The 286,001-nt window shown below is 44.7% G+C and overlaps 10 protein-coding genes, 1 long non-coding RNA gene and 1 pseudogene across 34 annotated transcripts in view; 8 read left to right on the top strand and 4 right to left on the bottom strand.

Annotated features, from left to right (window-relative positions):
* The window catches only part of INTS10 (integrator complex subunit 10), a 29,368-nt gene extending 29,284 nt beyond the window's left edge, over positions 1-84 (top strand). For all 3 annotated transcript variants that reach the window (XR_014518108.1, XM_083469746.1, XM_083469745.1), the window contains one exon: positions 1-84. This exon is cut by the window's left edge and continues 313 nt beyond it. The gene's annotated coding sequence lies outside the window, so the exon portion shown is untranslated.
* Positions 1-31,672, bottom strand: part of HGSNAT (heparan-alpha-glucosaminide N-acetyltransferase) — a 32,045-nt gene extending 373 nt beyond the window's left edge. The window contains exons 1-18 of the mRNA XM_083469809.1: positions 31,293-31,672; positions 26,046-26,161; positions 24,233-24,360; positions 20,465-20,586; positions 19,233-19,302; positions 17,153-17,222; positions 15,994-16,103; positions 14,354-14,430; positions 12,679-12,709; positions 10,113-10,273; positions 9,086-9,201; positions 7,786-7,907; positions 6,859-6,985; positions 4,851-4,937; positions 3,998-4,075; positions 2,518-2,588; positions 2,321-2,433; positions 1-1,069 (exon numbers count right to left, since the gene is read on the bottom strand). The exon at positions 1-1,069 is cut by the window's left edge and continues 373 nt beyond it. Of these exons, the coding sequence (XP_083325935.1) occupies positions 888-1,069; positions 2,321-2,433; positions 2,518-2,588; positions 3,998-4,075; positions 4,851-4,937; positions 6,859-6,985; positions 7,786-7,907; positions 9,086-9,201; positions 10,113-10,273; positions 12,679-12,709; positions 14,354-14,430; positions 15,994-16,103; positions 17,153-17,222; positions 19,233-19,302; positions 20,465-20,586; positions 24,233-24,360; positions 26,046-26,161; positions 31,293-31,410 (1,899 nt within the window). The 5' untranslated portion in view covers positions 31,411-31,672 and the 3' untranslated portion in view covers positions 1-887. The remainder of the gene's footprint in view (positions 1,070-2,320; positions 2,434-2,517; positions 2,589-3,997; positions 4,076-4,850; positions 4,938-6,858; positions 6,986-7,785; positions 7,908-9,085; positions 9,202-10,112; positions 10,274-12,678; positions 12,710-14,353; positions 14,431-15,993; positions 16,104-17,152; positions 17,223-19,232; positions 19,303-20,464; positions 20,587-24,232; positions 24,361-26,045; positions 26,162-31,292) is intronic.
* A 3,306-nt stretch (positions 31,673-34,978) lies between these two features.
* Positions 34,979-41,863, top strand: POMK (protein O-mannose kinase). 2 transcript variants are annotated; one of them, XM_083470179.1, is made up of 3 exons: positions 34,979-35,077; positions 38,140-38,447; positions 40,359-41,863. In XM_083470179.1, exons 2-3 carry the CDS (start codon positions 38,166-38,168, stop codon positions 41,127-41,129), a joined length of 1,053 nt encoding a protein of 350 aa, XP_083326305.1. In that variant the 5' UTR covers positions 34,979-35,077; positions 38,140-38,165; the 3' UTR covers positions 41,130-41,863. The 2 variants fall into 2 exon arrangements, with proteins under 2 accessions (XP_083326305.1, XP_083326304.1); XM_083470178.1 differs by having other exon boundaries at positions 34,981-35,082.
* Positions 41,864-58,876: 17,013 nt separating this feature from the next.
* On the bottom strand, positions 58,877-61,513 carry LOC310691705 (heat shock protein HSP 90-beta-like; annotated as a pseudogene). The gene has a single exon. The product of its transcript is annotated as a heat shock protein HSP 90-beta-like (transcript).
* LOC310690668 (uncharacterized protein) lies at positions 61,298-64,919 on the bottom strand. The gene is given in 9 exon segments (XM_083470097.1): positions 61,298-61,694; positions 61,696-61,973; positions 62,131-62,185; positions 62,371-62,834; positions 62,948-63,015; positions 63,150-63,193; positions 63,729-63,808; positions 64,234-64,283; positions 64,858-64,919. Coding segments are annotated over 9 exon segments (1,209 nt in total). The 5' UTR covers positions 64,877-64,919; the 3' UTR covers positions 61,298-61,543.
* A 3,213-nt stretch (positions 64,920-68,132) lies between these two features.
* SMIM19 (small integral membrane protein 19) lies at positions 68,133-75,413 on the top strand. 2 transcript variants are annotated; one of them, XR_014518160.1, is made up of 4 exons: positions 68,137-68,459; positions 69,703-70,116; positions 70,272-71,442; positions 72,027-75,413. XR_014518160.1 is itself a non-coding variant. In XM_083470356.1 (3 exons), exons 1-3 carry the CDS (start codon positions 68,152-68,154, stop codon positions 73,276-73,278), a joined length of 501 nt encoding a protein of 166 aa, XP_083326482.1. In that variant the 5' UTR covers positions 68,133-68,151; the 3' UTR covers positions 73,279-75,413. The 2 variants fall into 2 exon arrangements, 1 of the variants encoding a protein (XP_083326482.1); XM_083470356.1 differs by lacking the exon at positions 70,272-71,442 and having other exon boundaries at positions 68,133-68,459; positions 69,703-69,827; positions 73,211-75,413.
* A 3,291-nt stretch (positions 75,414-78,704) lies between these two features.
* SLC20A2 (solute carrier family 20 member 2) lies at positions 78,705-175,949 on the top strand. 17 transcript variants are annotated; one of them, XR_014518109.1, is made up of 12 exons: positions 78,712-78,896; positions 132,284-132,824; positions 139,630-139,770; positions 141,666-141,751; positions 146,387-146,483; positions 150,595-150,711; positions 151,412-151,615; positions 153,447-154,035; positions 166,774-166,959; positions 167,568-167,652; positions 168,498-168,582; positions 173,923-175,949. XR_014518109.1 is itself a non-coding variant. In XM_083469793.1 (12 exons), the coding sequence occupies exons 2-11, from the start codon at positions 132,542-132,544 to the stop codon at positions 168,510-168,512; spliced, it is 1,803 nt and encodes a 600-aa protein (XP_083325919.1). In that variant the 5' UTR covers positions 78,712-78,896; positions 132,284-132,541; the 3' UTR covers positions 168,513-168,549; positions 173,923-175,949. The 17 variants fall into 17 exon arrangements, 15 of the variants coding, with proteins under 15 accessions (XP_083325923.1, XP_083325919.1, XP_083325929.1 ...); XM_083469793.1 differs by having other exon boundaries at positions 168,498-168,549; XR_014518110.1 differs by having other exon boundaries at positions 78,824-78,900; positions 132,287-132,824.
* Positions 119,568-122,087, bottom strand: LOC310690859. The gene is made up of 3 exons (XR_014518222.1): positions 121,697-122,087; positions 120,605-120,681; positions 119,568-120,268 (listed from the first exon to the last, which is right to left on the bottom strand). It is a non-coding gene; the product is annotated as an uncharacterized lncRNA (long non-coding RNA).
* A 20,124-nt stretch (positions 175,950-196,073) lies between the features above and the next one.
* LOC310690707 (sulfotransferase 1 family member D1-like) lies at positions 196,074-213,344 on the top strand. 2 transcript variants are annotated; one of them, XM_083470196.1, is made up of 9 exons: positions 196,074-196,265; positions 197,998-198,153; positions 200,096-200,244; positions 202,753-202,878; positions 204,228-204,325; positions 206,580-206,706; positions 209,630-209,727; positions 210,387-210,567; positions 212,040-213,344. In XM_083470196.1, exons 2-9 carry the CDS (start codon positions 198,080-198,082, stop codon positions 212,150-212,152), a joined length of 966 nt encoding a protein of 321 aa, XP_083326322.1. In that variant the 5' UTR covers positions 196,074-196,265; positions 197,998-198,079; the 3' UTR covers positions 212,153-213,344. The 2 variants fall into 2 exon arrangements, with proteins under 2 accessions (XP_083326322.1, XP_083326323.1); XM_083470197.1 differs by lacking the exon at positions 197,998-198,153 and having other exon boundaries at positions 196,079-196,265.
* Positions 213,345-227,311: 13,967 nt separating this feature from the next.
* On the top strand, positions 227,312-244,834 carry LOC310690721 (sulfotransferase 1B1-like). Of its 2 annotated transcripts, none has more exons than XM_083470232.1 (8): positions 227,312-227,504; positions 229,404-229,602; positions 231,637-231,762; positions 236,560-236,657; positions 238,205-238,331; positions 242,179-242,273; positions 242,570-242,750; positions 244,641-244,834. In XM_083470232.1, the coding sequence occupies exons 2-8, from the start codon at positions 229,458-229,460 to the stop codon at positions 244,751-244,753; spliced, it is 885 nt and encodes a 294-aa protein (XP_083326358.1). In that variant the 5' UTR covers positions 227,312-227,504; positions 229,404-229,457; the 3' UTR covers positions 244,754-244,834. The 2 variants fall into 2 exon arrangements, with proteins under 2 accessions (XP_083326358.1, XP_083326359.1); XM_083470233.1 differs by having other exon boundaries at positions 229,394-229,602.
* Positions 244,835-248,612: 3,778 nt separating this feature from the next.
* LOC310690467 (uncharacterized protein) lies at positions 248,613-265,791 on the top strand. Its single transcript, XM_083469384.1, has 5 exons — positions 248,613-248,842; positions 253,041-253,098; positions 253,856-253,949; positions 255,921-261,646; positions 265,652-265,791. The coding sequence occupies exons 1-5, from the start codon at positions 248,827-248,829 to the stop codon at positions 265,743-265,745; spliced, it is 5,988 nt and encodes a 1,995-aa protein (XP_083325510.1). The 5' UTR covers positions 248,613-248,826; the 3' UTR covers positions 265,746-265,791.
* Positions 265,792-274,072: 8,281 nt separating this feature from the next.
* Positions 274,073-285,128, top strand: LOC310690605 (UDP-glucuronosyltransferase 2A2-like; the record flags this gene model as incomplete). The annotated part of the gene is made up of 6 exons (XM_083469916.1): positions 274,073-274,832; positions 276,513-276,661; positions 278,531-278,662; positions 279,635-279,722; positions 281,152-281,371; positions 284,796-285,128. The coding sequence occupies 6 exons, from the start codon at positions 274,073-274,075 to the stop codon at positions 285,073-285,075; spliced, it is 1,629 nt and encodes a 542-aa protein (XP_083326042.1). The 3' UTR covers positions 285,076-285,128.
* Between the last annotated feature and the right edge of the window lie 873 nt (positions 285,129-286,001).

Here is a 286,001-nt window from a genome sequence, read left to right as displayed (position 1 = left end):
GGGTGGTTCATACCACCAAAACCTCAAGCACCATTCAGTAAAACCTTTGAGCTGTGTACTGTAAATAAAAAGGTTTTTTTAAAATGCATTTGAAAGTTAAGTTTTTGATAGAAAGTGCTGGGCTTCAGCCTTAAACCCCCAGACTCTCAGGGCCCCTTCCAACTCTACAGTTCTATGATCCTATAATCCCCATTTGTGCATCTTGGAAGAGGGAAGAATGAATGGCCATTAGCTCAAGGTGTCATGCAGCAAAGAATCTATAACTCTGGGTGGAATTACGGTCAATTTTTTTCTGAGGCGATCAGGATGAAGGAAGCTAGCAAGTTGAAAAGGCACGGCTGAGACTAGAGCTCTTAGCTCATTGGTTTGGCCTAGTCCGGTCTATCTTGGGATGGAGCCGTGCTGGAGCTTCAAGAGCTTATTAATGACTCTCTCTCATTCCACTCTTGTCATTTTGAGTAATGTCCCACAAACAGCAACAGCATGCAGATGAAAAGGTTCCTGGTTGACTTCTGCCAGTCTCAGGCACAGTTGTTTGGCATGGTAACAGTCTCTTAAAAAATATTTTTTATTTCCTTCTGCGTCTTCTTGTGAACCACGCATGTAACAGAGCAACTATCAGCTTGTGAAAGTCCTTTCAAACTGCTCAGCTTTTAAAAGCTGTTCAGTGTGTCGAGTTAAAAATGGAATGATACACTAAATATGTAGAAGCCTTGATTTAGCTAAATGGCAAGTCGGTCAGCAAATTTTAAATATGAGAGTCTCTTCGAGATGACCTGGAATGTAAACAAAACACACGATCCCTTTCTTTTAAAAAATGTAACATCAATATGGTGGGAGTAATTAATCCAGTATTCTTATACCACAAGTTCCTTTGGCTTCGTCAGTTAGATTTTCCAGAATATTCTCTTCCTGTAGAGTATATATGCTATGATAACCCATAAAGATGTAGCAGTTAGGTTCTGAGCCAAGTGTTCACTGTGGGATTGTGTATCCTGCATCTTCCACTTAAAAGGAAAGTAGTTTTCAAATACTTCATGCCCAACGTAGACGAGAATGGAGTTCATACCTTTGAAAGAGACCAAGAATGCCATCAGAAAAATTGCATGTTACAGCCATACTGCATGACAGGAATTGTTAAGCTACAGAGCACGATTGCTGGCATTTTGGACCTGAGATAAAAGTGATGTAGGCTGTTTCTGCCAAACTCAAGAGTGGAGTTGAGCAAAAGAACATGCTTTAGGGGCATGTCTGTGTAGTCTTCTGCTCTTGACACCATGTTTTAGTGACAAACAAGGCTGAAAAAATGTTTTATCAGTGTGTAGCATAGAAGAACTCTGGGCTGCTGCCTGAACCTGCAGTCTGTGCTCTGTGTTTCCCCTCATTTATCTTTACTACACTGCCACCACTGAGTCTCATGGCCCAATTGGATGAAACGTTTTCCATTTGGCATTCAAACACCTGCCTGTCTCTCCCCAATATCCTGACGTTCTTATCTCGCAAATGGGAGGAGGAGACTCCCAAAAGGATTGCTATTAGGGTTTCACGAGACTCACATTTTTATCCTTTCCCTAATTTTTCTGGGTTTGTCAGTTTATTCAGGGTCAAACTAGACAGTTGTGTGAACCATCTCCCACCATTTTTTTTTAAAACCAAGCAAACTTAAAAGCAGTATCGGAAACTTGTGATGGGGAGTAGAAGAATAGCAGGTTTCTGCTCAAAATCGCACATACTTCATCTGCTTTCTCATCCTGCAGGAGGATGAATATGGCTCTGTTTCCCCCCTTGCTTAGAGAAGCTGACTAGAGATGATTTTGAGTGAATGATTAGAACAGAGAGGCTTAAGCAGACTTTCCTACCATTTAGATTGGCCTTCATCCCAGGGACTTACTCTGTGCTTGTTGGTCTTGCCACAAGAACTTCTGCTTCCACCACATGTCTGAACAGGGATGCTTTGCTGATTTGAGGTAGATGAGCCAGTTGCTTAGCAACTGCTAGGCCTACTCCCTGCTAGAGGCAGTGGTGAGTGTGTTCAGTGACTGATGGGTGCAACCAGCAAACCACTACATATTGAAGGGGGGTGGGGGGCAACCATGGCAAATGTCCAATCTGAAATACTAAATCTGGGTAGAAAACTGATTTCGCAGACTCCCAAAATTAATTCAGAATTGTTTAGAAACCAAACAAGGATTTTAGATGGAATAAATTGGAAACCACACTGTTTTAAAAAGAAACCCAGCAGGGTATATTCATGCTTTCCCCTTCCATTTCTGTATTTACTTAGTTCAAATAAGAACAATTTCCTTTAAAGCACACTTACCTGGATAGAAAAAGGGAGCACCTGACCACACCTTCTTCACATCTACAAGATAGTACACTAACAGCAGAAGCACAAAGGCAAAACAGCTCAGTGTTGTCACGTATGAAATGGACCTGCAGGAATTTCAAAACAGCCATTCAGGAAATGTCTAGCAAATAATGCCATACAGCATTGAAGTGACTTTTTATTCTACTCACCATAAATTCTTGTTGACAGGAATAAAGCCTTGGTCTTTTGTGCCTTTGGTCAATACAGCAGAAATAACACCCTGAAAAACAGGCAATTTTTTGTTTATTAACTGTAAAAAAAGAATTCTGACACTAAAAGCAGCCAAAGCAATCTAATGGAGAAGGATGAAAGAAAGCATATCATCCCAGATCAGAACTGTTCTGTACTGAAATTGCTACCCTTCATTTTAATAAACTTCCAAAGTGACTTAAAACAAACGAACGAAACACAGTATTCCAGGTGTAGTTGCACCATAAATCTGTACAAAGGAATTCAGATATTGACATATTTATTCTTCAATCCCTTTCCTCATGCTCCCTAGCATATATTTCTTTTTTCACAGCTATGACATGCTGGGTCAGTATTTTTACAGAGATATCCACATAGCCAGCCGGACCCTCCAGCTAAGACTCCACCAGTGTATATGTGAATTTAGGATTTTTTGCTCCAATTGTGCATCATTCTACACTTACTTACATTGAACCATACAGTCATACCTCATGTTGCGTCCGCTTCAGGTTATTTGTTTTCGTGTTGCGTCCTGCAGCAACCCGGAAGTACAGTGGTACCTCGGGTTAAGTACTTAATTCGTTCCGGAGGTCCGTTCTTAACCTGAAACTGTTCTTACCCTGAAGCGCCACTTTAGCTAATGGGGCCTCCCGCTGCCACTGCAGCACGATTTCTGTTCTCATCCTGAAGCAAAGTTCTTAACCCGAGGTCTATTTCTGGGTTAGTGGAGTCTGTAACCTGAAGCGTATGTAACCCGAGGTACCACTGTACCGGAATGGGTTACTGCTGGGTTTTGCCGCTTGCGCAGAAGCACTAAATCGCGCCACGCGCAGACACAGCGTTCGGCTTGCGTCAGTTCCGTGTTACAGACGGGCCTCCGGAACAGATCCTGTCCGTAACACGAGGTTCCACTGTATTTGTCACTTTGTCACACATTCAGTTTAGAGAGATTGGAATCCTTCACAATTTATTATTGTTTTATCTACCATGAGTAAATTGGTGCTATCAGCAAACTTGGTCACCCTAACTGCTTACTTCTAACTTCAGGTCATTTGTGAGCATGTTAAAGAGCACCAGTCTCAAAACAAATCCTAGTGGAACCCCTTTTCTTACTCCCCTCCACTGGGGGAAACATCCATATATTCCTGCTCTTTACTACTACTGATATATAGACCATTGTCCAACACAGGTTTAGGTGCCTTTGGGCCTTAACTCTGTACTGAATTATAGGTGTTGCTTTTTTATTAAGCAGCAATAAAAAATGAGGTTTGATGGGTTTTGAAACCTATTCACAGAAAAAGATATTCAACAGAGGATTATTCTGAACTAAATTCTTCAGAAGAAAAAAAAGCTTTAAAAGGATTGGGAAGGAAACACTTTGAATTCAATTAATTCGGTATTTGAGACTTGAATTGTATTAATACAGCTTTTGAGACTTACCATGACTATACTCCACACACAGAAACGGAGCATTATTTGTCTGTGCTGGTCTTTGTAGAACATGAGAATTTTTCCTGCCTTAGAAGTAAAAAAAAAAAAAAAAATGTTGGAAACATGAACATTGAAGAAAAGAAGAAGAGTTTGGATTTGATATCCCGCTTTATCACTACCCGAAGGAGTCTCAAAGCGGCTAACATTCTCCTTTCCCTTCCTCCCCCACACAAACACTCTGTGAGGTGAGTGGGGCTGAGAGACTTAGAGAAGTGTGACTGGCCCAAGGTCACCCAGCAGCTGCATGTGGAGGAGCGGAGACGCGAACCCGGTTCCCCAGATTACGAAACTACCACTCTTAACCACTACACCATACTGGCTCTCTCACATTGGCCTTGCCTAGAATGGGTTTAATAGGGAAAGGGACTAACTAACTGAAATTGGGGGGGGGGGGCGCAATGGTGACAAGAGCACTACAACCAAAATCTAAAGCAGAACTCAGTAATTCTGCAGATTTTCCAAGATATTGATGCAAACATTCTCCCCACGTCTTACATAATAATGGTGCTTCAAAATATCTATGCAAAATCTCTAACCCCCCTTCTTGTTTGTCTGTCCTCTTTGAGATGGATTCTTTGTGTTTCAATCCTGGGACAATCGTCCATGGTACTGAACACTGCGTCATATCTGAAAGACTATATTATGGAGAGATGTTCTGGGATAGCCATTCATACGCCCTACAAGTTTATAGGTTTGGGCTGTTATGCTCTGTAGAGAAGGAACTTCATCACTACAACACCTGCGTTTTACAGTAATATGCCATACAGCTTTCCTGCCTAAATGGGACAATAAGGTATCCTACCTGAAGTCCGAAAAATGCCATGACAACAGAATTGATGGTTCCCAAAATTCCTTCAGGGTCAAAGGCTACTGTAGTCAGGTAAAGAACCTATAAATGAAAAAGTGCACACAATGAAAGGCTGGCAGACTTTCTGCGAGGTGTTTTATAACATGGTCCCAACACTCTAGACAAGGTGGTGGTATCCCTGCTTCAAAGAGTGTACCTGGGGTCTACTGGAGTCCTTCCTCACCATCTGAACTAAGCAGTGATAGATCAGAGAATTTTGAATTATTTTTTGTTTTATTATATTTATTATATTTTATTATATCCAGTATACAACTGGAACAAACATAAAATAAAAAGCAACACATACAAAGTTATTGGTTAATATAATTTAGTTTTGCTCGGTAAGTAAAAGGTGTGTAAAATTGCATAGAAAATGATTGCCAAGTACTTGCAGTTATATTATAATAATAATTATTATTATTTTATGCATTAGCTGACATTTTCAGAAGGAAAAATTAAAATTCTTTGGTTTTCCCAAAACAGTTTATGTGCTGCTTCATCAAATGTAAACTTACCAAGCTAGATGTTGTTCAATCACAAAAATTATAGCACATTTGAATTCCTCACATCCAAAAACGCTTTTTTAAGACGCCTCACTGAATAAATTTGCAAAAATTAAGTTTGAGCCCCTAAAATGACATGCCCTACTCATCCAGTTCCTTGCCTCGCTTGTTCCAGACAAGCTAAGCAAATTTGGTTTCCAAACACAGTATAAAGACTCCTTGCATTAGGTTCCGCATTTCTTAATTTAGATTTTTTTCAGACTGGCATGCCAAATATCCTGATCTAAGCACATTTCCTGCTGAAATCTGTAACTTATGCATATTTCCTGCTGAAGATTCAGTTGTTGTTCTCTTCTTGTCTGCCTATGTTGAGAGTTCATAACAGCTCTTAGCTATGTTAGTCCGATAATTCTAAGTCCCCATATTTTGTGTCTCTTGATTTTCCTTAAAATTAACCAGAATATGATTTATCAGCTACGTGTGTGTATGTGGAAATGTGCATGTTATTCTAGTCTTACAAGTCTGCTTAAGCTAGAGTCTCCTTTTTTGTCTTACCTTTTCCACATACTATTCTGGTATTTATTCTCCTCGGTTCCAATTTGGGTTTAGCACTGGAATCACTGTTCAATGTTCAGAAATGTTGTCTGCTTGCATGTTACCTCTGTCCCCAAATCCCTCTGTGAGATTAGGGGAAAGTCTGGGGCCTGTGCACTTACTCTCTGCACTTTGAAAGTAACACTTGCACTGAGCACCCACCCCCCACCCCTTACTGATCTCATTCACAGAAATTCAGAGATGGAATAGCAACTGAAGAAACCCAAAGTCGGTTCACTGGAGTTACTGATATGGTTGCAATATTGCTGTAGTGATAGCAACAACCTGTTGAACAGTATTTGCTTGGCTATGAAGCCTCACTTGTGCATTCTTGGCTATCGAGCATCACTGCAGTAAAGAATTTGGCCGCATAAACGACCTTAGTGAGATTTGCTCCTGGTCCTTGCCTCATTTTTTGGCATGAGTGAAATTTGACTAATCCTGGAGTGTGCAGCTATAAAGCTACTACAATTAACGTACAGGGTGCTGATTTCGTTTGAGCAACCATTTATAGAACATGATTCCATATTTGAATGGAGTGAAGCTTATGTCCTCAGCTGATGTCAGGTGTGTGTTTTCATGCCATGTCTTCTGCCACTAAAAATAATACTGCATTTCTGTAAATTATAACCCCTGTTCTAAGTTAAAGGTAAAGGGAACCCTGACCTCTCTTCTAAGTAAAGCAGCACCAAATAGCTGGTAGTTGCATTAAAGAGCTGAAGAACTGAAAAAAATACACACCACATTTTGCCATGTGACTTTGTTCTTAAGAATAACCAGATGATAAAAAAAATTTAAGCAGGCCACTGATAATCTATTCATTTTGGAGATGGCCGATGGGTGCACGAGAAGCTTCAACCACTTACGTTAGAAGATGGATGTTGGTAGATGTGTTTTTCTCCTAGTAGCAATTGATCAATATAAGCAGCTGCTCCTCCAGTACAGTTGGGGTACATTCCAAAATCTCCAATGCCTCCAGGGCCAAGGTAACCTCTAGAAGGGGGAAAGAAGGAAGTGAGCCACATGGTCGGAAGTGGCCTGAGATGAGTTATTGGAAAAGAGACAATTCTCTCCTTTTGTTCAGCACTCTGGGGAACTCTAGTGTGGCTGGAAATCAGCATCCTGAGTTGTCAGGTTATCAGAGTGGCAAGGCATTTGCTGGGACCCCACACCTGGGAAACAGCCCACCACCCACCTTGACTGCTATTCTCACTTTGCATGGAGCACCCAAGAATGTCACAGGCAGCGTGACATTCTGCTGGTTGCTGTCTCCAGGATTTGTGGGTTCTTGGGAAAGGCACTGAGGGCACAAATCCTGGAGCCAGCAACCCCTAGTGTTGATTATCCACCAAACTTCAGCACTTCTGCACAGAAGTCCTGACAGAAGAGCAGCGACCCTGAAGTGACTGCCACAGGTAGTAGATGGAGAATGGCAGAATTGGAGATAGGCAGAATTGAGCTGTGGGCACTATTCACCCCACCCCGTACCAGGAAGTTCCCCTACATAAGCCCTGCTAAAATCAGCAGAGGCTGCCCAAGGCCCTAGTAGTGCTACTGCACAACTTCTATTAATTTCAAACAGGCTTGCAGGTGAAAATGTCATAGCAAGTTCTGCCTCCAAGTCAATTGGGGGCAGGGTGGGGGGGAAGGAAGGTGTCATCTGGATTTCCAAATGTCAGACACCAAAATGTGGGTGTCCTGGTGTCCTAATGAAACCACTTCTCTAGATATCTGGAAAAGACCACACTTAGAAAAGCAAACAAAGAGAAAAAAAGATCTAAGCTTTGACTGACGTTGGACACCCAGGTACGTTTAACAGGAAGGTGAGGCACAGCCAAACTGCTTCAAGTGCCATCATGAAAAGCCACTGGGGCCAATACGGAAGAATATCTTGGAGAGCAGAGTATGGAGCTTCCTGTTGAAACACAGAAGAAAAAGTAAATTTTAACTGAGTAACCCAACAGATGACATGCCTTCAAGAACAAGCACCTCCACTAATCACAACTGCTCGGCTATCTAAAAGCATCCTGGCTTGTTTTTTCCTATGCCTTTGTTAAGTGACCCTTCCCCCAAACATTTTCTACAGGTTCTAATTTCATCATATGATATTTTTCTTTATTCTATTTTAGGTATTGGATCTAGGCTTTAAACAGGTGGATCACCACCTCATAATGTCAGCAAAAGGACTTGTTTTTCTTGGTTGGCAGTACTGATCAGAGTATAGCTGCTTTCATGTTTATTTGCTTTAATTTATGGGTGGGAGAGAAATACAACAATAAAAAGGGGACACTGCACAAGTTGCAAAAAAAGAGAACAAGTTACAAAATTAAATGCCCTTCCACCTTTATAGGACCACAAACTGTGTCTGAGCAGTGAATGAAGGTGCAGCGTATTTCTGCTATTGCTAAAAGACCATTTCCTTCTACATGCCACATCCTCTTATGGCTGCTGTTTTACATAAAAAGGTAAAGGGACCCCTGACCGTTAGGTCCAGTCGTGACCGACTCTGGGACTGCGGCGCTCATCTCGCTTTATTGGCCAAGGGAGCCGGCGTAAAGCAGGACTATGCAGCTTCTGGCAAACCAGAGCAGCGCACGGAAACGCCGTTTACCTTCCCGCCAGAGCGGTACCTATTTATCTACTTGCACTTTGACGTGCTTTTGAACTGCTAGGTTGGCAGGAGCAGGGACCAAGCAACGGAGCTCACCCTGCTGTGGGGATTCGAACCGCCGACCTTCTGATCGGCAAGCCCTAGGCTCTGTGGTTTAATCCACAGCGCCACCCACATCCCTTCTGTTTTACATAGGTAGCATTATATTTCATTGGGTACTGAGTTTAGGTTTTAGTATCATCTTGCTGCTTCTTATTTTTTGTTTCTATGAACCTTATCTTCTATTTATTGTCCAGTGCTTCATGTAACTTTTTTAACAGCACTCATTAAGAAGAATGTATGCACAGCAAGGGTTTCTACATCTGGAGCCATTTCAGCTTTCCTCAGTTAGGCTACGACTGCGCTGCTGCAGGCAGTGGTGGCCAAAGCGGCCTTCTGTTCACTCCCTATGTTCAGATCCAGCTGTTCGGCCATTCACTTACCAGAGCACTGTTCTCAGGCACAGGTGTGGCAAAGAGGAGCTCAAGCACAGCAACCACAAGGTATGTGCAGCCTAGTCTCTGAAGCACCCCTGGAATTCGGAGGTTGCCCCAGGACACTGCAGAAGGCATAAAAAGCAATGTAAAAGTAAGTCCTGCATTAGTAGAGAGCTAACCGATTCAAATCTGGATCTGATGCGAAGACAATACATGCTGTTGCAGATGGTAGTTTCATATTAAGATGTTTCAGCTGCTTATTTTAATCGGTGCCTTAACTGTGCTCATAATATTTATTGCAGAAGTAACTGGGACTGAGTCTAATCCTATGATAACCTCTGGACAACCCAGTTCTGTACTGGCTTATGCTACTAGGTTTCTCTCAGCCAAGGGGCACTCTGGAAAAATACATTCCTTTTAAGGGGCTTCTCTGCCATTTAGCCTATCCGCTTAAATAACATGCAGTTGTGAGGACTGCTATATGTTAAGCTGGGTTTTTCAGTACAGTGGTACCTCAGGTTACAGACTCCACTAACCCAGAAATAGTGCTTCAGGTTAAGAACTTTGCTTCAGGATGAGAACAGAAATCGTGCTCTAGCAGCACGGCGGCAGCAGGAGGCCCCATTAGCTAAAGTGGTGCTTCAGGTTAAGAACAGTTTCAGGTTAAGAACGGACCTCCGGAACAAATTAAGTACTTAACCCGAGGTACCACTGTATTATAAAGTCTGAAATTCTATTCACTAAATAAGAATTCAGACAAAGGGCCTCACTCTCTTGTTTCTGCAATCCTTTAGGTCTGAGGGCCCCTAGTCTTCAGCGCTACCTTTCAGGAAGTCAGACTAGAAAATTGAGAAGGCTTCATTTCTTCTGGGACCATTTTATCCCATCTAATATATGGGTAGCGTCACAACTCTAATGGGATTTGCCACAGAGATTAAGGCGGAAGCAAGCAATACAAGGGGAAGCTCTGTAAAAAAGTGAAGCAGCGCATTTTGTAGTCAGCATGAAAATAAGCAAATCTCTCAACACTTACATGGCCCGAAGCAGTAATTTGGGTTCACAACGATCACCCCTATTAAAAACAAGAGGATGCTTCTCCACAGGACTTTCCCCAGCAGCTGCCATTTGGAACGTCCCCTTCTCAACATGGAACTCAGCGACAGTGAAATGGAGGTGCCCATGATGAACACAAACCTAGAGAGGCAAGAGGAAGGGAAAAATCATGCCTGCTCAAGGCAGATCTAACAAGCATGTCGTCCAAAGAGCAGGGGATTTGGGGACCCCTTCACTAACAGATGTGGTGAAGGCGATGGCGGGAGAGGAACCCACAAATACTGAAAAGCTATCCACCCTCATTCGCTCTACGCGGGGCTGCCCTTGAAGCTGTCCCAGAAACTCCAGTGGGTGCAGAATGCTGCAGCGAGGCTCCTCATGGGGTCTCTGCCAGGGGAGCATATTCACCCAGTGCTTTTCCAGCTGAACTGGCTCCCGGTGGAGTACAAGGTCAGATTTAAGGTGCTGGTTTTGACCTTTAAAGCCCTTCACGGCCTAGGACCCTCGTACCTACAGAACCGCCTCTCCTGGTATGTCCCACGGAGAGCCTCAAGGTCCATAAATAGCAACACCCTAGTGGTCCCAGGCCCTAAGGAAGTTAGATTAGCCTCAACCAGAGCCAGGGCCTTTTCAACACTGGCTCCGGCCTGGTGGAACGCTCTGCCTCATGAGACCAGGGCCCTGCAGGATCTGATTTCTTTCCGCAGGGCCTGTAAGACAGAGTTGTTCCGCCTGGCCTTTGGCTTGGAGCCAATTTGATTCCCTCCCCCTCTTTCTTTTTTCTTTTCCTTTCTCCTCCTGCGATGAGGCTACATTTTAATATTTTAATGCTTCAATATTTTAATGTTGTATTTTAATTTTGTTTTTAAGCTGTACTCATTCAACTTAATTTTATTATTGCTTGTTAGCCGCCCTGAGCCCGGCCTTGGCTGGGGAGGGCGGGGTATAAATAAAAATTATTATTATTTATTACTATTATTATTATTACTGACACGGGCCTGGGCTTCTGTCCTCATATTTCCCCCAAGAGCCCTTCATACGTCATAGACCAGCTATCTCTAGCCATTGTTGGACTACAACACCCATCACCCCTGAGCATAGGCCATGCTGGATGGTGGTGATGATGGGAGTTGTAGTCCAGGAACATCTGAGGACCTACAGTTGGGGAAGACTGTCACTGGAAAATTCAGGGTCTTATTTTGTGGGGTGGGGGGTATGGCTGAGGAAGGCAGAAGCACTAAAAATATATTCAAGGTGCGGGCAGTCTTTAAAACAGGACTTTGAATGTTTTTCTCTCATATAAAGTGAGCTCACTTTTACCTACTCATGTGTTGCCTATTGCAGTGTTTCCCAAACGTTTTTGGGCAACGGCACACCTGTTAGCCGGAAAAAAATCTCGCGGCACACCACCATTAAAGCCCCGCCCCGTGACGTCAGCGCGCAGCGTCACGCCGGGAGGGACGCACAAAAGCGAAAGTTTTTTCCCTCCCCCTTGCCGGGGTGGGAGGAGGCAGCAGAGCGAGGGCAGCTAAGGCGGCGGCGGCGATAGCGGGCGGAGGAGGGGGCGGCGGCGGGAGTTGCTGCTGCTGTTGTTGCTGCTGCTGCCCGGACATGCCGGCCTCCTCCTCCTCCGCTGTCTCGCGCTCCTCCCTTTTGCGCGCGCTGCCCCGCCGCTCGGCACCACCACCGCGGAGCCGCCCCCGGCTCGACGCGGATCCTCGCCGCCGCCGCCGCCTCTCACCGCCCGACTCGCCCGCCTTCCTCCCACGGCACACCAGCCGGTGTCTCACGGCACACTAGTGTGCCGCGGAACACCGGTTGGGAAACACTGGCCTATTGGCATACATATTAAACAGCAAACTGAATTCTGTTGGATATATGGCAGCTCCCAATTTTCAGGCAGGCAGGCTGTCTTCTGTACTCCAGTTTTAAATTTGTTTTTTAAAAAGCCCAAAACAAATCAGTTTTTATTAATGTTTAGAAACTGGGAAAGGTGATCGGTGTTCATAAACAATGTCACGGTTCTGCCAATTGGTGCTGTGCACAGTTGCCTTCTGTAAAAAGGCAAAATTAGTCTCCCCAAATTTTATGAACAAAACAGAGCCGCATCGCTCCAAGCATACACCCTCAAACATGAGAACTCAGTCTCTTCATGGTAACTGTTTCCAAGGGATATATATTGAATTTATAGACAAGCACAACATGTAAAGTGAAAATCAGTATATAGGTGTATGGCAGGAATCTGCCTGTCTTTTCGGGATTTCAAAACTGATTTGTAAACATCAGCTAATTCATTTTTGGACACCCTGTTTCAGGAATATTTAAGATTTCATGCTGCTATTTGTGCTTTTTTACTTTAAAATTACAAGAGTGAGAAAAACTACAGTAATTCTAAAAAACAATTGTGACGATTGAACCTGTTGAGAATCCAGGACAAAACAAGTTTGATCCAACTGACATACATTAAAAGAAAACCCCATAAGGGTCTCTTCTGAATAAACTTCCCTGACTTCTGTGAAGTCATAATAACAACCAGGATGAATTACCATGGAAAGACAAGGTCTGCTACGGTTAGTCCTATAAAGAGAAAATGAGAAATTAATTAAACTTCATAATAAAGGGTCAACTAGTAGTTAGTCTCTAGGTAGAAACCAAATGTTTATTTATTTATTTATTTATTCAAACCATTTTTATTGATTTTCCAATAAAAAAATCCAATTAATATATCCAATCATAATACTTCAATTAAAATAAAAAACTAAAATAAAAAGATCAAATTATAGTCCAAATTGTATTTATTAATTTCTCGGAGCTCCTCACGATCTCTGAAGCATATCTCCACATTCTTAGTCCTGCTTCTCCTCATCGTTTCCATATTTCCCACATCTTGATTTTAACGCTTCATAATTCTTTGTCCCTGGGTCCACCAAATGTTTAGACCTAAAACATATGAGTAACTTTCTTCCCTTGCTAAAATATGTGCAACTGAGAGTTTAACTAAAAGTTACAAGCAAAATGCGTGTAACGAAGCTCAAACAACACTTTTCTTCTTTTTAGGAAAAGCCAATAGAGGAAGAGGGACTTTGTAGTGGAGAAGTAGAATGGGCAGGCAAGCCTTAACTCGTTCCAACCTTTTATTCTCTGCTCCAATTCACACACACACACACACACACACCACTGCTTTTCTTCCCGCATGGCAATGAATGTGTGCTTTCCCTCCAAGCGTAGGATAAAAACACTTCAAGAAGAGCAATTTAGAGCAAATAAGTGATAGGGACGCGGGTGGCGCTGTGGGTTAAACCACAGAGCCTAGGACTTGCCGATCAGAAGGTCGACAGTTCTAATCCCCGCGACGGGGTGAGCTCCCGTTGCTCGGTCCCTGCTCCTGCCAACCTAGCAGTTCAAAAGCACGTCAAAGTGCAAGTAGATAAATAGGTACCACTCCGGCGGGAAGGTAAACGGCGTTTCTCTGCACTGCTCTGGTTCGCCCGAAGCGGCTTAGTCATGCTGGCCACATACGCCGGCTCCTTCGGCCAATAAAGCGAGATGATCGCCGCAACCCCAGAGTCGGTCACAACTGGACCTAATGGTCAGGGGTCCCTTTACCTTAAATGATAGATAGGTAAAGACTTAAATACCCCCTCACCCTCCCACTGTTTTTCCACTACAAATTGCCCCCTCCTGAAGAAGCTTTTCCTGAAAAGGGGGGTTGTTGGGGTTCAACTATGTGCATTTACATGCCATCTATAGTTAGGCCTCGGCAAGTGTGGTCTAGAGTGGGCTTTGTTACCTGCACACTCAGCTTCTCTTGCAGACATTTGGTATTTGGTCCCAGAAAGCAGATCAGGCATGTTTGGCTCTCTCTACCCATTTCTATCCATTCTGAAGGAAATCAGCCCTGAGTGCTCACTGGAAGGACAGATCCTGAAGCTGAGGCTCCAATACTTTGGCCACCTCATGAGAAGAGAAGACTCCCTGGAAAAGACCCTGATGTTGGGAAAGATGGAGGGCACAAGGAGAAGGGGACGACGGAGGACGAGATGGTTGGACAGTGTTCTCGAAGCCACAAACATGAGTCTGACCAAACTGCGGGAGGCAGTGGAAGACAGGAGGGCCTGGTGTGCTCTGGTCCAGGGGGTCACGAAGAGTCAGACACGACTAAACGACTAAACAACAACACCCATTTCTATGAATGAAGTGAAAGTCAAGAACAGCATTTACCATTCCAGCTCTGATGCTTGAAGAACCAGTACTTTCCTCCACCGTAATTGACGAAGACCATAATTACAAGGGCCAACCTACAAAGGGGAAAGCAAAGGAAGATTATCTACCTCACATATTTCACCATTAAAATGGTTAACTATCGCTGTCTGAGAAGAAAATTTCTAAATTATTATATATTTATTCAGTGCTTTTTTTCTTAAAAAAAATGTTTAGGGGTACTCTAATTTCGACTCAGGAAAATCACCATTTTATAGTTCAAATCGGGGAAAATAAATACAGTAAATGGACAAAAGTACAAAGATTCACAAAATGTTTAGGGGTATGCGTCCCCCCCAGAAAAACCCCACAGTATTTATTTAATCCTACAAGGTATGATTCAGAAGCTTCTCTTGATGTAACCTTATCTCCTTGTGAGGAGGCAAGAATCTAGTCCAACCCCCTTGTAATGGAGGAATTTATCACCCAGCGTGGGGCTCAAACCCACAACCCTCAGATTAAGAGTCTCACATGCTTCCGACTGAACTATGTACTTTGTTAAGAGAAGGCTACCTTGATTCATTACTTCTACAGTTGTTGGTTTGCAGGTGATTGTAACTGACTTTAAGTTCTGAGACTCTAAATAAATCTATCACGGTTTTTTGGTCCCAGGTCTGTTACAAATGAGAGAATGGAACAAATCTGCAAACGGAAGGCAGAAACTGACAGTTCCTACCAAATGTTCTTCTCCATCTGCCAGGAGAATGTTATAATGCAGAGTTTGTGTTTTCCATTTTATTCCAGCATTTCCCTGGGCTTGCTATGTTTTGGGGACTGCCCACAGTTAAGGGATAGAGAATGAACCAAGAGAATCATGCCTTCTTTCATGTGCTGGAGCTGAGAGGAACTGGGGAGGGGCGGCATATAATCTGTGGCTGGGTTGAATCCCTTAAGAAACAGGCAGTGTTCTGTTTGTACGGTTGCTGGATTTTTCATGGCATCTAGCACAAATGGATTCTCCTCTCTATGAGCCCTACTACCACAGAAAACAACATTACCGTATTTTTCGCTCTATAGGACGCACCTTGTTTTAGAGGGGGAGAACAAGGGAAAATAATTCTCCCCCTCTCTGCTCAGCGCCCCTTCAGCAAAGCGGCAGGAGAAACAGAGCCCCATTTCTCCTCCTGTTTCGCTGAAGGGGCGCTGCACAGCTCTCCCTCTCTGCTGAAGCCAGGAGAGTCTTGTTCTCTCGGCTTCAGCAAAAGCAACCCGAAGTCTTTGGAGCGCAGCGTGAGTTCCCGCTGCGCCCCAAAGGCTTCAGGCGGCTATCCCTGAAGCCTGGAGAGCAAGAGGGGTCGGTGCGCACCGACCCCTCTCGCTCTCCAGGCTTCAGCAAAAGCAACGCGTAGCCTCCGGAGTGCGGAGGGAGCGCTCCCTCTGCGCTTTGGCGGCTTCGTGTTGCTATCGCTGAAGCCAAGGAGCCTGCATTCGCTCCATAGGACGCGCACATATTTCCCCTTAATTTTTGGAGGGGGAAAAGTGCTTCCTATAGAGCAAAAAATACGGTAACTCTGAAAGCAACTGGTTTTAATTTCCCCGAACACATTACAGAAACGTCTTTGAAGCTTTCTGGTATGAAATCCTTTAGAGCTGAAAGTTACCCTCTAAACGTGTCCAGGGAACGAAGCCTCTGCAGGGAGGAAGCGGAACTCCATACCCCAGCCGGCAAATCGCCACCAGCAGAATCTGCTCTGCTTGGGGATCCAAGCTCCTTGAATAGAAAGGAAACAAGGAAAAATTATAGCAATGAGGTGGATGTTCTTGAATAAGCCCAAGCCATTTAGAACAGGTTTATCGGCATCTATTTATTTATTTTCTTTTGTGAGAGTTCCTCTTTAGCGTTACCGAATTCCAAATATGAGACAGGGGTCCAGTGCCTTTCCAAAAGTGCAGCTTCTCATCATGCTACTGCCGTGGTGATAGGAACCACACCTACAAGAGTATTTCTCTACACAACAGGGCCACTCACTCCAATGAATCTACTAATGCTATGATTATTCACATAGTGCTGGCTATTGATCAGATGTTGGGTGTTACCCTGCTTCCTGTATAAAGAAAAAAACACTAAAGGAAGGTAAAAACCATTCCTTACACCAAAAAAACAACAACCAGCCTTTCAGTGAAATACCCTCCCCTATCAAAGCTATAACAAAATTAATGTCACATTAGTGATTTGTAGCCAGCATAGTTTCAGGCTTCAATCCTATATATACATTTACCAGGCAAAAAACCCCTTAAAAGCAATCAGTACTCTTAATGTAACGCTAATGTCTCAACAAATGAAACTGATCTGTAGAAAATGTAACTTGGAAAAAGAGACATCGCACATTACTTTTGTAAACCAAGAAATCTTTAATTAAAAAAAAAGTTTAAAAATAGAAAAAGAAAAAGAAAAGCAATTGGTACTTTTTTTCAGCCAAGAGACCTGATTCATACACAAGTACAATCATTTGATGTCTGAGTTAACTGCATTGCCACTCTGAAAAAGGACTGCATTTAAGGTAGCGCTGGGTGATGGCTGATCCGTGAAAGTGGTTTCTAGGATGGAAGTAATAACTTTGGTGCTGCACTCATCAATAAATCAACAGACATGTGTGAACATGCCTTAACTCAGTCAATTTATAAGGCAAAAAACTGAATTATTAAACAATGTGATTAAGTTTTCATGACCTATGTGTGTACCCCTCAAACTTCAAAGCAAATTCTTGACAGTGTTTGTGTTTTTTTTAATGGACAATTTGTGTTATTCCAAGAACTTACTGAATTAATTAGTCGATCAGTTTCTGTAGGGTTCATCTTCTTGTAAAGCCAGTTTCTGATTGGTTCGATGCTGTGAATTAAGAGTAGAGAAAGGTCCCCTTTTATTCTTTACTACGAACACCTTCATTGATTGAACTAGCTAGCTAGCCACTTAAAGTATTTGATCACCTGTCCTTTACTTTGCAATGAAAATCTGAAGGACGTTTACAGTGACAACTAAAACAGTAAAAACCAAACAAATTATGCAAGGCAGAAACAGCCTAAAAGTATCAGTGGTATTAGCAAGCCGAAGAGGAAAATAAAAGTAAAGAAATAAAAATGTAAACGTCTCATTAATAAAAAGGTTTTCACCAGACACTAAAAGGGAAAAGTCAGTGCTCTCTGGGAAAAGATGCCCCCCCCACCCCACCAAAAATGTTCTTTTCCCTGCAACCCACCTTCAAAAGCAGAAGGCGGGGAGATATATAGAAAAATATATGCATATAACCTCTGTGTTTGGGCAAGATCATGTAGGGTTAGGAAGTCATTGGGTCTTAAGCGGTATAGGGGTCTAAAGGTTAAAATCAGAGCTTTGAACTGTGCTCTGAAGTAGACTAGCAGCCAGTGAAGTTATTTAAGCACTTGTGACATTTGTAATTATTATTATTATTATTATTATTATTATTATTATTATTATTATTATATTTATTTATACCCCGCCCATCTGGCTGGGCTTCCCCAGCCACTCTGGGCGGCTTCCAACAAAATATTAAAATACAGTAATGCATCAAACATTAAAAGCTTCCCGTTTGACTAGTTCCAGTCTATTGTCAACCACTGTGTTCTAGACAAACTGAACCTCCTAAGCAGCCTTCAAAGGCATCTCCCATGTGCCACATATTGCGATAGTCTAATCTGGAGGTTACCAGAGCACTGGCAACAGTGATCAGGTTATTTCTGTGCAAGGTGTCAAGGCTGATGCACCACCTCAGCTAGCAGAATGTTGACACCAGCTGGGTGTCACCAACTTACTGATGGCACCCTCACTCCAAATTTCTAAATAACCCCACTTGTACATTTGACATAGACTCCCCCAGCCCCCCCCCAAAGAAAGCACTGTGGAATACCAGAGCTCAAGTGCTATGGGGTAGAGCAGTTGTCTTCCAGAAGCAGTTTCTGGCAACATCCCTGCATCTAGAGAGAAACGGAGCTAATGGATTACAGTGCCCTCCATCCCTGTTCTGGAACGTCAGTCCAAAAGGATACGAGGATCAATGATGCATACCCTTTGGAGGGAGCAATGTGATCCAGCGCCGAGGGCCTTCTGGTGGTTCCCTTGCGACGAGAAGCCAAGCTACAGGGAACCAGGCAGAGGGCCTTCTTGGTAGTGGCACCCGCCCTGTGGAACGCCCTCCCACCAGATGTCAAAGAGAAAAATAACTACCAAACTTTTAGAAGACATCTGAAGGCAGCCCTGTTTAGGGAAGCTTTTAATGTTTAATAGGTTATTGTATTTTGATGTTCTGTTGGAAGCTGCCCATAGTGGCTAGGGAAACCCAGCCAGATGGGTGGGGTATAAATAAATTATTATTATTATCATCATCATCTTTGTAACACCAGAGAGGACCCTTTAATTATGTAGGGCAGTCATCTTGCTCTCCATAGTGGAATCCCTGGATCCCAGTTACCCGGATCCCTGGCACCCAGGACACTTTCGTAACAATGTCCCAGCAAGTGATGCAGAGGGAGGCCTGGACACATCAAGAAAGGTCTTGCAGTAAGTGCTGGCACCAGGCAAGTAATAAAAGGAGTGGTGGGAAAGCTGTACATAGACAGTCATCAATGGCAGCACAACATTGTTCAAAGAAGGCTTGGAATAAACAGAGATATTCTGTTCTTTATTTTTCAGGGAAATTTGATTGTTCATTATATATTTTGCACTTAGGAGCCAGGTTCTCAGCTAATGTTCTTTGAGACAGGCCTGAGGACCGCTCCACAAGCCACATTCCCAGACTGCATAAATGAACTGTTCTCAATAAGCCAGCAGCAGAAACATTCAAAAGGAAGTAACAGGAATATCTTATTAAGACATTTTACTTACTTCACACAAACCTGTCCCAATGCCAGAATAGAGAAGAATCCCATGTAGATGAGAAACGCAAAAAAAATTGCTATACAAAGGAAAATAGTAAGTTTTAATTACTCCAAATTGCAAAGTAGAATCCTGGGCCAGAATTCCACATATCTGCAGAAAACTAAAAACACCCCCAGCCTAGTTTTTATTGGAAGATTTGCTAACATCTCAAGACAGTAAACAAAACATAATAAAAACACAGAGGAGGAAAAGTGTGATATGCTCAAGCATAGAAGCATCTCCAGCTAGATTTTTTTCTCACTGACTAGCTCTCTGTGATGATCCAATATTACAGCTACACCTCTTTCAGGATGTTTCCTGCAATAAACAGCTCACAGGAACACAAACAGGGGCTGGAATATCTGCTCAGGAAAGCAACAACTGGGCAAACGATCCTGGTTAGAGATTGCAGGGGAGAGTGACTTGTTAGTCAGGCTGTAATGAGTTAACTGAATTGGGAAAAAATATGCATACAAACAGGGGCACTGATATTAGATGAGCCCTAGTTTTTTTAATCCAGGGTCCTGGATTGCCCACTTAATGATTTGTCTGCCTCTTGTAGCAATTTTAATGTGATGTGCTAGACGCTGTGTGGTTTTTAATTGTGTTTCTGCAGCCATGCCATGGACTACCTGAATGAAGCTACTGTCAGTGGACCAAGGTTCTGGAACCCCTGATCTACACTGACTGGCAGGGGCTCTCCAGTGTTTCAGACAGCAGGTGTTCGCTGCTGTACCTGGAGATGCCAGGGATTGAACCTAGAATCTTCTGCATTTAAACTAGATGTTCCACCACAGCGCTACGGCCCTTTCCTTAACCTTAATTTGCCCAGAGGCATCCATCCATACAGTCATACCTCATATTGCGTCCGCTTCAGGTTACGTGTTTTCGTGTTGCGTCCCGCGACAACCCGGAAGTACCGGAATGGGTTACTTCTGGGTTTTGCCGCTCACACACGCTTGCTAAATCACGTTTTGCACATGCGCAGAAGTGCTAAATCGCACCGTGCACGTGCACAGACACGGCGCTTCAGCTTGCATCAGTTCCGTGTTATGGACGGGCCTCCGGAACGGATCCCATCCGTAACACGAGGTTCCACTGTATAAATTAGAATATACAATTTTTATTTTGTAGTATGTTTTGATACTTGGGATTAAATAAAAAAAATTTAAAAACCATAAACATATAAAGCAACATACGGAGATAGCTGTTGGAAGGACCCTGATTGACAGTTATACTGCATGAAATCTTCGGGATGCTGCCATGGAGACTCCCAACCACTAGGGAATAGTTTCCAAATTCTCCAAAATGATAATGTAACCTGCAAACAGCAAAGGGAAAATATCCGGGAAGTTACTTTTAAATTAGAACTACCTCTGAAACCACACTGACACAATGCAGTATGTATGATACCTTTAAAGAGCCAGACTTAAATAATTACATGTTAGCATGGCCTAAAAGCTGACCCACTGTTTTCTGGTGTGCTAACACACTGTTATATGTAGCTGTGTGATGATTTGATGCAAGCACACCCCCACACCCTGATGCCAGCTGATCCAATGATCACAAGTTGTGTAGAAAAAGTGCTTTAAATATGCCTGCTGTGCTCACCACCCCATGGCCTGCAGAACACACAATACAAACGGTTTAGAACCTGTGCCCATTTAGCTGACAGCAGGGTAGAGTCTTAGAGGATCTGCTAAAACTTTTGGTTCTTAGTTCTGTTTTCTGCTTACCTCTCTTCACTTTCCTGATATTATGCAACTTTTCTCCTCTACAGTCTCTTCTATCTATGCTCCCATCTAAGTTCTTCAGCACTAGGCTAATTTCCTACGTCTTTTTCTCTCATTATGAATTCAGATTGCCTTTGCTAGTTCTGCTGCTTCTGAAGAAATGAACCTATGCTGCCAGTTCTCATAGTAGACTAGTACAGTGGTACCTCGCAAGACGAACGCCTCACAAGACGGAAAACCCGCTAGACGAAAGGGTTTTCCGTTTTGGAGGCGCTTCGCAAGACGAATTTCCCTATGGGCTTGCTTCGCAAGACGACAGCCCATAGGGAAATATCCGGGACAGCGGGGAAGCGCAGCGCGTCTTCCCCACTGTCCTCGGACCTCCTCCGAAGCCGGGCGGTGGGGCGGGAACGCCTCCTCCCGCCGCCGGGCTTCGGAACGATGCTCCGAAGCGGCGCAGCGGGACGGGAACGCCTCCTCCCGCCGCCGCCGGGCTTCGGAACGATGCTCCGAAGCCGGGCGGGGGGGCGGGAACACCTGCCCCCGCCGCCGGGCTTCGGAACGCTGCTCCGAAGCCGGGCGGCGGGGCGGGAACACCTTCTGAAGGCGGGCGGGGGGCGAAAGTCTTTGTCCCCCCTGCCTGCCTTCCCAGGGGCTTTTAAATCGCCCCGGACAGCGGAGAAGTCCTCCGCTGTCCCGGGGCGATTTTAAAATGCCGCCCGCCAGCATTTTAAGATCGCCTGGACAGCGGAGAAGTCCTCCGCTGTCCCGGGGTTTTTTAAAATGCTGGGGGTGTGAAGAAAAGCCCTTGTCCCCCCCCCCCCAGCCTTCAGAGGAGGTCCGGGGACAGACTGTCCCCGGACCTGGTCTGAAGGCGGTTTCCCTAGGAACGCATTAATTGATTTTCAATGCATTCCTATGGGAAACCGTGCATCACAAGACGAAAAACTCGCAAGACGAAGAGGCTTGTAGAACGAATTAATTTCGTCTTGCGAGGCACCACTGTATAAAGTAAGCGGCACATAAGCAGCACACAAAACACTAAAAAACCATTCTAGGTTCTAAATCTTACATTAATAATCCAAAAATTGAGAGAGCTATGTAGAAGATCTACTACAGAAGCCACAAACAGAAAACTCATTCAAATTGTGTCCAAAAGGAAGATTCAGTCCTTAAAGGTTCCTTTAGCCAGGCTCCTGTAGATATCAACAAAGGTAAGTTGGATCAAACGAAGTGTCGGTGATGTTACGCACAAGAGTTAGACAGGGTGCCGGCGTTTGTCACCTGTTTCACCCATTAAAAGTCTCAGGCTTCTTCAGTAAATTCTCTCTCACGGTTTTGATATATATATATTTTTAAATAATTTTTATTAACTGGCCAATCACATCAAATTAAATCATATCACATAAATTCCGAATTACAAAGCCGAATTTTAAATTTTGTTGGGGGGACCCATATTTCAAGATCCGAAGGGGAATTCTGATCATCTTCTTGCTGCTGTGTTAATGTCCCAATCAGTCCAAACAGAGTTCATAATTCTATCCCATCTTATCTTGCTGTTTCCACATCACATCTTGTTCATATATTTTCTCTTTTTTCTTTATGATCTCTTCTGATAGTTTCCTTAAGCCGATAAACACCAATAGTAATAATAGACCTGTGTGAATTTTCCGTTCTTCCAATCCTCAAATCGAGATGGTTTCCATATATCATCTCCTTCATAGATAACATCACTCTTTCCATCATAGTCTCATAAAACTGTCGCTCTTAAGTCCCACTGAGGAGTTTAACCCACAATATATAAACAGCTCTATTTCTCTCTTTCTCCTCCCAGACTCAAGACCTCCGACAGAACTTCCCAATATGGCGACGGCATTTTTAACTGCGTCATTCCAAAGCTCTTACACATTCCACGCTGGTTTTGATATATTTATAAACATTCAAGTCCATATGTTACATTTCTTCTTAGATTAAGCTATAATATTTAATTTCTTTCTTCAGGAAATTCTCCCTCAAGATTTTGGTGCATTTACATACATTCAACTTCATATGCCAAGTTCTTTCTTGACTTAAGCATCTATTCATTTACTAAGCCTAAGATTTAGAACGTAGAATGGTTTTTTAGTGTTTTGTGTGCCGCTTATGTGCTGCTTACTTTATACTAGTTTTGCTGCTTCAGCTGCTGCAGAATTACATAAACTCTCCAATAATGGTTAATGATGGAACTATGCTTACATTACAGTTGTGCCCCGCAAGACGAATGCCTCGCAAGACGAAAAACTCGCTAGACGAAAGGGTTTTGCGTTTTTTGAGCTGCTTCGCAAGACGAATTTCCCTATGGGCTTGCTTCGCAAGACGAAAAACGAAAACGTCTTGCAAGTTTGTTTCCTTTTTCTTAACACCGTTAATACAGTTGCGACTTGACTTCGAGGAGCAACTCATAGAACGCGGTGTGGTAGCCTTTTTTGAGGTTTTTGAAGACTTTGGTGATTTTTGAAGCTTTTCCAAAACTTCTTTTGCAGCCATTTGGTAAGTTAAACTTTTAAAACTTTTTGGGGGTTTTTTTGGATTTTGGGTTGGGGTGTTTGGAATTCAAGGACTTGGTGTTGGGGAGGGGTTTGCAAGAATCTGGAAGCTTGTGTGTTTTTTTTCTGCATTTTTATGATTTTCTGTGACCATTGGGCCACTCTGCTGTTTTTTTAAAAAATTTCTGGGTTTGAAATGTGGTGGGTGGCTTGGGGAACAGTTGAGGAGGGGGTTCTTCAGCAAGAAGCAAAGAGTGGAAGAGGAACCTTCTTTGAGTTGTCCCCCAGAGTCTTACAAAATGTACTGTACACTTTGTTGATTTTTTAATGTTTTTCTGTCATGTTTAGAAACTTAATTTATTGTTCCTTCAATTTTTGAAATGCTCTTTACAGTATGTGTGACTTTAAAGAGCACTTAATAAACTCTTGTTGTACCAAATTTGGCTTTGTTTGGACTTTTTTTGACCATAGGAACGCATTAATTGAATTTCAATACATTCCTATGGGATTTCGTGCTTCGCAAGACGAAAAAACTCGCGGAACGAATTAATTTCGTCTTGCGAGGCACCACTGTACAGTATATTACTGGACTTTCATTAAAGCCTGTAATTTCACTAAATAAATAACCACAGCAGAGCCATGGGGACATTGCAGATGCTGGCAACTGTGAACTATTTCAAGGAACAGTACACTAAAATAAGGTTCTGACCTGCAAATTTCTTTGTTGTCTTTCGTGTTACTGACCAGCAGGGTGACTGCATGCTGAGAATCCACAGCAGCAGTGCTAATACTAGGCTCTTCAGGTGTTTTGTTGATGGAAAGTTCCTGAGGCAAGCACTGGAAAATAAGGGAAAATGAACAACAATAAGATATAGAAATGACCAAAACTAGACACAATAAAAAGACCATCTTCGAAGTACAGTCATACCTCGTGTTGTGTTAGGTTCATGTTGTGTCTTTTCAGCTTGCGAACACAGCAAACCCAGAAGTGTATACTTCCGGGCTTCGCCCTGCACACACACGCAGAAGCATTCTGCACGCTTTGTGCATGTGCAAAATAATAATAATAATAATAAATTTTATTTATATCCCGCCCTCCCCAGCCGAAGCCGGGCTCAGGGCAGCTAACAACAATAAAACAGTACAACAGTACAACACAACACAACACTCTAAAATCATTCATTATAAAATTAACTCAAATCAAACCAATGGCAACCATTGGGCCAGAGCTCCACGAAGATTGCCGAAGGAGGGAGTCAGGCTGTGCCCTGGCCAAAGGCCAGGTGGAACAGCTCTGTCTTGCAGGCCCTGCGGAAAGATGTCAAGTCCTGCAGGGCCGTAGTCTCTTGTGACAGAGCGTTCCACCAGATCGGAGCCACAGCTGAAAAAGCCCTGGCTTTCTAGCGTTCTGCGTGCTTCGCACATGCGCAGAAACGCTCTATCACCCTCCACGCTTGCGCAGAAGCGCCGCTCTAGTTGCAGACTTTTCGGGGTGCGAACGGCACCCCGGAACGGATCGTGTCCGCAACTAGAGGTACCACTGTATAACACAAATAGAAGCGTCTAAAGCAGAGGTTCTCAACCTGTGGGTCCCCAGATGTTGTTGGACTACAACTCCCATCATCCCTGACCACTGATCATGCTGGCTAGGAATGATGGGAGTTGAAGTCCAACAACATCTGGGGACCCACAGGTTGAGAACCACTGGTCTAAAGGAAAGTAGTGGTTTGTTCTGAAAAAAAGAAATCAGACAAAATTGTACAATGGTATCTTAAAAAATACTACGTGATCTGTTTCCTATGTTAAGAGTTATACTAGCTGAAATAAAATGTGCTTTAGCACCACTGGTTTGTTTGCACATTATCTTGGGATTAGAGTCTAGAACTATTTTCTCCACTGAAAATATATCAGCATTCATGCAGGCTCAGTTCAGACATGGATCATGGTTTACAAAGCTTAACTGTGGTTTGTCACAACCTCTAAATCAACAAACCGTGGTTTTACCATCGCTCTACCTCCAGGACATTAGCAGGCCACAGACACAGGAGTGGATAGAAAATTAAACCATTTCAGTTCTCAGTGTCAATTTCCTGAGTAAGCACCCTCCCATGCCATGTCTCTTTGCCCAGTTTTTATTTTGCAAATCAGGAAAAATTCTGGAAAGTACCCATACTTGCATGGTCTTAACTACTGAGCTGAGACTAGGCTTCTGCATGGCTATAATGAGCCAACTATAAGCAATAATACCAAAATCTGGCTTCTTCTGTGCGTTTCTTCCCTTTACCGTGAAGATATTTTGTTAAATTGTACATGACAGGGGTGCTCTTCCACACCCCTGAGTCCTGGAGGGCCCCTCTTAATTTTCATGGTCCTAAGTCCCAATCCTCCTTTCCCAGGGGAGAAATGTCAGATTCTGGAAAATAATGACGTATTAAACTATACTGCATCGTTGCTTTCTAAATGTGAAAGTTTTAGGGCAGCATTCAATAACTCCCACCTACCCATCAATGAGTATGAATTACCTGGTAGCAATAATCGGAGATCCAGGAGATGGTTAAGTTCTCACCAAGCAACTCATTATGAATTTGTAGCAAAGCCTGGTCAATTTTCAGATCCCAGGGTTGTCTTCTGGATACGTCTGTGAGAGATAAAGCATGGAGAGAAAGCTTCACCATTTAGCCAGTGTTGCTGATGAACTGGGAATTCTGCAAAGACAGATCCTTTCCAGATTACATACTCGGAGGCATCATATAAACCCCAAACACCTTTGCAAATGGGCTCAGATGCAGAGATGGAAGCCAAGTCACCTCCAAGCCCAATAGGATGTCAGCACATGAAGGTGCAGTACCAGGCTGTGGCCAGACACCACAGTGCCTGGCTTAGTCCTCAGAAGTAATGGGCTACTCAAGCACAGCAGTTTCCTCACAAGTAGACCCAAATCCTTGGTTAGCTCATATGTCCAACAGCTGTGCCTAGGAGGGGGGCTTATAAGGCTGCTGCACATAAGCATTCAGTCACTGCAGAGATATTGGAACAATTTCTTTACTCCAGCTCTTTGGTATGTCTTGTTCCTCTGTTGTGAACATCCCTGGAGTGCGTGTGATACTGGACTGCTACTGGCTTTTGCCTTTCTCGCTGACACCCCCAAATGTGGCTGTGGGTCACAACTTGCCTTTGTTCTGGGAATCGATGTATTTGCCAAACAGGCTGATCGTAGAAGACTATAATGGCTAATCTTTAGAAATGACAAACTCAAAAAATCATGTTCCCAAAATATATTTTTACATCAACAATCAAACATAATGCCAAGGACTGTGACTACAGCCTAATGAATGCAAAACATATGCTTGACCACTGGGCGATGTCATGTCCTCTGAGCTAGGGGCCTCTGAGCACGGGCTAAAGTTTTTAAAAGAGAAACTAATGGCCAAGTGGCTCTGAAACCTTGTTGTCTTCTGCTGTTTGGTGAAGACTTTTCTGTTCCAGCACACTTTTGTCTTGCTGGGTAAATACCTTTATACTGTACAATGAATTTGGCTGAGCCTGTTTCTATTTTATATTTTTTACAAAGCCTATGACACTTTAATGGTTGTAAGCTTCCTTGAGAAATGCATCTGCACAAGAATGGGATATAGCCTTTTGAATAAATAAAGCAAGTGTGAAAAAATGCTTTTCCATTGAGAAACCTGTCTAGCTAGACACTTGGGCGGATGGTCCCTGGCAAAAACATTAGGATTTGTTTGTTTTAAACCATGTCGCTTAAGTGCAATAACCTCTAAGCAGTTTACAGAGATAAAATACAAAAAATGAAAATCACTATAAAACCAAACTTCAATTAGAATGCCTGCCAGAATAAAAATGTGTTCAGTATATCCCAGAAGTTCAGAAAGGAACTAAGCCTGCAATGCTAAATGCATAACTCCTGGGGCATATGAGCTATGTATCGAGCCATGGCAGACCACTGAAAATGACCTCAGTGATCAGGCAGGTTTATAGAGGATTAGGCAGTCTTTCAGGTATCCTGGGCCCAAATTGTTAAGGGCCTTGTAAATTAGTACAAGACCTCTGAACCTAGTAGCGCATGTGCAGTCAGTGCAGACTTTTGGACACTGGAGTTATGTGCTAGTGATAGTATGTTCCTATCAACAGTCTAGCTGTAGCGTTTTGCACCAGCTGAAGCCTCTACATAGAGTGCATTGCAATAAGCACTGCAAGGCTTGAGCCTTGAAGTCACCCATGCATCGATCATTGGGGTTAGACCATAACTGTTCAAGAACAGCTGCAGCTGACATACCAGCCATAGCTGATAGAAGACACTCCTAGCCACTGAGGCCACCAGAGGTTTCCAGAGACAGAGAAGAATCCAGGATCACCCCTAAACTCTGCACCTGTTCTTTTAGAAGGAGTGCAACTCCATCCAGAACAGGTAACTGCCCCAAAACTCCTAATGGCTGCACCCAGAGGCTTTTAAAACCAGCATTGGGGAGGAAATTTTACCTTGTGGTACACTGCAGCACAAAGTCCATGGAGTGGAAAGAGTCTCCCGTTGCTACTTTCCAGACATGACCTTCTTGGTAGGAGCGGAAGCACTGAGAAAAATTGTCCCTTATACCCATCCCACAAGTGTATACCACAGTCTGTGACATCCCCTGGCCTGTTCCTGATACAGGTCACCCATAAGGTTGACCAAGGCTGATTTAGTTGCTGAACCGTGCCTGAATCCAGATTGTGAAATGAATCCAGACAATTCGTATAATCTAGTAGCTCTTCCACCGCCCTCTCTACCACCTTGCCCAATAAAGGGTGGAAATTATCATTTTTTAACATCTGCCAGGCTGATGAGTCAATCTAGGGAGACATTGCAAAACTTTTTGAAATCCAAGTAACGTGGGAATATTGGATGGGAAAGTGGGTTAAATATGATGATATTTAAAGCTTCACACCCCCCAAAGTTATCTTATTTGGTTGGGATATTGTTCTGGGTCTTGGGCTGGGGTTTTGTTTGCAGCAGGGGAGGGGAGATGTTGTTGCCACCACTGACACAGTATAAATTTTTGGTATCTTTATTTTTCGCTCTTCCTACGATTCATGTGGAAATTGTTCCGTTTGGCTGCGTTCTTGCTGACACAATTTTATTTATTGTTTATGGCTTCTGTCACATTCATGGTTACACAGATCTATGAGTCGCCTTGAAACTGTGGGAAAGGGTGGCATGCAAAACAAAATGATGATGGTGGCGGCGGCAGCTTTCCGTTTTAAAAGCTAGGTTAAAGCATATCTTAGAGCTTGCAGCTTGTTATTTTAATCTGCTCCGTTTTGTCTTTTGTGAGCTGTACTTCTATGGTTTTTAAATGGAAGACAAACGAGCCTGTAATAATATTTTCTTTTTTAAAGCCTTGCTGAATCGTTCCAGCAAAGGCCAGCTGAGTCCAAGATCCTGTTCCCAGGGCGGCACAACCAGAGTGCTAGTGTGGTGCAATTGTTAGAGCACTGGACTAAGAGACTTCAAGGTTGAGGCCGCCGGGAATGAGATCAGGATTCAAATCCTTCACTAATCGATGAAGTGGCCTTGGGCCTGTCTCTCAGCCCCAACCTGCCTCACAGTGCTGTTGTGAGGCTGAAGCAGGGTGGGGATGTGGGGGGAGAGCCATGTACATGGGTGTAGACAGGATTTATTTGGGGGTGGGGTGGCAGGAGACCCACCTGTCATCCTGTGCCTGGCTCTGTCTAGCAGATTGGGAAGGATGTGTCTCAACAACCGTTGTTTTAAATAACAGTGGTACCTCGGTTTACGAACTTAATCCGTTCCGGAAGTCTGTTCGTAAACCGAAACCTTTCTTAAACCGGGGCGCGCTTTCCCTAATGAGGTCTCACACTGCCAGTGCCCTTCCACCATTTGTTCGTAGACCGAGGTAAGTTTGCAAACTGGGACACTACTTCCAGTTTTGCAGAGTTCATTAACTGAATACAGTGGTACCTCGGGTTACAGACGCTTCAGGTTACAGATGCTTCAGGTTACATATCCGCTAACCCAGAAATATTACCTCGGGTTAAGAACTTTGCTTCAGGATGAGAACAGAAATCGTGCTGCGGCGGTGCCGCAGCAGCAGGAAGCCCCATTACCTAAAGTGGTGCTTCAGGTTCAGAACAGTTTCAGGTTAAGAACAGACCTCCGGAACGAATTAAGTACTTAACCCGAGGTACCACTGTAGTTCGTAAACAGGGTTGTTCGTAAACTGAGGTACCACTGTACCATATATTTCTGTGTACAGTGGTACCTCTAGATGCGAACAGGATCCATTCCAGAGCCCCGTTCGCATCTAGAAGCAAACGTAACCAGCGAAGGCATGTCTGCGCACGCGCACATCGCTTTTTGCCGCTTCTGCGGATGCGCGTGACATCATTTTGAGCGTCTGCGCATGCGCAAGCGGCGAAACCCGGAAGTAACGCGCTTTGTTACTTCTGGGTTGCCGCAGATCACAGCTCGAACGCGATCATCCCGAAGCACATTCAACCCGAGGTATGACTGTACAATGGTACCTCCGGTTGGGCACGGGATCCGTTCCAGTGCTCGGGTTGGATCCCGAGGAATGTGCAACCAGAGGTGCCGCTTCTGCGCATGCGCGCGGTTTAGTGCTTCTGCGCATGCGGCGGAACTTGGGGAAATACTTCTGGGTTTGCCATGTATGTATCCCGAAGGATACGTAACCGGAGGTGAACATAATTAGAGGTACCACTGTATAAGACGACTCTTATTTTTTGAGCTCAAAATTAAGAAATAAATGGAAAAAGTTTAAAGAATATCTACAGAAATACTGTAAAATTTATGAATGTTAAATGGACGTTGGATGGAAAATAAGCGGTGTTGGTTAAAAGATTAGTAAGAATATGTAAATATAGATTGATAATGAGGGAAAATGTATTTTTAATATAGGTTAAGATCTTGAGTAAAGTTAAGGATAGAGGGTAAGGATTTGCTGAACTAAATATTTGAACTGGAATACAAAAAGGGAGGTGTGCGGAGGTCAAGAAACTAGTGATGAAGTATAGGATATGAAAACTCTAATCTTTTTTCTGTTCTGTTTGTTGGTGTTTTTTCTTTTTTTTCTTTTTTTCTGTTAAATGTTTTTTTTATTCTGTACCTTTATTAATTGTTCAATAAATATTACTACAAAAAAAATAAGAAATAAATATTTTCAACATTTCGTGTATAAGACGACCCTCAATTTCAAACTTTAAAAATTTGGTTTAAAAAGACAGTCTTATACATGGGATAACACAGCACTCTCTTTTGGCCCCTAGTGCTCAGGAAAACCTGCCAAAATCTCCAGTTTCTTAACTTTCAGTGAAGTGTTTTTATTTATTTACTTGAGTTGTCCCTCAACCACGCCCAGGGACCACCACCCCTGAGCTCCTGGGAGGGGAAAAAGTGGCATATAAATGCAATTTTAAAAACCTATAAGCAGCGCCGACCACTTACCTTTCGCCCTGAGAGCAAAAGCGGGGCAGGCGAAACCTTTTTCCAATGGCGCCACCCCGTTTTCCTTCCCTCCCCCCCAAAATCCGTGCCTTTAATTTGAGCATTATTAACTAACTTTGCATAACCGCCCTTCAGCCACGCCATTAAAAAATAAAAATAAAAAGACGAGGTGGAAATATGCATTATAAAAACGGGTGGGGGGTGAGGGAAACAAAAACCCGAAGCGAGAGAGGAGCTGGAGGGACGGAGGACTGAGGGAGGGAGGGATGGCGGCGGCGGCGGCGCTTACCGTGGTTGGGGGTCGTGTGGTGGGGCTGCGCCAAGCCCAGCACGAGCAGCGCCAGGAGCGGCCCGACGAGGGAGGAGGAGGCCCGCTGGCCCCAGCCGCCCGGCCTCAGCGATGCCATCCCTGCCGCTGTCGAAGCCGCACGGCCGCCGACGAGGGACGGGCCCTGCGCCGGCCGCCCTCCTGGAAGAGGAGGAGGAGGAGCAGGAGGAGAGGCGGCCGCTTCCCGGTTCCTCCTCCTCTTTTTCCCCTCAGGAAAACGGCCGCCGGTTGGCCGTCGCCGCCCCGCTTGTCCCGTTTGCCTCAGCCAGGCAAAGTATAAGCTAAACAAGCTAAATTATACTTTAGGGCAGGCGTAGGCCGACTCGGCCCTCCATATGTTTTTGGGACTACAACTCCCATCATCCCTGGCCTCTGGTCATGCTAGCTAGGGATCATGGGAGTTGTAGGCCAAAAAACACCTGGAGGGCTGTTAAGGAAGCCTGAGGTATAGCTTAGGCGGGCAGGCATAGGCAAACTCAGCTCTCCAGCTGTTTTGGGACTACAACTCCCATCATCCCTGGCCTCTGGTCCTGCTGGCTAGGGATCATGGGAGTTGTAGGCCAAAAACATCTGGAGGCTGAGGAAGCCTGAGCTATAGCTTAGGGCAGGCATAGGCAAACTCTGGCCCTCCATATGTTTTGGGACTACAACTCCCATCATCCCTGACCACTGGTCATGCTAGCTAGGGATCATGGGAGTTGTAGGCCAAAAACATCTGGAGGCTGAGGAAGCCTGAGCTATAGCTTAGGGCAGGCATAGGCAAACTTGGGCCTTCAGATGTTTTTGGGACTACAACTCCCATCATCCCTGACCACTGGTCCTGCTAGCTAGGGATCATGGGAGTTGTAGGCCAAAAAACACACCTGGAGGGCCCTTGAGGAAGCCTGAGGTATAGTTTAGGGCAGGCACAGGCAAACTCGGCCCTCCAGCTGTTTTGAGACTACAATTCCCATCATCTCTGGCCTCTGGTCCTGCTAGCTAGGGATCATGGGAGTTGCAGGCCAAAAACATCTGGAGGGCCAAGGTTGAGGAAGCCTGAGGTATAGCTTAGGACAGGCACAGGCAAACTTGGCTCTCCAGATGTTTGGGGACTACAACTCCCATTATCCCTGGGAATGGCAGAAAGGTCTTGCATAAGACGTCTAGATGCTACATTTGCAAAAAATTCTAAATCTGTACTGATCAAGCCTGTACATTTAGCAACTTAGTGGACTGGATTTACCGGTACTTTTTTCCATAGAGTTTTGTGGCAGTGTAATTGGTGTCAGTGAAATCTCATGGAATGCACCTTAGCCTGCAAGACAACGATTGCTGCACCTTACTCTTGCTGAAGAAATCCTTTAGCGCCTGGGTGGGGCATGATCAGCATGCAATCTCTATTTTTGAATTGAGATTATATTCACATATTACTGCTTATTCCACATCCAGTGCTCACCCACTGCTAATTTTTGTAGTCACATTGACACGTTTGCATCAGTCCTGTAGTTTCTTGACAAATACCGCTGTTTCCCTCAAACCTGCTTCAGGCAAACTAGAAAACTTGGCAGTTGGATGCTGTGTGAATAACTTGTATTAGAAAGATAAAATGATGACTGCTTAAAACAAAATGTACGAAATCAGGACTGGATCATTAACAGTGAATTTGGCAGTGTTGTCCCCGTTCCCTGTTTCACTTCAGTAAGACTGAAGTTACCGTCACTGTGTTATATATTTGGGTGGCCAGGGTCTGAGACTTGCAGATATAACTCTAAAGTCTTTTAAGAACAATCAATGGGATGCTTCCGGACACAGACCTTATATGTGCTGTAAGCTGCCAAGAGTGGCTGGAGAAACCCAAGCAGATGGACAAGGTATAAAAAATAAATTTATTATTGTTGATGTTGTTGTTATAATAATATTGTGAACGAACCATTCAGATCCTATTTCTCTCTTTGTGTGTTTGGCACATTGGCTTCCACACATTCCCCTTTTTTCAGTCATGGTTATTTATTGCTAATCCACTGCTTGCTGTTCACACTACCACACTCTCCATTGTCTTTTGCTTCTCTGGAAATTGCATGCAGATATTTCTCTGTGTGTTCCTTTTTTAAAAAATGTCCAGGAAGTGTACATGTTTACATCGGACAAAACGGAAGCTTGTTTTTTATTCTTTCTTCCTTCTTGCAGGTCCAGGGACATTATTCATTTCCATTAAAAAAAAATACTGAGGTCTTGCACAAGTGTTACTGTATATTTGCCTGAGTAAGGCTTGCGAAAGAATGGCAGGAAGGTCTTGCATAAGACGTCTCTGTTTTTCCCACAGAGTCAGATGTATGTACTGAATTTACAGTTTCCAGGTTGCTGAGATTCCAACATGACTTTGACAGGTTGGTGTAAATGGGCACAGTTGTATCATTTGGGCCACTGACAGAAACAAAATGCCTAAGTTGTGCTCAAGTGAGGAGCAAACTGAAGTAGAAGTCTGGAAGAAGCTACATCTATCAGAATGTCGCCACACATGACAAACTGCCTGTCAAATAAAGAAATGCGCCAAAGAGATTCCACAGCAGCAGAGACTGCAGATTTATAAAAGTATGAACAAGCATTTCAATGGTGTCGTGTGAGTCCTGCAAAGAACTTGCATGAGCAGAAACAATTTCTCAATAAGCTAGTATCTGGAAGTGCACTGATTTGATCTTTATTGGCAAAATCAAGGGCTGCAGATACACATTTCTACTGATGTGGGTGGTGCTGTGGTCTAAACCACAGAGCCTAGGGCTTGCTAATCAGAAGGTCGGGGGTTTGAATCCCCACGACGGGGTGAGCTCCCATTGCTCGGTCCCTGCTCCTGCCAACCTAGCAGTTCGAAAGCATGCCAGTGCAAGTAGATAAATAGGTACTGCTCCGGCGGGAAGGTAAATGGTGTTTCCATGCACTGCTCTGGTTCGCCAGAAGCGGCTTAGTCATGCTGGCCACATGACCCGGAAGCTGTACACCGGCTCCCTCAGCCAATAAAGCAAGATGAGCGCCGCAACCCCAGAGTCGGTCACGACTGGACCTAATGGTCAGGGGTCCCTTTACCTTAATACTATGCAGCCTGCAGAAAACTATCAATAAAACAAAACACAGTTGAATGTCAAGTGAATCCATTTCACTTCATTGCTCACATGTTTAAAAAGGTAAAGGACGCCTGACAGTTAAGTCCAGTTGTGAACGACTCTGGGGGTGCAGCGCTCATCTCGCTTTACTGGCCGAGGGAGCCGACGTTTGTCCGCAGACAGTTTTCCCGGGTCTTGTGGCCAGCATGACTGAGGCGCTTCTGGCAAAACCAGAGCAGCACACGGAAATGCCGTTTACCTTCCCGCCGGAGCGGTACCTATTTATCTACTTGCACTTTAACGTGCTTTAAAACTGCTAGGTTGACAGGAGCAGGGACCGAGCAACAGGAGCTTACCCCAGAAATCAAGCAAAAGACACTTAATTCAAAGCACACCTCATGTTGCAGCCAATGTAAACCTGGTTATTTCCCTCACTGTTCCCCTAGCACCAGTAGCAATTGTTAAATGCAAGCACGATTTCTTCCCCATTCAACTCAAATCTGTTTAGCTTTGCCCCTTCCCGAGGCTGTGAAATGACGATCCCAAATTCAACTCTACCCTCTTATCTCTATGTGCAAAACAGGGAAGGTGTCACGTGACTCGTGTCAGGTGGCGTTGGCACTGTCATGGCGGCTGCCAGCTGATGAGAGTGATGCACAATAGCCCAGGGTAAGGTAAGCCTCGTTTCTTTGAGCAGCAAGCTGCAGAGTTAGGCGCAACCGAGGTTGCTGCTGGATAGCAGAAATTATTGCGAGGTGATGCTGAGATCTTGAAACGATTTTCAGTCTTTTTCTCCTGGCTGGATCTGCTGCTTCCTCTTTGTTTGGAAGTATCCAAATTTTAACCTTATCCCAGGCATAGGCAAATTCCGGCCCTCCAGATGTTTGGGACTACAATTCCCATCATCCCTGACCACTGGTCCTGTTAGCTAGGGATGATGGGAATTGTAGTGTCAAACATCTGGAGGGCCGGGGTTTGCCTATGCCTGCTAATCGATCTACGAGAAGACGGGCTTCCTGTAATCAAGACATGAATGAAAAAGCCTGCAATACTTCAAACAAATGTTCAGTTGTTGTTATACATTTATTTATACCCCACCTTTCCCCCTAACGGATAAAAATAAGAACAGTTAAAAACAGAGTGGGGAAAATAATTAAAAACAATTAAACACTGGTAGAATAAAAATTATATATAAAAGCATACAGATAATGACAAAAAAGCCTAATATGGCACCAGCTCTTTCATTCAAAATGTCATTTCCCAAAAGCTTGTTAAAACACTGAACTAGAAAATCTGAAAATACATTCCTTGTGTTTTACTGTTTCCGGTAGTTTAAGACTGTGACTTTTTGCTATGCTACATGGCTGAAAATATAGCTAGAACACTCAGGCAAATTATTAGGCTTCTGGGATAAATTCAGGATTTACACACTTGCTTGCACATTTTGAGGTGCAAGGCTATTTCTAATATTACAAAGCATAAGATAGAATTGTGGGAGTTAATTTATGCCTCCTTTAGTTTTGTTATTTCAGTATCAATAATATTTCAGTGTCAAGAATTACACATAAGTGAAGAATAAGGAGAAAGCAAAACAGTTTGATTTGGAAAAAGGAAATTTATCAGAAGAGTATTGTGGAATTTTTTAATATTCGTTTTTAAAATTATATTATAAATACTTTCTTATTTAGTAGTTATTCTGTATTAAATTGATTATCACGCATGATACATTACTTGTGTTTAAATATGAGATACTGCATTAGATTTTTTTAAAGTTGATTAAAGTAAAAGCTATAAAGAAAAACCATACACCCATTTTAATTGCAAAATTTTTGTGTGTGTTTATTGTTATGTGTGTGAGAGAGATCTTTGGGGGGACTTGGTTAGTAAAAAGTACAATGTTTTCAACATAACTGAGGAATTTAGTTCTGTATGAACCAACCCAGACCCTGTGATCATAATCTGGGGTCCTTCTTCGTGTACCACCTCCACAAGAGGTCCTGAGTCTAGTAACATGAGAACAGGCTTCCCATTTGTGGAATGCTCTCCCCAGGGAGGCTTGCTTGGCGCCTTCATTACATATATTCAGTGGCGTAGCGTGGGTTGTCAGCACCCGGGGCAAGGCAAGTAATTTGTGCCCCCTAACCCGTGGATTTGCGCCCCCTAACCCGTGGATTTGCACCCCCTAACCCTAACCCCCAGATGTTGCGCCCGGTGCGGCCCGCCCCCCCTGCACCCCCCACACTACGCCACTGCATATCTTTAGGCGCCAGGTAAAAATGTTTCTCTTTAACCAGGCCGTTGGCTGATGTTACTTCTATATAATTTTAAATGTGTTTGTGGGATGAGAATTATTTGTTTATTTTTGTTTTTATTATGTATTTTGGGTTATCATTTTGTATTTTTAAGTTGTGAACTGCCCTATGAATTTTGGATGAAGGGTGTTATAAAAAATTAATAAGATACTATTTTCATTTTATAGATGTTTTGCATTCCACCTATAGTTACTGTATTTTAATATTTGGTTGGAAGCCGCCCAGAGTGGCTGGGGAAGCCCTGCTGGATGGGCGGGGTATAAATAAATTATTATTATTATTGTTGTTGTTGTTGTTGTTGTTGTTGTTGTGGTATAAATAAATTATTATTATTGTTGTTGTTGTTGTTGTTGTTGTTGTTGTTGTTATTATTATTATTATTATTATTATTATTATTATTATTATTATTATTATTATATTTCCTCTACAATTGCTGTATACCAATTAAAAAAACATTCTAAGTCTCTTTATTTTCAGAGGGAGAGTTAGTTACATGCTTAAGGCTGCAGTTCTCTATAAACTTACTAGAAATAATGCCTGTTGAATTCCATTGATCTTCCATATTCCTACAGGTATATGATTGCCTCATAGAGATCTCCCACTGAAATTAATGGATGGTACCCATGATGAGTGGGACGCAGGTGGTGCTGTGGGTTAAACCACAGAGCCTAGGGCTTGCCGATCAGAGGTTGGCGGTTCAAATCCCCGCGACGGGGTGAGCTCCTGTTGCTCGGTCCCTGCTCCTGCCAACCCAGCAGTTCAAAAGCACGTCAAAGTGCAAGTAGATAAATAGGTACCGCTCCCGTGGGAAGGTAAAGGTGTTTCTGTGCGCTCCTCTGGTTCGCCAGAAGTGGTTTAGTCATGCTGGCCACATGACCAGCTGTACGCTGGCTCCCTCGGCCAATAAAGCGAGATGAGCACTGCAACCCCAGAATCAGTCATGACTGGACCTAATGGTCAGGGGTCCCTTTACATTTACCCATGATGAGTAACTGGTTTTCATCAGGGGCCCACAAAATTGTCTTATTACCAAGTGCTTTTGTGAAAACAAGTGATTCTTAAATCACCAGTATTTTTGGTCCAAACACTTATTGGTCCTAATGGTAATCCCTGAAAAGACTAGACTTCTTTCCTATATCCACATCATATTGGCCATTGCATGCTTTCTCTTTCCATGTCTGTAAAGCTGTTTGCTGGATCTCAATCTATGGTAGGAAACCATCACAATGGTTAGCAGAGCTATGAATCTGCTAGTAGCATGGTTCATGTTTAATGCCTGTTTATAGTATTGCTATGTAAAGTTAGGAGAGATTGACTGTGTTGGAATCTCGCCCCCCCCCCAAAAGGAAGTGTATCTCAGCTGCCCCTCCCCCAGAATTGCTAAATTAAAGTAACAATTATAACTCTAATGTCTTGCAGAAAATCTGAAAGATGACTGTTACAACATGGAGAAAAAATCGTATGATACGAAAGCTGATCTTACGCAAAAACTGATCCCTCCCGTCTTGTATCTGATTTTGGCTGTGCTGCTTGTGAACTTGCTACTCTACCAATATTTCAGCTACGTATATCCTTCCTATGGACAGGCCGACGTTGAACACGACTCTTGTCAGCATGGTTACTTCAGATTAGGAGCAGTGAAGAACTGTTCGCCATGGTTGTCTTGTGAAGCGCTGAAAAGAGAAGTCCGCAAACTGAAACACATTGGTGAAGGAGCTGTGAAAAGGGTTGGTTTGTCATAATGAATCTTGAATATAATAAAAAATGTTGCTCTGTCAATTTGCCATTCACATTTTTTTGTACCAGAGGGGGAGTGCCTTGACATACGCTTCAGAAAAAGTTCTAAATGACATTGTCAGCTGGGAGAAAGGCTGATAGGATTGTCAGGCTCCAGCCGTGGGGGCAAGCGGACTGGTTCTGGCCGGCTGCAAGCTCCTGAAGAGGAGGCACCTGCTCAGAGCTCACATGCCAGCCAGGAAGTAGCTTAGAGGCACACTACATCTCAGCTGGGGACACGGGTGGCGCTGTGGGTTAAACCACAGAGCCTAGGACTTGCCGATCAGAAGGTCGGCGGTTCAAATCCTCGCGACAGGGTGAGCTCCTGTTGCTCTGTCCCTGCTCCTGCCATCCTAGCAGTTCGAAAGCACATCAAAGTGCAAGTAGATAAATAGGTATCGCTCCGGCGGTAAGGTAAACGGCATTCCTGTGCGCTGCTCTGGTTTGCCCAAAGCGGCTTAGTCATGCTGGCCACATGACCTGGAAGCTGTATGCCGGCTCCCTCGGCCAATAAAGCGAGATGAGCGCTGCAACCCCAGAGTCGGCCACGACTGGACCTAATGGTCAGGGGTCCCTTTACCTTTACCTTACATCTCAGCTGAGAAGTAGGGAAAGAGCAAGGTGTTCACGTTGCTGCATATAAACTGCAGCTGACGTCATGAGCAATGCCAGGAGGCGGAGAAGGAAAGGTGGACAGAGAAGAAGAGCAGAAAAACAGGGAAAGGAGGGTCCAAAGGGAGAAAGGACTGGATAGGTGGGGAAGGCATAAAAAGGAGACAATTCCTCTGTGAACTGGAAGTAGCAAGGGAAAAGAGCAGGGTTGTTTAGGCTTGCCTGAATGGAACCCGAATCCTATAGCAAAAGAGAGTAACAAGGGAGGGAGGACTTAAAGGATTTAAGAGGTCTCCTCTTCTCCATGGACACACCTAGTGGGGGTATAGTTGACAAGCCTCTAAACTGAGGGTGCCGTATGTTCGTTCTACCCGTGATCTGGGCCACCTCAGATGTCAAGCAAAATCTCCCGAACGAGGCCAGAGGAGACGCTTGCTTGCTTGCAGTGGATTCTGAAGAAAGACAAGCTTTGGGCAATGGACACTTGACATAACTGGTCAAATATTGCGCTTGCCTGAATTTGACACCTGACTGAATTAACTCAGAGCTGTAACGAGGGTTGTAAAATGGAAACTTACCATGAACAACTGAGGGAAGGAAGGTGATGGATGTGAGTGGCTTTGATGTATGTTTCAGTGAATCTTAAATTTGTCCTTGTTTATATGTGGATGCTGACAATCCCAGCTAAATCTACGTCTAGAAATACCAGTGGTACCTTGGTTTACAACCATAATCTGTTCCGGAGGTCCGTTTGTAAACCAAAACAGCTTGTAACCCAAGGCGCGCTTTCGCCAATGGCGCCTCCAAATTTTTTTGTTCGTAATCCAAAATAATGGGTTGTAATCCAAAAAAGGTTGCAAACTGGGACACGTCCTTCTGGGCTTGACGTGTTTGTAAGACGTATCAAACCAAGGTACCACTGTGTTTCCTCATGTTGCAGGAGCACAACACCAAGTGAATGCTCAAAGTTACGTTTGAGTGACTGTACATATTCACCTCTCTATTTCCAGACACTCTGGGATTTGTAAACCTTACCAATTTTCAGATATTTGCTGTGACATAACTTGCTTTGTTGTGGCATAGACCTTGTATCTATTCATGTTTTTTTTGGTGTGTGTGTGTTTAACACATAGGTTTGGATTTGCGTTTGACTAAACTGTTGTCCCCCATATTGAAAAACAGCTTGGCTTTTACAAACTGCATTTCAGAGTTTGGATCTCAAAGTTTGAACATTGTTCTCCTTGTTCTAGGTCTTCCTTTCTGAGTGGAAGGAAAACAAAGTCGCCCTTTCCCAGCTAACTGTGCCGGAACTTCAAGAGGACTTCATTCATGGCTTACAGATGCTGAAATCTCTACAAAGCAGACATGTGGTCAAGCTGATTGGATATTGTGAGGAGGAATTCACCGTTCTTACGGAGTACCACCCATTTGGCTCTCTGAAGAATCTGAACGGGGTATTGAACCTTCCAAAGTACAAGAGCTTCAACACATGGCACATCAGGCTCCTGCTTGCCATTGATTACGTGAGCATCCTCCATTACTTGCACAACAGTCCCCTGGGCACCCTTGTGATGTGTGACTCCAGCGACTTGGATAAAGTTCTTTCTCAGTACTTGCTGACGAGCAGCTTCCATGTTATTGTGAATGACTTGGATGCCTTGCCTCTTGTAGACAAGAATGCTGGCAAACTGATCAAATGTGGCCATCGGGAACTTCAGGGTGACTTTGTTGCTCCAGAACAGCTTTGGCCTGGGGGAAATGAAATGGCCTTTGAAGACAGCCTCATGCCTCCTTATGATGAAACGACAGATATATGGAAAATCCCCGATGTTTCCAATTTTATCTTGGGGGATGTCGATGGGAGTGATCTGGTCAGGTTCCACCTCTTTGACATCCACGGGGCCTGCAAAAGGAGCCCAGCTGAAAGACCTTCTGCTCAGACTGTTTTGGACACATACAAGAAAGTGCTAGCGTCGCTTGTGAGAGAAACAGCTATGCCAGGGACAAGGGACATGTTATAAAACACACACACACAAACCTCATGGACATGCCTTAGTACATATTTAGCACATTTGACTCTTCCCGATCTGAGAAGTACATGGAAACATAAGGATAATTAGAAAAACTCTAAAATGGTTTCTTAAAAATGACTCCCAATTGCACCTTCTGTGACAAATTGTTGAGAAAATTGGGGGGGGGGAATAGTATGTGTTATGTGTGGTAAATTTCTGAATGAGTATTTCTTCCTAAATCAAGTTGGCATAGACAGGATAGATGTAGCTACAGTGGTACCTCGGGTTACATACGCTTCAGCTTACAGACTCTGTTAACCCAGAAATAGTACCTCAGGTTAAGAACTTTGCTTCAGGATGAGAACAGAAATCGTGCTCCGGCGGCGGCAGGAGGCCCCATTAGTTGAAGTGGTGCTTCAGGTTAAGAACAGTTTCAGGTTAAGAACGGACCTCCGGAACGAATTAAGTACTTAACCCGAGGTACCACTGTATATGATAGGAGATGTAATAGAAGTGTTAGTATTTCACGCCTCTGAGGCTCCAGATGAGATTTGTGTAAATCACATGCCTGTCTGGGAAGAGTGTGGGAACGGAAGACACGTCTTATCTCTTCCGCTGTATGTCCTGTTGTACTGTACTTTTGCTTTTACTTGTTCCTGTTCTTCTCTCGGAGCTGGAGAGAGAGGTTGCCATGACTCCTTTGTCTGTACATAATGTGTAAATAAATACATAGATTAGCTCTACGATCTCTCACACTTCTTGCTGTGTTACGCTAGAAGATTAGTGTGCATATATCATTTGATATATGTCGCTGAAGCGCGCTGGAGAAGAAGGGAAATGCCGTTTCCAGAGCTGCGCATACCGGAGGACGCTCGGAGTTCGGGGGTTGCAGGGGCACCCCAGAGCGTTTTCCAACAGTTCTTGTTCTCTTCAAATTATTGCCTACTTTGCTTTTCTTCTCCCCTCCCTTTCAGCATTTCTCAACTCCTATTTACCCCCATCTCCTCCACCATAACAAAATTGCTCCTTGGAACCTAATTCCATCTGTCAGGGAACTGACATCAGAGCAGAGGCAGGGAAGGCTCTCAAATGATGCTGGCGAAGGGCCCAGCAGGGAGAGAAGCAGCTCCGCAGGTGGGAAAGCAAATCAGCGCAACACCAGGGATATAGAGGGGCTGATGGGGGAATCGGCGAGAGGGCTCCAGGACTCTTCACCGGACACCAGCGGGGAGAGCACGGGTCCTCCGCTACCCACGCCCACCCTGCGCAGAAGACTTCCGCGCAGAGAGAGTAGGAGGAGACTGGGTGTCAAACAACTTTTATGTTGGAAAAAATTTAAGAAACGCCCACTGACGGATTCTGCTAGCGACTGAGGCAGCCACAAAGTGAAGGGCTGCCCAGACTGAAAGGTTTAGCAAGACAACAAAGCCTGGAGAGGTGGCAACTTACGCACGAGCAACCCCATACACATTACACCATCCAACCTAACATTAAGGTGGTCCTGAGTACAGCTTCTACAGTTTCTTGTTATCAATACACATAGGCAAATAGATTACATAGAGCTAGCAGAATCAGGAAGTGAGGCGAACTTGTACTTTTGTATCTAGCTGTGGTTAGTGCAGGAGTAAGTTATGGGTTCAGAGATGACTGCTGTGTCCCGAACGAGCAGTGCCGTTCACACAGGGAAGGCATGTTAGAAGCTACAAAGCAAATACCAGGTTCCCAGTCCCTTGTAACACTAATGTAGGAGTAAGCAATTGCAAAGGCAAACCAGTTCCATCCTGCGGAAATGCAGCTCCCTCTCTGGCTGTGCTTTCTTGAAAAGGACCCCCTCCTTCAAATACCGCATTTTTCGCTCCATAAGACACCCTTTTTTTCTCCTAAAAAGTAAGGGGAATTGTCTGTGTGTCTTATGGAGCGATTGCGTGGTCCCTGGAGCCGAATTGCCCAGGGGCAAAAAGCAGATAATGTTTTTTGTTTTTGTTTTTTAAGAAAGAGGGAAGGGGGTGTTGAAACGAAGCCACTGAGCAGCTGATCGGGAGGGAGATAAGGGACGCTTGTGATAAAGGAGGCTGCCTGGGAGGGAGACAAGAATACTAAAACAAGCAATGAGGAGAGAAACTAGAAGAAAGGGAGGAGCAAAAAACTGCTCCAGCTAAGGAAAAGACCCTAAGGCAAACAAGAGGGAAGGAGGTGTTGAAACGAAGCCACTGAGCAGCTGATTGGCAAGTGACCAGGAGGGAGATAAGGGACGCTAGTGATAAAGGAGGCTGCCTGGGAGGGGAGAGGTAAAAGCACATGGTTCCTCAGGATTTTTGCACTGGGTCACCCCAAATTCACCATCAGATCACATAGCATGTCCATGGCTACAGCCTGCACCAAAAAAATCACGCATCCACTGTTTCGTGAGGCCGCAATGGCACAAAAACCTGGTTACAAAGCACGGGTCCACGTGGATTCTCAGGATTTTTGCATTGGGCTACCCCAAACGCACCATCAAATCACATATCATGTCTGTAGCTACAGCATGAACCACAAAAATCATACATCCACTGTTTCGTTCAGGATATTTTTTTTCTTGTTTTCCTCCTCTGAAAACTAGGTGCGTCTTATGGAGTGAAAAATACTGTGCTCTGTAACTTGCAATGAGCCCACTGGGGGCGGTGGGCAAGGAATCCATTTGCAGGGGAGAACTGGTGGGTGTGAGGGAGGTTAAGCAATCACCCCCCCCACCAGCTGATCTGAGAGATATCAGCACTTCCTCCCCATCCTTGAAGCAAATGCAAGTTTGGAGATATCCTATGGGCAAACGCATATGTTTGCCAGAATGATAGAAAGTTCCATCTTATACAAATGGAAGAAATGAGCCAAATTTTGGGTCTAAAGGCAGGGTCCTTTATAGCTGTCTGGGCCCCCACATACACAAAATAGGTCAGATATCATTTTTCTGGGACTATTGTTTCTAGGTATGGGAATGCAAAGTTTTGAGTCCTGAGTAACTTCAAAGCTTGTGAATGCCTGTGCCAAACTACAGCTTTTAAGCGCTGATCTTTTTGGCATCCGCTGTTGGCTTAGGGCCCTTGTATTTATGGGACCGCATCTCCTGGTCTGCCCCACAGAAGACCTTAAGTTCCATGAATAATCATAGTTTAGAGGTCCCGGGCCCAAAGGAACTCAGATTATCCTCCACCAGGGCCAGGGCCTTCTCAGTGATGGCTCCAACCTGGTGGAATGATCTGTCCCATGAGACCAGGGCCCTGCAGGATTTAACTTCCTTCCGCAGGGCCTGTAAGACAGAGCTATTCCGCTTGGCTTTCAATTTGAACTTAGCCTGATCTTTTATTCCCCTTCCTTCCCTCCCCCCCCCCCCGCCCTTTTTATGAAGATTACCCGCTCTGGGATCCCACACCTAATTCTCCCCTGGTCTCCTCACGGGCCAAAGAGGACTAATTTAGCCAGCTAGCCCTGGTGATCATCTAATGTTTATTGGATGGACTTCCCCCCTAAATTGATTTTTGAATTCTGAATTTATTGTTATTCACGTTTTATACTGTATTTTATGCTGGTTTTTTGTTGCATCAATTGTTTTAAATTTGTTGTTAGCCAGCTCTGAGCCCGGTTTCCTGAACTGGGAAGGGTGGGGTATGAATAAAAAAATTATTATTATTTATAAGAGACATGGAGTGTGGGGGTGAACTCAGATCCCTCTGTTAGCTACACCCAAGTGACCTCCCTGGGGTGCAAGCTTGGGCAGTGTGTGTGGAGGATATAAGCTGCCCAGACAACAGACTCTCAGCCTTGTTAGAATCATAGAATCATAGAGTTGGAAGAGACCACAAGGGCCATCGAGTCCAACCCCCTGCCAAGCAGGAAACACCATCAGAGCACTCCTGACATATGGTTGTCAAGCCTCTGCTTAAAGACCTCCAAAGGAGGAGACTCCACCACACTCCTTGGCAGCAAATTCCACTGTCAAACAGCTCTTACTGTCAGGAAGTTCTTCCTCATGTTTAGGTGGAATCTTCTTTCTTGTAGTTTGGATCCATTGCTCCGTGTCCGCTTCTCTGGAGCAGCAGAAAACAACCTTTCTCCCCCCTCTATGTGACATCCTTTGATATATTTGAACATGGCTATCATATCACCCCTTAACCTCCTCTTCTCCAGGCTAAACATGCCCAGCTCCCTTAGCCGTTCCTCATAAGGCATCGTTTCCAGGCCTTTGACCATTTTGGTTGCCCTCCTCTGGACACGTTCCAGTTTGTCAGTGTCCTTCTTGAACTGTGGTGCCCAGAACTGGACACAGTACTCCAGGTGAGGTCTGACCAGAGCAGAATAGAGTGGCACTATTACTTCCCTTGATCTAGATGCTATACTCCTATTGATGCAGCCCAGAATTGCATTGGCTTTTTTAGCTGTTGCGTCACACTGTTGGCTCATGTCAAGTTTGATGTGGTTGAAAGGAAAGGAATATGTTAGGCACCAGCTTGGCTGCAGGAGTTGACGGAGGGAGGCATGCAAGACGTCATCCAACCGCCTTAGGGACCCCACTCTGGATTTGTGTAGGGTTCAATCTTTTCTTCTTCTGCAGATGTCCCGCAAGGCAGCAGAGGTTTTCCTTCTCCTAGACGGGCGGGATAGAGATGATGGAAATTAAAGTTCAATAACATCTGGAGAGACACCTGTTGGCCTCCAACCCTGTCTGTTTTTGACTTTACAGAAGCTGAAAGGGAGTTGTTTCTCCATGGGTTCATATCATGTCGCGGCTGTAATGTGTGGATCAATCGTGTGGGTGCTTTACAGCTTCCCAGTACGTTTCCGAGCACAATTCAAAGTGTTGGTGCTGACCTTTAAAGCCCTAAACGGCCTCGGTCCAGTATACCTGAAGGAGCGTCTCCACCTCCATCGTTCTGCCAGGACACTGAGGTCCAGCTCTGAGGGCCTTCTGATGGTTCCCTCACTGCGAGAAACCAAGTTACAAGGAACCAGGCAGAGGGCCTTCTCGGTAGTGGCACCCGCCCTGTGGAACGCCCTCCCTCCAGATGTGAAGGAAATAAGCAGCTATCCTATCTTTAAAAGACATGTGAAAGCAGCCCTGTTCAGGGAAGTTTTTAATACTTAATGCTGTACTGTTTTTAACATTTGATTGGGAGCCGCCCAGAGTGGCTGGGGAAACTCCGCCAGATGGGCGGGGTATAAATAATAAATTATTATTATTATTATTATTATTATTATTATTATTATTACAGATGATTGTTAGCTGGCTGGCATTGGGGATGGCAGTCAGGAGGTAGGGATCAGTACAATTGGTCCTGCCCATCTATAGTGGCAGACTTCTTAATGTTTCAGCAACCCAATGAGATGAACCTATCAAAATTATGACTGGCTGTCTGAAGGCACATTGCCCTAACTCTGATTTACAGAATTGCCTGAGAAACCCTGCAGGAACACTAGATGACAGCAGACAGTAGAATGTATGCAAACTTCCTGTGGTTTCTAGCTCCAAAATCGCTTCATCCATTGCCTGGTGAAGCAAAACCTGAACACGAGTAGGGTATCAATGGTCACAGAGCGTAAACTGTAAAATAGACTTTACTATCAAACAGTGGCTTAAAGGCAGGTGCGTTTGTATGTGTGTGGTGGCTGAGAGAATAAACCTAGCGTTTCCCACCAGTGTTACCAGTGAAGTTGGCTTACTGGAATAAGAAGTCATTGAAGGGCTCTGACCACATGGGTAAGTGATAAATATTGTTAACGGTAAAGGTCAAGGTAAAGGGACCCCTGACAGTTAAGTCCAGACACGGACGACTCTGGGGTTGCGGCGCTCATCTCGCTTTATTGGCCGAGGGAGCTGGCGTACAGCTTCTGAGTCATGTGGCCAGCATGACTAAGCCGCTTCTGGCGAACCAGAGCAGCGCACGGAAACGCCGTTTACCTTCCCGCTGGAGCAGTACCTATTTATCTACTTGCACTTTGACTGCTTTTGAACTGCCAGGTGGGCAAGAGCAGGAACCAAGCAACGGGAGCTCCCCCCATCACGGGGATTCGAACCGCCGACCTTCTGATCGGCAAGACCTAGGCTCTGTGGTTTAACCCACAGTGCCACCTGCATCCCTTAACGGTAGCTTGGTCCTATTGTTGCAGACACTGGGGCGCAATGTACAGAATAGCAGTGTGCTGGGGGAGGGAGAGAAAGTGAGACGAGTTCTGCTGGACCATCCCAAAGGTTTTATCTAGTCCAGCATCTTCCAGCAGTGGCCAATTAGATGCCTCTGGAAAGCCCATAAACAGGGTATGAAGATACTGGCCCTTTCCCATTGTTTGCCCCACATCAACTGGTTTTCATAGGATTTCTGCCTCTCATTCAGGAAGTTCTCTTTAGCTATTTGATGAATAGTCATTGATAGATCTTGTATCTATAGAGGCTCCCTGTATGTTTTGGAAACAGAACGTCAGCCGTAACCCTGATACTCAAAGGGACACACACACACACACCATTTCCCCATACAGTGGTACCTCAGGTTACATACGCTTCAGGTTACATACGCTTCAGGTTACAGACGCTTCAGGTTACAGACGCTTCAGGTTACAAACTCCGCTAACCCAGAAATAGTGCTTCAGGTTAAGAACTTTGCTTCAGGATGAGAACAGAAATCGTGCTCTGGCGGCACGGCGGCAGCAGGAGGCCCCATTAGCTAAAGTGGTGCTTCAGGTTAAGAACAGTTTCAGGTTAAGTACAGACCTCCAGAACAAATTAAGTACTTAACCTGAGGTACCGCTGTACTTCCATTCCTCAAAGGCAGGTGAAACGGTCAAAAAAGCAACTCATACGAACCCTTCCAACCACCTGTCGGTTCACTTCACAGAATCTGAAAAGGGGAACTCATGTCTTGGTGCAAGTTCCTTTGCAGGGCCATAGTGAATACGTCACATGAAACTCTCAATTGGTGCCTACGGCTTTTGCCCATAGATTTCAGAACATGGAATTCTATCTGCCAATAAGGACATATGCAGCTTTATTAAGGTGGGGTGTTGAGGTCTAGCTTTTCCTTCTGACCCAGGGTGAACTTATTCCATGGGATAAGGTAAAGGTAAAGGGACCCCTGACTGTTAGGTCCAGTCACGGACGACTCTGGGGTTGCAGCACTCATCTTGCTTTACTGGCTGAGGGAGCTGGCGTACAGCTTCCGGGTCATGTGGCCAGCATGACTAAGCCGCTTCTGGCAAACCAGAGCTGTGCACGGAAACGGCGTTTACCTTCCCGCTGGAGCAGTACCTATTTATCTACTTGGACTTTGACGTGCTTTCAAACTGCTAGGTTGGCAGGAGCAGGGACCGGGCAACGGGAGCTCACCCTGTCGTGGGGGTTCGAACCGCCGACCTTCTGATTGGCAAGCCCAAGAGGCTCAGTGGTTTAGACCACAGTGCCACCCGCGTCCCTCCTATTCCACAGGATACAGGAGTTAATGCTCTTTCTATTAATAAACTATGGTTTATGGAGCCATGGACTAGTGCCTTCTTAAGGAGGTGTAAGGGTAAAGGGATGGCCAAATAATTTCACCAGGCTTCTAGAACCTCAGGGATAAAGGGAGCTGGGTTGAATTGAAAGGGTGCCCGTTAAACTTTCCTGGGTCATCATGAGTAACAAGAAGGCATGAGTTTAGCTGGAAGACTGAAGACCACGTCCATCAGGTGGTTGTTGTTGTTTTAATTAACATATAAAAGACATACATATACATTTACACAATACACGTACACAACACACTACCTAATTTTCATAACATAAAACATACATACATTACTCTATATAATACTTACCTATACTATACATATCAACATACCTACACACCTACCCCCTACGGATACCCACCAAGTGACTTGACTTCCAGCCGTTCTTGTTACGCTACTTTATTTTTCCATCTAGCTTAAACACATTTTATTATTTCTTTAATCTCTTCTTTTCTCTTAACTTTACTCTCCTTTCACTCTAATCATTTTCTGGATTCACTCAGTATCTGTCAGAAATTCTACTTTTTCCACGTAAATTTTGATGTATTCCTTAAAGATAGCCCACTCCTTATTCACTTTTGGTACCATATCTCCTCTTATCCTCCCTGTTAGTTCGGCAACATGGAAGTATTCCATCATTTTAGGTCAGGTTGTTTTGACCATCTTCTTTAGTAATTATCCACCGGGAAGAAAAACAAATATTTGATTGTTAATGTACGGAGCTGTCTCCATTCAGCATTGCAGACTTGAAAGGCTGTATAGAAGGGGAACGGTGTGTGTGTGTGTGTGTGTGTGTGTGTGTAAGCACCAAGCCTCATCACTGCATCCTATCTTATTGTTGCATGAAATGAAAGAGGGGAATAATTAGCCACAGCACTTGTCTGTGGCTTCATAAACCATGGTTTATGAAGCTATGGATGAACAGTGGCATAGCATGGGGGGTGCAGGGGGGGCCGGCCGCACCAGGCACAACATCTGGGGGTTAGGGTTAGGGGGCGCTAATCCATGGATTAGGTGGCGCAAATCCACGGGTTAGGGGGCGCAAATTACTTGCCTTGCCCCGGGTGCTGACAACCCACGCTACGCCACTGTGGATGAATGCCAGAAGCAGCCATTATATCCTTGGGAGAAGGAAGCTCTAGAAAACAGAAGACAGCCTGTTTCCCACAAATTCAATCAGAAACAGGGGACTGCATTCTCAATGACATAAGTGAGATAATTTTGTTGGGTTGAGTTCCTGTGTTTCATTCTCTAATGGACCAGCAGTTATAAGGGTTAACATCACCATTAAAACTAACGTAGTTAAAGCTTAGAAATTGGTTCCCCCTGGCATCTTAAATTAAGCAGACTATTATTACGCACTTTATTCAGTGGAAGCAGCTGCTTCAGGATGCTGCAATTACTGTTTAGCAGAATTTACTGCTCTGATCAAAACCTACTCGGCATCCAATGGAAAGTGAGAAGACAGTGGGAAAGGAAAGCTAAGACAAATCCATCCTTATTTTAAAGTATGAATTAGAGGTTTTCCTCACATTTTTTCAACAATTGGAAGCTATTGGAAAGTATATCTGAAGGAGCGTCTCCACCCCCATCGTTCTACCCGGACACTGAGATCCAGCACCGAGGGCCTTCTGGCGGTTCCCTCGCTGAGAGAAGTGAGGTTACAGGGAGCCAGGCAGAGGGCCTTCTTGGTGGTGACACCCGCCCTGTGGAACGCCCTCCCACCAGATGTCAAAGAGAACAACTACCAGACTTTTAGAAGACATCTGAAGGCAGCCCTGTTTAGGGAAGCTTTTCATGTTTGATGCATTACTGTATTTTAATATTTTGTTGGAAGCTGCCCAGAGTGGCTGGGGAAGCCCATCCAGATGGGCGGGGTATAAATAAATAAATAAATAAATAAATAAATAATAATAATAATAATAATAATAATAATAATAATAATAATAATTATTATTATTATTATTATTATTATTATTATTATTATTATTATTATTGCCATCTAAATGGAAATACTATATAGCAGTAATAACAACATAAATGTCATGCAGCAAACTTGCACACACTTACCTGGTAATGAGTCCCATTGCCATATAGAGGATTCCATAGTAATTTGGGCGTATAGGTACACCAAAGTCTTCATCCCCCTTTGTTGTTTTATTTGGTTTTTCCAGTTCCATAATACACAAACATATATAAAACCCAATAAATAATGTAATTAACTTACTGCTTCCTTTGTTTTCTATTGATTCAAAAGCATCAAAAATTGGAACCATTTTTTTCTGAAATAAATCTCCACCAAATGAAGCTATCCCATAATTCCTTAGAGCTTGCTCTTTTATTCATATGAGTTTTTCCTCTCCCCAAGATCTGTTGTTGGTAAATATCTACTTTTTCATGTCTGAGCTATTAAAAGCCAAGCAGGTATCAACATATGAGAGACCAAAGAACTTGGAGGAATCTGCTGTTTTGTATATTGTCCAACATTTCCAAAGGGCCTAAAATGTAAATTGGCGCCTGCTATTTTGCTGATCTCCTCAACGATTCTCATTTAGAAATATTAAATCTTAACACAGTTCCACTATATATGTGCAAAGCTACCGCTAGAGAAAAATAATTTTTCAAAAGCTGCTACATTTCCGGCCATATCCACCCTTTTCAACATGGTTTGTATATAATGTTTTATTTGTAAATGTTGAAAGAAGGGCAGTACCTTGTGACTAAAGACTGAGTCATATCAGATTGTCAGGGAACTGACATCAGAGCGAAAGGCGAAGGAGAGGCTCCCCGATTCTGCAGAAGGTACCAGCACCAGGGGGAGACGCAGCTTGGTAGAGGGGGAAGGAAATCGGCGTAACACCAGGGATAAAGGGGGGCAAATGGGGGAAGCGGGGGGAGAGCTCCGGGATTCTTCCCTGGACATCAGTGAGGAGAGCACTGGTCCTCCACTACCCACGCCCTCCCTGCGCAGAAGACTCCTGCGCAGTGAGAGGCGGAGACGACTGGGAGTCAAACAGCTTTTATGCTGGCAAAGGTTTAAGAAACGCCCACAGACAGATTCTGCTAGCGACTGAGGCAGCCACGCTGAGATGGGCTGTGCAGTCAGGACGGTTTAACCCAGGCAATTAAGCCCCCTAACGGGGACAGTTTACGCACAAGTAACTCAAACCCATTGCACAGATCATGGATAGGTAAACTAAGGATCCGGCCCGATTGCTTTCTAAATCCAGCCCGCGGACGGTCCGGGAATCAGCATGTTTTTACACGAGTAGAATGTGTGCTTTTATTTAAAATGCATCTCTGGGTTATTTGTGGGGCATAGGAATTCGTTCATCCCCCCCCAAAAAAATATAGTCCGACCCCCACAAGGTCTGAGGGACAGTGGACCGGCCCCCTGCTGAAAAAGTTTGCTGACCCCTGATCCTCAGATCAAAGGTCCACTGAGGTAGGGGTAGCCAGTGTGGTACTCTCCAGATTGTAGCACCCTGCTTGTGGTTAACGCTTAGCTGGAATGAAATATTCAACGCAGCAACAGAGAAATTAAAATAATAATTTATTTGTCAGACAAATAAATGAGAGGCACAGTGGTATATGGTTACCAAGCTCTGGCCTGGCCTCCTGCCATTATGGCCAGCACTTATATTCCCTTAATCCAGCCCCCTTTGCTCCTCCTGTGGCTGCCTCTGTTCAATCAGCCTGATTGAAATTTCTATTGGCTGATTGCTATAACCAATCTTAAAAGATATACCCATATCCTCCTGTCCTTATATGGAACACAAAGAGCTATATATTGTTACATCTATAAATGACAAATAAGTAGTAATATATCTTACATGTGTCTCAACAAGGAATCTTAATTACCAGCTCACCTCTTGCCCTCCTTGCCCTCCAAAACAGATGGTTAATAATTTTAAAATTTTATCTTGAACAGATGTCAGAGACCTTGGGTTCATATTCTCATGCATCATCAATGAAATATCTCCTTTTGGAGGTCTTTAAACAAAGGCCTGACAGCCATTTGTCATGGGTGCTCGATTGGCGTCTCATTTCTGGCAGGGGGCTAGGCTCATCTGCCCCCCTGGTCTCCTACAGCAATATGACTCTATGAAATAAGAATTTAACATTTCTTTCTTTCTAGATCCTTTGCATAATTACATTTAAGCCAGCATATTTCATACATTATCATAGATAGCTTTTTAGAAGGATAAACTTCCTAAAAGTAACAAGGAAGGAACAGTTTACAGCCTCAAAATAAAATAGGAAAAAAGCCTCTTCCCCTGTTTACATTCCCCCCCCTTCTCCAGCCAGTTGCTTTGTTTCCATGTGCTCTTGGCCTTTTGTCCTGTGGCTCAAGTTTAACGGTTTTATTTTACTATTTACTCATTCCTAATTATGTTTATCTTCTGTAACATGTAGGGTCAGTGTCCTCACAGTCTGTAATTCCAGCTTTTACGACTTTGAGAATTGTTTTCTGCTATAAATCAAGGGGGGGGGGCCTTGTCTAGGAGGAAAACATTGCCTGTGTTCTTTAAACAGCTGGCCTTCTTGCCTGGCATGAAACTTTTGAAAATCTTTAAACTCTCTCTTTAATTTAGGAACCTGATCAAGATATAAGCCAATATATGCCTTGATTAAAAATGCAGTCTATATTCAGATGCCACAAGATCAGTACTCTGATCAGTCCCAGACAGCACAGAACCGCCCTGAGACCTCCAGGTATAGGGCGATCTATAAATTCAATAAATAATAATTCAACAAATAACAATAGTAATCCCTGATCTAGAACGCCGTCTTTCCAGTGGAGAATGCTTTGGGGAAGTATACAAGCAGGGCAAGAAATCAGCAATCCTTTCCCTCCTGGAAGGTTCCATGTTCAGGGCTAATAGCTGTACCCAGGGCTGGATTTAGGTTTAAGTTTAGATTTAGGTTTAGATTTAGGGCAGGATTTCAGGGCTAATAGCTGTACCCAGGGCTGGAACTAGGTTTAAGTTTAGGTTTAGATTTAGGGCAGGATTTCAGGGCTAATAGCTGTACCCAGGGCTGGAACTAGGTTTAAGTTTAGGTTTAGATTTAGGGCAGGATTTCAGGGCTAATAGCTGTACCCAGGGCTGGAACTAGGTTTAGGTTTAGATTTAGGTTTAGGTTTAGATTTAGGGCAGGATTTCAGGGCTAATAGCTGTACCCAGGGCTGGATTTAGGTTTAAGTTTAGGTTTAGATTTAGGTTTAGATTTAGGGCAGGATTTCAGGGCTAATAGCTGAACCCAGGGCTGGATTTAGGTTTAAGTTTAGGTTTAGATTTAGGGCAGGATTTCAGGGCTAATAGCTGTACCCAGGGCCGGATTTAGGTTTAAGTTTAGGTTTAGATTTAGGTTTAGATTTAGGGCAGGATTTCAGGGCTAATAGCTGAACCCAGGGCTGGATTTAGGTTTAAGTTTAGGTTTAGATTTAGGGCAGGATTTCAGGGCTAATAGCTGTACCCAGGGCCGGATTTAGGTTTAAGTTTAGGTTTAGATTTGGGGCAGGATTTCAGGGCTAATAGCTGTACCCAGGGCCGGATTTAGGTTTAAGTTTAGGTTTAGATTTGGGGCAGGATTTCAGGGCTAATAGCTGTACCCAGGGCCGGATTTAGGTTTAAGTTTAGGTTTAGATTTGGGGCAGGATTTCAGGGCTAATAGCTGTACCCAGGGCCGGATTTAGGTTTAAGTTTAGGTTTAGATTTAGGGCAGGATTTCAGGGCTAATAGCTGTACCCAGGGCCGGATTTAGGTTTAAGTTTAGGTTTAGATTTAGGGCAGGATTTCAGGGCTAATAGCTGTACCCAGGGCTGGATTTAGGTTTAAGTTTAGATTTAGGTTTAGATTTAGGGCAGGATTTCAGGGCTAATAGCTGAACCCAGGGCTGGATTTAGGTTTAAGTTTAGGTTTAGATTTAGGGCAGGATTTCAGGGCTAATAGCTGTACCCAGGGCCGGATTTAGGTTTAAGTTTAGGTTTAGATTTGGGGCAGGATTTCAGGGCTAATAGCTGTACCCAGGGCCGGATTTAGGTTTAAGTTTAGGTTTAGATTTGGGGCAGGATTTCAGGGCTAATAGCTGTACCCAGGGCCGGATTTAGGTTTAAGTTTAGGTTTAGATTTAGGGCAGGATTTCAGGGCTAATAGCTGTACCCAGGGCCGGATTTAGGTTTAAGTTTAGGTTTAGATTTAGGGCAGGATTTCAGGGCTAATAGCTGTACCCAGGGCTGGATTTAGGTTTAAGTTTAGATTTAGGTTTAGATTTAGGGCAGGATTTCAGGGCTAATAGCTGAACCCAGGGCTGGATTTAGGTTTAAGTTTAGGTTTAGATTTAGGGCAGGATTTCAGGGCTAATAGCTGTACCCAGGGCCGGATTTAGGTTTAAGTTTAGGTTTAGATTTGGGGCAGGATTTCAGGGCTAATAGCTGTACCCAGGGCCGGATTTAGGTTTAAGTTTAGGTTTAGATTTGGGGCAGGATTTCAGGGCTAATAGCTGTACCCAGGGCCGGATTTAGGTTTAAGTTTAGGTTTAGATTTAGGGCAGGATTTCAGGGCTAATAGCTGTACCCAGGGCCGGATTTAGGTTTAAGTTTAGGTTTAGATTTGGGGCAGGATTTCAGGGCTAATAGCTGTACCCAGGGCTGGATTTAGGTTTAAGTTTAGATTTAGGTTTAGATTTAGGGCAGGATTTCAGGGCTAATAGCTGTACCCAGGGCCGGATTTAGGTTTAAGTTTAGGATTAGATTGAGGTTTAGATTTAGGGCAGGATTTCAGGGCTAATAGCTGTACCCAGGGCTGGAACTAGGTTTAGGTTTAGATTTAGATTTAGGTTTAGATTTAGAGAAGGATTTCAGGGTTAATAGCTGTACCCAGGGCCGGATTTAGGTTTGATGAGACTCTAAGCTCTTGAAGATAATGGGGCCCTTTATATGTCCAGCTGTTGTTTGTCAACAACAAATTGTCACTATTTTTTGTGTTGAATGTATGCTATATGGTAATTTATGGACAGACACAACACAAAACACTGTTGCTGTATGTAGGTTTTATTTGTTTTTTTTATCTTATATTTTGGAAATGCATGTCCAGTTTCCCCCCCTTTTGGGGGGGGCCAAGAGAGTGGGACCCTAAGCTATAGCTTGTCTAGCTTATATGTAAATCTGGCACTGGCTGTACCATTCTCCCAACAATCTGTATAACCTTCTGGGTTATACAGCATTTTGTGCCATCAAATTCCATATGACAAGCACGTGCTGTGTGAGAAATGTCTTGTTTTGGATGGCACAACTGCAGGAACGGTAATGTCTGAGTGAATTTAGGAAACTTCTTTGTTGTTACTGCTTTGATTCCTTTTTTCGTTTCCAGAGATTTCACTTTTCTCACACTTCTTAGGGCTTTCCCCCCTTGGGGGGGAAAAAACCACAGCTCTTTAGTGCTCATTTGGAACAAATAGCCATTCGGGTTTTCTCCAGATGGATGTTTGCTCCAGTTTAGAGCTAAAGAGCTCCCTAGAAAGGAAGAGGGCAAGGGGAAAAGCAGAAAACTGCTGGCCTAGAAACATGTCTAGAAACCATGGGGCAAACAGAAGTGTGGAAAAACCCTTAGCTGGCAGTGTGTGTGTCACACAGAATCCCTCGTTGTTGTTGTTTAGTCGTTTAGTCATGTCCGACTCTTCGTGACCCCCTGGACCAGAGCACGCCAGGCACTCCTGCCTTCCACTGCCTCCTGCAGTTTGGTCAGACTCATGTTCGTAGCTTCAAGAACACTGTCCAACCATCTCGTCTTCTGTCGTCCCCTTCTCCTTGTGCCCTCCATCTTTCACAACATCAGGGTCTTTTCCAGGGAGTCTTCTCTTCTCATGAGGTAGCAAAAGTATTGGAGCCTCAGCTTCACAACCTGTCTGTCCAGTGAGCACTCGGGGCTGATTTCCTTAAGAATGGATACGTTTGATCTTCTTGCAGTCCATGGGACTCTCAAGAGTCTCCTCCAGCACCATAATTCAAAAGCATCAATTCTTTGGCGATCAGCCTTCTTTATGGTCCAGCTCTCACTTCCATACATCACTACTGGGAAAACCATGGCTTTAACTATACAGAATCCCTCAGAGGGACCCTAACTGATTCCTGCACCAGTCTATCACATGCCACATTACTTGGCCATATCTCTAATTCCCACAGGTCCACATCCTTAATTTTAAACTCTATTAGTATACTGCATTGCATTTGCTATACTTAAGAACTAATCTCATGTAGACATTCTCAGTGCCGCAGGAAGAAAAGAGGCTCAGGAATATGACTCCACGAGGGAGGTTTGTTTCTTCCCTGGATCTCCCTTGAGAACAGCGATGTTCTTTTGGCAAAATGATCTCTGTAACCTTGCTAAAATGAAGCCCTATTCTACTCTAATTTACTCGAGTAAGTCAACTTTCAGTTCACCGTTTCAAACACTGTGTGTGAAAGAAATAGGAAACTTTGTTTAGTGGTTCCCACAACATTATGGTGTTTCCCTGGTGTGTTTTAATGAAGTATTATTATGCCTAACTGATATTTATAGTTTCCTTACATCATTTAACTCTCCCCCCCCCCCTTTCAGGAAAGGAAACACAGGTATGGCAATTGGAAGCAAGTGTATTGTTCTTGAGAAACTTTCCCTGAGAACTTTCCAGTTGAAGACCGCGGAAAAGTAATGAGTCAGTGTTTAATTTGCTGTTTACAATTTTGCTTGTTTACGGTTTTCCAAAAGTAGATTAAGCAATATACCCTTAAGTATATGCTATTATGGATGAATGAAGCATAATTGCATATAATACGTATTTATTAATTCCTACCTCTAATCTACAATGTAATTTATTCCAAACAACAAATGCCCAGAGTTGTTCACCCACTATCCAGAAACAAGAGATCATGTCCCCACAATTCTATTACTTCCTCACTCTTGAGAGATAGGAGGAACATACTGTGGAAAGAATTGATGGAGCCTCAAAAACTGGAAAACTTTACTGGAAGTTGATATAGTAGGAGGCATTAGGGAAAAAAGGCAAAGGACCCCTGGATGGTTAAGTCCAGTCAAAGGCAACTATGGGGTTGTGGTGCTCATCTCGCTTTCAGGCCAAGGGAGCCGGCGTTTGTCCACAGAGTTTTCCAGGTCATGTGGCCAGCAGGACTAAACCGCTTCTGGCGCAATGGGACACTGTGACGGAAACCAAAGCACACGGAAATGCCATTTACCTTCCCACCGCAGTGATACCCATTTATCTACTTGCACTGGTGTGCTTTTGAACTGCTAGGTTGGCAGGAGCTGGGACAGAGGAACGGGAGCTCACCCCGTCGCAGGGGATTCGAACAGCCAACTTTCCGATCGGCAAGCCCAAGAGTCCCGGTGGTTTAGACCACAGCGCCACCCGCGTCAGTAGGAGGCATAGAACTAATTTGAGACATGTCTCCCTAAAAAATAAAACTAGATTTGAGGCGACACCAGTATTGGGAGCCGTTTAAAGATTTCCATCATATATGCAACACACATACATGCATGCAGTGGAGATTTAAAATCAGGGTTTTTCTTCTCTGAGATGGGCTGCCTTGCAAGCTGACAAGCCCCCTCTGCCCCCCACTTCCCTCTACAGTACCTGCAGACCATTGGAACCACAATTGGTCTCCTCTGCTCAATCCACCAGAGCCTGTCTCTGTATTAACTCTCTGAGGGTTTGAGAGCCATTGGTTACCCTCACTTGCTTTAGCTGGCTGGTCAAAGCCTTTCCTGGGGTGTGGCTGCTGCTACATGCTGATGGCTTTTACAGACCCTCCAAGTGTCCCTATTTTCCAGGCAAATCCCTAATTTGGAGAAGCCGTCTCGGTTTCTGATTTGATCCCACAATGCCCCACTTTTCCTTAGGATGTCTCTATTTTCATTGGAGAGATGTTGGAGGGTATGGAGTTATCCAACCCCCGAGCTGTCTGAAGACAATCCTGTATAGGGAAGGTGGCTTTTTTAAGTTTAATGTTTTATTGTGTTTTTATATATGTTGGAAGCTGCCCAGAGTGGCTGGGGCAACCCAATCAGATGGGTAGGGTATAAATAGTAAAATTATCATTATGGAATGGGACATCCCTATTCTCACTGGAGAAATGTTGGAGGGCCTGCTTCTAGAAGCCACAGGCGACCATTACAAGACATTTGTACTGACAGTAAACACAGAACGACAGTAATATATTGAAGCATTGAATGCGCCTTGTTTTCATCAAGGTAAACCACATTCTTTGTTATTTTAATTCCAGTAAAACCAAACCAAATACAAACAGCCAACAAGAGTACAAGTCCCTGCTCTCTGAGGACAAAGGGCAGCAGGGAGGGAGGGAGGCAAGGAGTCAACTCACTGCTCTGTTAGTGGGGAGGACATTCACTGTGTTCACCTCAGCTATGGTAGGATAGATGCTTGGTGGCCCAGCAGAAAAAGGATAAAACCCACATGGAGGGAGGGAAAACCACAAACCAGTGGGCCGGTCCCTTTCCCCGGAAGCAGCATTTCTTCTAAACAAGCAGAAAGACAGCTCAGATAGGTGTGGAGTCCCCTTGTCACACTGGCTACCAATTCTACAGGAAGGTAGTGAGAGACTGCTGACCAAGGCATGTCAGAGCACTGCCGGAGCCAGTCTTCCTGAGCAAGGCGATGGTGCAGGGAATGGATGGGGGCAAGACAGAGGGGGAGGTCAGCGCCCTCACTTCAATCCACCTCCTCCTTGCGTGAGGCATCCTCGTCTCCTTCCAGAGGGGGAATATCTTCAGAGACAGCGGCACTAGGCTCTTCAGCAGCAACCTCATCTTTCTCAATCCCGAGCCCCAGCTTGATCATCCTATAGATACGGTTGGAGTGAGTCTGTGGATCCTCCTTAGAAGCCAGAGGAAAGCAGTGCTGTCTCCAAGAGCAGCACCACAAGGTCCTGGACGGCCTTGTCGTTCTTGTCTGCCTCGGCCTTCTGACGCAGTGTCTCTACAATGGGGTGGTCAGGACTGATCTCCAGGTGCTTCTTGGCCATCATGTAGCCCGTGGTGGAGTTGTCTTGCAAGGCCTGGGCCTTCATGTTGGCAGTCCAGCCATAGGTGCTGGTGACAATACAGCAGGGCGAGGAGACCAGCTTGTTTGAGACCGTCACCTTTTCAACTTTCGTCTCCAGGATTTCCTTCATGAATTTGCAAAGGTTCTCAAACTTGGCTTTGCTCTCCTCCATCTTCTTCTTCTCCTCATCCTCTGGCAGCTCCAGCCCTTCTTTGGTGACGGACACCAAGGTCTTGCCATCAAATTCCTTCAGCTGCTGGACGCTATACTCATCAAGGGGCTCTGTCATGTACACCACCTCAAAACCACGTTTCCTCACACGCTCCATAAAGGCAGAGTTAGCTACCTGCTCCTTCCTCTCACCTGTGATGTAAGAGATGCTTTTCTGGTTTTCCTTCATACAGGACACATATTCGGAGAGGGAATTCATCTCGGTGCTGGAGTGGGAAGCGTGATACCGCAACAGTTCTGACAGGCGTTTCCTGTTGGTAGAGTCCTCATGGATCCCCAGCTTGAGATTTTTGGAGAAGGCCTCGTAGAACTTCTTGTAGTTTTCTTTGTCTTCCGCCAGCTCTGCAAAAAGCTCCAGGCATTTCTTGACGATGTTCTTGCGAATCACTCTGAGAATCTTGCTTTGCTGCAGCATCTCACGGGAGATGTTCAGGGGCCGATCCTTGGAGTCCACTACACCCCGGATGAAGTTCAGGTACACTGGGATGAGTTCATCACAGCTGTCCATAATGAGACGCGCCTCACATAGAGCTTGATGTTGTTCTTTTTCTTCTTGTTCTCAAAGAGGTCAATGGGGCCCGGCGTGGGATGAAGAGAAGCGCCCGGAATTCCAACTGCCCCTCCACAGAGAAGTGCTTAACAGCCAGATGGTCTTCTCAATCGTTAGTCAAGCTCTTGTAGAACTCGCCATACTCCTCCAGAGTGATGTCATCAGGGTTTCGGGTCCAGATGGGCTTGGTCTTGTTCAGTTCCTCCTGGTCGATGTACTTTTCCTTGTTCTTCTTGGTCTTCTTCTTGCTCTTGCCACCTTCCTCCTCTTCATCTGAGCCCACATCTTCAATCTTGGGCTTCTCCTCCTCATCCTTGGGGGCTGCCTCTTCATCCTCCTTCTCCACTTTTTCCTCTTCTGCCTCATTGTCCCTGATTTCCTTCTCACGCTCCTTCTCCAGATAGAGGGCGATAGGGTAGCCTTGATGCAACGTTCCTCCAGGTATTCAGTCTGATCTTCCTTCAGGTGCAAGATCACTTTGGTACCACGGCCAATGGGTTTGCCATGGTCAGTTTTGACAGTGAAGGAGCCGCCTGCAGATGACACCCAGGCATACTGTTCATCATCGTTGTGCTTGGTGGTAACCACAATCTTCTCAGCCACAAGGTAAGCAGAGTAAAAGCCCACACCGAACTGTCCAATCATGGAGATGTCTGCACCAGCCTGCAAGGCTTCCATGAAGGCTTTGGTGCCAGACTTCGCAATGGTGCCCAGATTGTTGATAAGGTCTGCCTTTGTCATGCCAATACCACCAATGTCCACCAAGGTGAGGGTGCGATCATGGGGATTGGGAATGATATCTATCTTCAGCTCTTTCCAGCTTTGAGGGATCTGTCAGACTCTCATAGCAGATCTTGTCCAGTGCATCAGAGGCGTTGGAAATGATCTCCCGCATAAAGATTTCCTTGTTGGAGTAAAAGGTGTTGATTATCAGGGACATAAGCTGTGCAATCTCTGCCTGGAAGGTGTGTATCAAAACAACTGCTGTACAACTACTGTTTATATGGTTTCCTTGAACCCACAGGGAAACAGGTAAGAAACATTTTCATGAACAGAAGGATGGAGGATGTGCGCATTATACGAAACTAAGTTTGTGTTCTACCAAAAGATGAGGATCTCCCATTCCTTCACTCTCTGCCGGGTCGTTCAGAATATCCTCAAAACCAATGCAGTCACAGTTGCCTTTCCAGATATCCAGGGACAAGTTCGCACTAGGAAGGAAGATGCTGGAGCAGCTTCACTGCTTGGAATCCCATCTGCAGCTTCAGTGGTGCATGCAGCCCCGGAATATTTCTCAGAGTAGACAAATTCATCTTATCTTGATTTACAACAACAACAAAATTATCCGGTGTGTCCAAAGGATGAACAGGGAAAAGTTCGCTCTTCACATTTGTAAAGCCTCTATTTATCACATCACAGCTTTCAAATGCTTCAGCAGCTGACAAATCAGAAACCGGAATACAGTCCTTCAGCTGAGATCCAAATGCTCTGGAATTCGCCTCAACCTGTGTTTTTGTATAAAAAAAAGAAGGGGGGAAAGGACAGTGGTCAAGGACAATGGGAGCTGTAGTGAAGCAACCCCTGTAGGAAGGCCCCCAGCCTTCTCCCTACCCCATGCAAAGGTGTTCTCCCCGCCCCATGCAAAGGTTCCCTTCCTCTTACCTGGTCTTTTGGGGGGAGGCTTGGGCAGCAGCCACAGCGGTGCACGATCGAGATCCTGCAAGAAAGAAGGGATCTTTGAAGCACTGCTTCTTGGGCTCGAATCCTGTTGGCTGCTTTCGCAGTGACATCTGGGTGGCCCCTGGGAGAAGAGGAGGCTGGACCAGATGGGCCCTTGGCCTGATCCTGCAGGCCCTCCTCGTGTGTGTCCTAGGGCCCCCCTCCTCCCCCCTGTCCCATTACCTCAGGGGCGAGAGGCCGTCGTCTGGGCTCCAGTCCCTCCCGGAGGAATGCGGCGGTTCCACGGCTGAACTTCTCCCTCGCTGCAAAGGAAACGGAGACATCATCAGGCGCCTGTCTCCCAGCCACGCTAGTCCCAGTCTGGGGCAGGAGGGTGGGGGACCTGGGAAGGGGCATTTCCTCCTACCTGATCTTATTAGGGCTCCCCACTTCTCCACCGTACGGGCATCCGACCGGCCTAGCACAGAAGCAACAGCCAAAGTCTCCTCCCTCACCTGAGAAGCTGTCTTAATGGGAGGAAACTTTGGCTGCTGCTTCTGTGCCAAACCGGGCCGGGATGGAGCCATGCCCGTACGGAGGGGGGGCAGTGGGGACGCACCGCGAGGGACGACAGCCGGGAACCGCCGGGATGTTCGGTTCTTCATTCCGGGAGCCGGCGCTGGAGCCTCATCCCTGGAGGCGTGGCCCTGTGGAGGAAGAAGGACATCACATGAGAATGGAAGCCACAGGTGGGGAGAGTGTTTCTAGGACTCCCAAAACATCTTCCACAAAGATCCCTTCATTCCCTCTGCCCTCGTACCTGATGTTCGCCACGCCTCTCCAGGGATTTGGCCAGAACAAAATACGTGTTGGGGAAAGGCTCCCACACTGCAAAGAAAAAAGAAACATGAGCAGGCGCCTGGCTCCCTGCCATGCTAGCCCCAGTCTGGGGCATGAGGGTGGGGGACAAGGGAAGGAAGCATTCCTAGAATATGGGGCACTCAGTTGGCATTTCCACTTACCTGAGCTGGGAGCCTTTCCCCCTTTGTTCTGGCCGGCCTCTCGCCTACGGAAGAAACAAGCTCAGTTAGTATGATTGGGGGAGACAGGGAGAAATCTGGGATTGATCTCCACCAGAGCCAGATTATTCAATGGACAGAGTAGGCCTATGGGCCAGGCAACAACGGATCAGAATAAGTACTGTTTGTTTTGCCTATTAATTATGGTTGGTTGCTAAAATCAAAAACGTATCAGGATATGGTTTGCAAGGAGCCCAGGGATATTTTGACTGCCTAGGGGTCTCCACAGGTTTTAATCTGTAACTGTGCCCAACCAAGGGCCAACTTTGGGCTCTCAAATGTCAAGGGCGCCCTGTAGGCAGAGCCGTAGCTGGGTGATCTTGCGCCCCTGGAGAACTGTCCAGATCGCGCCCCCTAGCCACGGTCAAATGAGCTCTTCTTTCTGCCTCTCCTCCAACCCTCCACCCATTCAATTCACCCTCTATCAAAAACCTTTTCTTATGAGGCAATAGCCCAGTGTGAGCACACCGGCCGTGCCATCCTCAGACTGCCCCACCCCTGCCACAGAAGGGCACAGCATACCTGCAGATGTTGGTTTGGGACGTGGCACCGCTGGGCTGCTGCTTGGCCGGAGCCCTGACCGGCGCTTCCAAACCACGGCCCTGCAAAGGAAGAAGGACATTTTACTCTCCTGCCAAAGGCATCCACTCTAGGGGACAGGGGTCCCGTGGGCCCTCCCCAAAGACTTTCTTCTGGGGCAGATCACCCTCCATATTGTCTCTCCCCCCAGCCACATCAGGGGACGGCCAGCCAGCAGAGGGACATAGGGGGGCAGGTGGGAGGGTGAAGGCCGCTCCCTGCAAGGCCCTTTCCACCTGGCCTGGGGTGCGAGGCCCAGACCCACCAGCCAGCCCCACTGAAGAGGCTCCTCCTGAGGCCGGAGGAACATCGCCCAGCTAGTGTTTTATTGATTTATTGATTTATTATGCTGTAAACCGCTTTGAGATTTTTATTAAAAATATAAAGCAGTATAGAAATATAAATAAATAAATATGTGGGAAACGGATTCCCCAAGGAATTAACATACCACAATGTCCAGGGATATTTGTTTCTGTTTCTTCCTTCCTGCCTGAGAACCTGTGAGACAGAAAGGAAAATAAAAGCAGAGGAAGTTACCAGCCAGTAATTGACAACAGAAAATATCCTGCCCACAGCCAGCCCTGGCTGGGCTCCAAACTCCGACCATCTCCTTCCAGCCAGATGCACTGACCCCTTGCAATTCTGCCTGGGCTGGAGAAAGGGGAGAGAGAAACGTTTTGCTCTCTGTCCCTCAGGACATGGATATGAGAGCCACACCATGCAGCCCTGTCAATATCTCAAGGGCCGTCACAAGGAAGAAGAAGGAAGCTTGTTTTCTCCTGCTCCAGAAGCCCTCAGGACCTGAAGCCATGGCTTCAAGCTACAAGAAAGGAGATTCCAACTCAACTTCAGGAGGAACTTTCTGACAGCAAGAGCTGTTTGACAGTGGGGAGAAATCCCTCAGTGGGCAGCAGACTCTCCTTCCTTGGAGGTTTTTCAGCAGAGGTGGGATGGCCATCTGCCATGGATGCTTTAACTGAGATTCCTGCGTTGCAGGGGATTGGTCTAGATGACCCTCGGGGTCCCTCCCAATTCTACAATTCTATAATCCTATGGGGTTCCAGGTTCTCACCTTTGCGAAACTCAGCCATAGTGGAGTACACAGCAGTGGAGCAGAGTCAGGTTTGGAAAGCAGTACAGCAGACTTGAAAGCAACTCTCCTTCCTTGAGAGTCTGAATGTTGGTGGGGAGGCGGTTGAGAGTTGGTTGAGAGTGGTGGGTTCTAGAAGGGGGGGGGAGGGAAGGGACGGCTTCTGATTGGCTGCAGGAGCTTCCTGCACTTAGAAGGAAGCCTTGTCGGACGTTCAGCTTCCAAAGAATGTTCCCAAGCCAGACACTCACTTATAATTATTTTATTTATTGAGTTTATATTTCACCCTTTCTCCCGAAGGAGGCCAGAATGACACGGGATGTGGGTCTATTCTTGGCAGTTTCCTGTAGCTATGACACAGCTGAGGCACAACTGGGAACATTGTTTGAATAAAAACCAGTGACTTACAAGTGCCAAAACTTACCTGCTTCTTTAGATGTGTGTCAGCAATGCAGACTGTAGTGGCTAGATTTCTGATTCTGTTTGATTTCTGCTAGATTCTGGCTTCCTCACACGTAAATGTGGCAGACACAACTAAAGAACAAATACTGTTGCTTCCATCATGCCTACTTGGACCCATCAACCCTTACATCCATGCCCTATTTTGCATGCTTAAACAGTGGCGTAGCGTGGGTTGTCAGCACCCGGGGCAAGGCAAGTAATTTGCGCCCCCTAACCCGTGGATTTGCGCCCCCTAACCCTAACCCCCAGATGTTGCGCCCGGTGTGGCCGGCCCCCCCTGCACCCCCCACGCTACGCCACTGTGCTTAAATAATTCTATAAATACAGACAACAACAACAACTGTGGGGCTGTGAAAAATTTACTCTCTGTGTTTTGCTCCTTTATTGTTAGTTATTCCCCTCGCAGAAGAAGAAGAGGGTGGGGCTCTTTGTCTCCCTGCCCACCCCTTTCCCCACAGAAGCAGCCTTCCGCTTTCCTTTCACTTGGCTGAATCAGGCCCCACAGGTTTAATCAGATGTGCACCCAAGGGCCAATTCTGACTATCTGTACTATCTGCACCCAGTTTACTGCACTGTCCTCTAAGGAGGCCTTTCCCATCCACTGTCCTCTTTTCCAAAGAGCGTTGTTGGTAGCGATGGCCTTGGCTATCCATGCCAATGAGCCTTTGATAGTATGTCCACCACTTAGGAGTCCCAACGGAAGCAGAGCAGAAGGGGGGCTGCTGCCGCTATGGAGTTCGTGGCAGGGCTTAGGCTCTTAACTCTTCCTTTAGCATCATAGGATTGTAGAGGGACCACAAGGACAATCCATCCGCCTGCAATGCAGGAATCTTTCAACCAAAGTGGGGCTTCAACCCACAACCCTGAGGTTAAGAGTCAGGCTCTATTGACTGAGTCATGATTGGTGGTCAGCCTTAAATCTCGGCCTCTCTGGCAGTGAGGAGCATTGCACCCCTTTGCCACATTTGGGGGTGTTTTAGGAAGAAGCCGGAGGCCACCACTGTATACTCTCCCATATTACATGTTTAAGGTTACATGTGATTTTTATCATCCCCATTCTATAAATCAGAGCTTCCTAATCTTAAACACAATATATGCAGAATAAGGTCTTGGGGCTTACTTGCATATAAAAAGATTTTTATTTTATTTTATAAAATGATATTTATTAAAAGTTTAAAGATTACAGAAAAAAGGAAAACAAAAAAAAATTAACAGAACATACATTACAATACATAAAAAGAAAAAACATAAAAAGCAATACAACAATACAGCAAAAAGAAACAAAGACACTAAAACACACATCCAATATTCCATATCAATAATAATAATAATAATAATAATAATAATATCTTTATTGTCATTGCCCCCTCTCGGGAACAACGAAATTACTTGGCTGCTCCATCCACCCAGGTAGGGCACTCCACACAAAATCAAAACAACCTTTCATTTACTTGTTTCATCGACCTCCTCACACCTCCCTTTTTTGTATTCTAGTTCAATTCACTATTTCAGCAAATTCTTTCCATCTTTCTCAATTTTTGTTCTATAGTTTATCTTAACGGTCTAACCTTATTTTTTTTTCATTTTTGCCCATTATCAATCAGCTTTTACTTAATTCTTTATTACATTTCTGCTAAAACCATATAGCTTCATTCCAGCATCCTTCTAACATTCATGAATTTTGCAATGTTTTTGTAAATATACTTTAATTTTTTTCCAATCTTCTTCCACCAACTCTTCTCCCTGGTCTCGGATTCTGCCAGTCATTTCCGCCAGTTCCATGTAGTCCATCAGCTTCATCTGCCATTCTTCCCGGGTGGGTAGATCTTGTGTCTTGCATATAAAAAGATTTTAACCCAAAGATATTGGAAATAATAATAACTACCCACTGACAGTTATGTCATTTTAATAATCCATCATCCCTTTCCCCCCCTTTATTAGTATTCTTCTGGAGACTGGAGTTTTTTTCCCCTTTAAATTTTTTTGGGGCCCCCAAATGTTTTGAAGAATGCATGGATAAACACTGTTCAAAAAAGAACAGGCTGATATGCTTAGACTAAAGGAGTGAAGTGGGAAAGAAACATGAATAAGGCACGTTATGAAGAGATTAAATCAAAAACCTAATGATTGCAACGATAGCATTGAATATAACATATAAGGAAGTCGAGGAGTTGTGGAGGGGAGTCATGGGGTGTGGTGATGAAAAGTCTGTAAATAGACAGCGGAAGAAGACTGGAAGAAATTTAAGGACTATCTTAGGAAACATTGTAAAATTATGGAATGCTAGAATGACGTTGGTTTAGAAATTATGTGGTTTCTAGCTGTAATGATTAAGTAAAAAGAAAAGAAAGGCTAAAAATTTAAACGGACAATAAGCGAGAGGATTTGCTGAATTAATAATTGGAAATTGGAATACAGAAAGGGGAGGTATGAGGAAATCGGGGAAGTAAGTTACAAGAAAATAAGGGATTGAAATTATACTTGTTTTTGTTTTATTTGTTTGTTTGTATTAGTGTTTTGTCTTGTTTTTATATAATCTTGGAAACTTTAATAAAAATCTTTTTTTAAAAAAAGAAAAGTCTGTAAATAGTGGTTTATTTTTGTGTGTCTATGTATTGGTATTGTGTTGGATTTTTTTTCCTTTTTGTATTATCAAAACTCAATAAAATTTTAAAAATAATTCCCCCCCCCCAAGAGACTGGGGCCCTAAGCTATAGGTTGTTTAGCTTATACGTAAATCCAGCACGGCGTGCGCCCAAAAGGCGCTTTGCAAACCTCCGTCCAAATCCACCCGGAAGCCAGCGGCGGCGCGCGATGGCATTGCAATCGCATTTCTTTGCAAATCCAGGGCTCTTTCCGCAGGACGTGACATCAGGCGCCGGCCTCTTCCTCCCTGTTTCCCTGCCCGGCTGCGGGCGCATCTCCCCCCGCGCTGCGCTGTGCGCCGGATTCTCACCCATGGCCGGTGCGCGCGTGCTGGGCGAGAGCGGGGGCGGCGGGGGCGCGGCCGCCGCAGCCGCGGCCCCCATGGACTACTCGGTGCACGAGGCTTGGAACGAGGCCACCAACGTCTACCTGCTGGCCGTCCTGGCCAGCCTGGCTCTGCTGGTGTACGCGCGCAGGTGGGCTTCCCCCGTCTCTCTTTCGGTGCCAATATAGGCCGGCGGCACTGCAGCCTGCCCTTCGGAACTCCCCGCCACTGGAGATCCAGCAGGGCGCCTGCAGAGACGCCTTTAGCGTGGCGGTGCCTGCCCTTCGGAACTCTCCGCCACTTGAGATCCAGCAGGGCGCCTGCAGAGACGCCCGCTGCGCACTGTTGGGAACCCCCCCCATCACATTTAGCGTGGCAGCGCCTGCCCTTCGGAACTCCCCGTCACTTGAGATCCAGCAGGGCGCCTGCAGAGACTCCCGCTGCGCACGGTTGGGAACCCCCCCATCGCATTTAGCTTGGCAGCACCTACCCTTCGGAACTCCCCGTCACTTGAGATCCAGCAGGGCGCCTGCAGAGAGGCCCACTGCGCACGGTTGGGAACCCCCCCCCCCACTGCCTTCAGCGTGGCGGTGCCTGCCCTTCGGCACTCCCTGCCACACTGCGCAAGGTTGGGAACCCGCCACAGCCTTTAGCGTGGCGGCGCCTGCCCTTTGGAACTCCCCGCCACTTGAGATCCAGCAGGGCACCTGCAGAGACGCCCGCTGCGCACTGTTGGGAACCCTCCCCAGCACCTTTAGCGTGGCGGCGTCCGCCTTTTGGAACTCCCCACCACTTGAGATCCAGCAGGGTGCCGGCCCTGCCGTCTTTCCGGCGCCAGCCAAAAGGAAGCCTGCTCCGGCGCTTGGGAAGTCGAGGTGGCGTGAATCTGCTTGAGTGTTTCATTTTTTTTTTGCTTTGCGTGTTTTCGAAGTAGGGGTGTGTGGATTTTTCTCGAGTCATTTTGTGTGGGGTTTTTTCTTTTAAGCTTTGAAGACGTTTTTATGGCACAGGCAAATAATGTGTAAAAAGGCAGTTGTGATAATGGCGTGAAGTGCATTTGGAAGGATGGGGTGGAGCAAACAGGGACGTTTAGAGTGGGGCCAGCCTGTGTGGTCTTACATAATAATAATAATAATAATAATAATAATAATAATAATAAAAACAACATAGTCTCTGAAGGAGATAGCGGTGGTATTCTGCAGTGGTGGTAAGACTTGCTGCCTAAAGGAACAGGCTAATTCTTGCGCTACGATCGTCTAATGAATATCCCAAGCAAACACAAATTTCATGGTTCTGCAGATTATCTTGCCACTTACAACCGGAGGAGACATGATATGACACTTTATTACTTATTACTTTGTTGTTTACATGTTGCTTGTCCTCTTGGATTTTAGAAATAAAAGGAAGATCATGAGGATTTTTACGCTACCTCCTGCTGTAGAAGTACCACCTGAGCCAAACTTTTACGATAGTGTGAAAAAAATTCGTCTACGGCAGCAGCTAGAGATGTACTCTATCGGTAGGTATACTCCATCGGTAGGCTCCCAGTAGGTTTCTGAGCACAGTTCAAAGCGTTGAATTAAAGCTGTAAAACGGCCGTGGTTCAGGATACCTGAAGGAGCGTCTCCACCCCATCATTCAGCCCTGGCACTGAGATCCAGCTCCGAAGGCTGCCTGGCGGTTCCCTTTTAAAACGTGTTGGTTTTTTTTTGGGGGGGGTTATTGGGTTGTTGTTTTTAGTTTATGTATTTTGTGGTTTTATATTCTGATTTTATTTTGTGAGCTGCCCTGACACCTGCAGGTATAGGGTGGCAGTGGCGTAGTGTGGGGGGTGCAGGGGGGGCCCGGCCGCACTGGGCGCAACATCTGGGGGTTAGGGTTAGGGGGCGCAAATCCACAGGTTAGGGGGCGCAAATTACTTGCCTTGCCCCGGGTGCTGACAACCCACGCTACGCCACTGTAGGGTGGGGTGTTGTTGCTGTTATTTAAAGATACAGAGCTTCTAAAGATACAGAGCATCTATTCCTTTTTTTAAAAAAAATATTTTTTATTAAATTTTCCATTTTAACAATCCAATCAAATCACATTAAGTATTCCAGATTATACAAATACATATCATATAGTCCAAATATTCTGCCAAATTATAAATTCAACAAAAATTCAGAACATCTATTCCTTATTGCAATTCATAACTGAATATATGTCAAAAGGAAACTCAAAATAGAAATAAACATTCAGGATATTTCAAAACTCGTAATAGAAGGATGTTTCAAAGGTTTCCAAGCTTACGATGGTACAGCTCTCTTCCTGCATGTTATACAGAGAGGTGCAATTGTCGTCTTGCGAAGCAAGCCCATAGGAAATTCGTTTTGTGAAGCACCTCCAAAACGGAAAACTCTTTCGTCTAGCGAGTTTTCCGTCTTGCGAGGCATTCGTCTTGCGGGGCACCACTGTAAAAGCACCAGGCAGGCCCCACAAATAACCCAGAGATGCATTTTAAATAAAAGGACACATTCTACTCATGTAGAAACACGCTGATTCCTGGACTGTCCACGGGCCGGGTTGAGAAGGCGATTGGTCCGGCCCCCAGGCCTTAGTTTGCCTACCCATGGTCAAAACTATAGTATTGTGGAATGTCAGTCAGTATACAGGATCAACATAGCTTGTGAATAAGGGGAGTCACAAATCCCAATGGATGTTCCAGAATTTGCAGTTGGTTAGCTATGCTGGTGAATCTTGCCACATTACTGCCTAGCTGGGCAGTAGGCTGTTATGACCATGTGGTCATAAGAAGGCATACAACTGTTCATATGTTTTGCCTCCTATTTACTGTTAATGAGAAGGGAGTAGTGTTCATTTTAGTTATGATGTCCTGGTAAATGGATGTTCAGCCAGCCTAGATCAGAAACAAGTAGGTGTACAAGTGGGACTTGCAAGTAAATGTTGCAGGGTGCTGTTCAGGGGGCCAGACAGCCATGCTTTTTTCTAGGATAATTCCTCCATGGGATTTCATGTGTCCAGCCACTCCACCCCACCCCTGCCCTAACAGATGCTCAGTGTTGGACTTTTGCGAGAAAAATGCTTTTTTTTGTACTTCTGCAGACCCCAAGACTGCTTGATACCTCTCTGTTTTGGTGTTGCTTTGTGTCAGGGGACTGACATCGGAGCGAGAGGCGAAGGGGAGGCTCCCAGATGATGCTGGCGAAGGACCCAGCAGCAGGGGGAGAAACAGCTCAGTAGAAGGGGAAGCCAATCAGCGCAACACCAGGGAGAAAGGGGGGCAGATGGGGGAGTCGGAGAGAGGGCTCCAGGACTCTTCACTGGACATCAGTGAGGAGAGCCCAGGTCCTCCGCTGCCCACGCCCTCCCTGCGCAGAAGACTCCCGCGCAGTGAGAGGAGGAGGAGGAGACTGGGTGTCAAACAACTTTTATGTTGGAAGAGGTTCAAGAAACGCCCACTGACGGATTCTGCCAGCGATTAAGGCAGCCGCGATGAGCAAGGGCTGTGCAGTCAGAAAGGTTTAACAAGGCAAATTAGCCTAGAGAGGCACCAGTTTACGCACGAGTAACTCATAGCCATTACACTTTGGTTTGATGTTAGTATATAGGATGACAGTGTTTATCCTTTGAAATCATGGTCCAGGTACTCTCCAAAGGAGGTACTCCATTCAGCATAATGAAAACAAAAGGAATACCTGCGAGACTGATGTGCACAAAGGTTTGCTCAAAGCCAAACACAAAATACAAAACAAGAAGTTGGCCAGTGTTCAGTTCTCCCTGCGATAGAGAGCGACATGTTTTTTTTGGGGGGGGGGGCTACTCTTGGCCTTTTTGTCAAGCTTCCCATTTTTTATTCTAGGGATGTAAAACCAGTTTACAAAATCTAGGTTGCAGGATTACAATGGGTTTCTCGTTTGCGAGTGATTTTTCTTACTGACAATGTCCCATTACATCCCCAACTTTTCCTTCCAAAAAAACCCTCTGAAAAACAAAACATCATTCCATGTATAACCTTAGTATCAAACTTTGTTTGCAGGTTGGGGGTGTGATTTTGCAACTTCTTACTGCCTGCCATTGTTGGACATGTGCTTACATCAATCGCTTCTATGACTTTAAATCGCTAAATGATGTGCCAGTAACAATTACTATTAAATGTGGACATTTTGCACTCGTGACAGAAGGCAATTTTTTATCCTAAAATGTGTGCATTGGAATTTGCTGAATGTGTATTGTGCTGAATTAGTTTGTTAGCTAACAGATAAACAATGGGTTTGAAGTAACTACATGTTGTTGCTGTTTATTTGGGGAGGGGCAGAATCTTACAATAGGAATTTAACAATTCCCTGTATGTTTACTTGGAAGCAAGCCCCACTGAGTTCAGTAGGGCTTAGTTTCTAGTAATACCGCCTCTTGGTATGCCCCACGGAGGATCTTAAGGTCCATAAATAGCAACACCCTAGAGGTCCCGGGCCCTGAGGAAGTTAGATTAGCCTCAACCAGAGCCAGGGCCTTCTCAACACTGGCCCCGGCCTGGTGGAACACTCTGCCTCATGAGACCAGGGCCTGGCAGGATCTGATTTCTTTCCGCAGGGCCTGTAAGACAGAGTTGTTCCGCCTGGCCTTTGGTTTAGAATCAATTTGATTCCCTCCCCCTTTCTTTTTCCTTTCTCCTCCTGTGAAGAGGTTGCATCCTAATGTTTTAATGTTGTATTTTAATCTTGTTTTTTAAATTGTATTTTAATCAACTTGTTTTTATTATTGGTTGTTAGCCGCCCTGAGCCCAGTCTTGGCTGGGGAGGGCGGGGTATAAATATTATTATTATTATTATTATTATTATTATTATTATTATTATTACATTTAGAATTGCAGTCTAATATATCCAAATGTGTTTATTTTTCTAGCAAGGAAATATGATCACCAGCAGCAACCGCAGAAGCAGACTGATAGTGTGCAGCTATTGGTGGAATGAAGTCTGGAAGCTCTGAAGCTGAGAGGATGACGGAAAGTTTGGGATGTAGTCATTTTCAATGCGACTTGAATAGTATAGTGATTTGTATTCGTAATTATTGCCTTGAGAAGACGTATGTAAATGTACAGCGAGCATTTTCTGAAATTGGGAAAATTAACATGGCTGATACATATTGGTCCTGTTTCCCAGTTTGCATTACAAATGATTTCCAGTAAAAATAGGAGTAGATAAAGTTAAAGCAGGGCTGCTGGGACGTTCAGTGTGGGTATCACAGCTATTCCCATTCAGAAGCGATGAGAAAGGCACATGACATTTGATGTGCCCCAGTGCGGTTAATAAAGTAGTTGGTGCTAGCAGAAAACAGAATATATAGGCTCACAATAAATACCAAATGTCCTGTTTGGGTTATAGAATATAGATGAAGAGATAAAAATATTAGAATGTACAAATTTTCCTTTTTGACCTGGTTTAAGCAGTGGTGGATAAAACAATAAGTAGTTAAGGAAGCCACTTATTTTCAGGTGGAGGGCATGAATTTTTTTTTTTAACCTGTTTTACTTGTCTTCCTGGTGTTTTCTTTAATCTTGTTAAGTTCCATTGTTGTTGCAGCTGCTGTTATTTTTAAGCCAGGATACTTCCAGTTAAAATTACTTAGGACCATTGAACTCAGTGGAATTAAGCTGTTTAGGCAGTTGCGCCTGGGTAGCCTGTGGTCCTAATTAGAACTAAAATAAACTTAAAATGTTTCTGGAGAAATGCCCATTTGACTAAGTCAGTAGCAAAGCTGCAATTCTTTATGGGGTGAGCACATTTTCCTATTGGGTTGTTAAATGGCACTTTAATGCGGCACTGTTACAAAGAGGGTTCCATAGCTGGAGCACAAGGTAATAAAACTGTTCTTAGCGATTACAGCCAGAACTGCTTGGAATACAGATCCACCTTTAATGGTCAGTTATAAATGTATTTGCAAATATGTCAGACTAAACGGATTATGGTGGAATTATGGAGTGATTAGGTGATGCAAATAATTTATATGTAGGTACTCATAAATGTTTGAAGAAATGGGAAAAAATTGCTCTAGGCACGTTTGAAAACATAAACATGTGATGAATTAAACAATGAATTGCATCCCTAAGTAGGTGGTGACTTTCCAATTATGGTAAAAAATAAAAAGAGCAGATTAACAAATTCCTGTCTAGTGTTAAATAGCAATTTCCAACACTTGTCAATTTTTTTTTGTTTATGCCCCACGTCTCCTGAACTGCTGCCCTCTGCATAAAAAACTTCTAGGAAAGTAATGTGCTCAAGTATCTGATCACAGCCAAAGTTCCTTATTCTCCCTTCCACTTCCAATAGCATTTCTGGCGTGAAAGTTAATGCTTTGGCTGTAGTGAGACAACTATTCAAAGAGTTTCCTATTTGGACTGCAGATGGAGTTCAGTAGTCCATCCTTCTATACTTGGGATTTGGTCTCTTATTATATCACCACGACCCCTCTTTGTGATTCTTTGCAGATTTCCTACATTTGCAGCACAGACTAGTGGGGATGAGCTTTCTATTTCAACAAGTGTAATCAATCAGATGAGCAGTTTAAGGGCTGATGTTCACATCATGTTGGGGCAGCTTTTTGTAGATATAAAAGTTATCCCCAGATCTGCATTTCTGGGTGCTATATCGTGGGAGCTTGGCGCTTGCCAATCTTGGCTGTAGCGACTTCAGTGATTGTGTAGTAACAACAAAAAGGAAAGCGAATCAAGTGAATTTATTATGCTGTATGTGTATGAGGAACCCAAGTACGTCCTAGTGCAGGCATAGGCAAACTCGGCCCTGCAGATGTTTTGGGACTACAACTGCCATCATCCCTGACCACTGGTCCTGTTAGCTAGGGATGATGGGAGTTGTAGTTCTAAAACATCTGGAGGGCCGAGTTTGCCAATGCCTGCCCTAGTGTATCACTTGTGAATATACAACTACATAGTATTATTGTAATATAATGTATCACTTCCATTGGACTGTCTGGTACTATTGTGCCCTGGGTAGCAGCTGTACACTTGCTCTTGCAAAATGCTCCCATACTTTCAGTGTATAAAATGTTTTTGTATTTTATTTTTAACAGTAAAATGCATTTAAAGTTGGGTCTGTGTGAAGCTTATTTTTCCTGAGCTAACAGTATTTTGATGGGTAACATGCATGTAAGTTTTAAAATACATTTCTTACAAGGATGCACATTTTTTTTATTTTATTAGCTGGCACGTAAAGAATTATTTATCAGACCTAATCTCTAGTGAGGGGTGTGGGTGGCACTGTGGTCTAAACCACAGAGCCTAGGGCTTGCCGATCAGAAGGTTGGCGGTTAGAATCCCCGTGACGGGGTGAGCTCCCGTTGTTTGGTCCCTGCTCCTGCCAACTTAGCAGTTCAAAAGCACCTCAAAGTGCAAGTAGATAAATAGGTACCGCTCCAGCAGGAAGGTAACCGGCGTTTCCATGCGCTGCTCTGGTTTTGCCAGAAGCGGCTTAGTTATGCTGGCCACATGACCCAGAAAAACTGTCTGTGGACAAACGTCGGCTCCCCCGGCCAGTAAAGCGAGATGAGCGCCTCAACTCCAGAGCCGTTCGTGACTGGACTTAACAGTCATGGGTCCCTTTACCTTTTTAATCTCTAGTGAAATCTGTACTTTGTAAAAGTTTCTCAACTCTTTTTTTGGCAGTGATACCGGTTTTCCGGGGGGGGGGGGAATTCCTATGCAAATGTGGGCCATTTGCACCAGAAAGTTTTCTGATGCCAGAGAGATCAAATTTAGCATACTTTACTTTAGTAAACAAAGCTTCTTCTTCTTCTTCTTCTTCTTCTTCACAACTACAGTGGTGCCTCGCAAGGCGAAATTAATTCGTTCTGCGACTTTTCTCGTCTTGCGAATTTTTCGTCTTGCAAAGCACCACTGTACACTGTTCAAGCAATGCACCCTGGGTATTAACGGTTTTAAGAAAAAGGAAAAAAACTTGCAAGACGTTTTCGTCTTGCGAAGCAAGCCCATAGGGAAATTCGTCTTGCGAAGCAACTCAAAAAACGAAAAACCCTTTCGTCTTGCGAGTTTTTCGTCTTGCGAGGCATTCGTCTTGTGAGGTACCACTGTATCAAGCTTGCCCAGTACTGTACAGAATTTGCAACCAAAGTTATATAACTTTTTAACCTATTTAAAATGCATAGGTGATAAACTAAAAGAAGCAAATAGGAGGCAGTCCTGCACACGCAACAAGGGAGCGTCGTGGAAGCGCTGCCTTACCCTGGGAGGCTTTTCTCAGGCGGCCCTGAAGCAATTCCTCTGAAAGCAAAACAGGGCTACCAGCTCACCACAGAGATGGTCTCCTTGCTCAGGGGAACCTTCCCAAGTCTGCAGCAAGCTGCCCCTTCGGAGGAGGCAGCAGCAGCCCGAGTTTGCTTCCTAAAGAACCAGCATGCTGTTGAGCATCGGCAGTATATCACTTGGGAAGACAGGCGAACTAATACCAGTGGACTGGAAGAAGCAAAGATCACCAGTGCCGAAGCAATGATTCTTCAACATCAACTTCGTTGGACTGGTCATGTGCAGATGCCTGATTATCGTCTTCCAAAGCAACTACAGTGGTACCTCTGGTTACGAACTTAATTTGTTCCGGAGGTCCGTTCTTAACCTGATACTGTTCTTAACCTGAGGTACCACTTTAGCTAACGGGGCTTCCCGCTGCCGGTGTGCCACTGGCGCACGATTTCTCTTCTAATCCTGAGGTAAAGTTCTTGACCAGAGGTACTACTTCTGGGTTAGTGGAGTCTGTAACCCAAAGTGTTTGTAACCCGAGGTGTTTGTAACCTGAGGTACCACTGTACTCTATTCCGAACTTAAAAATGGAAAGCATAATGCTGGTGGTCAACAAAAGAGGTTTAAAGACTCTCTCAAGGCAAATCTTTGAAAATGTAGTATAAACACCAACAATTGGGGAACGCTGGCCTGCGAGTGCTCCAGTTGGAGAACAGCCTTTACCAAAGGTGTTGTGGGCTTTGAAGACACTTGAACTCAGGATGCAAGGAAGAAATGTGCTAAGAGGGAGGCATGCTTGTCAAATCCACACTGTGAACAACTCCCACCCAGAAAACAATGTCCCCACTCTGGAAGGACCTGTGGATGCAGAATTGGCCTCCACAGTCACTTATGGACTCATTGTGAAAACTGTGTCTATGGAAGACAATCTTACTTGGCTATGAGGGACTGCCACAGAAGAAAGACTTTTAGAAAGAGCATGGACCATGGCACATGCTGGGTCTCTATGGGCAGCTTTCGCTTCTGGCCCAAGGGCAGCGTGTGCCCAACACAGGAAGCGCCAGTCACACATGCCTAGAGGCACAATAATAATGTTGTTCAGTTGTGTCTGACTCTTCGTGACCCCATGGACCAGAGCATGCTCGGCACTCCTGTCTTCCACTGCCTCCTGCAGTTTGGTCAAACTCATGTTCGTAGCTTCGAGAACACTGCCCAACCATCTCGTCCTCTGTTGTCCCCTTCTCCCTGTGCCCTCCATCTTTCCCAACATGTTTTGTACTGAGTTGAATAGGATCCAAAATGCAGCAGTCTGATTGGTCCTAGAACAATAGGATCCAGAATGCAGCAGTCTGACTGGTCCTAGAACAATAGGATCCAGAATGCAGCCGTCTGACTGGTCCACAGGAACCACCCAATCCAGCTCCAGGTGGAAGTGAATCCGCAACCTGATTGGCGTACAGGAGAATGCCGGAATTAGCCAATCACGTGGGGCCCATTGTGTAAATAATGTATATAAAACAGACATTCTGGGGGAACTTCCATTCCTCCTCACCACTATGAGCTGAATAAAGAGAATGAAATCTTTTCCAGGGAGTCTTCTCTTCTCATGAGGTGGCCAAAGTATTGGAGCCTCCGCTTCAGGATCTGTCCTTCCAGTGAGCACTCAGGGCTGATTTCCTTCAGAATGGATAGGTTTGATCTTCTTGCAGTCCATGGGACTCTCAAGAGTCTCCTCCAGCACCGGAATTCAAAAGCATCCATTCTTTGGCGATCAGCCTTCTTTATGGCCCAGCTCTCACTTCCATACATCACTCCTGGGAAAACCATAGCTTTGATTATACTGATCTTTGTCGGCAAGGTGATGTCTCTGCTTTTGAGGATGCTGTCTAGGTTTGTTGGATGGATATAAACAACAACAACAACAATAATAATAAAATATTTTATTATTTTATTTATACAAATAAACCACCCCCAAGCTCTTATCCGCGCCAAACGAGGCTCCGGGGAACCTATCCGTGTCCCCCCCCCCCCCAAACCAGAAGCACCCAGGCGGCGGGGTGTTACCCCATTCGTCCTCCGCGCTTCTTCCGCTTCCGGCGGCGCTTTCCTATTCTCCCCCCTCCCCTTCCCAAACCGCGATCTTATTTTCCTGGTGCACATCCGGGTCCTCGCCGGCGTGCTTGGCGCCCGTTGTGTTAGGAGAGCGGGCGGGCGCGCGCGCGCGGCCGCGGGCACGTGACGCACACAGCGCGAGAGAGAGAGAGCCTGAGAAGAGGAGGCGGGCAGGCGAGGCGCCGGGTCTGCAGAGCGCGTGGCTGGACGGTGAGTGAGGAGAGCGGGCGGGCGCGAGCGCGCGTGTGTGGAGACGGCGGCGTGTGGAGACGCGGTGGGTCGGTCGGTGGGCCGCGTCCCCCCCCCTGTCCCGGTCACGGTGACCCGAAGGAGTCACGCGGGCTTGGGACCGGCGTCGCCGCCGCCGCTGCCGCAGCGGCCTCCCCGACCCCCCGCCAGCCGCTTTCCTTTTCCCCCTTCACGTGTCGAGGCTGAGACCCGCGTGTCTCGTGTGAATGGCGGGGAGAAGGCGGCGAGGGCGTGTGAGGGTGCCGGGAAGCGGGATAGGGGGGGTGGGGAGAGGAAACCACAGCCACCCCCACCGAATAAAAGCGGAATAACGCCTCACCTGCCCCGTTGAAGCCAGGTGCACTGACATAATGAAGGTTTGCGTGTCGCCTCTCTCCCTTCCTCGGTTGAAGGGAACTTTTTTATGTCAGTTGCTTGACTCGCCGGCCAGGATGCACCACATGCAGCCCTTTCCCGCCCCCTTCCTCCCGCCCCCCAAAAAAAGTTCAACTGTTATCACTGTTTTTTACCTTTCGGTGAAATGTCCCCTGGTTGTCCTGTCTGGCTGGGACGAAGTCCCTTTTTCAGTCAGTTCATACCCAGCGTCGAGGTTGTATCGACTATTCTGTGTTTGATTGATTGATTGATGGATTCCCCTTTTCGTCTTGAAGGAGAGGGTGAGCAGCAGCAGCAGAGATAATCTCATTTATGTGTGTTCCATTTCTCAAGTTTCATAAAATGAGAGGCAAAAAGAGATGATAGGTGGGAACTGAAGGGGGTTTTTCTGGTCAGAAAACCTTGGGAGGCTGCTTAGCTAAGCATCCCTGCACTAAGTGACCCGTTTTCTGTTAATCTTATGTATGATCCTAAGCATGTTTGTTTTAAAATAAGGGCACGTTACTTCATCCAGGATTTTAAATGCCTATGGTCAGAGTTATAGCCCTATTCCCTCCCCCCCCCCCTCTTCTCCATAAGGCAGTCAGGCCAACATTTGCTATAAAAAGGTACCTAAATTGTTGAGGAAGTGGTACACTGCTGTATCTGGGAGGGGTTGTTGCACATAAAGTAGAAAGTGGGCATGCCTGAACTATTCCTGTGCTGCTTTGTAAAGATAATATTTTTTATTTTATTTTAAGCATTGTTTCCATGTTATGTGACTGGACAGGCCAGGCTAGGCTTGATGTTAGTTGTGTGGCTAGCTTTGGCATGCATGAGTTTTAAGACATAAATACCCACCAATGGGAGCTTTTCTCCCCATGCCATTGTTCCAATCTGATTTAGCCCTGCACTGATTATTTATGTCAAACTATGCACAACATTACTAACCACTAACAATCTCTAGTTAGGCCCTAAGATATACAGTGGTACCTCGGGTTACATACGCTTCAGGTTGCATACGCTTCAGGTTACAGACTCCGCTAACCCAGAAATAGTACCTCGGGTTAAAGACTTTGCTTCAGGATGAGAACAGAAATCGTGCTCCGGCGGCGTGGCAGCAGCAGAAGGCCCCATTAGCTAAAGTGGTGCTTCAGGTTAAGAACGGACCTCCGGAACGAATTAAGTACTTAAACCGAGGTACCACCGTATTTACAAAGAGGTTCAGACGTGCAGTTATTACTGTGTTCCCCTTTAAGGTTCCTGCCTGATTTGAAGGACACACAAAATAATACTTCATTCCTAACTACACTTACCTAGAAGTAAGTACCATTGAATTAAGTAGGACCCCTGAGTAGGATTGCACTGTAAGGAAAGTTTGTAAGCAGTTCTTCCTTTCTCTGTGCCTGAAGACCTATTTTATGTGTCATGGCCGAGTCTTTTATAGACAAGTTTCAGCTAATATTTTTGGGTGGGTCCTGAAAGTACTTTTGTAGGCATGTTGGCACATGGACATTGTAAAGCTCAATACCTTCTACATGCGTAAACATAAGGGAAACGAATAATGCCTAAAGTACAATACATTGCAATACTTGTAGTTATCTATGCTGAATCAAGTATCTTGGTTGAAGAGGGCAAAAGAGCAACAGGTTATATCTAAGACAAACTGGAGTGGCTGTTTAACAGGCATTTTGGGAATGCTAAGTATGTAACAAAAGTAATAATATGGAAGCTATGTGGTCATTCACATCCATTAAAAGCTTATGGCAACATTTTATTGATGGCTCTGTATTGTCGTGCAGCTACGCACATGACTGAAGAGCAACTGACCATTGTTAAATAAATATGCAAGTGGTGATGAGTGTGGTAGGTCCTCATTGACCGCAAATTATAGAAGGTGCTTGTGTGAAGCCTCCTGAATCTGTTGAGGCTGCCTGCATGTTCTTCAGCCTTGATTTTCCAAACAGTTTCAGAATGTCCCTCATTTTTGATCAGTCATTAAATTTCCATCTGTTCCCACCATGAATCCCACTCTTAGTGTGATTCCAGTGTGTTCCAGGAAGACTTAACTTTGCACTACTGTTAGAATACTGCTTTTTGTAGGCTGGGAGGGAATGGGATAGCAGCAGTAAATAATATCTTAATATTTAACCCACCTCTGCCTCTGTTGGTCTTGCACTGCTGGTACAGGCAGTGTTTCACAGTGTGCCCTTTGGCTTGTGCCAAGTGTGCTTCCTTTAGGTTATCTAGCAGGGAGAAGAGATAGAGCAACCTAGTGAAGAGCCACAGGCAGCTATGGGTATGCAGTCATTGACCACAGAAGAGGATAAGAGTACTATATATTTGCATTATCTATGTGAAATTTCACAGTATTTTAACTTCAGGGTGGCAATGGCTTCATATTTCACCAGACACAACTTTGTCTTTAATTCCCTGCCACTGAGCTGGTAAGATTTTGCTGCTACCCGTAACCCCTGTGCTTTGGATATACAGTGGTACCTTGGGTTACATACGCTTCAGGTTACAGACTCTGCTAACCCAGAAATAGTGCTTCAGGTTAAGAACTTTGCTTCAGGATGAGAACAGAAATCGTGCTCCGGCGGCACAGCAACAGCAGGAGGCCCCATTAGCTAAAGTGGTGCTTCAGGTTAAGAACAGTTTCAGGTTAAGAACGGACCTCCAGAACAAATTAAGTACTTAACCCGAGGTACCACTGTATCCAGTATTATCGGCAGAGACAAAGAAAGCTGCCAATTACCTCAAAGGGCAGTCCTGACTCTGTTTGGTTCTGGGCCAAGTTTAAGGTTTTGTTGCTGACTTAATAAAACATTGAATAGTTTTGGACCTGGTTTTCTGTTCATCTAAAATAGTATTTGTTCACCCAGGCCTTAACTGGTCATTGAAACCAGTGCCATTAAGAATTTTCTAGCGACTGTGATTGTTATTGGCTTTAATGTATTTATTGGATTTTAACATCCTGCTTTTATTGTTGTGTTTTAAATTTTCCTGGAACTTTTAATGAAGTGTTGTATTACCTGCCAGTAATAAACTAGTGTGGTTGCAGATAATCAAGACGCCATCTATGAGGGGATGAGGGAAAATGTTTGCTGAATGGTGTTCTTTGCCCATTTCTATGTGTGATGTTGGTGCTAGAGTAGCATGATGATTTGGACATGAATTCTGTTCTTTCTTTCCATCCAAGATATCTCCACAAGTCAGTTGTGAGGAGAAAATGGCAAGAGCGGGGTGTTCTATGCATGCTTCTCTGAAATCCTTTGGGCACAAGCTTGTTTCAAAGGTGAAAAACAATAGATTAGTGACTGGTTTTGGGTGCTTCTTGCTGTGCTGGATTCCAACATGGGTCACCATTAGTTCCTATAATTCTTGATGACATTTAGAAAAGCAGCGGCTGAATCCTGAAAGAGACCAGTGTAGAAGGGGATGTTGTAAAACTGAATATCTCATTAAGAGATTTAAATTTCAGGTGAGATACAAGATGTTAGACTGATATCCTTAACTGGGTTTGTTACTTGCCTCATTGGTAAAATGTGGCAAACATTTGTGATTTAATGAACAATTCAGGCAGAATGCAAAAGCATGGGTTAATTCTCAGTTCTATGCACATAAAAAGTTGGATAAAACAAGCACTAATTTCAGGTGCAGTATTATTCCAGTCATATCACAAGGTTCAGGCCATACTGCTGGGCTTCTAGTAATAGCCTATTATTCGTTTAATGGCTCCTGCACAGAGTTTCCTTTTTAGGGCAAACACTGAAAGACATTATAGCTGCAGTGGGTGGAAGTAAATGTTCGGATAGAAGTGCAGTAACAAGTCTGATAGTTTGTGATTGTTCAGTTGCTTCCAGTTATTGTATACACGTATGAATGACTGAAATAAGCAGACCGAAGCTTTGCTACTGCCTCAGTGAATATGTTGAACTATGGTAGATTTACCAGCATGCTCTGCATCTATCACTGTTTATGTCTTGTTTACCAAGGTTGTTGTGGTGATCTAACAATGTTTTGCATACAGGTTAAAAAAAAAATTTCCCATTTAATGTACCAGAAAAGCTCTGAAGTTTTAATTAGATCCTTGCAACCTTTTCCAGTTATAAGAGTTTACCTTACTAAAGCTATGTTCTTTATCTCTAGGGCTGGTATAGTGACAGCCTTTCATCTCTTGAATGCCATATTTATTTATTTATTTATTTATTTAATTTCTATACTGCTTTATATTTTTAAGAAAAATCTCAAAGCAGTTTACAGCATATTAAATTGTTAAAACTTAAATAAAACAATCTTAAGAAAGTCAAATATAAAATATACAGTCAAAGCAACATAACAGAAAACTAAAGTATTATCTTAAAGATTTCAAAATAAAACAAATGCAGTGGTGGCGATGTAGAGAGGAAGGGATTTTGCCTCAACACTAATGTTAATTAATTTTGTTCTTTATAATTATTGTGCTTTGAGGGCTGTTGAAAGAGAAGGCAAATGAGGGGCAATGCTAGTGAATGAGAGACCATTTGCTGAAATGCACTGAAATTGGGTAAGCAGTTCTAGGCACTGCTGAAAATGTTCATTTGAAAACTGAATAGTTTTAGTTCAGATGAGCTGAAAACACTATATCTAATCTCTGTAGCTGATTACCATCCCCTCAGTGCTCACCTGATGGTTGGAGCACCCTGTTGTATGGGGTCTTGCTGATAGTGATCAAAGGCTATGCCCATACGCCAGAGGCAAATGTGTACACTAAATTCTTTATGGGGTGTTGACCTCCAGTGAGCCATATTCAGAAGTATTACTTGGCTAGGCATACTATAGATGCAGATCTGGGATTGCATTATAAGGAGCGGAGCGGAGGATCAGACTGGGCCCCAAAGGCCTGGCAGAACATCTCCGTCTTGCAGGCTCTGTGGAAAGATGTCAAATTCTGCAGGGCCCTGATCTCTTGCGACAGAACGTTCCACCAGTTCGGGACCAGAGCTGAAAAGGCCCTGGCCCTGGTTGAGACCAGTCTAACCTCCTTGAGGCCCAGGACTTCCAAGATGTTATTGTTTGCAGGGCATACAGGAGAGGTGGTCCCATAAGTATGAGGGTCCTAGGCCGTATAGGGCTTTAAAGGTTTAAACCAACACCTTAAACCTGACCATGTACACCACTGGGAGCCAGTGCAGGTGGTATAGCACTGGATGAATGTGATCCCACGGCGAGGACCCCATAAGGAGCCTTGCAGCGGAATTCTGCACCTGTTGGAGTTTCTGCGCCAGCTTCAAGGGCAGCCCTGCATAGAGCGAATTACAATAATTGAGCCTAGAGGTGACCGTTGCATGCATCACTGTGGCAAGATCGGGGCGGGAAAGGTAAGAGACCAACTGTTTAGCACAGCAGAGGTGGAAAAATGCCACCTTTGCTGTAGCTGCAACCTGCGCCTCCATAGAAAGGGAGGTGTCGAAGGTTACACCCAGACTCATGGCAGAAGGTGCTGGCACCAATTGAGCCCCCGTAAGAGATGGGAGTTGGTCCCCCAACCCCATGTCATCCCGACCCAGCCAGAGGACCTCTGTCTTCGAAGGATGTAACTTCAACCGGCTCCCACACAACCATCCAGCCACAGCTTCCAAACATCTGGTCAGTGTGTCTGGGGCCGAGTCAGGGTGGCCATCCATCAACAGATAAAGTTGGGTGTCATCAGCATATTGATGACAGCCCAGCCTGAAACTTCGGACAAGCTGGGCAGGGGTGCACATAAAGATGTTAAAAAGCACCAGGGAGAGGATTGTGCTCTGTGGCACTCCACACACCAAGGGGTGCCGGGACAACTCCTCCTCCCCTAGCACCACCCTCTGTCCCCGACCTGAAAGGAAAGAGTGCAGTCATTGTAAGAGTGCAGTCATTGTAAGACTGAATCCCCATGTTGGTAAGGCAGTGGTCCAGGAGTTCGTGGTCGACCATGTTGAAGGCTGCTGACAGATCTAAAAGAATCAGCAGTCCTGACCCATTGCTATCCAGCTGCCACGGAGGTCATCTGTTAGGGCGACCAGAGCCATCTCGGTCTCATAACCAGGGCAAAAGCTGGACTGAAATGGATCCATTATGAAGTAGTCATTAAGCTGTGGCATATTTGATTCCTGCATTGCCTGAAATATTTGCAGAAAAATAATGCAAGCTCTCAAAACTGACACCCACACATTCAATAAATAGTCTCCTGAACCTTTCCCTTTGAGCTGCTGTTTCCTTATAACGTGAACATCATACAAGTAACTGCAGGACAAAATGGTGGGGCAAGATGTTACATAAGGAATTGAATGAGTTGAAGGATCAACCATTTCTGAAGCATGTCTATAAATTGCCAAAAGCGATGCGGGACTTTTATTTTTCTGTAGAAAGTTTCCCAGTTTCAGAACTTCCTTGTTAGATAACATTAATTAGTAACATGATGAACATTAATTAGTAACATGATGAACATTAATTAGTAACATGTTGAACACAAGGTCAGCTTGGGAAGCTGGAATGTATGCAGGACATAGCAATCTGAAATCAATGTTATAGAGTTGTGTCCAACTAAGTTTTACTAAGAGTAGGCCCATTAGAATTAATGGGCACCAGTTATTTATGTTATTATTTTCAGTGGGAAAGCAGGTGGCACTGTGGTCTGAACACTGAGCCTCTTGGGCTTGCTGATCGTAAGGTCGGTGGTGTGAATCCACACAATGAGGTGAACTCCTGTTGCTTTGTCCCAGCTCCTGCCAACCTAGCAGTTCAAAAGCATACCAGTGTAAGTAGATAAACAGGTACCGCTAAATAGGTTTAGTCATGCTGGCCACATGACCTGGAAAGTTGTCTGCGGACAAATGCCGGCTCCCTTAGCCTGAGATGAGTGGACTTCGAATGGACTTAACCACCCAGGGGACCTTACCTTTACCTTTGCCTTACTCAGGGCTAGCACTGATAGAAGCCATAATGTTTCCTCTCTCTCCCTCTCATGACTATTCTTAGGAAACACATATTTATGTTCACACCTCTTCTAGCATGTGAAAATTAGTATGTTAATAGTTCCTCAGTCCTTAAAATTGAAGGCTCCAAACCTGTGCTCGCTTAACTGGGAACAATCCCCATTTAACTTGCAAGTAGACATGTATAGGGACGCGGGTGGCACTGTGGTCTAAACCACTGAGCCTAGGGCTTGCTGATCGGAAGGTCGGCGGTTCGAATCCCTGTGACGGGGTGAGCTCCCATTGCTCAGTCCCAGCTCCTGCCAGCCTAGCAGTTTGAAAGCATGCCAAAATGCAAGTAGATAAATAGGTACTGCTCCAGCGGAAAGGTAAATGGCGTTTCTGTGCACTGCTCTGGTTTCACCAGAAGCGGCTTAGTCATGTTGGCCACATGACCCAGAAAAACTGTATGCGGACAAACGTCGGCTCCCTCAGCCAGCAAAGCAAGATGAGCACCACAACCCCAGAGTCATTTGCGCCTGTACTTAACTGTCAGGGGTCCTTTACCTTTACCTTTTAGACATGTATAGCATTGCACTGCAACTAATATATGAAATGGTATGCTATTAGGTTGTCATATCCTAAAATACCTGCAGGTATTCCAACTATTTTTAACTCAGTACCATATTTGCTATATTGTAAGCTATTTTATAAGCACATGTGGCCTTGGAAAGCTGGATATGAATACATTAATAAATTTCCAAGCTTTGAACTTGTCAACATAAGCACAACGGCTCAGATCCTAAGTTTTTCATTTTGTGAATGGTGATTTTTGCCAGTTTCTCCCAGCAGCACCTTTCACACAGTTCTGGAGTTACCTCAGCCCTTTCTGAAGATGAAAAGGGCTGCAGGAAGAAGGGTGAAGTAACTAAAATTGCTGTTCCTTCTTCTCTGTTCGTGGAGGTGTCTGCTGGATCACAATGCACAATTGATTTGAAACCAATGGATCTGTGGCACTGGCACCTTTTTTCTAGAAGAAAGGCACTGGTTAAAGGTGTAGCAACTTCATGTTGAGTACCAGTGCCATTTTTTCTAGAAGAAAAGCACTGATTGTAAGCATGCCTTGTAAGGACTGTCTTAACTGTTTATCTTTGTAAGCAGTTTGGGAACTTTTATAGCTGGGTATTTTTTTTTTATAATTGGCTAACGTAAATATAAAAAAAGCTTTCTAACCTTCATGTTACGTTATTTTTACTGGATGAATGATTGTCATTTGGAATATATATATATATATATATATATATATATATATATATATATATTTGCTTTCGTAGATTTTCACGGGTACAGGAATGCAGGTTTTGGTGTCTTCGGGTGTCTTCCCGTGTAAGAGTTGGGGTGTCTAGGCGACGTTTCGACGAGGTCTCACTCGTCATCTTCAGGCTGGTGCTTTCGGCTTCTTGTTACTGGAACAGAGCAGGATCTCAGTGTTTGAGTTCCTATAAATACTGTTGAGGGGGTGTGGTGTATAGCCTCCAACGTTCTGGGCAGAGAGGAAGTTCCCAGGTTAGTGTGCCTTTTCTTCTTTTGTTCCTTAATTACTTGAGGGATATCTTGAGTGATTTACTTGAGTGATATTCTGAGTACCACTTAGGTGGGTCATTAGGTGTGGATTAGTTGCTAAAGCTTTCGTGTCTTGACCTCTTGAGCTTGTGAAGAGTTTTTCTGAGAAGATGGCTGTACTGCACTTAGTTGTGCTCTGGCTTGGCTTCGTGTATAGGGGCGAGCTGTGGTTTTGTGCCCTGTGCCAGCCAGATCTGTGTAGGGATTGCAGGGGGGTGCAGCATCCGGAGGTGCCACTATGGTTTGGCTACTGGATGGTGTCTGTAATTTATCTGTGGAGAGGGTCTGGGTCTGGTGTGGTTGATTGGTGATGGCGTTCTGTGTGCCTCTGGTTCTGGTGTCGGTTTTTGTGGGGAGGGCTAATTTCCAGATGTCTGGCAGGCGGGACGTGTCGTCACGCTTGTTCATGTTGTGAGGGTGTTTCTTAATTCCCACATGCTTCCAACTTAAATTCCACTCTAAAACCCCAGCTACCGAAAGGATCCTGAAACGAACTGAACTATCCCTAATCAGAAACGAAATACATAAGAATAGATACCTACTAAACCAAACCAACAAAGATCTGCTCACTCTTCACCTCAAACTCTGTAACAAAATCCACCCTGCACTCTGGGACAAATGCAAACAACTAGCCGTCTGGAGAGCTGAAACTGAGACCTCACATAAGACAGACAGACACACCAACAAACTCCACAAACTAGAGAAACGCCAGAAGCCCAGCCACCCTCCACAACAACCCATGAAACAAACAGTACATAACATATCAGACAGGATCCTCACCTCAACTGAAACCAAAGTACTCTCCAAAGGTTTCAACTTTGCAGTCGCCCCGAGACGCATCCCCACGGAAAACATCATATGCGGAGTCGAAGCTAGCCTAACCAAAATCAACCCAGATGAAGCCAATAAAATCAGACTTGAAGTCACCAACATCCTCTGCTCCAGCAAACCACCCAGAAGCAATTTACACAAAGAAGAACAGAAAGCACTCACCAACCTGAGGAAAGACAACAACATAATCATTCTCCCAGCAGACAAAGGTAATGCCACTGTTGTGATGAACACATCGGACTACCAAGCAAAACTATCAAATCTACTCCAAGACCCTACCTACCAACCTATAAAAACAGATCCCACCACCTATCTGGAAAAAACCACCAAATCCAAAATAAAAGCCTCTCCTATCAGTGAAGAAATCCAGCTAAGAATCATCCCCAGAGAAAAATCATCCAGATGCCCCAAACTCTACGGTCTCCCCAAGATACACAAAGAAGGAACACCACTCAGACCAATAGTCAGCTCCATAGGCTCACCTCTACAAAATCTCGCTAAATTTCTCGCTAAGCAACTTCAGCCCTATGCAGAATCCATCGCTTCACACGTTACAAACTCCTTCCAGTTCATAGAAACAATAAAGAAGCAAAACCTACATCCCGATGACCTACTTGTGAGCTTCGATGTTGTATCTCTCTTCACACAAGTGCCCATTAATGAAGCCTTGACAGCCATTCAAAACAAATACAATCCCCCCGAATACATCCTGGACCTGACCAACCACTGCCTAACCAACACGTACTTCATCCACAATGGACAAAGATACAAACAGATAGAAGGAGCACCTATGGGATCACCCCTCTCACCGGTCATCGCAAATTTGTACATGGAACACTTTGAAACCAATGCTTTAGACAAGTCAGAACACAAACCCAAACTTTGGCTCAGATATGTTGACGACACCTTTGTAATTTGGCCACACGGGAAAGAAAAACTAGATAGCTTCCTCACACATCTCAACAGCCTACACCCCAAAATACAATTCACTATGGAAATAGAAGCCAACAACCAACTTCCCTTCCTTGACGTCCTAATCTACAAAAAACCTGATGGCTCCCTAGGACACACTATCTACCGGAAAAAAACACACACCAACCGCTACTTACATGCACAATCACACCACCACCCTGCACAAATAAACTCCGTAGCCAAGACTCTCATCTCCAGAACCAAACGCCTGGCTGACAAAGACCACTTGACAACTGAGTTACAGAATCTCTCAAATGTGTTAATCGCCAATGGATACCAGCAAAACAGGGTTACGAAGCTAATCCAAAAAGAAACACCCCCCAAAAACCAAGACACAGAAGAAAACAATGGCATGGCCCTCCTTCCTTATATCAAGGGCACTACAGATAAAATTAGCAAAATCCTCCATAAACACAATATCAAAACAGCCTTTTGCACCAACCAAAAAATAGCCAATATCCTCAGAAACCCCAAAGATAAAATCCAGTTGGAAAACCAAGGGGTCTATGAAATACCCTGCAAAGTCTGCCCAGCCACGTACATTGGACAAACAAACAGACGAATAAATGCACGTATCGCAGAACACAAGAATGCCGTCAAAAAAGAAGAAAAAACTTCCTCTCTTTTCCAACACATGAAAGAAACAGGACACGAAATTAATTTTGCAGATTCCAAATTGCTCTTTAACATGGAACATCACCACAAGAGAATAATCATGGAAGCCATCGAGATAGAGAAACACCCTCACAACATGAACAAGCGTGACGACACGTCCCGCCTGCCAGACATCTGGAAATTAGCCCTCCCCACAAAAACCGACACCAGAACCAGAGGCACACAGAACGCCATCACCAATCAACCACACCAGACCCAGACCCTCTCCACAGATAAATTACAGACACCATCCAGTAGCCAAACCATAGTGGCACCTCCGGATGCTGCACCCCCCTGCAATCCCTACACAGATCTGGCTGGCACAGGGCACAAAACCACAGCTCGCCCCTATACACGAAGCCAAGCCAGAGCACAACTAAGTGCAGTACAGCCATCTTCTCAGAAAAACTCTTCACAAGCTCAAGAGGTCAAGACACGAAAGCTTTAGCAACTAATCCACACCTAATGACCCACCTAAGTGGTACTCAGAATATCACTCAAGTAATCACTCAAGATATCCCTCAAGTAATTAAGGAACAAAAGAAGAAAAGGCACACTAACCTGGGAACTTCCTCTCTGCCCAGAACGTTGGAGGCTATACACCACACCCCCTCAACAGTATTTATAGGAACTCAAACACTGAGATCCTGCTCTGTTCCAGTAACAAGAAGCCGAAAGCACCAGCCTGAAGATGACGAGTGAGACCTCGTCGAAACGTCGCCTAGACACCCCAACTCTTACACGGGAAGACACCCGAAGACACCAAAACCTGCATATATATATATATATATATATATATATATATATATATATATATATATATATAAAACACATTCACACCAGATTTTCTGGAAGAATTTGTTGCAGAGTGGTGCAGGGGATTGATCATTATTTTCCTGGAAGGCTGCCTAGTCCTTTGAAAAGGATAGCATGAAATCTCAGTATAAGTAAATTATAAGTAATTGCCTAAAACCTATGAAGAACAGCTTTTCTCGTCATGACTTTGTCTTCTATCACAAATTGATGTTTCAGGGTTATGATTCCAAAAGATAAAATTTTGCTGTGTTTCATAATTAGGCAATGAGAAACAAAATATATCCTAACATGGAGTTAGAAGCTTGAATTTGAACTATAGTGTTATCCTCAACACTTTTAAACTATTAAAATGATATCGTTTCTATCACTGGCTGCTGAACAAAGGCGCTGGTGTGGGGACTTTTGGGTGTTGGGTATTAGGTGACCCAGTGAATGAATGTATTTTGAAGTGTACTCTTGTAATCTGAACTAAGGAGTTGCTGTAAATCTTGGGGGAATCTGACGCCCCATATCTTAAAAGGCATTTTGCTCATTCCATGACAGGTCCCCTTAATTCCACGTTTATGTTTCCATAAAATGCATTGGAGTGTACTCGGTCGTGTCCAGTTGATCCAAAGTGGTCCTTTAATTTTAATGGTCATCACTATATCTATGACATAAGTTTTGCCTTGTAGGACACTGGAGGAATTTACGCTTTAAGACTGCAGTGGAGCTATCCCTGCACCTTTTAACAGTAGTGTGGTTGCTTTAAAGACAGAGGATGAAGAAAGAGCCGTTGTTACAATGACGATAGCATTGCAGGAGCGGGAAATGATAGCTACTTCTTTATGGGGAGTTGCTTGAGGAGGGACACAGCACTGATTGATTGATTGATTGATATTATAGCCTATTCCATACCAAGGGTTTGGCAAGGAAACAATACATTTAATCTAACAAAAAATTGACTAGGAAAGGTCTTCTGAAAGATACGTCAAGTCTCAAGGAGGAGAGTATTCTTAAGTTGCATGACAGCCACTGAGGTTTTTCCATTATGCACTAGAACTCATCTGCAAGTGCCTATAAAAGTTTAAAAACAGTAGACGAGCCCTGCTGGTTCACACCAAAGGCCCAGTTAGTTCTGGCATCCTCTGGGAAGCTCCAAATCTGGTCATTAAAGTATTAACTCTTTATTGGTCCCCAGCAGCTGGTATTCAGTGGCTTATACTGAATGGGTGTTGTGTATAGCCACTGAGGATGAGCCAGTGAGGACACTGATGCACCCATCTTTCTTACAGCTTAAAGCCAACTTAAGCTGTTGGCCATTGCCACATAATGTGATAGTGAATCATATAAATTCCATATTGTGTGAAGCTGTATTTGCCTTTGTCCAGCAGATTCTGATCAGACAGTTTTATTGGATGCGCATGAGTTCTAGGATTATGAGAGAGGAAGAAAAGTGTCTACTTTTTCCATGTTGTTCATAACTTTATAAACTTCTGTTGTGTCATATCCCTCTTAGGAAAAAAATATGACTAAACTTTAACAATCCCAGATATTTAGCCTTTCCTTATAGGGTGTGTCGTTTATACTCTTGATCCTTTTGGTTATCCTTATCTGCATCTCTACCAGCTCTCAAATATCCCTTTTTAAATGGGGAGAACCAGAACGCTACATAGTATTTTAAAGGAGTAGCACCATAGAATTGTATAAAGGTGCTACAATACTAGCTTCTTAATAATTCCTAACATTGAGTTTTGCTTTTTCATTGCTGCTGAACACTGAGATGATGTTACATGGAGTTATCCACCATGACTTCAGGATCTATTTCTTGTTTAAATCTGTCAGTTCAGTTCCTGAATATATGACGTTTGGGTTTATTCATTTTTTGACCTGATGTTTATCACTTTACACACACCAATCAGTCTCCTTTGCCATCTTGTTGCTGAGTTTAGATGTAGCATTTTAGAATGGAGTGATTAAATTTTCATCACCTTGAATTATTTGGAGTCATTCACAAACTTGGATACATTACTTTTCATTCCTAATGCCAAATCGTTTACAATTTTTAAGTGGAACCTGTCCCAATAAAGATTACACTGTTCAGTTCTCCCCATTGTGAGAATTTATCAATAACCTCTGATTCCTGTTGTTTAACCCTAATCCAGAAGACAACGCACCCCTGTACCCCATGTCTTCTAATTTTACTTAGTAGTGTTTGGAAGTCCAAAATATAAAATGTCTGCTGCACATGTGGGCAGCTGTTGGGCTGCATGTGGTTCTCAGACCTCCCATTTATCTTTCAGTGGGTGCCAAAGCTGCTTGCTTCTCAATCAGTGGAGAAGTAGATCAAACAAAAAAGGGTTAAATCCTCTTTTGGAAGACAGGGGAGCCAGAAGAGGAGAAAATCATTCTCAAGTCCTGACTTTTTACGTTTGTTCGGACAGCAGGATTTATTATTGGCTCCTGAATGTTATCCCTGTGTACAGGTGTGGTTCTTGATCTTTTTTGAAGTGTTAGTTTTGGATTTATTCTTTGGTTTTATTCTGAAGGTGCTCCTGAGGAGCTATTTCTCTGTCCTAGTCCCTCCGTCAAGTCTTTAGCTAGAGTGGCAGGACTCCTAGAGAGGTGAGTAGCTGGAGGAGCCCAAAAACACAGGAAGAGTGGCTCAGAGGCACAGCTTTGCATTTGAAGTTGCTGGGAACCTTCCCAGGCCCCTTGTATGCTTTTCTCTAACATTTTGAGTGTCTGATGCAGTTAAAGCATGCGAGAAAAGCAGCCAATCATCCCACAGTACCCAGGGAGTGGGGAATGGAAGGGTGGTAGGACGTGGGATCAACTTTCTTTATTCTGCTCACTGAAACATGCATGTCCTTTCTTCTAGCTGGCCATTAATACGTTCTTATAGTTTTGACCCTGCTTTCTGGAAGAGGATTTAACTCTTCCCTGTATACTCCACACACTGCTGAGCAGAAGAATACTTCGCACCAAGTTCAACTTTCCATAGCTGCTGAATTTACCCCCTCCACACATCTAATTTTGCTGCTTGAAGGGGAGTGTCATGTAAATTGTGTTCTACATAGCCTGCCTAACAGCTCCCTTTAGTCTTCCATTCTTCCTGCCTGGGTGGAGAGCACTCTACCCTTCTTCATCCCAGCAGGGATAGATTTTGAAAGCAAGAATTATGCTGGAATCAAACCAGCAAAATTCCTGCTTTCAGAGGACTTCCCCACCCCACTCCTGCTGCGGTGGAGAGGACTCTGACCTTCTATGCCCTAGTGCAGTGAGACTTCCCTGTTTTCAAAAGATATGTGAGTTCATGCACCCACACCATAGCTACTGGCATGCAGCCCCTGAGTATCCAACTATCAATGTACATAGCCTTGGGCAGGGGGATAGGTTGCCCACCCTTGGTCCACTGGATATCCCTTATGCAGAGGCTTGTGGGCACTCTCCAAGAACTCTAGAAGGCTGTTGAGGGATAACTTTTCATTTACAGATGCAGTGCTGATTTTCAGCAAGTCTTATGGCTTTCCATCATTTTTTCCAGGAACCAAATATAAGCTAACTGGATGAATTTGTTACTTTGGTTACTTTTATGCTCTGGTATGGCGGTACTTTTAGAGACACGTTGCATATTCTTGTTAGATTAATTTCACATTTGAATTCTTTCAGAACTATTGGACAGATGCCATCCAGACCTAGCAATTTGATGTTGCTACTTAACTCAGTTTTTCAGATGCTGTTTCTGAAACAAACATGTTCAGGCATCTGTCTTGTAGCTTTTTCATCTTTGGCATCCAATGATCAGGCTCCCAGGCTGCATTCTTTTTTCTTATTTACCTTATTAAAGTTTCGTTGTTAGTTTCAGTGGTTTTCAAAAGCTCTCTTTGGTATCTTTTTGCTTCCCTTATCAACTTGCACTTGTTTTGCCAGTTTTGTGTTCTTTGTTCTCCTCATTTGGGCATGAATTCCTTAATTTGAAGGAAGCCGCCTTGCCTTTTATCAGTTTCCCTATTTTGCTTGCCAAACACACCTGCTTCTTCCTGGGTTTGTTGTTACCTAATCTGTTATATGCCCTGTTAGTGAGACTTCTGTTACTGTGGTTTTAAATGATCTCTAAGCATCATGGAGAGAATTGGCTTTCCTAACCCTCCCTTTCAACTTCCTTTTTCATTAATATAAATTTTTACCAACTTTATCCTTTTTTGGGGGGAAAACCAATTGTGTTGATTGGTCTGTATTATTACTGGGCTTGCTTGGGACATGCATCAGGAAAATAGGCTCAGTGATTAAAAAATAACATCCCAACATACACGAAGCAGCAATGTCAGCTATATGCTTGACTGCATTCTGAAGGCCTGGGTAACCAAAATATTTTTTTGCTATCATAAACCTTTCTGTATTGCATGTTCTGCCTGAACACATCAGATGGAGGTCGGGCATGGATCCTTTGCATCAGGGTAAATCCAGAATGAGCAGAAGCTGTTCTGACACCATGGCAAGTCTTCACTAGGCCAGAAAGCAAAGGGTTAGGATGCAAAGTTGGGCACACAACCAAGACTTCAAAGTGTGGGTTGGGCAAAGTAGCTGCCTGATGGACTGCTCTCAAGGAACAGGCAAAAATCCAGAAAAAGGGAGGGGACAGTGAGATTCTCAGTCCAGTCAAATGAGCAAAGAACGCAGCGGTACAAGATCAGTTTCAGCTTTGAAAAAAACAAAAACTAGGGTGGCATTTGAAAGGGAGATTTCCAGCAGAACAAAAGGGCTGGGTTGTTGTGCTTTTCTGAATAGGGGGTGGCTTCACTCTAAGTGTGTTTTGCTACCAACTGGTGTATTGCTTGCATTCGGATATGAGGGATTTGTGGCCTTACTGGATCTTAGCTCAAATCAAAGAAATCAGGATCTGGATTGCTGACCTTGTCTAGCTGAGGTTTCAGACAAGATGTAGAATGACTCATTCTGATAGTGTGGGGACAACATGGAGGAAGTTTGGTGCTCTTTGGTAATGCTTAGCATCTTTCCAACTACATATGTGTTGAATACTACAGTTCTATGAGTCTATGAATGTACTTAAGAGTACATTGCTGATTGGTCCTGAAGGTCATGCTGTAGCATTGGGGGAGAGATGGAATCTTACACAAATTCAAAGAATGTATGCGTAATTGAAGGAGACATGTTAACATGTAATACTAAAACCGTGGTTTGGTGCTATGTAAATGAGCCTCAGTGGGTCGAAACGAAGCATTCAGTTTGCACACTTGTATTTCCACTTCCTTCACATCCAGCTTATTTTTAAAGAACCTTGAATGAATTTTGGATTTAAGCCCGTGACCATACTTTAAAACAACAAATAAGTGTTAAAACCTGTAATTTGAAAATGACTTACTATCTACAGTAGTTGACTACTGTTTGTTTGAGTTTACAAAACTGGTTTTCAGCGTCACGTCTTTGAACTAACTGCTGTAAATCTGAATTTGCAAAACATAAGAGCTGACTTTAAATTTGTTTTGGTCATGTAGGGCAGTTGCCATAACGTTTCTGATGTTCACAGCTTTGTTTTTAGTTTTTAGTTTTTAAAAATTATTGCGATGGAAGTTCTCTTCACTCTCCCTCTGTTATGTCAAAGTGATTGAATATTAGAACTAAATTTCTGAGGCCAGGGTTTAGAGGAAATACTTGCAACAAAGTATTAGTTGGTTGACTACCCACCAGTAATAACCCCATCCTTAATTTCTCATAATTAAGTAAATTGAGGGTTATCAGGCAAGAGGTTCAAGGTGAAGCTCACCCTTTTTTCCACACCCCAGCAATTTTGTTACATGTTACATATGTTCTGCAAGATAGAAACATTGTTGCAGAACGAGGAATGGCAGTTAAAATTATTGGAATATACACAATTGGCAAGGATGACAGGATGAATCAGAGACAATACAGAACAAGCGTTTAATAGAGAGTGGGACCCCTATATAAAATATCTTAAAAGAATATTGTAATAATGAGAATTCCCTGACAGACTTGCATTGATTCCTGTAGAAACATATATAACGTAATTATATATCGCAAAAATTTGGAGTGTTAAGGAAAGTGTGGAAAAAGAAAGAATGAAACTTGGGACTCTCGATGGTGTGACTGGAAGTCATAACTGAAATTGTGATGTAAGAAATTAATTTACTTTATGTAATCTGTTTTATTATTTGGTGTTTTTCTTTTAACAATAAAGCAAATAAAAAAAGAAAAGAAAAGAAATATTGTTGAAGAACATAGTTTCAATGCAGTGTCTCTGCCTACTGTAGGAAGGTTTCAGCTTATCCATATTTCCTGCATTGCAGTAATATTTCTGTGGACCTGAGTTAACTGAGGGTGTCCAATATCTTATAAACTTGCTGGCCATCATGCTTTGTCCAAGCCATGGTAATTGCAGACATTAGATCCCTGCAGGAAAAGTGCTGTGTATTGGAAGAAGGTATAAATCTTAAGGTTGCCAGAGCCCTCTCGTAAAAGCTTGCTAAATGAGGTGACAATTTCATATGCCACTCTTACACATAGAAAAGAGGCTGTGTTTGATGCTAGCGAGAGTGGGACTATTTTCCTTCATCTTTTTCCATGGGATAGAAACAGTATGTATACTAGAGTTCATGTCCCTCAGTGGGTTTTCATTTAATAATGGTCTTCAACATGACTCACTTCCAAACTTACTGATCCTCTCATTTGAAAGGTGGGGCATGTGATACCTTTGGGAAGAATACATCAAATAAGAAGCTATATTTTGGATTGTATGGAGCTTGACATATGAAATAAATAAATAAATAAATAAATAAATAAATAAATCACAGGAATCGGAGGGAACATATTTTTTAAAATGGCACTAGGGAGACTTTCCAGAGAAAACAGGTGGCTATTTAAGTGTGCCATATAAAGTCTGACTTCCTGAACCATTTTTGTGTTGTCTTTTAAAATAACAACAACACTAATAATTTTATTATTTGTAAGTTGCCCGTCTGACGGGGTTGCCCCAGCCACTATGGTGGCTCCCAGCAGAATAGTAAAAACATGATAAAACATCAAACATTAAAAACTTCCCTAAAACCGTCTGTACTAGGCAAATGCTTCTTTGGAGTTCTGAGTTGAACCTCCATTAAGAGGCTTTGCTAGTTATTCGTCAGTGTTCAGTAAAACACTCATTTTGAGCTTTGCTTCTGTGTTTTGAGTTTTTTTTCATAGCAGAATAGATTCTTTGCTGAAAACTGAACAAAAGTGCCAAGTGTAGGCAAATGCCCAAACAACCTATGGACACTCCAAAAACTATGCATTTATAATATAGGAATGCATGTTCCTAGGGATAGTCACCTGGAAAAAATTAATTACAACCTTGAACCCGCCCAACTTGACGAATAATGTCCACTTATGTTGCTGATTCCTAAATATGTATAGTTTTAGAAATGGGGAACTTCACCCCACTTTAACCCGCATATAAGATGGGTATTCAAAACATGCACTGAATTTGTCATACTATGGCCAGAATGATCAAACTTACACACATTTTAGGAAAGGAAGGAAAACAACAAAATTGGTCATGATTAACTGCTTTAGGGACACGGGTGGCGCTGTGGGTTAAACCACAGAGTCTAGGACTTGCCGATCAGAAGGTCAGTGGTTCGAATCCCCGTGACGGGGTAAGCTCCCATTGCTTGGTCCCTGCTCCTGCCAACCTAGTAGTTCGAAAGCACATCAAAGTGCAAGTAGATAAATAGGTACCGCTGCGGCGGGAAGGGAAACGGCGTTTCCGTGTGCTGCTCTGGTTCGCCAGAAGCGGCTTAGTCATGCTGGCCACATGACCCGGAATCTGTACGCCGGCTCCCTCGGCCAATAAAGCGAGATGAGCGCCGCAACCCCAGAGTCAGTCACGACTGGACCTAATGGTCAGGGGTCCCTTTACCTTTTAACTGTGCTTTGGTAGCCCCTAGGCTAAACAATTGCAATTAGTTGACTCTCAACTTGTGCAGGGGTTATGTTCCAGGACAGCACATAAAGCTATTATTGCGTGTGGCCAATACAACCATTAAAAAACTAAAAAGCACAGCTCAGCACTTACTTACTACTTTCTTGCCACAGACTCGACCTGCACTCTCCCTGGGTGAGTGTAATGGTGGGTGGGATTGCCAGTGGTTTACCCCTGCACTACCGTCCCATTTTTTAAAATCTTATTTATTTATTTATTTATTTATTTATTTATTTATTTTCATGTTTTCAGCCAAGCGAGTAAAGATGTGATAGCGCAAGCACATAAAGATGGTTTTTTTAAAAACTATTTAAATAAAAAAAAATCAAGGATTTTTTTAAATCCTTGATTTTTATGCTGCTAAATGTGTGTAATTTGTGAGTCTACTGTATTTGGGGTTACCTTTTGAACTTTATTCAGGAACCTGCAAGGCTGGGTAAATGTGACACACCAGTTTAGCATGGTGCACAAATTGGGCCAATGCATGTCAAGGATTTTGAACAGTATAAAGACAACATATAAATACTGTGTTTTGTTGGTCACACTAAGCCAGTGTTTCCCAACCTTTTTTGGGCAAAGGCACACTTGTTTGATGAAAAAATCTCGAGGCACACCACCATTACAGCCCCGTGACGTCAGCGCGCAGCGTCACGCCGGGAGGGACTCACGAAAGTGTAAGTTTCAATTTTTTCCCCTCCCCCTTGCCGGGGAAGCTCCAAGCTTTGGGGGTGGGGGGGAGGAGGCAGCAAAGCGAGGGACTGAGGGACTCCTCCAACGACAAGGGTTGGGGAAGAAGAGAAAGGGCTATTCCGCTCCAGTCACGGGAGGGGAATATGTACTGGCCCAACTGGTGTGCGGTCTTCGGAAAGCGGGGTGCGGGAAGGAAGCCTAGGCTCGGGGTCCACCGACCTCGGCGGAGAAAGGCAACAACCGAAGCCTCCCGACGGTTTTGGGGGAGACGTTCAGAGCTTCCCTGGGAGTTTCTCAGCCTGCCTTTCGGAGGAAGAGGCGGAGGGGGCCTGGGGATGGCGGTGGCCTCGGCCTCGCCCTCCCTCCGTCCCTCTACCTTTGTAGTGGACGCGCAGGTTGTTCTGCGAGAGGCCGATGTAGCTGAATTTGTCCTTCGGGCTCCAGGAGCGCGGCAGCGGCGTCTCCTGCTCGTCCACGGCCGGGTAGAGCCGCTTGAGGCGCCGCTTGAGCTCCTTCTCCTGCTTGTTCAGGGCCGGGTCGCCGCCGTGAGGGAAGGGCGCCGGGGCGCTGCTGCTGCTGCTGCCGCCGCCGCTCCCGGCAGGCATGGGCCCAGCTGAGGCGGCGGCGGCTGTTGTGGTGGTGGTGGTGATAGCGGGCGGAGGAGGGGGCGGTGGCGGGGCCGAGGTGGCCGGCGGCGGCGGGGGAGGCGGCGGCGGGTGGAGCAGGAGGGCGGCCGAGGCCGGTGAGGGAGTAGGGTTGCCCGGGGCTTGAGGAGCCGTCGCCGGGAGTTGCTGCTGCTGTTGTTGCTGCTGCTGCCCGGACATGCCGGCCTCCTCCTCGTCCGCTGTCTCGCGCTCCTCCCTTTTGCGCGCGCTGCCCCGTCGCCGCCCCATTGGCCGGGTCCTGTCAGCTGATCCTGTGTTATTTCCTGTGTGTGTGTGTGAGGGGAGAATGGAGAGAGAAACCTCGGCACCACCACTGTGGAGCCGCCCCTGGCTCGACGCGGATCCTCGCCGCCGCCGCCCCGCCTCTCGCCGCCCGACTCGCCCGCCTCCCTCCCACGGCACACCAGGAAACGTCTCGCGGCACACTAGTGTGCCGCGGAACACCGGTTGGGAAACACTGCACTAAGCTACCTGGTGGGCATCCATTGAAGTCGTGCCATGATCCCTCCATTATTTCTTAGTGCCTCCGGTTACAATCTCTGCAGTCTACATTTGTAACATAATGATGGGAAGAGAATAAAATGCTACAGGGTCATAGTGCTGATTGAAATGTCACCTGTGTCATCCCCAAAATAGAGATTGCAATGGCTTTTGACTGTGAGTGTAGGGTGTCAGTTCTGAGTTCCTGTGTAAGAAGGATGCATGGTGTGTTGTGTAAGGGTTCCATGTGATGTTATTTATAGAACTTGTCTCAGATGTCTTTCCATGGATAAATCAGCTGTCAAGAACTTTATACAGCTTACAGCAACAAGCGTAAGAATCCTGCACTGTAAGCTATATGTAATTTACAAAGCACAAATATTTGGCTTTTTTTGTTTTGTTTTCCCCAATTAAAAGTGTGTGTTTTAAGTCTACACATTGTTTACCCTAAAGCAGTTGCTGCTGATTTCCTGCAAATTTCCAAAGGAAAGAACTTCAAGGTTAGTACGACATTCATATGTGCAGAGAAACTATGCAAAAATGTCAGACCCACCACCTTATCATATCTAAGCATGTGTTCTTGTTGGATTTAGCTGTTAAGGAAAGGAGATACCTAACTATGCATTTTGGAAGTTAACGTACCATTGCGTCATCAATTGTTGAGGCTAAACTTAAAATAAGCAGAGAAAGCTGTAGATATCACCCATTTACAGGCTTAAAAGTAGCAATTTTAAAGTAGGGATTTCTAGAGAGCTAGCAGCAAGCAGCAAAAGACCCAAAATGAAATAACTTCATTGGTTCCTAATAAGTTTCCAAGTTAGGGTGGATAAAAATCAAGGATTAAAAAATAAATAAATCAGTTTTTTTATTTAAATAGTTATATATATATATATATATATATATATATATATATATATATATATGCAGGTTTTGGTGTCTTCGGGTGTCTTCCCGTGTAAGAGTTGGGGTGTCTAGGCGACGTTTCGACGAGGTCTCACTCGTCATCTTCAGGCTGGTGCTTTCGGCTTCTTGTTACTGGAACAGAGCAGGATCTCAGTGTTTGAGTTCCTATAAATACTGTTGAGGGGGTGTGGTGTATAGCCTCCAACGTTCTGGGCAGAGAGGAAGTTCCCAGGTTAGTGTGCCTTTTCTTCTTTTGTTCCTTAATTACTTGAGGGATATCTTGAGTGATTTCTTGAGTGATATTCTGAGTACCACTTAGGTGGGTCATTAAGTGTGGATTAGTTGCTAAAGCTTTCGTGTCTTGACCTCTTGAGCTTGTGAAGAGTTTTTCTGAGAAGATGGCTGTACTGCACTTAGTTGTGCTCTGGCTTGGCTTCGTGTATAGGGGCGAGCTGTGGTTTTGTGCCCTGTGCCAGCCAGATCTGTGTAGGAATTGCAGGGGGGTGCAGCATCCGGAGGTGCCACTATGGTTTGGCTACTGGATGGTGTCTGTAATTTATCTGTGGAGAGGGTCTGGGTTTGGGTCTGGTGTGGTTGATTGGTGATGGCGTTCTGTGTGCCTCTGGTTCTGGTGTCGGTTTTTGTGGGGAGGGCTAATTTCCAGATGTCTGGCAGGCGGGACGTGTCGTCACGCTTGTTCATGTTGTGAGGGTGTTTCTCTATCTCGATGGCTTCCATGATTATTCTCTTGTGGTGATGTTCCATGTTAAAGAGCAATTTGGAATCTGCAAAATTAATTTCGTGTCCTGTTTCTTTCATGTGTTGGAAAAGAGAGGAAGTTTTTTCTTCTTTTTTGACGGCATTCTTGTGTTCTGCGATACGTGCATTTATTCGTCTGTTTGTTTGTCCAATGTACGTGGCTGGGCAGACTTTGCAGGGTATTTCATAGACCCCTTGGTTTTCCAACTGGATTTTATCTTTGGGGTTTCTGAGGATATTGGCTATTTTTTGGTTGGTGCAAAAGGCTGTTTTGATATTGTGTTTATGGAGGATTTTGCTAATTTTATCTGTAGTGCCCTTGATATAAGGAAGGAGGGCCATGCCATTGTTTTCTTCTGTGTCTTGGTTTTTGGGGGGTGTTTCTTTTTGGATTAGCTTCGTAACCCTGTTTTGCTGGTATCCATTGGCGATTAACACATTTGAGAGATTCTGTAACTCAGTTGTCAAGTGGTCTTTGTCAGCCAGGCGTTTGGTTCTGGAGATGAGAGTCTTGGCTACGGAGTTTATTTGTGCAGGGTGGTGGTGTGATTGTGCATGTAAGTAGCGGTTGGTGTGTGTTTTTTTCCGGTAGATAGTGTGTCCTAGGGAGCCATCAGGTTTTTTTGTAGATTAGGACGTCAAGGAAGGGAAGTTGGTTGTTGGCTTCTATTTCCATAGTGAATTGTATTTTGGGGTGTAGGCTGTTGAGATGTGTGAGGAAGCTATCTAGTTTTTCTTTCCCGTGTGGCCAAATTACAAAGGTGTCGTCAACATATCTGAGCCAAAGTTTGGGTTTGTGTTCTGACTTGTCTAAAGCATTGGTTTCAAAGTGTTCCATGTACAAATTTGCGATGACCGGTGAGAGGGGTGATCCCATAGGTGCTCCTTCTATCTGTTTGTATCTTTGTCCATTGTGGATGAAGTACGTGTTGGTTAGGCAGTGGTTGGTCAGGTCCAGGATGTATTCGGGGGGATTGTATTTGTTTTGAATGGCTGTCAAGGCTTCATTAATGGGCACTTGTGTGAAGAGAGATACAACATCGAAGCTCACAAGTAGGTCATCGGGATGTAGGTTTTGCTTCTTTATTGTTTCTATGAACTGGAAGGAGTTAGTAACGTGTGAAGCGATGGATTCTGCATAGGGCTGAAGTTGCTTAGCGAGAAATTTAGCGAGATTTTGTAGAGGTGAGCCTATGGAGCTGACTATTGGTCTGAGTGGTGTTCCTTCTTTGTGTATCTTGGGGAGACCGTAGAGTTTGGGGCATCTGGATGATTTTTCTCTGGGGATGATTCTTAGCTGGATTTCTTCACTGATAGGAGAGGCTTTTATTTTGGATTTGGTGGTTTTTTCCAGATAGGTGGTGGGATCTGTTTTTATAGGTTGGTAGGTAGGGTCTTGGAGTAGATTTGATAGTTTTGCTTGGTAGTCCGATGTGTTCATCACAACAGTCGAAACGTCATCCTCGTCGAAACGTCGCCTAGACACCCCAACTCTTACACGGGAAGACACCCGAAGACACCAAAACCTGCATTCCTGTACCCGTGAAAATCTACGAAAGCAAATATATATATATATATATAGAGAGAGAGAGAGAGAGAGAGAGTTGGATTTTTTAGATAAAATGCTTTTGGAGGATAAATCTTTCTAAAGATAGTTTTCCATTCAAGTTACATTGTAGTCCAAAGGCTATTCATCAGGAAATAAGGATTTGTTTTAAGTTTTCGATGTGTGCTAAAACTCAGCCATAAGTTGGTATTTTTTTAAAAAACCATTTAACCACATCAGTTAACAAACATGGATACATATGTTCTAATGTTACTGTTTTATTTAAATAAATTGTTATTAAGGAAATGATTATTTTTCTCCTTCCAATAAAGTACAGCAGAAAAGTTGTCCAAATATAAACAGTTAACTTATTAAACCTCACAATAATTTCATAATTATTTGTCTATGTATTTCTAATAGTATAACCAAATCAGTAATTTTTGATATAACTGTAAAAACTACTCTGAAAATTTATTATTCAAAAAAACAAAACAAACCCTTCATCTGGTTGTAAATATTATGATTATTCCAGCAAAAATGAGTCTTTCTGTAAAATAAAATAAAATGATTTAAATCAAGTCTTACTGACTAGTGATTTAAATTGATTTGATTTAAATCAAATCCACCCTGTTCCAAGTTAAATTCAGAGTGCTGGTCTGAATGTTCAAAACCTTTGTGGTTTAAGGATCCAGGTATTAGAACTATAGTGGTGCCTCGCAAGATGAAATTAATCCGTTCCGCGAGTCTCTTCGTCTAGCGGTTTTTTCGTCTTGCGAAGCAACCCTATTAGCGGATTAGCGCTATTAGCGGTTTAGCGGCTATTAAAGGCTTAGCGGATTAGCGGCTAAAAGGCTATTAGCGGCTTAGAAAAAGGGGGGGAAGCGGAAAAAAATTGGAACACTCGCAAGACGTTTTCGTCTTGCAAAGCAAGCCCATAGGGAAAATCGTCTTGCGAAGCAGCTCAAAAACGGAAAACCCTTTCGTCTAGCGGGTTTTCCGTCTTGTGAGGCATTCGTCTTGCGGGGCACCACTGTACCTTCTCCTGTTTCAGTCTCTCTGTCCCCTGAAATTGTTGCCTTTCTCTGGGTGCCCCCGTACTGTCTGAAGTGTGGGATGGTGACCTCACTTTTGGAGTGCCCTTCCTCAAGAAGGTCTGCCAGAGGTCTTGTTAGTATCATTTAGCCACCATGCAAAAATGTTTCTGTTTTCCCAGGAGTTTAAGAACTGGTAATGTAACCTTTTTAACTTGGAGTAATTTGATTTTTCAGCCTATTGGACTATTGCTGTCTTAGTTTATTTTCTTTTTCTCTCATAGTTTGTATGCTTTTTATTTGTTTTTAAATCGTATTTATGTTTCTTACTATTCTGTTGGCTACCTTGGGGAGAAAAAGATATGTTGCAGGTGTGATATATAAATTATGTAAACAATTTTCCTACATGGTACAAATATCACAAGAAAAATTCAAAACTTTTATTTTAGTATCTTATTTGAAAACTGTCTTAACATTTATCTTGGGCAGAGTCATATTAAGTGGAAACAATACCTATTTGAGCTAATGTTCTCTGGGACCAATTCAGATCCATGTCTATTATTTGATAAATTTATTTCAAATAAAAGCCTATTTTGCTAGTACAGTGTGTTGGTGTAATTTTATCTTGGGGTGAGGGTCCAAGGCTAAAATGGTATCTCTGTTCAGCCATCACGGTGCCAGATGCACAAAGCATAGTAAAATGCCTGCCTTTACCATTAGGTTTCTGTCTTTATAACTGAATGAACAAATGGAAATAGAGTTTGTTTGTAGTTATACTGCAAAACAAGACCGCGATGGTTAAGAGTAAGTAATTGATCCTTGACCCTCTAGTTTTATTATCATCAAAGACCAAACCAAAATAAGGGAACATGCCAAACCACCCTGAATTCAAAAGCAGCATCTTTTTGTTTGTTTGTTATGAGACAAAACTGTCTGTTTCTTCAAGGTTTTGCTCTTTACAATTTTTATTTATTTATTTAACTAAATCCTTCCCGCCTGCTCTTCAGTGGGCCAGGGACCCTCCCAGAGTGCCTTCTAAGTAAGACAGTTCATGCCCTTAAGGCTTATCATTTGAAAGGCATGACACCAAAGGAAAAGAGATTGGGAGGAAGGAGTGGGGAAAGCACATTGGGACACTAGTTCTTAGTCACATAATTTCCATAATGACCGGTTGGACTGGGGAAAGTTCAAGGAGAGGAGGAGCCAAGTGTTGCTGATCTCACAGCTAAGCGGCTGATGAGACCCTGCAGTTCCAACTCTGCCTCTAACCTGTTGGAATGGCTATAGAAAGCTGTGTAATGTGATACTAGTTGTAAGCTGGGGAGGACTGTGCGCTCTTGTATTTTGGCACATCATTGAATACTGCAGGCTTAAAGAAAGACAACCTTATAGTGGATCAAAATGGGATTGTTTTATATTGAAGATTGTTAACCAAATTGTAGTCACTTAATCTCACTGCATGCAGTGCTAATCATCTAGAGCAGTGTTTCCCAACCGGTGTTCCGCGGCACACTAGTGTGCCGCGAGACGTTGGCTGGTGTGCCGTGGGAGGGAGGCGGGCGAGTTGGGTGGCGAGAGGCGGGGCTGCGGCGGCGAGGATCCGCGTTGAGCCGGGGGCGGCTCCGCGGTGGTGATGCCGAGGTTTCTCTCTCCATTCTCCCCTCACACACACATACAGGAAATAACACAGGATCAGCTGACAGGACCCGGCCAATGGGGTGGCGGCGGGGCAGCGCGCGCAAAAGGGAGGAGCGCGAGACAGCGGACGAGGAGGAGTCCGGCATGTCCGGGCAGCAGCAGCAACAACAGCAGCAGCAACTCCCGGCGACGGCTCCTCAAGCCCCGGGCAACCCTACTCCCTCACCGGCCTCGGCCGCCCTCCTGCTCCACCCGCCGCCACCTCCCCCGCCGCCGCCGGCCACCTCGGCCCCGCTGCCGCCCCCTCCTCCGCCCGCTATCGCCGCCACCACCACAACAGCCGCCGCCGCCTCAGCTGCCGCCGTCCCTCAGTCCCTCGCTTTGCTGCCTCCTCCCCCCCCACCCCCAAAGCTTGGAGGTTCCCCGGCAAGGGGGAGGGAAAAAATTGAAACTTTCACTTTCGTGCGTCCCTCCCGGCGTGACGCTGCGCGCTGACGTCACGGGGCTGTAATGGTGGTGTGCCTCGAGATTTTTTTCATCAAACAAGTGTGCCTTTGCCCAAAAAAGGTTGGGAAACACTGATCTAGAGAGCTGGTTCTCTATAGTTCCCCATTACAAGGGAACCATTCCACAATGTCATCCATTCCTCTGCATGTAATATTCTAAGTGTCAGCAAGTGGTTGCCATAACTTAAGCTCTAAGTGTCAGCCATATAGCAAGTGGTTGCCATAACTTAAGCTCTTAAAGATGCCTCCTAAAATTACCTTGAACTACATTCTGTAGTTGTCATATAGCTTGATTTGTTTTCTTCCTTTGCATGCAAGAAACGTCTGCTGAGTTAGGAGGACATTCTTCAGCAACTGTGGGAAGGGGTAAAATCGACTGTAATTCTGTTCATAGAAACTCTGGAAAAGGAACTTGGGCTGGGAAGCTATACATGTGCACAGTTATGTGGGGTTCACTGTATTTCCCCCTTAAAATGTCAAAAGATTGATGCAAGACTCAAAGACAAGAACCATCCTTCTTTCTGGTGATGTTTCCTGTTTTGCTTCTTGAGATACAGGTATCATGAAGGGGAGCGCCTCTGGAACAAGTTGGAATGGAGAAGCACAAAATCAAGAAGCTGATTCAAGCAGTCATTAAACGCACTGGATGTTTTGGGGATCACACTCTGAGAGGAAATCGGCAAAGTGGAGACATATAACTCCAGTTATTGAGCAGGGACATCAGAATCTGTAACACAGTACACTTTTTAAAGTTGACTCTTCATCTCTTATAAATGGTGGCATTTTCCTTTGCTCTCTGGAAATTCCATTTATGCCTTCTGCACCGTTGTGTATTATCTGCCATTGCTTCAGGAAAAAAACAGCTTCTACTCTTGTACCTTGGAGAACTTGGTCAATGCAGTTTGCAAATCTCATTTTTATGAACATGCAAAATCCAGAGATATCAATGCATCCCAAGTACAGATGGAATATGGACTTGTGCACATATAGAGCATGTTGTGATCCAAATGATTAAATATACACCAAGAGTTGACAGAATAGCCAATTGGCAATATTTTACAAATGCAGTGCATGTCTTCAGAAATAGGTTTCATCCAAAATTCCATGGTGCATTTAAAACACTAGAAAAATGGCATTCATAAACTGACCAGAAATCACTGAATGAAACCCCCCCCCCTTTGTTATTTGAAAAGCTTGGAGGTAGTGAGTGCTCTCCATTGACTGTAACTTTGGATGCTGCCTTTCTTACATTGAACTAAAGGAGCAAAAGCTTATGTTGTTGGGGATATCCAAACGATAACAGTTTAGCAACGTATAGGAAAAATAAAGGTTCCGTTGGAAGTTGAGAGTCATGCAAGGTTTGTTACACATACAAGCCCCCGTAATCTCTTAATGTTCTGATCTAATGGCATTTTTGTGAAAGAAAGTTCTGTATTTCTTTGGAACTTTGAAGTGATGTGTGTTTGATAATTCTGCAAGTTGGAGTCTAGAGGGGGAGTTCTGTTAACACAATACAGTGCTCTTGTTTTATCTTAAATACTAAAAAAATCATTGTGGCATAGGCTTTTGTGCACCAGACACCATGCCTTCAAAAGCTTGAAGGATTGTGCTCAGTGGCAGATCTGCCTTTTCATCTGTTTCATGATAGACTTGAGTCTGCACAGTTTTTTGCCACAGTAAACCTTGCAAGACTGTGTGTGAGCCAGGTTAGCAGGAGATATCTTTATTTTTGCTGATTAATGTCTGCATTTACTAGTTCCATGAGAACTTCTACCCTGCACTTCCAATAGACATGCATTAAAATCACAGCATCAAGGAAAATACAATGGAGGCAGGAAGAACATATAGAAGCATTATCTGTTTGGTATGGAAAAGACTGGCTTTACTATCCAGGTTGCAAGGGAAATACTGAGGGGTTTTATGTTGGTCCCCAGAGCATAGTAAAATTTCCTAGACCAGTTTGTGCTGCCAAGTATGTGGCAAGTACTATATTATAGTACAAAACCTGTATCAGTTAAACAGACTTTGGGCTAAGAAGGTATGCTCTGCTTTCTCTTTTCCTTTAATAGGTTAGGTTAAGTAAGCAATGTTAAAAAGTTAAGGCTATCAAGCCCAGAAACAAATAACTGCTGCTGCTTTTAACAGCTTCATAGAAGAAAAATACTCTGGCTTCCCTTGCCTTGAAAGTAACCTGCTTAAATAATCTGTCATCTTATTTAAATGTTACATTTATATCCCACGTTTCCTCCAAGGAGCTTGTGGTGGTGTATATGATCCTCCTTTCCCAGTTTTGTTTTCCAAAAAAACCGATAAGGTTGGTTAGGCTGAGAGAGGGAGACTGCACCAGAGTCACCTAGTGAACGCCATAGTTGAATTGGAGATTTGAACATGGATCTCTACTGTCCCTTACCATGTGTAGCAGGTGTAAAGGAATCTTTGGCCCTCTGGTGTTGCTCAGCAACAAACCCCAGAATCTCTAGCCATTGGCTGTACTTGCGGGGCTGGGGATCCTGCAAATTTTATTCTAGCAGTATCTGGAGAGCCAGTGGTTCCCCACACCTGATCAACAGGCTTGATGCTAAAATGGCCCATGTCACCTGCCATCATGTATTCCTGTTCTGCTGTATTTTAGGAGAAGTGCAATTTTCTGACATTATTCTGTATTCCCTCTTTGTGTGTGAAATAGCCAAGAGTCTTTGCTGGTCAACAGCCCTACATTGTATTGGGTCCCCCTGGTTCAGTTTAAGGAACATTGTTGGGCGATCGATTTTAATGAATTCTATAGAACTGAAATTGTATACTGGTATCTGATCACTGACTCACTTGGTCTCTGCCTCTGCTGAATGTACCTGCTTCCAATGTAGGTTGTTGCAGTGACTCTGGAAAATGTAGTTGTGCCTGTTATAAATGTAGTAGGATCCTAGAACAGATGAGTCTTCCATAGGGATAGCAGCTGGATGCCATGGGACCAAATCTAGTCCTCTGAATTCCAGCACCTGAAACCCTAGTTGCCAACCCAACATAAAGAGATATATTCCCCGGCTCGGTCAGTGGGCACTTCACTACTGTAATGTGGGGGGTAGAGGGTCAACGGTTTGGCCGACCATCATCTCCTCAAAGATGCACTCCTATAAGTTGAGAGGTAACTTAGGGTATGGCTTTAAGCAGAGTGGCACGATTCCTGCTGAAAGGTGCTAGGGCTGCGTTTTAAATTATTCCACCACAAAACCCTGTTATCCCACCTCCACCACTACCTCAGATGTTCTTATATATATTTCCAAAAATTATACACTGTTTTCTGAGTCATTCCTCATTATACTACCTTGAATATTTATTATAAAAATGCACAATAATAATGGAATATTTCTAATGTGAAAATGTATTGTGTAACACACGTTTATTTTAGATATGTATTGAAATAAGTATATATTTTCTGTAAATTTTGTTTGCTGCATTTGCTGTAGATTGGCATCAGTTTTTGAGTTCTTCTTTTTGGCAGTTTTTGCCTTGAGAAACCTGTTTTATGCTGCATTATCAGAATATAATGTACTTCCTGATGTACTTTCCCATGTCTTGGGGTCTGATAATTACAAACTTCAGAAATATTTTCATTCCCTGTTTGCTCTTTGATATAAACGTTTGTTTTTATTTTGCTGTACATGTAGCAATTTTAGGGATAAAACTAAACCTTGATATCTGTTGTCTGTGGGAACTTTTTAGAGTCTTCCCACAATACTGCTATTAAAGGACTTAAGTGGGTTCATGTGGCTGAAGTTTGTCTTGATTGGTTAGAATTAAACACATTCTTTTAAATCAAACAAATGTTCTTTTCTAGCAACATAGTCTCCTTTGATTGTTGGTTCTGTCACTGGATTTAATGACCAGATGGACGAGTTGAAGCTTGTGGGAATTTAAAGCCTGAATAGGGCTTTCTCACTCTTTAAATGGGAGGATGACTTCATTTAGGGATTTAATGTTGGTAGTGGAAGGTTGAAAAATTGTTTTCAACTCTTGGCAGGCTGAAGCCGAAGATCTGTAGAAGAGTATCGTAAACTGCACCTGTGTCAAAAATACCATTATTAATGCACTGTCCTTCCAAGTGCTGGGTTGCAGCATTGCCTGAAATTTGATGTGGAATCATCACTGCTGTTTCCTTGTCAAAGAGAGAGTATTTGTGTTATAATTCAGTCACAAAGGTGTGCCTCAGTACCACCTTGCAGCACTAGCATATGATACTAGAGTCCATGCCTTAGCTGAGACTCTTGTGTGTCCTCTAGGATACAGTAGGGGGTTATTCCACTTTGTGTTGCAGAATTTCATGTGGTGGTGCAGAGGAAGGATACTGATACATGATAACTTGTAGACTGTTTGCAACCTGATTTAATTGTAAAAGAATCTGCAGAAGATACAGTGGTGCCTCGCAAGACGAAAAGAATCCGTTCTGTGATTCTCTTCGTCTAGTGGTTTTTTCGTCTTGCGAAGCAAGCCCATTGACGGATTAGCGGATTAGCGGCTTTTAGCGGCTTATCTGCTGATCGGATCAGCTGATAAGCGGCTTAGCAGCTTAGAAAAAGGGGGGGAAAGGAAAAAAACCCCGCAGGAACTCGCAAGACATTTTCGTCTTGCGAAGCAAGCCCATAGGAGATTCGTTTTGCGAAGCACCTCCAAAACGGAAAACTCTTTCGTCTAGCGAGTTTTCCGTCTTGCGAGGCATTCGTCTTGCGGGGCACCACTGTATAATAGTCACAGACAGTCCTGGGGCAGAGAGAAGAAAAAAGGAAAAACAGCCAGATGTTTGAGGATTCCTATCCTATGTTGCGGGTAGGGTTGCAAGTGTGTCTCAGGTCTTGAAGCCTGCTGCCTGAAAATAATTGTATCGGTTGTAGAGCTGAGCAGCAATACTATACAAATTCTCATGCACACACAAAAATTATGAATGTTGGTTTCGGTTTTCTTAAGCAATATATTGGAGTGAGATATAAACATCCTAGAGAAGAGAAAACACTTTCCACATGCAGGAAGGTGTCTTTGGTTGCATACTAAAAGAACAAATGGCCTTTTTGTTGCTTTTGTTTCTGCTGTAGATGTGCTCCAACTTGCAGTTTGTGTGCTTTGGATTTATTATCCTAACTCTGTATATAGAATGTGGTACAGTTAAAGGCATGTCAAGGAATGTAGTATTTTTTGTTAAAATATTCAGTTCAATTTTGATGCACTAATTGTGTCGAGTAGACCCTGATCCATGAAAGTTTATGCTGCAAGCATATTTCTTGGGTTGTTTTTTTTTGCTGTGAGAGACTAACACGGTTACCCCTCTGCTAATATGTACCTGATTATGATGCCAAGTTAACCCAGGAGCAATCAGTTTGTCTTGAAATGGCCACATGCTGCTTGTGAACATCAAATGGTTAACCAGGATTTAAGCTGGCATGATGTGTGTTAGGCCTACATATTCCCCATTGGCAGTTTGAAAATGTCAGTTGTCATGCGCATTTTAATAGTATCATAATGGGATAAAATACTCTTAATTAATAAACAGCTCACTTATATTTCCAAATCTAAAAATGAGTAAATGTGTTCACTCACTAGTATTTCCCTTTGTGCCCCAAAGCATTGAGACAGCTATGAAGCTCATGTAACTTTCATTTTATTTACCTATTATTGCATCCCCCCCCCCCCCGTCTTTCCTCCAAGGAGCTCAAGATGCCACATACAGTTCTCACTTTCCACATTTTATCCTCACAGCAACCCTGTGAGATAGGTTTGGCTGAGGGATTGACTGTCCCAGGGTCACCCAATGAGCCTCGTGTCTATTGTATCACACTAGGATTTGCCACCACTGTGATTTAGCAGTAACTTCAAAGACAAAGGCAGGTTTTTAAAAAATAATCTGGTTTGCATGTGCATTCTAAATGTTTCCCTTTTATTAAATTAGAATAATTCTGACTGTTAAATACTAATGTAATGTTTGCAACCACATGTCTAGACAAAATGTAAAAATGTGCATTTTCCTAGCCTTTTATTTCGTGCAATCCAATTAAAGCACTGAATTATTTTTCTGCATGTGTAGTTTCGGTATACAACACTTGCTAAATATTGCTGGTCTGTGTGAACTGATTTCCCCCCCCCCTTAAAGAAACCCTAAACTGAGAGGCACAATCAACTGTCCCTTTTGTATTCATGCTTTGTGGGGAGGAGGTGGGGCAGATTGACAGGAGCTCTCTATAAATGAGCTTCATTTGGATTGGCTTAACTCAAGTAATCATGACGCTGCGCTGTGTTTCAGTAACCACCCTCAACAGAGTGTCCTGTTAAGAGGAGGCATGTTTTCACCTTGAGTAGAAACTCTTGGTTGATGCATATGAGTCTTGCCTTGTTTTGCAGTTCTCTCGGGAGTTTTATCTGGAGCTCGCTCTGTAAGTTGTAGAACAGTTCACTTTGCTTGAGATCTCTGCTCCTGAGGTGTGAATATGATAGGGTATCTATTTTAGACATAAGGAATGCATTTGTGACTAGCAAGGCAGTTACTTGAAGAATTAACTTTGCTTCTCTTTGAAACAGCTTCAAAGCATTGAGTAAGTTTTTAATAATGGGGTTTCCCCCCTCTTGATAAACTTTTATAGAATTTTTAAAAATCGTACACCTTCTATGGAAGTAGAAAAGAATGAGAGGCCGTTCTATGACAGTTTTCATGATGGGGTGGAATCTCCCCTTTGTAAAAAGTACTTTATAGCATCTATTAGCAAGAAATAAATTGAGCTGAAAGGAGGCAGATATGATCTTCTGTTTTAAATGGTTGAAAACTACCTTAACCTCAAGCATCACTGTCTTATTATTGGAAGTAAACTTTACTCTAGCTGAATACAAATATGTGTAGTATGCATCTGAAATATATAGTCTATAGTATGTGTAGTAAATGTGTTTGTACAGTAAATGAAATGGGTTTTATTCAGGGAAGATAGTTTTTACTGCCAGGTTTTTCCTAATAAATGATAGTCTTTCTGTAGCTGAAGGTAACATACGCCAGCATGAGTTTCTGAAATGCAACATACCAGTGCTTGTCGTGCAGGATGGCTTACAATTAAGCAAGCTATATAAGGATGTGTAGGGAAAGTTGGAATTGGTTGGTGAAGTAACCCTTTTATATAACTGATATTTATTAGGCATTATTTCCTTCCTGGAGTATAAATCTTTCATCCTCCTTGGTCTTATTGCAAGCATTGTGCATGCAATTTTAGAACCATGTAGGGATGTAATTTGCCTAGAAGTATTTTAATTATCCTGCCTGCCATAACAGGGTCTGTTAAATTTTAAATACTTATATGACTTTAACCTGTGGGAGGGAAAAAACCATCTTATCCAACTTATCTGTGCCTGGCATTACAAGCCAGATTTGGTATTTTATTAAGTATTGTAAATTAACTATGTTATGTAAGAGGGGTGTGTGTATATGTGTGTACACCCCCAAACAAACAAAAAGAATTGCTTGCAAGTTGCTATGAAATAATCTGTTGTTGTAAACTAAACCCCAGACCCCATGCTATTTTCAGTTAGAAACAAGCTTTGTCTTTGTGGCTCAATTTGATTGTTTTATAGGAAGCTCTATATGGTTGTGGTTAGTAGTACAATCCTGCTGGGCTTTCTGTTTTGAAGAGGAGGATGTGTGCAAATTTTGTAACATTTGCCTCTTTTGCTTTTAAGCAGAAAAAATGTTTTTCCATGGGTTTCTACATACCAATTTTAGATGGATTCCCATGGGTAAGATGAGGTCCATATTAAGGAAAACTAATATTTGCTGGTTGGCAAATATTCCTCTGTCACTAGTCCATAATAGTCCATAATTCCTCTCACTAGTCCATAATAAACGCCCAAGTGATCTGTTGCCGCTTAGGTTTACATGGGGTAAAGTTCAGAGTTCTTTCAGGGCAAGTGCCTTCTGACCTATATTGTACGGGTTGAGTTGCATCTGAGTCTTTCTTAAATGCTGGCAAAGTACTGGCAGTAATTAATCTGCCACATGTAAACAAGCTCTGTAAGTCAGCAGGGTTTGCCCTGGATTCCATCACAGAGGAAATCTAAGGATAACCCATTAGAATTCCCTTTAAAGTTCCTTATTTCCATTTGTGTACACTCTTCTGCTGTTGGCTGGGAATAAATTGCACTTTCCTTGGAGTTTCCTTGGCTCTGCAAGTGTCCTGCTTGACCCCTCACCTTTGTTTTCTGTGATAGCCTTCCCCTTGGTTATACTGTTTGGCTGGGTAGAAGGGTATAAAGTGTTTTTACAAGTCTCTGCTACAAATCTGCTTTTTGGGATTGGGCGTTTCACTGTACAATAAAGGGCCTACTCTAGTTGGCTTCTGTTTGTAAAACCATCAAGGCTTGGCACTTGCTCAATATTTTCTGATTTTGGAGATTATTATTTATTTGAGTAGTGTTTTGAGTAGAGCGCTTTACAAAATATTAGCTTAGTCTCTACCCAAATATTTCTAATCTAACACAAACAGAAAGCAAACAGATTAGTTTGAATGGTATACAGAGCAAGCAGTTGCTAATTGATGGAAACTCATCCTTTCTTTAGTTCAGTAAATCTGCAAAGGGGGGGGGGGGCTGTTAAATCTGGACTAGGTTGCAAAGAATTTCCATAAAACCAAATTAAGTTTTCTATTTCATAAACTCTATTGAGGATGTTATTCAGTAGGCAAAGAGATTTTGAGTCCTGTCGGTAATACCACTTGTTCCTTTGTATGAGTGTGAAGAATAGTCCCCCTGAAAAAGATTTCACACAGTCTTTCAAATAATTTATGTAGTGTCTTAATGAGATGTTGTTGATGTGAAGTTGGTATTTAAAGTGAAGAAATTTGGGACATTTATTATAGTTTACTTTCAACACTTCTGTCTTTGGGAAGATATGCCTGGAACAACAACAACAATAAATAAATAAATAAATAAATAAATAAATAAATAAATGAAAATATTTTATAGAACGATCATAGTGCGTTTTTAAGTAACAAGAGAGATCCCTGGAGTGAAAAGCTTTCAGTAAGAAATTTGAAGTGATAGATAACATTTGGAATTGGGTGGAGGAGAGGGTAAATGTGCTGAAGACTTTATGGATAACATGGGCACTTAGAATGGGTTTGAAAGAAGACAGAAGGCATCATTTAGAAATTCAAGAAAGCCATTCTAGCCAAAAGGGGCAACAAGGGAGAAACTGTAGGCATCTGAGGATGTTTGGAGACTTTCAGATGGCTGAGGGTGGTGGAGGTGGAGGAGAAAAGGAAATTGTTTTGGGATGGGGAAAAATGATTTTTAGTTATTGTAATAAATCAGAGTCAAAGACTAGGATACAAGAGCAAAAAGAATGGGATTAGGGGCATAGCTATGGAGGTTTTTGAAGCCAAGAATGAGGAGTTTATGCTGGGTTTGGAGCAGACATGGACCTGCTGAAGGCGCATCATGTGATCAGAACAATGAGTGAGCTAAATGGTTTTGTTGGCAAAGTTCTGGATAGAAGCGAAGAGGTTGAAGTGTGACAGTAGAAGACAAGATGAGAAATTACTAGTGTGAGAACTAGAGTTTTTGTTGGGGGGACAAAGAGAAAAGGGTTTATTTTTGCCTTTGTTGTAAAGTGACATGTTATGGTGCTGAGCTGAATGTGAATGCCAAAGGAGAGGGATGATAGTGGATAGTGATGCGGTTGGTGGTTATAGAAAATATATGAGGAGTGGAGGTCTTGGGAGGAAAGATGACGGAGGTTAATTCTCAACCCTCACTGTGTTTGACACCGTGATTAAATATTAAGCAGAAATAACAGACAGGTAGACAGAGTTCTGAGATAGAGGAGGGAGTTCTGATGTGGAGGTAGGTGTCATAAGCACATAGGTCTGGAGTGCTTATTTCAGACCAATGGCCACATTCTCATCTGGACAACATTCCAGGAGCCGCATGGCATTGGTGAGTGGCACCAAAGCCAAAAAGTGTAAATTTTAGCATTGTACCATAGGTTAGTCTCTACCCACCATCCGGGCAACCAAGAAACACTGCCAAAATTCAAGGACACATTTCAGCCAGGCAAAAACACTTAAGGGGTGTGCGAAGCAGGGCTGGTATGGGAAAATGGGTGTGGCTGAGAAAGGGGAATGGCCTATGTAGAGTCCTGAGGGTCAGACGGAGAGTGTGGAGGGTCACATTTGCTCCCTCCCACCTGAGGTTCCCCACCCCTGATATAGTTGATATTGAAAGTTTTGGTATGTGATGAGGTCACTAAGGGAGAGTATATGCGGAGGTCACAACAGATCATGATGGAGAGGGGGAAAGCAAAGGAAGAGCTTCCCTTCCCTGTGGAAAAGTTGAATGAGCAATTGCGTCAACAGGAAGAGAAGCAGCTGAGGGGAGTCATGGAAACCTAGGGCATGAAGTGAGTCATGCAGGAGAGAACCATCACTTGTTCCATAGGCTGCAAAGATAGTTGCCAGTGAGGAGATCATCAGTGAAGGGCTGATCTACTGGTATGCTGAGGGCAGAAGTCAGATGTTATGGGGTCAAGAGAAGCTGTAGTAGAGAGAGTTGACAGTAGGTGTAAGTGATGCATCCCAGGAGTTTAGAGATAAAGAACACAAGAGAAGTTGAGCAGTAGCTGTAGAGGCAGGTTGGGTCAAGGGGGTGTCCTTTTTGGAGAGGGTGGAAAGTGTTAGTGTGTCTAAATGCAGAAGGGAAGGAATGTGCTGATGAGATGGGGGGACGCAGAGAAAAGTGGTATATTTATTTATTTTATTAAATTTGTATACTTTCCTTCGTCCGAAGATCTCAGGTCAGTTCACAGTGTATTTGATTGAGGAGGAATAATGGGAGGAGGTAGATAGAATCAAAGATAGAATCAAAGGGGAAGATAACAGCAGAATAATGAACTAGATGGAAGGAAAGAGAAAAGGATTCAGGGATGTGTGGACTTCAAGGAAAGAGAGTTAGAAAGGGGGTTATTTTATTTTTATCAGGCAAACCCTTCAATGTGGAGGGAGGGAATGAAGAGGGGTTCCTAGTAGGACTTCAAAGGATGGAAGAGGTGCTGGAGATTCCTAGAGTTGGTGTGGATCATAGTATTCTTGATGAGTCATATGGCAAGCAGAAAGGAGATGATGACTTTTACAATGGACAAAACTGCTCAGCTGTTTGATTCTCTCCCAGAGGCATTCAGCTGCATGAGGGCAGGAGCACTGGACCTAAAGAGAGGCAAGAGGGCTGAGGATTAGAGGCATGAATGCTTCGTTAGTGGAGAAGTACAAATGAGCCAAGAGAGGGGAAACAGGCACAAGTTGGGTGAGTGAGTGAAAATTGCAGATTCTGAGGAGCCGATAGAAGAGAGCGAGGGCTAGATCTGAGAGGGCTCTGAATGAATAGACTGCAGGCTGGGGGAAAAGCAAGGATGGAAATGTGGTTTGGGAAGAGACTGTACAGTGTTAAGGGTGCTGTGGTCAGACCGAGAATTCCACAGCTGAGGGATAGACTGAGAACTGTTCTTGGTGATGACAAAGTAGCATTTTTAATGTGAAAACGTCCCAGAAAGAGACTGTAAGTGGAAACTCAAATGCTTTGGTTTTGAAGTGTCGTGGCTTTAGTGGCTGACCACAAACTCAAATGTTAGAAAACCTCATAGAAGTGAAAAAATATGTCTACTTATCACACTGCTGGCATCTGTTACACTAATGCAAACACCAGATATTGTTTGCCAAATACATGCTGATTAGCTGCAAAGCCTCACCTTGTGTTTCAGTTGTGTAGAATATTTTGCCTCTTCTGAATTTTGGGTTGCCTTTGTTTTGAATATAATTCCTGGAGGTCCCCCCCCTGCAATAGTTGCCAAATTGTTTGTCAAGTTCTGTCAATCATAACTGTCAAGCACAGAATAATTATGGCTTTTATGTTTTTGATTTAAAAGTGAATTAAAATTTGATTTTTAGCAGGGTCTTATTATATTGTTGCCTTATTGAAAGCACTCGTGGTGCTTCCTAAAACTACTGCAACAATATAAACCATCTAGCCATTTGGTCATTAGGTGAATGGCCACTTATTAGATACTGTCCTCGCTTGGGAGCTGTAGCTGTAAGCTATGAATGGATAACAGTTTTCAGTGAAAATAAAAAAATTCCTTCCAGTAGCACCTTAAAGACCAACTAAGTTAGTTCTTGGTATGAGCTTTCGTGTGCATGCACACTTCTTCAGAAGTGTATCTGACCATAACCCAGGTGGTGGTGACCATAACCCAGGTTTACGGTGCCATTTGGCGATTAGCTTATATATCTGAGTTTCTAACACTGCATGTGTACCTCCACATGAATCCTTGGGCCACCTCAAACCATACATTCACACTCCCAGGAGAGTGTTTGTGCATATTTTTGTAATTAATTGGTGTGTGCCCATTTACGTACTTGTCAGCCTTTTGCACTCAAAAGAAAGTATTGGGTTGGTCTTAAATTGATGCCATCTCATCCTGGATGTATGATTTGTGATAGGCCCAAGTTTACTGTGACTGTGTGAGGTGCATACCCCAGTTCCTAATTCTTTTTGACATACTAGAGCTATGCAGTATTTTGCTCCCAAAGCATTGGACCAGGCACGATTCACTCCTATCTCTTGGAGGTGAGGATATGTAATTTGGGTGGCTTAATGATTGTTTTGGGGGTCACACCTCAATTCCTAATTCCTTTCTACATATTTTAACTATTGTTGATATAGTATAATATATTAGTTAGCATTATTGAAACATACCATAAATTTGACATAAGTTGTATGGATGTAGGCGCCATGGTTCTCAGTTCTGTAGGTCTGCAGCTATTTTGGAAAATGGCTCTCACAGACTTTTGCCAACCTGCAGATGATGTCATCTCAATTGTTTTCATTGCAAACGATGTCTGCTGTGCCCTCCAAGTAGATATTGCTGTCAGTAATGATTTCCCTATAGAATTCAATTACAAGAACAGGAACACAGCAAAGTGTTTCACTTGAAGTACCTTGAATCAGTTTCATTTGGCCTCTTCAGATTTGCTTACGATTTGATCTTGTTGGTGACTTTACCTCTGTCATACATCTCTTAATTCATTCTAATCCGAATCCTTGAACAGTTCCTCCTCTTGTGGATGATAGAAAAGCTGATGTTCAAGGACAAGAGCATTGCGCTCTCAATTTTTAAACTATGAACCCAGCAGTGAAATTTAGACTATGTAGCAATATTGCAGGGAAGGAGAGGTTGTGGGTTGAGAGAAATGGGAGAGATTGCCATTATCATACTTACTGTGATTGAGCCAGTTGTAAAGAAGAGTTGCATCAATAGATAACTTGCATAAATTGCAGATGTCCCTATCAATGCAACTACAGGAAAAATATGAGTCATTGAATCAAAGTCTCTTGTAATAGAGTATACCTAAGGGCACTCCAGATTCCCTTAAAAGATATTGGGAAGTTAATGCTGTTAGTGCAGGATGTGGTTATAAATATGCTACTTGTAGGTTGACTCAGTAGGAGCTCCCTTAGCCCTTGGACAAACCCAACACATATCTTCTAAAATCAAGCAAGCAGGATGATACCATTGCAGGCTGAGAAATTTTTAATTGAGTAGTTATCTGCAAATTGTTGTAGGCAATTTCAGATCTTGGCAGGAATTCTCTAAATATATCTTACTCAGGATTATTAAAGGTAGATCTTATGTAATGTAAGGTAAACGACCATTTGTACTGTGATTTTTGACCTCAGAGCAAAAACTTCATTTTTGAGCCATCATAACACAGGTTTTATTGGGTTGCTCTGAAGTATGTTTTGTTGTTGTTTAGTTGTTTAGTCGTGTCCAACTCTTCGTGACCCCATGGACCAGAGCATGCCAGGCACTTCTGTCTTCCACTGTCTCCTGCAGTTTGGTCAGACTCATGTTTGTAGCTTTGAGAACACTGTCCAACCATCTCGTCCTCTGTCGTCCCCTTCTCCTTGTGCCCTCCATCTTTCCCAACATCAGGGTCTTTTCCAGGGAGTCTTCTCTTCTCATGAGGTGGCCAAAGTATTGGAGCCTCAGCTTCACGATCTGTCTTTCCAGTGAGGACTCAGGGCTGATTTCCTTAAGAATGGATACGTTTGATCTTCTTGCAGTCCATGGGACTCTCAAGAGTCTCCTCCAGCACCATAATTCAAAAGCATCAATTCTTCGGCGATCAGCCTTCTTTATGGTCCAGAAGTATGTTTACCTCTTGTATAAATCAGAGGATACATTTTAATTGTTGCTTAGCACTCATTATACCTTTGGTCTCTTTTTTTCTTCGTTACATTACATGGTTCATCTTTGTGGCCCATATTGGAATTGAGCAAGTGGATTTGGGGTTATGGAAATGGGTCTTACTGTGGATGCTTCCCTAGAAGGTGGGGTTGTTTACTGTACAGGCAGCTTACTCACTGGGAAACAGAAAAAGAATGTGCTCTGTTCATCAGTGTTCTGGAATTGAGAGCAGTAAACAATGCAGAGACGTACAGTTAACTGCAGGCAATTCCACCAGCAGATTATTACAGTAGATCAAAGTGAATACTATACACCACAGTGCAGGGAAGTGATAGCGATTGATTGACGTATCATCCTGAGGGAAGTGACTTTGTGACATCTGGTTGACCCATTCTGGTTCTTTTTTGTTAAGTCATCCTGGGGTGAAGTCTGTGCGTTAGGAAGGATGTTTCTTCAGTGCTTGTGTGTGCAACAGTGTTGTAATTTAACAAGCATTCCTTTAACGTGCCTAAATCCTGTACAGTGGTGCCTCGCAAGAAGAAATTAATCCGTTCCGCGAGCCTCTTCGTCTAGCGGTTTTTTCGTCTTGCGAAGCAACCCTATTAGCGGCTTAGCGGATTAGCGCTATTAGCGGTTTAGCGGCTATTAAAGGCTTAGCGGCTATTAAAGGCTTAGCGGATTAGCGGCTAAAAGGCTATTAGCGGCTATTAAAGGCTTAGCGGATTAGCGGCTAAAAGGCTGCTTAGCGGCTTAGAAAAAGGGGGGGAAAGCGGAAAAAAATCGGAACACTTGCAAGACGTTTTCGTCTTGCAAAGCAAGCTCATAGGGAAAATCGTCTTGCGAAGCAGCTCAAAAACGGAAAACCCTTTCGTCTACCGGGTTTTCCGTCTTGCGAGGCATTTGTCTTGCGGGGCACCACTGTAATTTGATCTGAATCCCAAGTACATTTTGTAGACATAAGAATTCTAGAATACAACCACCATGGAGTAGTGGTTAGGGAACGCTAGGGCTAGGATGTGGGAGATCAAGGTTCAAATCCACACTTGGCCATGAGCCCCTCTCTGTGTCCATCCTTTTCTCACAGAGCTGTTGGAGGAAGGGGGTGGGATATAAATTAAATAAACACATTTATAAATATGTCATCCATACCCAAGCATCCATTGTGCCTACTGAATGTGTTTCTTTTCTATCTCTCCATTGGGTTGAACATATGTCTCCTGCGCTTGCATTACTGAGTAAAGATCAGCTGACTACTTAGCAAATCTTCTAACACTCTGGGTAACTTTGTCCCCAGCAGCTGAATACCATATTTTTTGCTCTATAAGACTCACCTTTTCCCTCCTAAAAAGTAAGAGGAAATGTGTGTGCGTCTTATGGAGCGAATGCAGGCTGCACAGCTATCCCAGAAGCCAGAACAGCAAGAGGGATTGCTTTCACTGTGCAGCGATCCCTTTTGCTGTTCTGGCTTCTGAGATTCAGAATTTTTTTTTCTTGTTTTCCTTCTCCAAAAACTAGGTGCGTCTTGTGGTCTGGTGTGTTTTATAGAGCGAAAAATACGGTACATGACAGACATGAAAGAAACAGTAAAAAGTCTCAGTCTTATGACTGTTGCTACTCACACCAAGGTATCCTGCGCCATTCAGTAGGAATGCATCGCTGTATCAATAATGTGCTTCAGTAATTATGACTGCCCATATAGCCAGTGTTAGCAATTGAGATATGAAAGGCAGGAGCCAAATGGCACCTTAAACCTAGGGTATGGGCGCAACAATGGAATGTCTAGGCACGTTTTTTTATAACAAGAATACAAGGCTGAAAACGAATGAACTGCAGCTAAAATATTATGTTCATTTTTTTTACATGGTCCAGTCCTTCCCCTGCCCACTCCCCTAATATTTTCAAGAGGCTCTCTTCTCCATTCTTCTGAGAGTAGCTGGAAGTGGGGAGGCAGAAAAAGGTCCTCCTTTCCTTCCACTCTGCAGTTTTAATCTGAAATCTCAGGCGCAGTACTGCTCCCAGAGCTCAAAAACTGCTTGTGCTAATGGAATTCCCTGTCGCAAAATGCACCTAGAACCAATGGGATTTTCGAACAGTGCATATAGCATCTAATATATCTGCCAAGTTTCACCACGAGGCACATGACCTATTCACAACACTTAGGTTATGTGTACAAAACAGCACAGAAATAGGGTAAGGAGGCAAAGTTTGTGAAGTAAAGGTAAAACAGAACACTTCTCATCTTATGCAGTAGCCTGGTAGCTGAGTGTTGTATTCAGAAGGCAGTGGCATGAATTTTAACAACCACTCTTTCCATCTTTTCTACTTAAAAATACTAGAAACACTGTGTACCTTGATGTACAAATGGTGTTCCTCTGTTGCAGCTTAGGAGCTGCTCAGAATTCTTTGTGAACATAGGAAGCTGTCTTTTTCTGAGTCCAGCTAGCTTAGTACTGTTCATTGGGTGACAGTGGTGCTCCAGGACAAGAGATTATTATTATTATTAAATTTCTATGGCGCTGTGGTCTAAAACACTGAGCCTCTTGGGCTTGCTGATCAGAAGGTCAGCGGTTCGAATCCCCGCGACAGGGTGAGCTCCCGTTGCTCGGTCCCAGCTCCTGTCAACCTAGCAGTTCGAAAGCATGCCAGTGCAAGTAGATAAATAGGTACCAATGCAACAGGAAGGTGAACGGCGTTTCAATGCACTCTGGCACTTGTCACGGTCCTCTGTGTGCCAGTAGCGGTTTAGTTATGCTGGTCACATGACCCGGAAAACTGTGGATAAACACTGGTTCCCTCGGCCTGAAAGCGAGGTGAGCTCCGCAACCCCATAGTTGCCTTTGACTGGACTTAACCTTCTAGGGGTCCTTTACCTTTTTACCTTTTCTTCTTCTTCTTAGAAGAAGAGTTTGGATTTGATATCCCGCTTTATCACTTCCCTAAGGAGTCTCAAAGCGGCTAACAATCTCCTTTCCCTTCCTCCCCCACAACAAACACTCTGTGAGGTGAGTGAGGCTGAGAGACTTCAGAGAAGTGTGACTAGCCCAAGGTCACCCAGCAGCTGCATGTGGAGGAGCGGGGAATTGAACCCGGTTCACCAGATTACAAGTCCATTACGCCACACTGGCTCTTTTACTGCCCTTCATTTGAGGATCACAGGGCACTTTACAGTATATGAACACAAACATATACAACATAATAACAAATAAAACAATAACGTCCCCACAGTTTAAAAGGCCATAGATTGTTTAATTAGCTAAAAGCTTGGGAGAAAAGGGATGTTTTTGTCTTGTGCCCAAATATCTGTAATGTAGGCTCCAGGCGAGCCTCCCTGGGGAGAGTACATTCCACAAGCAGAGAGCCACTGCAGAAAAGACACGAACTTGTGTTGCCGCCCTTTAGACCTCTCATGGATACACAAAGAAGGACCTCAGATGATTATCACAGGGTGTGGGACAGTTCATATGGGAAAGGCAGTCCTTGAGGTGTTGTGGCTCTGAGCTGTTCCAGGCTTTATAGGTCACAACCAGCATATTGAATTGGGCCTGGAAACTAACTGGCAGTCAGTGAAGTTGGGCCAAGATTAGTGTTATGTGTTCAAGCCATCTTGCCCTGGTGAGCAAACTGGCTGCTTAATTCTGCACCAGCTGAAGTTTCCAAACTTTCAGAGGCAGCCGTCCACATATAACATGTTGCAACAATGCATTAATGTCTGTTTCAGTGCTTCTACCTTAGATAGCAGGAATTTTAGCTAGGAGATTTTTGCATCACCATCATCAAGCTTTCTTAGTTGCTTTACATAAGCATCTCAGAGCAATTTACAAATATAGTAAAATATGCAGTGCCACTCGTGACAAGCAAAGGAAAAAGCAGAGCACAGTGATCAAATCATAAAGCAATCATTCCAGCCCCTAACATAGGCCTTACCATAGCAGATGGCCAAAGTTAGATAGACGGAAATATATCACCAACTGCTTCAAAGAAAAGTTTAACACTTGGGAGAAGAAAACGTTGGTGCCAAGTTAGCTTCCCTGGGGAGACCATTCTGTGGATGGAGGCTGGTTCCTCATGATCACCCTCCAGACAACTGCCTGCCCCTCATTCTGACTTCAGGACATGGGCAGGCTCATATAAGGGCCAGGAAGGTATTGAGGTCCTGTGTCATCTAAGGCAGTGTTTCCCAAACTTTTTTGGGCAACGGCACACCTGTTTACTGAAAAAAATCTCGCGGCACACCACCATTAAAGCCCCGCCCCGTGACGTCAGCGCGCAGCGTCACGCCGGGAGGGACGCACGGAAGTGAAAGTTTTTTCCCTCCCCCTTGCCGGGGAACCTCCAAGCTTTGGGGGTGGGAGGAGGCAGCAGAGCGAGGGACTGAGGGACGGCGGCAACTGAGGCGGCGGCGGCTGTTGTGGTGGCGGCGATAGCGGGCGGAGGAGGGGGCGGCGGCGGGGCTTGAGGAGCCGTCGCCGGGAGTTGCTGCTGCTGTTGTTGCTGCTGCTGCCCGGACATGCCGGCCTCCTCCTCCTCCGCTGTCTCGCGCTCCTCCCTTTTGCACGCGCTGCCCCGCCGCTCGGCACCACCACCGCGGAGCCGCCCCTGGCTCGACGCGGATCCTCGCCGCCGCCGCCTCTCACCGCCCGACTCGCCCGCCTCCCTCCCACGGCACACCAGCCAATATCTCACGGCACAGTAGTGTGCCGCGGAACACCGGTTGGGAAACACTGATCTAAGGCTTTATAGGTAAAGACTACCACATTGAATTAGGCTGGGAAACAAACTGGCGGTCCAGAACAGGTGTTATATATTTGGACTGTGCTATCCCGGTTAATAATTTGGCCGCCGAATTTTGCACCAACTGCAGTTTCTGAACCATATCAAAAGGCAGACCTATATGGAACATTGCAGTAATCCAGCTGTGAGGTTACTTGGTCATAGAGCTCTGAAGCCAGGCTATGCCCATCCATATTAGACCACCAACTGAAGCTGGTTGAAGGTGCTCCATGCCGTTTAGACCACTTGTGTCTCCATTGACAGTGATGGATCAAAGAGTATATCTGTGCATCTGATCTTTCAGGGGAAATGCGACCCTAAAGTAGGCTGCATGCCACCTGTCCAGATCAAGGAACTGTTCTCTAACCATCTGTCTTGTCTGGATTGAGCCTCAGTTTTTGGCTGTCATCCAGTTCATTGCCACAACCAGACACCTGTTCAGCGTGCGCTCTGCTACACCTGCTGAAGATTAAAATGGAGCCGTGTGTCACCAGCTTACCGATGACAACACACTCAAAAAGGCTGGGTGATCTCACTCAGCAGTTTCATGTATATTTAAATAGCATGGGGGATAAGACTTGAACCCTGTGGAACGCCATACTGAAGGCTTCATAAGACCAGGCAAAAATCACCCAGGATCACCTTCTGAAGCTGGTTGCCCAAGTAGGAGCAGAACAACCACTCCCCCTGTCTCTCTCCTGGCAAAGGTGGTCTCAGTGCTATAGCTTGAACCCTAGTTGAAATGGATCAGGATGGATAAAAATCAATGATTTTAAATCAGATTTAAAAAAAAAAAAGAAATAAGAGTTTTTAAAATAAAATGCTTTTGGAGGAAAAAATCTTTCTTAAGTTAGTTTTCTATTTAAGTTACCGTACTTTTCCATGTATAACACGCCCCTTTGTATAAGATGCCCCCTATTTTGGGGGACTAAAATGAAGAAACTGGGGGGAGGGGAGGGAGGAATTACCCAGAGTTCTTGAGCTTTTTTTGGGAGGAAATCACTCACTTACCTGGTCGCCAACACTCACAGTAGCACACGCCACAGAAGCCGCCAGTAGCCACGACAACAGCCAATCAACAGCAACGCTTGCCACCAATCAAATCCACCCTGAAATGGATCCAGAAATTTGGCATGTGTTCCAGTAGCCCATCCCCTTCATAACTGGAGGCTAGACTGATAGGAACAGGGCATTTCCATTGATGGTGCTTTTCTTTAGATGACCCTTGCCAAGGAAGCTTAGGAGGTCATCTTTTCCCTTACTTTACAGTTATGAGGTTTCAGAAGGTGAGGTATGATTCTGTTTTAATAGAAGTGGGAGATGGTTTTTGTACTTGGTTCATTTTTGAAATTGGGGGTTTCATGGTAACTGCATTTTTGTAAGCTGCTGTGGCACCCCATAGGCCATTTTGGCAGGTCTTAAATGCAAAAATATGCTTGCTGGTGCTTTGTGACTAGCATCTGGGGCTAGTCCCAGTTGTATTCCTCAGTCTGCCTGGTTTACAGCAATTGTGTTGGCCCAAGGGATATGGGGTGGGTATAGTGGTGGGTCTTGCATCCCTCATTTTCCCACGTGGAACCCTGTAGACTCATAATGGTGGTTTCTTCCCTGGAATTGTGGACACTTCTTCGCCTCTGCCACACACAATGCTCTCTTATCTGTCGTCTTCTGCTATGCTGTGCATCTGGGTTGTTGGTGCCTCCTGTCTAACCATGGTGAAACTAAAAAAATTCCTTCCAGTAGCACCTTAAAGACCAACTAAGTTAGTTCTTGGTATGAGCTTTCGTGTGCATGCACACTTCTTCAGATACATGGTGAAACTGTTCTTCAGACACATGGTGAAACTGTGTTATAGTGATGTGATGCTGCTTCATGCTTGCTGATTGAACGTAGCACAGCAGCTACCTATATTGCATGAGCAGAAGGAGGCTTACTTGCATAAACAGAAGGAGGCCTAGCTTGTTCACGTGCCACATTGCTAACATAATCCTGTTCCCTGCTATCTGAAAAGCTATTGTGCAAACAGCATTGCATATTTCTGCAAAGCTGTGTTCCACTGACTTGCTGTTTAGAGGTACCTCAAACCTTGGATATAATTTTTGCTTCGTTATTTGTATTTCTTCCTTATTTGCTGGAACCTTGGGTGTAATGCATAGAAAAACAAGAAGAATAAGCTCTGCTTGCTCACTTTTGTCACACCAGATTCTAACCCAAGTTAAAAACACACACAGCTTTCAGATGTTGGGGCTTTGCTGAAGCTCCAAAAGAAAGGATCAGCTCCTGTGAAGAATGAAGGTTCTCTAGAACTTGTTGCTTCCTCTGCCCACATACCAATCTTTCTTCAAGGCTGGTTGCTTTTAGGGAATCAATAGGTGCTGAAGCATGTAAAACTCTATTTCTCTCTCTTTGATTGCTGTGTTCGGCAAAGAATAGTTGGGAAGTGATATTCTTGTCATAGCTTCCATGACTTACTGCAAGACATCATATGGAAGTCTGACGTGGAAATGTCTCTGAGCGGTTGTTAACCCATACCCACAATGGTGAATATATCTCCAATGGACTTAAAATATTTTCACTGATGTCTAGCTTGTTTTCAGGCACAGTTCACGGTTTGACCAATTACCTGATCCCACACCATTTATTGTAAGAACCGCTTTTTCTAAAAAATAAAAAGCTGCCTGTTAGGTACAATATTAATTGGAGAGCTTCCTCTGATCGTCCCCTGCTTTGCAGATTAGGCAGGTTGCTACCAAAGAGAAGGTACCTTTCTGTGCTCTCCACATGAATTTGGAGCATCTGTCTTTTAGGTGACAGGGAAAGTCCTTCATGCTTGCCCATGCTTCTGGTAGGCTGCTAGTTTTTATTGCTGCTTTGACTGTTGCTAGCTTGGTTTTGCATCTTGAGCGCTATGCTTCTTCCTGACAGCTCATATGTCTTTAGCACTGATTTGAATGCTGTTTAAGGCGTTATTATGAATTTTGTGAGCTGTCCGAAATCCTGTAGCAGTAGCTGTGGAAAAGGGGTTATTAGAAGAAGACATAAGTATGATAAAGTGCATTGACCCAAGATTTATGCGAACTTCTGTGGCACGCAACACTTTGAGACTTTTTAGATTGAATTAATTCTTCAAAGAAGGGTATGTCCTTTGCTTTGTTAAGGCCATGGTACTAATCTTTGTTTCTGATGCATTTATTTTTCTTCCTTATGGGGTTGCAAACTTGTGCCATATTCTTTTTTTAAAAGAAACTCCAGTTTTGCTCAGTTACAGCAAAAGCAGTTTTGTGCAGTTGGCAAGGATAGGAATTTGTCACACTGTGGACTAGCTGGGCCTGAGAGAGATTGTGGCCAGGGGCCCCTTTTCTCTGAAAATAAAATAAATGATCACAAGGATTTGGCACAGTGTCAAATAGTTCACTTACTTATTTATGAGATTCTTATCCGTCCCTTCATGTTAAGGTCCCAGGGGCAGGTTACAACAATATAATCAAACAATTAGAATGGTGTATACAATTACAAAAACAATTAAACCAATTCCAAGCGAAATGTAGCACAGTATAGGTTAAACAACACAGCTGAGGTTGCCTCCACAAAAAATGCTGTTAAAGATCATGGGATAAAGGGTTGCATTTCCAGCATATGGTGGAAGCTAGACAACAAGCTTAAGGATTTTAGTACCCCTTCACTAGGGTATTACGTTCCCTGTGAAACAACCCATCAAGAAGAACAGAATGCAAAATGTGTGGCTTATACGAGTTCTTTCTGCTCTTTGCTGTGACAATATGTAATTGTGAGCTGGTTACAAATGTCTAGCTTGCTGAGTTCACCTCATCCAGGACAGTTGGTTCTCCCATATTTGGAAGTATATATTGGCTGCTGATATAAGCCCAAGCTGGATGATAGCTTACCCATCCAGCTTCAGCTCCAAATATTGATTGGAAGTCTCTCTTCATTGTTAAATTTGGTATGATTTTTGAGGAAAGCCCTTGGTACTTGGGAGAGGGTTGCAAAAGAAGGTGTTTGCCATGTGACTGGCACAGCGTCATGTCAGCCAGCCATCCCAAGACAGTATCTTGTGCCTGCCTTGTCATACTAAAGGTGTACCACCTCATTGTGCATCCTTTACATCAGCCTTTCTCAACCTTTGCTCTCTAGATGTTGTTGGACTACAACTCCCATCATTCCTAGCCAGCAGGGCCAGTGGTCAGGGATGATGGGAGTTGTAGCTCAAGAACATCTGGGGATCCAGGGTTGAGAAAGGCTGCTTTACACTTAACAGTATTTTTAACAATGGTAACAGGGGAGCATGACCATAGTATCTCTGAAGCAGGCATATATTTTTTTGCCAACAAGTACTGCAATTGAGATACTGCTCTGCCATATTCTTAATTCGTTCTTGGTTAATCTTTGCCAGTGGATTCAATTGGCTGCTCCTGTGGCAGAGCAACATCCTGTCCTTTCCCTTGCACACTGTACTGCAGGGTCAGTTCACCAGGCCTTTTCAGGACAGCAGCATCTGTCATCAGCTTTCTTTGCTTTTCTAAGGCTTGCCGCTGGGACTCTGTTTCAGTTCTCTTTTGTCACTGGGCAGGCTGACACCATTTCCACTGAATGAGGACAAAACCTAGATGGAAGCTTTATCCTTACTACCGGGGTGGACACACACACACACACACACACACACACACACACACACATTTTTGCAATTTTAGTGATCCCAGGTGTCAGTCTTTAAAAGTAACCGAAATGTCAATATAATATAAACGTGCTTCATTTTATACTTCATTCTTAAAGCTTAATTTATGACTCTGTCAAACATGCCTCTTATCATTCAGTGCATGAGCGAGAGAAGCATTTATTTTATTTTAAAGCATTGATTATTAGGAACATAGGTAGTTGAGCGTGAGCATGCAGACTAGCAGGGTGAATTGCTTGCCTGGCATGAAGATTGCACATGTTGCTGGTCAACAAGTAGCAAGGGAGATGCTGGGGCAAAGTCAGAACTTGGGGGCAAATTCGCACCAATGATATGGGTAAAGGTAGTTGCGAGGTCCTGGAAGCCAAATTTAGGTTGCTAGGTAGAATGCTGAAAGCCAGAACCTCCAAGGTATGCATGGATGAGACAGCGGTGCTGGGAGGAGGGGTTTGGATTTATTAGTCACTGGGGAACATTCTGGGGCAAGACAGGCCTGTACAAAAGAGATAGGCTCCACTTGAACTGGGCTGGGAGCAGACTGTTGGCATTTAAAATAAAAAAGGTGGCATAGCAATATTTAAACTGATTTGAAGTGAAAGGCAATGGGACCTGAGGGATGAAGATGATAAATGGGTGAATATTTACCGTATTTTTCGCTCTATAGGACGCACTTTTCCCCCTCCAAAAATGAAGGGGAAATATGTGTGCGTCCTATGGGGCAAATACAGGCTTTCGCTGAAGCCTGGAGAGCGAGAGGGGTCGGTGCGCACCAACCCCTCTTGCTCTCCAGGCTTCGGGCAGCTATCCGCAAGCCTTCGGAGCCCGGCGGGAGTTGGCTTCTTTGTTCTTTGGGGCTGGGGAGGGAAATAATTCCCCCCCTTTATTCCCCCCTAAAAACTAGGTGCGCCCTATGGTCCGGTGCGCCCTATGGAGTGAAAAATACGGTAAATGGGGTGGCAGCGAAATCAAAACAAAATAAAATCATGAGTTCATTGGTCAACTGGTGCAAGGATTGCTCTTTAAATGTTCTTGGAAGCATTTCTTGAAAGTATCTCAGTAACCAACAGGCAGAAGGACTGTGGTCTACTTTCTGCCACCCTTGATTCTGAGTTACTTTTAAACTGACTCTGATAGTCTTGTGTGCATTTATCGTTGTGAGTGTTACATGTCATTCTGCAATATCATCAGTTGATTATAACCACATGTAAATCTGTTATGTTTTATCCTCAAAAAATTATCTTTTACAGGAGAGGTCATCGCAGCTTTGACACTACTGAAGCAAAATATGGAATGGGTTTCACTGGTGACTGAATCCAGCCAAACAAACAGTATTGACAGTAGCTTGAAAATCACCAGTTAGCAGTTTCTTCACGCTCCAACACTGCACAGCACTTTCCAGAGAGAACTCATTGTGTGCAAGGAATCTGCTTTACAAATCTGTCCTGGTACCCTACAGCTTTGTCTGGTTAAACACTTACAGAAGGCGAAAGAGAACCCGGAGAAACATGGAGGAATACCTGTGGATGGTTATTGTCGGTTTTATAATTGCCTTTATTTTGGCATTCTCGGTTGGGGCAAATGATGTTGCCAATTCTTTTGGTACTGCCGTGGGCTCTGGTGTGGTTACTTTGCGCCAGGCCTGCATTCTTGCTTCAATTTTTGAAACGACTGGCTCAGTGTTACTAGGAGCAAAAGTAGGCGAAACGATTCGTAAAGGTATCATTGATGTGAACCTGTACAACAGCACTGTGGAACTACTGATGGCAGGAGAAGTCAGCGCAATGGTTGGTGAGTAACTTTCGTTTTATATTCAATATCAGTTTCTTCAAGCAGTTTTGTGCTTTTCCAGTCCTGCTAAGAAATGTGACCAAAGACTTTTGACAAACAGTAATACAGCAGCTTGAGTGTTAGACGCTAATATTTCTGAATGCGCAAATTTGCCTTTCGCTATTGTTAGGAACTGCCAGGGTTGATGTAGAATCTACCCTATATAGATGTTTCACTTCTGAACTCTCAACCGTGCTTAAGAATCTGGGACCTGGTGATCTCTCTCACCCCCTGTACAAATTCCACCAGCTCCCCCCCTCCCCATTGGTACCACAAATGACTGAAGATTATTCTAACCAGGTTCATCTTAAACAGAATATCAAATGAGGGTTTAGAGATAACTAAAAGAATCTGGTTAGCATTGGCTACAGATAAAATCAGTGCTGTCATGGTGAGAGGGAACTTTCATGCCCTTTGCATGGGGATGCTAACATCTGCTCTAGTTCTTAGTAAGGCTGCTAGCCTTTTATTACTTCAGTAGAAATATACCATGTGCATTGTACTATTAAAATAATAGTGTTTATTTTGACATGGGTGTTAAAATTGTGTGCAAGAACAGAGAAAGATGACACAATCATGCAGTTTTAAAAAGAATGATCATAATAATTGTTCCAACAAAATACATGAAGGGAAAGGGTGAAGAATAGAAGGAGTTGGATAAGTCCAACCATCACTTCTCTGGGCTGGCTAAAAAAAATTAATGGCTCCCACTTCCACAGAAAAAATCTCATCTGCTCTGAAAAAATAAGATGATTGATCAGTGTGCTGCTCTTCAATAAGATGATTGATCAGTGTGCTTTGCTCTTCTTTAAACTTCTAGCTGTTTCGTTTGCATTTATAACTAGACAGTATGGCAAGTTTGTATGTTAATTATGCACACTTGATTGAAAAGTCCATTAGATCCTACTCTTTGTCCCTGGGATCTAGCATCTAGAAGCCAAAGGCCTCACTCATATCGGACGATCATATATCAGCTTATTAAGCCGAGATATGTATGGGTCTTTTGCCCACACAGGCAGACCCTTTGCTCAAACTACAGAAAAACCAAGAAGCGTTTGTTATACATAGTTTGCTGTTTTGTCTGAAATGAGAATCTTTGGTTACCAGTGTCAGAACGCGTCAAGATAAACCACTGTTTGAAGTTGGTTTTACCATCCTGACTTGTTCTGAAGCTGGGACCTGTATTTTCCCAGTTCAGATGAAATGAGGAGCTATTGCTGCTAAAAGACTTGTGCACATTTCTGCTTAGTAAGCTGAAGTAATATTCATCTGAACTGGCTCATTGGTTTGCATATGTTCTGGGGTTTGTAAATCCTTATCAGGATCTGCTCCCACTGTGCCTGGGACCACAGTTTCACTGGTTATTAGGATGTTCTCACCTTCCTTTCTCCTGCTAGTCAGATGTCACATCCTCTTGACTCCTTGCTGTGCACAGAGAATGCCAAAACGAACACCGGGATATAGTTCTTGAGAGCTGCTGTCACGCGAGATGATACGCTTTCTGTCTCTCAAATTGCAAGTCCTAGATTGTTCTGTACAAGTGCATTTTTTTCTCTTCCTGTTTATAGAGAAGACCTTGTGCTGGCAGCTGTCAATATTTCTTGCTCTGCTTCTGATTGGCTCCACCAAATCTCACAAAATTATGGACACCCGACATAGATGCAGGGAAACAATATTGTCTAAGCTGTCCAGAGTGGCTGGGGCAGCTCAGTCAGATGGGTGGGGTACAGGTAATAAATTCTTCTTCTTCTTCTTCTTCTTCTTCTTCTTCTTCTTCTCCTCCTCCTCCTCCTCCTCCTCCTCCTCCTCCTCCTCCTCCTGAAAAAGAGGTTTCAGAACTCACCATGAATGCCTCTCTTGTTCTCTTATAATGGCAGTTGTTCCCACCTGAGAGCTGAGTTCTGACTGAAAACAAGCCCTGGCTACACCACACTCAATACCACATGCACATAATAACTAGTGAAACTGTGATCCTGGGCAGTGTGGATGGAGGTCCTGGACTGCCCAGACAACAAGACCCCCCTCTCAGCCTTGCTGATGTGGTCCAAAGGAAAGCAGAGCAATACGTTTGGCACCAGCTTGGCTGCAGGAGTTGTCGGAATGAGGCGCACAAGGTGCCATCCAACCATCTTAGGGACTCCACACCTGGTTTGTGTAGGGCTTACTCCTTAGCCTTTTCTTCTCCTGAAGATATCCCACAAGGCGGTGGAGGTTGAGGATCAGATTTTTCCTTTTCCTAGTTGGGCTCCTAGGTTGGCGAGCCCCACCTGCCCCTCACTTCCCTCTACAGCATGTGCAGAAACCACCTTCTTGACCTTTGGGCCTGCTATTGGTCTCGTCCGCTCAATCCACCAGAGCCTGTCTTTGCATGCAGGGGAAGTCTCTAACTCACCAAGGGTTTAAGACCCCTCAGCTATCCTCACCTGGCTTGCTGGCCAGTTGAAGCCATCCCCAGGGTGTGGCCACATACCGATAGCGTCTAAGAGCCACAGGTGAGAGGTGAGTGCAGGGTGGGGACCAAAGCGGGACAAACTACCCCAGAAGGAGCACAATGTGTCCCTCACCTGAGGGTACCACCCCTCGCCAGAAAAACTTGGAAGTGTGGTTTTCGGGAAAGTGAGTTTCTGTCCTATTGTTCGGATTCCCTTTCCCTGCACTTTCCATTGGGGGAATCCTGCACATTTTATTGGTAAGTTGAGGGGGCAGGGCATATGACCACACCATTTTCTGTCCCCTTCTCAGTATCAGGTTGATTGTGTCTCCCACTGCGTGATCCATGTGCAAAGCTTCTCCCCTCAATGAGCCTCTTTTGCACCCTTCCCCAGCTTCACCGTTCCCCTGGAACTTGGCAGCAGTAGCTTTAAGAGCCTTTGCAGCTGCAGTCTCTAGCCCTGACCCTACAAATACATTCCAAATACCACCCGGTCGGCCAGCTTCTGCAGATTTTCAAGGAACAAGTTTTGTTTTGTGAGCTGGTTAGGTAGAAACGATGGAATGGATTTTTGTGTGGTATTGAAAACAAATAAAAAAAGGGGGGAGGGAAAAACCCCCAACAAATTCCTATACTGAGCACGGGTTCATAAGCACCACATTCCTCCATCCTAAGTGTGTAGCAAGAAAACAGGGTGGAGTGGGTGGAGAAAGAATTGTGAAAAAAAATTGCATAGTTTCTAAGAAGTGGGCTGTGTCTAGTTTCAACGTAGAATTTTGAGGCTTGTGTGTACGCAAGATGTACAGTCACCTACTAGTCCTAGCCCTTAATTTCAAACGTGAGCGGCTGTTGGAGACTGCAGTTTCTCATTAATATTTGGAGGGAAATGCAATCTGCATGTGCTCAGAGCCTGAGTTAAGCTCATTTCTGATGGTCACCTGTTGGTCACCATAGGCAACCAAATGAGTAATTACTTACTCATTTTCTCTACTTTTAAAAAAATAACTGGATAATCCTGAGATTTTATTGGGATTGGAGTACAGGAGATCCAACCAGTCAGACATTGTTGTTTGGCCACTTTGTTGAGTATGACCTGGTTCGCACATCTCTGTATTGGGAAGTTTTAAACGTTTGATGTTTTGCTGTGATTTTATTATGGTGGAGCAATCCAGTCAGATGGTCTAGGTGTAAGTAATTTATTACTGTATTATTATTATTATTATTATTATTATTATTAAGCATGCTGGTGCACACTGTTGAAATTTGGGCACTTTGCTCTATTTGTCCTGCTGCTGCGCTGCTAATAATCAAGTAATGGTATGACTTGTGCTGTCTGAACCTGGTACGTTTCTCTCCAAATAAACCACAAAGAACAAATCCTGACTTACGCTCCAGGTTTGAAGGAAAATGAACTATGAGATTGAGTTTGGGTTCCATAACAAGCTAGACTATAGCTTTTTTACATTAAACCACAGTTTATTTTAACTATGGCTTATTGTGATGTACGAACCAGGTCTATGTGTAGATTTGGTCTCAGATATTCTGTGAATACAAAAACACTGCTTTTCATGGTTTCACAACCTTGTAAAAGGCAATGAGTGCACACATGCAGGTATATCCCCCCACCGCACAATGATCATTCAAATGCCCAACACAAGCATTCCTAACTGGAAATACAGAGGGGTCTGAATGCCAGAGGCATGCACTTTGTTTATGGTTAACTTGTGCATTAGTCAAAATAAAAAAATTCCTTCCAGTAGCACCTTAAAGACCAACTAAGTTAGTTCTTGGTATGAGCTTTCGTGTGCATGCACACTTCTTCAGATACACAGATCTGAAGATACATGTATCTGAAGAAGTGTGCATGCACACGAAAGCTCATACCAAGAACTAACTTAGTTGGTCTTTAAGGTGCTACTGGAAGGATTTTTTTTATTTTGACTATGGCAGACCAACACGGCTACCTATCTGTAACTTGTGCATTAGTAATATTGAAAACACTTTCTATCATTCTGGCCAGGTGACAATTTAAGGTGCACTTGTGTATGCATTGTCCTGTGCTCAGGAAGACAACTGCCCATCTCCTCTCAAGGCAGCATGTGGATTATTTGAAAGAAAGGCAGAGCTGAGTCAATGTTGGATAGCTGAGCACAAGCAAATCCACACTCATAACAGCAGTAAATATTTTCTACCTAGTTTCAGCTTCGCTGCATGTATGAGATCCACAGTTTTTTTAGCGCCTGCTTCATTGAAGAATCTAAGGGGAACTTTTAAACCAGTCCATCCATGTGTCTCCCTTTTGGAATGCATTCCTCTTGTAGGGCTCAGGGTTGCTTAGTTAGGCTATTCTTAGCCTAAAACAAGTCAATCAGAGGCCTAAATTACGCAGCAGGTGGCTTCACTTTGTGGCTTGGAAGGTAGGCCTCAGCTAGGAATAGAAAAGTCAGTAGTTTAGGAACGGAGCGCCAGGAAAGAATTAGTTTTATTCATTGGCTTCCTAAAGGAAGTTGTATGTGGTGCTAATGGCTCGCTCTTAAAAGCAGAATAGATAGGCTCTTCTGGAAGGGAAATTGGGTAAGAGCTTTACCGCTTATAAAGTAATAAATCTTGCTCTGGGCTGTACATGTAATGGCAGCTTGCACTGTGCCGCTTTGTGGAGAATTAATTTGGCAAGCCTCAGCGGGAACTTCATTAGGAACCGGACGCTGAGGGCCTCGCACTTTGAAGCTGGCACCTACGTCTTCAGGTGCTTGACAGTCCTGCCTGATCTGTTAAAGCACAACTTCAGCTTCAGCTTCCCATACATATATTTTAGCTTGCCTAGCGCTTGACAAACCTCCTGTTCCTACAGTCCTGGGCGTGCAGCAAAACAAGAGCTTCACCATCCTAGCTGGTGGGCTGTGTTCATCTTGGTAGGTCATAAACTGTGAGGGGTTTTTTATCATTTACATCTACTATTATTAATGTTTGAGGGGCATGTGGCAAAATTAAAGGGTAAAGGGGACCCCTGACCATTAGGTCCAGTCGTGACCGACTCTGGGGTTGCAGCACTCATCTCGCTTTATTGGCCGAGGGAGCCGGTGTTTGTCTGCAGACAGCTTCCGGGTCATGTGGCCAGCATGACTAAGCCGCTTCTGGCGAACCAGAGCAGCGCACGGAAACGCCATTTACCTTCCCGCCAGAGCGGTACCTATTTATCTACTTGCACTTTGACGTGCTTTCGAACTGCTAGGTTGGCAGGAGTGGCAAGATTGGGGTGTGTATATTTTTCAATATATTGTGGCATTCTATGATTTTTTTGGGGTGGGGGTGCTATAGATCATAAATTACATCTTGTAAAAATACAATCTCCCAGGAAGCTAACATCTGGACCAATATCCTCTTGTTTAAAGGGCACGACTCCAGCATACCTTCGTACCCTTTTAACAGACTGGTAAATTTTCCACTCCAGGTTTTATGCACTCTGATGCTCTTGACAGGGATGATGCAGAGCTAGTACTGAGAGGAATGGATAAATCTTACTAATAAAGCAGTTTTCCTGGCTAAATTTCTGAAAAGTTCAGTTATATAGTCCAAATTATTAACATCTCTCCAGCTAAAGGTACTTTGGTGCTAAAGGAGAACTTGACACATTAAAAAAAGCCCCCCAAAACTTTGGTTTGAATCTAATGGGGAATATAAATTTTGTGTTCTATTAAAAATTAAATAGCAAGTGAAAATATAAAATTACATGAAATCGTTTCCCATTTTCTTTGTCTGTGCATATTTTCAAAACAGAACAAATAAAGATTGTTAAGATTTTAGACGGCTGTTGGCAACTTCACCAGTTTTGATAGCTTGCTCTTTTTCTAAAGGACTTGTGCGTATTCCTTCACTTGCAAGACTATCCAGGCACCTTAGAATTCTACTAGTCCAGGTTTCTAAATTGCTGTTCCTTGTCCTGTTTTGGAGATTGAAAGCTTAGAATGTAGTGAAGGGGAGGTGAATGGATAGGCTCCAATGACAGTGTAGCAAAAAAACCATTATTCTACTACCTCAGTACTGGGCTAACATGCGTTAAATAGGGCAGAGGTTCATTAAGGCGAAAGAAGCATTGTGGCCTTTATGCAGTTTAAATCTATTAGGAATACGATTTGTAATGCAAAATAAATAGAAGCAGTGTTGGAGAAAGCTTGTACTTGAGCTCTGTAATCCTTTCCAGAAATGTTTTGTGACTGTCTACGGGCAAAAATATGCCGAAAGACTGGGTTGGTGTGCCCTCAAACAAGAATGCCAACATAAGTGTTTGGCCATTAATGTTTATACTAATTATTTTGTCCCCACTTTAACTTTTAGGCTCTGCTGTTTGGCAGCTGATAGCATCGTTCTTGAAGCTCCCGATCTCTGGAACTCACTGCATTGTCGGTGCCACTATTGGATTCTCATTAGTTGCAATCGGCACAAAAGGAGTTCAATGGATGGAGCTTGTCAAGATTGGTAATTGACATTTCCTTTTATTTGTGAAGGTTTGTGTACAAACATGCAGTGACTGAAACTGGCATTATAGAAACATGACCGTACAATTTTGCTATACTTTTGTTTGGGAACTATAGCCAAATGATTTTGCAAAGCTTAGTTTGATATCCTGGTTTGGAGGGCTTCCTGGCCAGTGTAATTGGCCAGTTTGGACATAATAGCAAATTACCGTATTTTTTTCTCTGTAAGACTCACTTTTTCTCTCCTAAAAAGTAAGGGGAAATGTGTGTGCATCTTATGGAGCGAATGCAGGCTGCACAGCTATCCCAGAAGCCAGAACAGCAAGAGGGATCGCTGCTTTCGTTGAGCAGCGATCCCTCTTGCTGTTCCGGCTTCTGAGATTCAGAATATTTTTTTTCTTGTTTTCTTCCTCCAAAAACTAGGTGCGTCTTGTGGTCTGGTGCGTCTTATAGAGCGAAAAATACGGTACAATTTTATTAGATCCAGAATAAACGTATTAGGGAAAGAGGTTGAGCTCATGGCAGTCTCTGTTTCTGTAGTATGATGACATTCTTTCACAACAAAGGGTTGGGTGTGACAAAAGAAAAAAGAAAAAAAGTTTTATCTCTGGAAATGACTAACACTATCTCACATGTCCTGGGTATGACTTCTAAACCAGATTTGGAGATCTCCCCTGATTCTTCCCATTCCTGTAATCCTAGTTAACCCTAATTCAGATGCCATGACTCTTCAAGTCATGGTTTTACAGCATAGTTTCAAGCAGTCCTGATACCACAGTATCTGAACTGAGGTTAATTATGGTTAAACCATATCAAATCACAGAAGGGAGGAAGAAGCATGCAAGTGCCCCAAAGTACAGTTTGGAAATCAGGTTCCGTGAAGTCTGAACTGAGCTCATGTGCACTTTAAATACTGACATGGAGAGAGATAACAGAGCTGTTATGGCTGCTTTCCTGGGACCACTGGAAGTCAAGCTCTGGTTTCACGTCTGTTTTATTTCTCGGTTTTTAAATCCACCCCAAAGTTATGTGAGAATTGATAGCTTTACATTTCTAATTAAAGTGATCACAGCTAATATTTCAAAGCTTAATGTGCTGTGCATGCTTGTTGGGGACATGCACATTTCTTAAGCCCTCCAGAGCTGCAAGCCATCTGACCTAAAGTAGAATTACTTTATTTTTAATTCAGTGTATTTGTGCTGAAAAATAGCACAAATTTAAATGACACCTGAAGCTGTGGTGTTCCAAAGTACTCTGTGTTGGTGTTAGACCATCATTAGAGGCTTAACCGTGGGTTTTCCTACTGTGTTCAGTAGAATGTTCTTTGTATTTTAAAAGACATACAGGACAGGCATGATAGCAGTCATTCTTAAAAACTTGAGTTTTTCTTACGGATTAAACTTTTGTAACTCCCTTGTGTAGTTTGGGACTTGCAAAAATGCTCAATTCTCTCTTAAATGCCAATGTTATCTATAGAGTATCCAGTACTGAGTTGAATGATTTTTCTATCATCACTGTCTCGTTTCTATAGATTTTTATTTTTCAAATAATGGGTGAGTGGGTGAGGAGATGCAATTTTTACGTTCACTTTAACAGCTGGTAAGCCTTTCAGGGAAAAATATGCTAAATATCCAGCTAAAAATATTCCATTCTCATGCAATTTCGCACAAAACACATTGAAATCAATGAGACTTAAACATGCCTAATCTCAGGAGTATTGTGAGTTGGCGCGCACTTTTTCCTTCTAACCTGTAAGCCAACTTTTTGCAATATCCAGGATCAATAAAAAATAAACGTGCATTGTCAAAAGCTTATAATATTTTTATTGGATAGGATTTTAGCACAGTTGTAAATTATATATTTTCAGTTTTTTCCTCTTGTTTTGCTTTTATTCAGTTGCTTCTTGGTTTATCTCCCCATTGTTATCTGGTATGATGTCTGGTGTGCTGTTTCTGCTGATTAGATTCTTCATCTTAAATAAGGTTAGTGGCGAAATTTGTGCTTCCTGTTTTTGTTGCCGGTAAGACTGTAATGTAAGTGACAAATAGGCTTTGCTGTTCTTCACCGCCAGCTACCCACTACATACTCAAAATGCACTCCAGAGGCTGTCATATGCCCTTAGTAATCTCAGTGCCTGTAGATTTTCTTTAAAGTCTGCAGAAGGTACATTTACTTATTCAAGTTTCAAAGTGTAGTTCATGAATGCTAAGTTCATATTGAAATGGCTTGATATTCATGCAAGTTGTGAGTTCCTAGGGTTCCATTGGGTTCTAGTGTTCCACCAAAAATGGAAGTCAAGGTATTAGTGTGTAAATGAGGCTGGATTTTTACTAATGGTTCTTATTGGATTGTGCGGATCAAAGTAAACAGGCTGCAGTGTGGTACACAGGTGATAGGGGGCAAAACCTGCCCCAGGCAGTGGAGTCACCCCAAGGAGATTTAGCCCTCATTTTATTTTGTTCCCCATTTTATTTACTCCCATGTAATCAAATCACTCTGTTCACTTATTTCAGGGAACAGTAAAGGGTTTTTTTGGGGGGGGCAGAACCCATTTGCTACCCCAATATTGGTTCAGCCTCCACTAAGTGGTACCGTTTGTGATGTGTCACTGTGCACAGAGATGCATTCCTACACATAACATGCATCTTCCCAGTAAACAGGCCCACCTCTCCACACCTCACCTGCCACAGTCACTAGCATTTTCTAATGTCATCGTTTTTGGGGTTTTCCCGAATTTTTTTTTATTGCTTTTCAACATTTATCACAAAATAACATGACAAATTAAAGGGACGCGGGTGGCGCTGTGGGTAAAACCACAGCGCCTAGGACTTGCCGATCGTATGGTCGGCGGTTCGAATCCCCGCGGCGGGGTGAGCTCCCGTCGTTCGGTCTCAGCTCCTGCCCACCTAGCAGTTCGAAAGCACCCTTAAGTGCAAGTAGATAAATAGGTACCACTCTGGCGGGAAGGTAAACGGCGTTTCCGTGTGCTGCTCTGGTTCACCAGAGCAGCTTCGTCACATTGGCCACGTGACCCGGAAGTGTCTGCGGACAGCGCTGGCTCCCGGCCTCTAGAGTGAGATGAGCGCACAACCCTAGAGTCTGTCAAGACTGGCCCGTACGGGCAGGGGTACCTTACCTTTACCTAACATGACAAATTACACAACAAAGAAAAAACACACACACCACACTATAATAAACTAAACACACAAGAAAAAAAGATTGTCTCTTCAAATATCCAACTTTCATCACATTGATGACTGACTTCCTTGAATCCTCTCTAACTGAATTTCATTATATCACCTTTATAACAGTTCTCCAAGTTCATATTTCTAATAATATTAACTCCTTTCATTTACTAACCTCTTTTCCTTTATTAATATTCTAAGCCATAATATTTACTACCACGTATCCGTATTCTACCCCTAAGCTTATTTGTCACTTCCAAGGATTTTCTATTTATCTAATGTCATTGTTAAAATGGGTTTTGGGATGGCTGCCCCGTTGTTTTGCCTTTTGAAATTTAAATTGTTCAGCGGCAGTCAAGACACCCAGGACACAATTTTAATCAGATGCACCATGTGTTCAAAGAGCAAAATTATTTTTGCCGTAAGTTTAGTAAATGGTTAAAATATTGAGCTCCCATCGTGTAAGGTTCTCAGGAAAGATGCAGACATTTTGTAAAGCCCTAAAGGGACTCAAATCAGTCATGAGGTTTCAGTAGCCTGTGTTAAGGACATCGGCACTCAAGTGATAAATTCATGGGTTCTAATTATGGAATTTGAATTTGCCTGAAAGCCAATGGTGTTTTGAAATTAGAGAGTGACATGCATAAGTCGAACTGACAGTAGGTTGCATGTCTGGCCCTCTTTTGGACTAGATCTGTCCCCAGAAGCAAATGTATGGGAGGAGAGCTGAAAGAAAACACATCATTTTGCTTCTTACTCCCACTAATCATGAGTTGCCATTTCTCACTTTCCCAGTTCCTTTTTTCTTATTTTAATATTGCAGAGAGTTAACAAGGACTCTGGAATAACTCTAAAACTGAAACGTAATACACAGCTACAAGCTGTAGAGGATAGCTAATATATGCCACTGTTTGTGCACGGCTTCTCTCTGTTGACTAAATAAAGATAAGTTTATCAACTGCACCTACAATTCAGAGTCTGAAACCATTCTATTCGTTGCTGAGTTGCTTTAGATGTGGGCATCTGTCTAGCAGCGTTGAAGCATCCAGAGATCAGTGTGTGCTTTCAGCACTGAAATGCAACCCATTTTAGTGGAACACTGCTACATCGCTCATCAGAAATGCCTGTAAAACATTCCTCTCCCCTTTCAAATTGCCAAAGCTTCAGAATAAGAGGCTGTGAAACTGTAAACAGAAATTATCCACTCAGTAAATCAAAACAAAGGACTGCAACCTCTTTCTGTAACCCTGATCTGATTGCCTGTGATATCCACAACTTTGATGTCCTGTAACATTTGTTCTCAATAGCTACTTATACCCACACAAAGTCTCTATTTCAAAAAGTTGCTTCCAACCTTTAGAAATGCTGGTGAAAATCTTACTATATTACTAGAAGCTGTGCCCCACTCTCTGCATTTGCCAACTCCCCTGTCACTTTTTCTCGCTCTGCTCAAACCTCTGCCATTGTTTAAAATCACTACCCCCAGTTTCCTTTGTTCAAACTTCTGCAGTTGTTTAAAAACCTGCCCTCTCTTTTGCTTTCTGCCACCATGACTTCATTCAAATTGAGGGTTGTGATGATAACAGGCATCACCCCACTTATGCACGATCATGTATGTCCACGGTGCTGGGAAACAACCAGCCAAACAAAGAAATAAATTCAAACCAAGAAACGACGGGAGAGGCCTCGTGGCTCGCAAGGAGACCCTCTCCAGAGCCCAAAGAGGATTTCAGTGAGGGCGGAGGCAGTCCCAAAGAGACTGGAGGCACAGCAGGGCTTTTGTTTCCACTTCTCAGCCTCCACGCCTAGCAGCTGACACGTGCGGTAGCGCAGCAGCAGTGGCTGCTTTTCTGCACATTCTCCAGACACCAGGTGGCTCTGGATATTCAATTCTAGTTGAAGTGAGAGTTGTGTAGGGAGAGAGAGCTGAAGAGTAGGAAGAGGCTTTTAAGAGGACGCTTCCCACTTACGCAATTTCTACTTACGCGCACGGGGCCCTGGAACGTAACCTCCACATAAGTGGGGCGGGGGATGCCTATACACTACAAACCCTCCGGTGAAGGCTGATTGTTGATAGCCTTGCATTTTCATGTATATAGGGAGGCAACATTAAGTGTTTATTTCAAAGTCCCTCGAGGTTTAAAGTTTCAGCGCAATTAATTTTTAAATGAAGACTTCATATGGTGGACAGATCCAGTATTCAGTGACTGTGCTCACCCATGAGGAGCTAAACAACGTTTTCTCCCATGGTTCATTTCATTGGAACCTGTGGTTCATCTTAACTGCGGCTGGATTGAAACAAGCCAACTTCAATTGGAATAAAAAATATGTCTCTTTTAGGAGCACAGGGAACTACCATACTGAGTCAGACCACTGGGTCTGTCTAGCTCAGCAAATGCCAGGTATTGAACCTGAAACGTTCTTCGTGCAAACAGATACTCTGCCAATGAGCTTATGGTCCTTCCCTTAGGGCTATTTTGCTTGCTTGAACTTCCAGTTAAACAAATTCATTAAAAAGAGAGGTGGTTTCCTGGCAGCCTGTGTTCTTACCATCAACCTGGAGGAAAGCAAGAGATAGCATGGTGCATGTAGGGATACTGAAAGTTCTTGGAGACCAGCCCCGAAGAAGCATTTATTCTTTGTGGTTCCACTCCTCCCAGCAATTACTGCATAAGGACAGTGAACATAGATTTCTGTTTTGCCGTGATACTGATATGTCGTTTGGCAGCCTGCCTCCTGCTCTAATCAAAACACTCCCTTGGTTATGAGGCAAGGAAGGGTAAAGCTCATAGACCTCCTGATAATTTCCCTTTCCTGCCAGTTCTCCCTAGGGAGGTAAAGTGCTTTAATCTTTCTATCTCCTAACAAGATAATTTTCTACACTCTAAAACTGTGTGTGTCTCTAAATGGGCAAACCAGTGAGAGGGAATGACAGACTAGGGAACAGAACGGACTCATAAGGGATATAACTCAGACTGTCAGATCCTGTCTGCCTAGAAATCTGTCTGTACACCGTCCCCAGGATCTAGTGCAACCATTTTCACAATTGTTTATTACTCATGGAAATAGGGGGCCCTGTCCAGCAACAGGGTGACAGTTGTGTTTCTGTGCGTCTGTGACAATATTTGTTTGGGTGTTGTTGCCTCTTACACTGGGGACAACAGAACCCGCTGAAGGTGCCTCTTACAGTTTTAACTCATCCAGCCGTTCGCTGTTGTCTGTCCTCATTTTTTAATTTGGGGCTGATTTCAGAATTCAGAAGCCACATTTTTCTTTTTTGCTTTGTGCCATATTTGGGTAATAAAGGCTGGATTTTTGCTAGCAGATATTCAGGGCCTCCTTATTTGGGGTGAGTTGAATTTTTGGACTGACTGTATCTGATGCAGTATCTCCCAAGCTGTGATATTTTATCTTCTTTTATTCTTTATACAGGAAGACCCTGTGCCCAATGGTCTTCGAGCCCTTCCAGTCTTCTACGCTGCTACATTAACAATTAATGTATTCTCTATAATGTATACAGGTGCCCCTGGTGAGTATTATCTGACTTACGATGTCCACTATGTTACATGCCGGCTGTAGTCAAACACTCTGTGAAGAGGGACAAAGGCTTCAAAAATTACCAAATGTAGGGGAATTCATAGGGAAATTTTGGGACTTCTGAATATCATTCTGGATGCTGGATGATTGGTAAAGGACAAGAAGAGATGATAAATGTTAACAACTGACAGGGCTGGTTTTGCTTTCCGTAAAAGAAGGAACACATTCAGACAGCAGTTCCTGGAAAAGCAAGACAAACTAGTGTGTTTTCACCTAAGCCATTGTAGATCTGTGAGGGCCACTTTGCATATCATGTGTTTACTACATAGGATTTACCCATATGGATTCACAGCCATCCACAGTCTCTTGACAAGTGTGCTTGCATGATGTGCATGTTTCAAGACACATATTTGTAGCACTTGATATGCTCACTTAAAAAACCTTAGGCACATACCAAAGTTTAACGTCCAAAGTTGCCCTGATTTTGTTTCTGTCAAAAGCTGAAACTTCATGTTCTAAATAGGCACATTTGCTAATAAAGGGTAGCTGAATAAAATGCATCCTCCTTACTTTTTATTTTTTGTGATCAGTAGAACCAGGCAACACACCACTGTCCTGTATTATGTTGAACTTGCAAAGTGGCACAAGCTGTTATTGCTTTAGTTTTATGGTTAACACCAGATGCAGTTTAGTAGCAATAGCAGATTGTCCCAATCTGATGCACAGTGCTCTGCCCATGTGTTTATAATATTACCAGTCTCTTGAGCAAGGAGCATGTGTGTCCATGTGTCCTGATTACAGATAGGTAGCCGTGTTGGTCTGCCATAGTCAAAATAAAAAAATTCCTTCCAGTAGCACCTTAAAGACCAACTAAGTTAGTTCTTGGTATGAGCTTTCGTGTGCATGCACACTTCTTCAGATACACTGAAACAGAAGTTGCCAGATCCTTCTATATAGTGAGAAGGTGGGGAGGGGTATTACTCAGAAGGGTGGTGGGAATGGGAGATTGGCAGATAGCTGAGATGAGCCTGTTGACGACTCTTAACGACTGTAATAGGTCTTACAGAATCACAAAACAGAGAAACCAGTAGGAGAACACTTCAATCTCCCAGGACATTCTATACAAGATCTCAAAGTAGCTGTTTTACTACAAAGGAATTTCAGAAATAGACTGGAAAGAGAAGCTGCTGAATTGCAACTCATTACCAAACTTAAAAACCATGGAGAGACCTGGTCTGAACAGAGACATTGGATTCTTATCTCATTATACATGACTAAGCCATTTCTCACCTTCTCACCCCTTGCCTTTTCCTGTAAGACCTATTACAGTCGTTAAGAGTCGTCAACAGGCTCATCTCAGCTATCTGCCAATCTCCCATTCCCACCACCCTTCTGAGTTACAGTTCATGTGTCCTGAGTTACAGAGGAAATGACTTGGATTTAAAATCTTGTGCTTTTACTTGTATCACAAGTGCCACCATGTCATTTATTTTTTTGATTTTATTGGTGTGTTAAAAATAGGCAGCTGTACCAGATCAGTTGTATGTAGAGTGACAAAAGATATGGTCAGCTGCCATTCCCAATGAAATGAAAGTACTGACTCGATTTCAACATATTATGTATCAGATTCAAGGAAAGGAGCTGTGCTTAACAATTGCTGGTTTGTATATCATGGATGAAGTACTGTGAGGACTCCAATGACAAAAGCACCAGAAATTATGCCCGTGGCTTTGGACTCCCATGCTGTTTTTACCAATTAAAACCACATTACATCTCCTGTCAATTGACAGTGCTGGCTTGCATGACCTGTGTACAGAATTGGGCCTGTAGGTATTTAAGAGTATGCATGCTATGACGGAAGGCAGATACCGTATTTTTCGCTCTATAACACGCACTCGACCATAACACGCACGTAGTTTTTAGAGGAAAATCCGTAGGCATGCCACCCGTAGGCATTCCCTCCATAACACGCACAGACATTTCCCCTTACTTTTTAGGAGGAAAAAAGTGAGTGTTATGGTGCAAAAAATACGGTAATTATACATGCAGCAGTATGGCAAATTCAATGGCCCATGTTGGAGTCATAGCTGGTGAGCAATCATCATGAGCTCTATGTGGAAATTCTTTTAAAAAAACTGCCACAGAGTATAATAGATGTTTTCTTGGTGTAGAGGTCAAGCCAAAGGAGATGACCTTTACGGTGGGGTGGAAAGCCTCATACCCATTTTTCAAATGAACAGAAATGTAGAGATGCCATAGTGAACTTCAGTGCTGAACACAGTGGCAACTCAAACCCTTGTGATTTGGGCAGCTTACATGAGAGTGATAAAGATCTTGATGGACTTAATAAGAATGGAAAGGGATGGTGGTAATTGGGTACTGCATTTGAATACATTTGCCACTTCGCTTCCATAGCTTGTTGTTGTTTAGTCATTTAGTCATGTCCGACTCTTCGTGACCCCATGGGCCAGAGCACGCCAGGCACTTCTGTCTTCCACTGCCTCCCGCAGTTTGGTCAAACTCATGTTAGTAGCTTCGAGAACACTGTCCAGCCATCTCGTCCTCTGTCGTCCCCTTCTCCTTGTGCCCTCCATCTTTCCCAGCATCAGGGTCTTTTCCAGGGGGCCTTCTCTTCTCATGAGGTGGCCAAAGTATTGGAGCCTCAGCTTCAGGATCTGTCCTTCCAGTGAGCACTCAGGGCTGATTTCCTTCAGAATGGAGAGGTTTGATCTTCTTCCAGTCCATGGGACTCTCAAGAGTCTCCTCCAGCACCATAATTCAAAAGCATCAATTCTTTGGCGATCAGCCTTCTTTATGGTCCAGCTCTCACTTCCATACATCACTTCATGGCTTACAATCCTCCAAAATGCAAAATATGTTCGGTAAGGCCTTGTTCACTTAGCTGACTTGAAAGGACTTGAGCGTACAGAGCCAGGAGGTCACTGCTTGAAATTTTGGGGTGAAACAATTTTTAAAAAATAAAACTTATGCAGAACGTGTAACAGAATTTATAAATAAAAACTGCAACATGCACAACAGAATCATTGGCATTGCACAAAGTTGAGAAGCAAGGAATTCAGTTTCCTATGACATGGTCAGAGTGATAATGCATCTCACAGGATTAAGAAACATCTCTTCAACCTAGAAGATGATGATGACAAAGCCGTATTCATAGTCTGTTAATCTCTCTGCATGACTGATGCATGATTCAGATGATGTTTTTAAAAGCCATAGAACAGTTCAAGAGATTCATTGCATTCAGAATAGTACCTACAGAAGTCACAGAACCTGACAGTAGCAACTTACTTCTGGTCTCCCTGACAACAATTGTGGCAACAGATGATGTTCCCATTAATTTGCTGAGGGCTAATGACCAATGGATAGAAATTGCAAGACATCATTTCATTCCTTTTTTTCTGTAGGAATTTCTAGACTGTTCAACATACAGCTTATCAGAGATTAATATGAAGGTTTGATTCATCAGGGCAACTCCTATCATGATCCACTGGGGGAAAAATAACTTTATAAAACTTTTGCTTCGTTGTATATTGTCAAATGTTCTGACACAGCAGAACATAAAGAAAATGACCACGGCTGATGTTTTCAGAGACTGCATACACACAGAGACTTGTTTAAAGGTGCTTACCAAATGATCCAGATGTTATGATGTCTAGTTGGAATACGGATTCTCTGTTTCACTGTTGCTTGTGAAGGTTGGAGAACAGATGAGCACCACGCCAAAAGCAGGCTATTGGTGTAGATAACCCTACATGAGGTCCAGAACTTGTGTGCATTGATGGTAATGCACTAATTCGAGCAGCAGGGAACCCTCAGGAGTTCCTGACATTTTGTGAGCGTGCTGACAAATTCTTCTGCTCTGTGGTCTGACACTTTGGGGACAGTACTCCAGTCATTTTTGATGGATGCACTTGAGTCTGTCCCACAAAGGCTGACACACAACCCAAACAAATAGGTTCGAAAGAGGCACATTGATGGGCCTGGTGTGCTGGTGTGAAGTCACATCACTGGGCAAAAAAAAAAAAATGTTATGGTAAATGTTAGAAAACCAATGTGGAAGGATGTAATTTTGTTTCTTTTTTCAGTCCTAGGAATCGTTCTTCCTATGTGGGCAATAGTGCTGATATCAATTGGTGTATCAGTAATATTCGCTATCTTAGTCTGGATATTTGTGTGTCCGTGGATGAAAAGAAAAATAGCAAGTATGTCTTTGGGGGTGGGGGAGGTCAAAATGTGTGTAATGTTAAATCCCATGTCTGGGAAATACCTTTCCAGTGTGTTTTCTAGAATAGTGATGATGCTTTAAATATAACTGCGACAGGTGACCTTTTTATGTCTTGCATAGCATGACATTTTGGTTTTTAGTTGTTGTGTTTTTAAAATGCAGGCCATGTTCCAAAGATGAAAGCTCACTGTGGCTTCATACTTAAAAACAAAAACAAAAACACAAACAAAACCCCCCCAGGAGATTCCTATTTCGTATCTTAAATACCTTTGAAACTTAACTTGTTTCCAAAAATTACTTACTGTGTGACAAATGGGGGGGAATGATACTTGAGAAACAGAAATCCCATTCAGCCAAGGTAGCTTTAGACTTCTCATGTAGTACTTCGTGTCCCAGCCAGAGTATTTTATTTATCTAACAGCTAGGCTGCTTTGAGCTCAAGGAAGCATAGAACAAAGATTTAAGATTTAGTGATCTAAATTAGATTGATGTGTAGGTGGAAGCAAATGTTCTGTTTCCTTGGTCTCTGGAGGGAGTTTAATCTTACAGATGTGGGCAACTTTCTGGGTTTCTTGACAAAAGAGGAAAGCAGTCAGTGCATTTATTTAAGTGATACTAGTTATTTGTGTTGAGTGGATAATTAACCCATCCTTATAAAAGTTCCGTGTTTTCCTTAGGTCGGTTAAAGAAAGAAGGGGCATTATCAAAGATATCTGACGAAAGCCTTGACAAGATACAAGAAGAGGATACACCTGTCTTTAAAGAACTTCCTGGTGCCAAAGCAAACGATGAAAGTACTATTCCTCTTACTGCCTCTGGAACAGAAGAGGCTGGTGTATCGGATAATATAGCAAATGGAAGCCATCCACGTGTGCCATATGGTGAGAAACCAAGAGCACATAAATTATTTTCTGTTGTGTTGCTGCCTCCTGATATCTAGTGGGCAATTCCCTTCTGTGCAAGACCCCTTCCCATCCCAACTTTTTTGATGTACAGGGTGAATAAAAAGAGAGAGTATGTGGTTTTCTTTTTTTGGATAATTGCTCATGCTCTTTTTCTGGGTGCTTGTGCATAACAGTTTTTTAAAGACCAACACACAGTTGTATGCTACACTGTGTAATTGTGTATTGTCTTCTCAAACAGCTACCGGTTCATTTACCACAGTTTCTTTTAGTGGATGATGCATTTAAGGCTGCTGTCATATCAATTTCTGATACATTGGTAATGAACAATAGAAATGACATAATATTTTGGCTGAATTTTTAAATGGCGCTTTAATATTTGAGATATTTGAACTATGTTTCACCAATAGACAAGTCTATGTCTATGTCTTTGTTTTCAAAGACCGAGAGTACCGTATTTTTCGCTCTATAAGACGCACCAGACCATAAGATGCACCTAGTTTTTGGAGGAGGAAACCAAGAAAAAAATATTCTGAATCTCAGAAGCCAGAACAGCAAGAGGGATCACTGCGCAGTGAAAGCAGCAATCCCTCTTGCTGTTCTGGCTTCTGGGATAGCTGCGCAGCCTGCATTCGCTCCATAAGACGCACACACATTTCCCCTTTTTAGGAGGGGAAAAGTGAGTCCTATGGAGCAAAAAATACGGTATTTTACTCTAGTAGCTGAACAGGAATGAATGAATGAATGAATGAATGAATGAATGAATGAATGAATAAATATTAATTGCATTTATTCCCCACCCTTTCCTTTAATGAGCTCAAGGTGCTATATATGGTGTCCCCCCCCCCATTTAATCATCACAACAGCCTTGTGAGGAAGGTTAGGCTGAGAGGCAGTGATTGGCCCAAGGTCACCCAGCGAGCTTCATAGCTGACTGGGAATTTGAACCCTGGTCTCCCAAGGTCCTAGTCCAACACTCTAACCGCTACGCTGCAATGGCTTTCCATATGCAGTTATTTATGTTATTATTACACCTAGATTGATAATTTAAAATAACATGGTTCCTGCCTGCAGACTTATAATCTGAAGGTAAAGACAAGAGAAATTGGGGAGGATAAATTACCGTATTTTTTGCTCTATAAGACTCACTCTTTCCCTCCTAAAAGGTAAGGGGAAATGTGTGTGCGTCTTATGGAGCGAATGCAGGCTGCGCAGCTATCTCAGAAGCCAGAAGAGCAAGAGGGATTGCTGCTTTCACTGCGCAGCGATCCCTCTTGCTGTTCTGGCTTCTGAGATTCAGAATATTTTTTTTCTTGTTTTCCTCCTCCAAAAACTAGGTGCGTCTTGTGGTCTGGTGCGTCTTATAGAGCGAAAAATGCGGTAGTTGGGGAAAGGTGGGTAGCTACCCCCTCCCCTTCAACAGGCTTTCTTTCTTCTAACATTTAACCCAGAGTGGGTGACTGATGCTTCAGTCCAAGAAGAGAAGGGGTTGGCAATTGGTGAGGAAAGAGCCTCAGTCTGTCTCCCAAGCAACAAAGTACTTGGCTTGATCATGCCTGAACGCCATTTTCCAACTCTTTGACTAGCGTGGATTCCACTGAATATTCTTGTGTTCTCTCTCTACATATCTCTGACCAATTTGGTCACCAGAAAATGGACTTGGAGCAGCAAATATGCTCTGATGGAGCACAAATGCTCATACAAATGATTTTTTAAAAAAGAGTGATATTTCTTTGGAGTTTCACTGTTCTGTTGCCTTTAGGTCTTTAGCTTCCTCTGGGGAAAAAAATACTTTTCTTTGCTGTTTTAGGAAGAGCATTTTCAATGACACAGAGTATGGTGAAATCTCCAATTTCCAATGGCACCTTTAATTTTGACGGCCACATGAAGAGCGATATTCATGTGTATCACACTGTGCACAAAGACTCGGGATTGTACAAAGACTTACTGCACAAAATACACCTGGACAGAGGCAGCGACAACCGGCCTACGCAAGAAAACAACTACAAACTGCTGCGGCGCAACAATAGTTACACTTGCTACACAGCTGCCATCTGTGGGATGCCAGTGCATTCGTCCTTCAAGGCGGCTGATACGTCAACCCCAGAAGATAGCGAAAAGCTAGTTACAGACACGGTTTCCTATTCCAAAAAGAGGGTTCGATACGACAGCTACTCCAGCTACTGCAACGCCGTGGCAGAAGCAGAAATTGAAGCGGACGAAGGTGGCGTGGAGATGAAGCTGGCATCTGAATTAGTAGATCCTAGCCACCCCCCTGAAGACCCCGCGGAGGATGAGAGAGATGAGAGGGACTCCTCACAGGTCCACCTGCTTTTTCACTTTCTCCAGATCCTCACAGCTTGCTTTGGATCGTTTGCTCATGGAGGCAATGATGTGAGGTATGTGAGGAGACCTTGCATATGTGAACGTCATAAATGTCATCATTTAAAAGTTCTGTTGTTTGCTCCAGCAGTCCAACCAGGTAAAATCTGCTGCAGAATCTTAGTGATGCTGATCTGCTTTAAAAGCAGGCATTGCTCAAAAAGTTCCTGCATCTATGGCTGTATCTTCACACTGTGCGTAAAACTTCCATTTGTGTGAAGAACAAATACAGAAATGAAACCACGTATCTGAGATTGAGGGCTCCAAGTCTGAACAATTTTTTTTGGCTTTACACTGGATTTCATCTTCCCTCTTGGTGCCATATTGCTTGTGTACAGGTCTAGCTAGAATTTATCAGCTCTATTTGCTGAGTACTGTATTTTTCTGTGTATAAGACAAGGGGGTTTTTTAATTTAAATATTGTTAAAAATTTGGAGTTGTCTTATACACGGGTAGGGGACACGGGTGGCGCTGTGGTCTAAACCACTGAGCCTCTTGGGTTTGCTGATCGGAAGGTTGGTGGTTCGAATCCCTGCGACGGGGGTGAGCTCCCGATGCTCAGTCCCAGCTCCTGCCAAAAAGCACACCAAAAAGTGCAAGTAGATAAATAGGTACCACTCCGGTGGGAAGGTAAACGGCGTTTCCATGCGCTGCTCTGCTTTCGGTGTTCTGATGTGCCAGAAGTGGCTCAGTCATGCTGGCCACATGACCTGGAAAACTCTGCGGACAAACGCTGACTCCCTCGGCCTGTAAAGCGAGATGAGCGCTGCAACCCCAGAGTCATCTGCGACTGGACTTAACTGTCAGGGGTCCTTTACCTTTTTAAAAAATACATGGATAGTGCATAGGGGGGACGGGTGATTGTTTGCAGCTGCGAGTAAGAGATATACAGCAATGATTGGGTGGGTGATTAATGTATGCGCCAAGGGCCGTTTGGAATTGGCTGTTGTTGCGGCAATTGGGCGGGCAATTTGTGGCTGCTGGCGGTGATCGGGCAGATGATAGTTGTCTTCTGTGAGGTGTGCGCTGCTGTTAGGCGGATGAGCTCAACAAGTCTGGGCAATCCTCCCCCCGCCAAACAAAGCTCAACAACCCTTGGCAATCCCCCCCCCAAAGCTTAACAACTGGGCAAACCCCCCCCCCATTTTCTTAATTTGGAGTCCCAAAAAATAGGGGTCGTGTTATACATGGGAGCGTGTTATACACGGAAAAATACAGTACATTTTCAGCAAGTTTTACCAAGTTGATGACCAGTTTCTTGTTCATAAATTAGGAGAAGGTTGCAAGGCACATGTCAGTTCAGTGCCTTGGAAAATAACCTCCTAGGCAGGCTTAGTTGTATTGTGCATAGAAACAAAAAGCAGCTACTGTAAACAAATAGCCTGCTGTAATATAAGAGGTTGCTTCTTGCACTCCCCACAAATCCATTCTGTTTTTAAGAAAGCGTAGCTTGTACAACAGGCTTGCCTTTATTGGGCCAGTTTTGGGTATCTGTAATCCTATCCCATTGATTTTTATACGCACCCATTTGCCACTTCTGGCTCACCGCAGAGTCTTACAGCTTTTTAGAACTTCCTGTGCTTGATCATATATCAGATTAATAAGCTGAGATATGAATGAGCCTTCTTGGCTTCACAGACAGCCACGTCGCTCCACTTTCAGCAAGCAAATAAACCAGGAAACCTTCAATTGAGTATGGCGTCTGAGCTGTTTAACAACTTTGGAGCAAGCCAGGGCATTGAACCACAACTTCAAAGCATGGTTTCCTAGTATGGGCAAAATGGCAAGCTATAGTTCAAGGTTTCGAAACGTTAGACTTGGGTCTGTATGCTGCCCTCCAAGCCTCTCTGTTTGGCACTCAAGACTCAGCCCAGAGTCCCACCCCCTGTTGCCTGGTTGGAATGTGTCTATGTCAGCTGTGACATTGCATAGAAAGGGGTGTGTGAGCATGTGTAGAAACTAGCTCACTGTACAAAGGTAACATGTACAGGTGCTGCTATACTCACTTTTGTCTCTGGCCCTGCCTGCAGAAGGGAATGTGGCCTCCAGCTGAACAAGGTTCCTCAACAATGCTGTAGTTCTTTGAAGACTTTTGTGGTCACTCACCTGCCAAAAGGAAGAGCTTAAAGGGCTGTCTGTGCATGTGGCCAAGAAACATACCCATCTCTTAACTTATTAAGCTAAGAGATGATATCCGAAGTCCCACTGCGGAAGTTGGGGCCATCGGAGAGGTTGTCCTGCCTGGATCCATGTCAGTAGCAGATAGGAGCATAGAAACTTGCTTTGTTTTGGCACTCACTCATTGAGTGAGTCCAGATAAACAATGAGGCCACGGATGGGAAATCAGCTGTGGGATTCAAATCCCTGTGAGCATGAACTGTAACCAAGTTCTTAACTGGAGAGTAGGCACTTCCTGGGTTAATTATACAGTGTTTACTCTTTCTTTGCAAAGGAACACTCCCAAGTTATTTGGCATGGCAATGAAGTTTAGTGTTTTATGGTCAGGTGCCCTGTTAATTATTTAACGTGAAAATAGCAGCCAAAAGCAAAGGCCAGTTGTACGGCTGACGTTTCATTGCCTATTTTTAATACAGTGGTACCTTGGGTTACAGACACTTCAGGTTACAGACGCTTCAGGTTACAGACTCCACTAACCCAGAAATAGTACCTCGGGTTAAGAACTTTGCTTCAGGATGAGAACAGAAATGGCGCGGCGGCAGCAGGAGGCCCCATTAGCTAAAGTGGTATCTCAGGTTAAGAACAGTTTCAGGTTAAGAATGGACCTCCAGAACGAAGTAAGTTCTTAACCCGAGGTACCACTGTGCAGCTGATAAATAAATTCAAATACACTGTTTTGTATAGTTCAACATTTAATGGAAAAGTAATGCAGCACTTAATGAAGTGCTCAAAGGCATTGCATTATTAAAACATATTCAACACAATGGGATATAAACAAGAATGAAATATGTCAGGTATTATGTAAAAGTGAAGACGCTACTGTCAATGGAATGGATGAGCTTTGGCTAAAAACTGCCATCACAAAAGAGAACCACATGAATAGCTCTATAGCAGTGCACAAAAATGTCAACTTGATCCAGTTACAATATAAACATAAAAGATGTGAAGAAGAAGCAGGAGCTGTACTTCTGTGCGATATACTTTTGCATAATGCTATGGAGCATTTATATACATTTGTATGTACAGTGGTGCCTCGCAAGACGAAATTAATTCGTTCCGCAAGTTTTTTCTTCTTGCGGGTTTTTCGTCTTGCGAAGCACGGTTTCCCATAGGAATGCATTGAAAATCAATTAATGCGTTCCTAGGGAAACCGCTTGCCAGGCTGGCGGTGCGGAGAAGGGCTTTTCTCCGCACCGCAAGCCTTCAGGACAGGTACGGGAACAGAGGGGAAGGGGCGCAGCGCTTTCCCTCTGTTCCCGGGGCTTGCGTGGGAGGAGGGTTTTTCCCCCTCCCCCTCCCGGCATCGGAGCTTCGTCCCGATGCCGTGCGGCGGGAGGAGGCTTTCCCCCTCCCCCTCCCGGCATCGGAGCTTCGTCCCGATGCCGCGCCGCGGGAGGAGACGTTCCCCCTCCGCCGCCCGGCATCGGAGCTTCGTCCCGATGCCGCGCGGCGGGAGGAGACGTTCCCCCTCCGCCGCCCGGCATCGGAGCTTCGTCCCGATGCCGCGCGGCGGGAGGAGGCTTTCCCCCTCCGCCGCCCGGCATCGGAGCTTCGTCCCGATGCCGCGCCGCGGGAGGAGACGTTCCCCCTCCGCCGCCCGGCATCGGAGCTTCGTCCCGATGCCGCGCCGCGGGAGGAGACGTTCCCCCTCCGCCGCCCGGCATCGGAGCTTCGTCCCGATGCCGCGCCGCGGGAGGAGACGTTCCCCCTCCGCCGCCCGGCATCGGAGCTTCGTCCCGATGCCGCGCCGCGGGAGGAGACGTTCCCCCTCCGCCGCCCGGCATCGGAGCTTCGTCCCGATGCCGCGCCGCGGGAGGAGGCTTTCCCCCTCCGCCGCCCGGCATCGGAGCTTCGTCCCGATGCCGCGCCGCGGGAGGAGACGTTCCCCCTCCGCCGCCCGGCATCGGAGCTTCGTCCCGATGCCGCGCCGCGGGAGGAGACGTTCCCCCTCCGCCGCCCGGCATCGGAGCTTCGTCCCGATGCTGCGCCGCGGGAGGAGGTCCGAGGACAGTGGGGAAGACGCGCTGCGCTTCCCCGCTGTCCCTGAGATTTCCCTATGGGCTGTTGTCTTGCGAAGCAAGCCCATAGGGAAATTCGTTTTGCGAAGCGCCTCCAAAACGGAAAACCCTTTCGTCTAGCGGGTTTTCCGTCTTGCGAGGCGTTCGTCTTGCGGGGTACCACTGTATTATGTATTAATGCAACAACTGTATGCCCAAGAGCATTTAATTATCTATTAAGCTTGAAAATAGAACCAATTCTGAAATGAGTGGAGATTTAATATTGTAGTAAAGCACTTGTTGATATCAGTGAGTGCTTGAAGCTATTTTTTGATTTAGGCATATTGTGCACAAATAAGGCCTGTCTCTAAAGCAGGGGTAGTCAACCTTTTTATACCTACCGCCCACTAATGCGTCTTGCTTGATGGTAAAATTTCTTTACCGTCCACCAGTGCTCGATGGAAGGAGGATTCAGCTTGTGCCCACCTAGAATCCTGAAACACCCACTAGTGGGTGGTAAGGACCAGGTTGGCAACCCCTGCTCTGAAGGTTCACAGAGAGGAGGAATATCTGGTGTAGCACAGTGGCTAAGAATGGGAGCCAAAAAGTCACAGGTTCAAATTTAAGCCGACACGCACTCATTGAGTAAATCACTCTCTCTCAGCCACAGTCTGGCCTCTGCAACAGGAGGTTAATAATTCTGGCCTCATTTGAACACTGGAAATATTTTTCCTCTTCCACCTTTGGTGTTATCATTCTCATTCCAATTGTGCCCGTAAGCTGTGTAGTTTGGCTGAAGGTGCTATTGGAATGGCAGTTCTCCATGGGTCATTGTCAGATTGGCGGGTGGGGATGGGGAGTGCTGAGCATTCCTTCTGCATGCTCCTTGATGTGGGCTGGTTGCTGGCTTCCTCTTTCTTTGCTATTTATAATCTGCTCCACAGTTTTATGGACCTGAATTGTGTTCTAGTGTGATGAATTGTGGCTTTATTTTCAACTGGAATTGTGCCTGTTGCAAGCCAAGCCCTCTTCAGGCTGGATTTGCATATATTACAGTGCTGCTTCCTCCAGGTGGCTTCAGCTCAGCCTGTTAACTTCCCTCAAGGATTGTCCCAGTGATATCTTAATTTCCCCTGCTTTTTCTGATAAAAACACAAAGAGATAAAAATGTCCTTTCTAAGTTAATGGAGCACAGGGTGAACCAGCAGCTTCTTTTCTCTACGCTGAAAGCATGGCAAATTAGGTTCGTTGGCTGATTCTGAGCTCTTAATGTGGTGGAAGACAAAAAAAAAAAAGTTATTCCATCAGAGAAATTACAGAATGAAAATTGAAATGTGTGTGAGAAGGGCTGATCAGGTGGAGGCTGGAATGTGAAGGTTATGTTTGCAAGACAACCATACAGAAAGACGGAATGCAAGAGCTATTGCCATAACTGTTTAGGGCAAAGGAAGGAGGAAAAGATAAGAAAGTTGCTATGCCTTGTGATTAAACTGGAAGAAACTGGTAGAAGGAAGTATTGCCATATATGGACATTGCTACCCCTTTGCTTCCCTTTGCTTGTAAGTGTGTAAATGCTTGCGCAGTTTTCGTATTTGGTGTGCCACCTTCCAGCTACCTGCTGGTTGAGGTTGTTTCACATCGGCCTAGCCACGCCTGAATAAGCATCCTGTTTGAGTGACAATTTGTGTCTGGATTCTGTTGGCTGTTTCAGGCAGTCAATAGAACCCCAATATTTCCTCAAACTTCACTTGTGTGTGTCTGTGCCATGCACAGTTTTAGAAGCCTCTATCAAGTCCCTTCCCTACTCCAAGTTGTCTCTTCTTCCTAAAAGAAAAAGCCACATGCCAGGGGCCTGTGGCCCTCCAGGCCTTTCTGCCTGGCACTTGGAGCTCAGTCTATGCCACACCCTCCCCAGCCTTCCCACCTTCCTTGAGTGCCTGTTCCTGGCTGGAATTTATGCCTTCAAACTCCGATAATGACCCTTGCTTGCCTGGAATGGAGAGCAGTCAGGATTGCATGGCTTTGTAGAAACCAGTTTACTCTACGGAGGCAACTCCATAGGTTGCCCGGAAGGGAATGCGACTGATGGGCTCAAAAGGTTTTCCAGCTCCTAAGTCTTGTAGGGAAGATCTCTGAGTCACATTGGCTTTGCTTTCCTGTTCGGTTTCCTGCTCTACAATATCCTTTTTGACATGAGATAACCAGAGCTTGTACGTGCTGTATTCCAAATGTGGCCAGTGCGTACAGTTATATAGACCTGTGTGCCTTACTTGAAACATTGCAGACCGTCCTGTGAAGAGAGACCCCTGGCCAAGCAAGCAAGCAGAGGCTTTCAGCCCAGGCCACACACTCCAGTACATAATGCTTATGTGTTGCTTTGTTCACGTGACACATGTAGGCACTAGCGCTGCAGCATTACAGCATTTTTCGTGGGTGGATGGGAGCAGGCACCAGGTGGAGCAGTAAGGGAACAGTGGTGAGATATTTGAGGATAGAGCTGTGTGTGCCCTGCGGCCTGCCCAGCGCTTCCTCAGCTAACCTGCTGCCCTTGGGTGTTGTGGAAGACCCAGTTCCATTGCCAGTTTTAAATTGGATCCAACTGCATGTCTGGTTGACTTCTGTACATGATTTTTTTTCCCAGGGGGAGGCATCTTGTCTTGGACTGGCCCTGGTCTAGCAACAGGAGACCTGGATAGGTTGGAGGTCGCATACTAGATCAGGCGGGCAGGGTAGCATGGGAAAAGGACAGGACAGTGACGATTTGCAGCTGATTCTGCTGGAAAGTTGTGGGTTTTTGTTAAGGCTGTGGGGTCAGCTGACAACACTCAGATAAGTACTGCAGCCAAGAGAGCAGCCGTGAACCACAAAATTGGGATTGCCTGGCTTGCAGGAGGTAAGACACTGAAGAGTTATGGTTGGAGGTCCCAGTTTGAGACATTCCTCATCCTTGGCACCTTACCCTACCCTACCCTACCCTTACATAACGTCAGCGGTCAGCCAGAAGCGATCAGATTTCCACAGCACCTTTTTAATAGTTTCCCACTGAGCATTAATTTGAACACCTAGTGGGTACTCTGTTGCAACACTGCCAACGTTTTGAGAATGATTGATTTTGCGTGGTGTGTTCTGTGTCTGCGATTGCATTCACTTGTGCTGTTTAGGTTTCTTTCTTCATACCACCCACGACATTTAAAATGCCGGAATAGACTCTTCATTGAGCACCATGCAGCTAGGAACACAGCTGCCAACTGGAAGGCTTATTTACTTTATGAATCAGGTGGCAAGTTGATACCTGTGGTGGAGGCAGCCTGACCTGATGAATTCCCCCGAATACCTCAAGCCTCTTATTTCCACAGCCATCAAGGCTGATGACTGCCCTGCCTGGGAGCTGGCGTTCCTTTGGTTGTGTGTTTCATTCATTGGGCACTGGCTCCTCCAGCATTTGCTCTGTCCTTTGGAAATAGAACAGTAGCTTTCAGATTGTATTTTGTGGGTGCTTATTGGGGGTTCTGCACCAAGTAACTTGGTCGTAAGGACATAGCAAGAGCCTCTTGGATCAGGCCAATGGCCCATCTAGTCCAGATTCCTGTACTTATAGTGGCAGAATAGTTGCTGGTGGCAAACCAGCAAGCAGGATTTGAGCACAAGAGCAATCTCCCTTCCTGTGGTTTCCAGCGTTGGAAGCATTGCTGTTTCCAACTGTGGAGGCAGAACATAGCCATTGTGGGCAAGTAGCTTGAAAGACTGCCTGCTATTCCTGACCCTCCCTTGCTATGCACAGCAGCAAAGGGCACGCTATCTGTTTTGTAAAGTAGGCTCCACAGGCTAACTTGAGAGTACATGTGTGTTCTTTGACTTGGTTTTCTTGGTCTTACAGAGCGTATAACAACAACAACAACAACAACAATTTATTTATTATACCCCGCCCATCTGGCTGAGTTTTCCCAGCCACTCTGGGCGGCTCCCAATCAAGTATTAAAAACAATGCAGCATTAAATGTTAAAAACTTCCCTGAACAGGGCTGCCTTCAGATGTCTTTTAAAGATAGGATAGCTACTTATTTCCTTCACATCTGAAGGGTGGGCGCCACTACCGAGAAGGCCCTCTGCCTGCTTCCCTGTAACCTTACTTCTCGCAATGAGGGAACCGCCAGAAGGCCCTCCGAGCTTGACCTAAGTGTCTGGGCTGGACGATGGGGGTGGAGACGCTCCTTCAGGTATACAGGACCGAGGCCATTTAGGGCATTAAAGGTCAGCACCAACACTTTGAATTGTGCTCGGAAACGTACTGGGAGCCAATGCAGATCTCTCAGAACCGGTGTTATGTCTTCTTGACGGCCAGTCCCAGTCACCAGTCTAGCTGCCGCATTCTAGATTAATTGCAGTTTCCGGGTCACCTTCAAAGGTAGCCCCACGTAGAGCTCGTTGCAGCCACCTGTCTTTATAGTCTTGGATTTCTTCCCCCTGCTTAACCATGGCATGGTGAGGGTCTCGTGGAGCTAAAACTGCGTCCCCAAGTTTCTTTTACTTTCTTCCATGAAGCTGAAAGCTGCCATTCACTCCTAATTGAAAAATTGTGATGTTGCAGTTGGACCCTGTTGTGTGAGCTGCATCTGTTCTCTCCTTCTTGCACTGGGTAGAGCTAGGCATCCATCAACAGAAACGTCTCCCGGGGGGAGGAGGGCTGTGTCTGCTTGCACAAAGCGTATAGAGATGCACTGCACCCCACTCACAATATACAATAACACCATTGTGGAGTATTTAAAGGATTAATTTAGCAGAAAGATGGTAGGGTCAAAAGCCAAGCCGTTGGAAAACAATGGAAATAAGTGTTCTGTTTCAATTCAAGCCTGGCAATTGGATCATTCCTAGCAAACAATGTTTGTGCAAATATAAATCTAAAAGGCCCGCAGTTCAGAGAGGGAATAGTTTTTCTTGACTTTTGTCATGGCACCCTGCAGAGGCAGCCCAAGGGGAAGGGCTGCTATTGTGAGCTGCTATCGTTATCGTAAGCACCCCCAAATCCATCTAGAGCTCCTCTCGCTCCACCTTCAGACCTGGAGCCTGGATTCTACCCCTGTGACAAACAAGGAGGCACTCCTGAATGAGGTGGATCTCTGTTTTATTAAATATTACCATCTAAGAGCCTAGAAATACAAGGGGAAAGGAAGAGGGAGCAGTTCAGAAAGCTAAAATTAAAGAGTTTTTTTTTTTTAATTAACAAAAGCAGACATTTAAATTTAAAATGGCCATTAGTTTGGGCCAGGCCAATTTTGTACCTGATGGAAGAAGAGTAGGGAAGGCACATAATCCCAGGAGCTCTTTACTTTGGTCAGTGACTGGTGCCAAACATATGGGCTCGTCAAAACCTGGGGTATTTTTAACATAGAGGGGGAAGCAGTCATTCTAGGTAGGGGTTTGTTGGCTTGCTGGGTGGCACTGGTAAATTGTAAGTGACGGGTTGTACAACACTGAGTTTTAAATTAAATTTCTTCTCCACCTCCTTGGCCCTGATAGCTCAACTGCAATTGGGGTTTAGTTGTTCTTGAAACACCACATTTCTATGACTCTGCAAACAAAGTTGCTTGACAACCTTTTTCTGCGCCATTGCAGTATAAACCTGTTTCCTACTGAGCCGTAAGAGTCACTTGAGTTTAAGGATTTCATTCTGGTTGGCAGTTAGTGTTTTTTCTTTTTTCTTTTTTGGTAAGTTGATGACTGCCTTTAACTCCTAGGGAATGTGTCAGGCACAAAGTTGCAAGATTTATATCATTTGAAAGCTGGGGCTCGCATTTTTCAGAAAATATTAACTTCTAGACTTTGCCTTCTTGTTATGCACCATGTCAGACAGTGCCACTGCCCTTGTTCCAGCTGTGTATTTTGTCAAGGTGCTTAGACTAAATATAGCCCATGCTAGTCCTTGTATCTAGCTGTCAGTTCTTGGGTTGTGCATTCTGTGCATGCCATTCTCCATTGCCAACGTCCTGAGAAAGCTTTGGCTTGTTAATTCATTAAACTTGGATTGTTAGTACTGGGTATTTTATGTATTTCTTCTGGTAACCAATTCTGGCTTTCTATGCTTTCCTAGTATTAGGTAACAGATAGCAAAATCAGTGCCGTAGAATATTGCACAGGGCCATGGATGATTGGCCTATTCATTCTATATTTGGCTTGCAGTGTTCTTGCTGTGAGCTTGTGCTTCAGGAGTGCGTGTCACATAGAACTTCCATCTCTGTTTGGTAAAGAATAAAAATGTGCTCAGCTCCGCCCTGGGGAGAGAAAACTAGATCATATTGGTGTGCTTCTGAAATGTCCAGTTTTGGCTCCCAGCCTCAAAAACATTTAGGCAAGTAAGTGAGTTGCCATTGCATACCTTCAGGAGCATGATTTTATACCACTAAGCTGGTCAGACATTTCGTTAATATAGTGGTTTTCCCATGTTTCGTTTAGCAGGAAACTAGGTTTTGTGACCAAGTCACAATAGGAATCTGAAGCTAGTCTTGACTTTCTTGAGTTTATCATATCCGTATTTCCAAATACGTGTCTCATTTGCTTACTGCATTACATTTTGAGATGTACACATACAGTCACAGGAAAAAGAAAGTACACCCTCTTTGAATTCTGTGGTTTTACATATCAGGACATAATAACAACCATCTATTCCTTAGCCGGTCTTAAAATTGGGTAAATACAACCTCAGATGAACAACAACAACATATGACAACACACATGTGTTGTTGTTCATCTGAGGTTGTATTTACCCAATTTTAAGACCCTATAAGGAACAAATGGTTATTAGTATGTTCTGATCTGTAAAACCACAGAATTCAAAGAGGGTGAACTTCCTTTTTCCCATGACTGTACCCATGTCTTTAAGTGAGTGCTTAAAAAGATAATCTGTGGCGCAGTGGTAACCAACATGATGACCTTTGAATGTTACTGGACTACAACTGCTGTCAATCATACTTGAGCTCATGGGAGTTGTATTCCAACAATATATGGAGGGGACCGCAATGGCTACCCCTGCTGTAGAGATCCTCCAAGAATAAAGGTGAAAAATGTGTAAAGAATGTATGCTATTAGGTGTGTGGAAAGAGAGAGAGAGAGAGAGAATGAGAGATCATCCCTGGTTATTCTCACCCCTCCACCCCTCCCAAAATGAAGGTTAAAAATTACTGAAAATAAATTGTAGCTAGGAATCTATTTCCCGTAAAACACATGGTATCGTGAAGTGACAGTACTAGTACACTTTCTTCAGAACTCACAGGGCTATTAGGGTTTATAAATGTTCAGGGAGGGAGCTAGGGGATCATGAACTTTCCCCTCCCCTCCTCTTTCAATGCAGTGTCCTTCAACCTACCCCATTGTAACCATGATTGACTAACCAGGGGCACCCTTATTTCTGCTTATGGAACCCAGTATCAGATTTACAATGCTTAAGCTAGCGATGCATACATGCCAGCAAAAAATAGGTAGAAAAGTGGTCACAATCTGCTGTATGTTGTGAATGCAGGGACGGCAAAGGAAGCATTTCATAAATGTGCATCGGGGTATCTTCTGATTCCTATATTTTGCTTACTAAAAAATACTCAGCCCACCTGTCCTCTGATTTTTCAAAGTGACTCACAAGCTGACAAGGAACAGAACAGTGTCCTTTAAAATATTTTAGATGCCAGTGAAACACCAGATTGTAGCTGAGTACCTTTGAACTCTGCAAGCAGCAGGAACTGAGAAAACGGTTCCTGCTTCTTGTTGTCCCCATAGTGGATAAAGAGGGAATATGAGGCATGGTCTCTTCTGAGGATCTTGGTGTGTGTATAGTGAGAGAGAAGATAGTAACCAGAGCAGAAGCATTTTTTAAAACCAGCACTTGGAATTGCATCCGGAAACCAGTTGGGAAATTAGCTGTGTTCACAATTGATCGGCCCATTAGCCTTCATATTGTCCTATCTCTGTGACATAAGAAAAAGTTAAAGCTCCAGTTTTCTGTTGTGTAGTAGCTTCACGTCTGTGAAAACACCACTGTGGTATTTCCTTGTAGAGGAAAATAGCGTGTCTCATCATCATGGGCGCAATATGCAGCAAGGAAGGGTGTAAAAAGGTAAAGGGACCCCTGACCATTAGGTCCAGTCGTGCTCAACTCTGGGGTTGCGGCACTCATCTCGCTTTATTGCCCGAGGGAGCTGGCGTACAGCTTCCGGGTCATGTGGCCAGCATGACTAAGCCGCTTCTGGTGAAGCAGAGCAGCGCACGGAAACGCCGTTTACCTTCCCGCCGGAGCGGTACCTATTTATCTACTTGCACTTTGACGTGCTTTCGAACTGCTAGGTTGGCAGGAGCTGGGACCGAGCAACGGGATCTCACCCCGTTGCGGGGATTCGAACCGACAGTCTTCTGATCAGCAAGTCCTAGGCTCTGTGGTTTAACCCACAGCGCCAAGCAAGGTTGTAAATTGTAATAAATGAATGGCTGTTTTTGTAAGGTTCTTCTGTCTTTGTTCAGTGTGACTAGGAGGATATTGAGTGAAGCATTTAGGATTTGATAATATATTTTCATATATTTTCACTGCTATGTTTTCCAGCAATGCTATTGGCCCCTTGGTTGCCCTGTGGCTTATTTATGACAAGGGTGGCGTACTGCAAGAAGCTCCTACCCCCGTATGGCTGCTCCTTTATGGGGGCGTTGGCATCTGTGTGGGCCTCTGGGTCTGGGGGAGAAGAGTGATCCAAACCATGGGAAAAGACCTCACGCCCATCACGCCATCAAGGTACGTGCCCATCTCCTGCATCTAATTGCCCTGGCATCTCATGCTAGCTATGCCGTAGCATATGTGTGCCTAATGATTCCTGGTTTTGATCGGAGTAGTGATGTATGTAGCTTTCTCTTTAAACTAATGGCAATGTTGTTTGCATTGTTGAGGTCTAGTTGGGCAGAATAGCCTACCAATGTCTGAATAGCATAGAGAGGCATAAATTAGGAAATGGCAAAAATCGAAGTAGTTTTCCATGTGCTTTTGAATGATTAAAAAAAGAAACCAACCTGTGATTTTTTTATTTGCTTTTAATGCATACTAGACCTCTGCTGCTAACCTGTTTACTAATTGAGCATGATTTATTGGAATGTAGTATAGGTTGTCAGTAGCAGCGAGCTGCTCAGCTAATTTAATGTGGATGTGTGTGTCCAGTTTTTGTTATTCAGCAGCTCTTTGTTCTCTCACTTAATATAACTCAATGACCAAAGATCAGTCGGAGGGAACCGGTTGGAGACGATGCTGGTAAGACGTTGGCATGTTGCATGGTGTCAGCCCAGACTGATTGATTACCCTTTTTTTTAAGAAAGAGTGACTGTGAAGTGTTTTTTTTATGCTTCCTGCAGTGGATTCACTATTGAGTTGGCTTCGGCGTTCACAGTTGTGGTAGCTTCCAATATTGGACTTCCTGTCAGTACTACACACTGCAAGGTATGCCTTTGCCATGTGACTGCAGCCAGGCCGGTCTGGACTGTTCGTGTTTTAACTCTGCTGCCCAGATCAGTTTATAGCGGCATGATACCACAATGAGGAAATGCACACGTCCATTTCACACCCAAGAACTCTCCCCACCCCACCCGTCACTCCACTCATATGAATAGGCAGCCCTCAGGTTCCCTTCTTAGACATCTCACCCTTTTTTGCACATTGCGGAATCAGTATTTCCTCTCCCCCACAAACACTTGTTATCAGATTATTCCCTACGCATCCACATGGAATTCGGCAAAGTAGTATGTTCCCCGAAAGAGCAATCCATCAACCATTGGCCTTTTGCATTGCCCATTAATTTCAGAAGGCCTTGTGCAGAAGGAAAGATTGGCAGGGTTGCACACAAGGAACCGTCTAATCTCGATGTTTTCACGTGGTCATGGAACTGCACATGAGAACATTTAGGAATAATGACACCAGCCCAAATGTTTTAGAGTGTAGTAGGGGCGGATGGCCCGAGGCGTTTTGACGCCTGAGGCAAGAAATCCAAGTCTCGCCCGCCTACTGGAATTAAAATAGCGAACTAAAAATCTACATTGTGCTGCCCTTGACTGGTACACCAAAATTTGCTGCCATGCACGGTGGAGTTGGCCCTGAATAGCAGTAACTTTTTCCTCAGGTCATGCCATGTGAACGTTGATCTGCTGCACCCTTCTTTGTCCGGAGGTTCTGACACTGTTCATCGTTCATTCTTCTACTTTCCTGATGAATGCATGGCATGGGATTTCCTGTGTGTCGCTCTTACACTTCAAAATCTCCATCTGTCTTTTTTTTTTATTTCTTTACAGTGGATTTTGCATTGAAGTAATGTGTGCGCTAACCGTACTTGTAGCCTCAAATGTGGGTATTCCAATAAGCTCCACTCATTGCAAGGTATTGGAGTCTGCAGTGGTCACGTCGATTAAACACATGCTCAATCTTTAAAGAAAAAACAAAAACAAATAACAAGTGCTGATTCCCCCACATCCCATTTTGCCTTCATTAAGTAATATACTACCAAGCAAGTTTTAAAATTAAAAAAGCAATAATTAAAATATGGAAATTTAGTTATTTACAAAATTATACAAAACATGTGAGTTGCAAATTCCCCCCAAATGTTAGAATGTTGGGGAGGTTTTCTTTTTTTAAAAAAAAGAGAGCGAAAAGAAAAAGAATGTATATATTATATTATTACTCTTATTGCTGTTTATAAAACACATTGTAGTATTCATTTTGTAGTGTATTAACAAGCAACAGTCATCATCTTAACTTTTAGTTTTCTTGCTTCTATATAAACTTAAACTTCTTAGTATTAGCTTTCGACTAACAGTTTCATACATTTTATTTTCTTCCCCCAGATTTGCAGTTTCTCATATGTAACTTTCATGGATTGTGGTGTGCATAATTTTAGGAGCATACATCACAAGTCATTGAAATACAGAACCAAGCATTCATGTATCTGAAGGCAAATGGTATTTGATTTCAAGCCAATCGGAACTAGAAGGTCTATACAGATCGTAGCTTTTCAGTGATTAATCTGCTTTTCTAACCTGTATTCTCATCAAAACGTAGTCAGCTAAACTTTGATAATGTTTAGAAATGGGTTAACTGATGCCAGTGTCACTGATACCCTCTAAAAATCGGGGAAATTCATGAAACAAAACAGAGCATAAGTTGAATATTTTTAAAATTGGTGTTAAAATTAAATTGTGGTACTTTTCATATACATCACTATTCATGCTTTCAGACCTGCCCCCCCTTTATTTTAGCATATATCATATCTCTACCACTGCCCACTTTCCATTTCTCTTATTCTCCTCCCCCAAGTTCCTCCCCCCCAATCTCTTTAAAAAACACCCTAACAAATAAAAAGAGAGTCGCAGTGGGGTGACCAATCTGCTAGAAGGAAAATCCGTAGCAAGTAATGAGGTAGAAGAATAGACAAAATCTCTAGGAGCTGATAACAGTTCATGTATGAACATATCACTATTCTCCTTAAAGAAGATTGCAAAATACTGTAATATGAGGTCGAATTAAACAATGTTTTTAGATACCATGATTATAGTCACATGTCCATTACTTTCAGGGCTAGAAAAGTGTGCTACATGCCCCCTACAATTTCATAAGCAGAAGCCAACCCCATCCCCACAATCCAGGCAAAGATTCCATTTACAGAAGCCATCTGGACTGGCAATTGAATTTTACGTCCACATTGGTGACTGAACCGTGTTTTCTGCTGCACCTAAGAACAACAGGATAACTTAAACAGTCTTGGAAGGCTGCAGGGCACACAGACCTCTTGTCATCCTAAACATTATCACTGCTCACTCGCCACTTTGCCTGGTGCCTGCGCAGATAAATGTTCCAGTGTTGCTGCCCTAGTGTCAGCAGTCGTCATGTGAGCACAACCTTGCATTTTCACACATGATTCCTGCTGGTGGTGTAGGTCCTGTTCTGGAAAGGATCAGGTGAAACTTCCCCAGGCAAAATGAAGAACAAAGCATGTTCGTGACTATCCATTTTTATCTTATGGTCTAGGGGCAATGACTGACAAGGGGGAAAAGAAATTTATTACAGACGTTGAATGTTAGCCAGTAACTTCTTACTGTAACTATGATCAGACTTGTGGCTTTCAGAACTGATTTGATCAGAGATAGTCCTATGACTAACTCTTGGTTACTAAGTCTGAGCTATGCCATCAACACTAATTGGATAGAATTAATCCCTTGGAATGTTGCATCCTAGTAATTTATCTGACAATCCGTAAATCTCTAGAAAATTTTAACAGAGGTGGATATGCCTTTCTATTTGCACGGACTCTTCAGGAGGCAGAAGGAATAGACAAGTGAAGGAGCCATTATTCTGATATAGTTTTTATTTTTATATAGCTGCCATTGCCACTGTAACATATATGGGCCCTTCTTACATTAATTCAGCAGTGTTCAAATCTGTGGACAGTCATTACAGTAAGAAAATGTGGTTTTCCCTACCACATCCCTTTTGAGGAGGGCCATAGCTTAGTAGTAAGCACATGTGCTGCATCCAAGAGGTCCTTGATTTAGTCTCTGCCATTTCCAGCTAATCAGGATGCGGGTGACGCTGTGGGTTAAACCACAGAGCCTAGGACTTGCCGATCAGAAGGTCGGTGGTTCGAATCCCTGTGACGGGGTGAGCTCCCGTTGCTCGGTCCCTGCTCCTGCCAACCTAGCAGTTCAAAAGCATGACGTGCAAGTAGATAAATAGGTACCACTACAGCGGGAAGGTAAACGGTGTTTCCATGCGCTGCTCTGGTTCGCCAGAAGCAGCTTAGTCATGCTGGCCACATGACCCGGAAGCTGTACGCCGGCTTCCTCGGCCAATAAAGCGAGATGAGCACCGCAACCCCAGAGTCGGTCACGACTGGACCTAATGGTCAGGGGTCCCTTTACTATTTCCAGCTAAGAAAGATCTTGGGTAGTTGGGCTGAGAATTACTTCTTTCTGCTTGAGGTCTTGCTGGTTGCAGTCAAAGAAGGCCAGATGGACCAGTATCTGTTTTTAAGGCAGCTTCATATGTGTCACATATAGACTTCTAGTTATTTGGATGGGGGCAGGGGAGATTGGGAAGAGAACAACCAAATGTGTTGTTTCAGATAATTCTGTATGTTACTGTACCACTTACCGTATTTTTCGCCCTATAGGATGCACTTTTTCCCCTCCAAAAATGAAGGGGAAATGTGTGTGCGTCCTATGGAGCGAATGCAGGCTTTCGCTGAAGCCTGGAGAGCGAGAGGGGTCGGTGCGCACCAACCCCTCTCGCTCTCCAGGCTTCAGGAAGCTACCCGCAAGCCTTCAGAGCACGGCGGGAGTTCCCCCAGGCTCCGAAGGCTTGCGGGTAGCAGCCTGCAGCTCGAAGCCCAGGGAGCGCAGTGCCAACTCCCCGGGCTTTGGGCAGCTATCCGCAAGTCCTTGGAACTCTCCCCCAGCCCGCAAGCTCCAGGAGTGGCGGCAAGGCTACGCAACCTTGCCTCCGCTCCCGGACCTGTTCTGGGGGCTGGGGTCAGGGGAAGCTCGGGCTTCCCCCGCTGCAACCCCGCGGCTAAAAACGAAGCCGCGCGCAGCCTCTCCCGGCTGGAGAATTTGTGCGTGGCTAAAGAGGAAGCCAAGACAAGCGGGGTGGCTTCTTTGCTCTTGGGGCTGGGGGGGAAAAATAATTCCCCCCCTTTATTCCCCCCCCTAAAAACTAGGTGCGCCCTATGGTCTGGTGCGCCCTATGGAGCGAAAAATACGGTAATTTGGTGCACCTGATCAGTCAATTCCAGCCAACTCCAAACTTGCTTGGAAGGAAATACGAAGCCTTCTTATTTAGCGTCCTTCCTTTCACAAATGGCTTCCTCTTGCCTGCAGTATCTCTTCTCCAGATGCTCTCTGACAAGAGGAAGGCAGAACATGATAGTGTCTCAGTTGTACTCAGCCCTTAGGGAGAAATGTAGGGTCATAAGAGGAAAACCTTGGCAATACAAGAAAACAAACTGTGGACTTAATGGCACTTAGAAGGGAAATTGGGTTAAGCTGTTAAAAGAAATGGCAGTTGCTCACATAAGACAAATCACAGTCCATTATTTGAGATGTGAAAACATAGTTATCATTTTGAGCGAATATATTGTATTAGAAGCCTTCATCCAGAGAACAGCTTCAGGCAAGCCCTAAAATGGCAGTGATCAGAACAGGAAAAACACATACTTCTTCTATTTGCCAGAGTGATAGAAGATTTGTCAGCCCTTTTGGCATATCTGAGATAATGTACCAATAGCAGGGATGGAAGAACACTAGATTTGCAGCTTGCTAGAAAAAGAGCTCTTGCTCTTTCCAGGATGGGGCTCAAAGCTGGACAAAATATCTAAGCTCCAACCTCAAGCCATATGCTCTTCACTTATGGAATCCAGCTCTGCCACCGATTTCCTATATTCTGCCACATAATTAATTCCCACTTTCTGTGGCACAGGACATGGGTGACGCTGTGGGTTAAACCACAGAGCCTAGGACTTGCTGATCAGAAGGTCGGCGGTTCGAATCCCCGTGACGGGGTGAGCTCCCGTTCCTCAGTCCCTGCTCCTGCCAACCTAGCAGTTCGAAAGCACGTCAGAGTGCAAGTAGATAAATAGGTACCGCTCTGGCGGGAAGGTAAACGGCGTTTCTGTGCGCTGCTCTGGTTCACCAGAAGCAGCTTAGTCATGCTGGCCACGTGACCCAGAAGCTGTACTCCGGCTCCCTCGGCCAATAAAGCGAGATGAGCACCGCAACCCCAGAGTCGGCCATGACGGGATCTAATGGTCAGGGGTCCCTTTACCTTTACCTATGTCACATGTAGCAAACTTCTGGGCATTTTATTTGTTATAACTTGCTAGTTGTAGTTTTTGTTACTGAGTGGTGGATTTTTTGTTTTTTGTTTAAATTACCTTGTTGAGTTGCTTTGGAAATTGTTTGCCCTGAAAAGCAACATATATTACTTTAAATACATAAAACACGGTTGATTTTCTTATTTGTAATGGTTAGCCTTTCCTTTGAAAGGGGCATGGCTCAATAACTGCTATCACAGGCCTTAAATTAAGGAGAATGTCATGTAAAGCTAGAAATAATAAGAATAAGAACTGCCATGGAATCCAAATTATGCAAGGCACTAAAAGGCGTGTTTCCCTGTCCCATCCCAAATAGTTTTCAGTTTGTGTGATAAATTCATGTAGAGCTCTTCTCCTGTGTGAAAAGGAAGCAGGAATTCCAATTTCAGATAATTTGTAAATCTGGGCTTCAGCTGACTGGCATTGGTTTTGTCATAGATAGGGGTCCATAAATGTGTTTGCTGGTTGGTCAGCAGTTGCCACAAGTCTTTCTGGCAATTGTAAGTCCCTGGAATACCCAGTTCAAAGTGGGAGGCTTGCATTACAAAGAATATGGGAGGGGATGAGGCATGTCATTTTCACGCAACTCGTGAAACGGATTGATCTTGCTTAGTGCCAGGCTTTGGAGATACTTGGCGCATCTCCTGCTGCTTCCACGTGCCTCCAAAGCATGGTTTGGCTTGGCCCAGCCCTTCCCCTGAATCGCCTTACATGCCAGAGGGACGGTAGGGTGGTGGCGATCACAGATAATAGCTGGTTCCTAAAAGCAAACCCAAATTTATGGACCCCAGGTCATAAAGCATCTGTTGCCCATGTTAAGATGCCTTTAATTCTGATTCCCTTCTCAAACTTCCAAGGTTGGTTCTGTGGTGGCAGTTGGCTGGATACGCTCCAAGAAGGCTGTTGACTGGCACCTCTTCCGCAATATCTTTGTCGCCTGGTTTGTGACTGTCCCCGTGGCTGGCTTGTTCAGCGCTGCCGTCATGGCTCTCTTCATGTACGCCATCCTGCCGTACGTCTGACATCGCTGCTCCTTCCATGGAAGAAGGGGGTGCCTCTGAGATAAAAGAAGCAAAAGTCTCCCCTCCAGAGCGCAGAGCTCCCTATTTAAACCATGCAGTAAGAGCTAATCAGCAAGGATTTGTCGTCAGAATCTAACATCTGCTGTACATAACATCTGTGTCATTGGTGACATAACATGTGGTGCCGTTTTCTTATGTATTAAAGAAATATATATATATGCTTACAGTAGGTAACACTACCTTAAGTTATAAGTGAGGTGAAAATAATTGCCTAGAACTTAATCCCTAGTAAAACTTGTACATAATGTATCATTCAGTAGCCATTTTTTTAATCTTTTAAAAGAACCTGGGATGTGTTTGTCAGTTTGATAAATGATGAAGCAATCTGCAAAAAGATGAGATTCTTTTTTTGTAAAAAAAAAAAAAGTGCTGTTCAATGATACTGGAAGCAAAGTGCAGAAGTACATTGGCAAAAACTCGGTTCATATCATATTGTTGTGTATAATACTGTATGAACATTGAATTTGTAAATACTTACAAAAATGTAACTTTTTAATGGTGCATTTCCCTCATATATTTTGGATAAGAAAGTTTAGAAAGTACCAAAGAAGGGGGAATAGCTTGTCAGTATTATATTTGTCTATCTGTGTGCTGTTTCTCTCTCTCTCTCTCTCTCTCTCTCTCTCTCTCTCTCTCTCTCTCTCTCTCCTCACCCTGCAACCCATTTAACTTTCTAATTAAAGTTATTTTCTACCAGTCGGCCACCAGCAAAGCCAGGATAGTATCGCTCATGTTTTACTGTAACAGGTAAAGTGTCGTACTGCTACAGTCTTACGTAAAAAATATCACCCACAGAGGATTTTAGTAAAAGCTCAGCTTCGTTATGTGTCAAACCTCAAATCAAACAAGTATTTTCCACCCCTTGTATATAGGTCCAATTCTGCTCTCAAAACAGCCATCCGTCAGCAAGCTCAAGGGAGGGGGGAGATGGGGTTTCAGAAAGGTTTTGCATTGCTTTTCCTGATGCACCCAGTGTCAACGGTAACTATCTAGGATAGTTTGGGGTGCTAACCAACAGTGTTTGGTGGTTAAGATTTTTATACTACAGTTACCCTCATAACTGGAGGAGGAGTGAATACAAGAACCATTTCTGATCAAATGTGGAAGGAATCTAAGCTACAGCTCTCCCTGCCAGTTCAGTGCTCGCAGGGGAAGGAGCTGCAGTGTGGGTTCCTCTGCTGTCGCCTGGGACTTAGGACATTGCCAAGGGTGCCTGGGAAAAATCACATTGCGACTGCTTCGGAACTGCTAAAGGCAGTGTCCAATACTCAGAAACGTGTTGTCCCTTTTTGAAGAGGCATCCAAGTTCCAAGTCTGCCAGTTGTCATATGAAGACACTACTGAAGAGGCCTACAAGGTCTCTGGCCCTAGAACTGCAATTTGTCATAATTTGGTAGGTACACTGATGAACCCCCCCCCCCCATCTTTACTAGTATAAAGGGACCGTATCAACCTGGCAGACAGTGGTTTGAATCCAGTTCCTCTTGCTATGGGAACCTTGAGTATAGGTTTTTGGGAAGCCTTGTTGAAAGGAATCCGTGTTCTTGAGCCATTCCCATCTGTTTCCATTGAGCTCATAAATGAGCACTTCCCAGAGGATTTTGCTACTTGTAACGGTGTCCAGGTTGGGTTTACTGGAGTGGGCTTGAGGAGGTCATGCTTGGAGAATGTTGGGAGCCTAGGACTGTTGAAATGCTGCTAAAAAAAAATTCGATACATGAGCTTTCTTGGTACTCCATTGTGATCCTTTTTCATTGGTCATTCATTCTAAATTTATAATAAAATAATACATTGCCCTAGAACTGCTTTCTTGTTTCTTGTTGTTGTTTTTTTAAAGATACTGAACCATGTGTTTTTACTATTTACAACCTCCTAAGCTGTGGGCGCTTCCTAACTCAAAGCATTCCTTGCTTACTTTGCATTTGTTATAATCCTTTCATTTGCTTTCACTCTGTGTGAGTTCTTGTTTAGAAATTTGTAACAATGGCCTGGAAGGGGGGGGGGCACAGAGGAACACACCCATTGGCAAAGCCCAAATAAAGCCAAGCTCTGTGTAAAGCAAACAAAAACTTCCATTTATTTCACTTGGGACTGTTTGTCCCAGGATGAAGATCCCCTTATGAATTACCATAGCACTCTTTCGGTAGTAATCCCGTAATGAACATCTCATACATAAAAATGCAAATGAATGTGCTTCCATGAGCCTAGAGAAAGCGATGCTTGGACGCTACTGTCACAAGCACACTTGTGCAAAGGAAATCCAAGGAAAATATGTCCTCCTTATTCAAGACCCAGTGCTGCTGTGGTTCTTGGCTTTAAAACTCAACTCTGCATTGTTTTAACAACACAAAGCACCTGAACATTAACTCATGGCTCATGACAGGATGATATAACTCACTAATGACGCAACCAGCATAATTTAAACCCTTGGTGAACTTTGTACAACAATTTGAGAATGCTTCTCTGCTTGCACATAAAAAGGAGCATGTTCATAAAGCAAACAGATTCTTTCCAGTCTGGAACATAGTCCTTAAGGAGCTTGACAGCTTTTTGGTGTTTACAAAGTGCTCCATGAGCAGAGGATGAGATCAACCGACATATATTTGAACATTCAGTGTACCTTAAGTCTGTTGCAATTCCTGACCTGTGTGACTGTCCATGAGGAATATGAACAAAAGATGTGCTCCCTCTTTTTGGTGTGTTTAGGACAAAAGTGATCACTAGCAGGGGACTGGGTGCTGTTAACATGCTATCCGGTTATAGCCAACAGTCTTGGCCCCCTCAGCTGCCATGGCAACAGGAGTTTGCTTCATTGCAGTCAATGGGCATAGGTTGCCAACATCTTATCAATAGGCATTATATGTCTCAACAGCTGAAGGTGTGCTTGGCATCGAAGCAAACAAAGCCCTTGGCTTTCAATTCTGTTTATTGACTTGACCCCCACTTTAAATCCCGCTCCAAGCTTCTTCCCAGTAATGCCAGATATTCAAATAGCAGTGTATCATTTGCCTGGTGTGACTTTGAAAAGGCTGCACTCATGATTTATTTTTATTCATTTAGAAGCTTTGTAGCTTGCCTTTTCACACACGTGCGGAAGGTGGCTCACAGTGTCAAATATAAAAACGCAGTAAAAAGAAAAGCAGAGCAACTGCAAACCAGCGGCAGAAAAAAAGCAATCATGTTAAGAGTCTGATGGTCTTCACCTGTTGCCTCAAAGTAAGGTGCAAGACCTTGCCAGGGAGTGTGTCTTAGAGATAAGGTACCACTACTGAAAAGGCCCTGCGCCCATTTTGCCACCCACACACCTGGGGCAGTGCGTTCAGGATTTGGATAATGGCAGAAAGCTTGATTGTTTCAGTTATTGCAGCTACCAAAAAAAGCAGCAGAGCAAGGGAATATCAAACCATGCAGGTATCATTCCAGCATGCTGTGGTCTTGCAATAGAACTGCTTTGAAATGGACAAGAAACCAAATTAATGAATGTTAAAATGATGTTGGATTGAGGTGGTGGTTTCCAGCTGTAAAGGTTAAAAGAATATGGAAAAAAAATTGTTTTTTTCATAGATCAAAATTTAAGGTTATTATAATATATATTTAGATTAAAGATTAGGATGTAAGAAGGAGGGCAAGAAATTGCTGAATGAAATAAATTTGAATTGGAATACAAAAAAGGGAGGTATGAGGAGGTCCGGAAAATAAGTTAATGAAAGATAAGTGACATAAAGTTCGAATTGTTTTTAACATCTTTTTATTTTGTATTTTTTGTACTTTGTATTTTTTTCTTTTTTTCTTTTTCTTTTTCATTCTGTAATAATGTGAAAAGCTTAATAAATATTTATATAAAAAAAGAAATGGACAAGAAACCATCCTATTGGATGTGGCTTGCACAAAGATCACTTGATGGCTGGATATGTGAAGTTTGGTACCTAGATGTATAAATGGGCTTCAGTGAAGGACCCTGAGTATAAATTGTTGATGAAAGTGCTTTCTGTTGGGGGTCTAATGACATATAGGCAAAATTCTGAATGTTTCTGTACAATAAAATCACTCAGCAACATCGGCATCTAACAATTAAAATGCTGTTGTATAACATTCACGGATCCTCACTGTGTGTTGCAGAAACCTGGCTGCTAGTTTTCACATGCAGCATATGAGTTAGTAAAACTCTTTCCAGGCAGTTTTGCTATGCCATAATAAATTTGTTAGTCTTTAAAGTGTCACTGCAGTTCGTTTTTGCTGTAAAATATTAATGTGACCACTCCTGGTACCACTTCTGGTTAGTATTTGGGGAGAAGGTATCACACAATTGAATATTCAGCTATATAAACAACCTCTTGCCCATAGAAAGCTAAATATCTGGTAGAACTAGCCCAGCCCTTTCATTGATGTGGTAACTTCATATGAAGTTTCTTTCACGTAGAAGGATTCAGCTGTGCAATCTCCTACAGATAATGTTAACAGGTAACAGTCGTAGAACATTTTTACCACCGTATCCACATTTTCTTTTGGACATCTAGACTCGCGATTCGATTTCTATCTGGCTGTTGTTTGAACAAAGTGCTGTGTATTCAGCACCTCAGTTTAACTTGGCATTGTGCTATAATGCATCATAGCTTTGGCTGTGCTGCTTTGTCAACATGTCTAAATTCAGTTCAGCTTCTAAACTGATTTCTAGCAGATACATTTGAAGGTCAAGCTAGACGGTGATGGGCTTAGCTTCCTATGCTCCCCCACCATACCTCCTTGTGCTCTGTTTTTTCAGACCTTTTCCTCCCAATCTGGATAATTTTTGGTACTGTAAAAATTAAGCCTCCTGCCCCTGCTTAAGACACAAACAGAAAAGACATGTAAAGAACAAGGACAGTTGTCCCGTTGCATTTAGCTTGACTCTGAAAGATGTCTCTGAGGATTTGTCCACAAACTCTTGCACGGTGCATAATTTTGATGGAATCATTCTTGCAAAGTTGAAGGAGCATTTTTCTGTGCACTGTTATATAGAAGTACTTTTGATCTTGGCTCTTGATCCAGGATAGTTGGGTGAGAACATCCATTTCTTGGTCACAGGAGAGGAGAATAGGCAGCAAAGGATAACAACAACAACAACAACAACAACAACAACAATTTATTATTTATACCCCGCCCATCTGGCTGGGTTTCCCCAGCCACTCTGGGCGGCTTCCAAAAGAATATTAAAATACTGTGATACATCAAACATTAAAAGCTTCCCTAAACAGGGCTGCCTTCAGATGTCTTCTAAAAGTCTGGTAATTGTTGTTCTCTTTGACATCTGGTGGGAGGGCGTTCCACAGGGCGGGTGCCACTACCAAGAAGGCCCTCTGCCTGGTTCCCTGTAACTTTGCTTCTCGCAGCAAGGGAACCGCCAGAAGGCCCTCGGTGCTAGACCTCAGTGTCCGGGTAGAACGATGGAGGTGGAGACGCTCCTTCAGGTATACTGGACCGAGGCTGTTTAGGGCTTTAAAGGTCAGCACCAACACTTTGAATTGTGCTCGGAAACGTACTGGGAGCCATCTGAAGACGAGAGCATGAACTTTGCATCTGAGGGGGTCGTGACATCCAGGAACCACATTCTGACATGTGCTAGGCCCTTATAGGGCAATCATGTAACGTTCTGCATTTTCTGCTGTTGCAATCCCCCCCTCGGTTCTGGGAGAGGCCTGGATCAATCATTTCCTGTCTGCAGTTTGGAACTTCATGGGCAAGCTGAACTTTCCATGTATCTGCAGAAGCAGCTGAATAACTTGTAGCTTAAACAGACTTCTCACCTCTAGGTCAACTTGTCCCTTCTGATAAATGTGATCTGTCTTTTCCACCTGGGCGAAGCCTTTTGCTGTGTCACCGAGGCATATAAATCTCTGCTAATCTCTTGATTCATAGTATGGCTTTCCTTAATTTTAATGCCAATGTGTTGCTGCAAGAGTGAAGCCTTCAGGCTGCAGAGACAGAACCAGGAGGAACCTCTAGATTTAAAGGCATAAATTCCCCCCAGTGAGCTACAGGAACAGCTGCCTCACTTGAAACAAGCACATGGTGTGTAACCGTATCTGCAGTAGGAAAATGTTATGCAGAAATAGCATTGGGGTAGATGTTTCTAAACAATGTCGCCGCTTCTAGAGTTACAGTCCTGCCTAACTTGCACTAATGTGCGGCCAGTCATGGGACGCTCACAGGAACTGTTCTGGTGTGTACAAAATTAAGAACAAAGCTCCGGCTTACCCAGAGCTTAGCTCCGGCAGATGCCGCTGCTAAAAATAAACCAACCCTTCATGATCCGAAATAATATAATATTACCAGCATGTTTGCACTCTTTGGCCCCATGAGGGATTGCGGGGTCACTGGGTTTCTCAATTTAGATCCCCCTGGGCCAAATAAGTGTTCAAATATCATCGTCTCATGCCGCTTCTATGAAACGCAGAGAAATGGATTTTGAGCTAAGACTCTGCAATTCCACAAAGGAGCATGAGCAAAGAATTTAGAAGCCGAGCAGAAAACTTTTGATTTTGTGCAGCAGCAGCTTGTTGTTGTTTAGCCGTTTAGTTGTGTCCGACTCTTGGTGACCCCATGGACCAGAGCACGCCAGGCACTCCTGTCTTCCACTGCCTCCCGCAGTTTGGTCAAACTCATGCTGGTAGCTTCGAGAACACTGCCCAACCATCTCGTCCTCTGTCGTCCCCTTCTCCTTGTGCCCTCCATCTTTCCCAACATCAGGGTCTTTTCCAGGGAGTCTTCTCTTCTCATGAGGTGGCCAAAGTATTGGAGCCTCAGCTTCAGGATCTGTCCTTCCAGTGAGCACTCAGGGCTGATTTCCTTCAGAATGGAGATGTTTGATCTTCTTGCAGTCCATGGGACTCTCAAGAGTCTCCTCCAGCACCAGAATTCAAAAGCATCAATTCTTCGGCGATCAGCCACCTTATGCCGGTTAAATAACTTGTTTGGATTCTGTGCTACCCACCACACAGCAACATCTAAAGCACAACCATAGCTGCAGAGGGGGGAAGAGAGGGAACATCATAACAGCAGCCGTTCCCACCGCATTCCTAGCAATTCTGTCACCAACCACCAGCCATAAGGCCATTCACTGACAACGCCCCTACATTTACCCATCCACGGAGGGTACAAATAACATGAAGCAATGGCAGGAACGTCAAACAGAAGCTCAATCCGATCTATACTCTCTTCCATCCACGATGCAAGGTGTGCTGCTACAAAGATCCCACACTGGTTCCCGGTAGACCTGAAGGAGAGTCTCCAACCCCATCGTTCAGCCCAGACACTGAGATCCAGTGCTAAGGGCCTTCTGGCGGTTCCCTCACTACGAGAAGTGAAGTTACAGGGAACCAGGCAGAGGGCCTTCTTGGTAGTGGCGCCCGCCCTGTGGAACACCCTCCCATCAGATGTCAAGGAAATAAACAACTATCTGACTTTTAGAAGACATCTGAAGGCGGCCCTGTTCAGGAAATTTTTAATGTTTGATTGTATTATGATGATGATGATGATGATGATGATGATGATGATGATGCTAGGACCTGCCCAGAGTGGGTGGGGTATAAATAATAAATTGTTGTTGTTGTTGTTATAATAGCAAAGCAGTGCCACAGCTCATGGGTCAATTGAACATGAAGCTAAGCCTGCAGCCCAAGGCAACCGCAGGATTCCCTCCTTTGGCCAGAGAACTAGCCAGACACAGACAGATGGAGTCGCATCCCAGTATTAGAGTAACCAAGCAGTTCTATAGCTCAGGAGGTCTGCCCATATTATATTATTATTATACATACTGTATTTTTCTGTATATAAGACGCCCCCATGTATAAGATGGCCCCAATTTTTTTAAACCCAAAATTAAGAAAATGCACTATGCGCTATCTCTGTATAAGACGACCCCTTATTTTAAACTTCAAAAATTTAGGGAAAATATAGTCTTACACACGGAAAAATACAGTATATATTTATTTATACCTCGCCTTTTTCCCTGGCAGGGGCTCAAGGCGGCTTACAGATAAAAATAAGAACGACCGAAAACGTAGGGGGGGAAATATCATTATAAAGCAAACAGTGTTAGAATTAAAGCTCTACCCTACAGTAAATTGACTGCATGGGGCAAAGTGATGGGAATTTGGCTGTGAGAGCTGGTGAACTGACCCAGATAAACGAATCCTCAATTGGGAAAACCCTAGCAGAATGGGAGACTTGAAACCTTCTCTCTCCTAAATGAAAACCGGGAGTTGGGGGAATTATAGTTCATCCTTTGTAGATGCCCACACCTCTACAACTTTTCACAGTTGCGGATGAGATTTGAGCAAGGGCATGTGGTGGACTTGCAAAGAGGTAAAGGCTTTCTGGGAAATGGTATATAATGAGTTAAAGAAAGTGTTTGAAAACACTTTTGTTAAAAAACCAGAAGCCTTTCTATTGGGGATAGTGGGTGAAAAGATACCGAGGGAAGATAAAAAACTGTTTATGCATGCAACAACTGTGGTAAGAATTATTTTAGCCCCAACATGGAAACAGCAAGAAGTACCAACAAAAAAAGAGTGGCAGATGAAGATGATGGACTTTGCAGAACTGGCGAAGCCGACAGGAAAAATCCGATCAAGTATTCCAAAAAGACTGGAGTAAATTCATCCGATATCTGAAAGATCATTGTAAACAATTAACATCCCTAGCAGGGTTGTCTGAAGACTTGTAATGAGAAATTTTCTATATCTATCTATCATCTATCTATCTATCTATCTATCTATCTATCTATCTATCTATCTACCTATCAACTATCATCTATCTATTTTTGAGATATTCTGTAATGAGTGTAATTAGAATTGGAAAATGTCTAAATTGCAATGATATAAAAGTTAATTTTGAAAGCCACGAGGCTTTCATGTAAGGTTACTGAGGTAAACCAGTGTTGCTGTGAGGGAAAGACTCGTAGCCTCTTAACAGTTGAGTTTGGCTAATCTAACTGGTCACGTTCCAGAATACCGCTGAACAGCACACCACACTTGAGTTGCACAACATGACTCCTGTTTTTTTCCTGCCCGCGCTCTACCTTAAGTAACCTGCAGCTAATGACTTAACATTCTTCAACTCCTTTGGCCGCAGTCCACTAATACCCAGCTTAAGCCTTGCTGCTTATTTTCAAAGTGCCTAAGCAGCTCCTCTTTTCTCTAGCAGCAGCAGCATCTCCCAGCCCACATACCAAACCGTTATAGTGCATTTCCAAAGTGTGGCTCGTTCCCTGGAAGTTAAAACTGAGAATCGCTGCAGACTTTGACATTATGGAGCATGTTGGGCGCCGTTGCTGCCTTGCCTCAGAGTGCAAGTAGCAGCCAGAGGCAGGACCAGTCCCCAAGCCTGCATCTCAGTCCCCAAATGGAGAAGGAAAAAAAGGAAGGAAAAATGACTGTAGTTTTCTGTGTATTTTTTGGGGGGGGGGCTGAAGGAGCATCTCCACCCCCATCGTTCTACCCGGACACTGAGGTCCAGCGCCGAGGGCCTTCTGGCAGTTCCCTCACTGTGGAAAGCCAAGTTACAGGGAACCAGGCAGAGGGCCTTTTCGGTGGTGGCACCCGCCCTGTGGAACGCTCTCCCACCAGATGTCAAGGAGAACAACAACTACCATACTTTTAGAAGACATCTGAAGGCAGCCCTGTTTAGGGAAACTTTTAATGTTTGATGCATAACTGTATTTTAATATTTTGTTGGAAGCCGCCCAGAGTGGAGGCCCGGCCAAATGGGCGGGGTATAAATATATTATTATTATTATTATTATTATTATTATTATTATTATTTCAGAAAATGGGGGGAGATGGCAAACAATTATTGAGCTTTTTGGAGGTAGGATTGTCCAGAGGTGTTGAGCTTTTGGGGGGCGGGGATTACTGAGGGTTGCTGAGCTTTTTTTAGGAGGAAATGCCGAAAATCGCTCACCCACACATGTCGCAAAATCAAGTTTTTATGGATGCAATAATGGAATACTGAATGGTATAGTTTTTGTTAAATATGCAGGGATTTATGATACGCAAAATGAACCAGGAGAAGGAGAAGAAGGGAAGTCATTGATATTTTAAAGATGCTCAAATGAATATTTTAAATTGTAAAACAGAAAATTTAATAAAAATTATATATGTAAACAATAAATATAAATGTGTATATCAGGCTAGAGTTATACCCATGATATCAGCCAGTCATCCATTTATCAAACAGGCAAGACTGAGTGAAAGAATGTCCAGTTTCTCCCCTTCCCCATCCAAGAGAAGATCCACCACTTATTATTGTTCCTGCTCACCTTTTAAGGAAGAAATTAGCATCCCTCCCTGGGAAGAGAGCTCAGTACAGCACATGCCATGGATTCAAGAAAGGAGATTCCAACTAAACATCCGGAAGATCTTTCCTTTTTTAAATAAAATAAAATAAAATAAATATTTTTATTAAATATTTCTCATTTTACAAAAATACTTGCCTTGCCTCTTTATTTTCAAGTTGTGTTTCCTACAGATCAGTTTCGTTTGCTGTCAGACGTTAATCTGGAAGATCTTTCTGACGATAAGAGCTGTTTGACAGTGTTGGAGGTGTGGTGGGAGTAATGGCGACATGTATCATATGTGGTGGACATGTGGGAAGATCAAAGTGTTCTGGGGCTTAATTTACGAGGAGTTGAAAAAAAATGTTTGGAATAACTTTTTTTAAAAGACCAGAGGCATTTCTGTTAAGCATTGTTGGCAGGGACATCTCAAAGGCCTTTAGGGAGGTACAGTGGTGCCTCGCAAGACGAAAAGGATCCGTTCCGCGAGTCTCTTCGTCTTGCGGTTTTTTCGTCTTGTGAAGCAAGCCCATTAGCGGCTTAGCGGATTAGCGCTATTAGCGGCTTAGCGGCTTAGCGGATCAGCTGTTAAGTGGCTTAGTGGATCAGCTGTTAAGCGGCTTAGCGGCTTAGCGATCAGCTGATAAGCGGCTTAGCGGCTTGGGAAAAGGGGGGGGGAGGAAAAAAACCCCGCAGGAACTCGCAAGACATTTTCGTCTTGCGAAGCAAGCCCATAGGAAATTCGTTTTGCGAAGCACCTCCAAAACGGAAAACCCTTTCGTCTAGCGGGTTTTCCGTCTTGTGAGGCATTCGTCTTGCGGGGCACCACTGTATTCTTATATGCAACAGCCCCAGCTTGGCAAAGGGGTGGAAGCAACAGGAAGCCCCGACAATAACGAACTGGCATTACAAGCTACAAGAATTTGCTGAAATGGCGCAGTTAACAAATACCCTGAGAGGCAATTCAAAAGAAAAATTTATGGGAAAATGGGATAGATATAAAACATAAGTTCAAAAATACAGTAAAGGTTCGCTATCTATGCTAGCATTTGACTGACGTTGGAGTGAGACGGAGTTGTGAAATAAGACTAAGAGCACATATTGATATAGGAATGTATTAGATAATATGTAAAGAAATATACAATAATAAGAGTACATTCATTTGTAAAAAAGGAATATACAATGGGAAAGACAGGAAGTCTAGTGTGTTGGTATGTATATGATTTTGGGGGGAAATTGTTTTTGGTTTTTTCCTTTGTTCTTTGTTTCATTTTCTTTCTAGGTATATAAAATTTGTATATAATTTTTGTATACAGTGGTACCTCGGGTTACATACGCTTCAGGTTACATACGCTTCAGGTTACAGAATCCGCTAACCCAGAAATAGTACCTTGGGTTAAGAACTTTGCTTCAGGTTGAAAACAGAAATCGTGCTCCGGCGGCGCAGCAGCAGCGGGAGGCCCCATCAGCTAAAGTGGTGCTTCAGGTTAAGATCAGTTTCAGGTTAAGAATGGACCTCCGGAACGAATTAAGTACTTAACCCGAGGTACCACTGTGCATGTTGGAAATTATATTATAGTAAGTCCTATAATGTAATATGACAACCTTTACCGATGTAATACAGTGGTGCCCCGCAAGACGAATGCCTCGCAAGACGGAAAACCTGCTAGACGAAAGGGTTTTCCGTTTTGGAGGTGCTTCGCAAAACGAATTTCCTATGGGCTTGCTTCGCAAGACGACAATGCCTTGCGAGTTCCTGCGGGGTTTTTTTTTCCTTTCCCCCCCTTTTCTAAGCCGCTAAGCCGCTTATCAGCTGATCCAATCAGCAGATAAGCCGCTAAAAGCCGCTAATAGTGCTAATAGCGCTAATCTGCTAATCCGTCAATGGACTTGCTTCGCAAGACGAAAAAACCGCTAGACGAAGAGAATCACAGAACGGATTCTTCTCGTCTTCCGAGGCACCACTGTATAAGAATGTTAACAAATAAATAAAATGCAAATTCAAAAGAAGAAAGAAAAAGAGCTGTTTGACAGTTGAATGGACTCCTTCGCAAGGTGGTGGAATCTCTTTCATTGGAGGTTTGTAAGAAGTGGTTGGATGGCCCACTGCCATGGATGCTTTAGCTGAGATTTCTGCATTGCAGGAGGCTCGACAAGATGACCAACTACAATTCTGTGATTCTTTGTAGATCATAGCTGTCAACTTACAGATTTGAAAATAAGGGACCAGCAGCCTTGAAAATAAGGGATCAGCAGCCAAAATAAGGGATTTTCAGAGCACAGGTATGTTCAACTTCTGAGCCCCTCCGAGCCAACGGCAGAAAGCCCAGCCAGCAGCCAAACGACGCCTCAAGCGGTGGTTCCCACAGCGCAGCAACCCGGCAAAGGGGAAGCAGCAAGGAAAACCACCATCACCTCTATGCTGGGAAGCGCTGAGCAAAGGTGAGTCCCCAGGCAACGCGGCTGATTTGATCGGCACAAGGCATGCAAGCTCCACCCCCCAGTCGTTCTCAGACTCCTTATTGGGTGAGCAACGCAGCCAAGCAACACAGTTGGAGCCTCCCTCCTCCCTGGCCGGCAGGGAGGGAGAGAGAGGAGCTGCTTCCTTTGAAACCCGGGAAATTTAAGGGACATCATCAATAAGGGACAGCAGCGGGGCACGGCGCTAGGATAAGGGAGTTTCCCGCCAAATAAGGGACGGTTGACAGCTATGTTGTAGATGTTCCCTGGCATGTCTCTTTTAGAAGCTTTTTAGGTAGCAGGATTAGAGAACATCCCTTTCAAGGTCCCGAAGAACTGCCGCCAGCCAGCAGACAATACTCAGAGAGAGGAACCAATGGTGTGACTCATATGGCAGCTTCCTATTTTCTTAATGCACTCTCAGGTTTTCATAACATGCTCTCAATTTACATTAATGAAAAGTGTGTTTAAAAATGGGTTTCATGGAGCAGAATAAATCACCCAAGAACCCAAGATGCCTTGGTTCAGTGGAAACGCTCATCAATTCAGGAAATATCTGGTTTCATTTTTACTGGACCTTTTAAAAAACCCTGAACCATGCATGCTGTCATCTTCTATTTTAAAAATAACTTATCCATGCTGAGCTTTCAAGCTCAGTGTTTTCCAGAGAGGGAGAGAGAGCTTATTGAGGAAATTAAATTATTTTGACAGTCTAATGCTAGGAAAAGCTTATGAAGTGAGGGCTAACTTTATTTGGGGGTCATAAGAACTGGCAGGGGAACAAAGAGATGGTTTGTTTTTGTTTTCAATTTTTATTTATTATTTTCAGGTTTATACATTTCAACAATTTTACAGTCATTTTAGCATTTCCAAACTTGACTTCCTTCCCCCTCTTCCTGTGGTCCCTTGAATTTATTTTGAATAACTTCTGCATATCCAAATTAACTTAATTTGTTCATTATCCATCTACTTTAAATATATATTCTTATGAAACTGCAGGTTATTACAATAATCCTGCCAATATTCTTATTTGTTTACAATTTGTCTGCAAATATTCAATAAACCATTTCCATTATTTTATAAAAAGTTTGTTGTCTTGATTTCTTATTCTTCCGGTAAGTTTCACAATTTCTGCATATTCCGTAAGTTTTTGTATCCATTCTTCCTTTGCTGGGACTTCTGCTTCTTTCCATTTTGGGGCAAGTAACATTTTTGCCACTGTAGTCGCATACAGGAATAAATCTCTATACAATTTAGGTAGTTCTGTCTCTATAATTCCCAAAAGAAAAACTTCTTTTTTTTTTTGCCAACGCTATTTTTCAATTCATTATATATCATTTACCAGTAAGCTTTCACCTTACTACAAGACCACCACATGTGATAAAAAGAACCTTCTTTCTCTTTACATTTCCAACAATTATTTGATTCAGATTTATACATTTTTGCCACTTTACTCGGTGTTAGGTACCATCGATATATCATTTTCATATCATTTTCTGTTAGACCATAACATGCTGTAAATTTTATATCCATATTCCACAATCGTTCCCCTGCTGCCATTTCTATATTATGACTGATATCTATTGCTCAGTGTTTCAGTGAGGATTTTACTTGCACATCCTTTGTCTCCCTCCCATTGCAATAATACCTTATACATTTTAGACAGCACTTTTACATTACATTACAACAGGTCTCTCTCCAGTTGTGATATTTGTTCCCCAAATTCTCGGAGGAGGATGGTTTGTTATGATTCTGCCAGAGTTGATCAGTAAGGCCGGAATCATAAGTTACCAGGATGGTAGCTTTATCGAAGGTCACACCCATATCGCACGTGAAAGAATCCTGGGAATCGTATTGTGAGGGACAAACTACATTTCCCAGGATTTTTTTTTTTGGGGGGGGGGAGCCCATTTAAATGTGTGTTGAATTTGTTTAAAATATATGGTATTGATGATCAGCAAACTTTTTCAGCAGGGGGCCGGTCCACTGTCCCTCAGACCTTGTGGGGGGCTGGACTACCATATTTTTCACTCCATAGGACACACTTTTTTCCTCCTATAAAGCAAGGGGAAATGTGAGTGCGTCTTATGGAGTGAATGGCGCTGCGCAGAGAGGGAGAACTGCGCAGCGACCCTTCAGCCACGTGCATGCCTGGAAGCCGGAGGAGGAACAGAAGGGTCTCCTTCTGTTCCTCCTCCAGCTTCGCAGCGAGGCGCCTGTCTTGCGAAGCCGGAGAAAGAACAGAAGGGTCTCCTTCTGTTCCTTCTCCAGCTTTGCTTGAAGGGCACTGCGCAGTTCTCCCTCTCTGCGCAGCGCCTCTCCTTCACAGGAGATGCACTGCGCAGAGAGGGAGAACAGCGCAGCGCCCCTTCAGCCACGCGCCTGCCCTGGCTTCTGCCTTCATCCTGCTGCCCTGAAGAGGCTTGGCGCGGATATCCCAGAAGCCAAAACAGCCACATCCCTCTTGCTGTTCTGGCTTCTGGGTTTCAAAATATATTTTTTTCTTGTTTTCCCCTCACCCAAACTGGGTGCATCTTATCATCTGGTGCGTCCTATAGAGCGAAAAATACGGTATATATATATATATATATATATATATATATATATATATATATGCAGGTTTTGGTGTCTTCGGGTGTCTTCCCGTGTAAGAGTTGGGGTGTCTAGGCGACGTTTCGACGAGGTCTCACTCGTCATCTTCAGGCTGGTGCTTTCGGCTTCTTGTTACTGGAACAGAGCAGGATCTCAGTGTTTGAGTTCGAGGGGGTGTGGTGTATAGCCTCCAACGTTCTGGGCAGAGAGGAAGTTCCCAGGTTAGTGTGCCTTTTCTTCTTTTGTTCCTTAATTACTTGAGGGATATCTTGAGTGATTTCTTGAGTGATATTCTGAGTACCACTTAGGTGGGTCATTAAGTGTGGATTAGTTGCTAAAGCTTTCGTGTCTTGACCTCTTGAGCTTGTGAAGAGTTTTTCTGAGAAGATGGCTGTACTGCACTTAGTTGTGCTCTGGCTTGGCTTCGTGTATAGGGGCGAGCTGTGGTTTTGTGCCCTGTGCCAGCCAGATCTGTGTAGGGATTGCAGGGGGGTGCAGCATCCGGAGGTGCCACTATGGTTTGGCTACTGGATGGTGTCTGTAATTTATCTGTGGAGAGGGTCTGGGTTTGGGTCTGGTGTGGTTGATTGGTGATGGCGTTCTGTGTGCCTCTGGTTCTGGTGTCGGTTTTTGTGGGGAGGGCTAATTTCCAGATGTCTGGCAGGCGGGACGTGTCGTCACGCTTGTTCATGTTGTGAGGGTGTTTCTCTATCTCGATGGCTTCCATGATTATTCTCTTGTGGTGATGTTCCATGTTAAAGAGCAATTTGGAATCTGCAAAATTAATTTCGTGTCCTGTTTCTTTCATGTGTTGGAAAAGAGAGGAAGTTTTTTCTTCTTTTTTGATGGCATTCTTGTGTTCTGCGATACGTGCATTTATTCGTCTGTTTGTTTGTCCAATGTACGTGGCTGGGCAGACTTTGCAGGGTATTTCATAGACCCCTTGGTTTTCCAACTGGATTTTATCTTTGGGGTTTCTGAGGATATTGGCTATTTTTTGGTTGGTGCAAAAGGCTGTTTTGATATTGTGTTTATGGAGGATTTTGCTAATTTTATCTGTAGTGCCCTTGATATAAGGAAGGAGGGCCATGCCATTGTTTTCTTCTGTGTCTTGGTTTTTTGGGGGTGTTTCTTTTTGGATTCTTTTTGGATTTGAACACCCCCCAAAAACCAAGACACAGAAGAAAACAATGGCATGGCCCTCCTTCCTTATATCAAGGGCACTACAGATAAAATTAGCAAAATCCTCCATAAACACAATATCAAAACAGCCTTTTGCACCAACCAAAAAATAGCCAATATCCTCAGAAACCCCAAAGATAAAATCCAGTTGGAAAACCAAGGGGTCTATGAAATACCCTGCAAAGTCTGCCCAGCCACGTACATTGGACAAACAAACAGACGAATAAATGCACGTATCGCAGAACACAAGAATGCCGTCAAAAAAGAAGAAAAAACTTCCTCTCTTTTCCAACACATGAAAGAAACAGGACACGAAATTAATTTTGCAGATTCCAAATTGCTCTTTAACATGGAACATCACCACAAGAGAATAATCATGGAAGCCATCGAGATAGAGAAACACCCTCACAACATGAACAAGCGTGACGACACGTCCCGCCTGCCAGACATCTGGAAATTAGCCCTCCCCACAAAAACCGACACCAGAACCAGAGGCACACAGAACGCCATCACCAATCAACCACACCAGACCCAAACCCAGACCCTCTCCACAGATAAATTACAGACACCATCCAGTAGCCAAACCATAGTGGCACCTCCGGATGCTGCACCCCCCTGCAATCCCTACACAGATCTGGCTGGCACAGGGCACAAAACCACAGCTCGCCCCTATACACGAAGCCAAGCCAGAGCACAACTAAGTGCAGTACAGCCATCTTCTCAGAAAAACTCTTCACAAGCTCAAGAGGTCAAGACACGAAAGCTTTAGCAACTAATCCACACTTAATGACCCACCTAAGTGGTACTCAGAATATCACTCAAGAAATCACTCAAGATATCCCTCAAGTAATTAAGGAACAAAAGAAGAAAAGGCACACTAACCTGGGAACTTCCTCTCTGCCCAGAACGTTGGAGGCTATACACCACACCCCCTCAACAGTATTTATAGGAACTCAAACACTGAGATCCTGCTCTGTTCCAGTAACAAGAAGCCGAAAGCACCAGCCTGAAGATGACGAGTGAGACCTCGTCGAAACGTCGCCTAGACACCCCAACTCTTACACGGGAAGACACCCGAAGACACCAAAACCTGCATTCCTGTACCCGTGAAAATCTACGAAAGCAAATATATATATATATATATATATATATATATATATATATATATGGGAAAATGAATGAATTCCTGTGCCCCACATATAACCCAGAGATGCATTTTAAATAAAAGCACAATTCTACTCATGTATAAACACACTGATTCCCGGACCGTCTGCGGGCCGGATTTAGAAAGCGATTGGGCCGGATCCTGCCCCCGGGCTTTAGTTTGCCTACCCATGGTCTGGATGGTGTCCCTAACTAGGAACGACATTCACCCTTTCAAGTTACAAGGTACAGTGGTGCCTCGCAAGACGAAATTAATCCGTTCCGCGAGTCTCTTCGTCTTGCGGTTTTTTCGTCTTGCGAAGCACGGCTATTAGCGGCTTAGCGGCTATTAGCAGCTTAGCGGCTTAGCAGCTATTAACAGCTTAGCGGCTTAGCGGCTATTAACGGCTTAGCGGCTTTAAGAAAAAGGAAACAAACTCGTAAGAACTCGCAAGACGTTTCGTCTTGCGAAGCAAGCCCATAGGGAAATTCGTCTTGCGGAACGACTCAAAAAACGGAAAACCCTTTCGTCTAGCGAGTTTTTCGTCTTGCGATGCATTCGTCTTGCGAGGTACCACTGTAAGGAAGTCTGAGCTGGGCAATGGGAAGCTGTCTGAGGGAAGCCACCAGCCAGGAACCATGGGACAAAGCTAGCAGTTGGGACAGAAGAGTCCCCAGGATAAGGTTACCAACAACAAATTTATTAAATTTGTGAGGTCCATGCCTTTACACAAAATACCATAAAACATTATTAAAAGATAAACAATAAGATTATAAAAGTAAGCTAAAATTCATGTCATGCTGTCCCAGCAAGGAAACTACCCAATAAACCCCACCATTCAGGGAAGAAGATACAACAACAGGTTAGGAGAGCAATGGGAGGGACCTCACCGTTTCATCCAGGAACCATACCCTAGTTTTCATAGCCTTCACCACAAAGACCGCTACCACGTGAGAAATCCGTGGATCAGCATCCACCAGTAAAAACTTTACTTGGTCCTCAGAGTTGACTATTGATTTGGGAATAGTTTGTAACATCGCATCCCTGAAGGCCGAATAGATGGGACAATACAACATGTAATGTATGAGATCCTCTTTGGTTCTCATATAACAAGGACATATACGCTGCTCTACTGGGATTTTTGCATATCTGCCTGACAGATAGGCCGTAGGAATGGTTTGAAAACGGGCCATGGTAAAGGCTCTCCGAAGAGTGGGATTGGTGATATTCGCCAAGTAATTGGCGCAGATTTTGACTGCTTTCAGTCGGGGAAACCAGTGGGAGGACCCTGGGATCTGTATTTTTGTGGTATCTAACAGAGCGTCTCTCTCCAGGAGAGAGGTTACCAGATTTCCCCTTTTCCGGGGACAGTCCCCGGATTCACAGATCAGTCCCCTGACAAAATCCACTGAAAGTTGGAAAGTGAAGTTGGAAGTTGGACTGAAGTTGAAAAGTGTCCCTGGATTCATTGAAAAAAATCTGGTCACCTTACCCCAGGAGCAAGTTGGAGAACAGGACGGAAGGACAACCAAAGGATATACTGTAGGAATGCAGCAGAGCTCTGGAAGACCTTGCTGCTCAAGCAAGGCTTACCGTATTTTTCGCTCTATAAGACGCACCAGACCACAAGATGCACCTAGTTTTTGGAGGAGGAAAACAAGAAAAAATATATTCTGAATCTCAGAAGTCAGAACAGCAAGAGGGAGCGCTGCGCAGTGAAAGCAGTAATCCCTCTTGCTGTTCTGGCTTCTGGGATAGCTGCACAGCCTGCATTCGCTCCATAAGATGCACACACATTTCCCCTTACTTTTTAGGAGGGAAATAGTGAGTCTTATAAAGCAAAAAATGCGGTAGATAAAGCAGAAAGTCCTCTGATAGTCCTTCCTGTCCAGGACGATCTGGTGACAAGACCGTGGGTGAGGTTTGGCTGTACACGTGGTTTTGATGAACTAATTATGGAGGAGAGGCTATTAGTCATACAGAATCTCCTGATCCACAGCAGAAGAGGGCTCTTGACTTCATGCCCTTATTCCGGACTTGCCAGAAGGCATCTGGTTGGCCACTGCATGACGTAGATGCTGGAGCATTGGTCTGATCCAGGTAAAGGTAAAGGTAAAGGGACCCCTGACCATTAGGTCCAGTCGTGACCGACTCTGGGGTTGCGGAGCTCATCTCGCTTTATGGGCCGAGGGAGCCAGCGTACAGCTTCCGGGTCATGTGGCCAGCATGACTAAGCCGCTTCTGGCGACCCAGAGCAGCGCACGGAAACGCCGTTTACCTTCCCGCCGGAGTGGTACCTATTTATCTACTTGCACTTGACGTGCTTTCGAACTGCTAGGTTGGCAGGAGCAGGGACTGAGCAATGGGAGCTCACCCCGTCACGGGGATTCGAACCGCCGACCTTCTGATCGGCAAGCCCTAGGCTCTGTGGTTTGACCCACAGCGTCTGATCCAGGAGGGCCGTTCATATGTCAGCTGCATGCTGCTGTTTTCCCTGATTTCTCAATGGAGATGAGTTGGATGCTTTGGAACGGCTGCAAAGCATTTACTGTGTCGTGTGACCATGTATGCCTTTCCTTCCATTGAACACTAGAGGCCAGAGTTGACACACTTAATCCTTTCTCATTGATTTCCACCGGTAACTTACATAACTCTTGTACACTTTACTGCCAAGGCTTATCTTGCAAGCCTGGCACTGGGGTCACATAAAACATAGCTGGGAAGTGCAAGAGCGGTGCAAGAGCTTGCCAGCCTCTCCGTATATACCATACTTTCCCGTGCATAAGACTAGGTGGCTTTTACTTTAAAATAAGGTTAAAAATCTGGGGCATCTTAAACACGGATTGTGCATACAGTGGTACCTCGGGTTACATATGCTTCAGGTTACATACGCTTCAGGTTACAGACTTCGCTAACCCAGAAATAGTGCTTCAGGTTAAGAACTTTGCTTCAGGATGAGAACAGAAATTGTGCTCCGGTGGCGCGGCAGCAGCAGGAGGCCCCATTAGCTAAAGTGGTGCTTAGGTTAAGAACAGTTTCAGGTTAAGTACGGACCTCCGGAACAAATTACCACTGTATGTCCATTTTCTAAATTTGGGGTCCCCAAAAGTAAGGGGCGTCTTATAACGGCTTCCAACAGAACACTAAAATACAACAACCTATTAAACATTAAAAGCTTGCCTAAACAGGGCTGCCTTCAGATGTCTTCTAAAAGTTTGGTTGTTATTGTTCTCTTTGACATCTGGTGGGAGGGCGTTCCACAGGGCGGGTGCCACTACCGAGAAGGCCCTCTGTCTGGTTCCCAGTAACTTGGCTTCTCGCAGTGAGGGAACCACCAGAAGGCCCTCAGCACTGGACCTCAGCGTCCGGGCAGAACAATGGGGGTGGAGACGCTCCTTCAGGCATACTGGACTGAGGCCGTTTAGGGCTTTAAAGGTCAGCACCAACACTTTGAATTGTGCTCAGAAATGTACTGGGAGCCAGTGTAGGTCTTTCAAGACCGGTGTTATGTGGTCCCGGCGGCTACTCCCAGTCACCAGTCTAGCTGCCGCATTCTGGATTAATTTCAGTTTCCAGGTCACCTTCAAAGGTAGCCCCACATAGAGCGCATTGCAGTAGTCCAAGCGAGAGATAACCAGAGGATGCACCACTCTGGTGAGGCAGTCTGCGGGCAGATAGGGTCTCAGCCTGCGTACCAGATGGAGCTGATAAACAGCTGCCCTGGACACAGAATTGACCTGCACCTCCATGGACAGCTGTGAGTCCAAAATGACTCCCAGGCTGCGCACAGTTACCCCATTCAGGACCAAGGAGTCCTCCACACCCGCCCGCCTCCTGTCCCCCAAAAACAGTACTTCTGTCCTGTCAGGATTCAACCTCAATCTGTTAGCCACCATCCATCCTCCAACCACCTCCAGACACTCCAATGGTCTCTAATGCTCCTGGACAAGCACAGTCAGAAGGGCAGACTTATAAATATGAAATATTATATGGAGAAATGTCCTGCGGTTGTGCCCATGCAAGAATTTGCTCAGATGACTTGATGGATTACAGCTCCTCGTTCCTTTTATTTGCTCTCAAGGCTTTTGTTATCAGTGTGATATGAGTTTGGACTATGTCATAGGAAACACCCCCCCCCCATTAAAAAACCCTTCTATAGGCACCTTTACACTGCAGTCATAAAGCCTTTTATTTCCGGGTTTAAGCTAGCTTCTCCTGAGAACATTAAAATCTACCGCTAGAGCAGTGCAACCTGTTTGAGAGAAAAGTCTGTGCAGTCTGACGCCTGGCTGAGAGCTGAAAGCAACGAATTCGCTCACAAAGGCTTCAAGGAGTTGGAATTGTGGCTTCAGATCAGCTACCAAACTCATACTGCACTTTGAGCGCACCATATATTAGTGCCATCTTACAGCACTAAACTAACTACAGGTAAGCAAGCTTCTTTTGTAATGAAATTACCGGCAGGTGCTTCAAGCTCCTTCAGTGCAGCCCTGCAGGGCTCTCTTGAAGGCCCACTCAGAAAGAGATTTCATTTAAGGGTAACGATATATGCTCATTTTCTGTGGAACAAGACTACAGGAGGTTTCGCCATCGAGGGGCCCTTTCTGTCCGGCTCTTTCTGGGGGTTGGAGGGTGGTTGCCACTAGCGGAGAGGCTAGGCTTATGTGGCTGCAACTCAGCTGAAGGTGGCTTTAGAAACAGGTTCCATCAAGATATCGATGACAACACAAATTCATAGTAGCGGGCATGTCGTTTCCCAAACAACTGATTACTCACCAGTTTAGTCATGGAGACAGTGAGTTATTTTTGTCTGTATCACCGTATATATCTTACTCATGATCATCTCCTTAAGGCTGATGGTGCAAGACTCTAGCACTGCAGAGCTTATTCTCTCCACCCAGTGCCAGATTTACGTATAAGCTAAACAAGCTATAGCTTAGGGCCCCACTCTCTTGTGGGGCCCAAAAAAATTTAAGGGGAAAAAAACTTGGATGTACATTTCCAAAATATAAGATAAAAAACAAATAAAATAAAACCTCCATATAGCAACAGTGTTTTGTGTTGTGTAGGCTCCTATGATGGAAGCAATGGGCCCCGCCTGCTCCCTAAAATATCACTATCACTATTAATTGTATTTCACTATTAATATACTTCTTATTAATTGTATTTCAGTTCAACAATTACTTTGATAAAATACATATTTTGTTATGTGCAAATGGCTTTAGATACCTATTAGCTCCATAAATTACCATATAGCATATATTCAACACACAAAAACATTGACAATTTGTTGTTGACAAAGGACAGCTGGATATAAAGGGCCCCATTACCTTCAGTAACTTAGGGCCACATCAAACCTAAATCCAGCCCTGTCTCCACCCACAGTTTTTCATCTGTTGTCAGGGCAATGACAGCTTTCATATCAATTTCCTATCAACTGAGCGCAGGTGGCACTGTGGTCTAAACCACTGAGCCTAGGGCTTGCCGATCGGAAGGTCAGCAGTTCGAATCCCCACGACGGAGTGAGCTCCCGTTGTTCGGTCCCTGCTCCTGCCCACTTAGCAGTTCAAAAGCATGTCAAGTGCAAGTAGATAAATAGGTACCGCTCTGACAGGAAGGTAAACGGCATTTCTGTGCACTGCTCTGGTTTGCCAGAAGCGGCTTAGTCATGCTGGCCACATGACCCGGAAGCTTTCTGTGGACAAACACCGGCTCCCTCGGCCAATAAAGCGAGATGAGCGCCTTTGACTGGACTTAACCGTCCAGGGGTCCTTTACCTTTTGCCTTAATGCAATTTATTCCCCCCCCCCCATGTTGTTTGCTAGGCATGCTGGGAATTGTAGCTCTGTGAGGGGTAACTTACAGCTCCCATGATTCTTTGCAAGAAATAATATGTTTTAAATGTACCGTGTGTACGCTCCCCTTGAACAAGGGGATAAAACAGCATTGGATAACATCGTTATGCAAGAGATAATCCCCACAGGTTTGATCTCCACAGGAGCACAGCAGAGCTGTGGGAGAGAAGCAGTTCAGTTGTGTGCCTTCCTTTCCTCTGCCGAAAGGAAATTCTGGTCCTTGCCTGATTCCAGGCAATTGAGGTGTTACATTTTGTACCTCTGCGACACAGAAATAATTTCTTTTGAAGTCTGCATTTGGGCAGGTTCCCTACGTGTGGGGCTCGTTTTCTTGCTCCACACAGGAGCTTTTCCACAGCACTGCTGCAATGGTTTCCATGATATGGCATGGGGACAAGTAGAAGCCAGAATCACCAACTTTGGAGAGAGGAAAGACAAATGGGTAGTGTAATTTCAGAACGGTTGGTGTCAATTTCTGTTCTTGTTATGTACTGAAGTTCTCACCCTGGGTTAGCAGGGGGATACTGTAGATAGTTCAGGTCCACATATGCAAATAAGGGATCGAAAGTGACGTTCAGTGATTGGATAGTTACAGAAAGTTGTTACAGCTACGTTGTACTAGAGCTCTATATAAGCAGGCTGGCTGAACCCTTCAGTTCTGTTCTGTTCTGGCCTGTGAATAAACAAGAGCTGTTTGAAGAATCACTGTGTCGTCTGATACGTTCACCCACAATTTAACAGTTCTCATCTCTGGAAATAATCCAGCCATTCTCCTAGAACAGAGCTGAGGAAACTTTGGCTCCCCAGATGTTGCTGAACCACAGCTCTCTGGCCATTGGCCATGCTTGCTAAGACTGATGGCAGCTGGCATCCCATAACTTCTGGGGGGGGGGGCACTGGCTACCTGTTTCTTTTGCCTCTGCAAGTAGCAGTTGTGGGGGGATTTAAGAAGGGGTGGTGACACCTGGGGCAGAAATTAAAGTTCTGCTTTCCCAGAGCTATATCCCTAATCCAAATAACCTCCTTGCTGTTACTGACACTTCTAAACAAACAAGATATCAGAAAAGTCTATTCACAAATCTCCCATGTCTTATCTAGTCCGGCCCTCAAATGGGCAGAGGTTCAAGCAGCCCAGAAGCTTATTTTGTTTTTGTTTTTTATAACCCTGCAATTACAAAGCATTTATTATAAGTTTTAAGGCCACTTGACATGGGAGCGGTATTTAAAGAAGGCCTCTAACCAAGGAGTTTGGTTGGTTGTTGCTCTGGGGGTACCTTTGGTGGCAAATCCAGGTGTTTGCCTCCATATAATTTGTGAAATTCCCCTTGCCCAAATTCCATGGGCGGTTGTAAACATGGATTAATAAAACCTTGCCGTAGCCGAGAGTCTCATTAATGTGCAACTTCTAGAGTGTGCTAATCTCCAGGGTCCTCTCCTATCATTAAGTAAACAATGATGTCAGTGGAAACCAACACCTCCTGACATTATGAAGGGCACCTTAAGCCACCACAAAGTATGAGTCTGCCGGATTTCTGTGCACAAGATTATTCACAGCTGCTAGGGATTTCAACTCCATAATATTCTTTACATCACAATGGTTTTCTTTTCTTTTCTATTCGGTGGGACATATTCATTGCAGATAATCCTTCCGTGTAATGCCAACAAAGGATTTCATAACTAAGGTGTACCTTTGGCTGTGAAAAACCATAAAATCAATTGTTGTTGTTTAGTCGTTTCGTCATGTCCGACTCTTTAGTTGTGTCCGACTCTTTGTGACCCCCTGGACCAGAGCACGCCAGGCCCTCCTGTCTTCCACTGCCTCCCGCAGTTTGGTCAGACTCATGTTTGTAGCTTCGAGAACACTGTCCAACCATCTCGTCCTCTGTCATCCCCTTCTCCTTGTGCCCTCCATCTTTCCCAACATCAGGGTCTTTTCCAGGGAGTCTTCTCTTCTCATGAGGTGGCCAAAGTATTGGAGCCTCAGCTTCACGATCTGTCCTTCCAGTGAGCACTCAGGGCTGATTTCTGTAAGAATGGATACGTTTGATCTTCTTACAGTCCATGGGACTCTCAAGAGTCTCCTCCAGCACCATAATTCAAAAGCATCAATTCTTTGGCGATCAGCCTTCTTTATGGTCCAGCTCTCATTGATAAAATCAATACCGTGCCACAATTCAAAACACATATGTAATTGGGAGACGAGTTACCAATACGTTTCAAGCCCGTTTCTTTCACTGATAACAGAAAAAAAATTGTCTATGTTGAACCACTGCAATGTTGCTGTGTTTTAGATAGTTTTGGAATATGCAATATGTCCATTACTGAAATCAATGAAAAACGAAGGCTTCATACACATGTAAGCTGTTGCTGTTTGCTACTTCTTCCTCTTCTTCCTTGCCAGAGGATGGAGTCGAAAGAAGGTATCTTCAGGCGGCAACTGGTAGATGTTCATGGTGTTGCCTTGTTCTGGAGCATCGCTGAGGCATGGACCCAGGTGGAGAACTTCCAGGCCAAGAAAGATGATCTTCTGATTGCCACCTACCCAAAATCAGGTGCCTGAGCCTAAGGGCTTCCCTGGATTTTTATGTTTAATACATAGAATGCACAACGGCTGCTTATCTGTTGCAGGGAATTGGGACATCTTCAGGAGCGGGATTCAGTCTAGTTACACACTGCAAAACGTTGCTTGAAAAATATGCACTTCTGCCAGAAATCCTGGCAGTGTTTGTGAGATTGCCACGTCAAATGAGAATATGTGACTGGCAGTTGTCAGACTGCTACATCTTCGCCCATGGTACTCATGATGACCATGCAAGATCGCTTCCATGCCATGTTGAGCTGTCTTCTCCCATTGGATTCATCTCTAAGAATCCCTTGATGGATGGCAGCTCCTTCTTTTGTGCCAAAGTTATGTTAATTGTCAGGGGCTCCAGGGTTTGGAATAGCAGACTTTATGGCCTGAGGCTGGAACTGTTTGTGCTCATGCCCGTTCTTCCTTTGACATAAAAGAAAGAATGGCAACATCAGCTTTCTATCTGCTGCCCTAATAATAATTTATTATTTATACCCCGCCCATCTGGCTGAGTTTCCCCAGCCACTCTGGGCGGCTCCCAACCGAGTGTTAAAAACAATACAGCATTAAATATTAAAAACGTCCCTAAACAGGGCTGCCTTCAGATGTCTTTTAAAAATAGGATAGCTGCTTATTTCCTTGACATCTGATGGGAGGGCATTCCACAGGGTGGGTGCCACTACCGAGAAGGCCCTCTGGCTGGTTCCCTGTAGCTTTGCTTCCTCGCAATGAGGGAACCGCCAGAAGGCCCTCGGAGCTGGACCTCAGTGTCCGGGCTGGATGATGGAGGTGGAGACACTCCTTCAGGTATACAGGACTGAGGCCATTTAGGGCTTTAAAGGTCAGCACCTGCAAAGCATAGTTACAAACAAAACCAATGCCCGCCTCCAGATTAAAAGTCCCTAGATTGTTTAATTGAACAAGGGCCTGCGAGAAGAGGAATGTTTTTGCCTGGTGCCTAAAGATATGTTACAAAGGAGCCAGGCGAGCCTCCCTGGGGATAGAGCATTCCATAAACAGGGGGCCACCTCAGAAAAGGCCTGTACTCATCTTGCCACGCTCTCACGGAGGAGGCACATGAAAAAAGGCCACAGATGTTGAATGTAGGAGCCAAGTCGGTTCATATGGGCGGAAGAGGTCCTTGAGGTATTGTGGCCGTGAGCCATTTTAAGGCTTTATAGGTCAAAACCAGCGTATTGAATTGGGCCTGAAAACTAATTGGCAGCCAGTGCAGTCGAAGCAAGATTGCTGCATTCTGCTGTAAAGGACTGAGTTTACTATCTGCAAATGGGCGTTTAATGCTCACAACTATATGCTCAAACTCTCTTGCCCTGGTGAGCAACCTGACCACTGAATTCTGCACCAGAATTTGGACTGTCACCAGAGGCAGCCCCACAACTTCAGAGAAACTTCACAGGAAGCTTCAAGCATATTTTCACAACTCTAAAGGATAGATTATGTTTGTTTTTAACGATAGCTAAGATTCACAGGAAGCTGAGTTCTGTATCCAGTTTGAATTAAAACCAATTTTTCTGTATTCCTTTTCTGTGTTAATCAGCTGATTTTAAGGGACTCCCTTTAAAACTTGTGTGGGGTGTCAGCAATCTATACCCATTTTGCGTGTTCAGACCCAGAGACCTCCCCCTTAAATAAGCACTCATTTGACTCAAATTTTAGTTTTGGTTTTTGGCAGAATTTAGGCCACAACTTTATTGATTACAGAAAGTGAGTGGTTGCATAGGCTCTGGTTCGACTAGCGCCCTGTACCCTTGCGGGTGGTGCTGACCCAGAGCTCTATCATAGGTCAGCCAAGGGTGAACACCTGAGGTAGGCGGAAAGCCCAGGAACGGACTATGTCCACTCCCCAGATGCTCCCCTGGACTCAGACATGGACACAACCTCCTCTCGGGGGTTGACCAAAACAAGCTGAGTCCCTGGATTCCTTTAATGTAATACCCTTCACATAAGGATGGCGAGAGCGTTCTCCCATCCCTATCACCTGAACCAGAGCCTATCCTCAACCTTACAAGTTGTGACGATTTGCTACGCGGCAAGCGAAACCCAAATGGCACCAGCCAAACAGCCAAGTGGGGAAAATTCCTGCTGTGCCCCTGTCCCAACGAGAGACGACACACGACGGCATAGCAAGGTCAAGCGCAAAATGCCCTAAAAGTAGGGAGAGGTGGGCGGGTCTTCCAATGCACAAGCCGAAAGAGGAAGTTCTGGGTCACGTGCGTAGGTATATATAGGTCCCTTGGCCCATTTAGACGGCTCCCTATTGGCCAGATTAAACCCAGCAATGAGGGACCTACCAATCGGGTGTTGTGGTTGTCCAATATACCCACCCACAACCAGGAGGTCAGTCTCCAGGTCTCACCGCAACACATACCCTCTTTTAGGGAGGACGCGCTTTACAAACCCAGCTGATATGCTAAAATTTACTCTGTGGGTAATTTTATCTAATTTGCACATGCATTTACATTTTCAGGCACAACCTGGGTCAGTGAGATTCTGGACATGATTTACAACGATGCAGATGTGGAAAAGTGTAAACGAGATGCCATTTTCAATCGTGTTCCTTTCATGGAGCTGATTATTCCTGACGTTATTAATGGTAAAGCCTTTGCTTATTACAAAGTACAAAGAAGGTGATGAATTCATCTTCCCTATGTGCCCAGTGTATGAGTTTTCCCCATACTTTTGGTACTTGAAGCACAACTTTTTGCTTTCCGGTTAAAAAGTGGAAATGATGGAAACAAAAATTATTGATCAGCTCCAAAAGCAACGGGCAGATACAGTTTCAAACTTTCAAAAAGAGATAGTTGAGATTGATACGAAATTACTTTTAAAAATGTACAATCTCCTACTTTATGGGGAAATGTTAGATGAAATGGTAAAGTCAGCACAAATAAAGTGGGCTCAGGATTTAGGTCATGATATACAACTTGAAGATTGGGAAAAGGTGTGGAAGGTGAACCTAAAATTTACAGATTGCATCTTACTGAAAGAGAATTATATGAAACTGATGTATAGATGGTATATAACACCAGAGAAAGTGGTCAAAATGTATAAAAAGGGATCAAAAACATATTGGAAGTGTAAAGAAAAAGATGGTACATTTTATCATATGTGGTGGGAATGCAAAAAGATTAGAAATTATTGGGAAATGATATATAATGAATTGAAAAAAAAGTTTAAAAAGACTTTTGTTAAGAATCCAGAAGCATTCCTCCTAGGAATTTTAGACCAAGATGTAAAAAAAGAAAATTAGAAATTATTTATGTAAGCAACAACAGCGGCAAGAATTACCGTATATTAGCACAAACTTGGAAGACAGAAGAAATACCCACGAAAGAACAGTGGCAAGGGAAACTTATGGAATATGCAGAACTGGCAAAACTAACAGAAAAACTACATGAAAAGGACAACAAAGATTTTAAAAGAGAATGGGAACCATTTACAACATCTATGAAGAGGCAACATAAAGAAATGGACTCATTGGCAGGGTTTGAGTAAACAATCACAACTGTATACAACAGAAAATAAGTCTATATGTATTGGGAAAACTTTGGGAAACAATACGCAGAGTGAATGATATGGAACTAAAGGAAAACGGGAGTATGAGGAAGTCCAGGGGAGGAGGGTTGAAATATGAAAAATTGTCAAAGATATATTAAGTATACATGGAAAAATCAATTAAAAATATATTTTTTAAAAAAGCAACAGGCAGGTATCCTTCTTGTAACAGGTGAGCTCTGTGCAGTTATTGGGATGTTAGAGCCTCTGTCATTGGTAAATAACCTGTTTTAGCTGGGCAAGTCTTCATGCGTAGACCCACAAATTCACTGACAAATTCCACCTGTGCAAGAATTCAGGGGCATCTCTAGATCAGGCCAGAAGAAATTATTTTTCCAAATGTTTTTGTCCCCTGCCCACTTTAATTGTTTTCTCTATGTTTTCAAGGTGTAGAACAACTTGCTGAGATACCTTCTCCGCGACTAGTTAAGACTCACCTCCCAGTGCAACTTGTCCCCGAGTCCTTTTGGGAAAATGGTTGCAAGGTAAAATAAATCTGCCTTTCATTAGGATGCACTGCAGACGCTATTGCTTACTTTTGCCTGACTACGCATTCTGACTGAACCATCTCTGTTATGTACTGAGTTGAATAGGATCCAAACTGAAGCAGTCTGATTGGTCCTAGAACAATAGGATCCAAATTGCGAGTATATTTCAATCTCTGAATTTGCTTCAGCCTTGGATTTGATTCTATGAAGGATCAAGGAGTCCTGTATACCTGAAGGAGCGTCTCCACCCCCATTGTTCAGACTGGACACTGAGTTTCAGAGCCAAGGCTCCTGGTGGTTCCCTCACTATAATAATAATAATAATAATAATAATAATAATAATAATAATAATAATAATAATAATTTATTATTTATACCCCGCCCATCTGGCTGAGTCCCCCCAGCCACTCTGGGCGGCTTCCAACAAAACACTAAAATACAATAACCTATTAAACATTAAAAGCTTCCCTAAACAGGGCTGCCTTTAGATGTCTTCTAAAAGTTTGGTAGTTATTTTTCTGTTTGACATCTGGTGGGAGGGCGTTCCACAGGGCGGGTGCCACTACCGAGAAGGCCCTCTGCCTGGTTCCCTCTAACCTCACTTCTTACAGGGAGGGAACCGCCAGAAGGCCCTCGGCGCTGGACCTCAGTGTCCGGGCAGAATGATGGGGGTGGAGACGCTCCTTCAGGTATACTGGACCGAGGCTGTTTAGGGCTTTAAAGGTCAGCACCAACACTTTGAATTGTGCTCGGAAATGTACAGGGAGCCAGTGTAGGTATTTCAAGACCGGTGTTATGTGGTCTCGGCGGCCGCCCCCAGTCACCAGTCTAGCTGCCGCATTCTGGATTAGTTGTAGTTTCTGGGTCACCTTCAAAGCCCCACATAGAGCGCATTGCAGTAGATATTTGAAGGCAGCCCTGTTTCAGGAAGCTTTTCGTTATTGATGTTGTTCTTGCTGTGGTTGTTCCTGTATTTTTGTGGCAAGTCTGCCAGAGTGGCCTGGGCAACCTAGTTAGATGGGCAGGGTATAAGAAATACATTATTCGTCCCCTTTTGGCTCTTGACATATCTATCTCCCATCTCCTGACTTGCTTTTCCATGGAGTCCACTGCCATTGGACTGCCATCTTTATACAATTCTCATAAGATGTTGCACTTGAGGAACTGAAACAATTTTTCATTTGTTTGAAACAAAAATAGCTATACAGTGGTGCCCCGCAAGACGAATGCCTTGCAAGATGGAAAACTCGCTAGACGAAAGAGTTTTCCGTTTTGGAGGTGCTTCGCAAAACGAATCTCCTATGGGCTTGCTTTGCAAGACGACAATGTCTTGCGAGTTCCTGCTGGTTTTTTCCCCTCCCCCCTTTTTCTAAGCCGCTAAGCCGCTTATCAGCTGATCCGATCAGCAGATAAGCCGCTAAAAGCCGCTAATAGCGCTAATAGCGCTAATCCACTAATCCTTCAATGGGCTTGCTTCGCAAGACGAAAAAACCGCTAGACGAAGAGAATCACAGAACGGATTCTTTTCGTCTTGCGAGGCACCACTGTACATCTTGTGAGATTCCAATATTCATATCTTTATTCCATTTTATTATGTATTTGTGTACTGTTGTCTCATTATGTACATTGTTGACATCTAATAATATTTCATATCCATTCTTTCCACTCCAAAACTGTTGACTTTTGCTAAACCTACTCAGGAAAGGTTGAATTTCCATGTACTGGAACATGAATGGGTAGTGGGTTCAAGGTCTAGTTTATTCTTCATTTGGTCTAATGATTGTATATCCTTCCAGTCTTGGAATGTCTCCAACTTATCAACCTTCCCAAATTACCTAGTGGACCTTTCAGATGGGATCTTTCATCATGTATCAAAGAGGCATATGGCTGTTTGTATTGGTCCCATATTTACCTCACAGATCTGTCAACTTTGATAGTCAGGGCACTTCACGCAGGTATGGAGGGAGCATTCTTGCCTGCCAATACAGACAGTGTGCACCAGTGGTGAAAGGGATAGGGAATATTTTTGAAATTTGGGTAAAATGTCATTCCATAAAATGCAGCCTTACCTTTTTATAAGTTAGTAAGTTCATTATGGATTTATTTAAGAATGAGGAATGGGGTGTACAGATCATAGAACTTATTTTTTAAATTTCAGACTTTCAAGAAAAGGATCAGTTTTTCAAACGTATGTTTTGCAAATTTGGACAAAACCGCGGTTAACAGAAACACTCAATGTTCATTCCCACAGATGATCTATGTGGCCAGGAATGCCAAGGACGTAGCCGTCTCTTATTACCACTTCTACAAGATGGCAAAGATGCACCCAGAACCTGGAACCTGGGATGAGTTTCTCGGGAAATTTGTGGCGGGGGAAGGTAGAACTTGGAAAGAACATTTCATTTCTGAGCACAACCTGTGGACCTTCTCCTGGTCCTTAGTTAGGCAAAAGTTTTGTTCCTCTTAAACAGTCATGGTGTCCCCCAAGGAATCCTGGGATTTGTAGTCTGGTAAGTTGTTGTTGGGAGGGACGCGGGTGGCGCTGTGGGTTAAACCACTGAGCCTAGGACTTGCCGATCAGAAGGTCGGCGGTTCGAATCCCAGCGACGGGGTGAGCTCCCGTTGCTCGGTCGCTGCTCCTGCCCACCTAGCAGTTCGAAAGCACGTCAAAGTGCAAGTAGATAAATAGGTACCGCTCAGGCGGGAAGGTAAACGGCGTTTCCGTGTGCTGCTCTGGTTCGCCAGAAGCAGCTTAGTCATGCTGGCCACATGACCCGGAAGCTGTACGCCGGCTCCCTCGACCAATAAAGTGAGATGAGCGCTGCAACCCCAGAGTCGGTCATGACTGGACCTAATGGTCAGGGGTCCCTTTACCTTTACTTAAGTTGTTGTTGAGGGCCAAATGGTAGGCTCCTGTGTTAAGGGCAGGTCTGTTCCCATCGTGTGTAAGACGGGGTGGAGGTATAGTGATTTAGGTTGAAAATCAGGAAGGTGGTGGCAGACTTTGGGCTCTCAGAGTTAAGCCACACTCTGCGCGATGCTCATTCCATAACATTGTTGTGGTGCCCCCTTCAGCGCAGTGCCCAGTCACACTACCCAAAAACCACCTCTGAGGATGGGGTTAGTATCTTCTTGCCTACGGACACATTTTCACTGTAAATTTCCTTCCTTTCACATATGGGAGAGATGCACATTTTAAAAGGAAGTGTGTGCTTTGGTCCCCAAAAAATCTCTGTTAGGGTCTAATAGGGTTCCCCTCCCCCTCCAACCAGGGAATAAAAATATCAAAGGCCCCCATAGAGGAGGGGGAGACTGTTGAACCCCTTAAAGCCTGAAGGATAGAGTTGCCCTTAATGTTTGTGGTAAGCAGGACACAAAACAGTAATGGCCTTTCAACACAACTGCTGCTCAAAAGCAGGCAACGGAAGTCCAAAGATGAACTGCATATAACTAGGAATGTGGCTTTGCAAATATTTGCCATTCAAAATACAGTGGTACCTCGGTTTTCGAACAGTATAGTTCACATACAGCTTGGAACCTGAACACTGCAAAACCGGAAGTAGGTGTTCCGGTTTTTGAACTTTCTTTCAGAAGCCAAATGTGCTCAGTTTTGGGGTTTTTTTTTTAAAAAAAAATATTTATAATTTTTTTTTGAAATATAACAGAAAAAAAGAAAAAGAAAAAAGAAAAATACAAAATCAAAACAGTTAAAAACATACATTATTTCTTTTACTTATTTTCTTTTAACTTATTTCCCGGACCTCCTCATACCTCCCTTTTTTGTATTCCACTTCAATTTATTGGTTCAGCAAATCCTTACCATTAGATTTTAACCCATTTATAACCCTTTTTTCATATTTTCTTAAATCATTACAGCTGGAAACCCCTTAGTTGCTATCCAACATCATTCTATCATTCATTAATTTTACAATATTTCTGTAGATAGTCTTTAAATTTCTTCCAGTCTTCTTCCACCGACTCTTCTCCCTGGTCTCGGATTCTGCCAGTCATTTCTGCCAATTCCATATAGTCCATCACCTTCATCTGCCATTCTTCCAAAGTGGGTAGATCTTGTGTCTTCCAATACTTTGCAATAAGTATTCTTGCTGCTGTTGTGGCATACATAAAGAGAGTTCTGTCCTTCTTTGGCACCAATTGGTAGGTGTTCCGGTTTCGAACTTTCTTTCAGAAGCCAAATGTGCTCAGTTTTGATTCCCCCTGTGTTTTCTGTTGCGCTGCTAATTTGCGTCCCCCCCATTGTAACTCAGCCTTCCGTTTCCGATTGCAGTGTTCTGAGGTGATATTTGAAGCTTATATTTGGTGCTTTTGTTTCTGCTATTTATTTTGAATTTTTTGTTTTGAGGCTTTTTCAATTAATTTGCTTTTGTGACTGTGTGGATCCCAGTTCAGCTACTGATTGATTGATTGATTGATTGATTGTGTGACTGTGGAAATGGATAAAAGCCCCCCCCCCCTCCAAACAATGACTATCATCAGTGCAGGTAAGGGGAAAAAAAATATTTTTATAATCTACAATACTGTTTTATTTATCTTATAGTACAGTACATTGATTATTGCTTTCATTTTATGGATCGAGGGTCTCGTTAGATAATAAAATTCATGTTAAATTGCTGTTTTTGGGGTTGTTTTTAAAAGTCTGGAACGGGTTAATCCGTTTTGCATTACTTTCTATGGGAAAGCGCTCCTTGGTTTTGGAACGCTTTGGTTTTGGAGCAGACTTCCAGAACTGATTAAGTTTGAGAACCAAGGTACCACTGTATAGTACACTCGGGGTTTAGCAAATGTGATATATCTGCAATAGAAAGGTAGCTTCTGTGGTATGTGCAAAGCTGGAAGAATTAAGAAAGAAAACAAATATTGTGTAGAATGCCTTCCATCTCATGTAGTCAGAGCCCATGCAGAAGCAAGGTCCACGTGTTCAATCGGACTTACAGTGGTACCTCAGGTTAAGTACTTAATTCATTCCGGTGGTCCGTACTTAACCTGAAACTGTTCTTAACCTGAAGTACCACTTTAGCTAATGGGGCCTCCTGCTGCTGCTGCGCCGCTGGAGCACGATTTCTGTTCTCATCCTGAAGCAAAGTTCTTAACCTGAAGCACTATTTCTGGGTTAGCGGAGTCTGTAACCTGAAGCGTATGTAACCTGAGGTACCACTGTACTTCTTAGTAGCCTTTGACCATTGATGCCTTTTCATATTGATATTCTGTCTGTATTCTTTTAATTTTTTTGTAATCTGAGTTTTAAAAGAATTATTTGCCCATCTCTCTCTCCCTTTGTAGTGGCATTTGGATCCTGGTATGACCATGTAAAAGGATGGTGGGAGAAGAAGAAGACCCACCCTAATATTCTGTATCTCTTCTATGAAGACATGAAGGAGGTGTGTGAAACCTCTGATGCTAAAGGCATGATGGTCCCAGACAGCTTGTTTACTGAGCATTCCTGCTGATTTCTTTTTAGGGAGAGTGGACGACACGTTTGGCTATTTAATGAGCATTTATTCTTATTTGCTTCCTAGGAATTGAGATGGTCTTTCATCAAAACAAGTCTTATCCCACACTCCCTAGTGCCTTTTCCAGTCATTTTTGCTCATTACCAAAAGTCTGATCTTTTGGGTTTGTCACGTAAGAACTCCCAATCAGATAATAATGTCAAAACCTGAATTTGCTGACAGAGCCTAGGACTTGCTGATCAGAAGGTCAGTGGTTCGAATCCCTGTGACGGGCTGAGCTCCCGTTGCTCGGTCCCTGCTCCTGCCAACCTAGCAGTTCGAAAGCATGTCAAAGTGCAAGTAGATAAATAGGTACCACTCCAGCGGGAAGGTAAATGGTGTTTCCGTGTGCTGCTCTGGTTCGCCAGAAGTGGCTCAGTCATGCTGGCCACATGACCCGGAAGCTGTATGGCGGCTCCCTCGGCCAATAAACCGAGATGAGCGCCGCAACCCCAGAGTCGGCCACGACTAGACTTAATAGTCAGGGGAATGAATCGCAACCCAAAAGACTGACAATCAGGAAGCATCCGCTGCCTCTCTTTTTGCAGGACCCCAAGCGTGAAGTACAAAAGGTGATTCGGTTTCTGGGAAAGGAGGTGTCGGAGGAAGTGGTGAATAAAATTCTTCACCATACGTCGTTCAAGGAGATGCAGAAGAACCCCACTTCAAACTATACCATGATGCCAGGTGATCAAATGGACCACAGTGTGTCTCCTTTCATGAGAAAAGGTCAGCTTCCCACAAATCGTTAATCGGGACCAGAGATTTTTTAAAAAAACAACAACAACAGAACAATAGTTTTAAAAATTGGCAATTTAAGATCCTTACACCTTTTAGATTACAGTGGTACCTCAGCTTAAGTACTTAATTTGTTCCGGAGGTCCGTTCTTAAGCTAAGTTAGTTCTTGGTATGAGCTTTCGTGTGCATGCACACTTCTTCAGAGCACGTTCTTAAGCTGAAACTGTTCTTAACATGAAGCACCACTTTAGCTAATGGGGCCTCCTGCTGCTGCCGTGCCGCTGGAGCACGATTTCTGTTCTCATCCTGAAGCAAAGTTCTTAACCTGAAGCACTATTTCTGGGTTAGCAGAGTCTGTAACCTGAAGCGTATGTAACCTGAAGTGTATGTAACCTGAGGTACCACTGTATTTTAATATTATGCTGAGTTTCTTCACGTCACATTTTCAAGTTCTCAATACATACAAAAGTTAGAATTCTTGTTCATAACATCTGTAAATACTTACAGTAATAAATGTAATAGTTTTCCGTGCGTATACAACACATGCATTTTTTTCAAAAAAAAAATTATTACTTTTTTTAAAATTAAACATTATCATCACACACACAAAAAATAGAAAATAAAACATTTTCACACAATATTCAATCTACATTTTGGGATCCCTCAGATCCCCCCATTTCCGCCCCGGGTTCTTTTATATTATCCTAATTTATACATGCCAATAATTTCCTTATCTTTAATTACCTCCAAATTTAGACATTCTCCTTAATGTTACAAGTGTTTTTAAAAACCTGCTACTGCATTAACTTCCTTACAATGCTTTTGTGCATATGCAATAAACATTTTCCATTCTTTTTTTATATTTGTTGTCTTCTTGATTTCTAAGTCTTCCAGTTAATTTAGCCATTTCGGCATATTCCATTAATTTGAGTTGCCAATCTTCTTTAGTGGGAGCTCTCTCTCTCTCTCTCTCCCTCCCTTCCTTCCTTCCTTCCTTCCTTCCTTCCTTCCTTCCTTCCTTCCTTCCTTCCTTCCTCCTCCATCTTCTTCTTCTTCTTGCTCCATGAAAGGGCTGTCTGTTGTTCCCCAATGCCAGTTTATAGTCCCTGCAGTGAGTGAAATCTTTAAGTATTGCTTTGCTCCCAATTCCTTCCCCCTTCCCCCCTTTTTAAAAAATAGTGAAATAACTGTGGCTCTTTAATGTTAGCTATTATTAGCCACTTCTACTGAAGAAAAGCAAATTGTCTCAAGCGCTGGGAAACGGAATTGTTTGACCCAGCCTGCCAGCAAATGGTTTGTGCCCATGCTATCTGGGTCAAAGCCTACACAAAACTTTGATTTCGATGGTCTGAAATGTACCTAGCTCTGGGCTAGAATGATTACAGCGCTGATGGCTATCTGCAGAACAGAACATAGGCCTTATGATGGTCACCTAGTGATTTTTTGGTTTCCTTCTCCACAGGGATTGCAGGTGACTGGAAAAACCAATTCACCGTAGCTCAGAACGAGAGATTTGATGAGGATTATGCGGAGAAAATGAAGGGATCTACCTTGCTTTTTCGAACGGAGATCTAAGGGACAAACATTTTTCTCTACAGCGGAGTGAAAGCTGCTGGCTTCTCCTCTCTCAGCGCTGCTCCCACAATGATTAATTTGAGATTTGTTGTGCTTTATCACTACCCAGATTGTTACGGAAAAATCTAGGTGTGAGGCTGCTCAGTCACCCAGCTTGTCGGGCAGAGCCTGCGGGTCCCTGCGGAATAAAGGAAGGAGTCCAGCCACCAAGCGGAGCAAATAGCTGTAGATCAGTTTATTGCGCAACAGGTTCAAAGAGGAATTTTGAACCCTGAGGATGGGGTGACAAAGACTTTTAAACTTTCCCATCATATCCCAGAATACAGTTCGCACAGCATCATTGCTACATCACTGACATGTCACAAAAGGGGAGGGGTTAACCTTGGTAAACATGCCCAGACAAGTACTTGGTACAAGATTAGCATAAGCATACATGGCAGGGCAAGATTAGCATAGATAAATATGTCTTAAGTACCCACCACCCAAAAGTACAATAGAACTTCCTTTGCATGTCTGGAGCCTGAGGCGAGTCAGGTGATGAGATTTGGCTTCGCTTGGCTAACAATGAGCCCAGCAATTGTCACCTCTAGGAACTTCCTGAAGTCCTTTTTCAAGGGGAAAATAGCTTTGGAATGGAGGAAACTGGCAAAGGAGTTGATTTTATATTATTTTTAAAGCTAGGTAACTTAACTTCCCTGAGCTGTCAAGTTGAAAGGATACATTCAGGCATAATATTTGTAACATTTAATTTTAAAGATGTGCCCCCCCCCCCGTAATTTTCGTAACACAGATAATGGCCCAGAAGAAGTCATTGCATCTCAACAGCTTAGCTGTCCTGAGGAGCCAATAGGTTTGCCTCATAGAACCATTCCTTCAGGCTAAGTTCCTCAACAACCCGTCAATAAGAAGAGCCACGAAGAATCCCGCAGCTTGCGTCTCGTCTCTCGGACGGCTCCTTCCTCAGAGCTAACCATTTGCCTAACCTTTGCCAAGTCCCTGCCTCTGTCCTTTCTGATCTACGCTTGCTCCCCTGGACTTTGGCTCTCCGCCTGACCCGACTACAGCTCTGCCTCTGGGACTTCTGACTTTTATGCAACTGCTTCAGAGAGAGTCCCGAAGGAGTGGCCTTTATCTTGTTTTCACTTCCCATGCTTAGTTGACTTTTGTTTCCAATAAAGTCCTCCCTCTTTCAGACCAGGTGCTTCTGTAATTACCGTACAAAGTATATTTGCTTACGCTGTTTGGCACATCACACTTGGCCAGCTATAACATTTCTTCAGCGCTGGCAGCCTGAGGCATTGTTCCAGCATCTCAAGCAAGCAGACAGAATGGCTCCTTGCCTGAATGTCATCATTTAGTGCAGGGCTGTCCAACAGGTCGATCACGATCTACTGGTTGTTTGTGGGGTGTCTCTGGACGATTCTGGTTGATCATTGGAACCTCAGCTCCCCCCAAAAAAACTTTCTTTAGGGAGCTCAACAACTGTGGCTCCCCAAAAAGCTCAACAACTTTAGTCAATCCATAGCTGTCAAGTGTCCCTTATTTGAAGTCCCTTATTCCAGCGCCATGTCCCGCTGCTGTCCCTTATTGATGGATGCCCCTTAAATGTCCCTTAAATGATGTCCCTTAAATTTCAAAGGAAGCAGCTCCTCTCCCTCCCTCCCTGCCGGCCAGGGAGGAGGGAGGCTCCAACTGTGTTGCTTGGCTGTGTTGCTCACCCAATAAGAAGTCTAAGAAAGACTGGGGGGTGGAGCTTGCATGCCTTGTGTGTGGCTAGTTAATGCAAGCTGAGGGGTTTTTTGAATGCTGGACGCCATTTTGTTGCACGTGCTGCTGCAAACTTTGCAGTGCGAAGCCAGGCCAGGGAGCCATCTTAAGTTGAGGTTGCATAGGCCTTGTGGTGCATGTGATTCAGATTCTATTCAGCTGAACCTCTGGTTACAAAGTTGGTTGGCCAGTGTTCTCGAAGCTACCAGCATGAGTTTGACCAGACTGCAGGAGGACAGGAAGACTGGAGTGCCTGGAACAGGTGAGGCTGCAGGTCCCTTATTTTGGCTGCTGGTCCCTTATTTTCAAATCTGTAAGTTGACAGCTATGAGTCAATCCAATAGGTAGATCACTGCCAGTTTATTTACAGTATGAGTAGATCGCTATCTCTTGGAAGTTGGACACCCCTGGTTTAGGGTACCGTATTTTTCGCTCCATAAGACACACTTTTCCCCTCCTAAAAAGTAAGGGGAAATGTCCATGCGTCTTATGGATCGAATGTGTGGTCCTGGAACCAAATCGCCCGAGTGCAGCACGCTCCTGGGCTACTCTTTGGAGGTGGGGGAGGGAGCCACACTGCTCTGCTGGCAGCCTCCACTTTCCCCTGAAGCTCCGGGAAGGTTTGGGAGCAGCGGGCAGGCTGTGCACCATTGCCCCGCGCTCCTGGGCTGCTCTTGGGGTGGGGTGGGGAGCGAATTTGCCATCTCTCAGTGCCTCCCAATTCAACTGCAAAGGCTTGATTGCCTAACTGGATTCTGAGCTCAATTTGAAGTTTAAAAATATAAAGTTTGGGGATTTCTTCAAGTAGCAGTTTTGCGGAACTAGTCATAAATACATGCATAGCATCTCCACAAACCAGTAATAGTGAGCTCAGCTAAAACTGAGCAGGCATCTGGCTCAGGAACAGTTTAAACTGCACAACTATAACCAGACATCCTGTGTGTTTGTGTGTAGACCATGTTCTAGCAGCTAATCTTTGCTGCTGAAAAGAGGCACTGATATTCCACTCGAAATCTATCATTCATTATACAAATTCTTACAAGTTCAGTCCACCTATACCAAACCAAAAACATTGTGTTCTCTTGGTATTGAATGGAAGCTATTTATCTGCCCTCTTTTCCTCCTCTGTTCTTTGTTCAATCACTCCATTTCCCACTCTTTGAATCTTCCTTTCGAAACAACTATGCCTGTTTTGAGAAAACGTCACAGATTTAGGAACTGAAGCGCAATCATTTGATCTCTTTGCTGTTCCTCCATACTCCAAGCACTTCTCGTTTGCACAGCCCTTGTTTCTCTCCCTGACTATTACCATTCTTGATTAATAACGGTAAAATGCTCAAATGTTAGTTTATGTGACGGCTGCCAATACTGACTTCCCAGTGATAATGAAAACAGCTACATTTTAATGGAATGTCTATCCTTTTTCCATTCTCTTCATTATATACTGTGGCTCGCTTTAAAGCAGCAAAGCGGACAGGAGCCACCTGCTTTGCTGTTTTAAATAGTTTAGTACAACATTTGATTCAGAATTTCCCCCCTTGTTTTCCAGCTCTAAAAACTAGGTGCGTCTTATGGTCAGGTGTGTCTTATGGCGCGAAAAATACAGTATTTGGGCAGGATTTTCATCGCGACTCACGGTATGATGGCGGACAGCACTCTACTAATGTGAGCCCGTTGATTTTATCTTTTTATTCTCTATTACTCTTTTTAAAGACTATTTTAATGAATATTGAGCTCAGATAAATTTAAGCACCTCACTCCAGTCTATCCCACGTTTCGTATTCCTGACTCGTCTTGGAACCTTAAAGCTGCATTGACTATCTTATCACATCTTATCATGGGCTGCTCCCACCACAAGTTTGGAGGCTCAGACAGAGCATAATTTAGTGCTATGCCAATAACCTTTGGCACACTCCTCCTCCTTGAATAGGATACTTTCAAGGAAAATACTCCCTCGACTTTCTGAAAAACTTAGGGAAGATAAAAGAGCGAGGCAAAGGGAGAGATGATTCAGCAATTAGCCAGCCCTGCTGATGCGAGGAGGGGGGTTGGTAAACGCTGCAGAGAATCTGGGGACTTAGAGGAAATGGCATGTTTGCCCCTCACTAAGCAAACCAAAATCAGCGAATTCTTCTATGGAAAAACAAAGGACACTTTTAATATCCCGACCTCGAATAGCTTCTCGCCATTAGCAGAGATAATAGATAAGGAAACCACACCGAAGGAACTACCCGCTAGACCAGTGTTTCCCAACCTTTTTTGGGCAAAGGCACACTTGTTTGATGAAAAAAATCTCGAGGCACACCACCATTACAGCCCCGTGACGTCGGCGCGCAGCGTCACGCCGGGAGGGACGCACGAAAGTGTAAGTTTCAATTTTTTCCCCTCCCCCTTGCCGGGGAACCTCCAAGCTTTGGGGGTGGGGGGGGAGGAGGCAGCAAAGCGAGGCAGGAAGGAGAGCGCGGCTTGGCTGGGTGAGTTTTGGCAGGGGCAGGGAATGAGAGCCGCGAGGCGGGCGCTGCGGACAGAGGCGCTGCTCGCAGGCAGCCAGGCAGGCAGACAGCGAGAGCCCCGCGCTGGGCGGCCTCTCCTCGTCGCCGCCGCCCCGCCTCTCGCCGCCCGACTCGCCCGCCTCCCTCCAGGCAACATCTCGCGGCACACTAGTGTGCCGCGGAACAGTGGTTGAAAAACACTGCGCTAGACAACTTATTAACCCCTCAAACAACACCATCACGAGACCAAAAGGTTCCAAAAAAGTTCCAACTATGCCCATTCAGGCGGGAGGCTGCATCAGAGAACAAGCAAACCATCTCTCTGAATTACTACTTGAACACTCTACCATGTTAGACCTAGTGGCTAAAACCGTGGACTGTATCTTTAAATACATAAGAGTCATCAAAGGCTCTTTAGAGAAGATTATATCCTTTGTATCCCCAAAAGTTAATGTCAGCCCCGTAGACGCTTCACCGGAGGACAGGGCCAAACCAATACCCAGAGCACCTGTCCTATTGCGCTCAACCCCGCAGACTGGCTGCAAATTTGAAAATGAACAAACTATGGAAGATTTATACACCATATCTTCCTACAATCTTTCGCTACAAGCCACTAGACCCTGTTTAATTATTCTCCCCTTCAAAGGTCAGGTTGTTAACTGGTCGTCTACACATGTCGCAAGAAGGCATCTAGCTGAACTTTTGGGTGTAAATCCCCTTTCCATCGATCTGAAATCCACTGTCCACATTTACAGCAAGCCACACATGCAGAGGATACTACAGTGGTGCCTCGCAAGATGAAATTAATTCGTTCCGCAAGTTTTTTCTTCTTGCGAGTTTTTCGTCTTGCGATGCACGGTTTCCCATAGGAATGCACTGAAAATCAATTAATGCGTTCCTATGGAAACCGCCTTCAGACCAGGTCTGGGGACAGTCTGTCCCCCGACCTCTTCTGAAGGCTGGGGGGGGGGGGGACAAGGGCTTTTCTTCCCACCCCCAGAATTTTAAAAAACCCCGGGACAGCGGAGGACTTCTCCGCTGTCCGGGGCGATGTAAAAGCCCCTGGGAAGGCAGGCAGGGAGGACAAAGACTTTTGCCCCCCGCCCGCCTTCAGAAGAGGTCCAGGACCTCTTCTGAAGGCGGGCGGGGGGCGAAAGACTTTGCTCCCCACCGCCTGCCTTCAAAAGCCATCCGCGATAGCGGGAAGCTCTTCCCTGCTATCCCGGACTGCTTTTAAAATGCTGGCGGTGGGGAGCAAAGCCTTTCGGCCCCCGCTGGCCTTCCTGGACCTCTTCTGAAGGCCGGAGGGAGGGAAAGGCTTTGCTCCCCACCACCAGCATTTAAAAGAGGTCCCCGGAGATTTCCCTATGGGCTTTCTTCTTGCGAAGCAAGCCCATAGGGAAATTCATCTTGCGAAGCGCCTCCAAAACAGAAAACCCTTTCGTCTTGCGGGTTTTCCGTCTTGCGAGGCATTCGTCTTGCGGGGTACCACTGTACTCACCTTTGACTCTAAAAAGCTTCCAACTTATATGATGTCCCTACGAAGCTTCCTGACTAATTATGGAATTTTTATTACAAGAGTTTTTATCAATACTAAGATTTGCCCTCTTATTCCCTACTCTTCAGTTAAAAGGAAAGCAATTAAAAATGAGGGCATCCTATCTACTACGAGCTCTACCTCTCCACCCTCAGACTTAATTAGTTGGACAGAGACCCCCCATGCCCCCCCTATTAGAGGCTACTCGTCTTGAGAATTCGATGGAGCAGGAATTACTTGTTTCCTTCTCCCATCTGCCAAAAGCCGAACAAACAGAGATAACGGACAGACTAGATGAGTTATTACTCCATCTCCGCAATTTTGAAGATCCAGCGCCCACAAAAGAGGCAAATATTCCACCTAACTTGGAGCGAAAAATGGGTCATGAATCTCCTCAGGTCACGGCAGAACACACACCCCTACTCTGCCCAACTGAAATCCACGCCGAAATCTCTGTGGCGCCCCGAATCACATTACCGGAGACTTCATTATCCAATGGTTGCATCTTCCACGACCCTGGGAAAGCGCTAGATGTTATTGAAGAGGCAAAATGACTCTCACCTCTACTACTATCCTGGAACGTTGCTGGATGGCAATCGAAAACAAGGGACAAAGACGTTTTAACCTATGTATCACAGTTCAAGATAATCCTGCTCCAAGAAACCTAGATGCAAAATCCTTTTGATTTACACAATTATTTTGCTTTCCATTCCCCTGCCTCAATCGGCCCAAAAGGCGGAAGACCGGCTGGAGGTCTGAGCACCTTCGTATCGACAGATCTAGGAACCTCCCCTATCCAATTGAAAATCGATAAAAAATGGATTTTGGCTGTTAAAATATTCTCTACCCATTTTAAGATCATATGCATCAACGTTTATATTCACCCACTTATGAAACAAACTGATCTTAAAAACATCTGGAACGAACTGGAAGACTGCATTCTCCTTGTCTCAAATAAGTTTCCCTCTGCCTCCTTAATTATTGGTGGTGATTTTAATGCAAGGCTAGGCCACTCAGACGAACAGTTAATCAACGAAAGTGGAATGGGTCCCCTAAATGCTAATGATGAACATTGGCCCCTATTCAGGCGTCACTCACTTGACCCAGTTACCAATTTTGCTGGTACATGTCTTTTTTTAATGGCACTTAGATTAAACCTTGTTATTCTAAACGGCCTCTCCTCTGGAGACTGCCCTGACCAATTTACTTATTGGTCAGGCTTAAGACATTCTGTTATTGACTACATCCTTGTCTCCCAAGAACTCTTTGACGAATATATTGAATTTACTGTAGATATAAGAACCGAAAGTGACCATTTACCCCTAAATCTTAAAAGGACTGAATTCTGGGAACCCTCTAGATGTGGGCTTGCCCCACAGACTCCTGATCCTAATGCTTTACAACAAATAGGCAGATCCAGAATTAAATGGTCCCCTCATGTTAATAACAATTTTAGTATTTGGACACATTCAATGGAAGGTCAACTCCTCTGGGCTGATCTGACTTCTAACGACACTGAAGAGACCTCCCCAATTGACCATTATAATACATTAATTCGAAAACTCCAACCGTTATTGTCAAGGCCCAGGAGATCTAACCAAAATGACTCCCCTACCAACAAAAAAATGGTTTGACCACGAATGCACTCAGGCAAAACTTTCACTCAGGGAATGCTTTAAGGTCTTCCAGCAAAATCCTAACCCTATCACTAAATTAGAGTTACAACTTAAAAAAAAGAACTACAAAGAGTTATTAAAAACCAAAAAAAGAACCGCAGAATCTCTCATCTGGTAGGCCCTCATAAAAGCATCAATAGAAAAAGACAATTCCAACTTCTGGAAAATTATCTCCAGTCAAACCAAAGCTCCTAATGAGGGCACAATAATCCCTGCAAATTCATGGGAAGAGCACTATAAAGTGCTGTTTAGGGAACATCGTCCTTCTGTGCTGCTTAACATCCCCTTAGATAATGATACACCATGGCCCCCAACATCTGAAACTGAAATCACTTCGTTAATTCTACAAATGAAATCTGGCAAAGCCCCAGGAAGTGATTTCATTGTCGCTGAACTTCTGAAAGCGCAAATAAACTGGTGGGCCCCGGTCCTTGCAAATCTATTCTCATATATAGATAAGACAACTGAAATCCCTAAAGATTGGGGACTAGCTATAATTGTTCCCATATTTAAAAAGGGCAGCCCCTCTGATCCATCTAATTATAGACCAATTAGTCTCCTGAATGTGATCTGTAAACTTTATACAAAACATCTATGCCTAAAATTATGTGAATGGTTAGATCATAATAACTTGCTAGAAATTGAACAAGCAGGGTTTACATCTGGACGTTCCACCATTGATCACTGTTTAGTGTTAGATTACTTTATCTATAAGTATGTGAAACATTGGAAAAAGTCATTGTATGCGGCCTTTGTGGACCTAAAGGCAGCATTTGATTGGCCATATTGGCCAATTTGGCTCTGGGCCAAATTGGCCAATATGGGTATTAACAGAAGGTTATTACTTCTGATGATTAAGCTTCATGAGAACAATACCCTCCAGATAAGACTTGCACAGGATGGCAGACTCTCTAGAGAAATCCCAGTCCAAAGAGGAGTGAGACAAGGATGCCATTAGCCCCATTCCTATTTAACATCTATGTTAACTCCCTGGTCACATGCTGCCGTGAAATTGAAACCCACCCCCCTGTGTTCTCTAACGGCAGAAAAGTACCAGTTTTAATGTATGCGGATGACGCTGTTCTTCTCTCTCAAACCAAAGTGGGTCTGAAACGTGCCTTAGGAAAGTTTAATGACCAATGCAACACTGAACTGTTAACAATTAACTTTGTCAAAACTAAAATTGTACATTTTAACCGCTCCTTCAGGAAAGATAATTGGAGTGTAAACGGAAACGCCATTGAACAGACTAAGACCTTCCAATATTTAGGCATTACTTTCTCTTATAATGCCAAATTGTCAACACACTTGACCACATCAGCTATATCAGCAGGAAGAAGTGCAAATGCTATCCTTAGATTATTCAGGAGGAAAGGAGCTGGCTTCCTCCCGATGGCCCTAACAGTCTTTCAAGCAAAATCTTTAGCCCAACTCCTATATGGCTCTCAAATTAGCCCCACTGCCAACCTTAAGACCCTTGAAACAGTACAATCAAAATTCTTAAGATCATTATTTGCTACCCCAAAGTGTACACCTAATGCAGTCTTAAGGCAGGAGGCAGGACTGCCCAGAGCGGAATTAAAAGTCTGGGAACAAGCAATATCCCTCTGGCTGAAAATCCATTACAATCCTAAGGGTCTATTACCTTGCTTCCTGGCCGCAGTTCCCTATCCTCCTTGGCTCATGCAAATAACTAACAAAATCAAACAAATTGGCCTAAATCCTGAAAATCTTTTTATTGGAGCTCTGAGCAAGGCAAAAGCAACTATCACTCAGAGACTTTACGATATCGAATTACAACAAGAAGGCGCCCTACTCCCGGAGACGTATAGATGTTTAAAAGTTTGGCCTAATTTTGCAGCTGCCCCTTACTTAACTAACATCACTAACGAAGCCTATAGATGGGCTTTCTCTAGAGCCCGCTTTGAGACAATGCCCTCAGCAGTGCTGTACGGCAAATTCACGCGGGTTCCAATGCATGCGCGTCTCTGCCCTTGTATGTCTAATAAGGTAGAATCTGTTACACACATTCTTCTATTTTGCGAAATTTATAGCGAAGAACGAGTTCAACTTATTTTACCGCTTCTATCAAAATTTATACCCCTTCAATATTATTTGGAATCCTCCCCCGAAATTCTTCGAAAATACCTCCTGGAAGTTTCCTCAAGCTCAATATCATATGAGGTGGCTAAATTTTGCACTTTAGTAATTAGGAAGCGTAAATCTCTTCTGCTGAATGGCACACTGCGAAGTTCCCTTGTGTAACCTTTTTTTTTTCTTCTGAGGTTGTCGTTGATTTCTTGTTGTTTGATCTTGTGGTGCTTACTGTCACTGGCTTCGGCCGTAATAAAACTTGAAACTTGAGTATTTGGGCAGATCTGCTTTCAATAAATGGCTTTGTCACCATCATGGTTGATAAACGTTGCTAGCTGACTGGACAGAAAGCCACCATGACTTGCTCTTTGGCTCCTAAAACAAGGGTTTTCTTCCGCAGAGGCACACTCCATTATCTCTTGAGACAGATGGATGCCAACAAACAACTGGTGAAGTGTGCACACCAAACTGCTGTCGGAAACCCTCATGACTGGGTGGGAGGGGAGAGGGGAAATAGAACGGAATGGCTGGAGCAGGAGAACAGAGATGAGTCACCTGCCCATAACCAACAACGGGGGAATTAAACAATTGAATGTAGCTGGGATCGGGCAGGAGCGTCCACTGAAACTGATATGGAGATGAAGAAACTCAGACAGCCCAGTGAGCATGCTCAGAAGGCATGGTATACTGACCAACAGCAGCGTAGCGTGGGTTGTCAGCACCCGGGGCAAGGCAAGTAATTTGCGCCCCCTAACCCCTAACCTGCCGCCGCTGCCAGCTTCTTCTTGCTGCTGCCTGGTCTGGTCTGGTGTGGTTCTCTCCCGCGCTCAGCGCTGCGCTGGGCGGCCGCTGCACTGTCCCTCCCCCAGATAGTCCCTTGCTCTCTCTCCGCACCGCACACCTGGCACCCACCCCCTCCACAGTGGGCAGCGACCCAGCGGCTCAGATCGGATTCACACAGCCAGCACTGCAGTGAGAGAGAGAGTGGGTGAGCCAGGTAGGGGCAGAGAGCTGCGAGTGCGAGCGCCCCCCCCCAGATGTTGCGCCCGGTGCGGCCGGCCCCCCTGCACCCCCCACGCTACGCCACTGCTGACCAATGGGAGGGTGAGAAACCAAAGGGGGGAGAGGTGGAATGGGGTGGCTTGAACCCTGAACAGGAGCATTCCAGCACATTTTGTCACATGGTCCCACTTGTCCATATGCGCTGATACCAAGTTGTGTCTTTTCATGCTTAGGCAGCTGTCATGACACCCACGCTGCACAGAAAAGATGTATCAACCGATTCAGGGTAACCCTGAGATATGTGCACATTTTTAAAAAAATGCCACCGAAAACCCCCCACAGAGGAACCCATAATTAGCCCCATAATAGCTCGATGGCAACCTAGCAGTTCGAAAGCACGTCAAAGTGCAAGTAGATAAAGAGGTACTGTTCTGGCGGGAAGGTAAACGGCGTTTCTGTGCGCTGCTCTGGTTCACCAGAAGTGGCTTAGTCATTCTGGCCACATGACCCGGAAGGTGTACGCCGGCTCCCTCGGCCAATAAAGCGAGATGAGCGCCGCAACCCCAGAGTCGGTCACGACTGGACCTAATGGTCAGGGGTCCCTTTACCTTAGCTCATAGTGGCACATAATGATGAGAGACTGAGAGGGCAAAAAATACCTGACAACAGGAGGGGAGAACAGCTGGAACTAAAAAGGGCCCTGTTACCTTCAGGAGCTGAGGGCCTTGTCAAACCTAAATCCGGCCCTGAGGAGGAGGAATCTGAAATACCTCAATGGCATGGATTGTTAAGAGGCTGAAGCTCTCTTTGAGTGCTCACTTGAACACGTGAGGGTCAAAACTATGTACAGGGGCAAGGCCTGTTCTCAAAATCCCTATGTCCTTGGGCTCTTCTCTTGACCTTTCATGTGGCAGGAATCCCAATTGCTCAGACACTTCGAAGCGTGCAGTCGACTGAGCGTAGAAACCTCCTTGCAGACCTTTGCTCTGAACCTACGATGGCCTGAGAGGAGCCCAAGCGTGCAGGGAACATTGGTGGGCAGAGGCTGAATCACACACTCACCCGACTGAAAACACAATTGGAACCCACACATGTTCAGCTGAATGACTGAAAAGCTTTACAGTGGTACCTCGGGTTACATACACTTCAGGTTACATACGCTTCAGGTTACAGACTCCGCTAACCCAGAAATAGTACCTCGGGTTAAGAACTTTGCTTCAGGATGAGAACAGAAATCATGCTCCGGCGGTGCGGCGGCAACGGGAAGCCCCATTAGCTAAAGTGGTGCTTCAGGTTAAGAACAGTTTCAGGTTAAGAACGGACCTCCAGAACGAATTAAGTACTTAACCTGAGGTACCACTGTATTTCACACATGTCAAAGACTTAGTTTGGCACGCACGCACACGCACGCATTTGCTGGTACACACACACATACAGGCTGGGAGCCTCAATGGCACCCCTCTGGAGACTTCACCCGGGGCAAAAAAAAAAACACAACCCCTGACTAGCCCCGCCACCCATAGCTAAGCCTCTGAGGGAAGGGCAGAATGGTGTAACCAGAACATGGCGGCAGAGAAACGAAGTGTAGAAACCGCTGGGTAGGTTCCTCGTTCACATGGAAAACCTGTTTCTAAGCATCCTCAGGAACATAAGCAAGTGCTTCCCACAGAAATGAATGGATAAATTCAAATTGTTAATCTGGCAGGGATTGGGCCCTTGTATGTACGCCCTTAAAAGGTAAAGGGGACCCCTGACCATTAGGTCCAGTCGTGGCTGACTCGGGGGTTGCGGCGCTTATCTCGCTTTATTGGCCAAGGGAGCCGGCATACAGCTTCCGGGTCATGTGGCCAGCTTCTGGCAAACCAGAGCAGCGCATGGAAACGCCATTTACCTTCCCGCCAGAGCGGTACCTATTTATCTACTTGCACTTTGACGTGCTTTTGAATTGCTAGGTTGGCAGGAGCAGGGACTGAGCAACGGCAGCTCACTCCGTTGCAGGGATTCGAACCACGACCTTCTGATCGGCAAGTCCTAGGCTCTGTGGTTTAACCCACAGCGCCACCCGCGTCCCTATGTACACCCTTACTCACCTGAAAAACAAACAAATCCGAAAGGTAGCAGTAGAGGGGAAAGTTCTTGGTCTCTCTAACACTGTTATTATTTTAGCACGAGACATTAAAACACCAGCAGAACAGAGCCAATACAGTTCATCGCCCACATATTTCACACTGGAAGGGCTGTGGCTGGAACCGAATTACTTACGGCCACCCTGCAATGTTGCACATAGTGAATTTTGCAGGCCAGGCTCTGGGTTGTTTACAACAGGGTGAGGGACTGTGGCCTTGCCAGATGTTTTTGGATTCTGTGATAGGAGTTTTGAGGTCTTAGATATACGGTAATGTTCATAAGTGTACCAACCAAGCACGTACATAGATCAGCACAGGAAGGCCAACCTGGAACCGTTTTGATTCTTAAATTGACCAAATCTTTTCTCTGCAAGGTCAAAATGGAAAAGCCTCCCCATTGTCTTTTCCTTCACAAATCCTGTCTTAAGGATATGTCTGTTTGAATAGGGTGTGAGCCTGTGACCTGGCCCAGGAACTAAGTATTTATCATTACAAAAGACTGGCCAGGCTCCCCAGGCAATCCAATCAAGTAACCTGCCAGATAGGAGATAAACAAGGACAAGAGAAAAACAACATTCAAATTTCTGTTTAGACCGCCTTTTCTGTGATGTAGGTATGATGTATCTGGGGGTGGACTTAGGTTACACCCCTTCTGTGATGTATGCATGATGTTTCTGGGGGTGGTCTTGATCTACAGGGTGGCAATTTCAAAAGTCTTTATAAGGCCTTGCGCACCATTTTTCTGGGTCCCCCTCCTTTCCTGCGTGTGAGGGGAGTACCCTGTTGCAACAGATCAATAAAGATCAAGCTTACTAGCTGCTTTGCTTCTCAATATTCTCTGGTTGGCCTCTGTTATTTTCTCCTACCAATAGGGAACCTATGTAAGGACTCTATATGGGCTCTTGCATACCCCATAAGGGAAAAGGGCAAGCTTTGTTTACAACAATTCCCAACTCCCATCATCCCTGACCACTGACACAGGCTCCCAGTCCCTGGTTTACAACAACCCTGCGGTGTTGCACCCTGGCTAGCAAAACTGACTCTGGCTTCCTGTTCAGAATCACCAGCAGTTGGCAACCTTGCCCACGCATCGTATTTGTTCAGAAAATATAGGTTGTGGGGGGGGGGGGGAACATTGACTAGGAAGAAGGAAGGACAGATCTCTTGAAAACCAAGAGCAGCAAAGGGAGGCGTTTGGATTTCTTTTCTTTTCTTTTCGAAAAGTTTTTATTGTTAAAATAATTCAGCATTAATACACAGATATTGCAAATATACAAGCATACAAACATACATTTCATACAATCCTTAAAAATGTTCAAACATACTTACACTCAATCCCACAGATAATTCCTTTTCCCATCACCACCCACCACCCCTCACCCCACCTTTGTGTTAGACTTCCAATCTACTCAATTGCAATTTCTTTGCAATTTGTCGGCCAAAGGGTGTCAAAAAAGGACCAAACTTTTTTTATGTATGCGACAACAGCAGCAAGAATACTTATTGCAAAGTATTGGAAGACCCAAGATTTACCCACTCTGGAAGAATGGCAGATGCAACTGATAGACTATATGGAATTGACGGAAATGACTGGCAGAATCCGGGACCAGGGAGAAGAGACGGAGGAAGAGGACTGGAAAAAGTTTAAGGACTATTTGCAAAAACATTGTAAATTGTATGAATGCTAAGATGATGGACAGAAAATAACTTGGCACCAGTAATTTTAGTTGAAAGAGGTATGAAATTGAGTGATCTATAAGAACAAGGATGAAATTTTATTTAATATTATGTCAAACTTAAATATTCAAGTATGTGAAAATAAATAATATTTGAAAATTACATAATATTTGAAAATTACAAAGTAAGGGCTGAAAGAAGGTGAAGCATTGCTGACTTAACTTGATAATTGGGAACGCAGATAAGGGAGATGTGAGGAAGTCCCAAAAGAAGGTTATGGAAATATGTTTTTTTTCTGGAAATTAAGTATGTTGTATTTTTATTTATTGTATGTCAACTTTTTGCTGTTTTCTTTTTTGTTTGTTTTATGTTGGTGATGGTGTTTTATGTGTTTGGTGTTATACTGTTTAAAACCCTAATAAATATTTTTTTTAAAAAAAAACAATTGCAATTTCTTTCCACTTCTATTACTTTCTTTCACACACCTTTAACCTAATTTCATACTTCTTTTTCTATTACACATTGTTATCCATCTTATTTAGTATTTCAGTATTTGAAGCAGAACTTGTTTCTTCTAATAGGAGCTCTGATTTGTCGATATGGTTTTGCAAGTATCCTTTAAACACCTTCTAGTCCAGTGGATTTCTTTTCCCTTCGAATGCGGCTTCACTTGGCTGTTTTCAGACTTCTCCTTCAAACTTTTTTTTTATTTCAAAGCCATTCAGCCGAGGACATTCTTTCTCCACTGGCATTGAGCCCAGCTTCCATTCCCCAACCCCTCCCACATGACACACACTCTGTTTGGGCAACTGAGACCTTTGGTTTCCTTGGCCCTGTTCCCGAGGGTTGATTTTCTTTTGTTTGCGAAGAAAGCCTCCCTAAACCCTTCCCTGTTTATATCCCTGTGAAAAAATCACACCACCTCCTGGGCGACTCTCTGTCTTTCGCCACTACAGCAGTACCATCTGTCTATGAGGAAAGGTAAGCCTCCGTTTCCCCCCTTTTGTCCGTCTAAATAACGCCGCAGCTTTTCAGAAAACAAGTGCCTGTTTTTCTCCGAGAGTCGATTAGGGCTCCAAGTTTGGGAACTTGTTGGAACAGGGCGGAGCGGGGCAGAGCAGGAAGGGGGAACGCTTCAATTTGGAATTGTTGTTAAAAGTTTGGGAGGAAAGTTTGCCTTTGAAAGCTGCAAAAGCAAAGAGGAACGAGGTGCCTGAACTTCAAATTTGAGGTGGGCATCTTTCGGCTACTCTTTAATGAGGAGTGACTTGAAATATTCAGGGGTGCAATTTTTGCTGACTGGTTGTTCAGATCCTCCCGGCAGGGCCAGTCCCCAGCATGAGGCAAGGTGAGGTGACCGCCTCAGGCGGCAGGACCCACGGGGCAGCAGATCCAGCCTCCAAGGAATGCATCACCTGTTAGTGCTGCCAATCCATGCACGCCTTGGAGGCTGGTTCTGCCACCTCCTTGGCACCTCGCTCCAGATGTTGTCTCTACAGCAGCCTCTTGGCAAATAGGAGGTGCTGCTGGTCTCCCCCCAGCCCAGAAACTGCTCTCTGGGGTCTCCTGGGGTCTGACATGATTCGAAGCGGGCCTTTGATTCCCACTTCAGCCACCTGCTATGGTTGATTTGATTCCGCACCTTGTCCCTGGTATACATCTTCATTTGCCCATCATCCCTGCCAGGGAGGGACACTGTTTTGTGGCTTGCCTCAGGTGTCAAAATGTCTTGGGCCGGCCCTGCCGCCTGGCGTGGTTGTGAAGGCAGAAGCTTTGGCAATGATCTACTGCTGCTCAAAGATAACGTCTGTGTGTGGGGCTGCTCTCGAGTTGGTTCTGATGAGATGATATTTTTGTCTGTAAATCTTTGAAAAACTCACTCCCTCTTTTTGACCGCTTCACTCTCTCTTGAGCTGTCTCTCGCTTGAAGTTTATACTCTCTGCCATGTGCAGAGGCTGAGTTTAAGCTGGAACAGCAGTTGCTGTTCTGTGAAAATCTTATTATATCTGACTACTTTATAACGCTGTATGTGTTGAGATTAATATATAGTTTTACCGTTAGTTATTCAGTCTGTAATATGCTTAACATGTGTCCTTAAAATCTTTTAAATTTATTTATTTATTTAATAAGGTTTATACACCTCTTAAAGGGACATGGTTGACGCTGTGGTCTAAACCACTGAGCCTCTGCAGCTTGCCGATCAGAAGGTCAGTTGTTCGAACGGAGTGAACGCCCGTTGCTCAGTCCCAGCTCATGCCAACCTAGCAGTTCGAAAGCACGCTCCAAATTAGGTAAAGGTAAAGGGACCCATGACCATTAGGTCCAGTCGTGACCGACTCTGGGGTTGCAGCGCTCATCTCGCTTTATTGGCCGAGGGAGCCGGCGTACAGCTTCTGGGTCATGTGGCCAGCATGACTAAGCCGCTTCTGGCAAACCAGAGCAGCGCACGGAAATGCTGTTTACCTTCCCGCCGGAGCGGTACCTATTTGTCTACTTGCACTTTGATGTGCTTTCGAACTGCTAGGTTGGCAGGAGCTGGGACCGAGCAACGGGAGCTCACCCCGTCGCTGGGATTCGAACCGCCAACCTTCTGATTGGCAAGCCCTAGGCTCTGTGGTTTAACCCACAGCGCCAGCCGCGTCCCTTTCGCTCCCGTACTATAACACCTTTAAAATGAAAATAAATGGCCAAAATAAACTCCGGAGGGGTGGGGGCAGAGCATGGCCATAGTGGCCTGAGTGGTGGCATTGGGTCTGTTTGCCACTGGCCCCATCATCTGTCCCTCTCTGGATGATGATTTGGGGACTTTGACCCCCAAAATTCAGCCGTAGCTCCACTTCTCCCCCCTCCTGCATTTTATTCGGCAAAGTGTCTTGCAGGTGGTCCTCTCGTCTTCTCTTATTTTGACTGCACTGCCTGACGCCTCCCCAAAGATGGGCAGCCCAGATTATCTTCGGAAAGACTGGCAGACGGTCCGTGGCATTCCCATGGTCTGCGCGTTCTCCTTTGACTGGGACAGGATCGACCGTTTCCAGAGCAGGCCTGATGATATCCTGATATCCACGTACCCCAAATCGGGTGAGCGTTGTGTGGGGAACAGGACCGCGTTGACAATCTGCTGCCTTTTGATGACCGCCCAAAATTCGCTGTCTGGTGTGGTCCATCTCGGTGTGTCTAACGGTGGTAGTCAGTTCCCAGAAACCTGTTGGAACAAGGAAGTCCTCACCTGCTGCCGGAAGGACAGCAAGGAGGGAGCCAGGCTAGTTTCTTCAGGGAGGGAGTTCCAGAGTCTGGGAGCAGCCACCAGGAAGGCCCTGCCCTGTATCCCCCTTTCTTACACACTTACCCCACCTATTAACTTGCCCTGATTACTCTAATATTATCACACGGACATAATATTATTTATAAACACCAGAACATCACAAAGCCCAACTCCTAGGGGCCAAGGGGTTTTCAGCCCCTCGCCAATAAAATATTTGAGGGGGGCTAAGCTCTACCAAAGTTGATGGGCACTGCCATTCAAATGGTGCGCGCGCATTGCGTCATGTGACCGATTATGCAGGACGGGGCTTTCCTGGGCTCCACCCCAATATTTTATTCAACTTGGCACCCCTGCACCCATTGACTGCCACCGTTGCCCTCTGTGAGTTAGGAGGGCAGCTTCTGAAATGTGTAGGCAGTACAGAAGGCGCGCCTGTAAGGGGGCTGCCATCTTGTACAAGAATGCACAAGGAGACGCCAAGCTGCCATTTTGTCCCCACTGCCCTGCCCCCATGTGTTTACACATTTAGGGAATGCCTCAGGAAGCGTGTGCCCTATAGAGCAGCCATAGGCAAACTCAGGCCCTCCAGATGTTTAGGACTACAATTCCCATCATCCCTGACCACTGGTCCTGTTAGCTAGGGATGATGGGAATTGTAGTCCCAAACATCTGGAGGGCCGGAGTTTGCCTATGCCTGCAATAGGGAGTCTGTGGCTCGAGTCATGTATGGCTCAGCAAGCCCTACAAGAAAACAGTGAGACTTGCAGCCTAGTAAGCGCAATAGGGGTTGAGCCACATGGCTGTAACCTATGCGTGTCAATAGATTTTAATTATTAGGAGCTTCTCGAGGGTTCCACAAAACACACCCTACAACCCACTGGCTGCATAAAAGGTAAAGGTACCCCTGGCCATTAGGTCCAGTCGTGGCCGACTATGGGGTTGCGGTGCTCATCTCGCTTTACTGGCCGAGGGAGCCGGCGTACAGCTTCTGGGTCATGTGGCCAGCATGACTAAGCCGCTTCTGGCGAACCAGAGCAGCGCACGGAAACGCCGTTTACCTTCCCGCCGGAGCGGTACCTATTTATCTACTTGCACTTTGACGTGCTTTTGAACTGCTAGGTTGGCAGGAGCAGGGACCGAGCAACAGGAGCTCACCCTGTCATGGGGATTCGAACCATCAACCTTCTGACTGGCAAGTCCTAGGCCAGGGGTCTGCAACCTTTAAGACAAAAAGAGCCACTTGGACCCGTTTCCGAAGAAAAAACAACAACTGGGAGCCGCAAAACCATTGCGACATTTAAAACAAATATATCTCCGGAGCCACGATCTGACAGCGGGCGGGAAGGTGACGTTGGGACGGTGCGTGACTAACGCACGCACCGCCCCCATGCGACGTCACAGCCAGTACAGCGCCCGCCACAGTGAGGAGTGTCAGGGCGCACAATGCGCCTCCTCCCCTCGCTAGTATCCGCCCCGGAGCCGCAGCAAAGATGTAAAAGAGCCACATGCGGCTCCGGAGCCGCAGGTTGCAGACCCCTGTCCTAGGCTCTGTGGTTTAACCCACAGCGCCACCTGCGTCCCTTAGGACAGGCTTCCTCAACCTTGGGCCTACAGATGTTTTTGGCCTACAACTCCCATGATCCCTAGCTAGCAGGACCAGTGGCCAGGAATGATGGGAACTGTAGTCTCAAAACATCTGGAGGCCGAAGGTTGAGGAAGCCTGCCTTAGGACACCCCTATTGATCTTAAGGCATTGGCTGGAGATGTTTCAGCAGGTGTATCAGCCCATTTGGACTTCTGAGAAAATTCCCTGTCTTACTTTTCGTTGCTGTTTGTTTGTTTGTTTCCAGGCACCACATGGATGAGTGAAATTGTGGACTTGATTAGGAACGATGGCGACCCCGACAAAAGCAAACGGGCAATTTTCAATAAAGTGCCCATGCTGGAATTTGCTGCCCCAGGAAGGATGCCACCAGGTAAACTTGCGTGCGAGTTACCAAGAGAACTTGCATTTCAGAGATCCGAGGAGAAGAGGTAAAAATTAAAGTGGGTGGAGGAATAAGCAGTTTCCTCTGGGTTCCTGCTTCCCTATCTTTTCTTGATCTCTGGCCAAGGATCAAAGCTCCTCTTCCGTGCCTTGAGGAAAGGGAACATAAAAGAAACCTGCATTTCTGGCAGGTGAGTGAGACTATTTTATATGTTTAGATCACACGCAATTTTCTGAGGGTGGTTTTCCCTCTTCATAACATCCAGCGCCCAAACTGGGAGAAAAAAGAGAAGTGGGAGCAGGTGCAGGGAGGAAGTTAGGATGGTTAGGCCACCATTGCTATGCATTTTAAGCAGTATCACGCCACTTTAAGCAGTCATAAAAAAAGTAAAGGGACCCCTGACCATTAGGTCCAGTCGTGGCCGACTCTGGGGTTGCGGCGCTCATCTCGCTTTACTGGCTGAAGGAGCCGGCATACAGCTTCCGGGTCATGTGGCCAGCAGGACTAAGCCGCTTCTGGCGAACCAGAGCAGCGCACGGAAACACTGTTTACCTTCCCGCTGCAGTGGTACCTATTTATCTACTTGCACTTTGACGTGCTTTCGAACTGCTAGGTTGGCAGGAGCAGGGACTGAGCAACGGGAGCTCACCCCGTGGCGGGGATTCGAACTGCCGACCTTTTGATCGGCAAGTCCTAGGCTCTGTGGTTTAACCCACAGCGCCACCCGCATCCCTTTAAGCAGTCATGGTTTCCTCAAGCATTGTGGGAACTATAGTTTGTTAAGGGTGCTGACAGCTCTTAGCAGGCCCGTTTCCTGCTCACAGAGCTACAGTTCTCAGAGTGGCTTACCAGCCTACACCTCTTCTTTGGGAATTGTAGCACTGTGAAGGGGATCGGGGCCTCCTAACAACTCTCAGCAGCACCCTTAACAAACTACATTTCCCATGATGCCTTGGGGGAAAGCCATGACTGTTTAGTGATATAACACTGGTTTAAATGCATAGCCCAAACGGAGCCTCAACTACTTCTGCCTGAAAATGAGTGAGATGACAGCTCACCTCACTTTAAACAACAGCCTAGCACTGTGATCACCAGCAGTGGAGATCAAGAGAGGCATGTGCTGGATTGGACCCAAGTCAAAGAAGTCTTATCCTGGCTCTTGGACCATCCTTAAGTGGACCTTCAGGAAAAGCCTGTAGACCAGGCATAGGCAAACTTGGCTCTCCAGATGTTTTGGGACTACAACTCCCATCATCCCTAGCTAACAGGACCAGTGGTCAGGGAGGATGGGAATTGTAGTCTCAAAACATCTGGAGGGCCGAGTTTGCCTATGCCTGCTGTAGACCAGGGGTCAGCAAACTTTTTCAGCAGGGGGCCGGTCTACTGTCCTTCAGACCTTGGGGGGGGGGGCAGACTATATTTTGAAGGGAGAAAATGGACAAATTCCTATGCCCTACAAATAACCCAGAGATGCATTTTAAATAAAAGCACATATTCTACTCATGTAAAAACACCAGGCAGGCCCCACAAATAACTCAGAGATTCATTTTAAATACAGTGGTACCTTTGGATGCAACCGGGATCAGTTCCGGAGCCCTGTTTGCATCCTGAGTAGAACGTAACACGCAACTGTGTGTCTGCGCGTGCGTGGGTCACGTTTTGCCACTTCTGCACATGTGCATGACATAATTTGGAGTGTCTGCGCATGAGGGAGCGATGAAACCCAGAAGTAACGCACTCCATTACTTCCGGGTCGCTGTGGAGCACAACCCGAAAATGCTTAACCTGAAGCTACGTCAACCCAAGATATGATTGTAAAGGGACACATTCTGCTCATATAAAAACAGACTGATTCCCGGACCGTCTGTGGGCTGGATTTAAAAGGTGATTGGGCCGGATCCGGCCCTCAGGCCTTACTTTGCCTACTCATGCTGTAGACAGGGAAAGAAGAGATGGGGGAGACACATATACCAGAACCAGAGGAAAACGACCTCTGGTATATCACACAGTGATGAGGGCAGGCATGCACGATGACAAATTGCTGAGTAGCATGCCAGCCAAAAATAAATGACTCAGCAGTCTTAAATGCATACAATGAACCACCCCAAAAGGACCTGCCAACCCAAATCCAAAGCAGCTCTCAAAATCATGCTGTCTGCCAGCATCTCTCTCGCTGAGGATGACTACCACATTGAAAACTCAAAAAGCCCAGTCTTCTAATACTGCTATTGGGAATATTACCCGTAGCAGGGAAGAATAGTGTTATAAATTTGTGGGGTGCCTGGACCACCTCTTTCTAATTCTGGGGCGCCAGGCATTGAATTTAGCATGTTAAAGTATAAGGTAAAGGGGCCCCTGACCATTAGGTCCAGTCGTGACAGACTCTGGGGTTGCGGCGCTCATCTCGCTTTATTGGCCAAGGGAGCCGGCGTACAGCTTCCGGGTCATGTGGCCAGCATGACGAACCCGCTTCTGGCCAACCAGAGCAGCGCACGGAAACGCCGTTTACCTTCCCGCCAGAGCAGTACCTATTTATCTACTTGCACTTTGATGTGCTTTCAAACTGCTAGCTTGGCAGCAGCAGGGACCGAGCAACGGGAGCTCACCCCGTCGCGGGGATTTGAACCGCCGACCTTCTGATCGGCAAGTCCTAGGCTCTGTGGTTTAGCCCACTGTGCCAACCGCGTCCCATGTTAAAGTATAAGCCATGTTAAAAAAAATAAAGCAGGCAGGCTTCCTCGTGAAGTAATCACGTTTAAGAGATGGACCATTAAGAGAGCACAAAGGAGAGCATCAAGGAACGCAGAGGGTGGGCGTTGCACCCTGGACTCTGGGTAGTTTGCCAAAGAATATGCAGAGTTGGGAGAGGAGTTTCAGAATTGCAGTAGGCCGGAGTAAGCAAGAGGGGAAATAGTTGTGTTTGGGGAAGCAGTTTGCAAGCTGGAGAAGAGTAGGTCACAGCGCAATGGGGGCTGACAGTTTGAATCCAACGTGGCAGCCATGGGAGACACAGGATGCTCACGGAGCCTAAAGCTGGAAGCCCCCTGCCCCATCCTAGGCTCAGGTTGTATATACAGTCATACCTCAGGTTGAAGTAGCTTCAGGTTACGCTCCGCAGTGCATTACTTCTGGGTTTCGCCACCCGCACATGTGCAGATGCTCAAAATGACATCACGCGCATGCGCGGAAGCGGCAAATCGCAACCTGCACACATGCAGACGTGGGGATGCGGGTTGCGTTCACTTCGGGGTGCGAACGGGGCTCCAAAACGGATCCCGTTCACAGCCAGAGGTACCACTGCATCTATAAATAAACCATATATAATAAAGACACCACGGTCTCTGCTGTGCCTCATTCCAAGGAATCTGAACCCTGGGTAAATGCCTGGAACCTCCGCGGAGATTGGGGTGTGGGTGGGTGTAACAATAAGCTCCCTTGTTTCTCAGATCATAGAACAGGGGTGGGGAATCTGTGCCCCTCCAGATGAGATAATGCTGAACCGCATCATGCCAGGCCATTGTCCATGCTTTGTCGGGCTGATAAGAGCCGTAGTTCAGCAACTGGATATCTCCGTTGGTTATAGCATGGTGCTGATACAGTGGTACCTCTGGTTGCGAACAGGATCCGTTCTAGAGGCCTGTTCGCAACATGAAAAGCCCGCAATCTGAAGCGCCGTATCTGCTCAGGTGCGCAGCGTGATTTGGCCCTTGTGCGCATGCACGAAGAGCGATTTAGCGCTTCTGTGCATGTGCGAGCGGCGGAACCCAGAAGTAACCCTTTCCGGTACTTCTGGGTCGCCGCAGCACACAACCTGAAAAAATGTATCATGAAGCAAACGTAACATGAGGTATGACTGTAATGTCAAGGTTGCAGGTTCGGTCCCTGTTTGGGATCACCCACTGCACAATTATATGATTCTGTAACATTGGTCAGCATGGGGTAAAGGTGTGCTGGTCCTGGGGGCTAACCGAGAGACGAGGTCCGAGTCCAGTCCGAGGTCGATGGTGCGGTATGGAGGCTGTCGGTCAAAACTGTAGCTGGGTCCAAGGCAGGGAGTCGGGTGGGGTCAGGAACTCTGGCAGAAGACCAGGACAGGGTGCAGACAGGAACAGGCTACCAACAACGTTGCTCCCGCAACCTGGTACTGGGGCTGACTGGCTTTTATCTGCCCTGAGGCATAGGGCGGCCCCGGTCCACAGGTGACTTGCCTCCCCTGGCCTGGAGGCGAGCACTCCTCCTGCAGGAATTTAGTTCCCTCCGCCTCTCTGTCCTGAGCCTCTGCAGCTCAGGAGAGGCTGGAGGGTCACCGGACTCAGATGCAACCTCAGCTTCCCCTGACGGGGCTGAGAGTGGAGCACCTGCAGGCAATGGGTCCTCCATCACCTCAGGGGCCAGAGCAGACTTGGCTGGTGCCTGCACCTGAGGATCCAGCACAGGTGAGGACCCTTCAGGCTCAGGCTCCAGCCCCGGCTCTGCTGGTTCTGGAGGCGGGGACTCCTGTGCAGGCTGGGATTCTTCAGGTTCAGCCTCTGAGTCTGAATCCCAGGCCATCACAAAAGGTTTCCTGCAACTACCATACTGAAAGCTTTTTCTAGTGATCCATGCATTGCCTGAGTTGCTTTAGCCTACTGGTGCAATGAAGTTTCCTTGGCCCGCAGGTCAAAGATCTCACCACAGTTCCCTCTTCTGCCCACAGCTAGGTAATGATGGCTGACAGGAACAGTCAACTGTCCTTCATGCCCCAGGTCAACTGTTCAAACCTAGTAACACTCTTTTGCTCACCAGGCACAGAACAATTAACTCAGATGCCATCTCCTCGCCTGGTGAAGACCCACCTCCCAATTGACCTCCTTCCCAAGTCCTTCTGGGAAAATGGATGCAAGGTAATCCAACTGGGCACCAATCCCACAAGTCATCTAGTTTCTTTTCTTTTCTTTTCTTTTTTAAATATAATTTTTATTAACAGGCCAATCAAATCACATCAATTCCAAATCACATTACAGTGGTGCCTCGCAAGACGAAATTAATCCGATCCGCGAGTCTCTTCGTCTTGCGGTTTTTTCGTCTTGCGAAGCACGGCTATTAGCGGCTTAGCGGCTTAGCGGCTTAGCGGCTATTAGTGGCTTAGTGGCTATTAACGGCTTAGCGGCTTAGCGGCTTTAAGAAAAAGGAAACAAACTCGCAAGAACTCGCAAGACGTTTCGTCTTGCGAAGCAAGCCCATAGGGAAATTCATCTTGCGGAACGACTCAAAAAACGGAAAACTCTTTCGTCTAGCGAGCTTTTCGTCTTGCGAGGCATTCGTCTTGCAGGGCACCACTGTAAATCCAAATTATACAGCTGGATTTTTAATTTTTTTGTTGGGGGTACCCATACTTCAAGTTCCGAAAGGGGTCAAAACATCACTCTTGCTGCTGCCTTGATCAAACAGTTCTATCCAGTTCTGTCCAGATAGTCCTTTTGTTATTTTCTTCATCTTCTTGTTGTTATCATATACAGTGGTGCCTCGCAAGACAAAAAGAATCTGTTCTGTGATTCTCTTCGTCTAGCGGTTTCTTCGTCTTGCGAAGCAAGCCCATTGACGGATTAGCGAATTAGCGCTATTAGCGGCTTCTAGCGTCTTATCTGCTGATCGGAGCAGCTGATAAGCGGATTAGCGGCTTAGAAAAAGGGGGGAAAGGAAAAAAACCCCGCAGGAACTCGCAAGGCATTGTTGTCTTGCGAAGCAAGCCCATAGGAAATTCGTTTTGCGAAGCACCTCCAAAACGGAAAACTCTTTCGTCTAGCGAGTTTTCCGTCTTGCGAGGCATTCATCTTGCGGGGCACCACTGTATTCCTTTCTTTGTGATCTCTGATAATCTTCACAAGCGGGTGAAAGACAAACATCTCCTGTGTGGGTTTTACACTCTCCAAAAATCAAATCACATAAAGGACAGACGCCATTTCCACACCTCCATTAAAAACATTCCCACAGTCCGTCCGTTGATTTACAGGCTTGCAAATCTATATCTCAGAGGGACCTGCCAGGTCAAAATTACGTTCCGATAACCATACATTCACATTCCAATGACCCTAGTCCTCCTCCCTCTCGTCCTCCTTAGGCAGGCCTGCTTCACGAAACTCCATTTTTAACTGCATCATAAAACTTTCCTTTCATTCCCCGATGTTTCCACCAGTCCTCTCCTCAATCAATAATTCATTCCCACACAGTTCTTAGTCTCCTGCTTGTGATTAATAATAGCAACGATTCTTCTCTCTGGCTGTCTGGAGGGGAGGGTTATTGGTACTCACATAAGGCAAAAAAAGAACACAAGTCAGCTAGTTTCAGAGTTTTGCAAAAAAAAAATCTACCTGTCTAGACGTACCTAGGGTGAAAAACTACCAGTACAATTAGGATAGTGTGTTTCCCCCCCTGCTTTCCTTCTATGAAGATGATCTACGTGGCTCGCAATGCGAAGGATGTTGCTGTCTCCTTTTACCACTTTGACATGATGAACAAGCTGCACCCAGACCCGGGTCCCTGGGACAACTACCTGGAGAAATTCATGGCTGGAAGAGGCAAGTCTGCCCATCCATTCGCCACTGTATGTAGCTAAACTTTTCACTTTCCCAGGAAACATAAAGTATTGTTATGGGTTTGGGGGTGGAGGGTCAGTTCAGACTGTGACCCCGCATTTAGTGAGCTTTATAATCTAGTACAGTGGTACCTCAGGTTACATACGCTTCAGGTTACATACGCTTCAGGTTACAGACTCCGCTAACCCAGAAATAGTGCTTCAGGTTAAGAACTTTGCTTCAGGATGAGAACAGAAATCGTGCTCTGACGGTGCAGCAGCAGCAGGAGGCCCCATTAGCTAAAGTGGTCCTTCAGGTTAAGAACAGTTTCAGGTTAAGTACGGACCTCTGGAACGAATTAAGTACTTAACCTCCTGAGGTACCACTGTACAGGCATGCCCAAAGTCCGTTTAGGGGGCCTAATCCAGCCCCCAATCTGGCCCCTGTGGCAGTCAAATCCTAAAAAAAGATCAACAACTTTGGTCAGCCCTCACGCAGCATGTTTACTTCATCAAATCCGGCCCTCTTTGAAAAATGTTTGGGCACCCCTGATCTACTAGAACAGGGGTAGGCAACCTAAGGCCCATGGGCCACAAGCAGCCCATAGGGGCATTTAACCGGCCCACAAGCTGCCCCCAAACTGAGCTGCCTGCTCAGCAAGTCCCTGCCCGCTGTGCTAAACTGGCGCAGTGTAGCACGGGGACTCGCTTCCGCGGCACTGAAAATTGCATCTGTGCAGAAGCAGACACCGGAAATTGTGGGTGCGCACTTACGTGCGCGTGTGATCTGGTCCACAGAGGGATCTTGGCTGGAGTGAACCGGCTCAGGCAAGGTAAACCTTGCTGACCCCTGTACTAGAAGATGCTGCTCAAACCAGTTCCTTGGTTAATAGCTAGCCAGTTAAGTGCTCTCATCAGCATCTCAAAGAAGGACCTAAGTGGTGGTACACTCCAGCCATTTAAGCTATAAAGCCAGGAGAAAACTCTGTGTGTGCCAAAGCAGAAGAATATGTGGTTTATATCATACTTATCATTTTGGAGGGCAACCAAAATGGTCAAAGGCCTGGAAACGATGCCTTATGAGGAACGGCTAAGGGAGCTGGGCATGTTTAGCCTGGAGAAGAGGAGGTTAAGGGGTGATATGATAGCCATGTTCAAATATATAAAAGGATGTCACATAGAGGAGGGAGAAAGGTTGTTTTCTGCTGCTCCAGAGAAGCGGACACGGAGCAATGGATCCAAACTACAAGAAAGAAGATTCCACCTAAACATTAGGAAGAACTTCCTGACAGTAAGAGCTGTTCGACAGTGGAATTTGCTGCCAAGGAGTGTGGTGGAGTCTCCTCCTTTGGAGGTCTTTAAGCAGAGGCTTGACAACCATATGTCAGGAGTGCTCTGATGGTGTTTCCTGCTTGGCAGGGGGTTGGACTCGATGGCCCTTGTGGTCTCTTCCAACTCTATGATTCTATGATTCTATGATCATCATCATCATCCAGGTGTTAAGACTACAGGAATTAGATCCAGCACCTATGGATTACAGATCTATGTTGATCCACCATCTTCATGCAGAAATGCACAGGGAACGTCAACGGAATTAGGTTCTGATCTCACAACCATTTTAGCCTTGGTTTTCTTTAAGATTTAAGTAACGCTGCCATAGATGGAACTGGCCACACACATGATGGTGGACTGAAATTAACCAGTGATACTTAACCCTTGGAGTGGGGGCACAGGCCGCTTTGAGAATCTGATCTAAAGTACAGACCCCATCTCTTCAGAAAAAAATGCAATTATAAATACATACACACAAAGTTTTGCATGCACTTAATTTTATTGCACTGGCAAACATTTTTCCTTTTGTGTCGGCTGCACAGACCCCCCTGAAGCTCACAGGGTCTATGGGCCACATGTTAAGAACCCCTGGCCTAACTCACCCCTGGCCAATCTATTCTCATGCTTGTTACCGGAAAAATCCGAGGGCTCCCTTGGACAAAAACAAAGACACCAACCAGGATAACTTGGAGCAAAACAGCAGCCTGTAGGCTTGGCCTTTATTGAACTGTTGCAACAGGGTGTTCCCCTCACTTGCAGGAGAGAGGAAGGACACAGAAAGATAGTCTGCAAGACCTTATAAAAACTTTTGAAATTCCCATCCTCCAGGTCCAGCCCACCCCCAGAAGCATCATGCATACATTACAGAAAGGAGGGGTTGACATCATGCATACATTACAGAAGGGGTTGACATCATGCATACATTACAGAAAGGAGGGGTTGAGGGAGGAGTTGTGGTGGTAACCTGAGTGTCCTGTCACCTGGCTGGTTCTTCCTTTCCCCCTGCCCATGAGTCACTTCCAGGAGACAAAGGGGAGTTTGCAGTTTCCTGCCCCCAGAGGGAAGATCTGATTATTGTCCTTTGTTTCAGTCTATGCTGAATCCACTACCATATGCAAGTTCTTTGTGATCTTGATTGTCTTCTGTCTGGGGTCATCAGGGTTGACATAGCAACTGGGCAGGGCTCCTGTGGATGTGCTGGGATGGTGAAGGGATTATGGCTGACCAGAACCGAGCCGCCCCCCTTTGATAGTCCTTGTCACATGGAGTAAAATAAAATGGAACAGTGCAAATCCGATGTATGGTTGATTTTCTATGAATTTATAACAGAAATGTGGCGTATGTGGTGTGTGAGTGTGAGTGCGTGTGAAGTTTGTGCAAACAGAATGATTGGGGTGGGGGGGTTCCTGCTACAGTTGCTGTGCTAATAGCTGATCTGGAGTAATATCAGAACCTGCACAGGCCTGAATCAGCCAAGGAAACAGAAGCAAGCAGTGTGCAAGTTTTATGAAACAAATGACTGAATGAATAAGGCAGCAGTGGCTAGTCAAAAACTACTGCTACCATAAGCTGAGATCATTGTGAGAATGAAAACAACACTTGGCATTTGTGTAACTCCTTTTGAGGGTTCAAAATGCCTTGTGTGTGTTTTTCTCAGTGATCTTTATGACAACCCTGGGAGATGAGCTAGCATCATTCCCTCTATTTTGCAGGTGGGGAGTTGAGGCTGAGAAAAGTGTGGCTTGTTTAAAGCCCCCTAGCAAATACCGTATTTTTCGCTCTATAACACGCACCCGACCATAACACGCACATAGTTTTTAGAGGAGGAAAACAAGAAAAAAAAATATTCTAAACGAAACAGTGGATGTATGATTTTTGTGGTTCATGCTGTGGCCACAGACATGTGAGTTGACGGTGAGTTTGGGGTAGCCCAATGCAAAAATCCTGAGGATCCATGTGGATCCATGCTTTGTAACCACGTTTTTGCACCACTGTGGCCCCAGGCAACAGTGGGTGCGTGATTTTTTTGGTGCAAGCTGGAGCCATGGACATGCTATGTGATCTGCTGGTGAATTTGGGGTGACTCGTGTAAGCGGCTCCTCTCCTCTCCCGCTTTGCTCCTTTAAAGCAAGCAGGCTCTCTGTCCCTCTCTCCTCCCCACTCAGCGGCTCTTCTCCCGCTTTGCTGTTTCGAAGCGAGTCACGGAGGAGGGAAGGAAGGGAAACCATGGATCCTCTGCTCACGACTGCAGCAGATCCCCCCCCCGCCACCCGTAGGCATTCCCTCCATAACACGCACAGACATTTCCCCTTACTTTTTAGGAGGAAAAAAGTGAGTGTTATGGTGCAAAAAATACCGTATGTAACTGAGACAGGATTAGCTCTGGGGACTTCTCAGTTTACAATTTAGCCAATAGGTCCTTGTATTCTATTACAAGACTCAACTTGTTAGGGTTTTCTAAAAAATAAATAAAAACCACCTATTATTTCTCCACTTTTCTGCTCTTTCTCAAAATTTAGTGGCTTTTGGATCCTGGTATGACCACGTGAAAAGCTGGTGGGATAAGAGGAACGACCACCCCATCCTATACCTGTTCTATGAAGACATGAAAGAGGTAGGAGCCAACAGGATAAGCCCCTGAGGTTATTTTATGTGACATATCGGAAGAAGCAAATCTTGCAGGGGATTATATGCGGTATAATTTTTATTTTTAAAAAATGTGCAAAATCTTAAGAATTGCCTTCCTGACTCAGGCCAAGGGTCCAACGAAAAGATAATGGGTGTCCTTCATTTTATCCTGTGTGGGGTTTTATATATTCAGCAAAGCTTGCTGAATTGGAAGCACAATTTCTTTATCGAATACCCGAGAACCATCAAAATGCTGATCTATTTCAACACCGTTTCCCACAGGATCCAAAGCGCGAGATAAAGAAAGTGGTACATTTCTTGGGGAAGAACCTGGAAGATTCTGTTGTGGATAAGATTGCCTACAACACATCCTTTGAACTGATGAAGGACAATCCCGCCACAAACTATAGGATGGCTCCAGCTGCCATGATGGACCACAGCATCTCCCCATTTATGCGCAAAGGTAAAAGACTTGCACCGTCCTCTCTGACCACCATTCCGTAAAGATTTAGGATCATGAACAGATCAGTAACTGACTTCGGTTTTTTTATTATTATTATTGATTAATTAACCACCCCAATTCAACTGAACAATAAATCTGAATAGTACCAAAACCTCAATATTGGTACTAGAAGGAAAAGCCATAAATACAGGAAAAGAGTTCTGCTGGATTAGGCCATTGGCCCAGCATACTGTTCTTGCAGTGGCCAGCCAGGTGGCTGCAAGAAACCTGAACGCAGGACATGAGGACAACAGCACTCCCCGCTTCTGAAATTTCCAGCAACTGGTATTCAGAAGCACTCCTGCCTCTAACTGTGGGAGTAAAAAGGTAAAGGGACCCCTGACCATTAGGTCCAGTCTTGGATGACTCTGGGGTTGCGGCACTCATCTCGCTTTACTGGCCGACGGAGCCAGCATGACTCTGCCGAACCAGAGCAGTGCACGGAAACGCCGTTTAGCTTCCTGCCGGAGCGGTACCTATTTATCTACTTGCACTTTGACGTGCTTTCGAACTGTTGGGTTGGCAGGAGCAGGGACCGAGCAATGGGAGCTCAACCCGTCGTGGGGATTCGAACCGCCAACCTTCTGATCGGCAAGTCCTAGGCTCTGTGGTTTAACCCACAGCGCCATCCGCGTCCCTCTGCTCTACAGTTAGAAGACACCATCTGGGTCATCTAGTCCATAGGTAGGCAAATTAAGGCCTGCTCCAGGTGACAAACCTAGACAGCATATTAAAAAGCAGAGACATCACCTTGCCAACAAAGGTCCGTATAGTTAAAGCCATGGTTTTCCCAGTAGTGATGTATGTCGTTACAGTCGTTAAGAGTCGTCAACAGGCTCATCTCAGCTATCTGCCAATCTCCCATTCCCACCACCCTTCTGAGTAATACCCCTCCCCACCTTCTCACTATATAGAAGGATCTGGCAACTTCTGTTTCAGTGTATCTGAAGAAGTGTGCATGCACACGAAAGCTCATACCAAGAACTAACTTAGTTGGTCTTTAAGGTGCTACTGGAAGGAATTTTTTTATTTTGATGTATGGAAGTGAGAGCTGGAGCATAAAGAAGGCCGAAGAATTGATGCTTTTGAATTATGGTGCTGGAGGAGACTCTTGAGAGTCCCATGGACTGCAAGAAGATCAAACCTATCCATTCTGAAGGAAATCAGCCCTGAGTGCTCACTGGAAGGACAGATCCAGAAGCTGAGACTCCAATGCTTTGGCCACCTCATGAGAAGAGAAGACTCCCTTGAAAAGACCCTGGTGTTGGGAAGGATGGAGGGCACAAGGAGAAGGGGACGACAGAGGACGAGATGGTTGGACAGTGTTCTCGAAGCTACCAGCATGAGTTTGACCAAACTGCGGGAGGCAGTGGAAAGACAGGAGGGCCTGGCGTGCTCGGGTCCATGGGGTCATGAAGAGTCGGACACGACTAAATGACTAAACAACAACAACAAAGAATGTGTCCTTTTATTTAAAATGCATCTCTGGGTTATTTGTGGGGCATAGAAATTCGTTCATTCCCCCCCTCCAAAAACAATATTGTCTGGCCCCCCACAAGGTCTGAGCGACAATGGTCCAGCCCCCTGCTGAAAAAGTTTGCTGACCCCTGATTCTAGTCTAACCCCCTGCAATTCAGGGATTCAGGCTTGAACCCACAGCCCTAAGATTAAGAATCTCATGTTGTACCTATTGAGCTATCCTAGCTAAAGTAAACAGGTGGCCCATTACCTCCCAGCCTGACTAAAACTGGCTTTTACCAAATAAAATGTATCTTTGCTGATTAAAACATCAGATGATTAATCTACCACCCAGAGCTCTCAACATCTGATTCGTATTCTTCTTTCTTCTAGGCATCGCTGGAGACTGGAAAAATCACTTTACAGTAGCTCAGAATGAGGTATTTGATGAAGATTATAAGAGGAAAATGGCGGACACAACGCTGCGATTCCGAACGGAGATCTGAAGCCCCGTGTTCTGTGCTTCCGTACCAAACCCACCTGTCATTTGGTAGACAGTTAAAGAGAAGAAGCAAGTTGCTGACCTAGATGGTTTTGGGATACATGTTTGAAAAAATGTGTATGTGGTTTCTGGGAAAGTATTCAGTGCTGAGGGGCCAGATCTCAGGATTTGCACAAGCAATCTCTCTCTCTCTCTCTCTCTCTCTCTCTCTCTCTCACACACACACACACACACACACACACACACACAGAGACTCTGATCACGTATCAATAAACCTCTCCTATGCCTCATTTCTTGTTTTCTTCCACAATTCTGCTTCTAAGAGCAGCTTGGGACCAGTGGCGTAGCGTGGGGGGTGCAGGGGGGGCCCGGCCGCACCGGGCGCAACATCTGGGGGTTAGGGTTAGAGGGCGCAAATCCACGGGTTAGGGGGCGCAAATCCACGGGTTAGGGGGCGCAAATTACTTGCCTTGCCCCGGGTGCTGACAACCCACGCTACGCCACTGCTTGGGACAACAATATTGAACGGATAATTGGCAAGAAAGTAAACCGTGAAGCGGGCCCTTCATCTCTCCCTGCTTTCAGTGACATCCTGCTTTTCATTTTTAAAATAGGGAAAGAATCATAGAATCACAGAGTTGGAAGGGACCCTGACGATCATCTAGTCCAACCCCCTGCAAGGCAGGAATATGCCGTTGTCCCATACGGGGATCAAACCTCCAACCTTGGCATTATCAGCACCACGCTCTAACCAATTGAGCTATGCTTCAAAAACTTCCAAAGCCACCCCATCATGTATTATTCACAAAATGTGATTATTAAAAAGTTAAGGATAAAACAGACGTATCTGGCGGCTTTTAGTCATATTTGAGTATATTGTGCTGATCTGGGTGAATATATTTTGTGTGAGTTTGAATTTCCTTGCGGCAGAATATAGTATGTTTCTCTCCACAGAGTAATAATAATAATAATAATAATAATAATAATAATAATAATTTATTATTTATACCCCGCCCATCTGGCTGGGCCTCCCCAGCCACTCTGGGCGGCTTCCATAGAAACCAGAAATACAGTAAAATATCACACGTTAAAAACTTCCCTGAACAGGGCTGCCTTAAGATGTCTTCTGAATGTCAGGTAGTTGTTTATCGCTTTGACATCTGGTGGGAGGGCGTTCTACAGGGCGGGTGCCACTACCAAGAAGGCCCTCTGCCTGGTTCCCTGTAGCTTTGCTTCTCGTAATGAGGGAACCGCCAGAAGGCCCTCGGCGCTAGACCTCAGCGTCCGGGTAGAACGATGGGGGTGGAGACGCTCCTTCAGGTATACTGGGCCGAGGCCGTTTAGGGCTTTAAAGGTCAGCACCAACACTTTGAATACAATACAGGCATTTCTCAGTTATGAGTTAATTCTCTGTGGATTTCTACTTATTTATGCTGTGGTATAGTATTGTAAATCATCAATATTCAATTGGATGGACGGATGGATGGGCAAACAAACAAAACAACCAACCAACCAACCAACCAACCAAGAAATAAAGAAATAAATGAGGTGGGCACCCGGGGGGGGGAACACTTTGACAATCCCACCTCCTATTGTACCCCATGTGTTTGACTAGACGCGATTTTGGGCCTAGGCACGATCCCCAGAACCGAACCCCTGCATAAATTCCTCAACTTGTATGGTTTAAATAGGTTTTATATAGCAAACCCACATTTACCGTAGAAAATCTATTAAAACCATACAAATAATTGTCTCGCCGGTTTGCCCGTTTATACATTTATTCCATTCACATCCCACCTTTCTCTCCAAGGGAGCTGAAGATAGTGTACTTAGTTCTCCTCCTTCTCCTCTCCATCTTATGCCCAAGACGACACTGCGCGGTAGGCAGTGGCGTAGCGTGGGGGGTGCAGGGGGGGCCGGCCGCACCGGCCGCAACATCTGGGGGTTAGGGTTAGGGGGCGCAAATCCATGGGTTAGGGGGCGCAAATCCACGGGTTAGGGGGCGCTTGCCTTGCCCCGGGTGCTGACAACCCACGCTACGCCACTGGCGGTAGGTTAGGTGGAGTGGCAGCCGCTGACCCACAAGCAGTGGCGTAGCGTTGGGGGTGCAGGGGGGCCGGCCGCACCGGCCGCAACATCTGGGGGTTAGGGTTAGGGGGCGCAAATCCATGGGTTAGGGGGCGCAAATCCACGGGTTAGGGGGCGCTTGCCTTGCCCCGGGTGCTGACAACCCACGCTACGCCACTGGCGGTAGGTTAGGTGGAGTGGCAGCCGCTGACCCACAAGCAGTGGCGTAGCGTTGGGGGTGCAGGGGGGGCCGGCCGCACCGGCCGCAACATCTGGGGGTTAGGGTTAGGGGGCGCAAATCCACGGGTTAGGGGGCGCAAATTACTTGCCTTGCCCCGGGTGCTGACAACCCACGCTACGCCACTGCCCACAAGGCCACCCAAGCGAGCTTCATGGCTGAGTGGGAATTTGAATCCTGGTTTCCTCCAGGTCCTTGTCTGACGCTATAATAATAATAATAATAATAATAATAATAATAATAATAATAATTTTATTATGTATGCCCCGCCCATCTGGCTGGGTCTCCCCAGCCACTCTGGGCGGCTTCCAACCAAATATCAAAAACAATACAGTGGTACCTCAGGTTAAGTACTTAATTTGTTCCGGAGGTCCGTTCTTAAACCTGAAACTGTTCTTAACTTGAAGCACCACTTTAGCTAATGGGGCCTCCTGCTGCTGCCGCCGCAGCAGGTGTTCTCATCCTGAAGCAAAGTTCTTAACCCGAGGTACTATTTCTGGGTTAGCGGAGTCTGTAAGCTGAAGCGTATGTAAGCTGAAGCGTATGTAACCTGAGGTACAGCATCAGACATTAAAAACTTCCCTAAATAGGGCCACCTTCAGGTGTCTTTCAAAAGTAAAATAGTTGTTTAGTGCCTTGACATCTGGTGGGAGAGCGTTCCACAGGGCAGGTGCCACCACTGAGAAGGCCCTCTGCCTGGTTCCCTGTAACTTCACTTCTCGCAGCGAGGGAACCTCCGGAAGGCCCTTGGAGCTGGACCTCCGTGTCCGGGCAGAACGATGGGGGTGGAGATGCTCCTTCAGGTATACAGGACTGAGGCCGTTTAGGGCTTTCAAGGTCAGCACCAACACTTTGAATTGTGCTCGGAAACGTACAGGAATATAAGAAAAGCTTTGCTGGATGAGGCCAGTCCAGCATTCTGTTCTCCCAGTGGCCAACCACCAGATGCCCCGAGGGGAAAACCCACCAACAGGATCTGAGCGCAGGTAGCTATCCATAGTTCTCTCCTGGCCACAAATTTGCTTAGTCCTCACTGGTGTGTTTGTGTGTCCATGTGCCAAAGCAACCGAAAGCGCAATCGTAGGTTTGCGCACTCGGAAGTTAAATCCCATTAAAGTGAAATCTCACTGGAGGTTTTTAAGCAGGTCACCTGCCAGGGACGCTTGAGGGCAAATTCATTCCTGCACGACTCGCGGGTCCCTTCCAACTCTGCAGGTTTAGGGTTCTAAAATTCAGGCACAGGGAGGCATATTTATTTGTTTGTTTCAACTTTTATACTGCTTTTTATCCGAAGATGCCAGGATCTAGTCCTTCACAGGTAAGGGGGGTGGGTGGGGGAGGACTGCAGCCAGACACACGAACTTGAATCCAAGCCCGGGCTTGGCAGTTGAAATCCTTGCCAAACCGAATTTCGAACTGGATCTGGCTTCGATTTCCGTCTCTCCCCCCACCAAATTTTGCACCGCAATTGCTGGACGCGAGCGCTGCTAAAGCGCACGTTCTTCGACGGAGCTGGATCCGCCACGGGAAGCAGCGCTTAGTCGCGAGGAGGAGGAGGAGGACGGGGCGCAACAGAGGAATCCTGCCCGAGTGACGTCAAAAAGCCTCTGGGTGACGTCACGCCCGCCGTCGCTCAGAGAACCGTCTCCTGGCTGGAGCGGCGGGATGCGGGGGGCGCTCAGTGTCCGGCCCAAGGGGGAGCCGGCAGCAAGCAACGCCCGGCTGCTGCCGAGTTAACAACTGCATACGGGGCTACACTGGGTGTGCAAAACATGGGGAAGAAAAGAGGTGAGCGCCTTTCAAATGGGGGGTGGGGGTGGGAGGTCAGGGTTAAAGCTGTCGGGGGTTATTCCCCTGTGAAGGATACCGGTGTAGAGCTTCCATATTCAGAGGAAGTCTACCTCCTCAGAAACCATGCGAAATCCTGAGTACAGTGGTACCTCGGGTTACAGACGCTTCAGGTTACAGAGGCTTCAGGTTACAGACTCCGCTAACCCAGAAATAGTACCTCGGGTTAAGAGCTTTGCTTCAGGATGAGAACAGAAATCGTGCTCTGGCGGTGCAGTGGTTTTAGCTAAAGTGGTTCTTCAGGTTAAGAACAGTTTCAGCTTAAGAACGGACCTCCGGAACGAATTAAGCTCTTAACCCGAGGTACCACTGTATCTCTTTCTGAACTTCGGGTGGCCACAGGTTAGGTAAAGGTAAAGGGACCCCTGACCGTTAGGTCCAGTTGTGGCTGACTCTGGGGTTGCGGCGCTCATCTCGCTTTATTGGCCCAGGGAGCCGGTGTACGTACAGCTTCTGGGTCATGTGGCCAGCATGACTAAGCCGCTTCTGGCGAACCAGAGCAGCGCACGGAAACACCATTTACCTTCCCGCCACAGCGGTATCTATTTATCTACTTGCACTTTGACATGCTTTCGAACTGCTAGTTTGGCAGGAACAGGGATCGAGCAACGGGAGCTCACCCCGTTGCGGGGATTTGAACCACTGACCTTCTGATGGGCAAGCCCTAGGCTCTGTTGTTTAGACCACAGCGCCAAACCACAGTTTGTTGGACTACAACTCCCATCATCCATAGCCGGCTGAAGTAGGTTTTGAGGCCAAGGGAGACCTGCAATAAAGTGTTGGTGCCTTGAGTGCCTCTACTCCTCTCCTGCTCTCTCTTGCTCTCTCCCATTCTCTGGTCCCCCCCCCCACCCTTCCAGCAGTCAAATCAGCATCCCATGATCCCCGAGCACACATATATCTCTTTTGGGTTTTGGGTGGATCCTCCAAAAGGATTTTTTTTTCTACTTCTGCAAATCTTGGGGTTCAACCCAGCCTGTGGTTGCTTGTTATTGTGTATGGTTGATGCTGTTTTACCTTCTACAGTGGTACCTCGGTTTAAGAACAGCTCTGTTTATGAACGATTTGGTTTACAAACTCCACAAAACTATTTGGTTTACAAACTCCACAAAACTAGAAATAGTGTCCCAGTTCGGGAACTTTGCCTCAGTCTAAGAACGGAATCTGAATGGTGGAAAGGCACCGGTGGTAGAAGGCCTCATTAGGGAAAGTGCACCTCGGTTTAAGAACAGTTTTGGTTTAAGAACGGACTTCCGGAACGGATTAAGTTCGTAAACTGAGGTACCACTGTATATGGATTGGCACTCGGAGACCTGATTACTATAAAGGGAATTTAGTGTGCTCCTAGATATGAAGACTCTAATAGGCATGAATGAGGCTCGCTTAATCCAGACCTTCACGACAGGGAAATTCAGGTTGTGAAACAAACTTGTTTCCCTACCTCTTCCCCACTCCAAAAAAAGAACCACCCAGAGTTTCCACAACAAGGAAAGTAAAGGATGATGATTGCTTGACATTATATTCTTCAACTGAAAAAATATCTGAGTAAACGCTCAATAATAATGACTGTCACATAATCTCCTTGGAAATGTCTATAAGAATGATTGAATGCTTAGTAAACGCGTCATCTCGAAGTGACCTGAAAGAAGAATTTCCTGGAAAATAAAAGCTGAGCTTCCAGTATGTTGGTACCCTGAATTATTTCCCCTTGGGCTACAATTAAGTAAAATCTGTTGTATTCTAGTAGGTAAAAAATATTGATTTATAGAGCTCTTTTCTCTCTTTTTCTGTTAAAACAGATCTGATGACATTCTCTATCACTATTGTCTATATCCACGTGTTAGTGAAGAGTTAGTTTTATGTTTCTTTTAACGAAAGGAACAACCAAAGGACAAATAAATCTGTTTCTTTTGACTCTATAAAAATTGTATTATGGCTACAGATACATAATTTTTAGAATCAGTTGCAAAGTTTGTATTCCAAACTTTAAAAGATTCATAAGCAACTCTAAAACTTTGTCACAAACTTCTTTAACAATGAAAAGAACGTATATTTACAGGGCTGTCTTATATTCTTGAGTCTCTCTTGTTGCACGGAATCTAAACGTTTGTTTTGGAATTTGAAGGTCTCTGTGTGGATTTTTAATACACCTGAACCAAAAACCATTCTGATACAGTGGTACCTCGGGTTACATACGCTTCAGGTTACACACCCCGCTAATAAAGAAATAGTGCTTCAGGTTAAGAACTTTGCTTCAGGATAAGAACAGAAATCGGGCTCCGGCGGAGCGGCAGCAGCAGGAGGCCCCATTAGCTAAAGTGGTGCTTCAGGTTAGGAACGGTTTCAGGTTAAGAACGGACCTCCGGAACGAAATAAGTACTTAACCTGAGGTACCACTGTACAGTTTTCTCCCTCTGCCCCAACCACTACTAGCCATTGAAAACATTCTGTGTACATGGGATACTTCTCGTGTGTGCTTGCTCCCTGTCCCTGCACAACCTGTTGTTCATTGGTATTCACCTACCCTGTGTTCCTGACCTACGGTTGGGTTGCAATCTAACTGAAGCACAACCAGCATTGCCACTTACCGTACCCTTCCTTTTAAAAAGGTTTTTATTTTATTTTTCAAAAGATATTTATTAAGGTTTCAACATATTACAAAATATGCAAAAAAACAACAATGAAAAAAGAATTAAAGAAAAAAAATAGAAGAAAAAGGTAAAAATACAAGATAAAAACAGTTAAAAAAACAGATTGGTCTTTCCATGTCTTATCTTTCATTTACTTGTTTCCCTGACCTCCTCACACCTCCCTTTCTGTATTCCAGTTCAAATTAGTTAGTTCAGCAAATCCTTTCCCTCTTTAATTTTATCTTAATCTCTTATCTTAAAATATAATAACTTTAAATTTTCACCTTTTAACAATCCATTTTTACATATTCCTTTTAACATTGCTGCTTAAAACCACTTAACTTCAGTCCAACATCATTCTAACATTCATTAATTTTGCAGTATTTCTGTAAATAGTCTTTAAATTTCTTCCAATCTTCTTCCACCGACTCTTCTCCCTGGTCTCGGATTCTGCCGGTCATTTCCGCCAGTTCCATATAGTCCATCACCTTCATCTGCCATTCTTCCAGAGTGCCTTTTAAAAAGGTTTTTAAGAGGAGGAGAGAGTAGTGGACACCAACTTGGACGGCTTAAAACATTAGGATTAGACAAATACATGGAGGATAAGGCTTATCAGTAGCTGCTAAAGCTGATGGCGATGATCTACCTTCACTTTCAGAGGCTGAATACCAGTTTGGGGGAAATCGTAGGAGGGGAAGGGACTGTTGGGCTCAAGTGATGCTTGCAGGCTTCTTCTCGTAGGCAACTGGTTGGCCACTGTGACAACAGGATGTAGGAGTAGATTGGCCCTTGGCCTGATCCAGTAGGTTCTTCATTTTAATTAATTAATAAACATTTTATTGGCATCACATACAAACATCCAAAACAAATCAGTACAGAATTACCACTTCCCCAGTGGCACAAAACATTTGCTAAAAGAGCAGTCTATCGTCACATCTCTTGGTCTCCAGGGAGATCAGATGTCTGCAGTGTATTTAGAGATATTTAGCCACAAACTTGGTAAGCTCCTGATCATTCCCCAGTAATAGAAAATGTATGACCTCCAACTCTGGTTTCCATTTGGGGATACAGAATTGATCTAGAAATTGCTGGTGGAGATCAGCATATAGTTTACAATTGAGAACCATATGTGTAAGGCTTTCCACCAGGTGGTCTTCACATGGGCAAGTTCTTTCTCCTTCCACCCTGCCTGAGAACCTTGCCCAAAGGAGGTTTGATGGATTTGAATTAAACCTGGCCAGCGAAAATGCCCTTCTTTCTTGAGGGTTAAGCAAAAATTCAAGGTAATTATGGTTAGTTTCATGAGCCCAAGAAAGTTGAAAATAAAGAGGGGAGCATGTTTTCTCTACTGCTACTGTAAGTTCTTGGCATTCAGTATCCCACAACCTAGTTTTTATTATAGCCTTGGCAGATGGTAGGGACATCATATGTTCCTATCTAGTTTTGAGGATGGATTCCTGTGAGAAACACAGGCTAAAGCTTATTTTTACTTCTGTCTGATTTAATAGGAGGCTGGAGAAAATTTTTCTGTTGTACTGGCCCACCGGAAACGCAGTCTTCAACATGGTGAGCTACACCTCCCTTTTCTTAGTGAACGCAAGGGAACCATATATGCCCTTTGGATGTTTGGCCCAGGCATGAGATGTATGTCTCATTGATACAGAACAGGAATTTAGTGAATGTATCAACCCATTATATGGGTTTCATCAAACTGCTTGCGAGTTAAAACTCATACCCACTGTAGGGTATGGAGAGCTTGTTGAAGAGCAAGTCACCCAGTTGCATATATTTTGCATAAACTATTCACCCCAGGTGAGAACAATGGAGCTGAACAATGCATGCTTGAAGGAGGTGACTTATTTGAGGCAAGTGTTGCTCTTCATTGTGACACTGGCTTGTGCAACCTCAAAAATGCAAACGCAGCCCAGTAAAACTGAGGCCCTCTGTGTGGTGCGTTGTGTGTCTGCAATAGCAGGCAAGAACACTAGCAATCAATTTGGGTTCCCTAGCACAAGTTGAAGTTACATTTGTAAGAGAGAGACATAGTGGGTTTTCCACCAATGATGGCCAACAGTGTTGCTGGGAGTCATCAGGACCATAGGGCAAGTTGGAGGAATTCTGGGTGGCCTGCATTTATGGATGAAATTGTTCTGACTTGGGCATCATATAAAATACATATATAGGTCTGGCTATGACTACGGTCCCCTCTTATCCCCTACTTTAAGAAAACATTTTCACATCTGCCAATACATGTTAAAGTTTTGGTTACTATCGCTGTCTGTCCAACAAGCCCTGAAATTATTTGTTGTCTTGTGTCTTTTAGCCTTAATATCGCTTCGTCTGAGCAATTTAAGCCTCCCTCGGAGCTAGACCCCTCGGAACCAGACCCCTCAGAGATAGAGCCAGACCAGGACCCGGTAATTCATTCTATATCTTCATTATATTGCCATCCCTAATTCAGATGGACTGCTTAGAGAACATTTGTTTCAGGTGGTATACAGATATAGTCTTTCATACCAACGCATTTGAGGGAGGTGCGTTAATTTGTGGTGGCCAAACGGCAGGGCATCTTCTGGTACCTTTGAGATTTAAAAGATTTGTTGCACTGGGGGTCACCAACCTTTTTGGCCCATTTTGAGAAGTTACAGAATGGCCACCATGGCTGGGTGGGGTGGGGTTGCAATGTTAAACACCATGGCTGAGGGAGACTGCATGGCTCCCGGTGGCCGCGCAGAGCTGCGCTGATCCCGGGATGGCAGGCAGCTCTGCGCCGCCATCCGGAGCGGGGAGCGAAGTCCCGCCCCGCTCCCGGTGGCCGCGCAGAGCTGCGCTGATCCCAGGACTGCAGGCAGCTCTGCGCGGCCACCGGGAGCTCCCGAACCAAGCTCCCGAACGATCGACCAGGAAGGAGAGAACATGCCAGTAGGGCATGTGTCTCTGTCAGGGTCCTACATGCGAATAGGACGATCCTAAAAAGGAGAGGTTATATTAATAGCAATTTATCCCTCCAGGCTCCCACATGTGTGGGTTCAACAGAGTTTCCAAGTCCTATACTTGGCAGTAAAACTAAAAGCTAAGGAATTAGGCTGTAAAAACCTTGTTTTGAGCAGGTCCAGCTATGAAGTAAGCTGGCTTCCCTCCTCTTAAGGTAAAGACCCCTGACCATTAGGTGCAGTTGTGACCGACTCTGGGGTTGCGGCGCTCATCTCGCTTTATTGGCTGAGGGAGCCAGCGTACAGCTTCCGGGTCATGTGGCCAGCATGACTAAGCCACTTCTGGCGAACCAGAGCAGCGCACGGAAACACCGTTTACCTTCCCGCTGGAGCGGTACCTATTTATCTACTTGCACTTTGACGTGCTTTCAGACTGCTAGGTTGGCAGGAGTCCTTCCTCTTACCCTGCTTAATAAAGAACCAGGCAACAACTTTCCAGAGATGGAAAGAAGATAAAGTTCCTACCAGAGAAGAATGGCAGATGAAGGTGATGGACTATATTGAAATGGCTAAAATGACTGGAAGAATCAGAAATCAGGAAGACCAAAATTTTAATACGGAATGGGGAAAATTTATAATTTATCTTAAAAGACCACTGTAAACAATTAAAATCGTTAGTAGGATTGGAATATCACTTGTAGTTTAAGGGCGAATTCTGGACACAGTGGAGATGTAAAAGATTTGGATCATCATAAAAGATACATAAATGATTAATAATAGGACCCACAAAGGGGAGGACGGAAGAAGAAGAAGAGTTTGGATTTGATATCCCGCATCCAGGAGATTCCTTGGAATCTTGTTTTTATGATTCATGTTTAATATATCTCTGTGAAATTTTAACTTGAGAAACCAAATAAATAATTTTTTTAAAAAATTCAGGCAACAACTTGTAAAATAAGTGTAAAAGTAAGATTTACTTTATAATCATGCATCAGTAATAACTATGCAGGCAAAATATTATGGTATAACCAGCTTCAGGCATGTGTCAGCTTCAGAGCACCCAACTCTGGTCAAGGGAAGAGTGAGAGGAACAGGAAGTGCTATATGCTCCTTCCTCTCCAGGAGAGGAAGGGGAAATGACATCACACAGAGTCCTCTCTACCAGTTGTATTTCTATGGTCTATCTACCTATCAGCAATACGGCTCTGTGGACTTAGCCCCTTCTGATGCTAACTAGCAAGAATATGCATCTGTCAGGTTGGGCTGCCAATTTCTCACATTATGTTCTTCCCCTCTCTCACCCATCCTAAGGGCTTTCAAGTAATCTGGTTAAGAGCCAAGACCCCTGCCTGCCTATCAGCAAAAAGGGTGTCTCTTTAACTTCGTAAGTCAACTCTTATTTTGAATGTAAGGTGTTGGTGGTCATACACACATACTATTTATTTCCCCAAACAGGAAGATGGCTTGTATGTTGAGAATGAGTTACAAACTTCAAAAGTGGATATCCCAGAAGGAAATAGGTGGAGATGGTCTCGATTACACAAAGAGGTAGAACAGCAAACCTCAAAGACGGCTGTACTCATTCCAGAGATAGAGACGTCATCCGAGGCGGACGTTCAGGTCCAAACCTCGTTTTCGAGCCTACCAAGAGGAAGGGAGGCCCAGGCGCAAACTTCATTTCTCTCCCTGCGGTCTCCAACCCCAGCAGAAAATGACGCTCAAGTGCAAACTTCATTTATGGAATTGCCAAGAGAGGCGGAAGCTCAGGTCCAAACATCCTTGCTTTCGTTACCTGGAGAAAAGGAGATACATGCCCAAACCTCGTTTAGCTCGTTGCCAGAAAGGAGGTCTGTGGCATCTTTTGCAGGATCTGCCCTGTCCTCTTCCTCCTATCTAGAGTTGTTGGAGAAGTTTCCCTCTCTGCCCATGTTATCTGAGGCCCAGGTGCAGACCTCACATCTTGATATAAGAGTTCCTTCGGAGATAGACATCCAGTTGCAGACTTCGTTTTCGGACTACATGTCAGAAAGAGAGTATGCGTCCTCCTCTGAGCCCCAGAGTAAGCTATCACCCCAGTCATCAGTGATAGAACAAACTGCGATATATCCCGTATATATTGATACTGGGGTACAAACTTTACCTGTGGAAATACCGCCCGGCAACGACTGGCGTTCTGCGCGGTTAAATACTGCGGCCCAGGTGCAAACGTCCTTTGCTTCGATGACAGACCAATGGCCAATGCTTGGGTTAGGAAAAGACGAGACAGCAGGAGACGTGGAATCCCTTTTTTCCATAGAAGAGGCACCTCTGCCTTTTGAACGGGCTGAAAGAGCTATGCAGACATCTGAGACGTTGCTTCGGCAGTGGAAGAAATTGCATTCTTCACAGCCACAAACTGACGCACAGGTGCAAACCTCCTCCATTGAACTGCTAAAGAAACTTTCTTTGCTATCCCGGATTCAGAGCATGGAATCAGCTTCCCGTGCCGAGTTACTAAAGAAAGCTTCCTCCCTGTCAGTGGGTGAACCCCACATGCAAACTTCAAGTCCTGAATTACTGAGGAAGGCTTCTTCTTGGTCAACCTCTGGGGTCCAAGACCAGATCTTAAGTGATGAGCTGCTGAAGAAGCGTCCATCTTCGGCACAAGTGCTTAGAACCTCAGATTATGAACTGGCAAGGTTGTTACCTCCCAAGTCAACAACCAAGGAGGCCCAGATACAAACATCTGAGGTAGAACTCATTAATAAACTTTTGTCAGATAGGTCAACAGACACTCTCTTCCGAAAGTCTTCTTCTGCGTCAGATATCAAACCCCAGGAGAAGACCTCAGACACTGATTTCCCAAAGTCCCATTCTGCATCATTTGCAAAACCTCCGGAGAAGATATTGGACAGTGATTTCCAAAGCTACACTTCCATGTCACATGCTGAACCCCAGAAGAGGGCATCAGACACTGATTTTCAAAAGTACTCTACTTTGTCATTGATTGAGGGTGGGGATGATAATCAAGAAGCTTTAACAGAAGGGAAGGAGTACCTTATTACCCCACAGGTGATGGAAGCTCAGATCCGTAAATGGTATCATGAACTCCCAGAAGTTCAGACCTCAGCCTCTCAAAAAAAGCCTCTTTGGACGCCAACAATTGACAGTGAGGTACAAACATCACATGTTGAAATACCATATGGAAACAAGTGGCGTGAATCACGTTTGCAAACCGAAGCTCAAGTGCAGACTTCAGGGCTTAAAGTACCCGTGGAAAAAGCGGAATCCTTTCCCCAACTGCAGAAGGCTAACCAGACCCAAACATCCTTGCTTGAAATATGGCGAGCAAGAGAGTTAGCTGAAGCCCAGAACCAGACTTGCGGCTTCGATGAAGCCGAAACAGAGGAGTTCCCTCACGCATTACTAGTTGATAGCCACGCACAAACATCAGATTTTGACTTTTGGAAAGCAAAGGAACAAATGGATATTGAAACACAGACTTCAGTAGACAAAATTCTACAGCAAGGGATCAGGCCTTCTCCCACTGAACAGGTTGACAAGCTGGTGCAGACATCTTTTCTTGATCTGGGGAAATCAAAAGACTACATGCAGCAGAAGGCATCTGAGACAGACTTAACGGAGCCTGAAAGAACGTATTTCACCCCATTACAAAGTGACTTTGAAGTGGAGACTGATACTCAGGCACAACGCTCCATCTCTGATTTCCTAGAGGCACAAAAACAGCCGCCTCTGGCGCAACAAACCAGTGCTGAGGTGCAAACCTCAAATGTCGAAATACCTGCGGGGAGCTCGTGGCGTTCATCACGCTTGCATTCTGATGTTCAACAGCAAACTTCACTGGAATTTGACGAGGAAGAATCAGAACCTTTTCCCTCATCACAAAAGGACATTCAGTCACAAACCTCCCTTCTTGACATATGGAAGGCGAAACAGCTCCATGATGCCCAGAACCAAACTTCTTGGATGGATTTCCCAACAGATGTGGAAGATCCTTTTCTCTCACCACAGTCTGAAAGCCCATCTGAGTACTTTATGCCTGAGGAAGAACAGTCTCCTCCACCAGCCCTACTGGATGCTCAGATGCAAACCTCACTCCTTGACATCTGGAAGGCAAAAGAACTCCATAATGCCCAGAAGCAGACTTCTTGGATAGATGTGCCAGATCCCATGGAAGAACCTTTTCTCCCACCACAGTCTGAAAGCCCAATTGAGCCGCCTATGCTTGAGATGGAAGAGGCTCCTCTACCAGGCAGAATGAACAACCAGGTGCAAACCTCCTTCTCTGACAGGTGGTGGAAGAAAGAACGAGTGGACGCTGAGATGCAAAGTTCCCTGGCAGATTTGCCACAGGGCAACAAGGTCGTGCCTCTTCTCCCACCACAGTCTGAAAGCCCAATTGAGCCAGCTGAGCTTGAGATAGAAGAGGCTCCTCCTCCAAGCAGAATGGAAAACCAGGTGCAAACCTCCTTCTCTGACATATGGCGGAAGAAAGAACGAGCGGACGCTGAGATGCAAAGTTCCTTAGCAGATTTGCCACAAGTCACCAAGGTCGTGCCCCTCCTACCAGAAAGCCCAATTGAGCCAGCTGTGGTTGAGATAAAAGAGGCTCGTCCTCCAAGCAGAATGGATAACCAGGTGCAAACTTCCTTCTCTGACATATGGCGGAAAAAAGAACGAGCGGACGCTGAGATGCAAAGTTCCCTGGCAGATTTGCCACAAGTCACCAAGGTCGTGCCCCTCCTACCAGAAAGCCCAACTGAGCCAGCTGTGGTTGAGATAAAAGAGGCTCGTCCTCCAAGCAGAATGGACAACCAGGTGCAAACCTCCTTCTCTGACATATGGCGGAAGAAAGAACGAGCGGATGCTGAGATACAAAGTTCTCTGGGAGATTTGCCACAGGTCACCAAGGTCGTGCCCCTCCTACCACAGCCTGAAAGCCCAACTGAGACACCTGAGCTTGAGATAAAAGAGGCTGCTCCAGATTGCAGAATGGACAGCCAGGTGCAAACCTCCTTCTCTGATATATGGCGGAAAAAAGAACGAGCAGATGCTAAGATCCAAAGTTCCTTAGCAGATTTGCCACAAGTCACGAAGGTGGTGCCTCTGCTACCACAACCTGAAAGCCCAACTGAGCCAGCTGTGGTTGAGAAAGAAGAGGCTCGTCCTCCAGCCAGAATGGACAACCAGGTGCAAACCTCCTTCTCTGACATATGGCGGAAAAAAGAACGAGCAGATGCTAAGATGCAAAGTTCCCTGGCAGATTTGCCACAAGTCACCAAGGTGGTGCCACTCCTACCACAACCTGAAAGCCCAACTGAGCCAGCTGTGGTTGAGATAAAAGAGGCTGCTCCTCCAGGCAAAATGGAAAACCAGGTGCAAACCTCCTTCTCTGACATATGGCGGAAAAAAGAACGAGCAGATGCTGAGATTCAGAGTTCCCTGGCAGATTTGCCACAAGGCACCAAGGAGGTGCCTCTGCTGCCACAGTCTGAAAGCCCAATTGAGCCAGCTGTGGTTGAGATAAAAGAGGCTGCTCCTCCAGGCAAAATGGAAAACCAGGTGCAAACCTCCTTCTCTGACATATGGCGGAAAAAAGAACGAGCAGATGCTAAAATACAAAGTTCCCTGGGAAATTTGCCACAGTCTGAAACCCCAATTGAGCCAGCTGTGGTTGAGATAAAAGAGGCTCCTCCGGCTTGCAGAATTGACAACCAGATGCAAACCTCCTTCTCTGACATATGGCAGAAAAAAGAACGAGCGGATGCTGAGATACAAAGTTCTCTGGGAGATTTGCCACAGGTCACCAAGGTAGTGCCCCTCCTACCGCAGTCTGAAAGCCCAATTGAGCCAGCTGCGGTTGAGATAAAAGAGGCTGCTCCTCCAGGCAGAATGGACAACCAGGTACAAACCTCCTTCTCTGACATATGGCGGAAAAAAGAACGAGCTGACGCTGAGATGCAAAGTTCCCTGGCAGATTTGCCACAAGGCACCAAGGAGGTGCTTCTCCCATCACAAGCTGAAAGCCCAATACAGTCACCCATGCCTGACTCAGTAGATACAGCTCCTGAATTTCCTCCCCCAATTGAAGCTAAGGAGCCAACTTCCTTACCTGAAATACCCGAGACGATGAAGCCAGTGGATGTTCCAAAGTCACTTCCCCCATCACCAAGTGGCAGCAAGGACCAGACCTCCCAGCCTGATATGCAGACGCCAGAAGAATTACCCAAAGCACAGGAGCAGTCTTCCAAGACCAGTTTGGCAAGTGCCAAAGCTGTAACTCCTGTCTCATCACACACGTCTTTGAGCCCTGTTCCATCACAAACTGCTGTCTCTCCCGCCCACTCTCGCACTGCTGTATCTCCTGCCCTCTCTCGCACTGCTGTCTCTCCCGCTCACTCTCGCACTGCTGTCTCTCCTGCCCTCTCTCGCACTGCTGTCTCTCCTGCCCTCTCTCGCACTGCTGTCTCTCCCGCCCACTCTCGCACCGCTGTCTCTCCTGCCCTCTCTCGCACTTCTGTCTCTCCTGCCCACTCTCGCACCGCTGTCTCTCCTGCCCACTCTCGCACTGCTGTCTCTCCTGCCCTCTCTCGCACTGCCTCTCCCTCCCACTCTCGCACTGCTGTCTCTCCTGCCCTCTCTCGCCCTGCTGCCTCTCCAGCTTCCTCCCATTCTGCTGTTTCTCCTGTCCCACCATACACTCCTGCATCTCCTGCCGCATCAGAAATTCTCAGCCCAGTTCGACCACCCTCACCTGCATCGCTGTACGCAGAGGAGCAGCACCCTGACCTCGCAGAGCAGAAAAGAGCTTCGATGGAAAAAACACTGCTGGAATTATGGAGCACACGAGAGGAGGCCGAGGTTCAAAAGCAAACTGACCAACTTCAGCTTCACCTGGAGGATTTGCCTTTATTCCCAAAGCTGGAAGACAGCCAGGTGGAGATTGCAGAGGTGACAAAAGCTGAAGGGAAGAAACCAAAACAAGTTTCTAAAGTGCCGAAAAAGTCGAAAGCTCCTGCGTTTGCTGAAGCCCAGGTCCAGACCTCGTTTGTCGAAATACCCCGGGGGAAGAAATGGCGTGCATCTCGCATATTTGCAGAGGCCCAAGTCCAGACTTCTTTTCAAGACCTCCATGTGAAAGAAAGGGCCCCGGTTTTGCGTGATCACGTGGCAGCCAAAAGGTAGGAGACGAATACTGCTCTGCTGTAGCTTTACTGTGCTGTGATGGTTTTCATTCCCGTTCTGCGGTCTATCTCTGCTTCAGAGGTTGACAGCTAAAGCACATGAGTAGAAACCTGGAAGGTGGGCTCTCCGCGTTAATTGCTCCCTGTACAGTGGTACCTCGGGTTACATACGCTTCAGGTTGCATATGCTTCAGGTTACAGACTCCACTAACCCAGAAATAGTACTGCGGGTTAAGAACTTTGCTTCAGGATGAGAACAGAAATCATGCTCTGGTGGTGCGGCAGCAGTGGGAGGCCCCATTAGCTAAAGCGGTGCTTCAGGTTAAGAACAGTTTCAGGTTAAGAATGGACCTCTGGAACGAATTAAGTACTTAACCCGAGGTACCACTGTACATACAAAGCTGGAGCATTGGGGAGAGGTTTTAAAGCAAGCTTCAGTGGCGTAGCCAGAGGGGCTGTGGCCCCGGGCACAACATTCTGAGAGGGTGCAACCAGGCGTCCCCACGTAGGCACCGACTTCCATGGGGATCCCTTTCCCGGTGAAAGTGTCAGAGCAATCTAGCTCCACAGCGAGCAGGCACAGACAGGGAGGCGGGCAAGGTATAGCTTCTCTCTGGGCATTGGAGGGATTTGCCTGCCAGCACATAGCTGCCCTCTTGACTTATTAATTGCTGAGGGGGACTTGTGCACACAGGCAGGTGTGTACCATATCACCGCCTGAGGCAAAACAGGAATGTGCTGCACATGCTGTGCGCCACTGCCCCTTCCCTCCTTCCCCCTTTCTGGGTTCGCACATCAGCAGCTTCTAGGATCCGGCGAGATCTTGCAAGAGCCCTGCGAGATTGTGCAAGGCCTCTGTGTAATTTTGCAGGGCTCTCATGGGGATCCCGCCGGAAGTGTCGCCTTGCTCCTCGGGCCGTGGGGGCAGTAGAGCACCCCGCCAAGAAATGTCAAAACTGTCTTCAAAAACTTAAGAGTTCTGCTTTGAAACAGCAAAGTTTTTGCATCTTTGCTGGCTCTAGCAGGTCTGACCTGATATTTTTTTAAAATAAAAAAATGCATTAACAGTGGATGAAAACTGGGAGTTGTACAACAGAAAGTTGTACAGATGCCCCAACAAAAATATGTGCCTGGGATACTGCAAATATGCTAACAGCTAGTGTGGAAGTGTGGGACGCGGGTGGCGCTGTGGGTTAAAGCCTCAGCGCCTAGGACTTGCCGATCGAAAGGTCGGCGGTTCGAATCCCCGCGGCGGGGTGCGTTCCCGTTGCTCGGTCCCAGCGCCTGCCAACCTAGCAGTTCGAAAGCACCCCCAGGTGCAAGTAGATAAATAGGGACCGCTTACTAGTGGGAAGGTAAACGGCGTTCCGTGTGCTGCGCTGGCTCGCCAGATGCAGCTTTGTCACGCTGGCCACGTGACCCGGAAGTGTCTGCAGACAGCGCTGGCCCCCGGCCTCTTGAGTGAGATGGGCGCACAACCCTAGAGTCTGGCAAGACTGGCCCGTACAGGCAGGGGTACCTTTACCTTTTAGTGTGGAAGTGCCCCCCCCTTTAGATAGGTTGTCCTGTGAGTAGACAGAAAGCAATGAAATCTGAACAGGAAACTTAAAGGCAAAGAGACTTGGGAAATCTCAGGAGGACTTAGTAGGAATACAATGAGTTGACAATGACACTGTCTGGATTCCCCATAAAAACTGAGTGTTTTATTATGTTCGTTCCAGACTAAACTGCTAGTGTGGAAGCTTCCCTTGTAAGGCAATTGGATGGATCCAGATTAAGTGAGTCGCATTTAGTTCCCACTGAAATCAACAGGTTCTTAACTTCAGTTGGTGCAAAATTCAGCAGCGAGGTTGCTCCCCGGGACAAGATGGTTTGATCATATTACACAGGTCCTGGTCTGACCGCACTGGCTGCCAATTAGTTTCCAGGCCCAGTGCTGGTTTTGACCTATAAACCCTTAAATGGTTCAGGACCGCAGTACCTCAAGGACTGCCTTTCCCTGTAGGAACCAACCTGGACCTTGCAATAATAACCCAAGGCCTTCTTTGTGAGCCTCCTTGTGCCCTCCATCTTTCCCAACATCAGGGTGTTTTCCAGGGAGTCTTCTCTTCTCATGAGGTGGCCAAAGTATTGGAGCCTCAGCTTCAAGATCTGTCCTTCCAGTGAGCACTCAGGGCTGATTTCCTTAAGAATGGAGAGGTTTGATCTTCTTGCAGTCCATGGGACTCTCAAGAGTCTCCTCCGGCACCATAATCCCTGCCAAGAAAACTCCATGGACAAGGACACATTCTACTCATGTAAATGTCCACGACTGGACCTAATGGTCAGGGGTCCCTTTACCTTTACCTTTACATGAAAGGTCCGGAGGGTGGCAACATGAGAATGGGCCTTTTCTGCGGTGGCTCCCAATTTGTGGAATGCTTTCCCCAGGAAGACTCGCCTGTTGCCTTCATTACATATCTTTAAGTCCCAAGCAAAAGCACCCCCCTTCTCCCAGGCCTTTGGCTTATTAAACAATCTACAGCCTATTAAACTGTGTGCGGGTGGAGTAGGGGGTTGTTACTGTTTCGTTTGTTAGTATGCAATGCAGTTTTGTGTTTTGGTATAATAATAAATAAATCTTTATTGCGGTCCAAAGACCCATAGAACAATTTCAGAACAAAATACAGTTAAGACAGCCAACCATAAAAGAGAGAGAAACTGAGGCAGTCATTTTGTTTTGTTTCGAACATGATGGTCTTTGTTTCTTTTGACTTCCGAAAGAAACTTTGCCATGGCCAGTGTAATATCATTAGACCTGTCACCCAAAAGATATTTAATATGGGAGGCTTCAGATTTTCCCAGCACATTTGCCAGTAGGGGTTTGATCCCTTGCTGGCCCATAAAAGGTAAAGGGACCCCTGACCATTAGGTCCAGTCGTGGCCGACTCTGGGGTTGCGGCGCTCATCTTGCTTTATTGGCTGAGGGAGCTGGTGTACAGCTTCTGGGTCATGTGGCCAGCAGGACTAAGCCGCTTCTGGTGAACCAGAGCAGCGTACGGAAACGCCGTTTACCTTCCCGCTGTAGTGGTACCTATTTATCTAATTGCACTTTGATGTGCTTTCGAACTGCTGGTTTGGCAGGAGCAGGGACTGAGCAACGGGAGCTCACCCCATCGTGGGGATTCAAACCGCCGACCTTCTGACCGGCAAGCCCTAGGCTCTGTGGTTTAACCCACAGCGCCACCCGCATCCCTGCTTGCCCATACTGCTCACAATTGCAGTAAGATATGCTTCATGCAATCGACGTCCTGAGAACATAAACAAAGCCTGTTCGGATAAGGGTTGCCTCTCAGCCTACCATTTAGCACTTCCAGAGGAAATACATTTAGCCTGGCTTTGGAAAATAAATGCTGATAGGTTGGTACAGAATTGTTTTTATATTGTAAACTGCCCTGTGATCCTCGGATGACGGTATAGAAATGTAATAAATAAATAAAATCATTTCATTGGGACCAAAGTGTAGCTTCATGTGGATCCATCCCATTAGTCTCTCCCCAGCCCCCACAACCACCAGAGAATTGAAGGTGAGAATTGAAAGAGAGATCACCGTTTATGCTGTGTTCATGTGTTCCATTCTTGTCTCTGAGAAATGAGCCTGGATAGCTCAGTTGGTTAGAACATGGTGCCGATAACGCCAGGGTTGCAGGTTCAATCCCCGTATGGGACAACTGCATCTTCCTGCTTTGCAGTCGATTGGACTAGATGAGCCTCAGAGTCTCTTTCAATTTTACAGTTCTATGATTCTTTCCCCGACTATTTTAATACTCCATCCTTACATTCTGGTGCTAAATAGGTTTGGAGGGTCTTCATATTCTTTCAAAAACAAGCAAAGCCTGTTTGGGCCAGAAAGCAACAGTGGGCTGAACAAACTGTGACTGTTCACCACGCAAAGGGGCTGTCCTCAAAATAGTTACCTGCATCTGAAAACCCTTCCTAATGTTCCCTTTTCTTGTCTTTCAGAGTACCAAGGGGACCGAAGCGAGCAGCACCAGTATCCGTGCACTTACACGTAAAGATGTCTCCAAAGCGTCAAACTAGCAATGAAAAGAAATAGTGAATTCTTGAATTTAAAGAAATAAAAGATTGCAAAATACCAGAAACTGAACCAACGGCTATTTCTGTAGGTGGGTGAGCAAACGCAGAAGCAGGCGGAGGTGTGCGAAGGGGCGCGAATAAGGACCGGTGCAGCAAAGCTGTCATTAGGAAAAAATGCATGAACAACTGGTGCACATTTTAGTTGCAGAAAGGCTGTGGGATGGCACACAGTCCATGCGTCTGTGTGTTTTGTCTGTAATGCAACTGCACACAGTCAACACCCCTGTAATCCCATTTCAATTATTTTAAAAAATAAAAAAAATTCCTTCCAGTAGCACCTTAAAGACCAACTAAGTTAGTTCTTGGTATGAGCTTTCGTGTGCATGACACTTCTTCAGATACACAGTGTGCATGCACACGAAAGCTCATACCAAGAACTAACTTAGTTGGTCTTTAAGGTGCTACTGGAAGGAATTTTTTTATTTTGTCTATGGCAGACCAACACGGCTACCTATCTGTAACTCAAATATTTTAGTCATGGATTCAACAGCATGGGGAAAGGCCAGTTAGTGACAGCATATGTAGACTCTCAGGATGTACCCAGTGGTTTAGACCACAGCACCACCCATGTCACTGCACATAGCATACTAGAGTGACTATAGTAGGGTGGGACCTATACAGGATTTGTTAATATGTGTGGTGTAGTGGTTCAGAGCGGTGGACTCATAATCTGGTGAACTGGGTTTGATTCCCCGCTCCTCCACATGCAGCTGCTAGGTGACCTTGGGCTTGTCACACTCCTCTGAAGTCTCTCAGCCTCACTCACCTCACAGAGTGTTTGTTGTGGGGGAGGAAGGGAAAGGAAATTGTTTGCCGCTTTGAGACACCTTTGGGTAGTGATAAAGCGGGATATCAAATCCAAACTCTTCTTCTTTTTCTTCTTACTGAGCCAATGCATACGGACAATGCCTATTTGAGAAAATGTGCGCAGGAAAATGAGGATTTGTTTGATTGACGGAGGGGAGGTCAGGCCTCTCTGAACAGCATATAATGCCACAATGGGAAACACATTTTACAATCTCACAACAGGAAATACCACATAGGAAACACAGGGTAAAAGGTAAAGGACTCCTGGACGGTTAAGTCCAGTCAAAGGCGACTATGGGGTTGTGGTACTCATCTCGCTTTCAGGACAAGGGAGCTGGCATTTGTCCACAGACAGCTTTCCAGGTCATGTGGCCAGCAGGACTAAACCGCTTCTGGCACAACGGGACACTGTGACAGAAGCCGGAGCGCACGGAAACACTGTTTACCTCCCCACCTCAGTGGTACTTATTTATCTACTTGCACTGGCATGCTTTCAAACTGCTAGGTTGGCAGAAGCTGGGACAGAGCAACGGGAGCTCACCCCATCGTGGGGATTCAAACCGCTGACCTTCCGATTGGCAAACCCAAGAGGCTCAGTGGTTTAGACCACAACACCACCCGCTGTATGACCTACTAACTCTGGTGTATTATTCGGCATGAGATGTACTGGGATGAATTGGGTCATGTTATCTCTCACAGTATGTCATGATTGTAACCACTTGGGTCAAAATCATATCTGAACATCCAACATACCTGATAGATCCCCTGGGAGAACTGGACTATGAAATAAGGCGATCTAAGGCTGCAATTCTCACCCCACTCACCTGGGAGTAAGACCCATTGAATTCTGAGTAGGCATGGTTTGGATTACAGAGTAAGTAAGTATCCCAGTGGAGAGATTCAGGGATGGCTACATGAATGCTTTGAACATGGTCGGGAAGACATCTAGAGTGGAAAGCAGAAAAGAAGGCTCTGCGAGAATAGCTGTTCAAAGTGTACAACTATTAGAGAGCTGGTCAAAATGGTTGCTAATGACAGCAAGAAGGAATGCTAGTGATAATAATAGAAGGGACCAGGCAGATGTTGCCGTCTAGATCAGCCATTAAATTGATGAACAAGAACAAAACTGGAAGTCTGTCAACCGCAGAGCGCTAAGGATACTACTCTGATCTTTTCCTTTTGAAAATTTTTATTTTCAGAAAGAATTAACTCAGGATAATAAAACAACGGAGGAAAACAATGGAGAGATAAAAGCTGATTGTAGAGAATTATTTGATGGTGCTAATGGATTTTATGTGGTGGCTCCCCACTTGTGGAAGACTCACCTAGCACCTTTGTTACATTATCTTCAGGTGCCAGGAGAAAATATTCCTCTTCTCCCAAGCCTTTGGCTGATTAAACAATATATGGGCTTTTAAACTGTGTGGGTGGGCGGCCTTTTGCTTTTGTTTGTTATTTTTGTTTGTATTATTGTGTTTTTATATTGTAAACCACCCTGTGATCTTCAGATGAAGGGTGGTATAGAAATTTAGTAGTAGTAGTAGTAGTAGTGGTGGTAGTAGTAGTAGTAGTAGTAGTAATACAGTGGTACCTTGGGTTACATATGCTTCAGGTTACATACGCTTTAGGTTACAGACTCCGCTAACCCAGAAATAGTGCCTCATGTTAAGAACTTTGCTTCAGGATAAGAACAGAAATAGTGCAGCCGCAGCAGGAGGAGGCCCCATTAACTAAAGTGATGCTTCAGGTTAAGAACAGTTGCAGGTTAAGAATGGACCTCTGGAACGAATTAAGTACTTAACCCGAGGTACCACTGTAATAGTAATAATCATGTACCCAGGAAAAGGTTTGAAAGGTGCAAACAAATCCACAGAGAAGCTAAAAGGTAATTCTACTTCCTAATTTGTAGTGAAAACAAACAAACAAAATTAGCTACCTTTCCAGTAACAAAAAGCGTCATTCCCAAAACAGTAACCTATCAGAGATAACTTCCAGATGACTGGCTTAATGTTTAATGAGCATTCAGCCAGATTTTTTTGCAGAGTGATTAGACAATGGCAGCTATTTAGTGAGCTTTCATTCCAATTTGTGTGCATGTATGGAGAGAGCAAAAAAGCAGAGACATCACCTTGCCAACAAAGGTCCATATAGTTAAAGCTATGGTTTTACCAGTAGTGATGTATGGAAGTGAGAGCTGGACCATAAAGAAGGCTGATCACCGAAGAATTGATGCTTTTGAATTATGGTGCTGGAGGAGACTCTTGAGAGTCCCATGGACTGCAAGAAGATCAAACCTCTCCATTCTGAAGGAAATCAGCCCTGAGTGCTCACTGGAACTACAGATCGTGAAGCTGAGGCTCCAATACTTTGGCCACCTCATGAGAAGAGAAGACTCCCTGGAAAAGACCCTGATGTTGGGAAAGATGGAGGGCACAAGGAGAAGGGGACAACAGAGAACAAGATGGTTGGATAGTGTTGTCAAAGCTACCAGCATGAGTTTGACTAAACTGCGGGAGGCAGTGGAAGACAGGAGTGCCTGGCGTGCTCTGGTCCATAGGGTCACGAAGAGTCGGACACGACTAAACAACAACAACATGGAGAGAGTAGATGATATTGCATCAAGCAAGTGCCACACCATCATTTTGAGTACACCTCCTCGTTGGGAGGATAATAATTGGGAAAGATGGACTTATTTTGCAAGATCTCCAGATCAGCTTTAATTGTGCAACCTCAATATGCTGGGATGTGAACGAATTCCACCCAAAATGGTGCCCGTTTGGAAGTGTCCAGTTTCAGAGATTAGTACATCTTGTCAAGCTTGCTTGCTTGGTTGCAGTATCCACACGAACTCATTGACATCAAAATGCCAACCCCCTCCCCACCTTATTTAACCCAAATTTACTCTTTCTTAGGAATATATAAGTCCTTGGTCCATGTCAAGTGATCCAGCGAATGGAAGGCTGGATTGCATGGCTGCCAGCTAATTGGCCAATGCCAGCAGAGTTTGGATGGGAGTTGCTTTGGTGGCCGGCCCAACCGAGAAAACACCTCTTGCCAATGTCCAATTAAGCCCCTGTCTGGAAGTGTCCTCAATCACAGTACAAAATGACCCAGCCAGCATACAGCTGATTCTGCAGGGGCAAAGTTGTTCATTAAGCAGAAACCTGCTAATCTTGTCAGGTCTTCCATTTAACAGAGCAAAGGTCCAAACATTAGCAAGCATAGCTGCTCTCCTGTATCTGCAAACAAAAAATGTCTCCAAGTATGATTTGATTTTTATTTGCTGTTGTTTAAAAATAGTGAGCACTAATACAGGGCTGGAAGTGAATGGGAACAGGCGTTCCAGTTCAGTTCTAGCATGGTAAGGTCTATCAGAAGGCAGAAGGACTTGGTGGGGACTATGGCTCCCTTTGTTTAGGTCAGGCATAGGTCAACTCGGCCCTCCAGATGTTTTGAGACTACAATTCCCATCATCCCTAACCACTGGTTCTGTTAGCTGGGGATGATGGGAGTTGTAGTCCCAAAACATCTGGAGGGCTGAGTTTGCCTATGCCTGGTTTAGGTGAATGGATTCCATCCAAAGTACTCCAGAAATTAGGGTCAGTTTCATATCTTGTGGAAGGCAAGGATGGATTGGGTACTACCAATTGGAGATTGCTCTGAACTATATTGCCAGCAGGGACGCGGGTGGCGCTGTGGGTTAAACCACAGAGCCTAGGCCTTTCCGATCAGAAGGTCGGTGGTTCGAATCCCCGCGACGGGGTGAGCTCCAGTTGCTCGGTCCCTGCTCCTGCCAACCTAGCAGTTCGAAAGCACATCAAAGTGCAAGTAGATAAATAGGTACTGCTCCGGTGGGAAGGTAAACGGCATTTCTGTGCACTGCTCTGGTTCTCCAGAAGCGGCTTAGTCATGCTGGCCACATGACCCAGAAGCTGTATGCCAGCTCCCTCGGCCAATAAAGCGAGATGAGCGCCGCAACCCCAGAGGCGGTCACGACTGGACCTAATGGTCAGGGGTCCCTTTACCTTTACCTATATTGCGGGAAGTAGTGGAGGACAGAGGTGCCTGGCGTGCTCTGGTCCATGGGGTCACGAAGAGTCGGACACGACTAAACGACTAAACAACAACATATTGCTAGCACAGCCGCCTCATGGCAAAGTTGAAATTCGCTTTGAGTGAAGTGGACCAGGACCTGAAATTGCATGAACCATGACGAGTTCTAAATTCTACAGGGGTGTCCAAACATTTTTCAAAGAGGGCCAGATTTGACGAAGTGAACATGCGTGAGGGCAGACCAAGGGACCGACCAAAGTTGTTGACCTTATTTTAGGATTGAAGTTGTTGAACTTTTTTTTACAGTTTTATCCCAGAGTTGTTGAGCTTCTTTTAGGATTAAACTTGTTGACCTTTTTGCGTGTTGAGACCCAGAGACCTCCCCCCCCCCCAAATAAACACACATTTGACTCAAATTTTAGTTTTGGTTTTTGGCAGAATTTAGGCCACAACTTTACTGATTACAGAAAGTGAGTGGTTGCATAGGCTCTGGTTTGACTAGCTCCCTGTACCCTTGCAGGTAGTATTGACCCAGAGCTCTATCATAGGTGAGCCAAGGGTGAACACCTGAGGTAGGTGAAAAGCCTGGGAGCAGACTATGTCCACTCCCCAGATGCTCCCCTGGACTCAGGCATGGGCACAACCGCCTCTTTGGGGTTGGCCAAACCAAGTTGAGTCCCTGGATTCCTTTAACGGAATACCCTTCACATACGGATGGCGAGACTGTTCTCCCATCCCTATCACCTGAACCAGAGCCTATCCGCGACCTTACAAGTTGTGACGATTTACTACATGGCAGGCGAAACCCAAATGGCAACAGCCAATAAGCCAAGTGGGGAAAATTCCTGCCATGCCCCTGTCCCAACGACAGACGACACACGACGGCATAGCAAGGTCAAGCGCAAAATGCCCTAAAAGTAGGGAGAGGTGGGCAGGTGTTCTGAATGCACAAGCCGAAAGAGGAAGCTCTGGGTCACGTGCGAAGGTATATATAGGTCCCTTGGCCCGTTTAGACAGCTCCCCATTGGCCAGATTAAACCCAGTAATGAGGGACCTACCAACTGGGTGTTGTGGCTGTCCAATATACCCACCCACAACCAAGAGGTCTGTGTCCTCTTTTAGGGAGGACACACTTTTTAGGATTGAAGTTGTTGAGCTTTTTTTGGATTTTACCCCATGAAAGAAACTGCCACAGGGGCTGGATTAAACCGGATTAGGCCCCCAAAATGGACTTTGGACATGCCTGGTTTATTAAGAGAGGGGCCTCTGGACTGGAATTGTTCGTGATGAGTTAATAAATTGTTGGGAAGGAATGTGGTAGAGTGTATTCAATAGTAATGAGAGAATGAAAAGTTATTAATTGTAGGAGGGACCTTGTAGATGCCACATGGAGATAAGAACCCCCGGTTCTTTCTTGCATTATTGGTAGGCTGACTGGATGTAGTTAAAGGCTCTGGACCTCACTTGTACCTTGGTCAAAAATAAACAGCTAAGTTCCCTTAGTGAGTAGCAGTGTTTGTTCTCCGTATAAGCCTGAGGACACGCCTGTTTCTCTACTACCAGTGACAGGAAGTGGAGGTCTCAGTGAATCCAGGTAAGTCAGGAGACTCTGAATATATTTTGTTGGGGAAGGCAAAGTGAATTTTGGGCCAGCATGACAATGAAGGGAACAATATAGCCCGGAACATGGTCAGAAGGTATGTGATGTCACAGCCTTCTAGATGTTAAAGAGGTCTGGACCTGGTCAGTTCTGGGATGGAATTTGGCTGGGAACTCTATGTAGCCTGTCCTGAGTTCCATGAAAAAAGAAAGAAAGTTGAGATATAAATGAAATGAATACCAAATTTAGCAAAAGAGGAACCACAAATATACACCAAAATACACCCAATATACCTGCCCTTACGACTCAATATTGAAGAGGAAGAACAAACGCTGTATGCAAATATCACAGATATTTGCCCATTTCTGATTTTCTCATTGAGGAACTGCTGATAAGCTTCCATAAAATCTGGGTTTCCCACTTGGAAGCCCAGCTGTGTATGTGAACCAAATCACCCAGTATTTTGAGATTGCATAGATAGAAATAGCCCCCACTTTTCAAACTTTGGTGCTTAATCATTTAACCAAGGGTTTCTTGTTGTTTAGTCGTTTAGTTGTGTCCAACTCTTCGTGACCCCCTGGCCTTAAGCACGCCAGGCACTCCTGTCTTCCACTGCCTCCCGCAGTTTAGTCAAACTCATGCTGGTAGCTTCGAGAACACTGTCCAACTATCTCGTCCTCTGTCGCCCCCTTCTCCTTGTGCCCTCCATCTTTCCCAACATCAGGGTCTTTTCCAGGGAGTCTTCTCTTCTCATGAGGTGGCCAAAGCATTGGAGTCTCAGCTTCAGGATCTGTCCTTCCAGTGAGCACTCAGGGCTGATTTCCTTCAGAAAGGATAGGTTTGATCTTCTTGCAGTCCATGGGACTCTCAAGAGTCTCCTCCAGCACCATAATTCAAAAGCATCAATTCTTCGTCAATCAGCCTTCTTTATGGTCCATCTCTCACTTCCATACATCACTACTGGGAAAACCATAGCTTTAACTATATGGACCTTTGTCGGCAAGGTGATGTCTCTGCTTTTTAAGATGCTGTCTAGGCTTGTCATTGCTTTTCTCCCAAGAAGCAGGCGTCTTTTAATTTCGTGGCTGCTGTCACCATCTGCAGTGATCATGGAGCCCAAGAAAGTAAAATCTCTCACTGCCTCCATTTATTCCCCTTCTATTTGCCAGGAGGTGATGGGCCCAGTGGCCACGATCTTCATTTTTTTTTTTTTAATGTTGAGCTGCTTCAGTGATGTGAGGCTTTTCTGTTTGATATTCTTCTCTGTGCCTGGTTTCCCACCTCAGCCTTTCCCCCCCTTTTGGCGAGGGGTGCCGTGACTCCAAAAAGACACTGCTGAAGTTCCTTTGGCCTGAGCTTCCTTCCAAGCCTTTTCAGGGGTCGTTTAGCCAAACGTTGCCCCTCACAGTACCGGTGTACGCCCCGACTTGCTTACTGCGATCGGAGCTCACACTGTTGCAGCTGTGGTAAAAGCGGAAGTTTTTCTTCAATAAGAAACTGAAGAAGAAATATAGTTCACCACATATTAACATAATGATAAGGTTTGGGTGGGTTTGTAAGAAGAGCTAACCTTGACTGGATCCGAAATGGTATGGGCAGGTTATGATTTTTGTTGGAAATAGTGATGGAGGAAAGCTGTGCCATTTGTCTTTTCATTTCAGAAATATTCAGCGACAGCGTTCTGCTTCCTTGGAGAGTTAAAAAAACCCTGACTCAACACACTTGTTAAAAGTCTTCTGTGAAAGGAAAACTTGGGACGGGAGGTTTCTCACACAAACCAAACGCTGAATAATTTCCCTCTGTTGTGGAGTGATAGAAGAAGAAATATGGCTGCCTCAGAAAAGCGTCTTGCACCCTCTGCCTCAGCAACAGTGGTTGTGATTCAGCTGCTAATACTTCAGGTTGCCTTAATAGGAAACATTTCCTGTGGGAATGTGCTTATTTGGCCAGCGGAAGGCAGTCACTGGCTAAATGTTAAGGTCATCATTCAAGAACTGCTACACAGAGGTCACAACGTCAGCATTCTAGTTCCAACGTCAGCACTCTTAATCAAACCCAGTGATGATATATCAGCAGCTAAGTTTGAGGTATTTCCAGTGTCCTATGGAAAGGATGAGGTCGATTCCATTTTATCGAACGCCGTATGGGCATGGGTGAACAACAAGCCAACAACCCTGACCTTCTACAGGTTTTACAAAGAGCTGGGGGAAAAGGTAGGGAAAATGGTTGACTTACAGAAGAACATATGCGAAGCGGTTCTGGCCAATAAGGAACTCATGGCCCGCCTGGCAAAGAGCAAATACGATGTGCTTCTTTCAGACCCTGTGTTGTTCGGTGGCGACCTGATTGCCTTGAAATTGGGCATCCCATTTATGTACACCTTGAGGTACATGCCAGCCTCAACCATAGAAAGACACTGTGCGAAGATACCTTCCCCTCCTTCGTATGTTCCGGCTGTTTTGTCTGAGCTCACAGACAGAATGTCATTTGGAGAAAGGGTGAAAAACGTAATATCTTACCATCTGCAAGACCATGTTTTCCAGACTTGGTTTGGAGAGTGGGACTCTTATTACAGTCAGGTTTTAGGTAAGCTTGTTTTTGTTTCTTCTTCCCAAAGTATTATTATTATTATTTGGTAGAGTAGATGCTCTAAAGAGGCCAAGGATTCCAACTTCAGCCCTTGGCATGACCAGTTAGAAAGGACCTCCTAGTAGCAGGATTGGAAAGGCCTCATCCTGAGGCTGTGTAGAGCCATGGTCAGCTGGAAATAGAGACTACCAAACTTGGCCACCTGTAAGGGAAGGAGCAGCTCTCACCTGCCTTGCTCCCTTCTTGCTCCATCAAATTGTTCTCTCTTCTGGGCAACTCTCCCTGAATTCAAATTGATCTTGAATAATTTCTCTCTTTTTAAAACTCTTTTTATTAAGGATTTGCTATAAGCAACTACCGTATTTTTTGCTCTACAAGACTCACTTTTTCCCTCCTAAAAAGTAAGGGGAAATGTGTGTGCGTCTTATGGAGCGAATGCAGGCTGCGCCGCTATCCCAGAAGCCAGAACAGCAAGAGGGATCTCTGCTTTCGCTGCGCAGCGATCCCTCTTGCTGTTCTGGCTTCTGGGATTCAGAATATTTTTTTCCCTTGTTTTCCTCCTCCTAAAACTAGGTGCGTCTTATGGTCTGGTGTGTCTTATAGAGTGAAAAATACGGTAACTAGAAAATAACCAAGACAAAAGAAATTAAAGGTAAAGGTAAAGGGACCCCTGACCATTTGGTCCAGTTGTGACCAACTCTGGGGTTGCGGTGCTCATCTCACTTTATTGGCCAAGGGAGCTGGTGTACAGTTTCCGGGCCAGCATGATTAAGCCGCTTCTGGCAAACCAGAGCAGCGCACGGAAATGCCGTTTACCTTCCCTCCGGAGCGGTACCTATTTATCTACTTGCACTTTGACGTGCTTTCAAACTGCTACATGGGCAGGAGCAGGGACCGAGCAATGGGAGCTCACCCCGTCGTGGGGATTCGAACCGCTGACCTTCTGATTGGCAAGTCCTAGGCTTTGTGGTTTAACCCACAGCGCCACCCGCGTCCCATAAGCAACTAACTAGAAAATAACCAATACAAAAGAAATTATGAGACATTAAATGAAGCAGGCATGAGAATGCATACATCAGTAAGGAGACCTTATGAAAATGTATTATAATAGAGGAAATTGCAAAACAACAACAACACGCAATAGGGCAGCTGCCACACAAAAATGTATGTGTTAGAATAAAATATGCACTAAAATGTTGGTAATTTCTTTGCAGTAACTTTGAAAAATAAATCGCAAATTGAAATATTCAGTCTAATGGAGCGTTTCAGCCTAAAACTTCCATACGCCCCAGCTAGCACCTGAAGGACATCACATTGGGGAGACCAGGACTGGTACTGATGCACATTCAGCTACCAATTCTGACTTCAGAGGAAAGGATTATTCTAAATATTATAGAAGAGAAAATATGGATTTGGAACTGAAAGAATATCTGTGAAGAAGCCATAGCCAGTTCTGGCTTCCTAACAAATGTGTAGCATAACACATATTTCTGCAGACTCAGTCCCCAGTTGCTGTTCATATTTCCTTTCCTCTTTTTTCAGGTGTACAGTATATAGTTAAAACGTAATGTGGAATTCAGCTTCCTGTATTTTGGCAAACAAGGTTGCTAAAGCCCTCATATCTGTAAAGAAAATACAAGCTGCATTTAAACTCATTCCCTTTCCCTCGTTCAACAGGGAGACCCACAACATTATGTGAAGTGATGGGGAAAGCAGAGATCTGGTTGGTCCGCACCTACTGGGACTTCGAATTTCCGCGGCCTTTCCTACCAAATTTTCAATTTGTGGGGGGTCTGCACTTGAAGCCAGCCAAGCCTTTGCCAGAGGTAATTCTCTCCTTTGCCCTTTGCCTGCTTGGTAACTATGCCTGGATCTTCTTCAAAGCACCTCCGGGAAAGGGGAGGGCGTGTGGTGGCACGATAAAGAAGTGGCAAGGACAACCTGTTGTTGTTGTTTAGTCGTTTAGTTGTGTCTGACTCTTGGTAGCTTCAAGAACACTGTCCAACCATCTCGTCCTCTGTCGTCCCCTTCTCTTTGTGCCCTCCATCTTTCCCAACATCAGGGTCTTTTCCAGGGAATCTTTTCTTCTCATGAGGTGGCCAAAGCATTGGAGCCTCAGCTTCAGGATCTGTCCTTCCAGTGAGCACTCAGGGCTGATTTCCTTCAGAATGGAGAGGTTTGATCTTCTTGCAGTCCATGGGACTCTCAAGAGTCTCATCCAGCACCATAATTCAAAAGCATCAATTCTTCGGCCATCAGCCTTCTTTATGGTCCCGCTCTTACTTCCATACATAAGCATAGCTTAACAACATGGACCTTTGTCGGGAAGGTGATGTCTGCTTTTTAAGGTGCTGCCTTAGGAACTTTTTATTATACGTGGAGGAGGTATGGACTGATTTCCTAATCTTGCTCTAAATAAAGAGCAACCATGACTCTAAGATGATTGGCAGCATCGTAGCATTCAAATCTGAAGACGCAAGCAGTCTTATCAAGGGGTGAAGTCTGGTATGACATTCTGAGTGGCAGAATGAGGGAAGGATAGATCAAGGGAAGTTTGTCTGGCATCTTCATTATTCACGTTTAGGTGCCAGGCAAAAAATTCCTCTTCAACCAGGCCTTTGATTTATTTGTTGGTATGTTAAACCGCACTGGGCTTCTTGAACCAACTTGGAAAATGCCAGGCAGCTGTGTTCTCCTCTACAAGCAACCCTCGGGATGATTCATCACTCTTCTTTCTGAAGTGCTTCTGTGACACATATCCGAAGATATATGCACACAATCCGAGAGCAGAGTCCAAGCAGAAGCTAGGTATTTGAGGTGTGGAATCTAAGCTAATTTATTATATACAAGTGTTACAGAACAAAGAAAACATGGCTCCTCTCTCCTTCTTCTTCTCCGAGACAGAACAGACTAAAAGCAATAGTACTACACACATAATAAAACGGTGTAACTGAACTTCCGTTCTCATGACTCCAATAGTATGGAATGTCAACACAGACATGTGATGAAAACAATCACACCTCCAGCAACGGAGGAATGAAATCCCAACATGATTAACATCCAATACCCTTTAAAATGTGTTTGTGGGAGCAGAGCGGTTATTGGATTTTTTTGTTCTTGTTTCTATTATGTGTTTTGTGTTGTTGTTTTTTATGGGGGGGAGATATTATTGTCTGCGTGTCAATCCAGGGACACCATTTCAGATTTCTCTAGAAGGGACATACATTCCTGGAACATTTCCCGGAGCACAGCTCTGCTTTTTCTGATAGCACAGAGAAACCGGACTGACTGAACACACAACCTGTAACTCTTCAGTCCTAAAGGGCACTGGAACCTCCTTCTAAGATGCTGGAAACACAGTTTGGAAACTGGACCTTAAATACCAGTTGGAGGTCCTTTAAGCAGAGGCTTGACAACCATATGTCAGGAGTGCTCTGATGGTGTTTCCTGCTTGGCAGGGGGTTGGACTCGATGGCCCTGGTGGTCTCTTCCAACTCTATGATTCTATGATTCTATGATTCTATGATTCTATGATTCTATGATTCTATGATTCTATACCACCTTCTCACTCAGAGGCCAGCACAACTTGAAGTGTTAACATTAACATTTCTAATTCACGCAGTAGGTTCACATGGCAAAGACATGGAGGAAGGTGGTTTGTTGGTTTATAAAGAATGCTTTTAATCTTTTGACAGGAAATGGAAGAATTTGTCCAGAGTTCAGGGGAACACGGCATTGTCGTGTTTTCTCTGGGCACTTTTTTCCCAAACTTAACAGATGAAAAGAGTAACATGGTTGCATCGGCACTCAGCCAACTTCCACAGAAGGTCAGTGTTCATGTCATTTGGTTAGAAAATACCAATTCACTTGTATAGTGGACTTGTGAAAATGCTTCCCTGATTTCCTTACCCTGGCTGTGAAATTGCATGCTTTTACAACAGACGTTTTAAAGACTTGCTTTTCTTGAAATCTACTCCTACTTAAATAAATGAGAGCAGGCTTAGACGATGAGGCTACTCCTAGCCTAATACTTGTTATGAGATGTAGAATAATGCAAAATAATTCAGAGAGGAGAAAATAGGCTCCCTAAGGTCTGCTTTGAGGAGCAGATGAAATTAGCTCTGGATAACTTTTAGTTTGAATCTTTTTTTTCAGATTTACTCATACATTATGAATTCTCAGTGCTGGGGAAATATGGAGTCAGAACAGTCCAACATAGCCTGAAGTCAACATACTTGATTGTTTAAATGTAGCTTATATATTTTCTTAATATATAAATGCCGTATTGTTCAGTTGTCTACTAGGCTACTATATACCAGGGACACGGATGTGGTACAGAAATATGGTGCAATACAGCTGTATCTCGGGTTAAGTACTTAATTCGTTCCGGAGATACGTTCTTAAGCTGAAACTGTTCTTAACCTGAAGCACCACTTTAGCTAATGGGGCCTCCTGCTGCCGCCGCACCGCCGGAGCACGGTTTCTGTTCTCATCCTGAAGCAAAGTTCTTAACCTGAAGCACTATTTCTGGGTTAGCGGAGTCTGTAACCTGAAGCATATGTAACCCAAGGTACCACCATATTATTACACTGTCACTAAGGAAAGTGGCTAAGCAGCCAGTGTTGATGATTCATATTAGAATCCAGAAGGACAGCTGAAGTTGTTGGAGAAGCCTACAGATCAACGTGGTGCTGATTGAAAGCCAAGCAAGATGAGTAGAATGCCTGGGGGAGTCATCCCAGTTTTCCTTGCAACCTGAGCTACAGAGAACAGTCTTTCCATTTCCCCTCCAAATCCAGGTTCTTTGGCGCCACAAAGGGAAACGGCCAGAAACCTTAGGAGAAAACACCAGGATTTATGACTGGATCCCACAAAATGATCTTCTCGGTGAGAGAGAGACCTCATGCTTGTTGCAGTTATGGCTTCATTGCAGTGTTCTGCCAATTCCTAGGAAATATCTCTCCTCCAGCCTCACTTTCCTCACTCACGTCATGACAGCCCTAGATACTAGCAATGAACATCTTCCCCTTCATTTATTCCATTCCTAATCAGTAGCTTCACCCTGCCCCTTGTATTCCCTTATGCCTGTTTTATTGCTGAGCTTGGATCATTTTAAAAAATAATCTCAGAATTGGCAATGTGTGTGTTGGGCAGGGAAGAGGGGAAGATGCAAACTGGGAAATGGTGAGCGCACACATGCTGTCGCCCAGGGGTTGGCCACCTAAGGCCCATGGGGGTCGTTTAACTGGCCCACAAGCCACCCCTGAACCAAGCTGCCCACTCAGTGAGTCCCCGTGCACTGCGCTAAACCTGCACAGTGCTGCGCGGGGATTCGCTTTTGTAGTGCCGGAAATTGCGTCTGCACAGACGTAGATGCCAGAAATTATGTCTGTGCAGACACGGGTGCCGGAAATCGTGGGTGGGCAGGCGATCCAGCCCATGAAGGGATCTCCGCTGGAGTGAACCATCCCAGGTAAGGTAAACCTTGTTGACCCCTGCTGTACTTGGAAACACTTGGGTGGGGAGAATCTTTTAAAGATAGGATAGCTGCTTATTTCCTTCACATCTGAAGGGAGGGTGTTCCACAGGGTGGGTGCCACTACCGAGAAGGCCCTCTGTCTGGTTCCCTGTAACCTAACTTCTCGCAATGAGGGAACCGCCAGAAGGCCCTCGGCACTGGATCTCAGTGTCCGGGCAGAACGATGGGGGTGGAGACGCTCCTTCAGGTATACAGGACCGAGGCCGTTTAGGGCTTTAAAGGTCAGCACCAACACTTTGAATTGTGCTCAGAAACGTACTGGGAGCCAATGCAGATCTCTTAGAACCGGTGTTATGTGGTCCCGGCGGCCACTCCCAGTCACCAGTCTAGCTGCCGCATTCTGGATTAATTGCAGTTTCCGGGTCACATTCAAAGGTAGCCCCTGGTTATCATATTTCTTCTGCCATCCCCAGTTGGATCGAGTTATTACCCCTCATCCAGCAGCTGTTTCTCACGCCTGTTTCTCACAGGTGTAACTTCTTGGGATCCTTGGCGGAAAGGGGAAAGAGGCAGGGAAAATACCTGGGTCCATCCCAAGGAAAACCAAGCCCTCAGACAGTGCTGTTTTTCAAATCTTGGCGCAAACCTAAGCAAGCTAGCCGAGCTCAAATATTTGGTGCTTTGTGTTTTCAGCTATTCAGGAGATCTGGAACTACAAATTCTCTCTGTTTTACGAAGCTGTTATGTGCTTGGACAGGGTCAGTTTTGAATTCTAGCAACTTTAATAACCTGCCTTTACCATCCCATAGTCAACAGAGTCTCATCTTCCTCCTCCAGGACACCCCAAGACCAAAGCCTTCATAACACATGGTGGGATCAATGGGATTTATGAATCCATTTACCATGGCGTCCCCATAGTGGGGATTCCCTTTTTTTCTGACCAGCACGACAATATTGTACACATGAAGGCAAAGGGGATGGCTGTGGGGCTGGACCTTCAAACAATGAAAGCAGAAGATTTGTTGGAAGCTGTGAAGGCTGTGATTCACAATCCCACGTGAGTGGTCAACCCTCTCATTTTTTTTATTTTTTATTTAAAAAAAATGATATTTATTGAAAAAAGAATTTTAAAAATCACAAAGAAACGAAAAAGACAAAATTACAGACAAAAAAAGACAAAAACAAAGAAAAAAAATAAAGCCATCATTTTCAAATTCTCCACTTTCTTTACCTTCTTTCCATGACCTCCTCCCCCTCCCATCTCTTGTAACTTAATTGATAATTGTCACAGCAAATCCTTCCCATAATTCATAATATTCTGCCAATACATAACCTTACTCTATTTTCATCTTATCTTATATAAAACCTTAAAACTTAAAATTTAAGTCTTATTTTTACCAGCTTCTCATAACCATTACCTTTTTACCTAATTCTTTAAACATTCTTAGAAGAGCCTAGTAATTTCATTTCAGCATTTTTGCAACTTTCATAAAAACATTTCTGTCGATAAAAAAACAAAAAGAAAATAAAAACAATCCAATCTTCTTCCAGCGTCCCCTCCCCCCGGTCCCGGGATTATCAGTCCTTTTTGTCCCATTAGTCTGGCCCATTTAACCTGGTGATCTTATATCCGAGGCCATCAAATCTCTTCCATGTCCCTTCCGCAGTTCTTCTTCATATTTATACCTGTACCCTCCCATTTAAAATGTCAAGCAATTTTTAAAAGAAAACCTCTCTCCCAAATCTCAAAGCCCCTTTGCACTAAGTCACTTTGGATTTTGAGTGAATGATGTCATACTAGTTTTTTTAATTGTTACTCCGCCCATCTGACTGGGTTACCCCAGCCGCACTAGGCAGCTTCCAACATATAAAAATAATAATAAAACATTGAACATTTAAAAACCTCCCTAAACAGGGCTGCTTTCAGATGTCTTCTAAAGGTTGTATAGTTACTTATCTCCTTGGCTCGGGGGTCACATAACTCCTTACCCTCCAACAATTCTCCAGTGAAAATAGGGACCTCCTAAGGTCTAAACTGGAGGGACACGGGTGGCGCTGTGGTCTAAACCACAGAGCCTAGGGCTTGCCGATCAGAAGGTCGGTGGTTCGAATCCCCGCGACGGGGTGAGCTCCCGTTGCTCAGTCCCAGCTCCTGCCAACCTACCAGTTCAAAAGCGCGTCAAAGTGCAAGTAGATAAATAGGCACCGCTCTGGCGGGAAGGTAAACGGTGTTTCTGTGTGCTGCTCTGGTTCGCCAAAAGCGGCTTAGTCATGCTGGCCACATGACACAGAAGCTGTACACCGGCTCCCTCGGCCAATAAAGCGAGATGAGTGCCACAACCTCAGAGTCGGTCACGACTGGACCTAATGGTCAGGGGTCCGTTTACCTTTACCTTTAAGGTCTAAACCACTGAGCCTAGGGACACGTGGGTTGGCGCTCTGGCGGGAAGGTAAACAGTGTTTCCATGCACTGCTCTGGTTTTGCCAGAAGCGGCTTAGTTATGCTGGCCACATGACCTGGAAAAACTGTCTGTGGACAAACGTCGGCTCCCTCGACCAGTAAAGTGAGATGAGCGCCGCAACCCCAGAGTCATTCGCCACTGGACTTAACTCGCAGGGGTCCTTTACCTTTTTAAAGGAAAAGTGGGACATTCCAGGATCAAATCAGAAACCGGGATGGCTTCTGTAAATCTGGCGCTGTCTCGGGAAAATAGGGACACTTGGTGGGTCTGCCTTCATTGTTGGATGAAGAACTCAAATGTGCAAATGCTTTAATGCTCAAATCAGATCGGTACTGTAATGGGAATTGGGGTTGCTTGTGCGTAAAGGATGCTGAAGTTCTAGGCAACGTTGCCTGGCTAAACCTTTCCCTGGCTGGACAGCCCTTTCTCCGTGGCTGTGTCAGTCGCTGGCAGAATCTGTCAGTGGGCGTTTCCTGAATTTCTTCCAACATAAAAATTCCTTGACGCCCAGTCTCCGCCTAGCCTCCCTGCGCGGAAGCTTTCTGCGCAGAGTAGGCGTAGCCAGCGGAGGTCCTGGACTCTCCCCGCTGGTCTCTGTGGAAGAGTCTTGGAGCCCTCTCTCCGAAGTCCTTCCCTGGTCCCCTTCCTCCCTGGTGTCACGCTGATAACCTTCCCCAAAGGGAGTGTTCTCTCTCCCTCTGCTGGTCCCTTCTCCTGCATGGTCGGGGAGCCTTACCTCCACTCTTGGCTCCGATGGCAGTTCCCTGACAGGTACATAAGATAAACTACAGATTACAAGGTACGTCAGAGGGAGGAGACACAAGCCTAAGATCTTGACCCAAGAATCAACACCCCTCCTGCACCTTCCTATTGAAGAGGGGGAGGCAAGTGGCTGGAGTCTGAAGACTTGGAAAGCAAAAAGGCACTCTGTCGAATTGGCTGACTCTCTGTATAAATTTTGTACTGGTGCTGGCACCTCTGTGTCCATCAAAATGGAGGCTGGCTCAGCATCATCTTTGCTTTCAGCTGCCTCTCCAGGTGAGGGATGCCCTTCACTGATAGGAAGAGATGCCAGAGGCTGCTCCGCAGTGGGAGATATTGGGCCAGGTGGGGTCCAATACCGTAGAGGTGGGTGCTCCTCTGCAAACCCACTCAGCCTCTCTTTGCAAACCGGATCTAACCACAGACCACTGAACCTCTTCCCGGGTTCAGACATTTATTTCTTTCCCTTTGTTGTTCATTTCTATTTTTTCATTATTAGTCTTTATTGAATTTTAAAAATTTACAAAAAAAGAAGAAAATAAATTAATCCTTACACCCACATATACCGAAAAGAAAAGAAAAGAAAATATGAAAATTAAAATAAAAATTAAAAAAGGAAAAGGAAAAGGTATTGGTCAAATACACCAAATTATTTAAGGAGTAGAAACCATAGTTTGAATATTCTATATCCAAAATTTCTAGAAAGACATTAACTTCATATTCCATCTTTTCTTTTCTTTTCTTTTCTTTTCTTTTCTTTTCTTTTCTTTTCTTTTCTTTTCTTTTCTTTACCGTCACATTCTTTCTATTCCACTCAACTGGATCGAGTCCCTTATATGTTAATTGACTTCCCTCTATCTCTTTGCGGTTTCCATATTTCTCTTACATTTAAGTAATCCGTATTCCATTATTAAAAAAGAAAATTCCCTTATATCTGTGAAGTTAGTCTAGGCACAGCCCAGTGTTGTTATTGGAACCATATTTTGTCAGATAATTTTTAAAGCCATCCCATTCAGGACCAGACGTTTCATGGGGTGTCAATTCCACCTTCCCTGTCTCATGAGGACTCTACTGGGGTTCTTCAACACTCTTAAGTTCCTTTCCTTCTTCCTTGGGCTCCGAGCTCCGCATCCATGACACCACAAACGGGACTTGTAACACCTGCTAAACTGCAATGGAAACGTGACTTTGGGCCCTATTCCAATTTGTCCTTCCTTTTCTCTCTTTCCCCCTCCCCTTCTTTACCCAATCCTCCAGGTATAAGGAAAATGCAATGAGACTGTCGCAGATCTACCACGACCAACCGATAAAGCCGCTGGACCGGGCTGTCTTTTGGATTGAGTTTGTCATGCGCCACAAAGGTGCCAAGCACTTGAGAGTAGCTGCACATCACTTGACCTGGTACCAGTATCACTCCCTGGACGTCTTCATCTTCTTGATTGGTTGCATGGCAGTTTTCATATTCATTGCTGTTAAATGCTGCTCATTTTGTTGTCGGAAATGTGGCAGGATTATTAGGAAAACCAAAACAGAGTAGCTTCTCCCGGGACTCAGCCATCATTGTTTCACTTGCGTTATTTGGTACACTCAGATTTAGTGTGCTGAAGCCCCTTCAGGAAATCTGCTTCAAAGGCTGTAATCATTTGCAACAACTTTAAACTGAATTGAATGTACAATGAACCAACCTTTGCATGTCGAGGCCCCCAGGACACCCCCAAATAAAGACACGGTTCACACAACATTTTTGTTTTGGTCTTTGGCATAATTTTGGCCACGACTTTATTGAATTACAATATGTGAGTGGTTGCTTAGGCACTGGTTAGTGACTATCTGTTCCCACATAGAGGTAGGAACAGAACTGACAACCGCAAGCCTGCGGAAGTCAGTAAGGGTAAACATTTTTGGGGAGAGAATAGAGCTTTGCGCCAGACCCTCACCTCTCCCCAAATGCTCCCAGGGGCTCTTGCATGGCCCTAGCCCCTTGCCAGGGGTTCGGACAAAAGCATGGCAAGCCCCTGGATTCCTTTACCGGAATTCCCTTGCAGCAGCAGCATTGGCAGGACAGGCACAGCCAACCACATCCCCTCCACCAACCCAAATTAACCAATGCTTAACTGCAACCTTTCAAGTTGTGACGATTTGCTACGCGGGTGGCGCTGTGGGTTAAACCACAGAGCCTAGGACTTGCCAATCAGAAGGTTGGCGGTTCGAATCCCCGCGATGGGGTGAGCTCCCGTTGCTTGGTCCTTGCTCCTGCCAACCTAGCAGTTCGAAAGCATGTCAAAGTGCAGGTAGATAAATAGGCACCGCTCCGGCGGGAAGGTAAACGGCGTTTCCGTGCGCTGCTCTGGTTGGCCAGAAGCGGCTTAGTCATGCTGGCCACATGACCTGGAAGCTGTACGCCGGCCCGTCGGCCAATAAAGTGAGATGAGTGCCGCAATCCCAGAGTCGGTCATGACTGGA

The sequence above is a fragment of the Podarcis liolepis genome (genome assembly GCF_965112155.1).
Source record: "Podarcis liolepis genome assembly, chromosome: 13".
Taxonomy (NCBI): Eukaryota; Metazoa; Chordata; class Lepidosauria; order Squamata; family Lacertidae; genus Podarcis; species Podarcis liolepis.
The sequence above is the reverse complement of the archived record's forward strand: the minus strand, read 5'-3'. Positions and strand labels throughout refer to the sequence as shown.

What these genes read in the sequence shown, in the direction of transcription:
- SLC20A2 (XM_083469797.1), top strand. Translation starts at nt 132,542, where the DNA reads ATGGAGGAATACCTGTGGATGGTTATTGTCGGTTTTATAATTGCCTTT. An exon ending in GATGGAGCTTGTCAAGATTG is followed by an intron (nt 139,771 to 141,665) that starts GTAATTGACATT and finishes GCTTTTATTCAG; the next exon opens with TTGCTTCTTGGTTTATCTCC. An exon ending in GATGAAAAGAAAAATAGCAA is followed by an intron (nt 150,712 to 151,411) that starts GTATGTCTTTGG and finishes TGTTTTCCTTAG; the next exon opens with GTCGGTTAAAGAAAGAAGGG.
- LOC310690467 (XM_083469384.1), top strand. An exon ending in TAGAGCCAGACCAGGACCCG is followed by an intron (nt 253,950 to 255,920) that starts GTAATTCATTCT and finishes TTCCCCAAACAG; the next exon opens with GAAGATGGCTTGTATGTTGA. An exon ending in GATCACGTGGCAGCCAAAAG is followed by an intron (nt 261,647 to 265,651) that starts GTAGGAGACGAA and finishes CTTGTCTTTCAG; the next exon opens with AGTACCAAGGGGACCGAAGC.
- POMK (XM_083470179.1), top strand. Translation starts at nt 38,166, where the DNA reads ATGGAGAAAAAATCGTATGATACGAAAGCTGATCTTACGCAAAAACTG. An exon ending in GTGAAGGAGCTGTGAAAAGG is followed by an intron (nt 38,448 to 40,358) that starts GTTGGTTTGTCA and finishes TCCTTGTTCTAG; the next exon opens with GTCTTCCTTTCTGAGTGGAA.
- LOC310690707 (XM_083470196.1), top strand. Translation starts at nt 198,080, where the DNA reads ATGGGGACAAGTAGAAGCCAGAATCACCAACTTTGGAGAGAGGAAAGA. An exon ending in TGCCACCTACCCAAAATCAG is followed by an intron (nt 200,245 to 202,752) that starts GTGCCTGAGCCT and finishes TTACATTTTCAG; the next exon opens with GCACAACCTGGGTCAGTGAG. An exon ending in GTCTCCTTTCATGAGAAAAG is followed by an intron (nt 210,568 to 212,039) that starts GTCAGCTTCCCA and finishes CCTTCTCCACAG; the next exon opens with GGATTGCAGGTGACTGGAAA.
- SMIM19 (XM_083470356.1), top strand. Translation starts at nt 68,152, where the DNA reads ATGGCATTGCAATCGCATTTCTTTGCAAATCCAGGGCTCTTTCCGCAG. An exon ending in CTGCTGGTGTACGCGCGCAG is followed by an intron (nt 68,460 to 69,702) that starts GTGGGCTTCCCC and finishes CTTGGATTTTAG; the next exon opens with AAATAAAAGGAAGATCATGA. An exon ending in GCTAGAGATGTACTCTATCG is followed by an intron (nt 69,828 to 73,210) that starts GTAGGTATACTC and finishes TTATTTTTCTAG; the next exon opens with CAAGGAAATATGATCACCAG.
- LOC310690721 (XM_083470232.1), top strand. Translation starts at nt 229,458, where the DNA reads ATGGGCAGCCCAGATTATCTTCGGAAAGACTGGCAGACGGTCCGTGGC. An exon ending in GAAATTCATGGCTGGAAGAG is followed by an intron (nt 238,332 to 242,178) that starts GCAAGTCTGCCC and finishes CTCAAAATTTAG; the next exon opens with TGGCTTTTGGATCCTGGTAT. An exon ending in CTCCCCATTTATGCGCAAAG is followed by an intron (nt 242,751 to 244,640) that starts GTAAAAGACTTG and finishes TCTTTCTTCTAG; the next exon opens with GCATCGCTGGAGACTGGAAA.